The sequence below is a fragment of the Mya arenaria genome, chromosome 17 (genome assembly GCF_026914265.1).
Source record: "Mya arenaria isolate MELC-2E11 chromosome 17, ASM2691426v1".
Lineage (NCBI taxonomy): Eukaryota > Metazoa > Mollusca > Bivalvia > Myida > Myidae > Mya > Mya arenaria.
Genome location: NC_069138.1, coordinates 9,041,657 through 9,298,618, shown reverse-complemented (window position 1 = coordinate 9,298,618; position 256,962 = coordinate 9,041,657). Strand labels below are relative to the sequence as shown.

Genomic DNA, 256,962 nt, shown 5'->3' with positions numbered 1-256,962 from the left:
ATTAACCCTAACCCTAACCCTAACCCTAACCCTAACCCTAACCCTAACCCTAACCCTAACCCTAACCCTAACCCTAAAACTAACCCTAACCCTAACCCTAACCCTAACCCTAACCCTAACCCTAACCCTAACCCTAACCCTAACCCTAACCCTAACCCTAACCCTAACCCTAACCCTAACCCTAACCCTAACCCTAACCCTAACCCTAACCCTAACCCTAACCCTAACCCTAACCCTAACCCTAACCCTAACCCTAACCCTAACCCCTAACCCTAACCCTAACCCTAACCCTAACCCTAACCCTAACCCTAACCCTAACCCTAACCCTAACCCTAACCCTAACCCTAAACCCAACCCTAACCCTAACCCAACCCTAACCCTAACCCTAACCCTAACCCTAACCCTAACCCTAACCCTAACCCTAACCCTAACCCTAACCCTAACCCTAACCCTAACCCTAACCCTACCCTAACCCTAACCCTAACCCTACCCTAACCCTAACCCTAACCCTAACCCTAACCCTAACCCTAACCCTAACCCTAACCCTAACCCTAACCCTAACCCTAACCCTAACCCTAACCCTAACCCTAACCCTAACCCTAACCCTAACCCTAACCCTAACCCTAACCCTAACCCTAACCCTAACCCTAACCCTAACCCTAACCCTAACCCTAACCCTAACCCTAACCCTAACCCTAACCCTAACCCTAACCCTAACCCTAACCCTAACCCTAACCCTAACCCTAACCCTAACCCTAACCCTAACCCTAACCCTAACCCTACCCTAACCCTAACCCTAACCCTAACCCTAACCCTAACCCTAACCCTAACCCTAACCCTAACCCTAACCCTAACCCTAACCCTAACCCTAACCCTAACCCTAACCCTAACCCTAACCCTAACCCTAACCCTAACCCTAACCCTAACCCTAACCCTAACCCTAACCCTAACCCTAACCCTAACCCTAACCCTAACCCTAACCCTAACCCTAACCCTAACCCTAACCCTAACCCTAACCCTAACCCTAACCCTAACCCTAACCCTAACCCTAACCCTAACCCTAACCCTAACCCTAACCCTAACCCTAACCCTAACCCTAACCCTAACCCTAACCCTAACCCTAACCCTAACCCTAACCCTAACCCTAACCCTAACCCTAACCCTAACCCTAACCCTAACCCTAACCCTAACCCTAACCCTAACCCTAACCCTAACCCTAACCCTAACCCTAACCCTAACCCTAACCCTAACCCTAACCCTAACCCTAACCCTAACCCTAACCCTAACCCTAACCCTAACCCTAACCCTAACCCTAACCCTAACCCTAACCCTAACCCTAACCCTAACCCTAACCCTAACCCTAACCCTAACCCTAACCCTAACCCTAACCCTAACCCTAACCCTAACCCTAACCCTAACCCTAACCCTAACCCTAACCCTAACCCTAACCCTAACCCTAACCCTAACCCTAACCCTAACCCTAACCCTAACCCTAACCCTAACCCTAACCCTAACCCTAACCCTAACCCTAACCCTAACCCTAACCCTAACCCTAACCCTAACCCTAACCCTAACCCTAACCCTAACCCTAACCCTAACCCTAACCCTAACCCTAACCCTAACCCTAACCCTAACCCTAACCCTAACCCTAACCCTAACCCTAACCCTAACCCTAACCCTAACCCTAACCCTAACCCTAACCCTAACCCTAACCCTAACCCTAACCCTAACCCTAACCCTAACCCTAACCCTAACCCTAACCCTAACCCTAACCCTAACCCTAACCCTAACCCTAACCCTAACCCTAACCCTAACCCTAACCCTAACCCTAACCCTAACCCTAACCCTAACCTAACCCTAACCCTAACCCTAACCCTAACCCTAACCCTAACCCTAACCCTAACCCTAACCCTAACCCTAACCCTAACCCTAACCCTAACCCTAACCCTAACCCTAACCCTAACCCTAACCCTAACCCTAACCCTAACCCTAACCCTAACCCTAACCCTAACCCTAACCCTAACCCTAACCCTAACCCTAACCCTAACCCTAACCCTAACCCTAACCCTAACCCTAACCCTAACCCTAACCCTAACCCTAACCCTAACCCTAACCCTAACCCTAACCCTAACCCTAACCCTAACCCTAACCCTAACCCTAACCCTAACCCTAACCCTAACCCTAACCCTAACCCTAACCCTAACCCTAACCCTAACCCTAACCTAACCCTAACCCTAACCCTAACCCTAACCCTAACCCTAACCCTAACCCTAACCCTAACCCTAACCCTAACCCTAACCCTAACCCTAACCCTAACCCTAACCCTAACCCTAACCCTAACCCTAACCCTAACCCTAACCCTAACCCTAACCCTAACCCTAACCCTAACCCTAACCCTAACCCTAACCCTAACCCTAACCCTAACCCTAACCCTAACCCTAACCCTAACCCTAACCCTAACCCTAACCCTAACCCTAACCCTAACCCTAACCCTAACCCTAACCCTAACCCTAACCCTAACCCTAACCCTAACCCTAACCCTAACCCTAACCCTAACCCTAACCCTAACCCTAACCCTAACCCTAACCCTAACCCTAACCCTAACCCTAACCCTAACCCTAACCCTAACCCTAACCCTAACCCTAACCCTAACCCTAACCCTAACCCTAACCCTAACCCTAACCCTAACCCTAACCCTAACCCTAACCCTAACCCTAACCCTAACCCTAACCCTAACCCTAACCCTAACCCTAACCCTAACCCTAACCCTAACCCTAACCCTAACCCTAACCCTAACCCTAACCCTAACCCTAACCCTAACCCTAACCCTAACCCTAACCCTAACCCTAACCCTAACCCTAACCCTAACCCTAACCCTAACCCTAACCCTAACCCTAACCCTAACCCTAACCCTAACCCTAACCCTAACCCTAACCCTAACCCTAACCCTAACCCTAACCCTAACCCTAACCCTAACCCTAACCCTAACCCTAACCCTAACCCTAACCCTAACCCTAACCCTAACCCTAACCCTAACCCTAACCCTAACCCTAACCCTAACCCTAACCCTAACCCTAACCCTAACCCTAACCCTAACCCTAACCCTAACCCTAACCCTAACCCTAACCCTAACCCTAACCCTAACCCTAACCCTAACCCTAACCCTAACCCTAACCCTAACCCTAACCCTAACCCTAACCCTAACCCTAACCCTAACCCTAACCCTAACCCTAACCCTAACCCTAACCCTAACCCTAACCCTAACCCTAACCCTAACCCTAACCCTAACCCTAACCCTAACCCTAACCCTAACCCTAACCCTAACCCTAACCCTAACCCTAACCCTAACCCTAACCCTAACCCTAACCCTAACCCTAACCCTAACCCTAACCCTAACCCTAACCCTAACCCTAACCCTAACCCTAACCCTAACCCTAACCCTAACCCTAACCCTAACCCTAACCCTAACCCTAACCCTAACCCTAACCCTAACCCTAACCCTAACCCTAACCCTAACCCTAACCCTAACCCTAACCCTAACCCTAACCCTAACCCTAACCCTAACCCTAACCCTAACCCTAACCCTAACCCTAACCCTAACCCTAACCCTAACCCTAACCCTAACCCTAACCCTAACCCTAACCCTAACCCTAACCCTAACCCTAACCCTAACCCTAACCCTAACCCTAACCCTAACCCTAACCCTAACCCTAACCCTAACCCTAACCCTAACCCTAACCCTAACCCTAACCCTAACCCTAACCCTAACCCTAACCCTAACCCTAACCCTAACCCTAACCCTAACCCTAACCCTAACCCTAACCCTAACCCTAACCCTAACCCTAACCCTAACCCTAACCCTAACCCTAACCCTAACCCTAACCCTAACCCTAACCCTAACCCTAACCCTAACCCTAACCCTAACCCTAACCCTAACCCTAACCCTAACCCTAACCCTAACCCTAACCTAACCCTAACCCTAACCCTAACCCTAACCCTAACCCTAACCCTAACCCTAACCCTAACCCTAACCCTAACCCTAACCCTAACCCTAACCCTAACCCTAACCCTAACCCTAACCCTAACCCTAACCCTAACCCTAACCCTAACCCTAACCCTAACCCTAACCCTAACCCTAACCCTAACCCTAACCCTAACCCTAACCCTAACCCTAACCCTAACCCTAACCCTAACCCTAACCCTAACCCTAACCCTAACCCTAACCCTAACCCTAACCCTAACCCTAACCCTAACCCTAACCCTAACCCTAACCCTAACCCTAACCCTAACCCTAACCCTAACCCTAACCCTAACCCTAACCCTAACCCTAACCCTAACCCTAACCCTAACCCTAACCCTAACCCTAACCCTAACCCTAACCCTAACCCTAACCCTAACCCTAACCCTAACCCTAACCCTAACCCTAACCCTAACCCTAACCCTAACCCTAACCCTAACCCTAACCCTAACCCTAACCCTAACCCTAACCCTAACCCTAACCCTAACCCTAACCCTAACCCTAACCCTAACCCTAACCCTAACCCTAACCCTAACCCTAACCCTAACCCTAACCCTAACCCTAACCCTAACCCTAACCCTAACCCTAACCCTAACCCTAACCCTAACCCTAACCCTAACCCTAACCCTAACCCTAACCCTAACCCTAACCCTAACCCTAACCCTAACCCTAACCCTAACCCTAACCCTAACCCTAACCCTAACCCTAACCCTAACCCTAACCCTAACCCTAACCCTAACCCTAACCCTAACCCTAACCCTAACCCTAACCCTAACCCTAACCCTAACCCTAACCCTAACCCTAACCCTAACCCTAACCCTAACCCTAACCCTAACCCTAACCCTAACCCTAACCCTAACCCTAACCCTAACCCTAACCCTAACCCTAACCCTAACCCTAACCCTAACCCTAACCCTAACCCTAACCCTAACCCTAACCCTAACCCTAACCCTAACCCTAACCCTAACCCTAACCCTAACCCTAACCCTAACCCTAACCCTAACCCTAACCCTAACCCTAACCCTAACCCTAACCCTAACCCTAACCCTAACCCTAACCCTAACCCTAACCCTAACCCTAACCCTAACCCTAACCCTAACCCTAACCCTAACCCTAACCCTAACCCTAACCCTAACCCTAACCCTAACCCTAACCCTAACCCTAACCCTAACCCTAACCCTAACCCTAACCCTAACCCTAACCCTAACCCTAACCCTAACCCTAACCCTAACCCTAACCCTAACCCTAACCCTAACCCTAACCCTAACCCTAACCCTAACCCTAACCCTAACCCTAACCCTAACCCTAACCCTAACCCTAACCCTAACCCTAACCCTAACCCTAACCCTAACCCTAACCCTAACCCTAACCCTAACCCTAACCCTAACCCTAACCCTAACCCTAACCCTAACCCTAACCCTAACCCTAACCCTAACCCTAACCCTAACCCTAACCCTAACCCTAACCCTAACCCCTAACCCTAACCCTAACCCTAACCCTAACCCTAACCCTAACCCTAACCCTAACCCTAACCCTTTTCCCGTTTCGGACTGCATATTCCCGTTTCGGACTGCATATTCCCGTGCAAAACCCTAACCCTAACCCTAACCCTAACCCTAACCCTAACCCTAACCCTAACCCTAACCCGTACCCTAACCCTAACCCGTACCCTAACCCTAACCCGTACCCTAACCCGTACCCTAACCCGTACCCTAACCCGTACCCTAACCCGTACCCTAACCCTAGGGTTAGTCAGGGTGTCAGGGTTAGGGTATATTATTGTTTTTATCAAAGTGGGTCAGGGTCAGGGTCACCCCTGACCACCCTGAGTGAGTCAGGGTGTCAGGGTCAGGGTCACCCTTGACACCCTGAGTGAGTCAGGGTGTCAGGGTCAGGGTATATAAAAAAAATCTTTCAAAGTGGGTCAGGGTCAGGGTCACCCCTGACCACCCTGAGTGAGTCAGGGTGTCAGTGTCAGGGTATATAATTGTTTTTATCAAAGTGGGTCAGGGTCAGGGTCACCCCTGACCACCCTGAGTGAGTCAGGGTGTCAGGGTCAGGGTATATAATTGTTTTTATCAAAGTGGGTCAGGGTAAGGGTCACCCCTGACCACCCTGAGTGAGTCAGGGTGACAGGGTCAGGGTCACCCCTGACCACCCTGAGTGAGTCAGGGTGTCAGGGTCAGGGTATATAATTGTTTTTATCAAAGTGGGTCAGGGTCAGGGTCAACCCTGACCACCCTGAGTGAGTCAGGGTGTCAGGGTCAGGGTATATAATTGTTTTTATCAAAGTGGGTCAGGGTCAGGGTCACCCCTGACCACCCTGAGTGAGTCAGGGTGTCAGGGTCAGGGTATATAATTGTTTTTATCAAAGTGGGTCAGGGTCAGGGTCACCCCTGACCACCCTGAGTGAGTCAGGGTGTCAGGGTCAGGGTATATAATTGTTTTTATCAAAGTGGGTCAGGGTCAGGGTCACCCCTGACCACCCTGAGTGAGTCAGGGTGTCAGGGTCAGGGTCACCCCTGACCACCCTGAGTGAGTCAGGGTGTCAGGGTCAGGGTATATAATTGTTTTTATCAAAGTGGGTCAGGGTCAGGGTCACCCCTGACCACCCTGAGTGAGTCAGGGTGTCAGGGTCAGGGTCACCCCTGACCACCCTGAGTGAGTCAGGGTGTCAGGGTCAGGGTATATAATTGTTTTTATGAAAGTGGGTCAGGGTCAGGGTCACCCCTGACCACCCTGAGTGAGTCAGGGTGTCAGGGTCAGGGTATATAATTGTTTTTATCAAAGTGGGTCAGGGTCAGGGTCACCCCTGACCACCCTGAGTGAGTCAGGGTGTCAGGGTCAGGGTATATAATTGTTTTTATCAAAGTGGGTCAGGGTCAGGGTCACCCCTGACCACCCTGAGTGAGTCAGGGTGTCAGGGTCAGGGTATATAATTGTTTTTATCAAAGTGGGTCAGGGTCAGGGTCACCCCTGACCACCCTGAGTGAGTCAGGGTGTCAGGGTCAGGGTCACCCCTGACCACCCTGAGTGAGTCAGGGTGTCAGGGTCAGGGTATAAAATTGTTTTTATCAAAGTGGGTCAGGGTCAGGGTCACCCCTGACCACCCTGAGTGAGTCAGGGTGTCAGGGTCAGGGTATATAATTGTTTTTATCAAAGTGGGTCAGGGTCAGGGTCACCCCTGACCACCCTGAGTGAGTCAGGGTGTCAGGGTCAGGGTCACCCCTGACCACCCTGAGTGAGTCAGGGTGTCAGGGTCAGGGTATATAATTGTTTTTATCAAAGTGGGTCAGGGTCAGGGTCACCCCTGACCACCCTGAGTGAGTCAGGGTGTCAGGGTCAGGGTATATAATTGTTTTTATCAAAGTGGGTCAGGGTCAGGGTCACCCCTGACCACCCTGAGTGAGTCAGGGTGTCAGGGTCAGGGTCACCCCTGACCACCCTGAGTGAGTCAGGGTGTCAGGGTCAGGGTATATAATTGTTTTTATCAAAGTGGGTCAGGGTCAGGGTCACCCCTGACCATCCTGAGTGAGTCAGGGTGTCAGGGTCAGGGTATATAATTGTTTTTATGAAAGTGGGTCAGGGTCAGGGTCACCCCTGACCACCCTGAGTGAGTCAGGGTGTCAGGGTCAGGGTATATAATTGTTTTTATCAAAGTGGGTCAGGGTCAGGGTCACCCCTGACCACCCTGAGTGAGTCAGGGTGTCAGGGTCAGGGTCACCCCTGACCACCCTGAGTGAGTCAGGGTGTCAGTGTCAGGGTATATAATTGTTTTTATCAAAGTGGGTCAGGGTCAGGGTCACCCCTGACCATCCTGAGTGAGTCAGGGTGTCAGGGTCAGGTATATAATTGTTTTTATGAAAGTGGGTCAGGGTCAGGGTCACCCCTGACCACCCTGAGTGAGTCAGGGTGTCAGGGTCAGGGTATATAATTGTTTTTATCAAAGTGGGTCAGGGTCAGGGTCACCCCTGACCACCCTGAGTGAGTCAGGGTGTAAGGGTCAGGGTATATAAAAAAAATTATCAAAGTGGGTCAGGGTCAGGGTCACCCCTGACCACCCTGAGTGAGTCAGGGTGTCAAGTTCAGGGTATATAATTGTTTTTATCAAAGTGGGTCAGGGTCAGGGTCACCCCTGACCACCCTGAGTGAGTCAGGGTGTCAGGGTAAGGGTATATAATTGTTTTTATCTAAGTGGGTCAGGGTCAGGATCACCCCTGACCACCCTGAGTGAGTCAGGGTGTCAGGGTCAGGGTATATAATTGTTTTTATCTAAGTGGGTCAGGGTCAGGGTCACCCCTGACCACCCTGAGTGAGTCAGGGTGTCAGGGTCAGGGTATATAATTGTTTTTATCAATGTGGGTCAGGGTCAGGGTCACCCCTGACCACCCTGAGTGAGTCAGGGTGTCAGGGTCAGGGTCACCCCTGACCACCCTGAGTGAGTCAGGGTGTCAGTGTCAGGGTATATAATTGTTTTTATCAAAGTGGGTCAGGGTCAGGGTCACCCCTGACCACCCTGAGTGAGTCAGGGTGTCAGGGTCAGGGTATATAATTGTTTTTATCAAAGTGGGTCAGGGTCAGGGTCACCCCTGACCACCCTGAGTGAGTCAGGGTGTCAGGGGTAAGGGTATATAATTGTTTTTATATAAGTGGGTCAGGGTCAGGGTCACCCCTGACCACCCTGAGTGAGTCAGGGTGTCAGGGTCAGGGTATATAATTGTTTTTATATAAGTGGGTCAGGGTCAGGGTCACCCCTGACCACCCTGAGTGAGTCAGGGTGTCAGGGTCAGGGTATTTAATTGTTTTTATCTAAGTGGGTCAGGGTCAGGGTCACCCCTGACCACCCTGAGTGAGTCAGGGTGTCAGGGTCAGGGTATATAATTGTTTTTATCAAAGTGGGTCAGGGTCAGGGTCACCCCTGACCACCCTGAGTGAGTCAGGGTGTCAGGGTCAGGGTATGTAATTGTTTTTATCAAAGTGGGTCAGGGTCAGGGTCACCCCTGACCACCCTGAGTGAGTCAGGGTGTCAGGGTCAGGGTATATAATTGTTTTTATCAAAGTGGGTCAGGGTCAGGGTCACCCCTGACCACCCTGAGTGAGTCAGGGTGTCAGGGTCAGGGTCACCCCTGACCACCCTGAGTGAGTCAGGGTGTCAGTGTCAGGGTATATAATTGTTTTTATCAAAGTGGGTCAGGGTCAGGGTCACCCCTGACCACCCTGAGTGAGTCAGGGTGTCAGGGTCAGGGTATATAATTGTTTTTATCAAAGTGGGTCAGGGTCAGGGTCACCCCTGACCACCCTGAGTGAGTCAGGGTGTCAGGGGTAAGGGTATATAATTGTTTTTATATAAGTGGGTCAGGGTCAGGGTCACCCCTGACCACCCTGAGTGAGTCAGGGTGTCAGGGTCAGGGTATATAATTGTTTTTATATAAGTGGGTCAGGGTCAGGGTCACCCCTGACCACCCTGAGTGAGTCAGGGTGTCAGGGTCAGGGTATATAATTGTTTTTATCAAAGTGGGTCAGGGTCAGGGTCACCCCTGACCACCCTGAGTGAGTCAGGGTGTCAGGGTCAGGGTATGTAATTGTTTTTATCAAAGTGGGTCAGGGTCAGGGTCACCCCTGACCACCCTGAGTGAGTCAGGGTGTCAGGGTCAGGGTCACCCCTGACCACCCTGAGTGAGTCGGGTGTCAGGGTCAAGATATATAATTGTTTTTAACAAAGTGGGTCAGGGTCAGGGTTGTCAGGGTCAGGGTCTATAAACATTTATATACATGTGGTGGGTCAGGGTCAGGGTCAGGGTCACCCCTGACCACCCTGAGTGAGTCAGGGTGTCAGGGTCAGGGTATATGACAATTTCTATCAAAGTGGGTCAGGCTTAGCCTTAACAGCTATATAGGGTTATTGGTGAACCATTAGTGTCATCATCTATTTTCCCGCCAAATTGAAGGCGAGAACAAAGGAATCTATTTATAGTGCTTATGCAATGACTTTTGCGAAGTGCCCCTAGAAGTAATCAACAGTTTTCGAAAGTGTTTCATAGTGAGTGGTTGATTTATTTTATTTGGATAATTTCATTTGGATAAAAGCTAGGTAATTTTCATTCTTATTATTATACCCCCACGTTGTAAAAGTCCTTCCGTCCTTCCGTCTGTCCGTCCGTCCTTCCGTCCTTCCGTCCTTCCGTCTGTCACAGATTCTGTTCCGGAGCATAACTTCGAGAGGATTGATGCTAGAGGAATGAAACTTCATATGCAAATAGACCTCGATGAGACGACGTGTCATGCATAAGAACCATAACTCTGTTTGCACTCTAAGCGGAGTTATTCCCCTTTTTTACTTTTAGACTGTTGATTCTGTTCCTGAACATAACTCTCAGACAGTTGATGCTAGTTGAATAAAACTTCATATGCAGATAGACCTCGATGACACGACGTGTCATGCACAATAACCATAACTCTGTTTGCACTCTTAGCGGAGTTATTCCCCTTTGTTACTTTTGGACTGTTGATTCTGTTCCGGAATATAACTCCCAGACAGTTGATGCTAGTTGAATGAAACTTCATATGCAGATAGACCTCGATAAGACGACGTGTCATGCACAAGAACCATTACTCTGTTTGTACTCTAAGCGGAGTTATTCCCCTTTGTTACTTTTGGACTGTTGAGTCTGTTCCGGAACATAACTCCCAGACAGTTGATGCTAGTTGAATGAAACTTCATATGCAGTTAGACCTCGATGAGACGACGCGTCATGCACAAGAACCATAACTCTGTTTGCACTCTAAGCGGAGTTATTCCCCTTTGTTACTTTTGGACTGTTGATTCTGTTCCTGAACATAACTCTGAGACAGTTGATGCTAGTGGAATGAAACTTCATGTTAAGATAAACCTCGGTAAGACGACGTGTCATGCACAATTACCATAATTTGTTCACACTGTAAGCGGAGTTATTCCCCTTTTTTACTTTGGACTGTTGATTCTGTTCAGGAGCTTAACTTCGAGAGGATTGATGCTAGAGAAATGAAACTTCATATGCAGATAGACCTCGATAAGACGACGTGCAATTCACAAGAACCATAATTCTGTTCGCACACTAAGCGGAGTTATTCCCCTTTGTTACATTTGTACTGTTTATTCTGTTCATGAACATAACTCTGAGACAGTTGATGATAGTGGAATGCAACTTCATGTTTAGATAGACCTCGATGAGACGACGTGTCATGCACAATAACCATAATTCTGTTCGCACTCTAAGCGGAGTTATTCCCCTTTATTACTATTGGACTATTGATTCTGTTCCGGAACAAACTCCGAGACAATTGATGCTAGTGGATTGAAACTTCATATGTAGATATACCATGCTGAGAGGAAGTGCAGTGCACAAGAACCCTAACTCTGCTTTGCCTTTGAAAGGAGTAATTTCCATTTTTATTTTTGGTCTTTTGATTTTGTCCGGAGCATAACTCTAATACTAATGATGATAGTTAGATGAAACTTCATATGTAGATAGACCTAGATGAGAGGAAATGCAGCGTATAAGAACCATAACTCTACATTTATTTTGAAAGGAGTTATTCCCCTTTTTGTATTTTCCTTTGTTATTTTGGGTATTTTAATTTTGTCCGGAGCAAAAACTATTGTTAACATTCAGTTTATGTGTCATGTGTATACATCCACTGTCAAAGATGGGGATGGGGGTATGAATTACCTTCAGTGATAGTTCTAGTTAGTGTTGTCACGGTTTAAGATTTTCTGAACCGGGATAGTATTATAAATAGCTAACGACGGAAATGTGTGATTTGGCAGCATGCGCCGATTATAATATGCTACTGTAACACTTTTAAACATTACAATGCAAGCAAAAGGGGCGTAGCACGATCAGTAAACTTATGCTTCAAACAGTTAGATGCCGAGTTACATTTAATTGACGACGGATATGTATCCATGCTGTTTGCATAGTTTCAGGCTGTTGGGACCGGTGTGATACATTTAGAGAACGTGCTTTGCACAGTTGAACTGCTTGTTGTAAGTGGCGCTAACGGTCAGAATATTTTTGAACCGGTCACTGAACCGAACTGTGACCGGTTTACCCAGTAAACCATTAAACATGAAATAAATAATACATGTTTTTGCATGAATCAAAATAACACGAGTGTACAGCCCTTACTTACAACTAACCATTCCTTTTGCAACTCAGAAATATGTCCGTTCGTCTGTCCGTACGGGCACAAAAGTGCAAGGTACTACAATGGCTCAGAAAGTCGCTTTTAAGGATTGAGTTTAATCACAGACACTATACAAAATAACAACATATTCTTATAGAGATAGAGATTGTGAACATTTTGGTTCATTGCCCTACTTGGTTTGGCTGTTCGTGCGTCTGTCTCAGACGAAAAACATAGGGCGTAAAGCTGAAAAATACACAAAATACAGCCGAACATGCTTCATTGTAATTTATTTCTGAGTATTAAGTATAAGAGATATTTTGATAAAACTGAAGTGGGGACATATTGCTTTGCTTATTGGTCTGTCCGTCTGTCTGCCTGTCTGTCCGTCCGTCAGTAGGTCGGTCAGTCGGTCGGTAGACCGATTTTAGCTCCATGGTTACAGAACCCTTTGATCTAGGTTTAATAAAAATAGTAGGATGGTTGGTAATGGCCAGTAAAATAACCCCTTTTTTTGGGGAGGGGGTCAAAATGTCAAAGGTCAATGTCAAAGTGGCCTTAAGTATCAATATTGTTTCCATTCATTATCTAGATAACCCTTTGACCTAATTTCACCAAATTTGTTGGGGAGGTTGGTCATGACGGTCCAAAAAGGATGAATAACATTTGTCAAACTTCAAACTTCAAACGTTTATTGTACAATCAGGCCTCCGGCCCATACAAACAAATATAATTTACATATATGTGCATAGCGCTGTGGACATTGGCATATAAAATATAAACACATTGCACTATAACTACTCATATACATGCGTGTTTGAGTCAATTTAAATGAAAAATGACCCACTCCACGTCATTATTCATTTAAATCCACCAAAACACATACTATCAATTATCCTGATATTATTAATCCTGATATTATTAAACTACCCATATTCATGCGTGTTTGAGTCAACTTAAATGAAAAATGACAAATACTATGTCATGACACTTCTTACATGATTCCCTCAAAATGCCTGATCAAAACAGAGCTTTACTTTCTTTCAGGAATTCAAAAATGAGTTCAGTAGACGAAAGTGGGTATGTGGCAGAGTTGATTAAAAACTGCGAACGGTTTGTTGCGGAGAAAGTGGCAGGACTAACAAAAGAGTTAAAGGCCAGTCATGACAAGAGCCGTGACCTTGAAAAGAGGCTCATAGCCGTGGAAAGTGACAGAGTTGGGTTAGGCAATAAGAACCGTGAGCTGGAAAAGAGGCTATCAGCCGTGGAGAGTGACAGGGATAGACTTTCAAATCAAGTGGCAAGTTTGAGCAAACATATGAATGACGCGGCAGCAGCACAGGACATTCCGCTGACACGCTGCATGCAGACAATGCAAAATGCATTTTGGGCAGCATACGCAACAACTGTGTCGGACAATGTAGGGGCTGTGCCATTAACGAGCACACCCAAACGGGGGTTGGAAATGATGGAAAGTTTGCAGACCATCCCAGAAACGGAAACCCTAACCCAGCCACAGACAAAGAGGCCATGTAACATCCCAGAACAGGAAACTTACATACAGCCACAGACAAAGAGGACATGTCTATCCCTCCGGAGGAATGCACCGAAAAAGACTGCAACGACAAGGTGAGTCGTTTGCTCTGTAAACTTCGCCACCTTACCTTGTGGTTACAGCAAGAAGTTTAAACAATCAACGATACTTGAGTTTTAATGTACTGATTTGCGTATTTTCATTAAAGACAAATATTTTCCATTAACTAATAAAACAAGATGCGACAGTGGGTCATCACGCTTCCCTCTTCAATTGTGCGATGACAGGACGGACATAGTACTCTATGATGCCAGCTTCTCAAATTCGGTTACGAAAGGAGGTTGTCTGATATTTGTATTGTGCCCATTCGGTCGTACCCTGAATGGCTTCTTTACAGTTACTCTGACTTCATATAAGTTATTGAGTACATTAGTGATTGGCGGATCCAGATATTGATTTCATTTAATAAGTATATGTTTTACATGTGTTTTAAAACTGTTTTTGCCATCACTGATGTTGTGGAGAAGTCGGCCAGGGGTAACTATTTATTTACACTGTTCGTCTATAAGGCTGAGAATAGGACAACTGTTAGGTTGGGCACCCCTTAACCGGTTTAAACCCCCAGCAGCATTTCCCCTGCTGACTGTTCCAAGGCAGTACTCCTATTTTTACCCTAACTTTATGTTTGTTATATGTGTCTTGTTTGTCTGCATTGTTTGTGTTTGACTTTGTATGGGGAATTTATGTAAAACGACTCATTACACCTTTTGATCTGCATTACTATTGGTTATTTTGTGGCAGATAAGCTTTAAAAAAAAATCGCTTTAGTTTTACCTACGATTTAACATCTCTTCTTCACTAAAGTTGAGCTAATGGGATTTTGGTGTCCATGTAGTATTTGATAAATTTCTTTGTTAATTGGCATTCCTGATTTTTATACTTGATCATAAATTTAACTTTTATCACCTTTTTGTGTTCTTATTTCAACCTTAATTGGAACCAGTGTGATTGTAATGTCGGTGTAGAAGCAGCTTTTTGCTGTTTTAGCGACTTGTACATTACTTTCTTACGACATTTTAACTTAATCATTAAGATTAGCTTTTGTATGTGGATTTTGTAGGGTGTATTCGACATATCTTGCATGATCTATCTTCTACTTTTGTCAATTGAAAAACAGACTTTTTTATTATTAGTTTTACATTTTCAGTCATTGAAGAACCATACAACGAACTCCAAGATATGTTTTAACCAATGATTATTCATTCATTTTTCTTTCTTTTCTTTGCAGCTTGATAACCAATTTCGATGACCTGGATCCTAAATTCAAGGAACAGATACAGCCTTTTTATACAAAGAGTAACTCGGCCACTTTGTCTGACCACTTAAACGAATGTCAAAGGGCTTTTGTGAAATATCAGGCAGACAAGATTGTCAAGACCAATGAAAAAATAACCACCATTTTGGTGGCGCAGATAATTAGAGAGGGCCTAACCCAGCGTCTTTGGCCAAACGATTTCTGCTTAGAGTCCGGAAAGGATTTCACAAGTTACCTTACAAATAGGTTAAAAAATGAAAAAAAAGCGATTAAACCTGAAAAGTCTTAATAGAAACTGGAATGAAAGGATGCAGATGTATGTTGACACCAGTTTAAGTAACTCAGAAATCAACAGCAGCCAATTGGAAAGCACGAAATCAGTGTAAAATGGAAGTGATTTTACGGCCGTTTAAGTAGACATTGAGGTCATTGAGGTAGAAAAATGACTACGGCCATTTGAGTAGACAGGACTACGGCCATTGAGGTAGAAAAAGGACTACGGCCATTTAAGTAGACAGGACTACGGTCATTGAAGTAGAAAAAGGACTACGTCTATTTAAGTAGACAGGACTACGGCCTTTGTAAATGTCAATTGAAGTAGAAAAAGGACTACGGCCATTTAAGGAGACAGGACTACGGCCTTTGTAGATAGTGTAATTTATACGTGATTTATTTTGATTTTATACATAGTCCAATTACATGACAATCATTTCTAATCGTGTTACTAAAGCTTTCTGTGATAACGGCCATTTACGTTGAAAAAGGACTACGGCCTTGTACATATTTATAAGCATAACTGTGATAGTGTGATTCATACGTGATTTATTTTGATTATGTACATAGGCCAATTATTTAACAATCATTTCCAATCATTATCCGCCGCCTGTCTGACGGGGTCATCGTCCCGCGGAGGTGAACATTAATAACAGCGAAATGGCTGAAAGCAGCGAAAGGCTGCTTTCTGCCATTTCACTGATATTAATGGCCAACGGTCAGACGCTATTAGAATAAATAATAAATACACATTTCTACTTTATATTCTTATGCAGTTTTGCTTGTTTGGATACCGATTGCGTTCTAAGTGTTTATATATGCCTAGTGATTCTTTGGATATACTTAGTGATGCTTTAAATATGCTTAGTGATTCTTTGCATATACATGTACACATAGTGATTCTGCGAATTTGCTTAGGAATTATATATATATATATATATATTACTTCTACTTTATATTCTTATGCAGTTTTGCTTGTTTTGATACCGATTGCGTATTAACTGAGTGTCACTGTGGTCAGAGGTACGTATTCACTAATAGTACTAAATCAGTGTCACTGTGATCAGAGGCAATTCTTTACAATTATAACTATCAGATTGTCACTGTGATCAGAGGCACAAAAATGGGTCTAACTCTATTGGAGTGTCATTGTGATCAGAGGCACGTATTCGCAATTATTACTACCTGAGTGTCATGGTGATCAGAGGCACTAATTAACAATTAATTATACCTAAGTATCACTGTGATCAGAGACACGTATTCACAAATATTACTACCCCAGTGTCACTGTTATGAGAGGCAGCTATTCACAAATATGGGTTGACAACTATTTCAGTGTCATTTTGATCTACTGTCCAGGTGCCTTTATAGTCTAGAAAGTTTGTTCTTAAACGATTTGAAAGTTCTGAAGGGAATTTCGTTTTCCATGCATTTTTGCCTGAATTGATCATACGCTGATCTCAAAGTGGATTCATCAGCTCTTCCACTTGCTACGTCTTGCAGAAGTTCAAGTTCTTTCGAAGTCCATCGTTGTTTCAAAGTGTTTACATTTTGTGGCAAACTGGTTGGAGCTCGGAAACAAACCTCTTCAGCTTTCATTACATCTACATCCTCAGATATCATGCTGATTTCTCCTTCTTCTAAGACATCAGCAGCTTCTTTGTCCTCATCTATCTTATCGACTTCAGCGTTAATGGAAACGTTCTTATCCACAGCAGGAAGTCTAAAAGATATGGTGTGGTGCAAGCGGAATAGCTTGTACTTGTTGAAATTGGCTAACAACAGTTTGGACTGTATCTCCATATCACGTAGGCGACACTGGTTGACTGGCATTTCCCTCATCAGTCTCTCAAGGTTAGCATATGCAACATACCACCCGTTCATCAACAGCGCAACACATGACAAAAAAGATAACACCAATACAATACCGTCATCTTCCAATTTCAGACATTGCAGCTTCTTAGCGCATTGTTCAATCCACGGAAACGAACTGGGAAGTTTCTTCAACTTGCTCACAAACACGATATTAAGTCTCTCCAATTCAGCAACAACAAGCATGGTAAGCACCCCTGGAGACCCGCGAAATTGGGAGGCATCCTTGCCCCCTCCAATGATTTTCCACAACCCAGACCTTAAAGACCAACTCATGATGGCATTACGGTTTCTGTCGTACGCATCGAGAGCTGGAAAATGGACAAGTTCCATCTGCACCAAGCCGTCTGTGATAACACTTTCCACGTCTATATCACACTTTCGTAACAACTCGCAAACACTTCCGTACGCCATAGCTACTCGCATTCTCCTAGCGCTACTGAGAATTCCTACGAGCTGTTTTACAGTCACGGCACCGTTCACCGGCAGTCCTTTTGGCTTGTCACGGAAGAGCTCCTTCTTATACTCTTCAAATCTTATGCAGCTACCCACTTTCCCAACTTCGAACAAATCTCCGATTAGTGTATCCAATAAGCGACGTCCCAGTACAAAGTTGCTGCTGTGTACCACATCGTGTACTCCAGCCGTTCGTATAATCTTCTTGATAACCACTTCAGAATTGGTCCATATCTTGCAAGGTGGTATGCTGTCTTCAAATGCCATACACGCTGTCCATCGTTCCAACGATAAAAATCCAAAGTAATCTGTCCGGCTCCTACTGCATTCCATTTTACCGGGCCCAAGACTAACCGAGTACTGACTACTTCGACCACAAAGGGGGTGACCCCATAACATTTTCTCCAACGACAATTCCAACTGGTAGGCTTTCCAAGTGGCCTCCACATTCCCAGTACAGGAATACCTGTCAAGCAGCTTCTTTAGTTCTGATGTTAAGTTCAGGCCAATCTTCTGAATGCATCTCATCGTACCTCTCGGAAATGGCACCAACATAGGTTGTCTAGTCAGCAAACCTAACACTTTATCCACGTTCAGACAGTCACTTGCTTTCACCTCTTCTTTCCACTCGTCTAACTCGGTGACGCACTCAAGTCTACATGTACCTCTTTTCATCAGGTAAAGATTGCTTTCCAATGCCGACAAGTAACGACTTGCATCCCTCTTAAATGCTACTGAAGTCTGTTTCGGATACACCATTCCGCCAACAATACAGCCGGATACTGGGTGATATCGAACTCGAGGTCTGCGATGAGGTAGGTCAGCATAAAGCTGCACGAATCGAAGCTTATCACCATGGAAACACACACTCCGTAACTCTCCTGAAATATCGAGCGCCCTTCCGTCAAGATTGCTACGGTAATTCACGCAATCTGTAAAGGAGGCACAGGTGTACAGCATACCCCTACTTCCAACGACTGCTTGTATCCCACTTGCTGACCAGAACAATTCCATCTCATCGGATAGCAGGTTCATCGCAGAATGTACCGTCACTAGACTTACGTCAGCTTCTTCAAAATCTCTTAAAGAAACACCGCCAGTATTTTTCTCGCCAAAACGAAAACAAAATATCAACGCCCGGAAACCACACAATACGTTGGATTCTTCTATGCTTTCCTGCAGAGTCTCCAGAATAGTACTGCAGTCATCAGGCAACACAACCAAACTGTCAATGCAGTTCAAATCATTTTTCATCAAGGTTCTAGTTGCCACTTCGGCAAGGCAAAGATTTTGCAGTTTCCGTTGAAATGAATTCTTCACACTTGTAAAGTAACGAATTGACTGTTCTTTCAGTACGTCCCTTCTTACCTCGGGTTGACCACTTCTAAAACAAGGTACAAGTCCCAGCCAGCATTCCCATCCGTACTCGTAGAACAATTGAAAGCCCACAGAGTGTCTAAAATTGGCTAATTCAGCGTGGGAATACAACGACAAATCCACATGCTTGTTTAACATTGACTGAATATCACGTACACTCATTACACCATTTCGCATCATACTTAAATGCCGAACATACAACTTCAGACCTCGCAAGGACCTCATTTCCACAACACATCCGTCAATGTCTAAAGTATATCTCAGAAACACGTGAACTTCCGCTTCATCTAGAGTGACTGCGCGAGCATATATACGTTCGTCCCGTTTAAGAAAATCTATAACACAGTCGTACCTACGGAAACAATCTGTGAAATACGAATTTTCCTTCATTATATCACACAGACCTTCCGTTTCGTCATCTTCAGAATCTGCCATTTTCTATTACACGATTGACGTACTGAATGAGCAATTGAACAAAAAATCCTTTTCTCCACTGGGATACACTGGCTCTACAGCTTTGATTACAAAGTATAGGTCCATCTAAACGAAAAGGGTCTTTGAACTATGTAACATCTAAAACACGGAGCAATTCTAATGTCGAAAACGCTGCCTAAGTTATAGCACAGAACTAGCTGCCGTGCACAAAACAAACACACGGAGTGTCGGCATATGGTCTTAACAGGTTGTCCAATCACACGACGGCCGCAAACATGACACCGGTGCATCTTGGAGACTGTTCAAATTCCTGGAAAAAATAAACAACCTTAAGTTAACAGAACTTTGAATGGCTGGGTCAGGGTCAGGATCAGGGTCAGTGATATATGGCTGTGGGTCACAATGAGTGAGAGGGTCGGGATCAGAGTAATACACATATTGTCATGTGTGTCACTTTGGGAATAATACACACAATATTTTGCCGTGTCATGAAACAAGACGGCCATGATGGCCCTATATCGCTCACCTGAGTATTGGACAAGACGATATATGAGGCATATAAGGCACATATAACATATAAGGAAAACTAACCCCACCCCTAGCAGCCATGTTTTTTGAGATATCAACATAATTTGAACAATATTGGTAAAGGGTCACACAAGGACACGTTCTGCCAAATTAATTTAGATTCTAACAAGTGGTATTCGGAGAAGAAGATTTTCAAAGTTTTCTACATGTATATAGCCTTATAAGGCAAACTAGTCACACCCTTTGCTGCCATGTTTTTTCAGATATCAAAATTCAATTCTGGTAGAGGTCCACACAAGAATCACATCTGTGAAATTATTTTGAAATTGGATCCGTAGTTTTGGAGAAGAAGATTTTCAAAGTTTTATATATAGCCGTAAAAGGAAAACTGGCCCCGCACCTGGCGGCCATTTTTTTTTGAGATATCAAAATTCTTTGAACAATTTATGTAGAGGTCCACACAAGGTTCATATCTGTGGAATTATTTTGAAATGGGATCAGCAGTTTTGGAGAAGAAGATTTTCAAAGTTTTCTGTATAGCCGTATAAGGAAAATTGGCCCCGATCCTGGCGGCCATGTTTTTTGGGATATCAAAATTCTTTAAACAATTTTGGTAGAGGTACACCCAAGGACCATATCTGTGAATTTATTTCGAAATTTTATCAGCAGTTTTGGAGAAGAAGATTTTCAAAGTTTTCTGTATAGCCATATAAGAAAAATTGGCCCCGCCCCTGGCGGCCATGTTTTTTGGGATATCAAAATTCTTTGAACAATTTTGGTAGAGGTACACCCAAGGACCATATCTGTGAAATTATTTTGAAATTGGATCAGCAGTTTTGGAGAAGAAGATTTTTAAAGTTTTTCAATTCCGTTGCCATGGCAACCAGAGTTCTTCATGAAATTAAGTTATTTGAACAACTTTGATAGGGGACCATTGCAGTGCAAACACAGTATATCCAGATCAGTCGCAGAGTCGGCGTCTGATCAGGCTCTGCTCAGTTTCCGGACTGTCAGACTGAACAGCATATTGTCATATACGCATTCAAAACACATTACAGCTTATAAGATGCTATTTTAAAAGCACACTGGTGCTGATCTAGATTTACACTGTTTGCATTTCAATAAGACTAGTTTTGTCAACGCACCGCCCATATATAATTATAAAAAAGTCTTACCTCTATTTCCAAAATCCACAATCCTTTTATCATCCTTTATAGATTACAATATACGCACAGAACTCCACGTGTAAACAGTTTGACGATCACCTCACTAATGATTTCTAAAGCCGTTCGGTGCGGCCGTATTTCAAAGCGAGCCAATCAAATTTCAACAACAAATTATCACGTGATTTTCCCGTTGTGACGTATAAGCTTTTTGGCGGGAAATGCCCAACTCGGAGGGCCAAAAGTGAGTCAGGGTCAGGGTCAGGGTGTATTAACATTCATATCAAAGTGGGTCAGGGTGGTCAGGGTCAGGGTCAGGGTCAGGGTCAGGGTCAGGGTGGTCAGGGTGGTCAGGGTGGTCAGGGTCTGGGTCATGGTCTATAAACATTCATATAAATGTGGTGGGCAAGGGTCAGGGTCACCCCTGACCACCCTCAGTGAGTCAGGGTCAGGGTATATTAACATTCTTATGAAAGTGGATCAGGGTGGTCAGGGTCAGGGTCAGGGTGGTCAGGGGCAGGGTCATGGACATCCCTGACCACCCTGAGTGAGTCAGGGTGTCAGGGTCAGGGTCAGGTTCTATGAAAATTCTTATCAAAGTGGGTCAGGTGGTCAGAGTCAGTGTCAGGGTGGTCAGGGTCAGGGTCTATAAACATTCATATAAATGTGGTGGATCAGGACCGAGATCATTTTAATAGATATTTATATTCTAAAGACAATGCAAGCATTGAAAAAAAATATACGACTGTTTGTCCGTCCGTACGGGATCAATAATATGGCTATAATAGCGTTTTTTAAGCATGTTTAATGGGGTGTATTATAGTAAAGTATTTATTTCGTTCTTATTTATCAAGATATAACATTAAAAATTTGCTATTTTATAGATATGTGTATTCTTAAGACCGTACAAGTGTTTAAAAAGTTATACGAATGTTCGTCTGTCCGTACGTGCGCGATATTTCGACTAAAAGCGCTATTTTAAGCCTTATGAAACATTTATATTATGGTAAAGTGCTTATTAATTTCTTGTTCGTCAAGTTATAATATTGAAACTTACCAGTTTAATAGATATTTATATTTAAAGATAAACGAAGCGTTGAAAAAATTATACGACTGTTCGTCTGTCCGTACTGCACGAAAACAGTCAATATGCGTTTTGTAAGCCTTATAAAACATCTATATTGTGGTAAAGTGCCTATTCTTTTGTTATTAGTTAAGATATAATATTTAAACTCACCAGTTTAATAGATATTGATATTCTAAAGATAATGCAAGTATTAATAATATTATACGTCTGTTCGTCTGTCCGTACGTGAGCGAAAATACGACTTTAGGCGCTATTTTAAGCCTTATAAAACGTTTATATCGTGGTAAAGTGCTTATTATTTTCTTATTAGTAAAGATATATTATTTAAACTCACCGTTTTAATAGATATTGATATTCTAAAGATCGTGCAAGCATTTAAAATATTATACGACAGTTCGTCTGTCCGTACGTGAGCGATAATACGACTTTAGGCGCTATTTTAAGCATTATAAAACATTACTATTATATTAAAGTGCTTATTAATTTCTTATTCGTCAAGTTATAATATTGAAACTTACCAGTTTAATAGATATTTATATTCTAAAGATAAACGAAGCGTTGAAAAAATTATACAACTGTTCGTCTGTCCGTACTGCACGAAAACCGGTTAATATGCGTTTTTGTAAGCCTTATAAAACATCTATATTGTGGTAAAGTGCCTATTCTTTTGTTTTTAGTTAAGATATAATATTTAAACTCACCAGTTTAGTAGATATTGATATTCTAAAGATAATGCAATATTAAAAATATTATACGACTGTTCGTCTGTCCGTACGTGAGCGAAAATACGACTTTAGGCGCTATTTTAAGCCTTATAAAACGTTTATATCGTGGTAAAGTGCTTAATATTTTCTTATTAGTGGAGATATATTATTTAAACTCACCGTTTTAATAGATATTGATATTCTAAAGATCGTGCAAGCATTTAAAATATTATACGACAGTTCGTCTGTCCGTACGTGAGCGATAACACGACTTTAGGCGCTATTTTAAGCATTATAAAACATTACTATCATATTAAAGTGCATATTAATTTCTTATTCGTCAAGTTATAATATTGAAACTTACCAGTTTAATAGATATGTATATTCTAAAGATAAACGAAGCGTTGTAAAAATTATACGACTGTTCGTCTGTCCGTACGTGCACGAAAACCAGTCAATATGCGTTTTTGTAAGCCTTATAAAACATCTATATTGTGGTAAAGTGCTTATTCTTTTGTTATAAGTTAAGATATAATATTTAAACTCACCAGTTTAATAGATATTGATATTCTTAAGATAATGCAAGTATTAAAAATATTATACGACTGTTCGTCTGTCCGTACGTGAGCGAAAATACGACTTTAGGCGCTATTTTAAGCCTTATAAAACGTTTATATCGGTGTAAAGTGCTTATTTTTTTCTCATTAGTAGAGATATATTATTTAAACTCACCGTTTTAATAGATATTGATATTCTAAAGATCGTGCAAGTATTAAAAATATTATACGACTGTTCGTCTGTCCGTACGTGAGCGAAAATACGACTTAAGGCGCTATTTTAAGCCTTATAAAACGTTTATATTATGGTAAAGTGCTTATTATTTTCTTATTAGTGAAGATATATTATTTAAACTCACAGTTTCAATAGATATTGATATTTTAAAGATCGTGCAAGCATTTAAAATATTATACGACAGTTCGTCTGTCCGTACGTGAGCGATAATACGACTTTAGGCGCTATTTTAAGCCTTATACAACATTTCTATTATATTAAAGTGCTTATTAATTTCTTATTCGTCAAGTTATAATATTGAAACTTACCAATTTAGTAGATATTTATATTCTAAAGATAAACGAAGCGTTGAAAAAATTATACGACTGTTCGTCTGTCCGTACGTGCACGAAAACCAGTCAATATGCGTTTTGTAAGCCTTATAAAACATCTATATTGTGGTAAAGTGCTTATTATTTTGTTATTAGTTAAGATATAATATTCAAACTCACCAGTTTAATAGATATTTATATTCCAAAGACAATGCAAGTATTGAAAACATTATACGACTGTTCGTCTGTCTGAACGTGAACGATAATATGGCTATGTAGCATGTTTAACCCTTATAAAACATTTATATAATGTTAAAGTGCTTAATAACTTCCTATTCGTCAAGTTATAATATTACCCGCCAGGTCTTTTGGTACACTGAAAAAGAATCTGAAAACCGTTTTTCAATACCTCAAATATTAAAAAAGTTATAATGGTTCGAAGCAAAAGGGCACGTTTTAACACTCAACCTAAAAAAAGATTCCCATCGAACGAAAGCAGATATCGAAAAACGGTTTTCGAATTCTTAATCAGCGCGAAAACTAACCTTTAGAGACAAAGTTTCGTCGTTATTCATTTTTTTTCGCTTAACCCAGGATTTTTCCTGATGTATACCTTGGTGAAAATTTTGGATTTTAGTATCGTCCGATACTTTGATATATTGTGTAAAATTGCGCGCTGAGCACGAATCTGAAAACCGTTTTTCGATATCCCAATTAATAAAAAAGTTATTAATGTTTAAAGCAAAAGGGCACCTATTTTAGCACCCACCCTAAAAAAAGATTCACACGGAACTGAAGCAGATATCGAAAAACGGTTTTCGGATTTCACTTCAGCAGTAAAACTAACCACTAGACACACACTAACCTTAGCCCCTTGACCCTCTGTTATTTTTATTTTATTTTTTTTTGGCATATATATATATGTTTAGGTCGATTTTATTTATTTCTTTATTAAGACTCTGATTGTTGCAATACGTTTATTATAAAGGTTTTCAGGTGTGCTGAAGCCAAATCTGCAATCAGAATTGAGATATCTCAATCCGAACTTAGCCCCTTGACCCTCTGTTTTTTTCATATATATATGTATAGGGTGAACTTTTTTATTTCTTTATTAAGACTTTGATTGTTGCAATACGTTTATTATAAAGGTTTTCAGGTGTGCTGAAGCCAAATCTGCAATCAGAATTGAGATATCTCAATCCGTTTTTGAGTTAGGTCCACTTCCGGTACGAAGGACGCCCCCTTGCGGACCGGAAATGATTTTTTTTTGTATTTTTAGACCAAAAAACATTAACAGTAGAGTGTTTGGTGCATCAACAAGGTGAACATATAAGGAACCAGCGACCCCCTACACGCCTAGAGGTACCCCCACTTCCGATACAATGGATACCACCTGGGAGGGCCGGAAGTGGTTTAATTTGTAGGTTTTGACAGATGCTCTTGGAAAATGGACAGTTTGGTTCACCGCAGACTGACATTAAGAATCAGGAACAAAAAAAGTAAAATTTGCACTTCACAGGGCGAAAATGACAACTTGGGGTTAACCCCCAGACAAAAGCACCTGCTCAAAAATCTTAGAAAATGGTCCCATGTTATCATGCAAAACCTAACAAAACTGCACCCACAAACTTTTACCCCCAAAAAAATGAGTCAGACAAAGTTGGTATCCGGGGTACTTCTCTGCGCTAGGGTTAGCTTGCTGAGACCGAAATGGCTGCGTGGACCCTACCTCGCTCGATTTTTGCCAAAGAACCCCCCTAAAACCCGGGTTTTTCTTGTTAAGGGGACAGTCAGCTATCAACTGAACGCAAAATGGCACCTGTGAGGCACTTATTTATGAAATGCGGGCTCTCAACCGTAACCCTAGCTAACCCTAGCTCCGAAAACCGCTGTTTTCACCTTTTTTCCACCTATCTTTTTTTTAAAGGGTCAGATAAGTTGAGGACTTATTGTTTTCGTGTCGCGCTAACCTCACCCTTAAACTAACACCAAAGTGGGTCTTCTGAGCGGATTTTATATGAAAATATTCAAATTTTATCGATTTCCGCCAAAACCCGGAGCGCAAAAGGGCACAACTTTATTTTTCAAATCATTAATAAGAGTCTGGAAGTACCTATAAACGAGCTCAGTCGCTAGCGGGAGCAAAAAAATGGCCATAGCAAAACAATTTCGCACTCCATCTCCACTTTGAAAAAATCTAGCCCTGATACAGTGTTTTTGCTCTATATTGGGCGCTGGGGGGTTGTTTTTGCAATATTTACAGACAATTTCTGACTCTATTTTCTTGGTATTTAAACGTTCTTTCCATAAAACACGAGCTATGGATGCTGGAAGCCGAAATTCGCGAAAATATGTGCTCATCGCAAAAAGGCACAATTTCAAAAACACCCGGGACCTCCCGAGTTCGGGTATAAAGAATTCAGATATCGCCAAACGGATTTCGGATTCGTACTCGGCGTGAAAACTAACTGCCAGACACAAAGTTTCGTCCAAATTATATTTTTTTCTATAAACCTCGAGTTGTTCCCCTTTGTGAAATTATGGGTTCAATTGTTTGATTCTATTATCGCCCGATACTTTGATATATAGGGTTAACTGGCGCGTTGGGCACGAATCTGAAGTCGGTTTAGCGATATCTGCAATATTAAAAAAGTTATTAAGGTGCAAAGCAAAAAGGCACACCATGTCTGGCAGCCAGGACTCTACCAGTTTAGGTAGATCCAAACGAGATATCGTAAAACGGTTTTCGGATCTGTGATCAGCGTTAAAACTAACCGCTTTAAACAAAGTTTGAACGTTTTTTATTTTTTTTGGTCGAAAAAAACAATCTCACTGATACCCCCCCTGGCTGAAATTATGCTTTTTTTCAAAATGTGTTTGGGTTTCCTGGTTTTCTGTGCATTTCCATGTATCCAATCACACTGAGAACGAATTTGAAAGCCGTTCTTAGATATCTCAACTATTTCGTAAGTTATTCGCACATTTGGATGGTTAGATTAGGGTGTGCCCTTTCGCATTTAACTTCAGGAAATGAACAAAAATACTTCCGGCTGTTAAAGAAGCGGTAATACAACATGTCTGACAGCTTTTGTGGACTCTAAACACTTTAAAAAACGTTTGGACACGAAATTCCCACCCGTTCAAAAGTTATTACTGAAAAACGGATATTAGGGGGGTACCCCCACCCCCAGGTTCTCAAAAAGTATAAATGCTAGAGAGTCGCGTTTTTTTTATTCGATTCAGCGTCGTGAAAAACTATTGTACTGTAAAAACATGACAGTATCTGCAATCAGCGCTATGTCATCAGCAAACATTAAAAGAAAAACCTCAACTTTATCAGGAAATAACTGCACACCACGTATATCTTCAGCACAAAGCATTGTATACAGTTCATTTATAAACATAACAAAAATTTTGGACTTAAATTACAGCCTTGTCGTAATCCAATCGGACATTCAAATACACCTGTAATTCCAGAGCTAGTTTTAACATATGCTTTGACATGATTGTATATAGACTGTATGGCTTTAAAAATATTTCCATGAACATCATTCTTTTGCAAAACATGATATAAAAGTCTGTGATCGATTGAGTCAAAAGCTTTTTGAAAGTCAATAAATGCAACATATAAAGACTTTCTTGTCATACTCAGATATTTTGTTACTATAGAATATAATATATAGGCGTTATCAATTGTTGAATAACCAGCTCTAAAACCACTTTGACTTTCACATATTTTGTCGTATACTTCGGTATAAAATGTTAGGCGCTTTGTCAGAATAGAAATATAAACTTTGCTCAAAACATCTATTAATTCCTCTGTAGTTATTTGTACAATTAACGTCACCTTTCTTATGTATAGGAACAATAACAGACACAGTTCACTGCTCAGGAAAGATACCTTGTTCAAAAAGCCTGTTAAAAACTCTTATGATAAAGGGTTGTAGTGCATTCAGACCATATGCTAAGTGTTTTGGTAACAATCTACCTCCAACAGATTTATTTACATTTAATGATTTAATACCATCTCTGACTTCAGTATCAGTTATTTCGGAGTTCAAAATAGTCTCCTGAGTATCGTCCAAACTGTGTTCGTTAGCTTCTAGTTCAACGTTATCAATCTGGTCATCATTTGTATTATCTGACAAAAGGTTGCTAAAATGTGTATACCAGTCATCAAGTGGTATTGTGGGTTCCATTCGTGGTTACCCAAGATAACATTTGATGTCTTGCCAAAACGACCTGGAATTATTAAGGTTTGATTCTAAGGAATAAAGGCTTTGTTTATTAAACTCAAATCTTGTTTGTTTGCAGATGCGTTTGTACTGTAGTTTACTTCCAATACAAATCTGTAGCTTATCATCTGATCTTGAAGTTCGAAAATCACGAAGACACCTTCTGGCATGCAGCTTGGCAGCACGACATGCACCATTATACCATGTCTTATATTTTTTCTCGCTTTGACATCGTTTTACTTTTTTAAATATATTGCTACTCTCTGGTATTGCATTTTCTAGCTCAAACACTATACTATCAACACAGGATTCAGGATCATTTAACAATTTATCAACATTATTAAAACATCCATTTAGTACGTTTACACTTAAAATATCACTATAAAGACTTGCATCATCTATTTTGTAATAACACTTTTCACTTGCATGTTTATCGCTGCCTTGAGACTCAGTTCGCACCTTGACGCTAACACCTAGAGGCAAATGACAACTTTCCGATCTTAACCTTATATCAAAACTGCCAACAGAATCTAAAATACATTTAGTTGCAATAAAATAGTCAATAATGCTCCTTCCATTCTGTGAAATAAATGTAAAGTCTCCACTTTTATTTCCAAAACGGCCATTTAATATGTAACACCCATAAGTTTTACAAAATTCTATAAACTCACGACCGACCTTATTGACTATTGTATTCTGTGACACTCTATCATTACCAATATCCCCATCAAGAATATCAATAAGGTCACTAAATTCGGGGATATATTTTTCATTGCATACAGTATAGTCAGCACTATCAGAAGTACGAGCATTAAAATCTCCACTTACGAATAGTTCATGGTTACATAAGTCAAATTCACTCAAAATATCTTCTAATTGCTGACGAACTGAGGTTCTACAAGTTTCGTACACTGCAGAGTTCTCTGGTGGAATGTATATACTAGCATACAGATCATTTTTGTCAAAAGAAAATAATGCCTTATCTAAAACAAGTATTACGCCATGGGTAAATTCATTACAAACCTGTTTTACATATTTCGCAAAGCAGTTTTTTACACATATTAACACACCACCCACAGCACGACCACCTACTCTAGACTTTTGTGCAATGCATGTAAAAATATGCAACGCCAGTTCTAAGCCACTTTTGTTCATAACTTATCTTCCAAATCTACGTCTTAATGCAGTTATTCATGTACCCAGGTTCGAATCTTGCTGGCACCCCAAGTGAAGCAACCGGAAGTCTGGGGCGCAAACTCTTGAAGCTATTTTGTTGCAATGGCAATTCTAAGCAACTTTTGTTCTATATCTTATCTTCCAAATCTACGTCTTAGTGCCGTTATTCATGTTTGAAGATATTATACTATTATACTATTCTCTCAAACAGTTAAAATTCAGGTTCGAACCTTTTTGAACCTCAGTGTCGAGCCAACCGGAAGTCCAGGACCGCAACACTTGACTCCACTTTGTTGAAGCGGTAATTCTACACAACTTTTGTTCTATAACTTATCTTCCAAATGTTCGTATTCATGCAGTTATAGATATTCAAAGATATTCAAATGGGTCAGGGTGGCCCATTTCAAGTGGCCCATTTCGTCATTTTGCCTATACCCTAACCCTAACCCTAACCCTAACCCTAACCCTAACCCTAACCCTAACCCTAACCCTAACCCTAATTATAGTTCACCACGGGAATATGCAGTCCGAGATTAAAAAATTAATATAAAATTTATTGTTAGGATTTGAGTGATAAAATTCACACATAAGCTGTAGTTAGTGGCCCTCTACCCATTATTATCACAAATTCCCGAAAGGACTAACTTTTTACCGAGATATTCCAAGTCTACTTCGGGACTGCATATTCCCGTTAAAAAGTTAGTCCTTTCTGGCGTTCTGTACGACTATGGCCGTTTTTTTTAGGCTTACATCTTATGTCTAACTATAACAGTTACTATAACAAACATAAAAAAGTTAGGAGAAAGATTTGAAATTTGTCAAAAAATCGGTTGGTCTTGGGATATCCCCACGAACTTACTTGTAGCAACTCAAACCGACTTAAAAGCTCTTACTTTTTTATTCCTTGATGGATATGGAAGGTTTTGGTACCTATGGATGCGGAATGACGAGACCTACAAGACCATGTCACTTTGACCCCTGTAAGGTCAAGGTCAAGGTCAAAATCCATTTTTTTCCATTTTGAGCCACCAACGGGAATATGCAGTCCGGGCATTTTTCGAGGGTTTGGTACTTTTTTTAACAATAATTGATTTTTAAACACATATTTTAAAAGAATTTAACGTTTTCTATCCATATATATGAAAAATATTTCAAAAAAATAAAAAATAAAAAAGTTATTCGAATTTTAAAAAAACACACTATAATTGCAACAATACTTGGGGGTTAAAAATCTTCTTTTTGCAATGTAATTTAAAAGGTATTATAACAATTACTTCAAGTCTGTACTATTCTGTAGGGATTCTGAAAATTTTACAGTTGAGTCTTTTCATTTAAGACACTTTCCATCCCCCCAAACTTAGGACCTAAATCGTAAGTTTTTCGACTTAGGATGCAAATATTTTTTTTATTTTTATTAGTTAGTGAATAATTTTTTGACATAAAACACACATTTTTATACTAAGTTGAATGATATATATCAAATTAACACAATAAAAAAAAATGTTCATTTTTTTGCTGAATATCCGAAATCCGAATTTTCCAGTGATTCAGTACATATTTCGGATAAAAGAGCACAGTTTTTTTATTTCTTGAAATTTTAGCTCACAACCCCCATTTGTTTTGTTCATATTTGCAAGCTGGATTTAAAAATATAAACAATAATTCAGTACGTTATTATATCGTTGCAAACCGGTTGTTCAAAGTCATGATTTTACATAGGGTTGGGGTAAATAATTAGAAAAAATCATTATATTTTTTTTATTTCCGCATTTATTTTAATATAACTTCACATGATCGTAGATACTGATGATTTAAACCACATTAACATAAAAAAGTTATGCTGAAATATAATTTTTATGCAAAACATAGGGGTAAAATGGTGCTATATTTATGTCAATATACATTTCTGGTGGGGTATTTGGATCATTGATTAAAAAAATTTGGGACGGAATTAAGAAAAGTCTATACTTAAAAATACTTGCAACATATCATTCTTTAAAATTAAATAAAGTTCATTGCTCAACTCGAAAAATAAATTAGGTTTTAATAGTGGTACTTGTTAACGTCTTTACTATATATTACTATAGGGGAAAAGTACAAAGTTAAAATACTCGTTTAAAAATAAATATTAGTAAATTAAATTTAGAATGTAGGGATATATAATGTATCTGAATTCAAATAAATACTCGCATTCATGATTTAACCATTGGAAATCTATTTTTTCTGTATCTGGGTTATGACATAGTTAGGTTACTGAAAACGGGAATATGCAGTCCGACAATAAAATCCGTTTTATGACTACATCTGTCATTAAGTCTTATATTTTCCACCGTTTACATGTTAATTCTATCTCTAAATATATTTATACAAGTTTCTATGTACGTAAAATATGGAATTGATGAAGAAAATTAAGTTTTATTCTCGGACTGCACATTCCCGATTTTAGTACCCAAAGTATAACACTTGGCGCGAAAACGAAAAACATTGTTTTTTGTCCAATTTTAATGATTTTGAAGTAAAACAACTATGGAAGGTTATAGAATATAATTTATTTCTTACTACTACGAACTATTATAGGTCGAAATGACCATAACCTGGCCAGAATATTGGTAAAAACACCAGCAGGTGCGCGAACTAAAAATAGACTTGGCGCCAACTGAAAAAACCTTGTTTTAAGCTTAAATACTCAACATAAGGCTAATGGAAGTATATCAATATCTTAATTATTGCACACTCATTCAATTACATATTAAATATCACATTAAAAACGGTCATAAATAGTGATTTTCTTTACCGGACTGCATATTCCCATTCTTGAAACCCTAACTATTTCAATATAGACATAGAGTAAAAAAATCTACTTTGTTTAAGACCTCAAAATCTTTAAAAATAAGCATCTGCCATATGTTTTAATACATTTAAATGGTATTTCCTTTTCGTTACAACATAATAATAAGCCGGAAATATTTTTAACTCTGTAAAACTATGAAGATTTATTAATTTTCCTTCAAATTGGTACATCTAAGCACTTATTTTTTTTTATTACTTTGTTAAACAATGTCCAATCTGGTTAATACTTGGAAATAACCTTCATTGGGACTAGTTCTTACTATAGTAACCCAGAAAATAACTTGGATAAGTTTCAAATAATTTTTATCTTTGAATTACAATGACAATATATCAATTTTTCATCGAGCCGGTACATCTTAACACTTAAAAAAAATCCTAACTCTGTTAAATTATGTCCAATCTTATTGAAACTTGGAAATAACCTTCATTGGAACTAGTTCTTACTATATATAACACAGAGAGAAACTTGGATAAGTTTCAAATAATTTTTATCTTTGAATTACAATGACAATATATGAATTTTTCATCAAACCGGTATATCTTAACACTTGAAAAAAATCCTAACTTTGTTAAACAATGTCCAATCTGCTTTAAACTTGGAAATAGTCTTGATTGGATGTAGATCTTACTATTAGTAACACTGAAAATAACTTGGATAAGTTTCAAATAATTTTTATCTTTGAATTACAATGACAATATATGCATTTTTCATCAAGCCGGTACATCTTAACACTTAAAAAAAATCCTAACTTTGTTAAATAATGTCCAATCTTGTTGAAACTTGGAAATAACCTTCATTGGAACTAGTTCTTACTATTAGTAACACTGAAAATAACTTGGATAAGTTTCAAATAATTTTTATCTTTGAATTACAATGACAATATATGCATTTTTCATCAAGCCGGTACATCTTAACACTTAAAAAAAATCCTAACTTTGTTAAATTATGTCCAATCTTGTTGAAACTTGGAAATAACCTTCATTGGAACTAGTTCTTACTATAAATAACACAGAGAGTAACTTGTATAAGTTTCAAATAATTTTAATCATTGAATTACTATGACAATATATGCATTTTTCCTCAAGCCGGTACATCTTAACACTTAAAAAAAAATCCTAACTTTGTTAAATTATGTCCAATCTGGTTGAAACTTGGAAATAGTCTTGATTAGATGTAGTTCTTACTATTAGTAACTCTTAAAATAACTTGGATAAGTTTGAAATATTTTTTTTCTTTGAATTTCTATGAAAACTTATGAATTTTAAATCAAACCGGTATATTTTAACACTTAAAAAATATCCTAACTTTGTTAAACTATATCCAATCTGGGTAAAACTTGGAATAAATGTTGATTGGAACTACTGCTTACTAGTTATAACACATTCAATGACAAGGATAAGGTTAAAATAGTTTTTATCTCTCAATTACTATGAAGTTTTATGAATTTTTCATCAAACCGGTACATCTTACCACTTCATTTGTTTTATAACTTTATTAAAACATGACTAATCTTGTTAAAACTTGGAATAAATGTTGATTGGGACTAGTGCTTACCAGTTATAACACATTGAATGACAGAGATAAGTCTGAAATACTTTTTAACAGTCAAATACTATGAAGATGTATCAAATTTTCATAAAACCAACAAATATTAAATGACCAATTTAGACTTTGAAGACATGCCTATAAGTATGCCTTTGACATTGCTGACAGATATAGCATTCCTCTGCACATAAATACAGGTTGCATTGAATATTCAATGTCATTTCAGGAATTATAACAGGTTTATTTTTTTTTACTATATGTCTATATTGAAATACTTGGGGTAATGAAATCGGGAATATGCAGTCCGACACTTAAACAGTAATAAACCCCCTAAACAGTTATTTGTTTAATGGTATTGATACAAATACATACATATCTAATTGATTTACATATTATAAATCAAATACAGCCATGAGAAACAGCCCTATATAGCATAAAATTGATTTTCTTTGCCGGACTGCATATTCCCACTTTTGCAACCCTAACTATTTCAATATAGACATAGAGTAAAAAAAAATCTCCTCTGTATGAGACCTTATAAGACTTAAAATAGAGCCTAAAATCAAATTATCATTCACGTACAGACGGACGAACAGTCGTATAATATTTTCAATACTTGTATTGTCTTTGGAATGTTAATATCTAATAAAACGGTAAGTTTAAATATGATATATTGACTAATAAGAAAATAATAAGCGCTTTACCATTTATATGTTTTGTAAGGCGTAAAATAGGACCTTAAGTCGTATTATCGGTCACGTACAGACAGACGAACAGTCGTATACTATTTTCATTACTTGCATTGTCTTTGGAACGTAAATATCTAATAAAACGGTAAGTTTCAATATCATAACATGACGAATAAGAAATTAATAAGGACTTTACTATAATATAAATGTTTTGTAAGGCTTAAAAATAACGCCTAAAATCCTATTATCTTTCACGTTCAGACAGACGAACAATCGTATAATGTTTCAATACTTTCATTGTCTTTGGAATGTAAATACCTAATTAAACGGTAATTTTAAATATTATAACTAAACGAATAAAAAAATTATAAGCACTTAACCATAATATGAATGTTTCGTAAGGCTGAAAAATAGCACTAAAGTCGTATTATCGTTCACGTACAGACAGACAAACAGTCGTATAATGTTTTCATTGCTTCGTTTGTCTTAAGAATATAAATATTTATTCAACTAGTGAGTTTCAATATTATAACTTGATGAATAAGAAATTATTAAGCACTTTAACATAATATTAATGTTTTGTAAGGCTTAAACACGCTATTATAGCCATATTATCGTTTACGTACACACGGACGAACAGCCGTATAACGTTTTTAATGCTTCGTTTATCTTTAGAATATAAATATCTATTAAACTGGTAAGTTTCAATATTATAACTTGACCAATAAGAAATAAATAAGCACTTTACCATGATATTAATGTTTTGTAAGGCTTAAACACGCTATTATAGCCACATTATCGTTTACGTACACACGGACGAACAGTTTGATAATTTTTTCAGTGCTTTTGTCGTCTTTAGAATATAAATATCTATTAAATTGGTAAGTTTCAATATTATAACTGGACGAATAAGAAATAAATAAGCACTTTACCGTGATATTAATGTTTTTTTAAGGCTTAAAATAGCGCCTATAGTTGAAATATCGTTCACGTACGGACGGACAAACAGTATGATAATTTTTTAAACGCTTATACGGTCTTCAGAATACAAATATCTATCAAGTAGCAAAGTTTTAATGCTAACCCTCGATGAATAAGAAATAAATAAGCACTTTATTATGATATTAATGCTTTTTAAGGCTTAAAATAGCGCCTATAGTCGAAATATCGTTCACGTACGGACGGACGAACAGTCTGATAATTTTTTAAACGCTTGTACGGTCTTCAGAATACAAATATCTATCAAGTAGCAAAGTTTTAATGCTAACCCTCGATGAATAAGAAATAAATAAGCACTTTACCATGATATTAATGTTTTTTTAAGGCTTAAAATAGCACCTATAGTCGAAATATCGTTCACGTACGGACGGACAAACAGTCTGATATTTTTTTAAACGCTTGTACTGTCTTCAGAATACAAATATCTATCAAGTAGCAAAGTTTTAATGCTAACCCTCGATGAATAAGAAATAAATAAGCACTTTACCCTGAGATTAATGCTTTTTAAGGCTTAAAATAGCGCCTATAGTCGAAATATCGTTCACGTACGGACGGACAAACAGTCTGATATTTTTTTAAACGCTTGCACGGTCTTCAGAATACAAATATCTATCAAGTAGCAAAGTTTTAATACTAACCCTCGATGAATAAGAAATAAATAAGCACTTTAATATGAGATTAATGTTTTTTAAGGCTTAAAATAGCGCCTATAGTCGAAATATCGTTCACGTACGGACGGACAAACAGACTGATAATTTTTTAAACGGTTGTACGGTCTTCAGAATACAAATATCTATAAAGTAGCAAAGTATTAATGCTAACCCTCGATGAATAAGAAATAAATAAGCACTTTGCCATGAGATTAATGTTTTTTTAGGCTTAAAATAGCGCCTATAGTCGAAATATCGTTCACGTACGGACGGACGAACAGTCTGATAATTTTTTAAACGCTTGTACGGTCTTCAGAATACAAATATCTATCAAGTAGCAAAGTTTTAATGTTAACCCTTTACTAATAAGAAAGATATAATACCTTACTATTATATACCCACTTATATATATATGTGATATAAATAGTATAAATAAAAAAATTGAAAATCTTTGGTCAAAAGCACATTTTTCCAACAAAATGTTATAGAATATAACTTAAATAGTATTTATTATTAATGCAAAGTACAAAGAACCTAAATATAATGCTATTATTTCGTGTTTTTGAATCTGAAATACTTAGGGTTTGGGTTTCGGGAAAATGCAGTCCGACTTTGGGGTTAAAAAAAAATAATTTTTTAAATGATATAGAATAATAAAAATAATACATATAATACACATAATTATGACGAATTCATAGATGTAAACCGTTTTTTGATATCTTTAAAACAAAAAACTATAACAACTTATTTCAAGAAAAACGGGAATATGCAGTCTAACAATTTTTTTGGGGTTATTAAATTTTGACGTAGAAAATGTTAATTAACGTCATTTAAAAAAGCCATAAACGTCAACAATAAACGTCTATTCAGATTACGTTAATGTTTATAAATAAAAAAATGACACACCGAATACCGCTGACCATATATATGCTGTTCATTTTTTATCTAATTAAAACTAAGGGAATATTTTTTGTCAAAACGGTCGACAATAATATATTACGTTATATGTGACGTTTTTGGCGTAATATATACATAAATAACAAAGATATTAAGAAATTACTACCCGGACTGCATATTCCCGTCTCGGACTGCATATTCCCGTCTCGGACTGCATATTCCCGTCTCCGGACTGCATATTCCCGTTTTTCGGACTGCATATTCCCGTTTTGACGGGAATATGCAGTCCGAGACTGCATATTCCCGTACAAAACTATAACCCTAACCCTAACCCTAACCCTAACCCTAACCCTAACCCTAACCCTAACCCTAACCCTAACCCTAACCCTAACCCTAACCCTAACCCTAACCCTAACCCTAAAGCGTCCTCATCAAGCAAATTGCCCCTGTTTCGCAAAGGCCACCATTTAGCAGAATGCCCCTGTTTCGCCAAGGCCACCGTTAAGCAAATTGCCCCTGTTTCGCAAAGGCCACCATTGAACAAATGCCGCTATTCATCAAATGCCATTGTAGAGCAAATTGACAAACACTGAGCCATGTCCTATCACAGCTTTGCAGACAGCCTGACAGACAGACAGACAGACAGACAGACAGACAGACAGACAGACAGACAGACAGACAGACAGACAGACAGACAGACAGACAGAATAAACCACAGGAGGCAATCATGTTTAAAAAAAAAATCGTTTTTTTTTTTTTTTTTTTTTTTTTTTTTTTAAGTGTTTTGCCAAACATGAGTTAAGTACACTATACAAATATGTTCACTAATGTCCTACGATGATTTTGGGATGTACGCTGGATACACTTTTTTTTTTTATAAAATCTATGTCCGTAACCCTAGCCTAACCCTAGGTGTATTTTGCTTTTAAAATAAATTGCCTGCCTGCCAACTGTTAGCTGGCTGTCAATTGCCAGCTGGCTGCCAACTGTTAGCTGTTAACAGGCTGCCAGCTGGCTGCCAACTGTTAGCTGGCTGTCAATTGCCAGCTGGCAGCCGTACACAAGGCGGCTGCCAAAGGTCGAGCTAGGCTCTTCATGGCTAAGTTTAAAGTGGCTGCCAACTGTTAGCTGGCTGTCAATTGCCAGCTGGCTGCCAACTGTTAGCTGTTAACAGGCTGCCAGCTGGCTGCCAACTGTTAGCTGGCTGTCAATTGCCAGCTGGCAGCCGTACACAAGGCGGCTGCCAAAGGTCGAGCTAGGCTCTTCATGGCTAAGTTTAAAGTGGCTGCCAACTGTTAGCTGGCTGTCAATTGCCAGCTGGATGCCAACTGTTAGCTGTTAACAGGCTGACAGCTGGCTGCCAACGGTTAGCTGGCTGTCAACTGTCAGCCGCACATAAGGCCTAACCACAGCCCTAATCCTAGTTTGACGGGAATATGCAGTCCGAAACGGGAATATGCAGTCCCGGACTGCATATTCCCGTTTCAACCAAAATCCTATTTGCGGCCTCATTCTGCAGGTGAAAAGGCCACCGTTAAGCAAATTGCCCCTGTTTATAGCAAAGGCCACCAGTGAACAAAATGCAGCTACTCATCAATTGCCGTTGTAGAGCAAATTGCCCCTGTTTCGCAAAGGCCACCATTGAGCAGAATGCCCCTGTTTCGCAAAGGCCACCGTTAGGCAAATTGCCCCTGTTTCGCAAAGGCCACCATTGAACAAATTGCCGCTATTCATCAAATGCCATTGTAGAGCAAATTGACAAACACTGAGCCATGTCCTATCACAGCTTTGCAGACAGCCTGACAGCCTGACAGCCTGACAGACAGACAGACAGACAGACAGACAGACAGACAGACAGACAGACAGACAGACAGACAGACAGACAAGACAGACAGACAGACAGACAGACAGACAGACAGACAGACAGACAGACAGACAGACAGAATAAACCACAGGAGGCAAGCATGTTAAAAAAAAAATCGTTTTTTTTTTTTTTTTTTTTTTTTTTTTTTTTTAAGTGTTTTGCCAAACATGAGTTAAGTATACTATACAAATATGTTCACTAATGTCCTACGATGATTTTGGAATGTACGCTGGATGCACTTTTTTTTTTTTAATAAAATCTATGTCCGTAACCCTAGCCTAACCCTAGGTGTACTTTGCTTTTAAAATAAATTGCCTGCCTGCCAACTGTTAGCTGGCTGTCAATTGCCAGCTGGCTGCCAACTGTTAGCTGTTAACAGGCTGCCAGCTGGCTTCCAACTGTTAGCTGGCTGCCAATTGCCAGCTGGCAGCCGTACACAAGGCGGCTGCCAAAGGTCGAGCTAGGCTCTTCATGGCTAAGTTTAAAGTGGCTGCCAACTGTTAGCTGGCTGTCAATTGCCAGCTGGCTGCCAACTGTTAGCTGTTAACAGCTGGTTGCCAACTGTTAGCTGGCTGCCAATTGCCAGCTGGCAGCCGTTCACAAGGCGGCTGCCAAAGCGGCTGTATACTGTCAACTGGCTGCCAATTGCCAGCTGCCAATTGTCAGCCGGCTGCCAATTGCCAGCTGGCTGCCAACTGTTAGCTGTTAACAGCTGGTTGCCAACTGTTAGCTGGCTGCCAATTGCCAGCTGGCAGCCGTTCACAAGGCGGCTGCCAAAGCGGCTGTATACTGTCAACGGGCTGCCAATTGCCAGCTGCCAATTGTCAGCCGGCTGCCAATTGCCAGCTGGCTGCCAACTGTTAGCTGTTAACAGCTGGTTGCCAACTGTTAGCTGGCTGCCAATTGCCAGCTGGCAGCCGTTCACAAGGCGGCTGCCAAAGCGGCTGTATACTGTCAACTGGCTGCCAATTGCCAGCTGCCAATTGTCAGCCGGCTGCCAATTGCCAGCTGGCTGCCAACTGTTAGCTGTTAACAGCTGGTTGCCAACTGTTAGCTGGCTGCCAATCGCCAGCTGGCAGCCGTTCACAAGGCGGCTGCCAAAGCGGCTGTATACTGTCAACGGGCTGCCAATTGCCAGCTGCCAATTGTCAGCCGGCTGCCAATTGCCAGCTGGCTGCCAACTGTTAGCTGTTAACAGCTGGTTGCCAACTGTTAGCTGGCTGCCAATTGCCAGCTGGCAGCCGTTCACAAGGCGGCTGCCAAAGCGGCTGTATACTGTCAACGGGCTGCCAATTGCCAGCTGCCAATTGTCAGCCGGCTGCCAATTGCCAGCTGGCTGCCAACTGTTAGCTGTTAACAGCTGGTTGCCAACTGTTAGCTGGCTGCCAATAGCCAGCTGGCAGCCGTTCACAAGGCGGCTGCCAAAGCGGCTGTATACTGTCAACTGGCTGCCAATTGCCAGCTGCCAATTGTCAGCTGGATGCCAACTGTAGACTGGCTGCCAATTGGCAGCTGGTTGCCAACTGTAAAGTGCCTAAATCTGCATTTTCCCGTTTCGGACTGCATATTCCCGTTTCGGACTGCATATTCCCGTGCAAAACCCTAACCCTAACCCTAACCCTAACCCTAACCCTAACCCTAACCCTAACCCTAACCCAAACCCTAACCCGACACCCTAACCCTAACCCGACACCCTAACCCTAACCCTAACCCTAACCCTAACCCGACACCCTAACCCGACACCCTAACCCGACACCCTAACCCTAACCCGACACCCTAACCCGACACCCTAACCCGACACCCTAACCCGACACCCTAACCCGACACCCGACACCCTAACCCGACACCCTAACCCGACACCCTAACCCGACACCCTAACCCGACACCCTAACCCTAACCCGACACCCTAACCCGACACCCTAACCCGACACCCTAACCCGACACCCTAACCCGACACCCTAACCCGACACCCTAACCCGACACCCTAACCCGACACCCTAACCCGACACCCTAACCCGACACCCTAACCCTAACCCGACACCCTAACCCGACACCCTAACCCGACACCCTAACCCGACACCCTAACCCGACACCCTAACCCGACACCCTTACCCTAACCCGACACCCTAACCCGACACCCTAACCCGACACCCTAAAAAAACGCGTCCATCGGTGTACGACATTTTGGGGTAATGGCTTCCGTTTGTCCGTACGAGATGGTGGGGCAATACGAGTGTGCGAAAAGGTGCTCTCTTACGCGTCCGCGCGATCTGTTTTTTGGTGATAACTTTTTTGTCTTAAGAGGTATCTTATTGAAACTTGGACAGGCGCCTTTGAAAAAAAAACGCGTCCAACGGTGTACGACACTTTGGGGTCACCGAGTAAGTTCGTCCGAACGTGCACATATGGCTATTTTTAAGTGACTCAAAACCACAACATATTAATTCATTTGTTCATTATGTCAGATTTTATATAAAATAAACAGCCTGGCAAGGTATTTGGGCACGACAAAAACGAATCTGAAAACAGAATTGAGCTAGCTCAAATATTAAAAAAGTTAGAAATGTTGAACGCAACTTATTTTACCACTCACCCCCCCCCCCCCCCCCCCCCCCAACAAAGATTACGTTACAACGAAAACAGATATCGAAGAACGGTTTTCAGATTTTCCGCCCCTTCACCTCTTGTTCATTGCTTTAAGCTAAGGACTAATTTAACCTTTAAGTCTTTTATTGAAAAGCGTTTCTAACTCGATTCAAAATTGTGGACTTTAAAAACAATATTTGAGCAAATATCAATATTTGTTGAAGGGTTTTATCCGTTAGTTACATGTACTTAGTTTTAACACTCCTAATTAAAACCCACACATTATTTCGTAATAAAAACAAATCCGTAGTGCATTTTACAAACCATGCTTGAGTCCCTTGAAACTGCATTTTTTAAAGACTTACATTGGTACGTATTAAAGGCTTTATTCCCTTCTTAATTATCAAAATATTACATATTAAACTACAGTCGAACCCCGTTAGCTCGAATTCCCAGGAACCGGCGAAAATAACTCGAGCCTCGGAAAATTCGAGCCAAGCGGGAATGTTTACCTTTAAAATAAAGAAATCGGTCCTTTACATCTAGTTCGAGCCAACTTGGAATTCGAGCCAAAAGGTTTGAGCCAAGCGGGTTCAAGCCAAGCGTGTTGGAGCCAACGTGGAATTCGAGCCAACGTGGAATTCGAGCCAAGCGGGTTCGAGCGAACGGTTTCGACTGTTTGTTCTTACTATTACTTCTACGAATGAATTATTCAGCCATTGATTTTTTTTCTCATTCCAGCACCTTAGATTCTTGGGCAAGGTGCTCGGTACTACCGGAATTTTCTACGTAGCGGAAGGCGAATTCCATGAAGGCGATTATGAAGATGATTCCAGCGGCACCCATGAAGATGCTGAAGAGGAGGAGAGCGATCTTCGGGTTGGTAGAGCTCGTTCTTTTTGCTTTTGTTTAATGTTTACTACAAACATGTACAATGTTTTGCTTTCAAGCAAAATTGAACAGAACAGAAGAGAACATTTATTTGTTTTTAGCATTACAAGACATTGTCATCATGAGCCTGATTTGTAACATTTATAATTATAATTTGTGTAAGTAATATATTCCCGAATAGTGTATTAGTCTGTATAACCGAATAAAGAAAGTACAATAATGAACAATAATTAATAAAAGTTATCACACCACTTCATTTTTTGCAGGAACTGACCAATAGAAGCTCGCAGTTTCGAAATATATGTTTTAACTTCTCAGAAATATTCATTTAAAACATGCTTTTCGTTGTTAAAGCTGCTCTCTCACAGATTGACATTTTTTACATATTTTTATATTATTTTGTTTGTCTTAGAATGAGCCCATAGTTGTACAAAAGTCTGGACACCAGTGATATCAGACTGCTCACAAATGATTAGATCTCAATTTGTTATATTTACGCTCGAAAATAGATATTTTCTGGCTAAAAGCGTTTTTTTACGCTTTAAGAAAAAGAAATCGGCAGTTTTCCAAACAATTGAGATCTGGGGCGGATTTCTCGAAACTATTTAAGCTTGTTATAACATGATTAAGCTTAGCTCACTATTTTTCTTCTTCTAAAGTTGTGTAATATTTACTTCTTTGAAAGCTTTTAGACTTTTTTATGGAGGTTATCTGTCAGGTTATCACAATAAACTAACTTTTATTGATGAAAAAAAAGTTTAAGTAAGAAATATTGCTTATCAAAATAAGCTACTTAAGCCTGTTAAACTTAAGAAGTTTCTAGAAATCAGGACCTGTTCTATAGTGAGATATCTTATATGACTGAATTGAAGGCATTTAGGCCTAAATCAGATGATTCTGTGACAAAAAAATAAAATAAAAAAACTGTCAAACTGTGAGAGTGCAGCCTTAAGATTGCCTCTTAGTACATACACATGTATAAAAACACACATCAATTTGACTGATACACCTTTAACTACTTACTAAATAATGCATTTATGGAAAACATTCATTACTGATAACAAGATTGTAACCCTGTATTTAATAGCAGACAGCGCAAAAATATTAAATGATAGGTGAATGCTAAAAGATTTACTGTGGTCTACTATAGTCTCATAAGGTAGACATACCGTATTTAATGCTAATTTCTTTCAAGTTAAACTCGGTATCCTTCATGAGAACCATTGTTCTCGACATTTATTCATTCTTTTGGAAAATTAAAACAATATCATTAATTGTGGTAAATCTTATTTGGGAATGAGAGTGCATCTTTAATGATTTAATGAAATCCGATATATAAATACAGTCAAACCTCGCTATGTGGACGTCATTGGGACATCGGATTGTTTATTTTTTTCGAGATAACGAATATTCGATACATCCGAAACAACGAAACATGTCTTACTGAACCCAAAATATTCGAAAAAAGTTCGACATACCGGAACAGCGAGAAAACAGGAATTCGACATAGCCAGCTTCGACTGTACTTAATTAAATGAATATTAGATATCTGACGGCCAAGAGATTTTTTGGAAGCATTTGAAAGTGTTTTATGGGTAAAGAAGAAACATGTAAAAATAACTATTCTGGAAATAATATTTCAAATAAAAAAGTTTTGCGCTTGTACGATTTCGAAAATGGCCATTTCATGTCCAATTTAATATGAAAATAATAAAAAAGAAAAAAAAATCTTAAAATATTATAACTTCATGTATTTGGTATTTTCGGTCGTGTAAATAGCATATCTAAATTTCTAAAGTTGTTTCAGGTTGACAGACATCAACTTTTAACATTAAAGGCGCATTATATAGATTTATGCAATTATTTTTTTATTCATTTTTATGCTTTATAATGTTTTAGCTTTTATGATTTATTTTTTATTAATAGCTACGTGGCCATGAATTTTTCTGTTAAAAAGGCGCCAAAATATCGATAATATATTGTTTAAATCTGAACCTTAATCTGATGCATTTTTTTATTTTGATCAATCAAGTCAAATTAGTTAAACTTGATAAAGCATTTAAATTGTTTTACCTCAAACCTCAAACCATATTGTGCGCCTTTAAGACGAACTGCTCTATTAGCCTAGAGATTTAGCTTTTATGAAGCATCGACTACCTTAAAGCTGCACTCTCACAGATTGAAAGTTTTGACAACTTTTTTATTATTTTTTTGTCTTGGAACGAGCCAATTTTTGCGAAAATCCATGGAAACCAGTTATAGAAGACTGCTGACAAAAAGTAGATCGCAGATTTTTATATTTAAGTTCAAAACTTGATGTTTTATGCATTTTACTTAAACCGTTAGCAACAGTATAAGCCATAAAACATTAATTTTCGAACGGAAATATGCAAATCTGCGATCTGATTTTTTGTCAGCAATCTTATATCATTGTTTTGCAGATATTTACACAATTGTTCTTTCCGAGACAAAAAAATGTAAATCTGTGAGACTGCAGCTTTAAGGATTGAAAACAATATTTAAAGATGCACTATTACTCCCTAATAAGATTTTACCATACGTAATACAATTGTTTTAATTTAGAAAAAAAGGGTTGATAAATGTCGAAAACAATGATTCTTATGAAGGATACTGCGATTAATTTGAAAGAAAGGTGCAGAAAACACGGTATATCTACCTAATAAGAGGATAGTAGACCACAGTAAATATTTTAGCACTCACCAATCATTTAATATTTTTGCGTTTTCAGCTTTTAAATACATGGTTATAAACATGTTATCATTAATTAATATTTTCCATAAATACATTATTTAGAAAGTAGTTTAAGGTTTATCACTCAAAATTTACGTTTGTTATACATGTGTAGGTATTGATTTTGAATAAGAGTGTCACTTTAAAGGTCCTGAACATTCAACTCGATACCATTTTAAAGAATCGCATAACAAATTAACAACAAGAGAAAATCATCAAAAGATTTAAGGATTTTTAGGGATAAGATTTAAAAATGTCAAGCGTAACCACGACGACAGAAAAAGGGGCGTAAGGGGCCGCAGGGATCTGATGAATGACAGTAGTTCAGGTACGAATTAGCGGCAGCTTATTTTATTGTTTCTATGATTTGTTTATACCCCACAAAAAGAAAGTTGTCGGGTATATAGATTTGCCATTTCCCGTCCGTCCGTCCGTCCGTCCGACTGTGTTGTGCCGTGCATATCTCAAGTGTAATATACAGATTGATGAGACCTTTCAGGACTAATAAGCAGTATGTGTGATTTTTTGTATGTCTGTACGCATTTAGTGCAGAGTTACAGTTCGTGTTCGCTTTAGAATTATCTCTTGAACCGGTTGGAGGCTTTGGAATCACAATTGTTCATCATATTAAGACGAAGATCAGAGCGCATGTTACAACTAGCTTGGGTCAAGGTCAATGTCGTCACTCTTTCGATTTCCCAATGTCAAATATCGAGACATGTGTTCTTTTTTTATCACAAAGCAACAGTCTATTTTGGGACTTTGTATTTGTATTTTGTACCGGATTAAAAAAAAAACTTATGAGTATTGTACATATTCACACCGACCTTTTTAACTGACTAGTAATGTACTAGTACAGTCAAAACTTGCTTTGTCGAAGTCGTTGTGACCTCGGAATAAAACTTCGAGATAACGAATAATCGATATACTAGTAATATAGTTGAATATAAATAAAGAGTTTCGACTGTACTTAATTAAATGAACATTAGATATCTGATGGCCGAATGATATTGTGTTATCATTTGACAGATGTGTTGAGAAATAAAATGTAAAACAACACTGGAAATAATATTTGAAATAGTAAGAACTTTTGACATTGGAAGAACTTCGAGATAACGAAAATTTTATATATCCGGAAAACAACATGGTTAACTGAACCAAAAAATTTCGAAAAAAAGTTCGACAAAACCAGAACATCGATATAACAGAGTTCGACATATCGAATATTTGCTTATTTGCAGTTTCTGATGAGGGTTCTCTGTACTTCTTGCAAGGCGAGGAGCGAGACTTCCTGAACGCCAAGATGTTCCTCATGTCTAAACCAGACCCATTTACTCCTAGCCTGTAAGTATGAATACACCTTTGGTGATTTTGGTCATATACCGTGGACATCGTGTGACTTTCTGACCGCCAAGAAGTGTTTTTTGTCCCAACCAGACCCATTTACTCCAAGCCTGTAAGTATGAATACACCTTTGGTGATTTTGGTCATATACCGTGGACAGTGTTATACTTCCTGAACGCTAAGATGTTCCTTATGTCCAAACAAGACCCATTTACTTCAAGCCTGTAAGTATGAATACACCGTTGGTGAGTTTGGTAATATACCTTTGACCACGTGTGACTTTCTGAACGCCAAAATGTTCCATATGTCCAAACCAGACCCATTTACTCCTAGCCTGTAAGTACACATGTGGTCATAAAACCTTGTACCACATGAAGCTTTCTGAACGCAAATATGATTCTTACGTCCAAACCAGACCCATTTACTCCAAGCCTGTAAGTATGAATACACCGTTGGTGAGTTTGGTCATATACCGTGGACATCATGAATCTTTCTGAGCGCCAATATGTTTCTTAATATGTTACCTGTAAGCCTGCAAGTAGAAATTACGTCATTGAAAATGTTTCCGAAACTCAAAATTGTTTCTTATATCTAAAAAGACCTATTCACTATACATCGTTCCTGTCGAATTATATAAAACAACATGAACTAGTACATATAATACTCAAAATTTCCGTACCAGCTATGAGCACCTGTCGGGAATGATTGCGCGTTTGCTTGAAGATGGGTAGGAAGTGACGTCAGATCTGGAGGAGATGAGCCGCCTCATGAAGCTGGAGCGTCTCACGCCGCCTGCTCAGCCCATGAAGGATCACGTGCCTCAATCCGCTACCGAGAAGCTTGCGCATGCGCAGTGGGCCATGCTTAAGGTATAGCAGATCTTTTATCATAAACAACTGATAAATAAAAAAACAACAACAACAAATGCTCGAGGCTGAAGGCTTGGTTAAATAAAGAACAGTCAAATCTCGCTTTGTCGAAGTCTTTGAACCTCGTTTGAAAATACTTCGGCATTTTTCTATCTTTATTGTATCATAACAGAATTTAGGGGTTAAATAACTGAATAATAAATTCCCTACCTTCCAACCACTCAAAATGTTGGTCGGGAAGTGCAAAACAATTATTAAACTGTGGCCGAAAAACCATTGAATATCAAAGTACACCGGTCAAAGTTTCTAAATTATGTACTTAAATATTGGTTTGAAGAAGTTCCGTGTTACATAGCCTACCAGTTATTTATGGATATGATAGCTACAGTCGAACCCCGTTGGCTCGAACTCGCTTGGGTCGAAATCCTCGTCGATTCGAATTGGATGTCAAGGACCGATTTCTTCAAACTTAATATAAGCATTCCGCTTAGCTCGAATTCCCCAAGACTCGAGGTGATTTTTTGCCGGTCCCTGAGAGTTCGAGCCAACGGGGTTCGACTGCATATATTTTTTTCCTATCAACACATGTTTTATTTTTATATCATTATTTCACCGCAATCTATCCCAGAAACCATCACTTCCGGTAGTCGAGTCGGAGCAGACGCAGCTGGAAGACGGTTCCCCACTACCGCCGGAACAGACGGCCGAGGTGCCGGACATCCTGCGACTTGCGGCCAAACTGGAGGCGGCGGGCGTCGGGCTCCCCCGGGAAGAGTTCGTCCGAATGTCTCTAGCGCTGAGGGACTTGGTGAACATGTACCCTAATGTACAGGTAAAATAGAATAGGAATATTATGTAATACTGTTATATGTTAAACGACATTTCCTAGTTACGTCATAAGTATTATATCTGCCATGTATTTAAAAAAAAAAATGTAGACCAAAAGTTCTTGTAAATATTTTTGATAAACACAATTTAGCCGAAACATTCATGGCGATATATGATATCATCACAGCAAACTTAGGAATGAAATATCAACGTTAGGACTACAATTAAAACAATTGTAGTAACTTCCATTTAAAGCTGCACTCTCACAGATTGAACGTTTTGACAACTTTTTTTATTTTTTGTCTTGGAACGAGCAAATTTTTGCGAAAATCCATGGAATCCAGTGATATAAGACTGCTGACAAAAACATAGATCGAAGATTGTTATATTAAAGTTCAAAAATTGATGTTTTATGATTTTTTCTTAAACCATTAAAAACTGTTTAAGCGATGAAACATTCATTTTCGAACGGAAATATGAAAATCTGCGATCTGATCTTTTGTCAGCAATCTTTTATCATTGGTTTGCAGATATATATTCAACAAGAAAGGCCTCCATCTTCACTCCATCATTTTGTTAAATAACGTTAGTAACGCGTTTGTAAGTTGCGGATTTCAAAGACAATATTTGAGCATATATATCAACATTTGTTGAAGGCTTCCATGTTACATGTACTTAGTTTTAACACCTCCATTTTCAGTATGTATTTTGGCTAATTGAAATAAGCGACTTAAGCCTGTTAACCTTAAGAACTTTCGAGAAATTGGGGCCTGGGGTGGTATTCAATATAAACCTTAAGTCGATCTTAATCTAAGGATAATGTAAGATTTCCTTAAATGGCAAGATTTCCTTAACTTATAACTTAAGATGCAAGGAAATACTTAAGTCGTTCTTAAATACGGCCTTAACCTTAGATTCGTCCTTAGAAATTAAGGAAGCATACAACCTACCTTACAACAAATCTTAACTTAAGAACGAGCACATTTTTATCAGTTTTGCTTGTTTTGTTACGCGTTGTATTCGACGCGTGCGGTACGGACCATTTAACTTCAACCTACAACGCTTCAGCCAGTACAGGTACGCTTAATTTACAGTATTTATTGATAAAACTCCATATGTTTCGTACCTCCAACGATCGTCCCCGTCAAAGGTTGTATTGCTCTGTTTATATTGTTTTTTTCTTGTTCTAGTATCTGATTGCCCTATTAAATGTATCATTCAGTATATCTTTTAACAGTGATTCAAATATTTTGATCACTTATTGATATGTGACCTTTTGTTCAGATAAAACTGTAGAGTAACATGTTTTCGCGATATATATAAAAAAAAAACGATTAAATACACTCATCCTTGAACATCTCTAATCATTTGTTCAGTACTAGCTATATAATCATACTTTATTGCAGATATTTTTCTTATAGTTTATTAGCTTTTTCTGAACTTGTAAAATATACACTGCACAGGCAATTATTTTATGAACTACAGAGTAATTCAGTACAATAACATTGTTAATGTATTAAATGGTTTATTCCTAACCAAATTTTGGACCATTATTAAGTGAATTCTATAAGCCATCACTGACGACAAGATGATTTGTTTCTATTTTAGGCCATGGATCGTGCTCCAAATTTGAATGATTTGACAGAAATGGAAATTATTCAGCGGTACAGATTTAACATGAATGGCATCTTATATCTGGAACAGTTAATCGGGAATGGAATCACCCCAAAAGTGAATAGAAATAATGCCATAAGTGCCCGGCAGAAAATATTAATCACATTAAGGTACTTAGCAACTGGGCCTATCCCAGCCAGCAAAACTTATGGGACCCATATGGGTCCCACATGGGTTACCATATGGGTCCCATATGGGCTACCCATCTGGGCCCCACATGGGTTTTGGAACTGGGCTCGATTTAGGACCCATATGGGCCCCACATGGGTTTTTGAACAGGGCTTGATATGGGACCCATATGGGTCCCACATGGTATTTGTGGGCTCTATATGCCCTACCTAAGCAATTAATTTGGGGTAAACCGTTACTTTTGTTATTACAGGTTATAATATATTGATTCCAATTACCTAAAATATTTGATCTTGAGTGTTCACCTATTGCATTACTATCCTTTCATTGATTATCTCTACAAACAGCTATGTTGAGAAGTACAAATGACATAATGTCAACATAATATTTCATTACACAACAAAGATAGCAATAATCTTATTAAGTTTATTAACATGAAAACATTAGAAATGTAAAACAAGATGTACACTAAAAAGACAACAAAAATTACATACTGACAATGTTAAGATTTTGCATAATACTGGCAATATAAAAGTGGCACACAAATGTCACTGAAATTATGACACATTTTTTCAGTTTGGTTTGACAATACCAAGCTAAAACTATCTAGTACATTTATATGGTAATTTGATTAATAACTTAATAATAAGTGAAAACTTTGTTTTATTGATTGTATCTGTCAGTTAAAGCTGTCAAACTGAAAAAGTGTGTCAAAAATTACATGTAAAAAAACACACTTTTTTAAAGGCTTTAACGACATTCGGAGCTCCTCGGCCATTTTATCAAAAACAACCTCTGATGTATTTGGACGGTTTACATACTAAAAAAGCGGTACGTTTAAGTCCAAGTAGATCGCGTAGTAATTTTTTTAGCAGTTAAACTTCATGACTTAACTCTTGGGAATCTTAATTATGTTTGCAATATTACACTTCACTGGCAATCAATTTAAACTTAGATCAATAAAAACAATTCTAAAACCCTATATTTAATTAATGATATTAATGATATAATTAAGAAATTTAACTGATGTACCGGCATACATCTAAGGTTGTTTTCGATAAAAATGGCCGCGGAGCTCCGAATGCTTTAAAGAATGTGTTTAAAAAAATACACTAATCGAAAGACGCACAATTCTAATAAACAGAGCATGGAGTGCATCTACACATTCAAGTATAACAATATTGCTTAGACATAAAGCAGCGTTTCAAACCAGAAATGAAATAACAGTTTCAAGTTCATTGGTACAGTGGATTCAATCACAAAAATCATACATGTAAAATAAAAAAAGAATTTAAAAGGAGAAAAAATTAAACACAAACCAGAGCTATTGACTAACACAATTAATGCACCTTATAATACTGACTAGTGAACTGACATGACTGAATGTTAAAACATATATATATATCCTTATTTCCTCCATGTATGTTGAGTTACATTACAAAATACATATGAAACAAAAGTAGAGCAACAGCATATAAGTTATAACAAATATTTACATAATAAAATTATATCATTTAGACCTGATTCATTGTTGTATATCAAGAAGAATTTATTAATATATACACGCTCAATCCATAGGTTAAAAAATGTATCTACCATATACAAATCTGGGATCACTGTTATCGCCAGGGAAATAAATGGGGTTGATATAATTAAAGTCATCTGGCCCCAATTTCTCGAAAGTTCTTAAGCGTAACACCCGTAAGTAGCTTATTTCTTTCAGCCAAATTCCTTACTTCATCTTAAAATAAGTTTATTTTGAGTGTATCAAAGTTTAAAATGGTGTACCCAGGATAAGAAAATATGATAGTAAAACAAAAACTGACATCATTCCGAGATATTATGATAATTATTCAATGTCAACAGGTTTCGCTTATTAAAAGTCTTCTTTAGAACAATCATCCAAATGTGAACTAAACATATTTGTCTTGTTGATGGGTCTCTTATTAGTCATGGACAGTTTGTCTTATGTTTATACAAAAAAGTAAAAGCAACATGGATTTGCCTATAAATATAGATAAGAAATGCTCTTCTTGAAGCCCTTAATGATATGAAAATTTAGGGGAAAAGTTGGAGATATCTCATTATTACATTATTGTGATACATTTTGCATACAAACTACATAACATGTCACACGACATTGATGTGTTTATGATAAAACAATAGAAGCATACATATTGTATATTATCAATTTGAAAAATAGTCTGACAAGTTTTGCTGGTTTAATTCTGAGTCGTAAATCCGTATGTTCGTGGTTCGTGGAATCGTAAATTTTATGGTAAGTAAATAAGTCAACATTCTACTCATCGCATCGGAGTGACTCTTGCTCGGTCTTTGCGGCCAACCTCACGACTCCGCGACTCGGAAAGCCACTTCTATATGGCCCCCTCCATTTCCTTGCGGTTCTAAAGTGTGTTGCTGGGTTCAATTATTGACATCCTGTAAATAGTGTTATTGGATAAATGAATATCTGAGACAGTTATTTCATCAAAGTGATTATCAAATGTTTAGTAATAAATAAGCAGCATTTTATCGTCAACTATATATGGCAATTTTAGCTAGGCAGATAAATTTAGGTTTCTTAAAAAGTTTGTCATTTTTTAACACTAATACTCAGTTATATTTTTTTTAAATCCATTGATGTATATGCACAGCATAGGTAGTTTCATTTAGCACACCTTAATATATACAACAACAAAACCACCTACTGAAAAAGATGTTTATCAAGTGGAGTCTGTCCAGTTTCTTTTTTTGTTTGGTTTCCTTTAGGTTGTATTGGCGGGCCAGATTTGTTGTCAACACCGTCTTCATTATCCGGGAAAACGTGTCCACTGTGTCACTCCCACCATATTCTGCCAAGTATTTTACCTTGAACAAAAAAATGAAAATGCCTGTAAATCCACATATAAATGCAAAACAGCAAAAACTTTCAAGCAGAACCATAGTATCACACTCAATGTGGTACAATTAAATATTAAAATTTGAAGCACTGTCAGCTCCCCCTATACTGGCTCAGTTTGTGTGCCTGCCCTTATATTGATAATATCAGATCACGTTTCAAAAACAAACTTAAATGAATAATGTCACTTCAAAATGTAATTTTAAAGCTCAAATTATGCATTTTTAAATTTAATTACACCTCATAAAAAATATCAGTCAACTATGTTTGGGAAACTTACAATGGATGTTGCAGCATTCGCTTGTGACTTTCGCTCTTTGAAGGCTGCCAAATCCACCACAGTTTTGAGGGGGAAAGATATCTCCTCTGGCAACTCACTCGGAACTGCATCTTGTGCTGAACCTCTCGCCAGGATGAGACGCAGGAGCTGCGTATGCTATCGCAATTACTCCTGCTGGTTTTCCAAAATCACAAAGATCCAGGTGTCCTGATCTGGAACAAATAACATTCTGTCAAAAATAAAAAATTTAAACAAGACACTTCAGGTAATAAACAGTGAACCATTAAACCAATAATGTGATTGGCTGTTTGTTAATGTTTATAATAATATAAAGATGCAAGGTTCAATTATGAAAACCATACTACATTCCATTAACATTTTCTATTTACCTTTTTGGATTCTGCTCTGCCGAGCATCGAATAATGAACAGGTAGCTGGAATGTTGGGGGGTGTTGGTCTTGACTGTAACAGGGCCATCATCCTCATCATCACCATTAGCATCAGTGGCACCCTGGCTCATATCCTCGCACAGCCTCGATCCTTGGTGCACTTTTAAATTGGATAAAAGATTAATGATTGTCAGAATCCATTCAAGAGAGAAGAATGTTAAAATCTCTTTGGAGGTCTATATGTAAATAGGTTCCCCACACCTGCATGAACCATTAATTTGCCGTTGTTTTTATTTAGTTTTGTTTTGTTTTGTTTTGGCATCTGCCATCCCGAATGCCTTTACTTTATAATTTATAAATTATCGCGAAATTATATGACAAAATACAAAATCGTAGCACAAACAATACTTCTACAAGAAATTCATCAGTAATTCACTTGTTTAAAATCAAATTACTATAAATATAAATACAAGTTGCTTTAAAAGTTGAATAAGAACCCTTACCTTTTCTTAAAAGATGAATTTAACCATTGTTTTTTCACTCAATCACGTTCATCATCCGCGCGTCTATAAAATGTCACGTGACAATTTTTTCTGCATATTTTTTTTATTTGTGACTAAATTGCTACTAAAAACACAATTGCAAAAGGTTTATATTTAAGAAGTAATAAAAAAATGAAAATACGGAAAAATATTTGTTCCTTGTGTATTTATGTATCATCGCCACAACATCGTGCCTTACCATCTAACACTGCCCTACTATAATGATAATGCCGAGTATATGGGACCCATATGGGACCTATCTGGGGCATATCATGTCAAAAGATGTGAATCCGATTCATGAAATAATGAACTTTTTTCACATAGTATCGATGTTTACATATTTTCATATAACAATGATCTTTGTTTCCCTTTGTATATCCAATTAATATAGATGAACAGCTATATGGGTCCCATCTGGGTCCCATCTGGGCATTCTCAACCATATGGGTCCTATATGGGCCCCATATGGGCTTTTTGCCCAGATTCAGCCCATATGGGACCCATTTAGCCTTGCTTGCTGGGATACAATTAAATGACAGTGACTTACACAAAGTAAGCCAACCTACTGTTTCTAGAGTTTTGACTAGAGTCATTGATATCTTACCAACGCCAGATATTGTGAGACAATTTATTAGATTCCCAACAATCAATGATCAGTTCAGGCGAAACTCATAACAGTTGCAGGGAATCGTCCGATTTCCGAATGTTATTGGAGTGATCGATGGGACCCATATTGGAATTAAGGCTCCTCATGAACATGAAGAAGTGTTTGTGAACAGAAAAGGTGTTCATAGCATAAATGTTCAAGTAGTGTTCAATCCTTTTCATAGAATTATAGATGAAGTTGCGAGATGGCCAGGATCGGTCCATGATAGCAGGGTGCTCCGTGAAAACGGTTTATTTGACTTGTTTGAAGGGGGGGCATGCAAATGGATACTACTTGTTGGAAGATAGTGGATATCCAGCTAAGAGATCGCTGCTAACCCCCTACCTGGCACCACAGAATGCAACAGAAGAAGGCTACAACCGGTATGATTTCTGGGTATTATTCCCAAAGTAAACTTTCATCCCTCTTGTGTTATATGTAACATGTGGGTTATAAATATGATTTTTAATGCTAATTTGCAATATATGCTTAGTAGCTAATCAATGGTGAATTCAGCCACATGTATGCATTTAATGTTATTTTAATTGTAGACACCATGTTCGAGTGATTTCTTTGTTTTAGTTGATACATTACGACAAGCATATAGAAACTTCCTTGGAATAAATGTATGTTTATAAATATACATCATATCTTCTTCAGTGTATTTTTTACTTTCAGTATACAGTATTTCCAATATATTGCATGCATGCGGTAACAGGAGTATATGAAGATTTTGTGAGCTGAACTATTTCCGCAATTGATAAGTGTATGTAAAGAACAATGATACATAGATGCAACTTATGTCATAGATTTGATGGGTACATTTTTTATATTGCAGAAGTCACAAAATCACACGAGCTCTTGTGGAGAGATCTATTAGACAACTTAAGAAAAGGTTGGGTGTTCTCCATGGATAAATAAATTTGGAGCCACAAAAAGTTTGCAAGTAAGTTTCTAGGGGAAACCAGGGCATGGAGAAAACCTACTTGTCCTATTTGGTGACTACAAACCAAACTTGCATATACCCAGGCTGGGAATCAAACCAGGGCTGCCTTGCAGACATATAAAGAGATAGTTGTCAAAAAGTTCATGCCCTATTAAATGATAAGATGATAGCATAATGATGAAAAACAAGTTACCTGAAGTACATTATATTTCATTAGACTAGAAATATATGTAAGCATATGTCACTCTTTACCATAATATATTCATTATCATTTTATTGAGTTTCTTTGTCTTTTGTCAACTCTCCTTATGTCAGTGGGAACACATTATAATGCATTCATTTTCATTGTAAAAATGTTAAACATATAAAACTATACTGCAGTAAGAAACCATATACAAGACAAGCTAATTGCAATATATTCTTTCAGGGTGATTGTAGCATGTTGTGTTCTGCACAACATCTGCAAAGAGAGAGCAATCCCTATTAACGGTGATGATGATTCTGATGACGAGGATGATAATGCAGATGATCAACTGGCACAGGGAGTGCAGCAACCTCCAAATGTGGCGGGGAATAGATTCAGGGATCATGTTGCAGCAACATATTTCAGTAATGATTCTTGCTGTTGTTGAAAGAACCTAGTTATTTTAAAAGCCTTGCCTTGATTATGTCATAGGCTGTGTCGTTGAAATGCAAACACCTTGGTAATTTCTAACACCTTGTAAAATATACTTCAATACAATTTGGTACACACTTTACACAGCAGATATTAATATCTACTTAAAGGTTCATAACTCTTGCTCTTTTATTTCAAAATCTAACTCGTGTCTTATTACACAAAACCACGTATGTGTGTGTGATTTTTGTTTCCTCTGTGGCACTCATGCATACCTTCTTTTGAAAGGTAAAATATACATATATATGAATTTAATGTTTTAACTATTTAAATGTATACTACATTATCTAATGGCTTATATTTTAGCAAACAACCATGGTCAGTTTCTCATCTGTTTATATCCAATCAATGTTTAAACTACAAGAAGTATTGGTCAAAGTATAATGCATATATTTCATTTAAATCCAGTAAGCTTAGTTTAGGAAAGTTGAACCATTATGAAGTCATTGTGTAAATCAGAAATGGTCAGAACTTGCTCAAAAAATTTAAGGCCAAGTTAAAAGTTAACTTAGACAATTAGTAGTACTAAGGGAGGCTTATTGAACACACATATTGACATCAAAATATTTTATTATGAAAACTTTAACAAAATTATACAAATATCACCAACAAATGCCAATTTATTATGAAAATATAAACAAAATTAAACACAATTTCACCAATAAATGCCACTATGTAGCTTCAGGAAAATAACATATTTTGATTAACATCAGTGATCAGTTTTAAGTCTTTTTTCCAAATGCTGGACTTCAAGCTGGAGTTTTCTCTTTTTCAGGGCCATGATTTCCATGCAGGTGCTGCAGTGACTGCAGCCGTTGTTGTTAGTGTTGTTGCTGCTACTACTTCCAGAACAGTTGACAATGTAACTTGTGGAAATATCCTGTACCGGCTGTAGTGGCTCCTCGTACAGTCTGACATTAAGAAATAAGAAAATATTTACACTCAGGAAAGCCTTTGGTGTAATAATGTTTGACTTATGTTTGTTATTAAATAAGGTATTTAATGAAATTCATATGTCATAAATATGTATACAATTTTTTTTCTTACTCAATGGTATGCGAAAGCTGTGAAGGTGTCTCCACTGCACTGCAATTCGTACTGAAAGCAATTAAAAGCAATTTAAAAGTGATACAAGTGTATTAAATACAACTCATTCAATACAATTTTAAACAGTCTGTAGATAAAAGAATGGTTTACATTTAGTAAATGAAATACCTTTGCATTTGAAGTATGGTGCTGTCCAGCCCACTGCCTAATCCTACAATGTTGGGTGAATTTTCCCCCAACAACTGCCATAACTCGTTCTGTAACCTCAGACAGTTTCACAGGATTTGTTCCAGAACCTGAATAATAATGGTGTAACAACTCCATTAAATTGATTATATGCAATTATTTAGCTTGTAACTATATTTACATAATAATCGCTTGTACCAAAAGATTAATCTAATTTTGAATATTCACAGAAGTGTTTGAGTTGTTAAAAACAATTGTTTGTTAAAACTGCACCTACATATATGTGTGTGATTATTGCGGTTATAAACTTTAAAAACATAATTGTTGCTTCACGTTTTTTAAAGCAAAAGTATTTGGCTAAAGATACATTTTATACCAATTAGAATCAGTATACTGTTATATTTTTATTTAAAGAATATATACCAGTTCTACCCAATTCTCTTTTATATTGGGAATACTTTGCCCTGTGGGTTTGAACAAGGTTGTCCCACTTCTTTGTTAGTTCAGCCGCTGTTCTGGGGTGCTGGGAATTCTCATTGAAGGCATCATTGATCTTGATCCACAAATCCTTTTGTTTCTGAGGTAATTCCTGGAAAAGTTCAAAACTACATCAACTTGGATGTACATGACGTTTATGTCAGCAGTGCTACATGTACACATATGTTTCATAAGTGTTTGTCTGAAATTAAAAACACCATGTTATCTAATTTTAAGCCAATGCTGCATGTACACATGCACACACAGAGCACGTGTACATTTTATATATGAACACGTGGATTCTTAATATAGCTAACTACAAAGGTTTTCTTACTTGAAGTGTACTTGTGTTTCTGCAAATCGTGGTTTGTTTTGCCTGGGTCAAAAGCTGACACTTCCCCCATAACTCTTGCTAATAAAATGCGATCTTGCTGCGTAAAATTAGGACTTCTTGTTTTATTTTCCGCCATGATGTATGCTGTCTATAACGTTCGCGCACTCGACTTTCGTTACTAAATTAAGAACTTGGAAACTACCGAACGTTCCATAAATAGACATATTAAGCCAGCCGTGCTTGATAACCGATTTAAGGTCAACCTTATAATAAACCTTAAGTATAAGTTATTCTTACGAAAGGTAAGGATAAGGAACAACTTAAGTTTACTTCAACCTTAAGATTTGATCTTAAATTCGCCATTTAAGGATAAGGCCAATTTTAAGTTTAATCTTAAGATTTTTATTGAATACCACCCCTGATGATTTACCACACTTTATTTCGTTTTTAAGCTGCACTCTCACAGATTAACCGTTTTTACAACTTTTATTTTTTTGTCTTGGAAAAAGCAAATTGTTGCGTAGATATCTGCGAACCAATGAAGATTGCTGACAAAAGATCAGATCGCAGATTTTCATATTTCCGTTCGAAAATTAATGTTTTATAGCTTAAACCGGTTTAAGAAAAATGCATAAAACATCAATTTTTGAACTTATATATAAAAATCTGCGATCTGTTTTTGTCAGCAGTCTTATATAACTGGTTTCCATGGATTTTCGAAAAAAATGGCTCGTTCCAAGACAAAAAATAAAAAAGTTGTCAGAACGTTCAATCTGTGAGAGTGCAGCTTTAAGAAAAACATCCGTAAAATGTGTATTTTGCAAACCATGATCGAGTCCCTTAAAAATGCAATTTTTAACGGCTAACATTGGTACGTATTGAAAGCACGTCTTTTTTAATCCATCAAAATATCACATAATAACCTACAGTCGAACCCCGTTGGCTCGAGCTCCCAGGGACCTGCAAAAATACATCGAGCCTCGCAAAATTCGGCCAAAGCATGAATGCTTACCTTCAGAATAAAGAAATTTGTCATTTACATCTAGTTCGAACCAACTTGGAATTCGAACTAAGCGGATTCAAGCCAAACGTGTTCGAGCCAAGCGGGTTCGAGCACACGGGTTTCTACTATTTGTTCTAATTATTACTCCTACCAATGAATTATTCAGCCATTGTTGTTTTTCTTATACCAGCACCTTAGATTTTGGGGCAAGGTTCTCGGCACTACCGGAAGGGGAATTCCACGAGGGCGATTATGAAGATGATTCCAGCGGCACGCACGAAGATGCTGAAGAAGAAGAGAGCGATCTTCGGGTTGGTAGAGCTCGTTCTTTTTTGCTGTATTTTTACTACAAACATGGACAATGATTTTGCTTTCAAACGAAATTGAACAGAACAGAACATATTTGTTTTAAGCATTACAAGTGCATCGTCATTATGAGCCTGATTTTTAACATGTATAGTTAAAATTTGTGTTAGTTATTTATTCCCAAATTGTGTATTAGTCTGTTGAACCGAATAAAGAAAGTACAATTATGTACAATAATGTATAAAAGTAATCACACTTCTTCATTTTTTGCAGGAAGAAGACAGTAGTTTGTTTGAGGGTAAGATCATATTCTAAAGATATATACGTAAAGTAAGTCTGAGTCGGTTTATGTAATGCTTTTTAGTCTAATTTGGAAGATGGCGGAAAAACCGTAGAAAACACCATATTTACCTCAAGAGTAAAATGAAGTCAAGTGAGTGTGAGTCGGTTTATGTAATGTTTTTGAACCTGATTTGGCAGATGGCGGAGAAACCGTAGAAACCGTAGAAAACACCGTGTTTGGCTCAAGAGTAGAATAAAGTTAAGTGAGTCTGAGTAGGTTTATGTGAAATTTGAGTCTGATCTTGAAGATGGCGGAGAATTCAAAGAAAAACACCATGTTTTTGCCATATGTTGCCATATGTTTATCTCATAAGTATAATAAACTATATATGTCCCATAAATGATGACGCCCTCTTTAGCATATTCAGGTTTTGTTTTAGTTCAAATTCGTATGTGGCGGGACCAAGAATGATACTGAATGGTGCACATCTTCGACTAATCTGATGTCTGCAAATGTGCAAAGCGAGAATATGGGACTTTAGTTCTTCGACATCAGACTCTCAAATCCCACTTTAACTGCCTCAGACTCACTTAACGTGTACATCCAAAACGTTACGACGTTTTCGACATCAGATTCTCAAATCTCACTTAAACCGCCTCAGCCTCGCTTTACGTGTACGTTGAAAAAGTAACGACGAAGGAGAAAGTATGGAAACGTTTGTGGACACCCAAATGTCCAGATTTCGTTCATATTAATAGATCATGCCCGCCTAACGTGTCTAGTTTTTTTCACGTGATTACTCGTAATTTTAACCAATAGAAAGGAAGACCCAAATATCTTTTTGTTCTATCGAAATTTAAAATACAGTCGAAACTCGCTATGTCGAACTCTGCGACCTCGATGTTCCGGTTATGTCGATTTATTTTGGGTTTAGTAGGACATGTGTGGTATGTCAGTAATATCGATTGTTCGTTATCTCGAAGTTTTACCCGATGTCCCAATGACTTCGATATAGCGAGTTGACTTTAATATTTAATATATTTTTCCAACGATTTGCTATTTTATCGGATTGGTGTTCGAAAGCTAGATCAGAAAAATGTATAATAGAGAATCTATGGAATAATTAGCCTCTAGAAATAATTCAGAAAGAAACCTTTTGTTATTTATAAGCGCGTCATATATACAAAACTATAAACTATTATCTTTAGACAAAGCTTTGTAACTTCAATTAAATATTAAAGCTGCCCTCTCAGAGATTGAACGTTTGACAACTTTTTTTATTTTAAAATGAGCCAAATGTTTGCAAAAATGCATGGAAACAAGTTATATAAGACTGCTGACAGAAACATAGATCGCAGATTGTTATATTTAAGTTCAAAAATTGATGTTTTATGAATTTTTCTTAAACCATTAAAAACGGTTTAAGCAATGAAACATTCATTTTCGAACGGAAATATGAAAATCTGCGATCTGATCTTTTGTCAGCAATCTTTTATCATTGGTTTGCAGATATATACGCAAAATTTTGCTCTTTGCAAGACAAAAAATAAACAAAAAGTTGTAAAAAACGGTATATCTGTGAGAGTGCAGCTTTTAGTGAGAGTCACAAATCAAATTGAAAGATTAACTTGCAAAATCAAATAAACTTAGCGTCAACTGACCAATAGAAGCTCTCATTTTCGAAATATATGTTCTTACTTCTCAGAAATATTAATTTAAAAAAAATGCTTTGCGTTGTTAAAGCTGCACTCTCACAGATTGACATTTTTGACATTTTTTTTTGTCTTAGAATGAGCCAATGCTTGTGTAAAGGTCGGGAAACAAATGGCATCAGACTGTTGACAAAAGATCAGATCTCAATTTTTCATATTTACGTTCGAAAAGTTATGTTTAATGGCTTACAGCGTTAGTAACGCTTTAAGAAACATCTTTTTTTTCCGGCAGTTTTCCAAACAATTGAGATCTGTTATATAGTGAGTTATCTTATATGACTAAATTGATGGTAATTTGGCCAACATTAGCTGATTCTATGACAAAAAAATAATAAAATCAATGTAAAAACTGTCAATCTGTGAGAGTGCAGCCTTAAGTTGGCTTCTTAGTTATTTAGCACTTCCGTCCGTCGCCACTACACCACCCTTCCACTTTTTCAGACATTATGATACCCGAGGACCTTAAGCTGGCTTACCGCCCTCCACCCAAGATTCCGTGTGAAGTTGCGGGCACCGGGCTTAACAAGAAGGTCTATTACGTCACTTCCGAACGTAAGTGACGTCATACAGGTTTGCATCTAAAACTTAGGTGTCAAATGATAATTTGTTCTCATGTTTGCTACGTGTATCATACGGGATATGTTTTGATGTTTATCTTCCAGCGGTTGTTGGTTCTATCCACACCAGGGGGACTTAGTCATGGCCTCCATAAATGACATTTTCAATCCTGGCATTCGGAACTCCTCGGCCATTTTCCATCGAAAACAACCTCGGATGTACGAAAGATCACTCAAACCGAATTTATCGCAATGGTAACCTCTAACCGACATTGCAATCTTCACGGCTTAATATTCCACGTCATCTGTAATTTGCGAACGCTGTCTTTTTCTGAAAATTATTAATCCGAAATAATGGTATTTCGAAAAATTATTTTGGGTCCCTACGATTTCGGATTAACGGTGTTCAACTGTATATGGACGGTTTACAATGTCAGAAATCTTATTATTCAACTACGCTTTAAGTAGATCGCGTAGTAATTTCCATTTAGCAGTTAAAGTCAATGACTTTTCTCTTTGGAACCATAATTATATGCAATAAAATACTTCAGTATTAATTAATTTAGACTTGTTTATACAAATAACACGTTAAAACACTACACTTAGTTTATACTGTTTGTTATTTTTTTACGAACTACTCCTACTGATGTACCGGCATACATCCGATGTGGTTTTAGATGGAAAATGACCGAGGAGTTCCGAATGCTATCTAGGAAACGGACTCGAACGTGATTCAATAAGATATCAGGTTTCGTCAGAATGAAGCTAAAATAAATAAGCATAAACTGAATGAATTTCAAACCAGCAGCAATGATATGGTGCATTCTTACAAAAAAGTCATCTATGCAAAATATATGTCATTTTTTTCAGCCGGTCTGCCCTGGATACGCCTGCCACATGTGACTCCGGTGCAAATCCAGGTTGCCAGGAAAATCCGGAAATATGTAACTGGTGACCTTGATGCCCAGGTGTGATGTCCTTTAATTATTTTGACGTTACGGGTGACCTCGTGTCGTGTACATTTCGTCCGCTAACTTCGTCATTAACATGCATATAGGATACAGTATTCGAAAACGTTGATAATTTGGTAACGTTAAATTGTTAAACTACAAGCTGTCATACAGCAAACTATTTCTTTCTTTTTTGTGTTTCTTCCAGGTGGTTTCCAACCCGCCATTTCCGGGCACTGAGCGGAACTACCTGCGCGCCCAAATTGCCCGAATTACCGCCAGCACACAGGTTTCTCCTCTTGGATACTACAGGTATTGCTTCTCAGCTCAGCTCAACTCAACTCAACTCAACTCAACTCAACTCAATTCAGCTCATCTCAATTCAGCTCAGCTCAACTCCACTCAGCTCAGCTAAACTCAATTCAGCTCAGCTCAGCTCAGCTCAACTTAACTCAAAACACTCTTTATTCAAACCAGTTCGTCTCTTCAAAAATACAAGGGTAACAGTCTACATGACAACTACAATCAAAACTCGTTATGTCGAACTCTTTTATCTCGATGTTCGGGTTTTGTCGAACTTTATGCAAAAGTATTTGCAAAAGTGTCGTGTTAAATTATGCACTTCTGTTGTATTTCTGTTATGTCGAATGTCCGTTTTCTCGAAGTTTTCCCGAGGGCCCAACGACTTCGACATAGTGAGTTTTTACTGTATTATAAAATGCATTAATAACAGTTATCGTGAGCTGGCACGGCTGCTATCCCGTATAAAACATAAATGAAACGATCTGGCCACCTTAATTACATCCAATCAAACGCAAAGAGTACCTTGTGTCCGATATAATAACACAGAGAGTATATTTTTCCAATATACCTGCTCAATATATCCGAAACATCTGCAAAGAAAGTTAATTTTATCCGATACATCTGCACTGAGAGCTCATTTTATCCGATACATCTGCACAGAGAGTTTATTATATCCGATACGCCTGCACAGCGAGTTCATTTTATCCAAAACATGTGCACAGCGAGTTCATTTTATCCGATACATCTGCACAAAGAGTTCATTTTATCCGATTTTATCCGATACATCTGCACAGAGAGTTCATTTTATCAGATACATCTACACAGCGAGTTCACTTTTTCCGATACATCTGCACAGCGAGTTCATTGTATCCGATAAATCTACATAGCGAAATCATTTTATCCGATACATCTGCACAGTGAGTTCTATTTATCCGATAGATCTGCAAGGCAAGTTCATTTTATCCGAATCATCTGCACAGCAACCTCATTTTATCAGATACGTCTGCAAAGCGAGTTCATTTTATCTGAAACATCTACTTTATTTAAAACATGTGCACACAGTGTTCATTCTATCCGATACATCTGCACAGCGCGTTCAGTTTATCTAAACCATCCGCTTTTTTATCCGATACATCTGCACAGCGCGTTCAGTTTATCTAAAACATCCGCTTTTTTATCGACACATATATATGCACAGAGAGTAGACCAATTTATCCCATACATCTGCATCGACTGTATCAATATGTTTAAGGTTTGATGACGAGGGAGAGGAGGAGGAGGAGCACGCGGAGGAAACAGGTGAGATCACGTGATTGCGTAAACATTTTTCAAAAAATAGTTTATAAACCTCATAGAACCCTTTCGTTTTCCTTCATCCATTTTGATATAAATATAATATTATAATAAAAACAATATATTTCATAAAAATACAGCTAAAAAAAGGAAGTTCCGTTTGTCGTCTGCTAATTTTGAACATACTGTACTTACAAGGAGGCGGAAGAGCGAACATTATCGAGGACCTGGAGTTTGAGGGTATCTCTGTCAAGGACCTGGCTGACGGCGGGCACCAGGCGTGGGTTCACCTTTCTCCGGGTATCTTGCCACAGGTAAGGCGTATTGACACTGAGTCTACTGTCATATCACCATCATCTCTGTCAAGCACCTGGCTGACGGCGGACTACAGGCGTGGGCTCACCATTCTCCGGGTATTTTGCCACAGGTAAAGCGTATTTACACTGAGTCTACTGTCATATCACCATCATCTCTGTCAAGCACCTGGCTGACGGCGGACTACAGGCGTGGGTTCACCATTCTCCGGGTATTTTGCCACAGGTAAAGCGTGTTAGCAAATTGTCTTCTGTCATATCACCATCATCTCTGTCAAGCACCTGGCTGACGGCGGGTTACAGGCGTGGGTTCACCATCCTCCGGGTATCTTGCCACAGGTAAAGCGTATTTACACTGTGTCTACTGTCATTATAGTCATATAAAGCCATTTAATCTTTTAAACGGGGACCTGACCCAGCGAAGACGAAATGTATGCATGGGCGCGGAGGTTGAAGAGGAGAACTATTGAGATGAAGGCCTGGCATTCTAAAGCAAATAGGTCGTATTAGTTTCGCTCCTTCTCTTTTCGTGGGGTCGAAAATGAGGTGGAACTTTGCATAGGTTGAACACGGTGCAGCCGAACTTCGAGGATACAAGGAGGAAGGAGAGAATAGAATAAGGAGTAAAAATATGCAAAGATGAAAGGCCAAAATAATGTCATTATGTTAAGCTACTTAAACTGATTTTAATTGCAGGGTCGAACGACATGGTGGAACCCGGCTCAGCCTAAGGGCGAGTATAATGGGGAAGAGGAAGAAGACGAAGATGAGGAGGAGAAGCGGAACGAGCCGGACGAACCGGAACCGGAACCGGAAGTGGGGCCGCCCCTCTTGACACCACTAGCGGAGGACGAGAGTAATATAGTGAATAAGTGCTTAATTCCACCGAACTAGTGTTGGTAGTAATTATCATATACGATGTCCAGTCTTCGTCGTCTCTGTCATCATCATCATCATCATCATCATCATCATCATCATCATCATCATCATCATCATCATCATCATCATCATCATCATTCATCATTGAACACCAAATTTATATCGTACTAAAATGGCGTCTATTTTCCGATTCCGATGAATAATTTAAATGAAACATTTAAACATGTAAACAGGTTGTCGACGTGATATATACGTTACGGGGTAAGTAGGTGACCCGATATGGGATATACGGGGCGCAGGAAACAATATTCGGGTGAGAGCGAAGCTTTGTTTCCTTTGCCCCGTATATCCCATATCGGGTAACCTACTAACCCCGTAACTTATAATTTTGATTCTGATAAGACTATTCCTCATTACAGACGTTGGAATCAGTCCTCCCTGGATTGCGTGTCTAAGCTCCAAATTTGTTCCCGAGTACGCCGTCGCCGTCCTCCAGTCTAATGTGTGGAAGGGAGCGTACGCTTTTGCCACTGAGAAAGGGAGGTAAGTAGATTACATTAAACTAATTTTCATCGGGTTTCTTTATCAGTAGGTTACTTTATACTGGTTTTCAGTGGGTTTCTTTATCAAAAGGTTACATAAAACTATTTTTCAGTGGGTTTCTTTATCAGTAGGTTACTTTATACTGGTTTTCAGTGGGTGTCTTTATCAAAAGGTTACATTAAACTATTTTTCAGTGGGTTTCTTCATCAGTAGGTTACATACTATTTGAGTAGGTTTCTTTATTAGTAGGTTACATCATACTATCTCTGTGGGTTTCTTTATCAGTAGGTTACATTATACTAGTTCTTTGCGTTTCTTTATCAAAAGTTTACATTAAACTTTTTTTCATTGGGTTTCTTTATCAGTAGGTTACATTGTTCTATTTCAGTAGCTATTTTTATCACTTGGTAACACAGCGATCAAACTCAATGACGTCATCTAGTTGACGTAGATTAATATGTTTATAATATATAGATCACACATCTACAAGCAATAAATACCACATTATAGATTTATCTGCATTCCACCTAGTGCAAAACAGCCGTTTTCAACTCTACTGACGTGACGTCATACCAAGTATCATTGCACAATTTTAAAATGACGTCATAAAACAAAATACAATTAATAGTTGAATTCAATTAAATGCATGTTATCATTAAATATAAAATATGTCTTTTAACTTATTTCAACCTCTTATGTATTTAAAAAAAAAAGGTTTATTAGTACTGCGTTTCAATCCGGGAGGTTGTATTCGACTCTGCAAAAGTTGTATTCGATTTCCAGCTTCTGCAAAAATCCATTCGAGTCGGAAACAAACTCTCGGGTCAAAACGCAGTACTAAAACCCCTATTATATTCTTGATATAACAGGTACTTCGACAACTTTTACGTGGGTTGGGGCGTCAAGAACCTTGATGGCGCCTTTGAGCCAGATCTTCCGGAGGCACCACTTCCGGAATTTCCAAGCGGACCGGAAGTTACAGAAATTGACGACCCATCACCGGAAGAGGAGGCGGCCGTCAGGGCGGCGCTACAGGTTACTCATGCTCATATGATTCTTGATTTATAAATGTTGAAATTATTTTATCTCTTTGAATTCTAATTCTTTATAAAACTATTTGAAATACAACCTTTATTTTCAAACATTAAGACCTAGGCTTAATCATTAAGAATTTCAACTTTCGCGGGTGTTTTATGGTCCGCCTACTGCCACTCATCAGATACAAAATCCCTGCGTAAGATTTTACGTCGACAATGCGGCAGCCATTTAGGTTGTAATCAGTTAGTTAGATGACTTAATGCTTAAGATTGTGTGTTAAAATACATAGTTTGCATGTCGAACGAAAACTTAAAAAGTATACTCCCCCTATTGCCAATTATTTGAATGCCTTTGGAATGTTTAACTTATGAAATGAATACATATGTGTACCTAATAAGTGTTTCGGAAAAAGTATCTTGCCATCAACACAATGTGCATTCAATAACAAACAAAACTTGGCACATAAGAGGTTGTTGTTGTTTTTTGTTTTGTTTTAATGCATTATTATGCTTAACTCGTTGCACTAAATGATCAATACAAAAATAAGGCATATGATTTGTGTATAAATAAAAAAATATATTAGCGATATTTTGGCGCTTTTTAAACTGGGGATTTTATGACCACGTAGCTTTTAATTACAAAAAACAACAAACTATTTATAAAGGCTAATATGTTTAAACTGTACACAAATCATATGCCTGTTTTTATTTTGAACATCAAATGAGTTGAACAAAATAATGCATTAAAATTTAGAAAAAAAAAATCATTTTTTTTTGCATCAACCTAAATTCTTTCTTACATATGATTTTGTATTCTATTTACAATTCTAGAAAGAAATAACGAATTTTTAGTGTGAAAATAAGTCATATATTGCGTGATTAATGTCATAATCGGGGATAGGAGCGCAGTTGGGCTGGTTAAATTACGCATGGAGTCGCCCAAAAACTTTAACCAGCCCAACTGCGTTCATATCCCGATAATTACATCTTTCACGTAATTCATTCCTTAATTTTCCTTGGCAACAGTTACTTCCTCAATTGATTTAAAGTCCAATAACTCGTTGTGTGGGTGCACTTACAACTTAATTAATGTCCCTACAATGTCCATACATGTTTTTCAGGAGAAGGAACTGGAAGCGGAATTTGAACAAAGTATTGGCGACGACGACGACGACATTGTGGATGACGAAGGTGATGGCGGAGACCAGTTTGATTAATATAGACTATTAAAGTGTAATAATATTCCGTCCAAAGTGTAGCTTTTAATTTTTTCTCCTTCTGAATTATTGACTACATGTGTTTATGATTTTTGAACATAGAATACCACTCGAGTGTTGGCCAATGACAATGACCATTCATGTCAATAAACATAAATAAACATAAGATGCAAGATAAAATAATCTTTATTTAAAGTCGGGTATATGTTAATAAGAAACATTAGCTAATGAGCTATTTTCCGAAATGGAGACATATTAAGAAAAGAAATCCACCTAAGTGTTACATTGCTTCATAAATATAAAACTGCCCCAGCGGTACAACTATTCGGACAGTAACAAGCCCTTTTTTGAAGCCTGACAAACTGTATTTTGTTTGTTTTTGTAGAGCACTAATGTGCTTATGAAGCCAAATTGAAATAAAGTGACATAATTGTACGTGTGTTATATGTAGCTCAACCTTAAAGCTGCACTCTCACAGATTGAACGTTTTGACAACTTTTTAATTTTTTGTCTTGGAACGAGCCAATTTTTGTGAAAATGCATCGATACCAGTTATATAAGACTGATGACAAAAAAATAGATCGCAGATTTTTATATTTAATTTCAAAAATTGATGTTTTATGCATTTTTCTTAAACCGTTAGTAACACTCTTAGTCATAAAACATTAACTTTCAAACGGAAATATAAAATTCTGCGATTTAATCTTTTGTCAGCAGTCTTTTATCACTGGTTTGCAGATATTTACGTAAAAATGAGCTCATTCCAAGGCAAAAAAAGTTGTCAAAACGATGAATCTGTGAACTTCATTCCACTGAAGGAAAACATTCCCGATTGGCTCGAATTTAGTGAGACTCGAGGTATTTTCCTCGTTCCCTCGGAGTTCGAGCCAACGGGGTTCGTGTTATACTTTGTGTTATTTAAAATGGTGTAGGAAAAGAATAGTTATCTTTTGATTTAAGTCTTCATTTTAAGCAAAATGTTTTCTTCCGACGTAGCATCTATGACGTAATTTATCACGTGGTATACACACACTGTTACTGCCACCTGTGTATGATAGAGTCCGACAGCCGTTTGCGGGAATATCCGACACAAGAACATTCACCTTACCGATCATATACTGCGAACTTCAGAGAAATAAGATAAGATTTACCACTAATATTATTAAATATTCCAGAAAGGATGAAAAAATGTCGAAAAGAATGGTTCTTATGAAGGATATCGAGTTTAGTTTGAAAGAAATGAGCAAACAACTCGGTATTTCTACCTTATGAGACTAAAGCAGACCACAGTCAATCTTTTAGCATTCACCAATCATTTAATATTTTGCGCTTTCTGCTATTAAATACACGGTTACAATAGTGTTATCAGTAATTAATAGTTTCCATAAATGCATTATTATGTAAGTTATAAATGTGTATGTATTGATTTTAAATAAGAGAGTCACTTTTAGTTTGAAATGAGTTAATTTTCTTTCATAATTTTAATATTAAATGGTTCCTCAAAGTATCTGCAGAAAAGAGAAAACAATTTCGCTTGAATTTTTTTAATAACATTTATTAAAATAAGACACACACAAATAAGCACCACGACAATTTACCACGGCCAGAATGAAACGCCTGTGTCACAAACAAATCGCAGAAATATTTGGTTATCAGCTAAAACAGGAAGTCCAAAATTGTCCTCTGTCCATACCGCACGCGTGGTGGAAGCGACGTCATCTCCATACATAAATGGCACTTCTCTCGAAATCTTTACCGCTCCTGCGCACTGTCGGCTACTTCCGGATGCGTCCACACAATATGGCTGACATACCCGCCCACAATTATCGTATGCGGAAATTATCACTTCCGTATCGGCTGCGGCGCGCGGCCTCTTGACGCCGACGAACGCTAAAGAAGCGTCCATGCTTAAGTCTTTCCGGAAGTGAGTGATATGCTTGAACGCGCCGTCATAGTTTAGCCCATTCGACTCCACAAACACACGGCGCGAAATATCAGTCATATTTTGTTTTGTACAAATGTCATACACAGGTACAGTTTTATTTCCAGTTTTATCATTATTTTTTAAGTAAACCTGTACAGGAATATACGACCATAGTGTCTCATCCGCCTTCCCGTTGATTAGAAATGTGTTCACGTATTGAGAGTTGACGTTATCCGCTTGACACTTGACGACAGCGGCGTGGTCCACCGCACTTTTGAACCTCTCCTGTATCGCCTGACCGCGAACGCTCCGTGCGTGGCGGACACCAGAACCTCCATTCATTGGAAGGCCGTTGGCTAAAAATGTCGGCTTTGGGTCGAAAATTGAGGCGGAGATGCATTTGGGCTCCGGACCGGAAGTATCACATCGGAGATAATCGGAGCCGCAGTCCGGAATTTGCCGGGTACACGTCGGCGGGCGTTCGTATTTGTAAACGTTGTCGGTAAACACATTACTCAGTCCGTGGCGGTTGAGAAGCGCTCCGAAACCGGAAGAATCATTATAGTGTTGACCTGCCGGGATTTTTGATTTATCCATCGGGTAGTCAGTCGTGGGATCGACTCCCCGACGCTTCTGCAACCCGCGAAATATCTCCCACAGTAAGTCCACGTACGAATGAAGTAGATAGAACACCGGGTCGTAGGCTGCCAGTCGCGGAGGAGCCATCTGACCGCCCACCCACAGGTGAACCTGGTTATGATGTTCCTCCAGATTATTATCCGGAAGTGCGTAGGGCGTCGTGATATTCTCCAAGTGATCCTGGCGGAACGCATTGTGTATGTACGTCCAGTTCATCATCGTCCCTTCCGTGCCGAAGAATCGTAACAACGGCCCCGTCGGCGTCTCCCAGTTGGCAAAAGGGCCGTCCGTCACGTAGCCATTGGCGTCACCCAGGAACTCGGTCGTCCAGAGAATGGAGGACCGCGGATCTAGGAGGCCGTCATCCAAGGTCGTGTCCCAGTATGGTATCGTCACGCTTGGTATCTTCTCTCGTAGAGCATTCTCCATCCTGGAAAGGAAGAACATAGCAAGGTTTTAAATAATGCAGGAGCACATCCAGGATTTATTTTGAGGACTAGGCGGGTGGGGGTTGGGGTGCTTAATACAGTGGGCCCATGTTCAGATACTAATACTGAAGATGAATTAGCTGACAGGAAGGCCGGTCCGCCAAGGATGACCCACCACAGACCGCTAGTCCCACTAATGGCCATTCAGAAAAATCACCTGACCGGAAGCCCGGCGCGCCAAAAATGACCAACCACAGACCGCTACTCCCACTGATGACCATTCATAATGTCATCTGACAGGAAGTCCGGTGCGCCAAAGATGTCCAACCGCAGACCGCTAGTCTCACGGTGGGCAATTCAGAAAACACGCCATGCTTTAAAGTCAAGTAAACAATATTGATGACACCGACCAGACAATTCGATTATGCATAACTCATTTAAATTTATTAATGATCAGAACAAAAAAGCATATGATTTATGAACAGTTAAAACATATCAATCCTTATAAATGTAGTTTTCATTTAATAGCTACGTGGCCATAGATTTTCTCAGTTAAAAAAAACGCAAAAATATCGCTTATATTTTTTATTTTTACACATAATCAAATTGATCATTAAATCAAACGAGTTGAACATAATTATGCATTAAAATAAGATTAATAAAATATTTGCATCTATCAAAATGCCCCTTTAAGAAAGAAAACACTTAAAAAACGAGCATGCACCCCCCCCCCCCCCCCACACACACACACACTAACACACACACACTTCATGAAATATTTATTTAAAATAGTTTTTGCTTTATCTTTTGTGTGATGTGTCATTACACGATGTATATAATGGCCAGACAGGTTTTCAGACAAAGAAAACTGTTTACATTAATTAGATGTGACATTAAAGAAACTGTCGTGTATTGTTCCGGCGTATTTAAAAAAAATAACAAAAGAAAACAACTATAAACATTTGTAACACAGTGATTTTTTTAATGTTTCAGAAGAAATAATGTTAGAATTTATTTATTATCGTAATTACAAGTTTTTACACTGTGCATTCAACACTCTGGAATAAATTTCGCCAGGAAACAGCATTTTCAAACAACGATGACACTCCTTAGAAGTGATGAAACGATTATCGAGTACAATCGATAAATCGTCGCTGACAATGCTATGTCGGCGTCAATCGATAGTGGTTGTCCAAACTTGATGTCGCTAATATTACTTCCTGTAACTGCGTATTTTTGTTATGCAGTAAAAGTAGAGTAAATGTCAATTTTTCTTTTTTGGTATCGTTTGCTATTTACAAATTTACTTTTTTGTGAAAGTTTTATGAAATTAAGATATTTTAATGAAATCTTTAATATAACAGGTCATTGAATGTTTAGCTGGTTAAGAAAGAAGTATGTGTTTTGTTGTAATGGTATATATATTTGTTTTTTAAATTGCTTTTCACTTTGTAGTTGAAACCCTTAAATGCTTATACAGAAGATAACTTTAACATCATTCTCCAATGATGAAAATGACTTTCTTATATAAAGCCTAATAAAAAAATGCCTACCTACCCTACCTATTTTTTAAAAGGATGTAACCCTAACCAAACATTTTTTTAGGCCTTAGGCGAAATCAGTTATGCTAAATGATGATGGTGTTTGTTTGTTTTATAAATGAGAGGCCTAGTTACTCACACGAGCATTATATAGTTAAAAAGTTGGTTCAAAGTATATATAGTACAAGTTCAAGGTTGCAAAGCCACTGTCCAAGTCGAAATACATAATCGACATCTGTTAAGCTTGAGTGCGGGGAAATTATAACGTGGATTAAGTGGCCACCTGTCTTAAGCAGCCATTTTGACCTTTTCCCCAAGGTGGCCACTTAATACAGGTTCGACTGTATTTTCAAGTTCAAGGTTGCAACGTCACTGTCCATGTCGAACTCGTATGGTTAAAGGGACTAGACACCAGATGGTTGCAGAATCGGCAAAAACAGCATTTCCTAAAAAACAATATTTATGCAAAAAACTACAAAAACAAGCTCAGTAGCAAAACGTTTAACCATAAACATAAACCCGGTTTAACAATACTAAAATGTCGATACGAGATAGTATAAGGCCGACAATACATCACTTTACATGATTCAAATAATATTTTTATCGCTGAGTTGCCATGTTTAAAAGTAGCGCACAATGGTTTCCCAGTTTATTATAAAAGCGTGTATTTTTAGCATGTGAAAGTCACATGGTGAATACAAATACATATACCGGCGCTACTTTTAAATTAACGATGAGTTACGTGGTAGACAGACCAAGTTGATTTTTTAATTGGAAAATACGCAAACACTTCGCAAGATACATGTGTCGTAAGCGATGTGATGCATCAGTAATTAAGAGCCAATGCGTTGTTCACAACGATATCAATGTTATGTTCGTTTTTGACAATATTCTTTTTTCTCGCAGTTGAATCATCTGGTGTCAAGTCCCTTTAAAGGTGAAACAAACATATGGAATTGAATGAAAAAAGTGGACATTTATTTGAAATGCCATAAAATAAAGTAATAATATGTCACTGAGGGAAAAAGTAAAATAAGTTTTCGAGGAGAATCCACCGCCGCCCCTCAGAGTATGTAAGTATCGAGCTCGTATTTACAAAACAAATGCACTCTTAAAATGCCAGAATGGTTCATTCTTAAAAGATAACATATACTACTTACACTATAAGAAATAGTCAGATGGAAGAGTCATTCGAAACACCTCGGCCATTTCCATTTTCCGTTAATGATTGAAAATGGCCGAGGTGTTTCGAATGATGAAATGGTAAATGGAGTGGGCACACGGTTTGAGCGTTCCACATACAGCGGAATCTTCCATGTGTTTAATATATACTTGTACAACAATTGGCCCAATGCATTGATGGAATGTTTTGTTTAAAAGGGTAAAAAAAAACTTACACAACAAGAAGAAGGCGGTGAAACGGGAAGAAATTCGGCCCAAAGTGTGAGCGATCAACAGACAGTAAGTGTAGCCTCCCCAGGGCCGCAAACTTGTTCGGCGAAACGCTCTGAAAGTACATGGATAAAAATATATAACTGAATAGACGAAAAGGGTTGTTTGACTTAAGAAGAAAAAAATCACGAAAAGTCAAGATGAGCCACGGTAAGTCACGAAAGGTCACGGAAAGTCCCGAATGGTCACGGAAAGTCCCGAATGGTCACGGAAAGTCTAGGAAGGTCAGGAAAAGCAAGGAAATTTAATACTACTTAATATTACAAATATTACAGTTCGTGAATATCTGCTCTTGATTTCAACTTAAATCGGACGTAATTGACATATTTCGCAATCTTTGAAGGCCAAAAATCTTCTTTGTAAAATTATTTGCGGTATCTTTAGTACATTTTTTTTACTGTATACAAAACAATTTCAAATGATACCATAATATAATGGAGTCATAATGCATCCAAAATTCACGTATATATGTGTCGAATACCATAATGGTGGAAAGAATAACTTTTATATTCAAGACTTGACCTCGAGAAAGATGGCATACTTACTCTATCTGCCCTTAACATGTTCAGCGCCCTATGAAACAGTCGCCGCTCCTCATCAGTCAGTAGCCGGTATTCCTTCCGGACGCGAGGCTGCCGTCTAGAGGGCTGCCGGCGGCCATTAGCCGTCTGTCGCTTTTCCCGGCCGGCTACATCGGATGGTCCGCCATTTGACTTTCCAAGTAGGTCATTAAAAGCGTCAACGCTCGTAGCGTCGATGTTCGCCATATCGACTAAACCACTTATCCACTGTTTCGCATCATCGCCAAGGGTAGCAGTTTTCGGCGACGTTTGACGCTGCCACAGCACGCGATGGACGCAGCGGTTGAAGAACACCTCGCCGACGGAGGCCGTCGGATTCCGCTGGTCCTCGAAGCAGTTACGGATGTCCGTCGGTAGTGGGATTTGTGTAATGAGGGAGGTCACGTGACTAAGTCGCCATAGCAACACCAGCAACGCGCGCCACTTGAAAACCTGAAAAAAGGAATACAATTTATGGATGTCTTAACATATATAGCGAGAAAATGAAGGCTATAGATTTAAGTTAATTGAAATTATAAACTTCTCAGTCGATAAAAAAGTAATCAATAGTGGATTCGGGGGGTGGGGGGACAAGTCTACTTATTATTTCAATAAAGGAAAAGAAAGGTAATAAAATACGCCCAAAATTCACCATTTCCGACTAAAAATTGTTAAAAAAAATTGGCCGAGGCGTTCCGAATTGGAAATAGAAGAGAGTTATCGGAATAAAATAAAGCGTGGGAATTGAACAGATGGGGGAGGAGAGCTTCACCCATAATTTTACTACCATTTATCGTTACCCATTCTGCCACCCACACATTCCCAACATATCTTATTGACGTGACACTGCACCTGACAGCTCTAACACCATTGCTATGATTTATTGGTATTTATATTATATTTTATTGCAATGGTAATAATGAACGCGGTTGTCATAGTAATGTTAGTGATAGTAACATTGTATATTAGGTCTTGAAAATAACTTGTTTTCTTAAGTTTTAAATCAGCTATTTGAGGAGATAATTTTAGATTTTGTTAAAGGTGCACTCTCACAGATTTACCGTTTTGACAACCTTATTATTTTTGTCTTGAAATGAACCAATTTATGCGTAAATATCTGCAAACCAGTGCTATAAAACTGCTGAGATTCGCAGATTTTCATATTTTCGTTCGAAAAATGTTTTACTGCTTAAAGCGTTACTATAACGGTTTAGGAAAAATGCATAAAACATCATTTTTTTAACTTAAATACGAACATCTGCGTTCTGATTTTTGTCAGCAGTCTTATATCACCGGTTCCCATGCACTTTCACATAAATTAGCTCGTTCGAAGACAAAAAAATAAACAGTTGTTAAAACGTTTAATTTGTGAGAGTGCAGCTTTAAAGGCACAATATATGTTGATTTAATTAAAAAAAAATCGATGTTTTTTCTTTAATTTAATGTAAAGCACATTTGACATTTATGATCTGTACATAAAAATACATATTATTTATGTACAAATCAAGAAAATATCAACATTATATATTTTGGCGCTTTTTTTTTAACAGGGGAATTCGTGGCCACGTAGCTATTAATTAAAAAAGTGATTTATAAACGCTATTTTGTTTTTAATCCGTACACCAATCACACGTGTTTCGTTTTGTTTCAATCCTTAAAGGCCTAGTTTAAGTCCCCCCCCCCCCCAAAAAAAAAAAAAAAAAAAAAAAAAAAAATAATAATAATAATAATAATAATAATAAAAATAAAAATAAATAAAATAAATAAAAATAAATAAATAAATAAAAATAAAAAATACAACAAACGGTGTATAGTACAATAACTCTGTGTGTTGATCTCAATCGACTTGCCGTGATCCCTCTTATCAGATCTCCAATCTGAGTATCCTGCTGTGCAGTTTTGGAGGTTTCATTATAATATTGGACCCTAAATGGCTCTTAGCTAATACACCAATATACAGGAAATTGGCCCCTACTGTGACCCCAGTGCAATTAGCAGTAGATGCACAGCAGGTTCAGACAAAGGTCTCGCATTGTATATTAGGTCTTGAAAATAACCTGGCTCCAATTTCTCGAAACTTCTTAATATTAACAGTAGTAGCTTATTTCACTTAGCCAAAATACATACGTAAATTTGATTTCGATGAATGAAAAATTGTTAATTGTGATTATCACACCATTATTTTTATTTAAAGTCTGAAATCTGTAACAAAATTTGATATAACACAAATTATAGGGGAATAAAAAATAGTGAAATCAACTATATCCTGTTATATAAGTGAATAAAGAAGTTTCGAGAAATTGAGGCCTCCTTATTAAAGTTTAAAATCTGCTATTTTCATCATTATTTTTTGCTTTTGTGAAGATAAAGACCGCTCTTATGGCGTGAGTAGAAAATGATAAATAACATTCGATTCCAGTGTCTTATTATGGTGATGGAAGTATGTGGCGGTATTTTTAAAGAAGTTATTTATGGAAAACTATTCAAACGAAGAAATGTCACTCCGCTTACATTTCTATACATTTCTTAGAAATATCAAATGTCAATAATTTAGCGGTTTTTTTAAATGGCTTTTGGTTTAAAAATATTTATTTCATGAAAATAAACAAATGACGACATATCTTTCATATCAAATAGCTCTTGAAATAAACGTTCTAGGCATTTTAGAAATTAATGTCTTTTTTTAAATATGATGTTCTACGGGATCAATCTTTTGCGAAATTTTGTATGATATTATAATTGTTTTTCGTGCGGAAATTTGATTTCTAAAACTTTAACGAAATATTTATTTTTAAATTTTGTTTTCTTCGTACTTAAAGGGACCAGACACCAGATGATACATCTGCGAAAAAGATGTCAAAGTTACATAGAATTGATATCGTTGTGTACAATGCATTGAATCTTACTTACTGATGTATCACATCGCTTGCGACACATGTTTCTACCGCAGTTTTTGTGTGTGTGTTTTTTTCCAATTTGAAATTAATTGGGGTTGTCTACCACGTACATGTGAAAATACAAGTGAATTTAAAAATAGTGTCTATCTGACCTAATCACGTGTCTTTCACATGCTAAATACATCCGGAACCCCTCGGCCATTTTTCTCATAGACAACCGCTGGTGTATGCCGGTACATCAGTTTAAGTAGTTCGTATTTTTTTAATTATATCATTAACCGAATGTAGTGTTTTATTTATTGATCTAAATTTAATTGATTGCCAGTGAAGTGTTTTATTGCAAACATAATCAAGTTTGCTAAGAATTAAATCATTAAGTTTAATTGCTAAATAAAAATACTACGCGATCCAAAGGTGCTCGTCACATTGCCTGGATACAGTTGTACATTTTTATTTATATATTTTTTTTAATAATTTAAAAAATTTTTTTTTTTTATTTATTTTGGTCAAAATAGTGAATTTATGTCATTTAAAAAATATTCCACAATTTTTCATGAAAGAAAATTAGTATAATATATAAGTAAGTATAAGGTAAAATCAATTCCAAACGGACCTAATCAATAGAGCATAGTTCCTAAAACATTTGAGATAATCTAATAATTTTTACTGTTCTGATAAGGTAAGATTCCCATCTACAAGAAAAATATAACTTTTATGCTAGTAAGATTGACTTTTACAGCATATTCAAACAAAATGCACCGACCAGAAACTGAAATTCGCCATTACGAAAGAACCGGGAGGTTGAAAAACAACGGATTTTTCCCCCCTAAAACACGTTAAAAACAGACTGACATGCAAACTTTCCGTATGCATTACAAAGAGAAGCTTAAAATATCATTCCTACCGATAACAACTCGTTGAGTAAGACGCGTACTTATCCAAATAGAACGTTTTTTGTTGCAGTATTTCTACTTTCACTTTGGATAACATTTGAATGTTTTTCCAGTTACGTCATTAAAACAAGGAAAGTCGATGGTAGCCGTCCAATGAAAACGCTTCGTGTATTTAAGTCATAGCCGAGTGCGCGGTCAAGGTCAAAATTGCAAGAAAGTGATTCGAAGTGAAAGTAGAAATACTGCAACAAAAAACGTTCTATTTGGATAAATACGCGTCTTACTCAACGAGTTTTTAACGGTAGAAATGAAATTTTAAGCTTCTCTTTGTAATGCATACGGAAAGTTTGCATGTCAGTCTGTTTTTAACGTGTTTTAGGGGGGGGGGGGGGGGGGGGGGGGGGAAATCCGTTGTTTTTCAACCTCCCGGTTCTTTCGTAATGGCGAATTTCGGCTTCTGGTCGGTGCATTTTGTTTGAATATGCCGTAAAGGTCAATCTTACTAGCATAAAAGTTATATTTATCTTGTAGATGGAAATCTTACCTTATCAGATCAGAACAGTAAAAAATATTAGATTATCTCAAATATTTTAGGAACTATGCTCCATTGATTAGGTCCGTTTGGAATTGATGATTTTTTGCACATGTTTACCTTATTTTTATTTATATATTATACTAATTTTCTTTCATGAAAAATTGTGGAATAATTTTTTAAATGACATAAATTCACTATCTTGACCGAAATAAATAAATAATTAAAAAAAATAAATAAATAAGAAAATATGAAATAAGTATGTATTACTGTATCCAGGCAATGTGACGAGCACCTGTGACGCGATCTACTTGCAGCGAACTTGAACCGGTACCACTTTTTGAGTATGTACACCGTACAAATACATCCGAGGTTGTTTTCGATAAAAATGGTCGAGTACCTCTGAATGATGCGAAATATACACACTATAAACTGGGAAACCATTATGCGCTAATATTTAACGAGTTAACTCAGCTGAGACAGCGACAAAGTATTCTTTTAACCATTTAAAAAAGATGTATTTTCGGCCTCATACTAGCTCGTGGTGACAATTCTAGGCTTTTCTGTCGAAACAATGTATTTGGCGATATTGGGACCATCTGGTGTCTAGCCCCTTTAAGTGTTAAAAACCTATTTGATGAATTCATTGGTTTTAAAAAAAAATCGTTCTTAACTCACGAAATGTGCAACTTACGCCAATTAAATGTCACACAATAGTTATTTAACATATCGGAAAGCATTTCGTTTGATTTATCAATCACTTTAAACATTAGTTCGTACTTCGAGCGTAAAACAAAAAAAAAACTTCAAAGAAGTCATCAATTATTAATCCGGCACGTTTAAGAGGTGTTTAAATCAAACAAACTCAGTTACCTAAGAAAAAAATATTTATTTATACATGTATAAATAATTTTAGCTGGTCCTTTTTTAAAGAAAAATACATGTAGAAGAAATCATCATTAATCAATCCGGCCTCACGTTTAAAAGTCATATTAAATTAAACCTTTGAAAACATATTTAGTTTATACATGTATATATAATTTTAGCTGGTCCTTTTTTAAAGAAACATAGAAGAAATCATCATATATCAATCCTGCCTCACGTTTAAAGGTAAGTAAACAAATACAGATTACCTTACATAACATATTCATCATTTTTTTATATATAATAGTTTTAGCTGGTCCTTTTAAGAAAAGAAAAATGAATTATCATTCCAGCCTCACGTTGTCAGGTCGTATAAATAAACAAACGCAATTATCTAAGAAAAACATATTCATAAATATATATATATATATATATAAAATCGTAAAATTTGGTCAACTCCTTATTACGCCTAAACTTTTCACAAAGAATGTTTTTTTTATTCCCTAAAAAGATCGTTCATCAGAACTAAATAAAACATGAACTTTCGATCCGTTTTGATTTTTGGCCTTCCCCACCCACTTTTGCACTGTGGATGGCCCTTAAAGAGAGTTTCGTTTTCGTCTAAAAATAAAACCCCATATCGGAACGGTAATACGTGGGATGGGCGTAACCGTTCTATAACTACCGTGCGGATAAATTACATCGCAATTCACCAACACAGCACGCTATTTACTGAACGTTGTCCTTGGTTTAACCAGTATTTATTGCAGAATATATTGAAGAAAGTAATTAAGCATTTGAACTACAGAAATTCGGATAAATTACAGCGCCTTTCACCAACACAGTACGCTATTTAATGAACGTTGTCCTTGGTTTAACCAGTATTTATTGCCGAATATATTGAAGAAAGTAAATAAGCATTTGAACTACAGAAATTCATAGCATACATACAAAATAAGGAGTGGTGAAATACTTAAACAGTGAGTAAATCACAGAATTGAGAATTAACCATAATTGGTTTTACTAAGTCTCTCTAACAACATGGCACTAAACAATTACGTCACCCGCAATTCTCGTGATTTAATTATACACATGCGCACTAGCAATCATGTATAATCTAAATAACTCGGGTTGCCAGTGCAGTAACTATTACAAATTCATGTAGTGATTGTGTCATTAATTACTCTTGTACATTACGAATATTTATTTTATTTTTTATGATTAATACTGCTTTAAAATAACGACTTATTGAGGAACTTTGAAGATAAATAGTTTCAATGCATTAAAATGTAGATCACAGCTTTGAAATAAAGATTTATTGGTGTGTTTTTCAAATATATTTCGTTTCAAGACAGTAAATTGTAGAAAAAAGATTGATAACTAAATTAAGATAAAGTTCACATATAGTATGACAATGCGTGTTGTACAAACGCGAAAAACAATGTTATTTTAATCGGAGTGAACATATTTGGGGTGTTTTAAGCGTTTACAATCTAATCTGTCTATGCATTTTGCAGAATCAAATGCTGGAACGGTTAACACAGTTGTTTTGAGGGTGAGGAATCACATGACTTAAAGGGGTTCTCACATGGGTCACCACGCCATTTCAAACGTTTCTAGAAAAGTCAATTGTTGACGGACAAACAACAGAAATCCAACAATCCTCACAGCTCCACATGTGCTCTTTGTGCTCAGATGAGCTAAGAATTATTTCCTTGTCAAGAACCACTGGTAATTGTGCGATTGTGAAATTTATTCACGTCTATGTCATCAGCGTATATCTCTGGTTACCAGGGCGACGAAAGGAAAACTTGACCAATTTGCCTGCCTACTTTTCCCGTATTTTTTCAAAATGTCAGTAATATGCTACGCCCTAATCTTAATCATCATCATAATCAACAACAACATCATCACAACCGCCATCATCATCATCACCACAATCACAACCACTACCACCCTCATCATCCCCACAACCATCATCATCATAATTATCATCATCATCAACGTCATCACCATCGATTCTATTTAAATATTAGACCTCTATTTTTTAGCTTTATAATAAATGGTTAAGTTAATCCTCTTTATGTGGCAAAAAGGCACAGTTGCGTCCCATATAATTTCTGCTTTATTCGTTGAGCGTCGCCGCATAAACGTGGTCGCCCTGTTTATGCGTTGAAAATCACCATATAAACGAAAAAAACAACACGTTTATGCGGCGATGCTGCTATGCGGCGTTACAGACCCTGCAAATAATCAATTTCTCTGTGCTATCGTCCATGCTTTTCTAAAGTTGTACAACGTACACGCTTACATTAATTTATAACATGAAGAAATTATTTACACAGTCTGGTATGTTTTTAAAGACGCATTCAATACGAGTTCTCAGCGTATTCAGTACGTGGACAGGAAGTGTTCTCGACATATTCAATACGTATTCAAGACATGTTCTCGGCGTATTCAGGACGTGGATGGGCATGTTCGTGACGTATTCAAGACGTGTTCCCGACGTATTCAGTACGTGTTCTCGACGTATTCAAAACGTGTTTTCGACGTATTCAAGACGTGTTTTCGACGTATTCAAGACGCGTTTTAGATTATTTAAGACGTGTTCTCGACGTATTCAAGACGTGTTTTCGAGATATTCAAGACGTGTTTTCGACATAAACAAGACGTGTTCTAGCCGTATTCAAGACGTGTACACGACGTATTCAATACGTGTTTTCGACGTATTCAAGACGTGTTTTCGACGTTTTCAAGACGTGTTCACTACGTATTCAAGACGTGTTCTCGACGTATTCAAGACGTGTTTTCAACGTATTCAAGACGTGTTCACGACGTATTCAAGACGTGTTCTCGATGTATTCAATACGTGTTCTCGACGTATTCAAGACGTATTCAATACGTATTTTTGACGTATTCAAGACGTGTTTTCGACGTATTCAAAACGAGTTTTTGACGTATTCAAGATGCCACCCTGACGTATTCAAGATGTGTTTTTGAAGTATTCAAGACGTGTTCTCGACGTATTCAAGACGTAGTCAATACGTGTTTCCGACGTTTTCAAGACGTGTGTTCGACGTATTGAACACGCGTTCTCGTCGAATTCAATATGTTTTTATTACGTTTTATAGACGTAATGAAGACGCAATACCCCTAGTATTGCGACGTCACTCGTGTGCTTAGGATAGATAAAGAGCAAGGTAAGCGAACAATGATTTCATTTATTTTACGTATAATTCGAGGGGTGAATGCGAAAAGGTTCTAAGTGACATTAAATAAAGAAGAAGATAGAATCTTTTGGCTTTCACCCCTTGAATTGTTGATTGTATGGGATGAATGAACGACACCATTGTTGAAGGTCAAGGATATAATAATTTGTATTTAATATGAATGATGTTTAAATGCGTTCACATAGGAGACGTTTCCGTATTCAATCAACGCGGTGCGGTAGTGGACCGCAATTTAGACGCATTTAACAGCTTTTAAGTGCGCTATTATGATTTTTGTCACGTACAATAAGATTTTAAATTGTTTACAAGTCACGTTTTTTCCTCTAGAAACGTGCAAGCATTGCATTCGGAACTCCTCGGACTTTTTCCATTAAAAATAATCTCGAATGTATACGGCCGGTTTACAATGTCAGAAATCTTTACAGTTTAACTAAGCTGCAAGTAGATCGCGTAGTAATTTTAATTTGGCAGTTAAACTTTATGACTTTGCTCTTGGGAATCATAATATTTTTTTTGCAATAATACCATTCAATGGCATTCATTTTAGACTTAGTAATACACAATACACGTTAAAATACTTTAGCTTGTTTAAATTAATACTAATATTTAAAATTTCACGGACTATTTCTACTGATGTACCGGCATACATCCTACGTTGTTTTTGATGAACAATGGCCGAGGAGTTCCGAATGTTTTTATGTTGGCAAATATACGTATACATCTATTTTGACCTTAAGCATAATCAAGAACATCTAGATACGATATTAATCCATTTTGTTTCAGGGGAGACTAAAAGCAATGGAGGAAGACAACAGCCAGTTGAGACAGAAAGTAAGGAAATGGGGGAGAGCATAATAAAGCACTGGAGTCTAGAATCGACCCTGTTTTACCAAATCCACGTTAGTTGCAGAAAGCATCGACATTAATACAGATGTCATTTTGGAAACTGTAAAAAGGTGACCAACGCCAACTTAACTTAAGTGAAGTGAAAAGCTGTTTTTGTATAGGGAAGGTTTACCCCCAGGAGATGCTAAAAAGTTCGAATGTTGCAGTGATAAATTCTGCTTGAATATGTCTCTTTGGACTCACATATTTTATCGCCATTGGTACTGAGCAAGAAGCTATGTTTTGTGCAAATTTCTACCTTGTATATATACTGTTAAAGCTGCACTTTCACAGATTGACCGTTTTGACATCTGCGATTATTTTCTTTGAATGAGCCAATTTCGCGTTAATATCTGGAAACCAGTGATAAAAGACTGCGGAAAAAGATCCGATCGCTGTTTATCATCTTTACGTTCGAAAAATTATGTTTAGTAGCTGAAAGCGTCTAAGAAAAATGAAATTTTCAGCAGTTTACCAAACAATTGATATCCGTTTTATTTTGAGTTATTTAACACAACTGAATTAAAAGCCATCGATGCCAAAATCGGCCGATTCTGAGAAAGAAAGTGTCAAAACTGACAATCTATGAGAAAGCAGCTTTAAAGGGACTAGACACCAGATGGTCAAAAAGTCGGCAAATACAGTATGTCCTCAAATAAACTTAAAATTGTCAATGCAAGCTAGTAGGAGGTCGATAATACATCACTTTACATGGGTTAAATGTTAAAGGCAACAATAATGATGCTGTCTCATCTGTGTGTCCCGTTTAAAATAGTGCATATTTGTTTCCCAGTTTAAATCAAATTTGTTTATGAGTACATAAACATATACCAACGACATTTGTAAACTTACTTGGACTTACGTGGTAGACAACCCTAGTAAATTTCGAATTGGAAAAATGCGCATACACTGCGAAAGATGCATGTGTCGTACGCGATGTGAAACATCAGTAAGTAAGATTCAATTCGTTGTACACAACGATGTCAATTTTATGTAGGTTTTTGACAAGTTTCTATTTACTTGCAATTTTATCATCAGGTGTCTAGCTCCTTTAACTAACATTCATTTTAAGCAACGAAGACAATAATATAAACAAGTATCTAAAAGAGTCATGGCATGTACAATTAATATTTTACTGTAGCACTGTTCAGACACAAGTGAGATTGCCAAACATAGCATGTAAATGAACGTGTGCGTGTTTTACAAGTGCATGTACAATTTTAAAAAAAATCATCCGTAAAAATTGGCTTCCGAGCTTCCGGAGATTGCCGAGTAGTTACGACCGTTACCGAACAACCAAAAGATACGTGAGCTTAGCGATGAACCATTTATGCCCCTTTGTTTTGCCAAATCCCCTCCCCCTTTAGTCGAAATTCGCCAAGCTTTAAGTATGACTACTTTAATTGCACAATGCCTGTTAATAATGAAAATGATGATGATGATAATAATAATAATAATAATAATAATAATGATGCTGATGATGATGATGATGATGATGATGATGATAATAATAATGAATCTTTGATATAAAATAATTAAATGATTAGTTAAACAATAATCTCACCTTGTGTAAATCCATTTCTTAGTTCCTTTCTTATATTAGCACATTATTTTATCACGTTTTATAAATATATACAATTATTTCTGTTATAAAATTAAGTGTTTAAACTTGAACCATAACGTTCATATTTTATATTCCATATTGAACGAAACACTGTAATGTATTTTGCTAATAGCTATAAACCGCAAGTTTCAAGCTCCGAAACATAACAATAAACGGCTAAAACGTCTACCGCATGTCGATATAACGTTCACGTTTGATTGACATACAGTTATACACCTTTCAATACGCGCGTCAGGTTAACGCTTAAGCGGCGTTACGTTGTTCGACTGAAATCAGCGTTGCGGTCAGCGTTTACTGAAGGAAACGCGAATATTTCGTGGTTATTTAAACGTGCTTTGGTTTATAATGACCTGGCGTGACCGGCGCTTTTTGCTGACGTAATATACTTCCGTTTTACAGTACGTACAATACGATTCGTTCATTTCATATAGAAATTAGAAAACTTAAAAGTCAAATTTAATATAAAAGCCACAAAATTGACGATCTCCATTTTTTTCTTTTTAATTATAATTATGCCTATTCATATACAAAACTTAAAAGTCAAATTTAATATAAAAACCACGAAATTGAAGATCTTCATTTTTTTCCTTTTTAATTATAATAATGCCTATTGTGATGATGTCGCCTCAAATGTCATTTCGCTAATTTTGATGCATCGGGTTTAAAAGTGATTACAATGAATTTGTTTTACACATAAGAAGGCATTTAAAAATGGTTTCAATCATAATTCCTGGTTTAAGAGGAACAGCTTATTAAAATTTAATACGTAAAAAACAGTATTTTTCTCGGAATTCGTTTTATATTTTGAAACACGTATTTTTTGGCGAACGTGTTTTTTCATTAAGTCAAGCCAATCTATTTCATTTATTACCTAAAAAGTTCAGGTTAATCGGGCAGGGAGTGGAAATATGACTTGGAGACTTTCTTGTAATACACTCAAATTTATATTCTAATACATTTTTTTTTCATTTCTTTGGCTAATACTGCCACCTATGGGAAAAAGCGCATTCTGATACTATTTTCTCGAAATTTCTTAGGCTTAACAATCGCATACATATATTTATTGAGCACAAGGTGAAAACACCGGAAATACAATAAAAAGTCAATTAGAATACATATTTATTGACATATTCAAAATAGGTGAAGATGAATAAAAAACAATGAAAAAACAATCATTATCATAATTCAATATTAAGAATTGTTCGTCTTATCACGGACATACAAACTAGGTTTCTAGGTCCGTGGTCATAAATTTGATAATTCGGGTCTATCATGCATATTATTAGCTACACATAACAGCTATTTACTAGTGTTTGGTTTCATATGAACTTCTTTAGGTTGTTAAGTAAAACAAGATGTTTCCATGTCGCAAATGGACTTGCCATGTACATTCATATTTTTTCATAAATTACAAAGACAATACATAGAATCATCTGTCATGTCTTATTGGTCAAACTAGTCGTTAATTAGTAACAAGGTCTTCTAACAACATGGCCACGAATACCAATTTAAAAATGTCTGGAGTTTCCTGTCCGTCTCACAAAAAAATGCGTGCCGAATTTTAATTAACAGTTTCCGGTGTGTTATAAAAACAATTATTTGTCATTACGGAATACAACGTTCCTCTTAAAGCTGCATTCTCACAGATTGATTGTTTTGATAACTTTTTGATATTTTTTTGTCTTGGCTTGTGCCATTTTTTGCGTACATGTCTGGAATCCATTGATATAAGACTGCTGACAAAAGAACAGATTGCAGTGTTTATATTTACGTTTGAAAACTGATGTTTTATGGCTAAAGGCGTAACTAATGCTTTAAGAAAAATACAATTTTCGCCAGTTTTCCAAACTATTGACAACTGTTTCTATTGTAAGTTATTGTGAGTTATCTTTTATGACTCGATTGAAGACAAATTGAAGGCCCTGACGCCAAAATGAGCTAATTCTGAGACAGTCAGGTCGAAACTCAATATGTGAGAGTGCAGCTTTAATGAAGTAACGAAACAGCTTCATACATAACAATACCTGACCTGGCAAAGGAGACGACATTCTCTCACCCCTGAAGTGGGTAGGAAAACAAAGAATGCATTTCTTTGGTCCAGTTATGATGTATGTTGACAAGGGCGGATCTAGAATTTGACGTTAGAGGGGTAGTTACTAAGACGCGTTAACTTTTAACATAAGCCCCGGTCTTAGAAATAAAATTTATTTCGTTTAGTGTCGACCGGTGGTGGCGGTGGGGGTCATGGTGTAGGGATACTCCCCCAAGATTTTTTAACAATTTCTAGTAAAAATTGGTGCATTTAAGCGTATATTATTATATTTTTTCTCCTTTATCGAATTAAACAGTAAACTTGGATGATTTTAGGGAGGGGACGACGGGTGCACCACCCCCTCCCTTGGATCCGCAAGTGGCTGATTCGTAAATACATTTTCTGGTGCTTGATATTGTCGGCGAATGAGGTGACCCCCTTCAAAACGAATGCACGAATCGAAGCTTAAAGTTACTAAAAACGTACTTAGTGTGTTTTGATTGGAAAAGAAATCCTGGTCAATTCGGCCCAAACCTATTCGGCCTGGTTCATTTCGGCCATTTGGCAAACTGAGCCTGGTTCATTACGGGCAATTGTCAAATTCGCCCTGTTCCATAACGGCCCATTGTCAAACTAGGCCTGTTCCATTTCGGCCCATTGTCAAACTGAGTCTGGTCCATTTCGGCCAATTGTCAAACTCAGCCTGGTTCATTTCGACAATTTGTCAAACTGGGCCTGTTCCATTACGGCCCCTTGTCAAACTCGGCCTGTTTCATTACGGCCCATTGTCAACACAGCCTGGTCCATTTCGACAAATCGTTAAACTAGGCCTGTTTCATTACGGCCCATTGTCAAATTCAGCCTGGTCCATTTCGACAAATTGTCAAACTCGGACTGTTCCATCACGGCCCATTGTCAAACTCAGCCTGTTCCATTTCGGCCATTAGACAAAGTCGGCCTGGTCCATTTCTGCCCAATGACAAACTGAGCCTGGTTCATTCCGGCCCATTGTCAAACTAGGCTTGGTTCATTCCCGCCCATTGTCAAACTAAGTCTGGTCCATTCCGGCCCATAAGCGAACACACGCCGGTACAATCAAGGAAAATTAGTAAACTGACAACAAAACCATACGCCCACAAAGACTCATACACAGATGTCATGGTAATTTAACCCTTCAGCCTTTCGTTAAAAGACTTTACTAACGCTATTCTAAATCGTGAACTTCAAAGAAAATATTTGTACAAATATCAACTTAAATTGCTGAATGGTTCCAGCAGTCAGTATCTTAGTTTTAACAATTCTTATTATTTGCCACACTTTATTTTAAGTCATATAAAAAGTGCATTTAAAAAAAAATGAATAAAAAAAATGAGCGAGTCCCTTTAAAAAAAGCAGTTGCTAACATAAATTAGGTGAACCAGTCATTTATATGATGATGGTAACTACGATAAAATGGTGTTATTTAGTGGTTTATGGTGATAAATTGCAAATAATCTTAAATAAATCCGTTTTACATTCGACACTTGTCAGCGTCATTATTCAACTTTAAGTAAAAAAAAACTTGTTTGAAATCATGAACAGAGTTGAAAATAATGCTTCATCCATCACTAATTGCATTCTTGTGAAACAAACCGACCAGCTGCATTTTCATTCATCGACTTTCTTATTTGAGGCCCGTTTTGTTCGGATTTCTTTTATTTGTTTAAGTATAGATACACTACATGTATATATTTTGATCTATAAACAAGTTTAGTAATATTAATTAAAGGAATTTCATTTGGGCCGCTTTCTCTCTCTCTCTCATGCACTCCGTCTCTCTCATGTACGCTGTCTCTCTCAAGCACGCTGTCTCTTTCATGCACGCGGTCTGTCTCACGCACTCCGTCTCTCTCATGCACGCGGTCTTTCTCATGCACTCCGTCTCTCTCATGCACTGCGTCTCTCTCATGCATGCTGTCTTTCTCATGCATTCCGTCTCTCTCATGCACACGGTCTGTCTCATGCACTCTGTCTTTCTCATGCACTCTGTCTCTCTTATGCATTATGTCTCTATCTAACAGTCTCTTGCAATCTGTCTCTCTTTTTCTTACAGTCTCTCTCATGCTCTCTCTCTTTCTTACAGTCCCTCTTTTTCTAACAGTCTCTCGCCTGCTCTCTTTTATTCTCTTTATACACATCTTTATATCTTTTAGCGCTAGACCATACTCTCACATAACATCGCGCAACGGAACCATCTTTAGGCTCTAGACCATATCTTGCCTAACATTGTGCAAACAAGAGCAAATAAAATAATGTTGTAATAACTAAACTTGTTTCACATTATCGCTGTAAACTAACTTAATTCAAACTAATTACAACATCGCTTCAGTTTCTTTTCAGTTTCTTAAACTGCTGATGGAGCAATTAAGTTCCCAGCAGTCACGTTTGATTCGCCAATTAACACATTTATTAACAAGCCTTTCTCGTCATAAACCCATCAGATACATCAAAGGAAAACGTGTTTCAGTCAATCATTTAATGCATTTATTGAACAGTGACAACATTCAAAAACATTTCAAATAAAAACACAATAATACCTAAGAAGTTTCCGATCTGATGGCGGAAACTGTACATATATTTATACTTATAAAGACAAGGCGTCCAACAGCTAGAGTAAAATATTTGTACCTATATTGTTTTTTTTTTAACAAATATCAGTTTATACATGTTACTGCATTGTATAATTATACTTTTTGTGTACTAGTAAAAATTAACTGTCAAGCAATTGTAAGGTTTGTTACTTTTATTAGAATGTATTTACTAAAACAAATGGTTTTATGGAAGAAAGTCAAATAATCTTTTTATTTTGGTAAAATACATAAGAATTACACTTTAACCAGCTTAGTGTTCGGGATCATATTTTGTCTATTAGCCCAGCCCCTGTTTAAATGAACAGATTCACCTGATAAAAATCAATAATAACTGACTGCTAATTCACCAAAATAAATGAACAACAAATTTGAAAAAAAAACTGCCATTAAATTGGACAAAATATAATTTCAAACACTAAATCAAGTATTTTGTTGTGAATGGGCTTGCTGTTTTTATAAATTTTAAATTGTTCCAACATGGCATAAAACATAATTAGAAACTTCATCCATTTAAAAATAATCAATAAATAATATCACTTAACAGTGAATATATTTAATTTTTCTTGTACTTCTAAAAAATCAATTCTTCAAAAACAGTCAATTTCACCGAAAGCTATTCTTAAAATAAGTGAACAGCTTTGAAATTTTACTGTGACATCAAACATAATAAATGTATCTTACACGATTTAAAAATACATCAGTTATTACAACAATAACAGTATACACTGTTTCCATATATACCAGTAAGAATACCTTCAAATAAGTCACAGGATTGTATAATCACACTATTGTGGTATTTTCAAATAAAACAAAATAATGCCATACTTTTTATCTTTTATATCTCCATGCCACATGAGAAATTTAAAAGCTGCTAATTTTCGATCCCGAACAAAGGGATATCTTACCTTGTCTGACTTTAAAGGTTAAATTCATTTCTCAGTTTTGATTGTATAATTTAAAAAAAAAAGTGTTAAAAAATGTGTATTTATTAAAGTTCATATATCTTACTCTAGGTTTGGGTTACATCATAAGAATATCATTAGAATATCATTAGAATATCAAACTATTTAGCCATTTTCTGGCTTAAATGACCCCAAAATATATATCAATGAATAAAATGAAAAAAATGCCATGTCGAATGAAAACATACTTAATGGGCCTATTGTTCAGAGCTTTGTTAAAGTTAACAACCTTGTTAACCTCATCGTTGTTAACTTTCAAATTGTTACTGCTCTGGAAGTTTAATTGATACACTTAATTGTTATCTGCTGTATTTCTAACAAGATTTTTAACAACTGCTTCAGCTTTACTTGTTTATATATTATGAATATGTGAGTTCATCATCAAATATTTCACATTTAAAAGTTAAAAACGATGTCGTTAATCATGTCGTTAACTTAAACAAAGTTCTGAAAACAATTGGCCCAATGTCAGGCAGTGTGCATTTAGCTGCGACTTAAAAATTAAAAGATCAAGCCTTAATTTCTCCAAATATCTTAAGCGTCACGGATTTAAGTATCATTTTCCATTCTATAATATAGCTTATATTGAAATCTGCCAAATAAGCTCTATTTATTTTAATATTGCCAACTTTTATCAAAGGGAGACAACTGATATTCATGTTGACAATTTAAACTATTATCAAAGGGAGACAACTCATATTCACGTTGGCAAATTATTGATTTACAACATAGTTTATAATGATAATCTCCCTTAGGACACCAAACTCTTTAAAAGGAGAAAATCATTCTTAAACAAAGCTTAGAGAATGATTCTGTTTATATTCAGGGACTTTAAAGATTGTTCAAGAAATTGGGGGCAGAAATTATAGAATTTAGAGAAAATCGAGAAAGTTTACTATACATCTAAGAAACAGTTAAGCACTTCAAATTTCATAAAGCTTTTAGGGAATGTTTGTAATATTTAACAAACTATATCTTTAAAACCCTATATTTTTAATCAAATACATATGCATTAATTATTTGTATCTTAATCTTGCTAATTTTCATATCTTAGCTGCAAAAACATCACAAGTTATCATTGAAGCTGCACTCTCACAGATTGAATGTTTTGACAACAGTTTTATTTTTTGTCTTGAAACGAACCATCTTTTGCGAAAATCCATGGAAACCAGTTTTATAAGACTGCTGACAAAAAAATTGATCCGGATTTTAATATTTAAGTTCAAAAAATGATGTTTTATGCATTTCTCTTAAACCATTAGTAACAGTTTAAGCTATAAAACATTAATTTTTGAACGGAAATAAGAAAATCTACGATCTGATTTTTGTCAGCAATCTTAATCATTGGTTTGCAGAAATTTATGCAAAAATTTGCCCTTTCCAACAAAAATAAATAAAAAAGTTGTGAAAATGGTATATCTGTGAGTGTGCAACTTTAATATCAGCGAAGACAAAGAGCATTTCCTCACTATGATGTTTTATGAATAAAAACCCAAGCACAAAGCTGTGTAAGCATACTTCAATTGATAAGTACTTTTGTCAATTTCAATTTTTTCCTTCGATATTTAACCTTATATATATTTTATTTTGTTTTATTAATTTTAAACTTTGGTTACCATATTTCAATTTTCATAAGAGACAGTCCAGTTTATCATCTATGTAAGCTTTATTAAGTAAATTATATGGTCAGACCTTTGGATTATTTTCATCACTTAAAGCTGCACTCTCACAGATTGGCCATTTTAACAACTTTTTAAACTATTTTTTGTCTTGGAAAGAGCAAATTTTTGTGTAAATATCTGCAAATCAATGATATAAGATTTCTGACAAAAAATCAGATCGTATATTTTCATATTTCCGTTCGAAAATAGATGTTTTATGGCTTAAACCGTTACTAACGGTTTAAGAAAAATGCATAAAATATAAGTTTTTGAACTTATATATAAAATTCTGCGATCTGATTTTTTTGGCAGCAGTCTTATATAACTGGTTTCTATGGATTTTTGTCAAAATTGACTTGTTCTAAGACAAACAATAAAAAAGTGGTCAAAATGTTTAATCTGTGAGAGTGCAGCTTTAACCCTTAGTCTGGACATTGAAGATATAATCATGATTAGTCTATCTTTAATTAAGGAAATAAGATTAATTCCGACCTTTATTTTTTCATCGCCTAAGAATAAATTTTAAAATTTAAGTATAATAAGTCTACCCTTATATAACAAAACAATTTTTTCCCCTTTCTTGAAGGTATAATCATGATTAGTTTCCCCTATCAGAAAAAAATAAGATTTTCTTTCCCAACTTTTATTTTTATCATCGCTTAAAACTAAATATAAAGCTTTAAGTACAATAAGGCTACCCTTTTATAAGGAAATAACAATATTTTTTTTCAACATTGAAGGTATAATCAAGATTTGTCTACCCTTTCATAAACAAATGAAATTTATTTCTGAAAGTTATTTTTTATATCAGTGTTATATTAAGATTTAAGCACGATTAGTTTACCTTTATTTATAGAAATAAAATTTGTTTTCGACTTTTATTCTTTTAACGCCAAACAAAATAATAAGATTTTTTTTCTGTGACCTTGAAGAAATATTCATAAATAGCCTACCCTTTTAAGAAGAAGAGATGATTTTCAAAATGTTTCTTTTTTTTTTTCTTAAAGCTGCACTCTCACAAATTGAACGTTTTGACAACTTTTTTTTTTTTTTTTTCTTGAAACAAGCCATTATTTGCAGGAATCCATGGTAGCCAGTTATATAAGACTGCTGACAAAAATTTAGATCGCAGATTTTTATATTTAAGTTAATTTTTTTATGCTTTATGCATTTTTCTCTATCCGTTAGTAACGGTTTAAGCCATAAAACATTAATTTTCAAACAGAAATATGAATATCTATGATCTGATTTTTTGTCAGCAATCTTAAATCATTGGTTTGCAGATATTTATGCAAAAATATGCTCATTCCAAGACAAAAAAATAAAAAAGTTGTTAAAATGGTATATCTGTGAGAGTGCAGCTTTAAAACTTAATATTAAGCTTTAAGTATGATTGTCCTTATATATTTTTCGAGGGAACAAGGCAAAATGGAGATGAACGTCATTGGAAAAATATGAAACACTCAACAGTTGATTTTTCTCAACTCTTATAAAGAAATTCTTTAAGGTAACCAACCCGTCATTAATACAAAACAAATGCTACTGGTGAAGTTTAATTTTGAAGTTACAAAATGCTCAGAGAAAATGTAGTTTTTACAGGGAGCTTTTTATTATGTTATCTAAGAAACAAATAAATAGAATTGCTATAATTTTATAATTTGAGGGTTGAAAGTGAAAATGATCTATCTGTTTCTTTATTTTAATGTCACTTAGAACCTTTTCAATTGTAATCAGAGTAAAAAATTTGATTTTTTTTTTAAATTAAAGGGAAGTAATAAATATTTATTTTTTTACTATGATATAGTATTTTTTTATTTATTACCTCCCTTTAAATAAAATGGAGATAATAAAAAATAATGATATTCTTTCATTATATTAATATATTTTTTCATAATAGTAATGCCTTGATGGTGTTATTCAAAAACGTAATCCATGAAAAAATAATCTAAAATGCACTAACACATCTTTGCATTCTAATGATGGATGGTTAACCTTAAATAAAGAAATGCGATTTATTTTTTTCTCAAGAGAATAAGGCAAGAAATGGATGACCACTTACTGGCCAATCCTGGTCTATATGAGGTATTCAAAACATCAAAATGTCTACAGCTGCCTTAAAATGGCCAAAAAGACACCATGAAAAGTCAGTACAAAAAAATACCAACAGACGGAAGAACAATTTTCAGATAAACAGACAGACGGTTTCATGAACAGACGGACACCATAATGAACAGACAGGCAGATGGCCGAATAAAAAGAGGATTAAAGATAGACAGATTGATTAACAGACAGACAAACAAATTAAGGTATTTGACCCATAAGGTTCGATTCGCAACCACAATGTTTCATTTTAATGTCTGATAATCTTTCTTGTTTTTTTTTTTTATCATTTTGTTGTGTGTTTTTTCAAAAAAGTATATCTTAACCCTCATGGAATGCTTTAATATCAGAAAATAATGTTCATATGTGTTAATTGTTTTTTTTTTTAGTTATTGTAGGTCAAAAACCTTAACAAGATAGGTTACATACAACTAGCAAGGTCAGGGTAAAAGGTTCAGACAAATAATGTAGGGCAGTGAATAACTACACGTTCATAACACAAAACAAATTGTGTTTTTTATGAATAGACTTAAATCTATATGTTCATTTAAAACTGACCAATGAGTAAGTATCATGTACCTTAACTGTCCAATGAGAAAGTATGTACCATAATTGTCCAATGAGTACAGATGTACTGTCCAATGATAAAGTATGTACCAAAACTGTCCAATGAGAAAGTTTGTACCTAGACTGTCCAATGAGAAAGGTTGTACCTTAACTGTCCAATAAGAAAGTATGTACCTTAACTGTCCAATGAGAAAGGTTGTACCTTAACTGTCCAATAAGAAAGTATGTACCTTAACTATCCAATGAGAAAGAATGAACCTAAATTGTCCAATGAGGATGTATGTACCTTAACTGTTTAAAAAGTACTTTGAATTCAAGAGACTCAAAACTGGGCATTATTTGGTAAAGCAGACTGTCATTTTTTCATACTTATTGAAATGGAGGATTTGTGTAGTAAATGAAAGCGTAGTCATTATATAAGGGTGGGATAGGGGATGGGTGGGGGTGAGGTGGTTACCACCCTCGATGTTTCTGAAACTGACCAATGAAAAGTATCTAAGATTACTAAAACTAGCAACTAGCAAAATTGAATCTACCTGCATGGTAATGATGTCTTTTCCAGATTTGTTTTTAAGGCTGTTTTCAAGTTATTAATGTCTATTTCTTACCACTGAGTCACCTATTCCTTTCATAAGGCCAAAAAATAAACTATATGTTTAGGGTTTCCCTACCTTTACACAGTCACTGAGGTATTTATGTGCAATTTCTGTTGAGAGACAGTGGTATATTTAGATCAGGGGATGTCTGAAGTTCATTTTTAGCGAGGGTGGCATCATCCAAGTTACCATGGTTACAAATACAATAGTCAAGATGGATGCCATTTTCTGAGCCCTTACCTAATCTTACTACATATATAAGAACTTTTGAACACAAAAACATGTATTGACTTTTATGTTTGAAGTAAGTTCTATACAGATGTCATTAGCTTTTCTTACATACCACCCATAAGTCAGCATAGGTGAAGGTCAAGGTTTAAGGTGTGTGTAGGTAGGTAGATTTTCTTATTTTGATTTTTTTTATTCCATAATGAAAAAGGAAAAAAGGGTACCTAACCAGGAGAGACTTAAGGTTTGTTTGGGGGGTCACAGGTGTTCTTTTGAGTTGGTCAGATATGGCCAAACAAAACTTTTATTTATTGTGGCTTTTTCTTCTAAAATTACAGCAAGACAATTATTTTACACATCTCTATTTTGTAATATTAAAATTAAATTTTTAATGTACTTGTATTCTTATGATTCTTTTAAATGTCAACAAATGTTTATGAATGAAATTTTTGGAATTGACTAGATTAAACATTGAACAAGCATTGTTGTTTTTAAATAATGAGGGCAAAAATGTCATGTTATAAGTAAATGAATTTTCTCATTAAATATTTTTACAAGTTGGATTATGAATTGATTGAAGTACATGTATAATGCCCATGTTTCCTTAGTGCTGCAAGCTTGGAGCAACACGGCCATCCTTTTAACAAATGCACGACAAAATATCGTAAAATCGAGAAATTCAAATTTCATATCACGGTTCAGTCGAACCCCGTTGGCTTTATCGTGATTGGCTGGATTTTCTCATAGGCTTTTACTGGATGAAAAGGACTTATTTCTTTCTACTGAATGTAAGCACTCCCACTTGGCTCCAACTCTCTGAGGGCCGCAGTATTTCTGCTGATCCCTAGGAGTTCAAGCCAACGGGGTTCCATGGTATTTTCACAAATGTTTTTGAGAGAGTCACTTGCTAATTCAATTTAATTTTAACCCAACCTTTTTATAATTATTTATATATATATATATATATATATATATATATATATATAATTACTTCTTAGTGACACTGATTTCGAAAAAGTTATTGTACAATACTTTCATTGCAAAGCGGGTCCAAATCAGACATAGTAATAAACCGTCTGTCAAATGGTCCTGGCCTGTTCATTTTGACTCGGTCAGATCAAATATCAGCTGTCGGTCAGATTGACCGACACTTTTTCTGAACTTTTCGTCATACCTCTAAAGTGATGTCTATTTATCGCCACAACCTTAACAAAATATTTGAATTTGCAAATAACACTCAGAACTCAATTAGCAACTTTGACTGCAATTATACCTAGTATAATTCTTGATCTTTTGATATGCGTTTGTGCACTTGATGACAAGATAACTGACCTCCGTATTGCAAGATTAAATCAATACTCACCAATGCCCTAACTTAATTATTCAGTTTTTGCTAAATGACATTTTTTTGCACAATGACAAATTTTTTGCACAGTGACATATTCTTGAAGTGACATATTTTTGCACAGTGATGTATTTTTGAAGTGACATTTTTTGCAAAGGGATGTTTTTATGCACAGTGACATTATTTTGCAAGAGTGACATATTTTATACACAATAACATATTTATGCACGGTGACATTTTTTGCAGTGACATATTTTTTGCACAGAGATGTTTTTATGCACAGTGACATTTTTTGCAACAGTGACCTGTTTTATGCACAGTGACATAGTTTTTGCACAATGATGTTTTTATGCACAGTGACATATTGTTTAGCACAATGGCATATTGTTTAGCACAATGGCATATCTTTTATGCACAGTGACATATTTTATGCACAATGACATATTTTTTGCACAGTGACTCTTTTTTTTAATTAAAAATGAATGTTGCAGATGTGGCTACAGCTATCAAAAAATCTTGAAGATTTAAACAAGTTTATAATTTGTTTGATATTACGCCCTGATTCTAATCATAGTTCTTCCCAGAAAGGTAAAAATAGTCCCAGAAAGGTTAAAGTAGTTCCATAAAGGTAAAAAGTAGTCCCAAAATGGTAAAAAGTAGTCAGAAAGGGATTTATGATTGTCATGATATTAGTGTTTGTTACATATATTATGCCATCCTTTATAATAAAAAAAACATGTTTATTTACACGAACAATTTGCATTCACATCAAAACTTAACATAAATTCACATATATTTTTTAAAAGCCTACTTTTGGTTAAAAAATTTCCAACTCAAAACTGACCTACTGGCATTTCAATGAAGTCAAGATTCAGAACTGAAATTTATATCTTCAAAGTGAAACTAAAATGCATGTCATCAGAAAAAAACTATAGAAGTAATAATAATTCTTGAGCCCATTATGTACCCCACTGCCATGAATGAAGTAGCAACGGATTATTAAATATGATATGAATATACGGAAATAAAAAATAACTAAAAGCAATCAATAAATCAATAAATAAATTAGCAAACCTGAGGTAGAAAAGTAGCTCACAACGAAGTTAAAAACAAAAGCCCTACTATAATGTGCAAGGCTAGATCCAGTGCCCCCACTGACGCCCACCACACCCGAGCCCAGCCCTCACTGACACCCACCACACCCGAGCCCAGCCCTCACTGACGCCCACCACACCCGAGCCCAGCCCTCACTGACGCCCACCACACCCGAGCCCAGCCCTCACTGACGCCCACCACACCCGAGCCCAGCCCTCATGTTAAGTATTTTCTAGCAGAATTTGCCACCTAGTTTGATCTCTACAGTTATGCTAACCATAAGTCATTCATTTCCTTGACAAATGTAGCCATTTTTTTCCCTTGACCAATGTAGCATGTTTTTCCCTTGACCAATATAGCAAGTTTTTTTCCTTGACCAATGTAGCCATTTTCCCCCTTGACCAATGTAGCGAGTTATTTTCCTTGACCAAGGTAGCCATATATTCCCTTGACCAATGTAGTCAGTTTTTCCCCCTTGACCAATGTAGCCATTTTTTTCCTTTTACCAATGTAGCCATTATCCCCCCTTGACCAATGTAGCCATTTTTTCCCTTGACTTATGTAGCCAGTTTTTTTCCTTGACCAATGTAGCCATTTCCCTCCCTTGACTAATGCAGCCATTTTTTCCCCTTGACCAATGTAGCCATTTTCCCCTTGATCAATGTAGCCATCCCCCCTTGACCAATGTAGCCATTTTCCCCCTTGATCAATGTAGCCATTTCCCCCCTTGACCAATGTAGCCATTTTCCCCCCTTGACCAATGTAGCCATTTCCCCCCTAGACCAATGTAGCCATTTTTCTCCCTTAAGCAATTGTAGCCATTTTTCCCCCTTGACCGCTGTAGCCATTTCCCCCCTTGACCAATGTAGCCATTTTTCCCCTAAAACAATGTAGCCATTCAATGAATCCAATGTTTTTACAATTAACCAATATAGCCAGATTTTACATTTTACCTATGTAGCTGTATTTACCCTCGACCAATATAGCCAGTTTTTTCCCTTGACCAATGTAGCCCGTTCAATATAGCCAGTTTTTTCCCTTGACCAATGTAGCCCGTTCAATATAGCCAGTTTTTTCCCTTGACCAATGTAGCCCGTTCAATATAGCCAGTTTTTTTATTCATTTAACCAATAAAGCCAAATTTTCCCCATGACAAATGTAGCTAGTGTGTTTTCCTCTGTGAACAAAAATTAAAAAACAGTAATAATTTCAGAACGTCGCCTCGCCTCAACCACAAAATCTGCGAAAAAATATTGTAAAATAAGTTGAAACACCGACATAACATATCCATGGGTAAACTGAATCTAGCCTCGCTTTTTTAAAAGGTAGAATAGGTAATTAATATAAAACCAACTTCAGTCAATAAAAAATTGCATTTGTAATGAGAGAAAAAAATACACACAATGTTTTTCGCCAAAAATGATCAGTTAAAGTATTAGAATCATTTATCAATTTCCAGATCAATAACAAATCATCTTCAATCATCGTTTAAGGGACTCTCGTAAATTTTAATATGTTGGTATATTTTTTTTTCAAAAAAATGTGTTCAAATTGAGATGTTTTTATTTAAATAAAACGTATTTAAAGTAAGTTGTTTCATTAATTATTGTGAACAAACACCAAACAGTTTCAAACAGATACTTGTTTTGAAAATATTATTTTATAAATTAAAACTCGAAATCATTTTACATTTAAATAGCATTATTAAGACTTATCTTGCAAAATGAAACATTTTCTGTCGAGATTTTCACAAACACCAAATAGTATAATTTTTAATATTTTTTTTTAAATCATTTTGTAAATTCAAGTTTATAATCAAACTGTATTTCAAAAACGTTACCAAACAATTTGTCAAATGTTAAAAACATGATAAACCAATTTCTTTTTATCTTACTGGAATTCTGATAACAATTTATCATCATAACAAACAGATAGCTCACATTATAAACACAAATTATAAATGTCTATGTCCGACATACTAAAATTATGAGAGTCCCTTTCAATGATTTCTTCACTTTCTTAAAATTCATTTTGTTATAATATTGTTTTTAAAGCTGCGCTACCACAAATTGACAGTTTTGACATTTTCAAAAACAAAATGTCTCAGAATCAGCCCATTTTGGCCCCAAAGCCTTGAATTGCCTTTAATTCAGTCATGTAAGATCATGCACAATAGAACAAATCTCAATTATTCAGAAAACTGGTGAAAAAATTCATGTTTTTAAAGCATTACATACGCTTTTAGCTAAAAAACATCAATTTTTTATGTTAATATGAAAATTGTGATCTGATCTTTTGTCAGCAGTCTTATAGCACTGGTTTCCACACATTTACACAAAAAAAGGCTCAAGACATAAAATCAGAAAATTATCACAACAGTCCATCTGTGAGAGTGCAGCTTTTAGCACTAACATATGTATTCTAAACAACACATTTAAAACCATGTACGAAAATCTTTGATCAAGAAAAAAATACTAATTACCAATATATCTAAGTCTGTACAATTAATTAATACATTATCTGCTTGAAATAAATCAACCCTTATAACTTGAAGACATATCTATAATGGCAGCAAAAACTATTGACCTGAAAAATACAAATACCATAAAAACGTAGCACATTTTCGTCATCAACATTCAAAACAAACAACGAATAAAATATCAGTCAACAAAAATCTCTCAATAAAAATATTTCACCGGTAATTTCGTAACAAAATCAGCACACCAGACATGACGGAACACAATAGAACAGTCCTAGCACTTTATAATCATTACAAGAGAGCAGCTTAGCCATCACTCATGCTCGCCTTTTTTCTCTCTTCATTTTAACAAGGGGAATAACTCAATAATTATTAAAGCCAGATTTAAGACCCTTGCTTTACATGAGCTTATTGGCTCTAGCAACATATGTACCAAGTTTCATTCCAATATCTTGAAGAGCTTTTTAATTATTGCAAATATTAAAGTTTTTTTATAAAACAAGGCCGACGACACCAAGGCTATGAAATCACGATATCTCGACTTGTTTTCTTTGAAAAACAGACGGACTAAGACAAGAATTACATGAAACAAAATAATGTACAAATATGCACCTTGTATACCAAAAAATATCACAAATATTCAAAGCCCACAGCTTAAATGTTTTTGAGTCTAATGTTATTATCTTGTAAGATATTACTTTCACTTTTAAACGGACAAGACACCAGATGGTCTAAAAATCACGGAGTGCAGTATTCCCTCAAAACAAGCCTAGAATTTTCAATGTGAGCTAGTAGGAGGCCGATAATACATCATTTTACATAATTAAAAGAATAAACGCAAAAATCATGTTGCTGTCTTATCTGAATTTTCCCCATTTAAGAATTGCACATAATGTCTAGTCCCTTGATTGATCAAAAAGATCTAAATATTACATTAAGTATTTATCAAAACAATTATAGTCTCTATAGAAAAAATCCTTACTCAGGCCTAAAATTTTTTTTTGTTTGGTTAGGGTTACATCCTTTTCAAAATTAGGTAGGGTAGGTAGGCTTTTTTTTTTTAATTTTTTTTTTTTTATTAGGCTTTATATAAGAATGTTATTTTCATCATTGGAGAATGGTGTTTAAGTTATATTCTGTATAAGCATTTAAGGTTTTGAACTACACATTGAAAAGCAATTATTTTTTTTTTATTTTTTTTATTTTTTTCAGTTTTTCATTTTTTTTCAAACTGACTATAAAAACGGTAGGGTCGGCGCCTATTCCGAAGGTACAGTCAGGTAACCCGAACCAAATATATAATTTTTTTAGGCCTTACTCATCTATATTTTTTTTTCAAGGTATTATAAGAATCATTATACTTCTTTTCGTTTCACCACACGTCTGAAAACCTGGAGGCCATCTTGACAACCAGGGTTCAAAAAAACTTCATAATAGTAGGAAATTCAGTTGAATATTACGCAATTGTCAGAAAATCAAATAAAGATTTTAACATTTAAATTCCAACAAACCTGGTAAAACTACTATTTCTTTTAAAAAATATTTCATCATAACAAAGAATAACCCATAGAAAAAATTAAACATAAGAAATGATTATTATAAAGATGGCCCCTGTATTCTTTGAAATTAAAAATCGAGAAAAAAGTAGGCTTGAATATTTTAATCATACAAAAACACAGTGTGTGTTTACCACATGATAAAGTATGTGTTAAAAAGAAGCAAAATGCTTCCTTCTGACGTAGCATTTATGACATATAATTTATCATGTGGTATTCACACACCGAAAACATATAACATGCAAATAAGATTAGTCAATTTTTTTAAACATATATATAAATTCCATATACCGGTAATCATTTACACATAATGGCCACGTAGCACAACGCTCATGTAAATCGCATGAATTATAATGTAACAAGAGATGTTTGTCAAACATTATGCCCCCTGAGCGCCAAGTTGCCAGAAATATTTGGACAATTGAATGAAATATGCATGGACTGAAATGACAGCTGATTTGTCATTGGATGCATATGAGGCAGGTCATCTACTTATGATAACTTAAGAAGGCAAATAAATGCCCAACTAAAATAGTAACATAAAAGAAAATCATTTCTATACAAACATTTATACATCAATCCCAATCATCTGTGCATGCATTAAAAAAATATGGACAATCAGAAAACCTTTTTTCAGCTTACAGTCACACTGACCTTGACCTTTGACCCACTGACCTCAAAATCAATAGGGTTCATCTGCTGGTCATGACCAATAAGCCTACCTAGTATGAGGTCCCTGGGTCAAAGCGTTCTCAAGTTATTGATCGGAAACCGTTTTTCATGTAAAGGTCACACTGACCTTGACCTTTGACCCACTGACCTCAAAATCAATAGGGTTCATCTGCTGGTCATGACCAATACACCTACCAAGTATGAGGTCCCTGGGTCAAAGCGTTCTCAAGTTATTGATCGGAAACCGTTTTTCATGTAAAGGTCACACTGACCTTGACCTTTGACCCACTGACCTCAAAATCAATAGGGTTCATCTGCTGGTCATGACCAATAAGCCTACCTAGTATGAGGTCCCTGGGTCAAAGCGTTCTCAAGTTATTGATCGGAAACCGTTTTTCATGTTAAGGTCACACTGACCTTGACCTTTGACCTCAAAATCAATAGGGTTCATCTGCTGGTCATGACCAATACACCTACCAAGTATGAGGTGCCTGGGTCAAAGCGTTCTCAAGTTATTGATCGGAAACCGTTTTTCATGTAAAGGTCACACTGACCTTGACCTTTGACCCACTGACCTCAAAATCAATAGGGTTCATCTGCTGGTCATGACCAATAAGCCTACCTAGTATGAGGTCCCTGGGTCAAAGCGTTCTCAAGTTATTGATCGGAAACCGTTTTTCATGTTAAGGTCACACTGACCTTGACCTTTGACCCACTGACCTCAAAATCAATAGGGTTCATCTGCTGGTCATGACCAATACACCTACCAAGTATGAGGTTCCTGGGTCAAAGCGTTCTCAAGTTATTGATCGGAAACCGTTTTTCATGTAAAGGTCACACTGACCTTGACCTTTGACCCACTGACCTCAAAATCAATAGGGTTCATCTGCTGGTGATGACCAATACACATACCAAGTATGAGGTCCCTCGGTCAAAGCGTTCTCAAGTTATTGATCGGAAACCATTTGGTATTCCTACCGACCGACCGACAGACCGACCGACCGACCGACCGACCGACCGACCGACATGTGCAAAACAATATACCCCACTTTTTTCAAAAGGGGGCATAATAATATCAACAATTTATTTAACATCAAAAAAGGAGAAGATAACCTGAGAATTCGGCCGATTTTCCATACAAATCGGAAGCAGCTTAAGGCAATATTTTGCCAGTCCATACACAAAATAACCGTGTAACCGAGTTACAACAATTAAGCAGTCGTTTTTTTTCGCCTGATTCATACTAACAAATTAACACGTTAGTATGCGATTTTTTCCTGATTTGCTAAATATACACAACATTCAGAAAATTGAATAATTCCCCATGCACGTTCAGCAAATTTTCCTGCGATTGTCAATATTTCACGTATTTTAAACGTAGATTTTTTTGCACATAAAATTTCATAAGTTTCACGTGTGTTACTATTTCACAAAACACTTTAATAATAAACACAACTTTAGCACATTTTTAAAAAAAAATCACTAGCACTTTTTCACTTCACCAGCATGTGAAAAAAAAATCGTCAATTCGATAAAATAATAAATATCTTACTTTAAAAATAAACGAGAAGAACATTTTAGTAAAATGAAGAAATATTTCACAAAAGTTCACCTGAATACAAAACCCTCATGTGACTTACCACATAATACCGAACAGAGGTCATGAAGTATTGTTCTAAATATAGACATAACAATTTTAACATCGTCTCAAATGCTGAAACGATGCGTAAACACTGGCCTTTAAAGCTTCAAACTGCTTGAAAAATGATTCTGAATGAATTGTGAGGTAATTTCTGAGCCGATTTAACAAGGCAGACAGTGACAGTATAAAGTTAGGGCTATAAATAGCAAATATTTCTAAATATAGTAACAGGGCTTTCACGGGCACTGCTATAAATAGAATGTCATCATTGCATCATTTCTATGTATAGCAACATCACTGAAATATGAAATATTTTCTATAAATAGCTCAAGTCCCTGCGCGTAATTATTGTAATGCAATCACCTGAGCCGAACGTTAGAAATGAACTTACATCAATAATCTACTTTCAACTTCAGCACAATGCAATGTTTATGAAATTCAAAAATGCGGCGTCGTTTAATGATAGTAATAATTAATTGATAAAAATCATAACTGTCAAATTCCTATGATTTTTTTTGTCAAATTAAATATAATGCTTTCAATACTTTTTGACTAAGAAGTTATCAACTTCCTGGATGAGAATAAATCCACAATTCCATCCACACAATGTTTGAATACTTTGTTGCTATGGAGACAACCAGGAGCTCTCCAAAATGAGGTAGATATGTTATACTGGAGGAAGGGAGGTAACTCTAAGTGGAAATAGGAACAGAAGATCCCGGAGTTGACTCAACGTAAACTTCCTCGTTTTCGATTGGAGGTTCTTGTGTTGTACTGGCGTTCCGCTTGAACGGACTTGAGGAAAACACTGGAAAGAGATGTACACTGTATTAAATATTGTATTTTTTTTAATTTACTGTTATTTAATTATTTTATTTAAAATTTCATGTATTGCAACCTGAGAAATTAAAAAGGGAAACAACTTATGCTTTTCTTTCTTCAATATTATTAAGTATCATAACAACTCAATAATAATTATTTATGCTGGAGTTTTTAATATTGCTATACATGTGCAATTTTTCTCTTGCAATATATGTACCAAGTTTCATTTAAATATCTTGAACAACTTTCGAGGTGTATGCATTTTGACTCTTGCCACATACGTACCAAGTTTTATTCAAAATCTTAAAGGGCTTTCAAGTTATGGCCAATATCCAATTTTTACACAACAATCCCACACCCCAGACCATGACACTAACTAACACTACCATAATGATTAACTCTTACCTCTATGAAACAACAACAACCAAAAGATAAAAATAGAAATCAGTCACTTACGCGACCCTGAGTGAGAATGGATGAACCAGAGGGAGCCCATCATGAGAGCCCCGATGATAAATGCCGCAAATGCGATCCCCACGACAGTCCCCGAATCAAGCCCCTCAATTACCATGGGCGAGCCTTTATTGCCTCCCGAGACCGAGGGAGTCTCAGTTGAGACTTCGGGCTTCATTTCTACACCTTCCTCATCCGACTCTGTGGAAAGCGAATGACAGAAATTAACACTGAATATGTAACGGAAATTAACATTGAATGTTAAACATAATGATGGAAATTAGCATTGAGTGCGTAACATAATGATGGAAATTAACATTAAATATGTAACATAATGATGGAAACTTCCATTAAATGTGTAACATAATAATGAAATTTAACATTGAATGTGACCATTTGATGATAATTAACATTTAATATGACAAAAAGATGGAAATTAACATTGTTTGTGATGAAATGGTGAAAATAAACATAGAATTTGACAAAACGATGGAAATTAAAACAGTATGTGATAATAGTGGGAATTAACTTTTACCATGGAAATAACCATTGCATGAATGTGAAAAAAGGGTGGAAACAACCATTGAATGTGACAAATAATGCAAATAGAACTGTGTTGAATTAAAGCTGAACTCTCTCAGAATGTGCTAATTTGTGCGTAAATGTCCGGAAAACAGTGATTTAAGACTGCTGACATAAAAGCAGTTTTTCGAGAATTTTTTTTTAAGAAAAATTAAATTTTCGACAGTTTACCAAACAATGAGATCTGTTTTATTGCGATTTATCTTATATGACTGAATTGAAGGCGTTGATGACTTATCTTATATGACTGAATTGAAGGCGTTGATGATTTATCTTATATGACTGAATTGAAGGCGTTGATGATTTATCTTATATGACTGAATTGAAGGCGTTGATGATTTATCTTATATGACTGAATTGAAGGCGTTGATGATTTATCTTATATGACTGAATTGAAGGCGTTGATGATTTATCTTATATGACTGAATTGAAGGCGTTGATGATTTATCTTATATGACTGAATTGAAGGCGTTGATGATTTATCTTATATGACTGAATTGAAGGCGTTGATGATTTATCTTATATGACTGAATTGAAGGCGTTGATGATTTATCTTATATGACTGAATTGAAGGCGTTGATGATTTATCTTATATGACTGAATTGAAGGCGTTGATGATTTATCTTATATGACTGATTGAAGGCGTTGATGATTTATCTTATATGACTGAATTGAAGGCGTTGATGATTTATCTTATATGACTGAATTGAAGGCGTTGATGATTTATCTTATATGACTGAATTGAAGGCGTTGATGATTTATCTTATATGACTGAATTGAAGGCGTTGATGATTTATCTTATATGACTGAATTGAAGGCGTTGATGATTTATCTTATATGACTGAATTGAAGGCGTTGATGATTTATCTTATATGACTGAATTGAAGGCGTTGATGATTTATCTTATATGACTGAATTGAAGGCGTTGATGATTTATCTTATATGACTGAATTGAAGGCGTTGATGATTTATCTTATATGACTGAATTGAAGGCGTTGATGATTTATCTTATATCACTGAATTGAAGGCGTTGATGATTTATCTTATATGACTGAATTGAAGGCGTTGATGATTTATCTTATATCACTGAATTGAAGGCGTTGATGATTTATCTTATATCACTGAATTGAAGGCGTTGATGATTTATCTTATATCACTGAATTGAAGGCGTTGATGATTTATCTTATATGACTGAATTGAAGGCGTTGATGATTTATCTTATATGACTGAATTGAAGGCGTTGATGATTTATCTTATATCACTGAATTGAAGGCGTTGATGATTTATCTTATATCACTGAATTGAAGGCGTTGATGATTTATCTTATATCACTGAATTGAAGGCGTTGATACCAAAATCTGCTGATAATGAGACAAAAAATTGGTCAAAACTGTCAATTTGTGAGAGTGCAGCTTTAAGAGATTTTTTTTTAAGATTGTATGAGGCAAGATTTTACCATGGTAAGTTTTGGGCGCCTCTGGTAGGTTAAGCGGCCCCAGTGACACGATGGTGGCAGGAAGGTCCGACTCCGCCACTCCAAAACGCGGCAACTCACACCACAGGGTTTTATAGTTTGGACACTGTAAATAAAGATAAATATATACAATTTGTAATAACTCCAATAGTAGGGTTTTAGCCAGATTTTAAGTTGAACGGGGTGCTTCAGAAAAGATACAGGGTGCTTAGGGAGAAAGGGTATATTGTATCAAGCAGTGGTCGAAATAAGTACAAGCCCGCAAGCCCTGTACTGGTCAAATGCTTTCCAGACTTGCTCGAAATCTAGATTTTATATAGCAGGGCTTGTAAAAGGTTTGCATGCCAAACACTTGTAAGAATTTTGGCTTGTTCATCCTAAAATCCAATTTCGAAGACTGTATCGGGGTAGTGTGTAATAAAACCATTATGATTTTTTTGAAAATGTTAGAAATTGTGCTTTTATTAGGTTTCAGCTACTTAATATGTTAAGTTTGTTTGAATTCATAATCACATTTCACATTTTATTTAAAATGAAAGAAATGTTTTATGGATTTATATATTTGAAGGTTCACATTTTGAAAAACCAAAATTTACTGGTTGGGTATCAAATCGGTAACAATCACTGTATTTGGTCATAATTGATCATCGATTCAACTTGAGAGTTTGTTTGAATGTTTTTCCTCTCTTTATTTTAGTTCGCGTAGTTGATTTATTTTTCGCCAATTTTCTCTTTTGAGTTTATTTACACATTCGGAGGTATACAGTTGTTATTGTTAACAATATGGCGGAAATCAATAACAGTACTAAATAACTTTAAACATATGTATGACATTAGCATAGTTAAAAATCAAGAGATCACATACAATTAAGGTATTGTCAAAAACATATTAAATTATCGATAATCGGTTTCACTAAAGTTACAATTATCGATAGTCAAACTGGAACCGATTCCAAACACTACAAATCAGTATTGCGCCGAAAGGGTTAAACGAATGAGAATCGCAAGTTCGCTCATCACCTGTGGGTAAGAGAAAGGTGTGCAGTCTTTTCCGATACAACACAGCGTTAATTCACAAGTCAATTGTGCCTGGTTTCCCCATCCATGATGGACATATTCCTCCATGGTGAATTGCAACCTCTCGCTCTGTGGGATACTGTTATCTTCGTATTGCACGCTACGATCTTTTTCACACCTAGTAGACAATACAGTATACTTCATGTAGATATTCTATTAATTTCTTTTAAGTGACACTCGTATTTAAAATTAATACATACACATGTATAACAAACATACATTTTGAGGGATAAACCTTTAATTACTTACTTAATAATGAATATATGGAAAATATTACTTACTGATAACAAAATTGTAACTGTGTATTTAATAGCTAAAAACGCGCAAATATTAATAGACTGGTGGATCTTAAAAGATTTACAGTGATCAACTATCATCTCATATGGTAGAAATACGAGGTTTTCTACACTGGGAGGAGAGTTTTACATTTTACTAATGTAAAAACACATAAATAATTCTTAAATCTTACCCGTTCTTCACTAGATAGTGATTTTTACTGTCGTCAGCGCTGTTCGGCGGAGCGAGCCAGCACGAGTACATGTGAGCTCGTAGCCTTGGGTCAGCAGTTGCCAGTGCCTGCACGTACAACGGGGTGTCGACAGTTGTCACAGTGTATGGGAAGTTCTCCTCTGGTCGCATAAACTTGTCATTTGGGTAGAGGTGTATCTTGTACATCAGCTCCTACAGAAGTTCAACAAAACTATCATTGCCTTTTAAACTGTAAGCTTTAGTGTGTATATCATATTCTACTACAGTCGAACCCCATTGGCTTGAGGTCCCAGAGACTGCAAAAATACTTTGAGCTTTGGGGAATTCAAGTCAATGCCCGAATGCTTACCTCCAGTACTTAGAAATCCGCCCTTTACATCCAGTTTGAGCTAACCTGGAAATCAGGCCAAGCTAGTTCAAGTCAAGTTGGTTTGACTGTATTGATAGTCAAGAGTTATGGTTTGCATACTAAAGATTGTACATTTTATATATCAGTTTTCCTCAAGTCCTTTTACAAGTGCTAAGATCAGACTGAAATAAACTTGGAAAAACAGTTTCAATTTTGTTTTTTCTATAAATACTTAGTATTAAGAATTTTAACTCAATTTTTTGCACCATTTTTCCACTGCATTTTATTGAAAGTTAAATTTGTTAAATATTAAGGTAATCAATGAATCGACTTACAGCCTGCATGGTAGGAACATGAACAGCCACTGGTGATGTTATGCACGAGAATTCCAACGTCAAGTGCCCGGGCACGATATCTTCATCATCAATTCCCGTCCAGTCACCAAGCCCGGAGCCCGATATTATGTCCTCAAGCCCGCTACCCACAAGCCCGTCCAAGCTCTCTGACAACAGGTCATCCATCTGAACAATTAACTGAAAAAGAAAAAAATTATAATATGCTTTTGTTTTTATGTTTTCACCCAACAGCCATCTTAATACTGCAGTTATTTGAGAAAAAATAGCAATCATAAGTCAAGGGGCAAAACACAACCTGTACGTGTATGTGGTATTTTATGTGTATGTGTGTTTACTTCTATGCTAGTGTAAACATTGAGACTTACTGCGTTTATGTACGTCTGCATGCCATCTGAGAGGGACATCTGCGTACTACACCCACGGGGGTCTGACTGGATAAAGGCGTGGCTCAAATTCCTCTCGGCCCGACATCCCTTGTCCAGGAGGCTCAAGTCTCCGACCTCCACATGAACAGTCTGTGAGATACAAATAGAGGATAATTGTATGTTTCAAGACTTGCCGCCTATATGGCAATAAACCGTTGTCTTGACTTGTCTTGTATGTCACAGTTTAAGATCATTATGCATTATCTTTCCCTAAGTGAGCACCATAAGGCCTAAAAAAAAAAATGTTTGGTAAGGGTTACATCCTTTTCAAAAATAGGTAGGGTAGGTAGGCTTTTTTTTATTCTTTTTTTTATTAGGCTTTATATAAGATTGTTATTTTCATCATTGGAGAATGGTGTTAAAGTTATCTTCTGTATAAGCATTTAAGGTTTTAAACTACATATTGAAAAGCAATTAAAAACAAGAGCTGTCACAGTATGTGACGAATGCCCCCGAATGTGACATTGACCTATGAACAAGGTCAGTACATGAAAAGTTGATCTTGCCTGTACGTGTCAAATACATATGGCAAGTTATTTTAAATTGCCTCTGAACATAAAAAAATACCACCCATACTTGACAACCTACACTGTTATGTCCTTATATTCAGAATTCCCTTGTGAATAAACACTTAGTGTATCTTTCACCTTAGAGGTAGGTACATGGGTCTTGCACACGACACGTCGTCTTCGTATGTGGAACACATGTGGCAAGTTATTTTAAAATCTGTCTATACAAGGGAAAGTTACAGCTTGGACACGACAACCTATACTCTATGTCCTTATATGCAGCACTCCATTGTGAATAAACACTAAGTGTAACCTTGACCTTTGAGATAGGGACACGAGTCTTGCACGCGACACGTCGTCTTGGTATGTGGAACACATGTGGCAAGTTATTTTAAAATCTGTCCATACAAGGGAAAGTTACAGCCCGGACACGACAACCTATACTCTATGTCCTTATATGCAGCACTCCATTGTGAATAAACACTAAGTGTGACCTTGACCTTTGAGGTAGGGACACGAGTCTTGCACGCCACACATCGTCTTGGTATGTGGAACACATGTGGCAAGTTATTTTAAAATCTGTCCATACAAGGGAAAGTTACAGAGCCGGCCGGACGGCCGGACGGCCGGACGGTGCGATTTTAATATGCCCACCTTTGGGGGCATAAAAAAGATTTATTTTTTTATTTATTTTTTTTGGTTTTTCATTTTTTTTTCAAACTGACTATAAAAACAGTAGGGTTGGCGCCTATTCCGTAGGTAGGGTCGGGTAACCCAAACCAAATGTTTTAGGCCTAAGTAACATTTCACAAATGGCTTAGCAACAAGTGTAATATTTTCTTTCGCAGTTCATGACTTGATATATATTGTAATCTAACACTGAAAAAAAAAAAAATTATTGTTATTTTATGTGATTTATTTAACAAAAACAAAATTTCATTGATATTTAATAGGAAAACGGCGCGAAATGTCAACTAAATGACGTCATATTGGAATAAGAATTAAGTCATGTCGTTGCATTTTCTTCCTGGCATTGTATGCGTTTATGTCACTAGTTTTACAATGAAACGGGTAAAATCTGAGAAAACAGTGAAATTATATCTCGATATAATCACAGTTTCGGACATAGAGATTATCAAAATATAATCCATCCTTATATTTCAATAAACCACTGGAAACCATGAAATAAATAATGGTTATACGTCATATTTAATAGCTACTGCATCTGCTACCTGATTTATTGAAATTATATACAAGCTGTTGCGGGAACTGTATTATTTTAAGGTTAAGACCACACTGAATAATTGTCCTATATATTCTATAGTCAATTGATCAATTTGAACACAATATAACACTGAATTCTTGTCCTCTATGACCTCCAACACCATCTATGGAGAGAAAGCTTCTCTAGTGCACTCAACATCAAACCACATTAGAAAAGAAGAAATGTTTCTCCAAATAAAAATAAAATTGGTTGAATGTAACCACTGCGTATTCGGTAAAATGACCATATCGTGTGTATGAGTACAATGTGGTGAAAATGTAAACAAAAAAAGTAGCATTCGGAACTCCTCGGCCATTTTTATCGAAAACAACCTCAGATGTATGCTGGTACATTGAAGTAGTTCGTAATTTTTTTAATTATGTCATTTATTAAATGTAGTGTTTTAGCTTGTATCTATTATTGATCTAAGTTTAAATTGATTGCCAGTGAAGTGTATAATTGCAAACATAATTAAGATTCCTAAGAGTTCAGTCATTAAGTTATATAACTGCTAAATTAAATAACTATGCGATCTACTTGCAAGAGACGTAAACATAATGTTTTCTGAGTATGTAAACCGTCGAAATACATCCGAGGTTGTTTTCAATAAAAATGACCGAGGAGTTCCAAATGAAAAAGTAGATCTGGCATGTTCAGCCTGTTTAAACACAAACCATTTAGCTTCAAAACCTATTAAAAACGGAATGAAGCCAATTGTCTTGAAATGGTTATACCATGCTTCGATTCACAGTCATTTGTAAATTAAAAGAAATATTAATAAGGCATGTAACAATAAGTAGGCATTTCCAAATTGGTGTAATTTGCCTGTAATCATGAGGGTGAGATTATAAGTATCTTCCATGGCCGAGAGTGTAAGATAGGTTCATTCCGACCCGAGCGTAGGGTGTTTTGCGGAAACGAGGTTTACAGAGTTTCCGCAAAACACCCTGCGTGAGGGTCGGGATGAACCTATCTTACACGAGCGGCTATGGTAGATGCTTTTTCTCCCACCTCAGTTAAACAAAATTAAGTAAAATTGTATTTTTTGCTGGAACTCTTTTTTGCTTAGTGAAAATAATAGCGTATGTATATGCGATAGCATGTGGTTGTCATGGATATATGCGCAGTGATCCAGTTAATGTTAATAGTCTTTTTAAATAGTTCTAAGGAGAATGAAGCATTATTTATTGAATGGTGCGTGAAAACTGTTTTATGGTGACATTTGAAGCGAGAAATAATTAATTAGCGTTCTAAATATTACCATAAGACAAGATTTCCTTGATGCTACTTACGACAGTCTTCAACAAGGGAGGTAATTACAATGTGGTAAATGGAGTTCCATACGGGCATTTTATCTTCGCCCGTGGGCAAGATAAGAATATCTAGCATGGTTAAATTAGTGGATCTACTTATCTGAGGTGGGAGAAAACTAGCTGTTTTGTATCATGTTTTCAAGTAAATGTTATAGCTTTTGTATAAGTAATAAGGCCAAAAAAAACAACATTTGGTTCAGGTTACCAGTTCCTACCTAAGAAATATGTGCCAACCCTACTGTTTTTATAATCAGTTGTTAGACAAAAAATTAAATTAAAAATAAATAAAAATACTTTATTTTTTTTTTTTTTAAGTTTGAAGTGTTGTTATAAATAGTTTGTAAACCAAAAAAAAAATGAAAAATAAATAAAAATACATTATTTTTTATTTGTTCCAAGTTTGTAGTAATTTTATAACCAGTTGGAAAACAAAAAAATAAATTAAAAATAAATAAAAATATATATTTTTTTATTTGTTTTAGGTGTTAGTTTAAATCTTTTAAGCTTTATACAACAGCTTACTTAACCACACCATTTAAGCTTTATACAACAGCTTACTTTAACACCATTCTCCAATTGTGAAAATAACGTTCTTACATAAAGTCTAAAAAGCAAACAAAAAAACCAATCCTACCTGTATTTGAAAAGGATGTAACCCTAACCAAACCATTTTTTTTTTTGGCCTTAGCATCACAAAAGTCGTAGGTGCAGTGCTTAAATGTCATTCATATCTTTTCTTTTCTTTTAGCTTTATTGTTAATATTGTCTTGAAGATCCTTTTAGAGCCATAAATAAATAATAATCACAATTTCATGATACATAAAACTGAAACATTATTTCGCAAATAGCTCATCATGACTTCTTAAATGGCTGATTCTCTTTCTGAATTCTATCGCTTTTAGCTAATAAATGAAACATTATTTGTTTTTGTATATATTTACAACAATTTAAGAAACTGTAATCTTTATGAAAATAGTTCAAAAGCTGACATTTTAACCAGAAGTTCATGCAAAAAATGTCAAATAATCTTTATGCCTTGTTTACAATCTAGTATTTTTTTCACATTAAAGAGAACCAGGGGCGGGTCCAGGAAATGACATTACAGGGGGCGGGACTTAGAGGCGTGGCCTTTAGACATGCGCCCCTTTCTAATTTCTTAAAGTATATGGCATAAACGGTTTGCATGGCCTTTTAAAGTTACTTTCTGGAGAAAATTAAACCATTTAAAATAAGATGTGGTGCATTTTGAGCATGTATTATGACTTTTTTACCTCCAATTTTGAAATAAAAAAATAAACTTGGACGATTTTCAAGGGGGCCGGACGTACCCCTTGAATCTTACTTACTGATTTTTCACATCGCTTACAAGACATATAATTATCTTTCGCAGTTTTTGCGCATTTTTCGAAATATACTACGGTAGTCTACCATGTAAATCCCAGTAAGTTTACAAATAGCGTTGGATGGCCTCACGGTGTGGTCAAGCCATAATGCAGCCAATAGGGGTCAGTGATTTGTTTTGGAATTATTACCGCAAGTGCCTTGCTAATTGGGAAAAAAAGTTGACTTTGGGTAAAATATAAAATCAGGCCAAAATAGCTAATATAATGGTAAATAAACATGTTCTAACTTTTTATGCATACATTATGCTGTGAAAGAGTAAGTATTACCAAGATATTGTTAATATTTCAAGAAATTCATTGTTGTTTTTTTTTTTTACTCATTAACGTAATCTACATTAATCAAATTGAGAAAAAAATAAAAAAAAATGGAAAAAATGGTTATTTTTTGGCAAGGGGAAACGGTCTTTAGAAGGCGGTAAATAGCACCGAAAAAAATCACTGGGTGCAAGCAGACCTTAAGGGCCGATTGTACAGACCTTTGTTAAAGTTAACAACATGATTAATGACATCGTTGTTAACTTTTAAACATAAAAAATTTGATGATGTGCTCAGCTATTTAAAAATAATCAGAACAGCTGAAGCAGTTGTCTAGAATGTTGATAAAATACAGCAAATAACAAATGTATCCATTAAACTTCCAAAGCAGTATCGATTTAAAAGTTAACAACGATGACGTTAACAACGTTGTTAACTTTAACAAAGTTCTGAACGATCGGCCCTAATAATCTCAAATAAAAACAAACCTCCACACAAACAAAAACCAACTTTAAATACCTCAAGCAGTTTCCTCGGCAGAGCAACGGTGAGACTCGAAGTGTCACAGGATACGGTCATTGCCCCCCGTAACACCTCCTGAATGTGGCGAGGCGTCAACTTTGGCTTCTCGTCTGTAAGACAAGCAAGATTTATTGGAAATTGTCTGAATGACACAAAACGTAAGACCTAACCTTGTTAATGATTGCAGTGTACAATTATCACTGTTTTTTCAACAAAATCAGGGCTAGTATTAAGAATTTGAAAATGGAAGTCTGAACTTCCTTACAATCCATATTGGAAGTGTTTCACTAAAATGTAGAAGTTTAAGTCTCTTGAACACTACAGTTTGTTCTATTATGTTAAAAATCAAACAATTTGCAATGATAATTTGCCAATTTCACAATATTATAATAAGTCATTTAACTTCAAGACTGATTGAAAATGTGACCACAAAGTAACATTGACACCAGGTTTTGATATTTTGAATTTCTAAGCATACAACTTTGGAAGTTTTCTCGAAAGTTATGGAAGTTTTTGTACTTCCAAAGAGTCTATTTTGGAAGTTTTGGTTCATTTCTAGAGAGTAAAATACTTCCAAACTTCCTTTAACGGAAGCCCTGACAAAAATATGTAAATATGCAAGAAAATTGTTTAAATTATTAATTCATATTGATAAATATGATGAAAAATTGAGTTGATTTTTAATAAACATTGTCAATTTTTTTAGGAGTTATCCAGTAAAAATCAAATTGCCATTTTACCACGCCATTGGTGATAATGTTAATTTTTAATGTATTGCAATACAGTATAATTTTAACCGAAGCCCCGACAAAAACATGTAAATATGCAGGAAAATGGTCTAAATTAGGAATTCATATGGATATATATATAATGAAAATTAGAGGTAATTATAAATAAACTTTCTTTTAAGAGGTATCTAGAGTTAAAATCAAATTGCCATTTTTTGCGCCATTGGTGATAATGTTAATTTTTTATGTATTGCAATACCAGATAATTTTCGTACCATTTTATAACGATACACCTTGTTGATTAATAATATGCATAATTAATGACGGAAAATACATACAGATGTTACTATAAAAAAATAATAAATTTGAGGGGTGAAAGTGAAAAGGTTCTATCTTCTTCCTTATTTAATGTCACTTAGAACCTTTTCGCATTCACTCCTCGAATTGCAATTTGTATTTTTCTCTTCAAGTCATTCAAAATTCACACAGATGCAAGATACAACAAAATTGATTTCACGTCAGATATACATAAATTTCAATACTAGCTCGCAGACCTATTTTACGACAAAATGCAAATCATATAACGTATCAATAATGCAACACAGAACCTGGAAGATAATAAAGAAATGCATTCAAATAAGATTAAAGTTTAATAGAATTACCAGAACACAGTTTTTCATTTGGCACCTTAAATTGTTGAGTGCTGCTTTTGACCCAAATATTACTTACCTGAATGAGGCACCGAAATCTGTATGTGGTTTGAATTGTTGACTGCCGCATACATCGCTATAGGCCCTAGATAATACTCAACCCAGCGAAGCAGATCATGACCAGATTCTTCCAGCAACTCAGAGCGAACACCGACATCCATCTCAAGTCCCGACATGTCCACATCGCTGTTTGCCTATTGGAACATTAAATACGAGAATATTTCAAGATGGGAGCCGAACAAAACATACCATGAACAAAATTTCCCATGCCTTTTTTTACTAGGTGAACCAAAGATCCCATATCATTTTGACAGGGTGGACAAAACATCCCAACAGATTTTGACAAGTCAGATAACACATCCAAGGGAAAAAATATCCAATGCCATTTTTTAATTAGGTGGATAAAAGATCCCACATCCTTTAAGCGGGTTGGACAAAACATCCAGACTTATTTTGACAAGGTGGACAAAACATCCAGACTTATTTTGACAAGGTGGACAAAACATCCAGACTTATTTTGACAAGGTGGACAAAACATCCAGACTTATTTTGACAAGGTGGACAAAACATCCAGACTTATTTTGACAAGGTGGACAAAACATCCAGACTTATTTTGACAGGGTGGACAAAACATCCAGACTTATTTTGACAGGGTGGACAAAACATCCAGACTTATTTTGACAGGGTGGACAAAACATCCAGACTTATTTTGACAAGGTGGACAAAACATCCAGACTTATTTTGACAAGGTGGACAAAACATCCAGACTTATTTTGACAGGGTGGACAAAACATCCAGACTTATTTTGACAGGGTCGACAAAACATCCAGACTTATTTTGACAAGGTGGACAAAACATCCAGACTTATTTTGACAAGGTGGACAAAACATCCAGACTTATTTTGACAAGGTGGACAAAACACTCCATACTGGTATGCCATCTTTGACATACAAGCTCACATAAATGTTTGTCAGCCTCGATAACATTTATCACCATGACAAATGTGTTTATTCCACCAATTATTTGAATTATTAATGGTTCCCTAAAAGAAACCCATTTGGTTCTGGTAACCCAACCCTACTTTAGAAATAGGCGCCGAACATACTGATTTTATAGTCAGTTGGAAAACACACGACATTCATTTTTTTAAAGTGTGTTTAATATGTAGCTTAAAACCGTTAAAGCTTTAAACAGAAAATTACCGTATCAATGGACTTTGATAAAGTGCCTATTCATCAATTTGATTTATTTGTCACAGAAACAGAAACATTACAAATAAGTTTTTTAATTATAAATGTACAGGATGGGATGTTTTTACCACCCTGTCAAAATGATGTGGGATGTTTTGTCCACCATGTCAAAAATATTCGACATGTTTTTTGATAAAATTTCAAAATGAATATCGTATTAAATTACCACTCATATAATTTTCATACATGCACTATTTCTGAGAGGCTTCCAAGGGGGTTTTGGTCTGAATACCTGGGGATTTCGATAGAAGGCCAGGGAATTTTTACGCAGCAAAATTAAGAACATATTGATTTTATCATTTATGAAATAATCCAGCAACACAGTTATTATTACAACAATTTTGGGACTAGGTCAACATTTGGTTGTCCAGTTAGCGCAGTGGTTAACGCACTCGCTTCTCACCAAGGCGACCCAGGTTCGAATCCCGATCTTGGAGCATGTGAGTTTCATTTGTGGTCACCAAGCCGGACAAGTGGGTTTCTTCCAGGTACTCAGGTTTCCCCCACAACACAAGACCACACTTTCACGTAAAATTGGGCCAACGAGAGTGATTAATATAATGTTGTTTCACAATCGTTCTTAAATAAATAGGTTTGAACTAAACTAGGTCAACATGGTCTTTGATGGTACAAAGAAGCTACAGAAAGTGTTTTCATGGAATTTTACAATCATATTATTATGGACACTTTCTACTGTCATTTTTTTTTTCATTTTTTATTTTTGAGTTCCAAAGGATATTATTCCCCCGATGGGGGACCAGGAGATGGGTCAAAATTCCGGGAAATTTTTCCCCTAGCTGGGAGATATGGCAAGTATGCCTATTCATCTTACGTTTCAGTAACATTGTGTCATACTCCTAAACTTACCACAATCATAATAAACTCATCCTTCTGCTTTGAATGCACGTGCCACTCCACGTTAGGTGGCGATTTAAGCACGAGCCAAAATACGCGCCCAGATTCGGGCTTCCTTGATCTCGGGCGCCGTCCCTTGGGGATTGGGGGCGTTTCCAAGGTGACTTCCAGACTGACCAGGTATGGCTCAAGTGTTCCAACATTGCCGAGTTCCACAACATAGACCAACCTGCAGGGTAGAAACATAAGCATTACAGATTTGCGTCGCATACTTGCTCCATTAGAAAATAATTCGTTATAATAATTTGATATAATTTTAAAAAGAATGTAAGTATACCAGCATTCAATTTAATGTTTACATTCTAAATCTTAATGCCGATCCATTCATTACTTGCCTCTTGGTATATTTATATAGTCAAACTCTGTAATCTCGATGTTCTGGCAATGTCATTTTTTTTTAGATTTTTTTCGGTGAAGTTGTATAGTTTTTGGATTTTGTATTATATATCAAATGTAAGTGGGACGTATTTCCCGAGGTCCCAACTACATGATGAGTTTTCACTCTATCAGATATACCTCCCATGGATCTTATATTTCATTATACAAAAAAATATTGCTGACACCTGTTACATCTGAGATGATACATTGTGTCTACTAAAACTGATTTTCAACTATATTTTACAACTTATATTTTTATTTATTATTATTATTATTATTATTTTATTATCATTATTATTATTATTTTATTATTATTATTATTATTATTATTATTATTATTATTTTATTATCATTATTATTATTATTATTATTATTATTATTTTATTATCATTATTATTATTATTATTATTATTATTATTATTATTATTATTATTTTATTATTATTGTTATTTTTTCCTTCATCATTCATTCATCCATCCATTCATTCATTCATTTATCATTATCATCATCATCATTATCATCATCATCATCATCATTGTTGACATCATCATCATTATCATCATCATCATTGTTGACATCATCATCATTATCATCATCATCATTGTTGACATCATCATCATTGTTATCATCATCATCATTGTTATCATCATCATCATTGTTGACATCATCATCATCATTGTTGACATCATCATCATCATCATCATCATCAAAATTATTATTTAATCTATTTTATTTTATTATTTATTTTATTTACCTTTTTACTTATTTATTTATCATTGTTATCATTTATTCATTTATAATTGCTTACTTTGACTGAGAAGAAAATCTATGTGGTAGAAGACATCCGTTAATGGACTGTTTTAAGGCCATCGTTGCTCCAGCACTAAGGGCTGTGTTGTCTGCTCTGTTAACGTCACACGGGGTGTCGGATATTGCCTCAGGAAGTGAAGAAGCTGAAATCAAATTTGGCCATTTAGTTTCTCTTGAAAAACAATTTTTTTATTAGACCTCTACAGATGCACTCCCAAAATAACCATATCTAAATCCTGTTGTTACCTAAAAGAATGAATTAATATCGAAAACATTGGTTCTTACGAAAGAATACGTGTTTAATTTAAAAGGTGCAGAAAACACAGTATTTCTACCTTACGAGTCAATAGTTGATCACTGTAAATGTTTAAGGACCCATCATTTACTGTAATATTTGTGGTTTTTCAGCTATTTAATACACGGTTACAATATTGTTATCTGTTATTAATATTTGACATAAATCCATTATTTAGTAAGTAGTTAAAGGTTCATCACTTAAAACTTACTTTTTTTTACAAAAGACTTTTCTACACAAATTTATCACCAATTCATACCTTTTCCGACTTCCAGTCGAATGCTATGTCCGCCATCCAGTGTCGTAAACGATGTCAACACGGGGAATTTCATTTTAAGCCAAGTTGCGAGCTGGTCAATGTCATAAGGTAATCTGCGAGGTTTCTGAATAGTTGGCTTCGTCACCATCTTCTTGTTGGCGAATCGGAACCCAGACCCATGGGAAACCTGAAAAGGATAAGTCAGGCAATTTAAAGATGGACTTATTTATTAGTATAAGTTAACCTTTTCTTGTCATTTTGTATAGAGTTGATACACTGCAATCAGGTTTCTCTCTTTGGTTCGAACCCTGTAACTGTTTATAACAAGAGCAGCACAGATCAAACGTCAAAGATAGTTTGTTGTCAAACAAGGGAGATAACTTAATTTTCAACGCTAATTTGCTGTCAAACAAGGGAGTTAATTCAATTGTCAACGCTAGTTTGTTTTCAAACAAGGGAGATAACACAAAAATTACAACTATCAGAGTTATTCTCTCTGTCTTATTTTGAAGTTTCATTTAATTTGATTCAACCCCTGTAACAGTTAATAATTACATGACAGGGAATTACATGACGATAACTGATATCAGAATTATTCTCCCTGCCTCATTTTGAAGTTACATTAAATTTGGTTCAGCCCCAGTATCAGTTAATAACCAGAGCAGCGCAGAGCAAACATCAATGCTATTTTTTAAGGGGTAGGGGGTTCTCAGGCAAACAAGGGAGATGATTCAACATTTACTTAAATTACTTATATCAGAGTTATCCTCCCTGCCTCATTTTGAAGTTACATTAAATTTGGTTCTAAGAGAGCAGTGCAGAGCAAACATCAATGCTATTTTTAAGGGGGGGGGGGGGGGGGGGGGGGTTCTCAGTCAAACAAGGGAGATAATTCAACAATTACTTAAATCAGTCAAACAAGGGAGATAATTCAACATTTACTAATATCAGAGTAATTTGCTCTGCCTTTTCTTCAAGTGACATTAAATTTGGTTCAACCCGTGTAACAGTTTATAACAAGAGTGGTGCAGTTGAGAGAACTTTTATGCTCAAGTTTTGGCACCAAAAAATGTTTTCCCAGTAATGCATCTGAACACACTTATAACTCTTTTACTCATTGATAGCGAATACACCATACACTTATACAAGTACAGAAAAAATAATCTGGTGTTAGGTGGGTGCAAACACATGCTGGTACAGCCATGGAAAAATTAGAAAACTTGACAACGAAACCACACGCCCACAAGGACTCATACACAAACATAAGGATAACTTGAAAAACAACAACTTTAAAGCCTTTTGTTGAATCGAGTTTCTAATGCTATTCAAAATCATGGACTCCAAAGACAATACATGAGCATTATCATCATTTGTTGAAGTGTTCCAGCTATCAGTATCTTAGTTTAAACACTCAATGAGATTTTTTTGGAATAATTTCCACAACCTATGCCTTGCAAAAAGGGGAGAAAGTTGTCATTGGGAAAATAAAAAATCAGGCCAAAATAGCCTATATAATGACAAATATACATGTTTTCACCTTTTATGTATACATTATGCTGTAAAAGAGTCTGTCTTGTCAAGATTTTGTTTATTTTTCAAGAAATTCATTGCATTTTTATTCATTAAAGTAATATGCATTTATCAAATTTGGAAAAATTATAATTCTTTGGGGAAAATGGACATTTTTTCACAAAGGGAAACAACCTTGAGACGGCAGTTAAAACCACAAAAAACACAGACTTCTGATGATTTACAACACTTTATTTCATCATACAAAATAGAAGTACATTTTGTAAAAACATGAGCAAACCTCATTTAAGTGATAACCCAATGAATTTTACCACACTTTATTTCGTCAAACGATAAAGTACATTTTTACAAAAACATGAATTAGTCCATTTATAGTGATAACTCAACAAATTTTTAATGTTCTAGCCGTTACAGTGATATGGTTCCTATTACAGCAATCATTATATGCTCAACATGCATTCTGATTTTCATAAAACTATATTGAATACTTTTTGAGTTTTGTTCATTTTATAAAATATTAACAATGACACAGTCTATTGTATAGAGAAGATTGGACGTTCATATTGCATAAACAGAAATGTCGGGAATAATGACACAATTGTTCTTTTATCAATTTTGCGATCTGATTGGAGTAGTGCAACATCATTTAACCAATGATATACGACTTTAGGACATCATTGAATGCGATTGCATGTTCTCCTGTGGGCATACAGCATTAACGCACAAAAAATATGTGATCACTTCTGAATTAAACCTGCACTCTTACAGATTGAACGTTTTGACAACTTTTTTATTTTTTTATCTTGATATGAGCCAATTTTTGGGTAAATATCTCCAAACCAGTAAAAGAAGACTCCTGCCAACCGGTAATACTATTCGGCCAAAAAAATAAAATGGTTTGGTTAGGGTTACATCCTTTTCAAAAACAGGTAGGGTAGGTAAGCTTTTATTTTTTTCTATTCTTTTTATTAGGCTTTATTAAAGAACGTTATTTTCATCACTGGAGAATGGTGTTAAAGTAATTTTTCTGTATTGAGCGTACAAGGTTTTAACCTAAATATTAAAACACACTTTATTTCGTAGGTGGGGTCGGGTAAGCGGAACCAAATGTTTTTTTTTATATAAGGCCTAAACTATAATTGTTTAAATTTATTTCAAAGCTCTACCAACACTACCTCGTAATTTTATCGATGTTACCAGAAACACTAGAATAAAATTGCTTTGCCTAAGTGGCCTTGGACTTCTTCTAGGATATCACTGATTTCCTCTGTGAAATTGTATTCAATGCAAATGACATTTTGAATTGAGCTATTATTGTAATTGAATAGATATAAAGGCTATATATCATCAAAATATAATCTAAAAGTACATTATCTAACATTCATGATATAACCAAAGAATAATTTTATTAAAACAGGGGCCTTATTCAATATGAAACTTAAGTTTTTCTTATGGTCATAAATGATTGACCTCACTGTATAGGTCTGGGCCGGTACTCATAAAATATTTTAAACAATTTATTAAAGTTGTTTCCTAACTAAAGTCATTTGGCCTAAGTCAGGTATTCCACTGGTTATTTGATATAATTTCTTCATTATACCTGAAATACTTTATTTTCATTGATGTTAAAGAATATACATACTTTTATCAAAAAATCACTTATACTTATTTTTTAATTTGACTATGAAAATTTTAAGAATTCGACTAGTTAAAACTAGTTAAAAAAAGATTTAAGATTTTTTTGAATACTGGCCATTTTATTTACATGTACATCATACAATCTGAATAGCTACATCGTTCTCAGATTAGATGAAAGACCAATATTAAATACCCAGTGACCACTGGACAATATGTTTGTTTATATTTTCTTCTACGAAACTTTTCTGTTACTATTAAGTATAAAAAACATGCATTTCAATTCCTTATGAAACTCAGAAAGCCATCACTTTTTTAAGGATGTACTATTAAAAAAAAAAATCTTCAGATTTAATTTAATATGCCCGTGGACAGGTGCGAACTATAAAAAAGATTATCTGTACCTGCCACATTTTAAACATCTTAATATCATTTGCATTATTTGTTTTCACCCGTCTTTTTATCATCAAAATCATACATGCTCGACTGAACAAACACCTTTAAAAACAAACTCAAGCACAGATTGGTCGATTGAATCCACCACTCCTTCACAATTGTAAACAAAAAATCAAATACCAGTGTAAACGTAATAAGTTTGATCTTTATATCCCCACGAACGTTAAAGGCCCTGACCTTAAAGAGCGGTGGGATGAAAGTCGAATGGAAGCAATATAATCTCGTTTATAGAATGTCAATATTTACATTGAATTTTTCAATAAAGAGTTTGATAACAGACTATTCTCAGCGATATGACATTCCTCTCCCATACAATGATTAAAATTGATTTCTATACACTGTACTTTTAGGTGGTTGAAAGTGTTTTTATAATGAAATTATAACTCAGGAATTTATTACCATTTTGTTTATTTCATCCTTTTTCTTTCATTTATAAAAAGTCTTGATCTCAATTTTAAAAGTCAAATTATTTCAATATTTTTCTATTAAAACAACTTTTGTTGTACAACTATCAATTTTAATAAACAAGTTATTCCAATATTTTTTCTATTACAACAATTTTTGTTTTTTAAGTATCAATTTTAATAGTCAAGGTTTATTTCAATAGTTTTTTTCTATTAAAATAACTTTTTTATTATAACAATCATTTCACATATTGTGGTTGTGTCTTTGTTATAAAACAAAAAAGTTCTGTTTTCTGTTGTTGTTGCTGATGGTGCTGGTGCTGCTGTTGCTGTTAACAAAAACAATCTTGTTTCTATATTCTGCAATGGAATAATCTTTAACAAAATGCATAGATAGTTTCAGTTATTGAACTCTCTCTTTTTTGTTTGTATAATATCCCAAATCTTGATCATATACTGTATACACATAGTGTGCTAATTTTTACTCATTTGTCAATATATACAAAATCTCTAAGAAAGACAACTCATTCAACCTCCCACACACCAAACCAATAAATTACTCATATTACCTCCCTTGTTAATTAAGCAGCCATTATAAATGGCATGAAGCCAAAAGTCAAGGGGTTTTATAGCCAGAGGGTGAGTATGATTTATGAAGAGATAGGCTATGCCATATTAACTACACTGCAAAACAAACCTCAGGAAAATTCTCAGATATATCTACCACACACAAAAAAGAAATTATACAGGGATAGCCAGCAATTTGACCTTACGGTTAATGTCTCGATTGAACTTTTCACTGTGAGATTTTTTCTTAAGGCTGCACTCTCACAGATATACCATTTTTACAACTTTTTTATTTTTTTATTATGAAATAAAGTGTGGTAAATCATAAGGAGTGTTCACACTAAGATACTGACAGCTGGAAACCATCAGGAATTGTTGATATTTGCTGAAATATCATCTTCAAAGACAACAATTTTTTAATATCATTACTATAAGCTTTCAGTATTTTGTTGCTGTGTGATTGGCTAATGACATTATAACATGTTATCAATGTATTGTTATGATGATGATGATGATGTTGATGATGATGATGATGATGATGATGATGATGATGATGATGATGATAATGACAATGATGACGATGGTTAGTACAAACAACATGGTTTATTGTACAGTACTGTATACTTTTTGGTTGTCAGGTTGACGGTTAACACGCTGTTATAATTTACCACAAAGTGTAAATACCATGGTAGCTGAATGCAAAACTGTTATGTGAACAGTAAGAAAATAAATTCATTAATATAATTGGCTGTCATCACAATATTTTTTCAGGCTTATTCATTGTGACCTTATGTTTTATGGCTAAAATGGATTTAATTGTTTGTTAACTATGGCTGGAATTGTTTCATGATTATGTTGAAACCGATGTACAATTAGGCCTGTGTCTCTCCACCGAACCCCGGTGTTAATTACTTTTTGATGGCTGAAAAATCGTGTAGACCTGAGGAAAACATTTTTATGTTGAATGTTTAACAGTGGTTATAAAAGTTTGTCATCTCACCGGAGCCATTAAAAAACACCCTACACCCATAAATCAAATGTAATTAGATACTGACAAATGAAGTATTATAGTACGTTGTAATAAATTTACTATGTTTTAGCAAATGACTTGTTTTTATGGATGTTGGCATTTTTCTTAATGGCTCGTTATTAAACTGTTGACTGTGGTCGTATAGTTTTGTAAAATAACGTAATGTATTGTAGTTTGTTTGGGTTTTGTTAGAAAAATTCGTAAGGCTCGAAATCATTTTTTTCCACAGTTCACAGTAGTACTGATCTTAGCGCAAACACTGCGCTGGTTAAATGTTGCCAAGCAAGCATATGCTTGAAGCCTGGATTTTATATAGCAGGGCTTTATGATTTTTCAATACTTACAGCACGAGGATGACTTTGGGCTCGTTCATCGAAAAATCAAATTTTGATGACTAAATTCAGCCATTCAAATCATGATGAGGGCATTGTAAGACCATAAATTTTAATAAGATTTCTAGGCCAGTTCTTCCAGGGTTCCTGCTATTCTATATATATGCTATTCTCAGATTGTTCAACTTCAATGTTAAATTCATCATCATCCTCATCATCATCATCATCATCATCATCATCAAATCATCATCATCTTCCTCCTCCTCATCATCATCAAATCATCATCATTATCATCATCATCGTTGTCCTTGTCATCATCTTAATCATCATCATCATCATCAACAAATCTTCATATTCATCATCATCAAAACCACCATACCTCCTATGCCACCAACAAACCACCACCATCACCACAACTGCCACAATCATCATCATCATCATCCTCATCATCACCACCACCACCACCATCATCACCATCATCTTCATCATCACCACCACCACCACCATCATCACAGTCGTCATCATCATCATCATCATCATCATCATCATCATCATCATCATCATCATCATCATCATCATCATCATCACTGTCAATGCCATCACCTGGTCATGGTCATCATGACCTTGACTTTTAACCAACTGACCCCAAATATACTGATCATTACAAATGTTGATAGACCCTACAAGAAGTAAATCAGAAATTATTGACCAGACAAAGTGTGACACTAATGCCGCTTACGACTTAGTCGCAGACAACGCTGCCGGACAAGGAGACCACAATTTATCTACTTATGATGCCCCTTAAAATATATAGAATCCTGTCAATGATACAGTTTCCATGGTTAAACACCTCATTCAGTATCATAAAACTTCAATCTTATTGAAAATCAATACATACATATACATGTATAACAAACATAAATTTTGACTGATAAACCTTTCACTACTTACTAAATAATGCATTAATAGAAAATATGAATTACTGATAACAAAATTGTAACTGTGTATTTAATAACAGAGACCGCAAAAATATTAAATGATTGGTGAGTGCTAAAAGATTTACTGTGGTTTACTATAGTCTTGTAAGGTAGAAAAACCGTGTTTTATGCTCATTTCTTCAAATCAAACTCGGTATCCTTCATAAGAACCATAATGTTTTTGACTTTTATTCATTCCTTTTGGAATATTAAAACAATATTATTAATTGCGGTAAATCTTACTTGAGAGTAAGAGTGCATCTTTAATTAATTGTACTATGCAAAGGCTTAACATATGTTAAATCTATGCAACAATTTAAAGGGATTTGTACTTGTAACATGCCCAAGGCACACATACAAATTAGCTGGATTAGTTTGAATAAAATTTAGTATTTAAAAAAAAAAAATGTCGACTGCATGGTTTTGGGCATTCTTACTTCGAAAACTATCAGTATCAAAACACACAAGAAGCAAGTGAAACAAATCAGATTTTAAAGCTGCACTCTCACAGATATACCATTTTTATAACTTTTTATTTTTTGTCTTGGAAAGGGCATTTTTTAAAAATAAATTTCTGCAAACCAATGATTTAAGATTGGTGACAAAAAATGAGATTGTCGATTTTTATATTTCCGTTCGAAAATTAATGTTTTATGGCTTAAACAGTTATTAACAGTTTAAGAAAAATGCATAAAACATCATTTTTTGAACTTAAATATAAAAATCTGCGACCGATTTTTTGTCAGCAGTCTTATATAACTGATTTAAATGGATTTAGCAAAAATTGGCTCGTTCCAAGACAAAAAATAAAAATGTTGTCAAAACGTTCAATTTGTGGGAGTGCAGCTTTAAAATATTAAAACAGGACTCAAAATTGGCCCTACTAAAATATGGAACAAAGTGATTAAAGACCAAAGCACATTATATATTCGTCAATAACTCGACAAAACATGCATTGTAAAACGTTTATTATATACTGTAAGGTAATAAATTAAACTTTATTAAAAACTGTTCATAAAAAATAAGGCTGAAATTAACATTAAAACATAAAACAGAATTGTGAATGATATATACAAAACCGGCAATAACAGTCCGCGCTATCTTCATGAAACTTGCTATGAACAGTGCTTTTCTTTGATGAAAAACTTCAAACGAACAGATTGTCAAAATGTGCATTCATAAATTTGATCTACAGCAGTTTTCCTTGCACGATATTATAGGATCAAACAATTTGAATTATCATAAATCTCATCAATAAAATCAATTACAGAACTTGGGCTTGGCCTTTGCACGCCCGAGATCTGGAACAGGGATACCTTATTACACTCAATGATATATTACTATATTTTATACTAATGAGTAATTCGTAAAGCACACTCAGTATTTTATTATTAAGTATTTGAAGATGCTGATCCTAATATATATTTACTCAATTTTGTTATTTATCACTAGCAAATTCAGGGTGCGCAAAAAGAGCCCCCCTGCCCCCCTTCAAATTTTAAGATGCTCTTAATATATAATTATTATTTTTTTTTTTTTATCACTAGCAGATTCAGGGTGCCCCCCACCCCACACCTTAATTCTTACTACACTTAATATTATATTAACAGATTTTTGAAGACGCTCATAGCTCATAATATATATATTTACTCTACTTTGCCCCCCCCCCCCACCGGCCCCACCTCCTCAAATTGTCTAAGTAAACTGATCATGTAAAAATGGTGGTTTGTTTTCCCCATAAATTAAACACAGAAATGAAATGCTAAAATGTTTTTACAGACCCCCAAGGAGCATGTTTGGGGCCAAAAAAAACCCCAGCAGCTCTGAGTGGAAAAGTGCAACTCTTCTCTTTAATGTCAAATCCTAGTTCTGCCCTAATTTAATAAAAGTACAAATCTCAACAAATAGGTTTCACTTATTAAGAGGGTTGTTATTATTTTGGGCTATAACAATAAATGAATGTTAATGACTTATGCTACTAATCATTTATATTTTGTCCATAAAAGCTTCAAACTTCGGCAATAGTTTTGATAAATATTTTAATTGTGTCAATGACGCATTTTTAAACATGACCCAGAAATTAATTTTATTATTTTAATGACCAACGAATGAATAATAATCATTATCAACTTATTACAATGAAACGTTTTCTTATCCTAGTGACTAAAATATTGTCAGACATTTAATCATGTATTTGTCAAACAAATGACCTAACCATTTGTTCACAATTATTACCTTTTATTTACCATTGTCTGACAAATTATTATAATATTGTCAGACACATGACCAAAAAAATGTCAGACAAATCATGGTCAAACTAGAATGTCCGACAATTGTAACCAAAACATTGTCAGATAAATAGTATAAGTACTGCAAGTCAAATAACAAAAATGTTGTCAGACAAATTATCAAAACATTGTCAGTAGTGATGTTCCGATGATCGATTATAATCGAAAATCGATTGGTTGGGCCTGAAATTGGCGACAATCTATTGTATTTGGTTAAAATCAATCATCGGTTAAAAAGGATCATCAAGTAAAAATGAACTATTTTTTATATAACACTTAATTACTTCAATCATAGACATAACGTATATGCATATAATGATTAAGAGTTTAATAATGTGCATGGATAAAACTTTACTTTAGGTTTTATCTAGTATTTAAAAAAAACGATTGTACTATTGATATCGGTTACTTGAGTGGAACTGATTATCGATTGTAAAATTGGAACCGATTCCCAACACTAATTGTCAGACAATTTATTGAAATATTTCTATCAAACAAATGACCATGTTGTTGTCAGCTGATGTATAAAAATATTGTCAGACAAATCTGACCAAAATATTATCAGACATTAATGACAAAACGTTTATGAGACAAAGATCAAAATCTAGTTCCACAAAATTACCAGAAATATTGTCAGGCAATGATATATAAATGAAAGAACCAGCAAATATTGTCATGTACAACACGCAGGTCATGGCAGAAAATGCAAGTAAAAATTGATTCCTTTACTTATTGAAAAACATGAGTACCGTAAAGGTTATATTAATTGCACATGTCCTAATAGATGTGCAGAAGGTCAAAGTTTAAACATTATATATTTTACTATGATTGTGAATAAAGTTATGATTACTTATACATATAGTCACTCTCGTTGGCACAATGTTGCTCGAGAGTGTTGTCTTGCGTTGTGGGGCCAACTGTAGAACCCGGAGAAAACCCGGAGAAAACCCGGAGAAAACCCGGAGAAAACCCGGAGAAAACCCACTTGTCTGGCTTGGTGACCACAAACCAAACTCCCAGTGCCCAGGCCGGGAATCAAAAACAGGTCGCCTTGGTGAGAAGGGAGTGCGCTAACCAAGTTGTGCTTACCTGACAACCTAGCAGCAGGTCTTATTGTGGTATTATTGTCCTTATATATTTTATGCGACTTGAACAATGCTCAATTTTAATCTGAACTAAAATTGTTCATGACTGATAAGCCAATTAAGCATATATTAAAAAGTTTGCTAAATGTGGAAAATAGGTTCATATTGAGCGTGCAGGGTCCTAAAGAAGACAGGAGCCCGGTGCATCTAATAAAACATTTACGGTATTGAAGTTTCTAACGAGATTTGTCTTAATCAAGATTGGAGTTCCATTTCTTTCTTGAAACTTCCATTTATTGACTTCTTTGGTTACAGCAAACTCGACCAGACAGACACTAATAAATATATACCGAACATTTCTTTAAAGACCAATTTCTGACCTACTGTGGATAGGGGTAATGTCCTGCGAGAACAGACAGATGGCTGGCCGCCCGATTAAAGCGGCAACTTTATGCCCTCTCTTTAGGAAGCATTATAAAGAAGTAAACTAAAATCATCTGAAATAGGTCTTTCCAGCCCTAACCTGAGTAACCCTAGGTCTGTTAAAGTACAAAGCGTTTGCCCTTCATTGTCAGCCAATCAGGGGCCCTAGATTTTTAAAATGTTTCGTTCCTTATTTGTGAAAAATCGTTACTTATTTCTAAAGAGTACTCTTCAGGATTAGGTAAATTGTTATAACTGCGCGTGCACATATAGCCAGCCTACCATTTGCATATGTAAAGACGCAATTTCAGTGTCAACGCTGAATTAAGTGACGTCACAATATCTTGCATTGCTTGACAGGCGCACAGCTTAATTTTTAAGATGATGCAATTTGGGAAGGGCTAACACTAAGTGGGTTAGAATTTATGAAGTAACTAGAGATTACTTTTTTGAAAAAGCTATTGTGTGGTCGTATCTGAGAAAAAAAAAGATGGACATGAAATTTGTAATTATGGACAGGAGACAAACCAACAGTGAAGTTTGGTTTATTCACCTGTATTAAATAGTGAATATCTACTGCGACCTTGACCTTTGACCTATTGATCTCAAAATTTTTCATTATGTATATAATCTACTAGTCATGACCAACTAGCATACCAAGTATAAAGTTCCTGAGTGCAAGCGTTCTTTAGTTATTGAGCAGAAACGAAGTGTGACGGATGTACTGACGGACAGGGCAAAAACAATATGTCTCCCCATTAATTGGGGAGACATAATAAATTCAGTTGAAGCTTTAAGGAGACTTTTTTTTATAAACACAGAATCCTGTCCATGGCTATACTATGACATCTTATCAGTTCTTCCAATCAATCAAACTGGTATAAAATGTAACTAGATCAAAGCATTCTCCTGATATTGCACGGAAATATTTTTTTACATTAGAGGTCACAGCGACGTTGACCTTTGACCTTGTGACCCCCCAAAATATAGGAGTTTTCTAAACCTCATGATCAACCTCCCTACCAAGTTTGGTGAACCTAGGTCAAACCATTCTCAAGATATTGAGCGGAAATGTTTTTTACATTGGGGGTCGCCGCGACCTTGACCTTTGACCTAGTGACCCCAAAAACAATAGGGATCTTCTACACCTCATGACCAACCTCCCTACCAAGTTTGGTGAACCTAGGTCAAACCGTTCTCAAGATTTTGAGCAGAAATGTTTTTTATATTGGGGGTCGCCGCGACCTTGACCTTTGACCTAGTGACCCCAAAAACAATAGGGATCCTCTACACCTCATGACCAACCTCCCTACCAAGTTTGGTGAACCTAGGTCAAACCATTCTCAAGATATTGAGCGGAAATGTTTTTTACATTGGGGGTCGCCGCGACCTTGACCTTTGACCTAGTGACCCCAAAAACAATAGGGATCTTCTACACCTCATGACCAACCTCCCTACCAAGTTTGGTGAACCTAGGTCAAACCGTTCTCAAGATATTGAGCGGAAATGTTTTTTACATTGGGGGTCGCCGCGACCTTGACCTTTGACCTAGTGACCCCAAAAACAATAGGGATCTTCTACACCTCATGACCAACCTCCCTACCAAGTTTGGTGATCCTAGGTCATGCGGTTTTCCAGTTATCAATCGGAAACGAAGTGTGACGTACGGATGGACTGACGGACTACCGGACAGGGCAAAAACAATATGTCTCCCCCAGAGAGGGGGAGACATAATTACTTCGTTATTGAACTCTTAACCCTTTGCATGCTGGGTAAATTGTCGTCTGCTCAAAAATGACTTCTGGTTTATTCTAAATTTCTTTCAATTTACATAAAACTTTGGGGATATATTGACTGAGTGGCAAACAGCTTGGAACCTGACCAGGCGCCGAGTTACTCGGTGTCTCAGGTCTGGTTCCAAGCTGTTTGCAAAGCCTTTAAAATCGCCATCAGCAGCCTAAGGGTTAAACCTGATTAAACAATTCTGACCTAATTGTTTGTGCGGAGTAACCCTACCTATATACAAACACTTACGATTCAAACTTCAATGGTGTAGCATTCAAACACTTATGTTATACTTATGTTTACTATTTCATTGACAAACAATTAATCAAATTTATTAATTTGCTGGCACGGGCTCCATTTTAATTAGATATCTTTGTTGTAGACCTTAAGCTGCTTAAGAGTGCTCAGGTACACTGGAAATGATATAAGATTGCTGACAAAAAATCAGATTGTAGATTTACATATTTCCGTTCGAAAATTAATGTTTTATGGCTTAAACCGTTACTAATGGTTTAAGAAAAATGCTAAAAACATCATTTTTTTAGCTTATATATAAAAATCTGCGATCTAATTTTTGTCAGCAGTCTTATTAATTATTGGTAGTTTTAAATAGCTAGTGACGTGTTTGGGGATTTTCCATTAAAAAACGAGACAAGCACGCGTCAAACATGCGCTGTGAACTTTTAAGACGTTTTTGACCTCTAACTCTTTTAGTCGCGATTTTCCGAAAATCTTGAATAGTAACATCATCTTTTTTCATTATGTATATAATTATCGATGTTTATATTACACAAAAATGCATTTGTTGCGAAAAAATAAGCAACAGATATGTTAATAAATGACTGTAAATAAGCATGGCACATTTTGGAACAATCATGCTGGAATCGATAGAGGGGCATTTTGGAACAATCATGCGGTAATCGATAAAGGGACAATTTGGAACAATCATGCGGGTAAGGGTTAACTGCTTTCCATTGATTCCCTTAAAAACTTGGCTCGTTCCAAGACAAAAAATAAAAAAGTTGTCAAAACGTTCAATCTGTGAGAGTGCAGCTTTAAATGGGGGCGGGGGGTAACATTTGATTTTTGATTTTTCTAAGATGACAGTTTAACCATTGAATATGTGTTCACGCTCTTTCTAATTGCAATAATACACATGTTTCTAGACGAATTATGAACACCATCGAACAATTCTCCCTTTTTACATGTGAATGTTTACATCAACACTGGCTGGTATGAAAAAACCCATTTCCGTACTAAGTTCCGGACAGATATGCAAAAACAGACCCCAGTTCAACATTTTGATTTCAGTCAAATAAATTTAATGGGCGGCAAAAAAAAGAAGGGGCGGGCAGGGAAGAAAAATTTAGCAATTAATTTATAGTTGCCTAAAGGTACAGCAGAATCTATGCAATTAATATTCATATGATATTTTTAGTGAAATGCAGTTTAATTACACCAAAAACGAGGTCACATCTGGAAATTAATGATCATGATTGAAACAGGACCCCGATTCTGTACTTGATATTTGAACTGATGGAATGTACTTATTGCAAAATACCATCAACCACAAAGCTATTGTGAGAGCTCATTTTTGAACTTCTAGGACTTAAACAAACGTGTATAAAAATAAACTTGTCATGTCATCCCACCATCGGCATTTAAATGTTGCCTAGGGATGGGCTTTGAAATTTAAGATATTATTTGAAAAGATATTACATAATAATGATTACTTACATGTAAAATTAACAATAAAAATACTTTACAAATTCTTTATTTGAACTTATTAATAGTTAGATGACATAAAGTAAATGCTTAATGATTAAGAATGGGTGGAGTGAGAGTAGGAAATGAGCCATTCTTAATCATTTAGATATTACTTCAGGTCATCTGACTGACTAAGATTACAACCTCAATTGAGCCCTTCTTAATCATTACGAAACAACTTCATGTCATCTTACTGACTCAGAATACAATCTCATTGGCTGATACAAATGTCAACGAAAATCTGAAGCATAAAATGTGTATCGGAAGAGTGGCCTATATGCAATTGCATTGGCTAAAAATATAGGTTGCATTCTAAATTTAAATTCAAAATGACCTATATTTCATTGTTTCAAGTTTGCAATAAATATTTATATCGGTTAAATATTGACACATGCTTCCTCTACATAATTTAAACCCCTTCAAATGTAATTCAAATATAATGCAGTCATCAGCAAGCAATATCTCATGTTTATAATTGTAAATTGGCAGCCAATTATATAAAACATTGAAAAGTAGTCCATATAGATTAAATTTCATATAAGTTTGCACATGTTAAGGTTATGATTGGATAATACTACTTTTTTGATAAATATTGACCAATCAAAAAACAATTTGGCTAAAAAAAAGATAAATATTGACCAATCAATGAACAATTTGGCCAAAAAAAAATATATTGATAAATATTGACTAATCAATAAATAATTTGGATAAAAAATATTAATATTTACCAATCAATAAACAATTTGGCTAAAACAATAAATATTGACCATTCAATAAACAATTTGGCTAACAATAGGGGATAAATATTGACCAATCAATAAACAATGGCTGAATAAATTAAAATTGACCAATCAATAAATAATTTGGCTAACTTGACAAAACCAAAGAATAAACAAGTTTTATATACCTTAAATTAAGCACAAAAAATATTTTCAGCTTTGAAAACCGAACTTTATGTTTGAACTCTAGCTTTCTGATCAAAAAGAAAAACTCTCCCAAAATGCCAGCAACTGCAGAGCAAAAGATCTGTTTTTGAAATTCCGTGACTATTTTAGTATTTCAGCACTTATATCTATTTGCTGATAAGCCAAGCCTAATGTCAAAAACATGACATTTCTATCTATTTTAAGACTAAATCTATTTGTTTCTTTCCATAAATAGCTTTATAATTATTGCGATTACAACACCCAACCCAAAACGAAATTGTTCTGAATGTTTTTAAGCCAAATCTTTGCATTTTTCTATCTTTTTAATACTGTTAGTATAATCTTAAAGCTGCACTCTCACGGTTATACCGTTTTTACAACTTTTTTATTTTTTGCCTTGGAAAGAGCAAATTTTTGCGTAAATATCTGCAAACCAATAATAAAAGATGGCTGACAAAAAGATCAGATTGCAGATTTTCATATTTCCGTTCGAAAAATTAATAATTATAGCTAACGGTTTAAGGAAAATGCATAAAACATAATTTTTTGAACTTGAATATAAAAATATGCGATCTAATTTTTTGTCATCAGTATTATATAACTGGTGTCCATGTATTTTTACAAAAATTTGCTCGTTCCAAGACAAACAATAACTATATGCCGCCACTTTGTGGGGGCATAATCAAGTAATCAAAACATTCAATCTGTGAGAGTGCAGCTTTAAGACATTCCATGACAATATTATAATAATTATTACCACACAAGATGTTTATTACTGTTTAAAAGTATTAACTTCTTTCATATTGATGAATTAATTACGCGGTTATGGTAATATTTTGTAGAAATTTAAATCGATAAATGTAATAGTAACAGATTTCCAATTCAAGACACTTGACATGACTTTAAAAGGGTAAATTCTTTGTCAGATTTCAATGAAATAATTGCTCTCGTTTGTCTGAAATTGGGGCGAGAATTTTAATTTCAGTGAGATTTTTAATAAGAAATAGATTAAAAATTACGTTTTCTGACCCGATATTTTGTGAGGTTTTCAGAATGCTTCCGAAATTGAAGATGCTTATTAAAATTAATGCAGATTAAATATGTGTAAACAAACTAATCCGGGTCGTAAAAACTCTTGAAAACAAGTGCATTGATGAAATATAAATAAAAAAGTCCTATTCGTCACACTTAGCAGACCAAAGCAACAACAGCAATGCCATAATTCAATAAACAACGAAAGAGGCCATAGGTGATGATAACGCTGTTATTTGATAAACAACGAAAGAGGTCACGGGTGATGATGACGCTGCAATTTCATAAACAACAATAGAGGCCATTAGTGATGATGTCACGCTGTAATTTCATAAACAACGAAAGAGGTCATAGTTGATGATGTCACGCTGTAATTTCATAAACAACGAAAGAGGTCATAGGTGATGATGTTGCGCTGTAATTTCATAAACAACGGAAGAGTTCATAGGTGATGATGACGCTGTAATTTCATAAACAACGAAAGAGGTCATAGGTGATGATGTTGCGCTGTAATTTCATAAACAACGGAAGAGTTCATAGGTGATGATGTTGCGCTGTAATTTCATAAACAACGGAAGAGTTCATAGGTGATGATGACGCTGTAATTTCATAAACAAAGAAAGAGGTCATAGGTGATGTCACGCTGTAATTTCATAAACAATGAAAGAGGTCATAGGTGATGATGTCTAGCTGTAATTTCATAAACAATGAAAGAGGTCATAGGTGATGATGTCACGCTGTAATTTCATAAACAATGGAAGTGGTCATAGGTGATGATGTCACGCTGTAATTTCATAAACAATGAAAGAGGTCATAGGTGATGATGTCTAGCTGTAATTTCATAAACAATGAAAGAGGTCATAGGTGATGATGTCACGCTGTAATTTCATAAACAACGAAAGAGGTCATAGGGGATGATGTCACGCTGTAATTTCATAAACAACGAAAGAGGTCATAGGTCAGATGATGGCACGCTGTAATTTCATAAACAACAAGAGAGGCCATAGGTGATGATGACGCTGTAATTTCATAAACAACAAGAGAGGTCATAGGTGATGATGACGCTGTAATTTCATAAACAACAAGAGAGGCCATAGGTGATGATGACGCTGTTATTTGATAAACAACAAGAGAGGCCATAGGGGATGATGATGCTGTAATTCCCTAAACAAGAAAAGTGAAAAGGCACAAAACACACAAATAAACTGCGAGCGAGCGCAAGAATATCTTTGCTAATTTGGGCTTGTATATCCAAAAGTCTAATGTTCGAAGACTGTTGGAAACGCTTAGTGTTTGAAAATCAGAATTAAGTCCATAGGCTGTTAGTGTCAATTTTCATAATCTATGAGGTTTTTTTAATTCAGTCCATAAAAAGTTGGCGAGCAAGCCAAATATCAGCTATTTTTTCATTTCGACTAAAATATGACACAGCTCAAATATGACTTTGATTTTTTTTCCAATCAGATCATGTCACACTTGAAAATGTCACAGATAACAGTGTTAAAATAGTTTATTTTTTATTGGCCTTTGCAGTAAAAAACATGACAGCTTAAAATGTTATCTGCAATGATATGACAGTTCTCAACCAGATATCAGCATGCTAGATTTCTGACTTTATTTTTATTTTGACAGACATCGAAGAATAACAAACCAAAATTTTTAAAGGGACTAGACACCAGAATTTTGGTTCAAAAGTCGACAAATACTGTGAGCATTTTCTCAAAACATTAGCCTAGAATTGTCAATGCGAGTTTAAAGTATGAGGTTGAATTTGAATTGGAAAAGTGCGCAAAAACTGGGAAAGATGCAGATGTTGTAACCGATGTATTTATAAAATCCATAGTAAGTAATATTCAATACACAGGGATGATAACTGACTAAAAACTCCAATCCTGAAAAATTAGTTTAAATATGAGGGATTCAGGCCATAAAAAGCATTAAAGGGCTAAGACCCCTGTTGAAAGGTTTTCAAGGCCATTCATATCCATTTTAAGAGTATTTCTTTCTATTTTCAATGCAAGTGTCCATCAAAAACTAACTAAATACAACTGTATCACAGTCTGAAACTGAAAGCTTTCAATCCTGAACTTTATCATCCCTGAATACATTGTACACAACAAGATCAATTTTATGTAAGTTTTTTTTGTTTTTTTTCGATTTTTCTTGCAATTGTTAATCATCTGGTGTCTAGTCCCTTTAAAGTAGTACTTGCTAACAAAAACATCATACAAAAGCACTGCTATATATAGAATATCCAGAATTTGAGCAAGCCTTGAATGCATTTTACCAGGGCACTGCGACGGCTTGCCTGCTTTTGTGATATTATTTCTACCACTGTCTTGTATGCTTGCTTGGCAAATGACAAAATTCCGCAACAAAACAATTTTTTTCTTGGCAAATGACAAAATGCCCTCTATAGAAGCCCAAGAACAAACATTAACAACATGCATGACAGTTCTGGGTTAATAATCTGAATATTTAATCTATATTCAGCAGTATTCCATCATATATTCCTTGACACAAGTTTCTTTGGAATGCCGTATTTATAGCTTGGAATAATTATGTTTACTGGAACAATGTATTAAGCAAACAATACATTACAGTAATTAGGCAAAAGTAAAAAATAATTATTTGCCTTTCCTATACCCTCGTTTTGACGGGTGGGAAGGTAGGTAGATTTTCGGGGTAATTTATAATTTGTTTACACACCATTTCCATCATTAAGAAATGGAAAAAAAAAAAATTGACCACAGTATACCCAAAAAAATTGGGTCTCAGGCATTTTTTTTGTATAAGTCAGGTAAGGTAATTAATACAAACAGTTTTTTTTAATGTGGCCTTAAGCTTAATAAAATAAGAAGAAAGGTAGAAAATTAGTGCACTAAGGTCATACAATTAAGGTCATATAATTAAGGTCATATAATTAAGGTCATATAATTAAATATTAAAGTAAATGTTCAAGTGAAGGAATAAAAAAAGCGGATTTATTGAAGAGAAAATGTAAAATATGGTCGACTTATTAAATATTAAAATAAATGATCAAATCACAAATCATCCTAGAATAATTTCTGAAACAATAAACCATTCAGAGTTTAAAGAATAGTGTTATAATTGGAGAAAACGTAATTTATGGTCACGTTATTAAATATTAAAAACAATGTTCAATTATAATTTCCCTGGAATAATTTCTCAACCTCCCCCCCTTCCCCAACTCTTTGGGGTGTAAAAAATAGTGCTATAATAGGAGAAAATGTAATTTATGGTCAATTAATTATAGATGTTAAATCAAAGTTAAAAAACTTAATGAAACAAATTTCGAAAAAATTATAAAGCAAGCCTTTATAAAATTAAAATCTACATTTTTAGCAAATGAAATTGTAGATAGACAATCAATAAGTACCAGGCTTAATCATTAAGAATTTCAACTTTTGCGGGTATTTAAAGGTCTGCCTACTGCCAGTACTCAATCTTTGCGTCAGATTTTGCGTTTGCAATGTGTCAGCCAATGAAGTTGTATTCTAAGTCAGTTAGGTGACCTGAATTTAAATCTTTATGATTAAGAAGGGCTCATTTGCTACACCCACTCTGCACATTCTTAATCATTAAGATTTTAATTCATGCCATCATGCCAATGCATAAGTATTCATGTCTAAGTCAGTAAGATGACCAGAATTTATTCTTTAATTAAAATTAAGAAGGGCTTGTTCGCTATGCTCACTCGGCACCTTCTTAATCATTAAGATTTTAATTCATGCCATCATGCCAATGAAGTTGTATGCTCAGTCAGTTAGAAGCCCTGAATCGCTACGCCCCTCCGCACCTTCTTAATCATTAAGATTTTAATTCATGCCATCATGCCAATGAAGTATGCTCAGTCAGTTAGAAGCCCTGAATCGCTACGCTCCTCCGCACCATCTTAATCATTGAGATTTTAATTCATTCCTCTAACTATTGCTTTATCATTTTTCGGTTCAAACCTTATTAGTAAGACAAGATCTCATATTACAATAGTGTAATATTATAAATAACGGGGTAAGTCGATGTGACCCAATATGGGATATACAGGGCTAAGGAACCCATATTGGGCGAGAGCAAAGCTCGAACCGGAAAATGGTTTCCTGGGCTCTGTAATGGCACTATACTGCTTTAATTGCTAAATGTTTAAAGGTTAATGCTCCTAAAAAAATTAAAAAAATAATTAAAAAGTTGAAGGGGAAAAATATACTTTTTCAGGAGGGGAATGGGGCCAAAGTTTGGCCCAATAAACAGCAGAAAAAATACACTGACTTCCTACGTGTTATTTATGCAGTTGTCTGAGAGAAAAAAACTATACTATAGTCCGAGGTTAAAAGCTCTCCATCCATTTTTTAAGGATTAATTCTGAACTTATAGAATCGCTGTAAATATCTTTGACATTTTGAATTGAGACATAAATAAAACAGACAGTGCCATGTATAGGTTGTGATTTTTAAATATTTTTCATACCCACAGCTAACCTTTAGAGATTTTGCACTTACAAACAAACAACAGTTATACTTTTAAAGCTGCACTCTCACAGATTTACCGTTTTGACAAAAAAAATAAAAAAATTTGCTTGGAATGAGCAATTTTTTTTATATAAATATCTGCAAGCAGTTCGCAGATTTTCATATTTCCATTTGAAAATTAATATTTTATGGCTAAAACCGTTACTAATAGTTTAAGAAAAATGCATAAAACATCATTTTTCTTTTTACTTATGTATGCATGGAAATCTGAGATTTGATTTTTTGTCAGCAGTCTTATATCACTGTTTTCCATGCATTTTCGCATAAAATGACTCGTTCCAAGACAAAAATAAAAAAATTGTCAATATGTTCAATCTTTGAGAGTGCAGCTTTAAGAACTCCATTCTTGAAAATTAGGATTTTTAATGGTTATAGATATGTCCTAGCTGACCTGAAATAAACCTTACACCCCAAAAGCATTGGGAATTCTTTGCCGCTTGTCAAAATCTTCCAATACAAAAGATATTTGCATTTTACAAACAATTCTTACATAATAACCACCATTTTGGAATTTTTTAATTCCACCATTTTTTTTGAAAATGGATCAGTACCATATATTATCATTGCGACCAGAAAAAAAACCTTACATTTGCAGAGAGCATTCTTGGGAACTATGCAGGGCATGTCGAAAAATCTGCACGCAATAGACATTTGCATTTACGAAACAATTTCTTTACAACCCCCGACGCAATAAACATAGTTTCTAACAACAGATACATGGCACACACAACAAAAAATAACAAGAGTATGTCAGATCCAATAACAGCGGACACTGAATAGTCTTCATTTTTATTGCACAGCTAATGTATTTGCGTAAATCGGTACATTTTTCTCTTCTGCAAAACTTGATATATATCCTTATGTTATTGATATTTCCATTGTCATATAAATCTTCTTTTTTCAAGCTGAATATGTTTTCTGAAATGTTTGCAATATGTTTTCTGAAAGGTTCGCAAGAAATATGATATTATTTTTCAATCTACGTGACTTGGTAAAAGGGCATATATATAATGTGTAGTGATATATTTCAGGACGACATTTAACAAATATGCTCATGTCAACTAAGGACTAAAAAAATAAATAATTTGGTTTGGGTAAGGCGCCAACCCAGCCGTTTTAAAAATCAGATGTTAAAAAACAAACAAAAAACAACAACATTCTTTATTTTTTTTATTTTTTTAGTGTGTGTTTTAATATGTTAGTTAAAACTTAAAAGCTTTATACTGAAGATAACTTAAACATCATTCTCCAATGATGAAAATAACGGTCTTACATAAAACCTAATTCAAAAATGTTAAAAAATAAAAAAAACTACCTATACCACCAGTCCTGTTTTTGAAAAAGATTTGTTTTTGGCCTTATCTTCTTTGCTGGTGATGCACGCTTTATAAAACGTAATTTGTAATGACTACTTTCGTAACATGAGTATATTTGGTAAATATTACCCTGAAAATATATTAGTCTTTTCCTCAACAATGATGAACTCTTTATAAAACGTAATTTACAATGTCCTTCAGTAACATCCGAGGCATATTTGTTAAATGTTAACCTGAAAATAAATTGGACGTCTCTTCAGCAATAATGCAAGCTTTATATAACGTAATTTATAATGACTTTTAGTAACACAAGAGTATTTGTTAAATGCTGAACATATTTGTCAAATGCTATCATGGAAATTTATTGGTCATCTTTACTTTTAGGCCAAAAAAAAAATGGTTTGGTTAGGGTTACATCCTTTTCAAAAACAGAAAGAGTACCAGGGGTAAGTAGGTTTTTATTATTATTGGGCTTTATTTATACGTTACAGGGTTAGTAGGTGACCCGATATGGGATATACGGGGCAAAGGAAACCAAACCCGAACATGGTTTCCTGCGCCCCATATAGGGTCACCTACTAACCCCTAACGTATATATCATGTCAACAACCTGTTTACATGTTACATTTATTCATTGGAATCAGAAAACAGACGCCATTTTGGTACGATATAAATTTGCTGACCCAATATGGAAAAATATGGGGTCACCATGTGACCAGTCCTGGACCAATGGCATTGTGTCATTTATGTTGGATGCCTGATATAAGAACTTATTTGTTTACACACATTTAATAAAACATATTTCTTATTTTTTCTCTTTTACTGAATATAAAAACGGCAGGGTCGGCATTTTTTTCCTAGGTTACTAAGGGTCGGGTAACCCGAACCAAACGTTTTTTTAAAGCCAAAAAACAATCTATTTCCCAGGCAAGAATTTGATCAAACATGATAACAGTATAAAAAGGCATATCACAAACTGTTTTGCACTCATCAATCATAAAGGAATTCTCAGTAAAGCAAATTAGCACCAGATGATAGAAAGTGTCTCGTTTGTAGTTTGTTTTCGTATTTCTTGATGAACAAATTGTAATAAATATTTATTGCTTTGTTCATAAACTATTTTCAGAACGTCATTTAACAACTGTGACATAGTGTCATTTTAGCACTTAGTTGACTATATTGTTCTAAAGACTAAAAAAAATACATTTGGTTCGGGTGACCTGACCCTACCTACGAAATAAGGCACCAACCCTACTGTTTTTATAATCAGTTGGTAAAAAAACAACAGCATATTTTTTTTATATATTTTTTTGTAAGTGTGTGTTTTAATATTAAGTTTAAAAACTTTAAAGCTTTATACAGAATATTACTTTAACCCCATTCTCCAATGATGACAATAAAGTTCTAATATAAAGCCTTATAAAAAAATAAAAGCCTACCTATAACCTACATGTTTTCGAAAAGGATGTAATCCTACCCAAACCAATTTATTTGTTTTGCCTAGGAAGGATTTTTTATTTTTTTATTAGGCTTAAAGTAATCTTCTGTATGAAGTGTAAAAGGTTTTAAACTAAATATTAAAACAAACTTAATTTAATTTTTTTAATTTTTATTTCTTTTTAACCAACTGAGTATATAAGCGGCATACAAATTATGACAAAAATCGATAAAAAATCGGCTAATAGTAACTTATTATTGAATAAAATTATACCAATAGATAAACAGTTTGGCAAGTTTAATTATTCATTAAAAATACACGAATCAATAAACCTTTTGATTACCTAATTATTGACCAAAATCGATCAACATTTCGCCAATAGTAACTTAATATTGAATAAAATTTATTGACCAATCAAAAAACTTTTGGCTAACTTGTAACATATTTTGCAACCAATAAAAATAACAGAAATTAAAAAAAGTTGATCAAAATCTCAGGACTTTTAACCTTGAAAATTACTGTGTACAAGATTATATGATATATCAGAAACAACAATTAAGAGAGTACGTGAATAAACAATACCGTATCAATCAAAACAATGCTTACCAGGCGAGAAAAACTCTCATTTCAAGCATTATATTATACCGTAAATACCAACTGTTACCTATTTTATATTCAGATATATATTACCCTACTTATTTTATATTCTATATAATTCATAGAAAACAACAGCGGGGCAACTTAATTCGAGCAGTTTCCCTCTGCACTGTTGCCGGCTGACGTCATTTGCAGAAGGATATCGACTTAATTCCTCAAGTTAGTCAGAATTATATAATAAGCAGTAAATCAACATGAAAAAATAAAAAATAATTAATTTTTTTACATAATTATGACAATGAGGAAAACATATGTACCAAGTTATATAAAGTAATCCATCAATGCATAAGTAAGTAATAGCGCGGACACGAGCATGTGTACTCTGACCTTTAAATGTCTCGTGTGACCTTGACCTTTGAGGTATTGACCTGGGTCAAGGTCACTGCACATCGTCTCAATGAGGACAACATTTGTACCAAGTTATATGGTAATCCATCAATGCATAAGAAAGTTATACCCCGTTCACAAAATGTAAATGACCCACAGACTGATGGACGGACAAATGCATTCCTACAATCCCTTCCCCACTCCATGGTGGGGGATTAACAAAAACTCAATTATTATTTTTCGAAGTTGTACAAAATTACAGAGAAAAAATATAACTAAAAACTTTTGGTTCAGGTTACCCAATGTCAACCCCACTGTTTTTTTTAGGCTGTTGGTATTTTCTTTAATTTTGTTTTAATGTTTTTGTTCTTTATAGTGTGTGTTTAATATATATGTAGTTTAAAACCTTTTAAGATTTATACAGAAGATACCTTTAATGCCATTCCCCAATGATGACATTAATATTCTTACATAAAGCCTATTTTTTATTTTTTTATTTTTAAATCTTACAAATTCAACCTGTTTTTGATAAGGATGTAACCCTATAATTTTTTTTAGGCCAAGGGTTTCATATGACAAGTTAACTTGACATTCAAATGCCATTAAATTCATGTGAAATGCGTCATTATATAATGATTTTGAGTGGGGACCTTTTCCTAAATATACCTGGTAAAATCCTTTCTTCATACAGATTTAAAACCCAGAATTTGGGCAAGCCCAGAAAGTGATTTACAAGCCCAGGGCTTGTGGGCTTGTTCAAATTTCCACCACAGTTATTATACATGTACATAAGAGATATATATTTCAGTTATTCTCTGCACAAGGTTCTGCTGATGTTGTTATTGCTGCTGGCTCCAACAACGTTACAACTAACGCCAAAAGTCGGGGCTTTTTCACCCAAAATTGTGAAGAGACCTAGCCATTTCAATTTGGGAATTTTAAATGCATGAAATACTGCAAATTGTGAAATTTAAATGCGTAAACATCTCAAAAATGGGAAATTCCACAAATGAGGATTGAAGACACCTTTTACACGGGTATCTATATGAAACTTGGAACATGTAACTCAATTTCTAGCTGAAAAAGAATAATTTGCTCAAACAGGATCATTTTTATTTGAAATTTTTAAAGTTAGATCTTTCTTTTTGGGAAAAATATCTGGGAATTGTGAAAAAAATGTCTGGAAATTGGGAAAAACTACCATTTTTTTCCAATTGTGAAGTAGCCTTATTTCGGCCCCTAGCAAAGAAGGTAAAAAAGCCCTGAAAGTAATACCAATATGTCTCCTGATAAGCCCCGGGACCCAATTAACAATATTAAGAGCTAAACGAAATATAATATATATATATATATATATATATATTCCCTATTTATGTGGTTCATAATGAGAACTTTTTTTTTCCATTTCTGGATTTGTTGCGCCATAAATATTTTATTTGCCAAATCATATCACACATTAATTATTGCACAAGTATGTATGAACACGTTCAAAACATTCGCAGCGAAAATAAATATTAATGAACAAAGCACATCATAAAAACAGAACTGAAATAGCTAACAGCAGGGCATAAGTTTAGGATGGAAATTCTTTGGTACAGGTTAAAAATAATTCTTTGATGTTTGTGAAAAAAAATTGCAGATTGATTGGAATACCATGCCTGAAGTGATTCTCTAGAGGGGAGAAAAAACCTCTACAAAGTGCAGGGAGAATATAAATAGCGCTATTATGTAGTTCTCGGAAAATGTGAAAATGTGGAAAAAATAGAATCACTTCGCAGAAAAATCACTTCGCAGAAAACTGTATAACTTTAACATATAAATTATTTTCATAAAATTTGTTATCATTTTTCTCGACAAATGTGTGTGATTTTATAGACGAAAGAATTGGACAGAAAAATTTAATATTTGAGCTGTAATAGTTTAAAGCTGCTCTCTCACAGATTGAACCTTTTGAGAACTTTTTTATTTTTTGTCTTGGAACGAGCCAATTGATGCCAAAATGCATGGAAACCAGTAAAATAAGACTGCAACAAAAAATCAGATCGCAGATTTTCATATTTATGTTCAAAATTGATGTTTTATGCATTTTCCTAAACTGCTAGTATTGCTAGTAAAACATTAATTTTGAATGGAAATATGAAAATCTGCGATCTGATCTTTTGTCAGAAGTCTTATATCACTGGTAGGCTAATATCTACACAAAAATTGGCTCATTCCAAGACAAAAAATAAAAAAAGTTGTCAAAACGGCAAATCTTTGGGAGTGCAGCTTTAAGGTCCATATTCGCAAACTCTAAGGCCTAAGTTACATACTCAGGCTAAGAAAACTGAATTCTTAAATGTTTCAAAATACATAAAATGTAACAAATTCTGACGAAAGCTGTGTGCAAGATTGTAGAACAGATTATCTCGAACAGATTCAGCAATGTCTACCCTCTTTGCACTCGTGATTCTTTTTTTACAACAAATTTAAGATATTGCTTGTCTAAATCATAGACTTAAGGCGTTAGTAAATACGGGCCCAGCATTTCATGCCTCAAGATTAATCAAAACTAAGAAAACCTATTTTAAAATGTAGCCACGAGTATACCAGAGCGATCGGCAACGATTAAAGGTCGTTCTTTTATCTCAGCCAAACAAGGGAGATAACTCAACAATAAATAAACCCAGAGTTCTGTGCCTTGCTATTCATGTGCTTATTATCGATTGTCGGCTGTTCTTCAATGTCAGCCAAACAAGGGAGATAACTCAACAATAAGTAAAAACAGAGTTATTGGCCTTGCTATTCATGTGTTTATTATTATATCTGGAAACATGTGTACAAAGTTTCATTAGAATATCTTAAAACTGTTTTTGAGTTACGGCCACAGATTAAGACAGGGATGTGATTGACCTGGCAGCTGGAGGGCTGAAACATTTTCGGCCATGGGTTTATGGGGTGCTCTTGGGGTCAAAAGCGCACTGCTGTAGAAGATTAAATGGCTTTTTAGAAGCTCTTTTGAGGGCTCTCCTGACTTTAAAATTGAAGCAAACTTGAATATAAACTGAAAGCAACCAAATAAAAAAAATTCAGGTAAAAAAAATAATATATATATTTTTTTTTTAGGGGGGGGGGGGGGGGGGGTCTCTGGGGCCATTAGATCCGCGGAATTCCGCAGACTATGACAACACATTTAATGCTATCACTACTTCAGACTTTTTTTTATCAAAATAACAGGAAAAGCTTTAAAATAAATAAACAGCTAGACCTCACCACAAACGTTTGGTTTTAAGATGGACAGAAAGATACAAAATTTGAGCTCGTAGTTTTTTTGTTTTTTTATTGAACATGCCCCCTTAAAATTCATCAGGAAAAAACATAATACTTTTATAGTACATTTTAAATCTTAGAAAAGCTAAAAGTTCTTACCACAAAGGTGTGTTTTCGAAGATGCTCCGGCTGTCGGAGTATTCTGACATGCCAGTAGACTTTCACATCGGAAACCAGAACAATCACCATTGGAAACTCAAAATCTGAAGAAGTGAAGAGCAAAACATTCATTTCTGTGAAAATCTTGGGAAGAGTGCATATTTTATCAATTTTATCAATTCCAGTAAAGATTATTATCACGCAACATTCTTATGGAGGGTGTAACTTCCCCCATGCCCCCCACAACCCCGGCGTATTGAATATTGCTACTCCATTTACTAATGAAATCTATTGTAAATAAAAATTTACAATTTTGAGTCTGTGTATAATGAATGACGAATTTTTGGGGGCATTTGCACAGCACATACCAGTCTCTCTTGATTCCTGAGTTCTCCTTAAAAATCTCCTAAATATTTGTACAAAAAGAGGGGTTTCTAGCCCTTTATTTAGAGGTTTACATTGTCACAGAGGTACATTTCAAGTTGCACACTCACAGAATGACAGTTTTGACAATTATTTTTACTTGGAATGCGTCAATTTTTGCTTAAATGTCTGGAAAGCAGTGATATACTGCTGACAAAAGATCGGATATCAGGTTTTCATATTTAAGTTCAAAAACTGATATTTTATAGCTTTAAGAATAAAGAAAATGATAGGTTCGGCAGTTTTTCATACATCTGAGATCTGTTCTATTGCAAAGTATCTTAAATGACTGAATTGAAGGCATTGATACCAATATCAGCTGATTATGAGACAAAAACTAAAACAAAATTGTCAAAACTTTCAATCTGTTAGAGAGCAGCTTTAAGGCCAATCCAATATGCACTAAGTTTCATCTCTTAACAAGAACCTAATATCCAATAAAACACCTCTTTTATTATTTAATTCCAGAGACTGGACCCCCTCCCCCAACCCCCACCCCTTTGGATAATGCAGTTTTCAGGGGCAGTTTTCAGGGCCAATTAAGGAGTACTCAGATCTCAAAGACAGTAAAAGCTCCAGATTTGGCACCATTTAGACACAGACTCTCAAAACTCTCTTAAAATTGTTTACTAATGATTTGCTATGTAGGATTCAGGTAAAATATGAAGAAAAATTCGAAAACACAAGGAGGGACAGGGCCTGGTGGAGAGGCCTGAGGGCAGGGAAAGGGCCTGGGGGAGAGGCACGAGGGCAGGGGAAGGGCCTGGGGGTGAGGCCTGAGGGCAGGGAAAGGGCCTGGGGGAGAGGCCTGAGGGCAGGGGAAGGGCCTGGGGGTGAGGCCTGAGGGCAGGGAAAGGGCCTGGGGGAGAGGCCTGAGGGCAGGGGAAGGGCCTGGGGGAGAGGTATGGGGTGGTGTCTGAGCCAAAGCCTTAAACCTGCATCCATAGTAATAGATCTTATGCTAAACTTTAAGGATTATGTATTTAATAAGCATATCATAATTACCGGATTTTGTCATATCCTCGATAGTTAGTTCCAAATTTTCTTTCGCCTCGCCATGATAACGGATGACATGAACTTCCGTTCGTGTTTCGGTTGCCGAGTTGTTTGCGGTACATCCTGTTGCCGCAACTGGTCGTTCTAAATGTGCGGAGATGAGGGGTGTGTCTAGAGCTGAGCCAATAGTGCACGGAACTTCTGCTTGCTGCCAGTGGCCTAAAATAGTACAGAAAACATAGCTATTATTTTAAGAAAGAATATATATCTCTGAGATTGATGTTCGTTAATACATACCAAAATTGTCCTAATTAGTGTAATGGATTAAGTTTACCAGCGTGACTGCCCCCAAGGAAAAGACGACTAATTTTCACAATTCGGCCAATAAATGTTCAATTTTATCTGAGGGGAATTTATATTTTCAGGGAAAATACAAAGCTTACTTTCTAAGGGGAATGGGCCGTTAAACTACCTCTTCTATATAAGGTAAAAAAAAATCAGACCTGTCTCCATTGATAACAATAAAGTAATAAAAAATATATAAGGTTAAATCAACTATCAAGGCCTCAAGGTATTTGTGTCAGTGATGAGTGAAATACAGCTTGTCCAGGAGACTTTTCCTCATTCCGTCTAACAACAGGGATATTTGCCTTTAAAGGGACACAACACCAGATGGTCGAAAAATTGGAAAAAACAGTATTTCCTCAAAACAAACCTGGAATTGTTAATGCAACAAGAAGGAGGCCTATAATACGTTATTTTACATGGTTAATATAATAAACAATCATGTTGCTATTGCATCTGTGAATCCCTGTTTAATATAGCCTATAATGGTTTCCTATTTTAAATCATACATCTTAATGAGTACAAATAAATATTCTGACACTATTTTTAAACATACTGGGTTTACGTGGTAGACAATCCTAGTAAATTTCAAATTGAAAAAATGAGCATAAACTGCGAAAGATGCATGTGTCGTAAGCGATGTGATACATCAGTAAGTAAGATTCAAAGCCTTGCACACAAAATATCGATTTAATGTAAAATTTTACCAAAAAACATTTTTCTTGCAATTTTATCATGTGTGTGATACATCATTGTACACAACGATGATCAATTTAATGTAAGTTTTTGACAATTTTCTCTTTTTCTTGCAATTGTATGGATGTGGTGTCAAGCCCCTTTAATAGCAGTGTTCGACACTAACGGGGTCCCGGGATCCCAAGGACACCAATTTTTCGGGAGGGACACCTGAACTTCAAAGTCCCGTATTCTGTCAGGACACTTAAATTTTGACCGATAAAAGCTAAACATCAATAAATAAATAGCGTTTCTTTTATTTATTACATAAATTAAGGTCCCCCTAAATTTCTTTAAAGTGCATGCAAAAATGATATTATTATTAATACGTTGCACACACTAAAGCGAAAGTGTGGCTCACTTTTTGACTATAGTTACGTCATGAATCTATAAATAAACAGGTCATTTCACAGTGCGCATGCGGGTTAACACTTCCGTTTTGTTGCATTATCAACAAGGTCAGAGGTGACAGACTGTTATTATCGGTACAATAATTATGTTGAATTAGTTTGCTTATGTGTCAGAACCGCCCAAAAAAGATGCCAACACTACTGACCGTGATGACTTAATGATGCGACCTTCGAGTTGTTACATTAACATTTACGGCACAAATACCGGAATCCTACTATTCAACATTTTTTGTTTTATGCTTTGATCGAAACAACATAGAAATAAAATTCCCAAAGTTTTATTAATGCAATCAATGTATAAAATTTTACAACATTTTGGCGCAAAAATTAACATACACAATTTTTCGGTCGTCTGCTCTTCCAGTATGCACTACACCTGTTGGGCAGTCTGATTGATTGATCAGCAGCTCTACTTAATATAATCTTGAGTTTTCACAAGCCAGATGTAATAGTCCAAATGTTTCTTAATCAAAGGCAATGACATATGTCAAGACCTTGAACCATGACTTATTTAATGCGTATTTTACAAAAATCTAAAAATAGTACCAACCATCAAGTTTTTGTTTACATTGTATCCATCTTTGTTTTTTGACTGAAAACAAAAGGGACTTAGACATTCTACCGCTTTTGAACCCAATCTACTGACTAGGAGACCCATATCTTCCTCTTGCCATCGCCAGAGGTTCATATGTCTGACACTGTACTATTAACTTGTCATTACATGCTGTTGAAAACATGTATAATATGGTGATTAAAAGACACTGTATGTGCAAGTTAGATTTATTATTAAAACAGGTTAAGTAATGAAAAAAATGTAAAAAATGGAAGGGACTCCTAATTTCATGAAGGGACACCTGATTTCAAATGTTGGTGTCCCTTCGGGATCCCTTGGAAAAATGGTTAGTGTCGACCCCTGAATAGTATTATATTTTGTTCAAAATACCAGGAGTGAAGGTCAAATCTTCATATCAAACCTTTTTACCAGACATTTTGGAAACTTACGTATTTAATTCACCTATATTTCATGTAAAGTTCATCACTGAATCATTAAAATTGAGACAGAAATTCCCAGGAGTAACTCAATGTGAAAATTGGGATATTATGTATGGGAGATATTTATAACATATCTTTAATATTCAGCTTTGAGGAAGCTTCATGTTATACTGTAAATTATTACAGTATTTTTATGAAAAAAAGAGGGGTTTATACACATGTATGACGGGAATAGATTATTAATCGATCATTGATCGTTTATATCCCTGATTATCGATAGTAACAATTCGGTCCAATTCTCAACACTTTATCACGGCAACTCTTCACTTCATCAGAATTTTCACAAGATAAATGGAGAACAAGTCTATGCGAAGCTATCTAGTGTATATTTTATATCTCAAATCTGGGCTAAGATGTTAAGCACTCTTCTCATATCATATCCAATGTAATCAAGAATTACAAATACAAAACAAATAACAGGCTGAATAACATTAATAAACTATTCATGACCGAATTAATCTTCATAGCTAAAACAAAAGTTTAACACAGGTATTGTGTAAACACTCCACTAGTTTTGAGACAAGGTCGTAGTAAAAAGCATTGAATCTGATCATAACACAGGTGGAAGTAAAATTAGCATTGGATCTGATCATAGCATAGGTGGTAGTCAAAAGCATTGAATCTGATCATAACAATGTGGAAGTAAAATAAGCATTGGATCTGATCATAGCATAGGTGGTAGTCAAAAGCATTGGATCTGATCATAACACAGGTGGAAGTAAAATAAGCATTGGATCTGATCATAGCATAGGTGGTAGTCAAAAGCATTGGATCTGATCATAGAATAGGTGGTAGTAAAAAGCATTGAATCTGATCATAACACAGGTGGAAGTAAAATAAGCATTGGATCTGATCATAGAATAGGTGGTAGTCAAAAGCATTGGATCTGATCATAGCATAGGTGGTAGTAAAAAGCATTGTATCTGCTAATAGAATAGGTGGTAGTAAAAAGCATTGGATCTGATCATAGAATAAGTGGCAGTAAAAAGCATTAAATCTGATCATAGAATAGGTGGTAGTAAAAAGCATTGGATCTGATCATAGAATAGGTGGTAGTAAAAAGCATTGTATCTGCTAAATAATAGTATAGGTGGTAGTAAAAAGCATTGGATCTGCTAATAGAATAGGTGGTAGTAAAACCATTGGATCTGCTAATAGTATAGGTGGTGGTAAAAAGCATTGTATCTGCTAATAGAATAGGTGGTAGTAAAAAGCATTGGATCTGATCATAGAATAGGTGGTAGTAAAAAGCATCGATTGGATCTGCTAATAGAATAGGTGGTAGTAAAACCATTGGATCTGCTAATAGTATAGGTGGTAGTAAAAAGCATTGGATCTGATCATAGAATAGGTGGTAGTAAAAAGCATTGGATCTGCTAATAGAATAGGTGGTAGTAAAACCATTGGATCTGCTAATAGTATAGGTGGTAGTAAAAAGCATTGTATCTGCTAATAGAATAGGTGGTAGTAAAAAGCATTGTATCTGCTAATAGAATAGGTGGTAGTAAAAAGCATTGGATCTGATCATAGAATAAGTGGCAGTAAAAAGCATTGGATCTGCTAATAGAATAGGTGGTAGTAAAACCATTGTATCTGCTAATAGAATAGGTGGTAGTAAAAAGCATTGGATCTGATCATAGAATAAGTGGCAGTAAAAAGCATTGGATCTGCTAATAGAATAGGTGGTAGTAAAACCATTGGATCTGCTAATAGAATAGGTGGTAGTAAAAAGCATTGGATCTGATCATAGAATAGGTGGTAGTAAAAAGCATTGGATCTGCTAATAGAATAGGTGGTAGTAAAAAGCATTGGATCTGCTAATAGAATAGGTGGTAGTAAAAAGCATTGGATCTGCTAATAGAATAGGTGGTAGTAAAAAGCATTGGATCTGCTAATAGAATAGGTGGTAGTAAAAAACATTGTATCTGCTAATAGAATAGGTGGTAGTAAAAAGCATTGGATCTGCTAATAGAATAGGTGGTAGTAAAAAGCATTGGATCTGCTAATAGAATAGGTGGTAGTAAAAAGCATTGGATCTGCTAATAGAATAGGTGGTAGTAAAAAGCATTGGATCTGCTAATAGAATAGGTGGTAGTAAAACCATTGGATCTGCTAATAGTATAGGTGGTAGTAACAAGAGGCACATCAGTGCCTGTGCTCCACTGGCCAAAAGGTTCAAGCAAAGACCACCTAACGAACATTTTCGTCAAGTTTCATAGAAATACAATCATCAATTTTTGAGGAGAAGTTATTTAAAAAAAATTTTTACTTTAATAGCTCTGGCTGCCATGTTGTGCAGTGGACCGAAATGATTTGGGCAATTTGAGTAAAGGAGCACCAAACAAACATTTCTGTCAAGTTTTATCGAAAAAAGGTCATCGGTTTCGACGACAAGTCGTATAAAGTTTTTTTTATTTTTTAGCTCTGGCAGCCATGGTGTGCAGTGGACTGGAACCATTTAACAAATTTTGGTTAATGACCACCCAAGGAACATTTCTGTCAAGTTTCATCAAAATCTGATCATCGGTTAACATTTAATCTGAATAGATTATGAAGCAAATATCTAACCTGAACAAGAACTGACGAGATAGAATCGACTTGGTGTTTCACTTACACTTTTCGGCCATTTAAGTTACTAAAAATAGCTGTTTCATAAACTTTCAGAATGTCACTTAAACGAAAATTAATGTTCAGTCTATATATACTTTCCTATGTATAAATGTAAGGTTTTTAAATTGATCTTTTTGTGAGAACTTTATGCTTATATGTTTACTCATAAATTATTATTGTTTAAAAATTATTTAAAGATGCTATACGTGAAAAATTAAGACATTATTTTTTTTTCTATTAAAGGGAGGTAATTCAGTAGTAAAATGTAATCAAAGCTATTAAAGCATGGCATTTCTTTTCTAACCATGTTGATATTATTACAGTCTATTCAAGCAAGATGCCTTTTGTTTTTACATAGTACCCATAGGTTCTGAAAAACAAGGAGCACTATTCCCAACAGAAGGATGTCACTCCCTATCACTGCATGAGCATCATAATAAAGAAATGTTTACTCAAACTGCAAGCTGCTCAATTGAAATAGGTATTTACCTCAAGCATACAGTTTTATAATGTGGCAAAATAGTCGGACTACTAGATTGTCATTCGGACTAGTAAAATATGCCATTATGCTAGTCCAACTGGCTAGTAGGTTAAAATGTTTTTCGTGAAGTCCTTAAAGGCTTTTCTATTTTTAACTCTCGCAGCCATGTTGTGCAGCGGACCGGAACCATTTGGGCAATTTTGGTTAAAGGGCATCCCGATGAACATTTATGTAAAGTTTCATCAAAATCTGATAATCGGTTTCTGAGAAGATGTAGTTTAACGTTTTTTTCTATTCTTAGCTCTGGTGCCCATGTTGTGCAGCAGACCAGAACTGTTTGGGCTATTTTGGTTAAGGACTACCCAAGTAACATTTCTGTCAAGTTTCATTGCAATACGATCATCGGTTTCTGAGGAGAAGTCGTTTAAAGGTTTTTCTATTTTTACCTCTGGGGGCCATCTTGTGCAGTGGACCGAAACCATTGAAGCAAATTTGATAAAGGACCATCCAAGGAACATTTCTGTTAAGTTTCATCAAAATCTGATCATCGGTTTCTTAGAAGATGTTCTTTAAAGGTTTTTCTATTTTTTTGCCCTGGCAGCCATGTTGTGCAGCGGACCGGAACCATTTGAGCAATTTTGGTTAAGGACCACCCAAGGAACAATTCTGTCAAGTTTCATCAAAATCTGCCTATCCGTTTCAGAGGAGATGTCGTTTAAAGATTTTGCTATTTTTAGCTGTGGCGGCCATATTGTGCAATGGACCAGAACCATTTGAGCAATTTTAATAAAGGACCACCCAAGGAACATTACTGTCAAGTTTCATCAAAATCTGCCGAACCGTTTCAGAGGAGATGTCGTTTAAAGATTTTGCTATTTTTAGCTCTGGCGGCCATATTGTGCAATGGACCGGAACCATTTGAGCAATTTTGGTAAAGGACCACCAAAGGAACATTCCTGTGAAGTTTTGTCAAAATCCGCTTATCAGTTTCAGAGGAGATGTCATTTAAAGTAAAAGTTTACGCACGCACGCACGCACGCACTCACGACGGACAATCTGTGACGACATAAGCTCCATGGCCTTCGGCCAGTGGAGCTAAAAAGCATTGTATCTGCTAATAGAATAAGTGGCAGTAAAAAGCATTGTATCTGCTAATAGAATAGGTGGTAGTAAAAAGCATTGGATCTGATCATAGAATAAGTGGCAGTAAAAAGCATTGGATCTGCTAATAGAATAGGTGGTAGTAAAACCATTGGATCTGCTAATAGTATAGGTGGTGGTAAAAAGCATTGGATCTGCTAATAGAATAGGTGGTAGTAAAAAGCATTGGATCTGATCATAGAATAGGTGGTAGTAAAAAGCATTGGATCTGATCATAGAATAGGTGGTAGTAAAAAGCATTGGATCTGCTAATAGAATAGGTGGTAGTAAAAAGCATTGGATCTGCTAATAGAATAGGTGGTAGTAAAAAGCATTGTATCTGCTAATAGAATAGGTGGTAGTAAAAAACATTGTATCTGCTAATAGAATAGGTGGTAGTAAAAAGCATTGGATCTGCTAATAGAATAGGTGGTAGTAAAAAGCATTGGATCTGCTAATAGAATAGGTGGTAGTAAAAAGCATTGGATCTGCTAATAGAATAGGTGGTAGTAAAAAGCATTGGATCTGCTAATAGAATAGGTGGTAGTAAAAAGCATTGGATCTGCTAATAGAATAGGTGGTAGTAAAAAGCATTGGATCTGCTAATAGAATAGGTGGTAGTAAAAAGCATTGTATCAACAGTTAGATCCAATCAGTAATAATGTCCGAAATAAAACTTTTTATTCTGCCAAATTACTCTCAGATTAGGTCAGTATATTTGTTTATATGTTTGAGAAAAAAACTACCGTCAAATGAAATGAAATAAAGTGTAACATATGGACTGACGGACGGATGGACGGACAACAACAGCGATGGCAATAACATTTTATTCCAAATTCCAAATAAATGGGGGAGTCATGGGAGACAAAGTTATTGTATTACCTCAAATCCATGACTGTAGCCTATGGGCCTTTTAAACTGCATAGAATGGCGAGATACATCTGTTCATAGACCAGCTGTAGCAGTCGTTGACTTAGCTGCCCTAATGTAACCTTGTCCTAATGTGACCTTCCCCCCCATTCCCTTCTATATTTATTACCATTCCACTCCGTTTAATTACTATTCCCCCCATGGCCTCGATGGCCTCGCATAACCTTCAAGTTAATTATTACTCCCTGACTGTTAGCCTAGATTTCAGTACTAAAAGGTTTATCAATATAAACAAACATAGCATTAATTTAAATATTAAACTTTTTAATCCTGAGGAAAACATTTACACAATAGGGATTATTTTCTTTTTGGTTCTTACTTTCATCTACCAATCTATTTCAATTAAGATTTGCATTTTATCAAGCCATTTTAGGCCTTACAGCTGCACTTTCCCAGACTGACCTATATGTGTATTTTACAACTTTTTATTTTTTGTCTTGGAATTAGCAAACTTTTGTGTCAATGTCTGGAAACCAATGACCAAGACTGCTGACAAAAAAATGGATTGGAGTTTTCATATTTAACAGTTGAAAATTGATTTCTATGGCTTAAAGCTTTACTATTAAGCTATAAGAAAATATCGAATTTTCAACAAAAATCAGAAATCAAATGACCAATTTTTCCATCTTTCAAGGTCAAAACAGCATGTTTGCAATATCTTTATCTGTGTAATAAAACCCTTTCATATTATGATACCAAAGTCATTTGGGGTCACCTGACAATCCAACATTCCCATGGCATCCAACTTTTTACCCTTCTTTGCTGTAGCTGATGCCTGGCAACTTTCCCAAGACCCTCCTTCCTTTGTGTGAACATGTTATTTATGTACATGTTTATTTGTGAACATATTTGTGTACATGTTTATTTGTGTATACGTCTACATGTTTATGTGTACATGTTTATTTATGTACATGTTTATCTGTTTACATGTTAATCTAAGCAAATGTTTACATGCTTATTTGTATACATGTTTTATTTTGTTTATTCATATTTTATCATTTCTGGCTGCATTTAAAAACAATTACTTTTTTCGACAACAAAGCCTGTTATGAAATTCTACTCCCCTTTATTTTAAACCTAATTAGATTAACAATTAAAAACATTATTACATTCCCTGATAAATTACCCCCACTTTTCTTCCAAAATGCTTCTCCACTTTTAATAGGGCACCCCTATGAAGAAGTCATTAAATTGAATTTAAAAAAAATGTGTGCCGTATTGCATTTCATTCAGCCTTATCAATTCTAATTCAATATTCCCCCACTTAATGCGAATAGATATTTAAATCTTTGTTAAAAGTAACGAAATTCCCAGCGCAGATGCATAAATTATTAAGTCTCTAAATTAGCGTTTTAATTTTTCACCCAAACTACCAGTGTTTTTTGTTTGCCAAAGCTATTAGATTTAATTTTCAACTTTATCCTACATTTTCTTTGGGGTACAAACAAGACAAACGAGCGCCAAATTTACTACTCTCTTCACTATAAAATACATGATCCTACCCTATCTGAGGTTACAATGTTACAAGCTATTCATGAAAAACATGTTAGAGGTCACCCAAAGCCTTTTAACAGGGTATCAAGTTTTGTGCTACCGTTCTTTTAAGTTTTGCGATCAAGTTACATTAGCTATTCAAAACGATTTCAGAACATTTCAATTGTGAATTGAAGCTTAAATACCCAACCAAAGGCCTCCTGTTAAATCTGACTGAAGTCAGGCAATAAAGTAGAAACCTATTAGGCCAGATGAATTTATTTTTAAGATACTGTATGATCAGAATTTATGAAAAAAAAATGTTGAGTGGGTGGTCTGCTTTTTCAACTTAAACGAAAATATGTATATAAACCTTTATTTTAAGGGTAGTTTCTCAAAATTAATGTTCAACAATTCCTCGCTATTAACAGCAAAAGAATTGTTGAAACAAAAGACTTTTGGGTGGGAGAATTTCACACAGGCGTAGATGGGGACGAAAACCTAAATATTTTTTAATTCTGGCCATACAAAGGTTAAAATTATTGTGCCCTAATTTGGACAGGAATGTCAACATAATCGTAAGAAGAGTATGACATTTTTATCAGGCTTACAAAAATTAGGCGTTGAGCATAGCTCAATTTCAACGAGCTTTTAAAAACTATGACCCTAAAACAGTTTTGTTGATAAAACGTTTGAATGAAAAATCTTTCAACCTCGCCTTACTACTTCTAGACTTCAAAACCTTTTCTGCAGATTCTGTTGTAGCCCTTTTTTGCACCACAATCGCTATGATTAAGACTATACATTTCCAGTTTCCAGACAGTTAAGTGAATCTGACAAGATTATTTTTCAATAAGCAACTGAACTTGTTCAAACGAAATTACCAGAGATTTTTGTTAATGGTACAGTACACTCAACGAGTTCGACCCACTTTCCGTTTCCCTCCGCGGATTTTTGCTATCGCAGCCAACACAATGATTTTATCGACTGTCCGCTTTCCTCTGAGTTTGAATTTAAGGCCCTTGGAGGGTGATCAGTCGACCGAAGAATAACGAACTCGGCGTTCCTCAGAGGGGTTAACTCCGCGAAACTCTGCGGACACTAGATAAAAATCTACGCTAAAGTTATAATAATGGCCAAGGTTGAAGATTTTGCACTAAGCTCAGACAGTGTCCAGATAAACAGCCGCTTCAGAGTCTTTGATGATTTTTGTTTTGGTAACTCTTAAGGGGAACATTATGAATGTCCCAAAATTAAAAAAGTTCCTGCAACGCATATTATCTTGGCTATGTTCAGACGGCGACACCAACACGAAGGCTATCACTACGCCTTGAAAAACAACAAAAAAACAGACTTGTTTTGAATATTAACTTTTCAATTAATAATCATATGAATGTATTAAAGCTGAACGGCGCCAAAAATATAAAGCTATTGTTAGTAATGTTGCACTTTCAAGAACAATCGAAAATCGATGGATTACGAGTTATTTTACAAGAATTAAACTTCAATAAAGGTCATTGTCAAAAATCGATTTTATTATCAATAATCGACTACTTGATTGCAACCGATTTAAGATAGTCAAACTGGAACCGATTCCCAACACTAGCTAATGTACAATACAATCATTGATGTTAGGACAGACCCTCGGCTATATTCCCCTAGAAAAAACTTGTAGCACTACTTAATTGATCCGTTATTTGCTGGAACACAATTTTCAATCAATACACCATAGCAGGCGAAAACGCTTTTTTTCTAGGCCTCTATTACACTAGTAAACACGACATGATTTACCCTAGATATTTCTTAATCGTGCAGAATTTTCTTCCGCTATTGGACACAACCAATAGGCTCGCGATTCGTGACAGTGAATCAGAAAAATATGAGAAAGGGAAAAATGGGAGGTCGAGAGAAAATTTAATTTGTAATTTCTCTTTCAAAGAAATACTGGATCGTGAATTAGGCCAAGGCTGAGGCAAACAGCGCTGGAGATCCAATATAATTATGTAGAAGATTATGGGGAATATCGAAAATCCTGGTTGTAATGTCAAGAGTCTTTCAAAACAACATTATATCTGAGCAAAATAATTTCCCCCTGAAACATAACCAGAAACAAAACTCTAATAACGCAAAATGAAATTGGCAACACAAATTATTTTGTTTGTCCCATGTTTAATTGTCTATGGTTCAATTCCTGTAATTCTGGGGTTAATTGTCTATGGCTTAATTCCTGTAATTCTGGGGTTAATTGTCTATGGCTTAATTCCTGTAATTCTGGGGTAAATTGTCTATGGTTCAATTCCTGTAATTCTGGGGTTAATTGTCTATGGTTCAATTCCTGTAATTCTGGGGTGAATTGTCTATGGTTCAATTCCTGTAATTCTGGGGTTAGTTGTCTATGGCTTAATTACTGTTTTTTTCCAGATTTTAATTGCTTAAAGGGGCATTGAGCACGATAAAGGTTTAAACTCGATAAAGGTTTAAACTCGATAAAGGTTTAAACTCGGATTGATGCACAAAATAAATACGGCAATTTTAATGCATTTATATGTTTAACTCATTTCACTTAAATGATCGAAATAAAACAAAAGCACATGCTTAATGCACCAGTCAATTGTAACCACGCCCCCCCCCCCCCCCCGGTCCGAGGAAATAGCGGGGAATTTGACTTTTGGTCCAGCCAACCCCGGATAAAATTTCCTGATGGTCAAATCCCTGCCAAATGCCCCCGCAACCCAGGGACCCTAGGTAAGGCCCAAATTCCCGCTATATTTTGTGCCAAGACAAAACCACCACATTCACCCAGCACTGCGGGGCCACCTGAAAGGTAAAAACACGGCCTATTTCCCCAGCTATCCCCAGTATCCCCCCAGACCTAGGGGGCCGAGGTTACAATTGATAATGTACAGATAAAAAATATTAATTAGCCTTTATAAATGGGGTCTTTCAACTAATAGCAAATTGGCCACAAATTCCCCGATTAAAAAAAGGCCAAAATATCTCTATTTATTTTTAATCTGTACCTAAACCACAGCATTTGTATCATTAAAATCAAAGTTAAACATGGTTATGCATTTAAATTAAAAACAAGAGAGAAATTTGCATCAACCTACTATGTGCACCTTTAACACAAATTTCAGAAAAGATTTATAATGAGTCCATTATACCTTGTTTAAATCAGAAGAGTGATTTGAGTTTCAAGAAAATTTGTGAATCCTGGGAGGTCCAAACAAAAAAAAGAGCATGTTCAGGTCCGACAAATTACAAGTGGAAAGTCCAGTGTTAAATTGTACCTAGAGATAAGTGTGAGTTCAGGGCCAGTATTCAATGAAGATCTTATCCTTAGACATGCCTCAGTGATTCCATTCAGCCTATTGGTCAGCTAAACAGGCCACAGGCCAATCAAAGCACTTTGATCCTAATCTTAAACTTAAGTTCAATCTAAGTTGGTTATTGAATATCGCCCTAGGTCTATCAGAAAAAGTGGAAGTACTTTGAGGTCTCTAGGAAAAAGTGTGAGTCCAGGTCTCAAAGAAAAGTTTAAGTCCTGTGAGGTTCCTATGAAAAAGTGTGAATCTAGGTCCCAAAGAAAAACTGTGAGTATTGTGAGGTCCCATGAAAACGTTTGAGTTCTGTGAGGTCCCTAAGAAAAAATGTGAGTCCTGTGTGATCCCTAGGAAAAAGTGTTGAGTCCTGTGAGGTCCCTACAAAAAAGTGTGAGTCCTGTGAGGTCCCTTTGAAAAAGTGTGAGTCCCTAGGAATAAAGTTTAGTCCATGCTTAGGTGCCAAAGAAAAAGTGTGAGTCCTGTGTGGTCCCTAGGAAAAAGTGTGAGTCCATGCGGATGCCAAAGAAAAAGTGTGAGTACATGGACTGCCATGCCTAGATAAAAGGAACGGTGTTGTTTGAACATCTTTTTGAGTGCTCAAATCTTACAACTTATCACTTTTATCCGAATTATCACCTCTTTTAATCTTGATAGCTTCAAAATCTCTGTAATAATACACTAACCCTTAACAGTGGTAGCATTTAACCTAGCCTACACTTTAAACCAATTTCTTCCAAACAAAAGGTCAAGGGTTTATAAAGACAAGAGGTTCCTATCATAGGCAATCTTAATCCTTTGATCTTAAACTCAAGTGGTTCCTTCTTTATACTCCTGTAAAGAAAGCTGCCTTTTTTATCTTGTACAAAGATCAGAAAATTGAGGAATGGTTGTGGAATGGTTTCTACAGGATAAGTTTCCCCTGATAAAAAAATATTTTATTGCAATGCTTTAGGTTGTTGGTTTTTCTAACCACTCTGGGGTCAATATTCTTACCAATTTTGAATGCTAAAACTTATTTTTTAAAAATCCTTAATGTGAAAACGAAATTCCTGAGTCTTGTTTTGATTTTTTTATTACATTTAAATTTCATAAAAAAATTTGGACATCCAGACTGTTTTATATATGGAAGAATTTGTGAACTCGTATTTAAAATCAATACATACACATGTATGTGTGACAAACATAAATTTTGAGTGATAAACCTTTCACTACTTTCTTAAGAAAATGCATTGATGGAAAATTCTAATTACTGATTAAAAGATTATAAATGTGTAATTAAATTAATAGCTGAAAATCCACAGATATTATATGACTGGTGGGTCCTAAAAGATTTACAGTGATCATCTATCGTCTCATAATGTAGAAATACTGAAATACCGTGTTTTTTGCACCGTTATTTCAAATTAAGCGCAGTATCCTTCATAAAAAACATTTTGTATTCACCCTTTTCCGTGAATTAAAACAATTGAATTAATAAGGGTACATCTTATTTGGGAGTATGAGTGCATCCCTTTCCCAATTTTTGTCAAAATGACATTTTCCCCAATCAGATAAAATCAGATTTCCTTGACTTGGCCTTCAAAAAATGCAGGAAAAAAACACTGACTATAGATATTCATGTCATAATTATGGTGGTTCAAATTCCTGTTCACAAGATTAAGTAACAAGTTCTGGGTTGTATTCACTTTTAAGTCTGACTTTGTGAACCTCTCCTAAAAACAGAATTTATTTATTTAATTGTACAATTTTTATTGAAAGAGCGATTAAATGGTAAAACTTGCAATACACGTTGCAAATACAATGTTTTTTCAAATTACTTACACACTTTCTGTTAAAAAAAAGCTCCATTAAAGATAATGTTTTTCCCTTCCCCAAACAATACACATTTTACCAAAATGGGCTTAAAATGCCAAAAAAATGTGCTTTAAACGCAGAAAAAATGCCCTTAAGAGCATTAATGCGCTTGTCTTTCGAAATAAATACAATTTTAGTGCAGAATATATGTGTCTCAAACTTAGGCCAAAGACATAGGCCAATACAGACAGAGTACTGACTTTAACTTAATATATATATATATATATATATACCGGTAGTATGTAATATTGTTTTCAATGTAGGAGTAATTTTATTATCAAATCTCTTAACAAAAAAAACAACATGAATACACAGGCGATTCTTTGTCTACATGGTTAATGTATTTTCCCATCCCATTTATTTCTTTTCTATACAATTCGTATATTGCCTCCACCATCGTTTAATTGCATCGCAATATGTATTTTACGAGATCAAAATCACATAAAAACCTTATTTCGAATTTTATCAACGTTTTTATTGGCTAAGATCTTTTTGATTTGGTTCTCTTCTGCTGAGGTCATTAAACCACTAGATGTGATTTGTTTTGAAGGTTATATTTAATGTCAAAGAGCGACTTGTTAATAAAATGCTTCAGTAACTCACAAAAATGACATTTATATCAACAGCATGCTATAAAACCGTATTACTAATTTAAATAGAGTGGTATGTGTTGTTTATTATTAAATATACATTATTTTGTTGATAAAGATGGAAAACACGATGTGTGTGTGAAAGTTTGTTTACCTGTATCTGCACGTACATGTAAAAGTTGAAGTAGGGTTTAAGTAATGCTTAAGTGTTTATATTTTTGGTCTTTTTAAAGGCCTGGTTTAATCCTTCCATAAGTGCCCCCCCCCCCCAAAAAAAAACAACACAAAAAAAACAACTGTATTGTACACAACCTCTGTGAATTCATCTTCAACTAATTGCCTAATTGTCTTATCAGATCTCTGATCTGAGTATCCTGCTGTGCAGGTTTGGAAGTTTTATTATCGAAATGGACCCTAAATGGCCCTGAGCCAATAAACAAATATACAGGGAATTGGCCCTGCAGATGCACAGCAGGGTATCGTCATGCCAAACATTCATAAAACTAGGCCTTTAATTAACAAATGAACCTTTACCATGAAAATAAGTTTTACTAGAAAATAAGTTTGATATGCATAAGGGTCAATTTTCCAATATTCTCCAATAATCTCCTATGCAGTAGGGGTACATAAAGGGGCTAATTATTTATTGGCTACTGATAATCAATGAACTGATAAGCCATACACTGGCAGGTCTAACATGGCTTGGTTTGACATAAGGGTTAAGTCAGCAGGCCACCAACTTATTACTTTAAAGACCATAAATAAATGCTAATTTTCTTAGTGTTCAGCGCGAAATGCCTATAAAATGCCTCTATACTAGTTCAGTTCAGTTTAAACTAATATATATTTTACAATGATTGTGAAATAAGTTATAACAACATTATATTAATCACTTTTGTTGGCACGATTTTATTCTAGTGTGTGGTCTTGTGATGTGGGGGTAACAAGAGTACCCAGAGTATTAAACCCACTTGTCGGACTTGGTGACCACACTGACAAGAGCCCTGGCCAGGAATTGAACCCAGTTCGCCTAGATGAGAAATGAGTGCGCTAACCATCGCTGAAAGGTTCTTCAATTTTTGGACTGTTCACAATTTAAACATAAATTAGGCCCCCCCCCCCAAAAAAAAATTGTTTGTTTAGGGTAACCTTCCCAAAATTTCTAGGTAGGGTAGGTAGGGATTGTTTTTTGTTGTTGTTTTTTTTCCAAAATCTGTCATAAGTTCTGAGTGTTTTCTTGCACATGGCAGTCTTTCCTACATTACTGTCATTGCCTGACTTTGTTTTATCATATAAACAATAATTCTGAATAAAATCTGCATTTATTCTCCCTTCGTAACTCTCTATTCGCTAACGAATATTTTTTTTGCTCAGAAACGGAAAAAAATAGTTAAGGTCAGCGCATTTTTATAGGTAGGGTCGGGTAGACATATTTTTTTTAGGCCTTATACTACTACTACCGCTCACCGATACACCGATACTCGTGTTACGTGAACCTTAACAGGTAGTGTCAGATTGGTTTCATCATACAGTGACTTTTTTTGGTGCAATTTACTACCTTCTAAAGGCTGTTTCCCCCTGCAAAAAACTGTCCATTTTTCCCAATTTTTTACAAAAAATTCCCAATATGATAAATGTCCATTACACAAATGAATAAAAAGCAATGAATTTCTTGAAATATAAACAAGGTCTTGACAATTCTTACTCTTTCACAACATAATGTATGCATAAAAACGTTAAAACACATGTATTTGCCACTATATTAGCTATTTTGGCCTGATTTTGTATTTTTCCAAAGGCGACATTTTTTTCCCAATTTGCAAGGCACATGCGGTAAAAATAATTCCAAAAAAAAATCCCAGTCATACTATATAACCTGATAAAACAAAAAAAATCAAACCGCTTAAAGCCAATTGAATAAATATTTATACGGTATATTATACAGGCGACCAACAGGGAAAATAGACAACACCAATGAAAAGAAGTGGAAACTAAAACCAAGAAAGACAAGAAAAGATTGACTGACTGCAGGAACTGTTATTTGTCAGTAGATGTGTCCGGAGAAGTACTGAATAAAAAAGATGTCAAGTTACTCGATGGAGAGAACATCCAATCTCAATTTTTAAGTAATGACAATGACCTTGGCCGAGGCATATGAATTATTTATTTTCTGGAGTTTTAAGTAGTTAAGAAAAGGTCATTGACAAAATGTCATTTTTACATATAATTCAGAACAGTTTCTCAGTTTTGGAGTATATATCAGTTATCAGGGCTTTTTCTGCCCACTTTTGGAAGAAGGATCCTAGACATTTTGGAAAAAAATTGCGTCACAATTATGCCTTAATTGGGAAAATTTACAGTTAAAATAATAAGCTTTTCAGTCTCCTGCAAATGAGGAAATTATTAAATATAAGTTTATTTTCCCTTTCAAAAGCCCTAAAACAGCTGAAATCTTAATTCTTGGGTGTAAATATTTATTGCAATGAATCATGACAGATACTTATTTTTCATTTCAAATGATCTCTGAATGTGATGCAAATCAATGATTTCTGAATTCAGTTATCCCCACAACTTTACATCACATAATTTTAGGATGTTGAATGAACCAGTACAGGTAAAAACACTGTTTAACTTTTGATTGGGATTTTTTTCTGAAGATTGGAAAAAAAATCATATACTTTGCTTTAGGAATGGGTCTGATAGTCAGACCTGTGGGTACTTAAGAAAATGCCCTGGTAACATGTTTCTAAGTTGAAATTTCCTTGAAACATTAAAGTAGTTAGTCACTGGATACAGTATAAGTATTGTGGATACCATCAGGGAATATCTTATGTCTGCAGCTTGGTATTACATTAAATAGTTTTATGTCCCATTCGTAGACACTTACAACACATGGTACATATACATCATGTCTATTTCTATCAACTGAACTAGTGAAAAATCTTACATTTGGTGTTCAATGAGGAATTTAAAACATATACTGATTGACACCATTATATTTCAATGAATTTTCACCTTTGAAAGTTGCAACTTAAAACTGAACTTAAAAGGTCCGATTATCAAATTACAATTACATTGTATAAGATTGTCTTACTGAAATTTAGAAATATTAAATATCTTGTACTTCATTTTTGTGTTCTGTTAGCATTTTTGCAACAAGAGATGTTGATACTAGGTTTGTAACTGACCTTAAAGTTCATATGTAAATATATAGTGTGCCTTTTGTCCCATCCGTAGACACTTCGGACCGGATACAGAAAGTGATCTAAAAAAATTATGCATCAAGATAATGCTGAAAAATTGGTATGGCCTTGTTTGTTTTTGATTCTGGTGTTAGAAAAAATCACTTTTATTTGCTTCCTTAGGCTTCTAAAAATGGTAGATCATTTACAAGCAGTCAAATTCAAAATAATATCATGACATTTATGGTTAAATCTCATTTATTTCTACTAAGAAGGAATAAAGTCAATTCTTTTGCCCATAACTGTTTATTTGGCACCTATGCAACAAGCCTGGCTAAATAAAGCATTATAAAAGAGTTCTGTCACATTATCAAAAGCATTTAAATATACATCACGAAATTATTTTTTTTCAGTATTCCTTGATACATAAACCTCCATGAAAAAAAACTGGAGCTCGAACCTAATGATTTTATTTGAATTATTATAACACCATGACCCTACTGTTATGGAACGTATGTAATTTGGCTATTTGAATACTTTTACTTTTTACCTTTTGTGGAACACTTTTTGTCATTATATTGTGACCAAGGCGTATACATATAAGTTACGAACTTCTGAGCATATAAAGTACATAATAAATCTTTTACGGCTTACCACAATTAAGATAAATTTGAAGTTATTGGTAACTTAAACACCCTCTAACTGAGTTACATTCTTTCTGAGGTAATATAATTTTCTTGTACATTTAATTCGGATTTAAGCTAAATTAATAGTCCAAAAAATGGTTTGGTTAGGGTTACATCCTTTTCAAACACAGGTAGGGTAGGTAAGCTTTTTTTATTAGGCTTTATTTAAGAATGTTATTGTCATCATAGGAAAATGATATGCAAGTTGTCTTCTATTTATTTATTTATAATTTAACTGACTATAAAAATGGGAGGGTCAGTGCCTATTTCGTAGATAGGGGGGATTAACCAGAATCAAATATATATTTTTTGGCCTTAAGAGTCATAGAAAGGTGCTGGACCCTGTACTTTTTTTTGGTAGCAGCCCATTCTGCCCTCTTCATACCAGCAAGAGCGCCCTTTTGACTTCGTAGAATTAATTACTTTAAGGCCTAGTTTAAACTTTCTACAAGTGACCCGCCCCAATACCAGTTTAGTACACAATTTCTGTGCATCAATCTTAATCTTTATTAATTGCCCTTTGCTGTCTATCAGATCTCAGATCTTAGTGTCCTGCTGTGCAGTACTGGATGTTTTATTATTTAAATTTTGAATTACCAAAGATCTGCATAACTGCATGTCGTCACCCTAGTGCAATAACTCAATAACTGCATATATATATATATAGAAGCAGATATTGAGTTCTTGCACTAAGGTGGCGATGTATTTTAACACTTTTTACTAAAAGACATTGGCAATGTATTAGTGAGACAAAGCTATTATCTACTCAAAAAGTTTCAACTCTAAATGGACCTTAGCAATATAACATATACACAGGAAATTGCACCACTGCTGTGACACAAACTGTAATAAACAACGGATAAACAGCCGGGATCTAATTTGACCAACATTCCATAAACTAGGCCTACTGTATCAGAATATTTCTTTTGTTTTTAACTGATATACTATGATTATAAATACATATATTTAAATTTCACATATTTGATGGTTGAAACATTTTATTACTTTCTAGATGTTTAATAAATAGTGTACCATGTATAAAGTGAATAGCATTTTTTTATCCCCACGCTCATTATAAAATGGCCATTAACACATTTTACTTTTAACCTTTCCAATAATTTATTGGAGCTTATTAAGTGAAAGAAATTAGTGCATGCCCACAAACCCTGCCATGGTAAAATGATTCTTGGGCTTGCTCAAAATCTAGAGACCCATGCACTACTGTATTCAACCACTACAGTAATAATTTGGGCTTGTTCATTCAAGTCTTATTCTGATGTGGCCTAAAAAAATAATTGTTAAATTTTGTTTAGGTACATCCCTATTAATTTAATAACTAGGTAGGGTTTCATAATAAAAAGGTAAGGATTTTTCTTTTCAAACTACTTATGGTAATGCCAAGATCATTTCCTTGCATATAGCTCTATTTCCTACAAATGTCACTCATAAAATGCTGTTGTTATGGGAGTTTTATTCTGTCAAAAATTAATGATAGTTTATGTTTAAAAAAACAAATGGGTTCATGGTGGGAAGACCGAAATGTTGTGTGTGTGTGTGTTTTTTACAAAATACTAGGGAAGGCAACATTTACAAGGTTACAGTCAGATTACCCAAAACAAATATTTTAATTAGGCCTGACTGTTCATGTGTACTTGAAAACAGCGATTGAAAACATTAACAAGTCAACATGGTAAAACCAGTCATTGAAATTAGACTTTCGGATGTTCAAGCCCGAATTCTAATACTATTGCATGGAATCATATTTTTGAACAAGCCCTGCTACATGTATATAAAATTCAGAATTTGAACAAGCCTGGAAGACATTTTACCAGTGCAGGGCTTGCGGGCTATAAATAATGTGCTAATTTCGACCACTGTAAAACCGTACGAATATTAAAAGACCAAATTCCAATTCCAGATGTTTAACATTATTTTAACAACCCTGTGGATGATACGATTTTTTCTTGATAGTTTCCATACAGAATATCTAACTATTACTCCGTACTTTAAAAGAACTAGGCCAAATATTGATGATATCATTCTTAGAGGCGCATTAAAAGCTGGTTTGTAGAAAATATTGGATGTTTTTTTCCTAATTATTTACAAGCTGTTGCTGATCTTAGTTCTTGCAACACGTTTTGAGGTAACATGTTTGATAAAGGAATGTTGCCCAGGAATTTCAATTAAGGCCTAAAAAACGACGTATTTAGGCCAGCCCGACTCTACCTACATTACATGTAGCAAAACCCCTCGACCCTTGACAAAAATAATTCTGATTTTCTGATTTTTAGTTGTTGTTGATCATTTGTTTTGGCTTTTAAGCATGTTTCTGTAGTTTTTCATGTAAATATTGGTTTTTTGAAGGAAAAATGAATAAATTATTTATGGTTGGCAATGATTGTGTCATGGGATAAAACAGAATCTTGCATTTTTGCCATTTAAAGGGACTAGACACCAGATGATACAATTGCAAGAAAAAATTGTGTACAATGCATTGAATCCTACTAACTGATGTATCTCATCGCTTTCGACAGATTTATTGAGTAGATTATGTGAGAGCATATTTTTCCAATTCAAAATCTACTGGGTTTGTCTAACAAGTAAGTCCCAGTAAGTTTAAAAATAAAGTCAGTATTTTTATCAACACCCATCACGTGAATTTCACATGCTAAATGTACACACTTTCCAGAGAGTGAAAGGATGAACAGTGCAAGAACATGGAAATTGCTGCAAATATTAAGACTGCTGAAAATATCAACAATCATGTGACTTGCAAGGTGTTTGGAAAAAAACATTCAGCGCTTTTTGAAACAGGGAAACCATTCCGCACTATTTTTGAACAGGAAAACTCAGCTGAGACTGGCTTTGGGCCAACAAGATTGTTGTGTTTATTCCTTTCAGCCTGTATAATGGTGTATTATTGGCCACATACTAGCTTGTATAATGGTGTATTATTGGCCACATACTAGCCTGTATAATGGTGTATTATTGGCCACATACTAGCCTGTATAATGGTGTATTATTGGCCACATACTAGCCTGTATAATGGTGTATTATTGGCCACATACTAGCCTGTATAATGGTGTATTATTGGCCACATACTAGCCTGTATAATGGTGTATTATTGGCCACATACTAGCCTGTATAATGGTGTATTATTGGCCACATACTAGCCTGTATAATGGTGTATTATTGGCCACATACTAGCCTGTATAATGGTGTATTATTGGCCACATACTAGCCTGTATAATGGTGTATTATTGGCCACATACTAGCTTGTATTGACAATTCTAGGCTTGTTTTGAGAAAATACTGTATTTGCTGATTTTGGGACCATCTGGTGACCACAGTGCCTTTAATACATAATATATGTCTTATAACTTTCCCAGCTCTAAACGCTGCTATGTACTATTATATATTTAAAAAAGTTACTCTTAAGTAAGACTCTATTCATGTGTATTCGCAGAGCCTTGTGCCAGGGCCTACACACCAGAGGAAAGGGGCCGCAGCCCTTTGACAGGAGAATAACATATATTTGTGAATCTTTTTAATGCTTTTGAAAATTACTTAGTACAAAGATGTTGCCTCGCAGCACATCGACAGGGCAATAACATGAATCTTGTATATATAAAACACTTTTAAAAATTGCCTACATTGATATTGTAAAGCAGTCATTGACAGTGGAATTACATGTATATTGTATAGATTTATATACTATTTAAAATTAGTTTAATACATAGATATTGTGTCACAGCCCTTGGAATGGGCAATAACATGTATATATTGTAAATTTAAATACTATTAAAAATTACTTTAATACATAGATGTGTCGCAGCTCATTGACAGTGGAACACATGTACATGTATACTGTATATATTTAAATACTATTAAAAATCACATTAATACAAAGACGTGTCGCAGCTTTTTGACAAGAGAATACATGTACATATATATATGTTTGTATTATACAATGTATATTTTAATACTTGTAAAGATTACTTACGCAGATGTTGCGTCGCAGCAAGGCACGCCCACACTTCCATCACCAAAAGAGTAATTAACTTCACAAACATGTTCACGTGTGTGTCTGTTCACAAGAAACTCCAAGAACTCACAACTAATCAGGCCATAAAGGTTTGAACATTGGACTCAAGATTTTTTTCTTTGATTATATTGATAATAATATTAAACAAACACTTTTATTTTTCTGAATTTCTTCGAATTCAGTTTAATTCATTATTTACTAAGAATTGCTCACATTTTTCAAATGCAACACACGAACTCTTTTCAAAATATTTTCACTAAAATTTTCAAATACTAAATCCGGCTTTTATGAAATTATCGACAATGTACACGGAACTGAGCACACAAGAATAAATGTTTATCTTTTAACAAACACTGAACATTCAACATATAAATTCCAGCTTTTTCTTACATAAATATCTGACGGATTCCAGCTTTTTATATTTTTCTTACACACAATATTAGCACATTGTGGGCATGATTCCTAAGTCGTAATGACATATATCAACATAATATCCACTTGTGTTTTCTATGAAATATTTTCTTAATATAGATGAAATGGGAGTCTAGAAAGAGCTAGCCTTCTTAATCCGAGAATATTAATTCTTAAATGGCTTCATTTAAGATCTCGTCTCATCTTCGTTTCAGAAGAAATTTTTAATATCTTCAAATCGATCCTGCAAAGAAAAGAAGCAAAATTAGAAATTAGCAACAACAAAATGAGAAACCGTTACTATTTAAAGACACCTGAATATACAAATATCACGAGTTCGCTTAAAAACTTACTTCATTTTACCACAAATGTCAAACAATTTATTACAACATTATATAAATATTTATCCAGTATTTTCTTTTTCGCTTTTAATGGAATGGTGGTGTGGCCCTTTGATAGTGAGGAAGAAATAGCATTTTTTTGATAAAAAGATGAAAAATACTAACATAAATTATATTATTTTCAACTTGTTTTCAAAGCTTTTCTTCAACAAAACTACTGACAAATTCATAGTGCTCAATATTTTTCCCTTTGCTATATTTCTGCTCTTAAAACAATAAAAAAAAATATGAAATGGGATTTTTTTTATACTTTTCTAGGGGGTAAATTTCAGAATAGAGCCAAATTTTGGCTCGAAAAAGGGGCTTAAAAAACACTTGACTGAGTGTCATCCAACATATCATGCAGATTATAAGATTTTTATTTTTTTTGCGAGATAACGTGCCTCTATAAACATGCAACTACACATATTTATACATATTTACGAAAAGTTATTTTATCTGACACATTGTTGTAAGTTCGTTTTGTAATCCTAATCTTGATTAAATTAAAATAATTTGTAATTTTTGTAAACGTCACTACTGCAACAGGTCACACAAATGACTTATACTAAAACCTTCCGCAATACGAACTATGATTTTCACACAAAATTGATTAATAAGAAAAAGTTCATTAAGTGCACATTTAAAAAACAAAAATCTTTCCCAAACTTCTATTTCTAATTTACAAACTTGTGTTAGTCCTTGTATTCTTTGCCTATTGGTTTTGGTCATAGGAAATTTAAGCATAAAATATTGTAAAATGCGAATAATTGAATAACAATCAAATTGTAAGTCATAATGCACGTTTGAAAAAAAAAATGGGGTTAATTTATACTGAAATACTTTCTGCAATGTGTTTAAAGCTGTCATACGTGTATTTATTTATTTTACAGCAAATCATAACAGTGGTCACACAATCGAAATCGTCCAAGCAAAAGAACTAACTCAAATTGCGTAAAATTAATCTATGACGGAAAAGCATCCCAAATCCTGATGACCTCACCGGGTCAATTTTCTAAATCGACATGGCGGCCGAAATAAACCATTTTTTATCAGCAGATCTTTGCACGGCACAAGTTTATACCCAATGATATCTCGTCAAAACAAACGAAACTGATAATATTAACCATAATATTGATAATTCAACGCCGTATGAGTATCGGTAACAATATCGTAAACGCAAAAAACATAAACACTGCAAAAAAAACTCCGAACAATTACCAATATTTTTTGGGTCATCTCCAAATCATCAAGTTCACATCAATTTTCTCTGTAAGCAAAATCCTTTGAATACTTCCGACTTGAATACACAACACAATAGTTATATGATACACAAATGACAACCATAACACGGTTTGTAGTGAATATGCATGTATATTTGTCCTCAAAATGCGTGTTTTTTTCGTCCTAAGATATTGACACTTTTCCAAATTAGGACTGTGACGTCCGAGCACCTGTTATAGCGCCATCTGTGTTTTTGTTTTTCTGGGTCACGGGCGATTAAAATGAATGAAGTTGTACGTTCAATACACGAATGAAAGATGTACGCGAAAATTCCACATAGTGTGTGTCGTTAATCTTGAAATGTTTTTATTTTGTTCTAATTTTTATTCTTTCATTTTGCAAATTCATCATCATCATCATCATCATCATCATCATCATCATCATCATCATCATCATCATCATCATCATTATATTCTGCCCGATCTCCTCTAAAATTTACTTTTACTCTTCGTTTATCCTTCAAATATAATCTAAGTTATTTGTGACTTTTATCATTGTCCCTTTTCAAGATTATTTATATCTCTTATATCTTCCCTATTCTTTTCCTCCTTGATAATCTCATCTGCCTTACACTTAACATTTCCAACAATATTAGCGACATTTTCCTATATTAGTGATATTTCAAAGTGGGAAATTTGTGGCCACGTAGCTCCCAATCAGTGAAAACCCCATTTATAAAGGCTTATTTTTTTATATGTACGCAAACAATTACCTTTTTATTGTTCGATTATTAAAGTCAAATAAGTTAAACATAATAGTGCACAACAGTTAAAAAATTTCATTTGTGCATATATATTAGGCAAGGGTAGATCTAAGTTTCACCTGGGAGTATTATTGGTCCCAGGTTTCACCCATATCTTAGACTTTATTTTCATATTTCATTTTATCCCGATTTCTCAAATTACATCCTCCTTTCTCCTAGGGTTTTAGGCAGATTTAAAAAAAAGAGAAAGGGTGCTGCAGACGAGGGGCATGGCGGTAATGGAGAAAATGGCACATCTAGCGGACTGACTAGAAATTGGAACATTTTAGACTTGACCAAAAGTGTTTGAATTTGAGTTAAAATGAAGATATAATTGATGTCAACTGCCAAATATCATTTTTTACAAAAAAGTATTTATAATCATATTTTAAGTTTTAATCAAAACAACAGAACTATTTGACAGTCTTCAGTATTGAATTATATGATGGCAGAAGGTTGTCAGTGCTGGTCTCCATAAGGGAAGAATGGTGCATATGTTGGTCTCCATGAGGGCTGAAGGGTGCATATGTTGGTCTCCATGAGGGCTGAAGGGTGCATATGTTGGTCTCCATAAGGGAAGAAGGGTGCATATGTTGGTCTCCATAAGTGAAGAAGGGTGCATATGTTGGTCTCCATAAGTGAAGAAGGGTGCATATGTTGGTCTCCATAAGGGAAGAAGGGTGCATATGTTGGTCTCCATGAGGGCTGAAGGGTGCATATGTTGGTCTCCATGAGGGCTGAAGGGTGCATATGTTGGTCTCCATAAGGGAAGAAGGGTGCATATGTTGGTCTCCATAAGGGAAGAAGGGTGCATATGTTGGTCTCCATGAGGGCTGAAGGGTGCATATGCTGGTCTCCATAAGGGAAGAAGGGTGCATATGTTGGTCTCCATGAGGGAAGAAGGGTTCATATGCTGGTCTCCATAAGGGAAGAAGGGTGCATATGCTGGTCTCCATAAGGGAAGAAGGGTGCATATGTTGGTCTCCATAAGGGAAGAAGGGTGCATATGCTGGTCTCCATAAGGGAAGAAGGACCCATATGTTGGTCTCCATAAGGGAAGAAGGGTGCATATGTTGGTCTCCATAAGGGAAGAAGGACCCATATGCTGGTCTCCATAAGGGAAGAAGGGTGCATATGTTGGTCTCCATAAGGGAAGAAGGGTGCATATGTTGGTCTCCATAAGGGAAGAAGGACCCATATGTTGGTCTCCATAAGGGAAGAAGGGTGCATATGTTGGTCTCCATAAGGGAAGAAGCTAGGGTGCATATGTTGGTCTCCATAAGGGAAGAAGGGTGCATATGTTGGTCTCCATAAGGGAAGAAGGGTGCATATGTTGGTCTCCATGAGGGAAGAAGGACCCATATGTTGGTCTCCATAAGGGAAGAAGGGTGCATATGTTGGTCTCCATAAGGGAAGAAGGGTGCATATGTTGGTCTCCATAAGGGAAGAAGGGTGCATATGTTGGTCTCCATAAGGGAAGAAGGGTGCATATGTTGGTCTCCATAAGGGAAGAAGGGTGCATATGTTGGTCTCCATAAGGGAAGAAGGGTGCATATGTTGGTCTCCATAAGGGAAGAAGGGTGCATATGTTGGTCTCCATAAGGGAAGAAGGGTGCATATGTTGGTCTCCATGAGGGAAGAAGGGTGCATATGTTGGTCTCCATAAGGGAAGAAGGGTGCATATGTTGGTCTCCATGAGGGCTGAAGGGTGCTCCTAAAATGGACAGTGTGCAGCACCCTTCTATAACTCTTTTAAAAGCTAAAACCCTACTTCTCCTCTTTCTTCTTCTTCAGCGCAAACCTATTTATTCTTTTAAGCTTGGGCACAGAAACAGGTGGTGGTTGAAAGATTTGTAAATATTAAATGGCAATTAATAAGGTCAACAAAATGGCCGCCGTTTTTGTTCTTAACCGTAACGTTTAATAGTTATAATTTACGTGACTATGTCAAATGCCTCAAAAGACAATTTACATCAAATTAGGTAGAAATAAGGTACTTATATTTTCAGGAAAATGTGGAAAACGAAATTTAATGGTAAAGCAATTTCTGTCATTAATGTAAGTACTCCCTTAGGGCTGTCTCTCGAATTTACCCTAAATAAATTTTCATTCATCAGAGGTTTGATAATGATAAATCTCATAAAAATAACTCATCGCTTTGATGAACGAGAATGCCCTATATATATAGTCAATAGGTAAGAATGATTATATAGGGTAAAATAATCGAAAGATACCACTGTGAGTACTCTATGTTGATTTTCAGAAATACTTCCTCATAGATACGTCCCTAACCATGTAGACGACGACATTCAATCGTTTTAAGAATTGTTTTGTACTTTGAAAAGACCGGATAGGTGTAACGTTGTAAAGTGACCCCCATAGAATAATGACCCCCCGGTCATTATTTTATATAAAATAATGACCCCCGGTCATTATTTTATATAAAATATTGACCGGGGGGTCATTATATTATGACTGGGGGGTCATTATATTATGACTCCTCACACGTAGAAAAATGACCCCTCACGTAGAAATGTGACCCCCTATAGAATAAGGACCCCCCCCCCAATCCAAACCTTGACCTAACCTATCTAAGGTACACTTGCACAACATAATTATCTTCATCCATAGACATCGGAGGAGAGATGGCACCCGTCCGTGCATGCGTCCATACTGCACGTTTTTTTTTGACCGCAGTTAGATGGAATTGATCCAAGCTTCAGGGATTACCACTACCGATGCCTATTTGTGTGGAAAGAAAAAATGGTTAAAGTCTCCGACCGAGAATCACTTGCCCCTCACCGTTGTGAGTTCGACGCCTACCAGGGTCGTGTATGGGTGACAGGCATACAAACTGTGCGCTGCTCAGTTTATCATTTAAAACATAGGCGATGGACTGCATAGGAACGTTCCATCAACAAAATACGCAACTACTTGTTGTAATTTACGGCCTGTTTGAATATCAACAATCAAAAATATTTATAATCACAGAACTAGCTAGTTTTCAGGGGGCGAGGGTGGCTGGATTTCAATCTAGTATCGTTGGACTTCTTACCAGAACTCGTCTAATCCTGATCTGATGTAACATACTTCGATAGCTTCCTCGCCTAAGAATCGAATCTGTGCAACTGGATTAGGAGTCAACTATATAAACCTCTCTGCGATTGAAATTAAATAATTATTAATTATACAAGCAGAATCACTGTAAGTGCACTGTAAGTGACAAGTGTTTGTTAGTGATTTGAATCATTTTCGTAGTCATCAAAGTTGTATAGTGATTAAACGTCCCACACAGATTAATGGAACTAGCAATGATGAATGACTTAAAAATATTATCCCTTTTTTCTTTTCATGACCATTCGAAAAGTGGTTTTAGAAATCATTTAGCACAAAAAGGATAAGCAATTCATGCAAAAGATCTGAGTTACAGGTTAATTACAGCAACCTCTTATTATCATAAATGTTCTTTCTTCCCCAGGACTGTGTACCATTGGAACAACCTACCACTTACTGTTGCCCTCCTCCCTACCCCTGAGCAGTTCAGTGCAGCTATATTTAAGAAATGAACGCCTTCTCGCGTCGGTTCACGATTATATGAATACAACAAGTCTCGTGCATAGTTCGTAAACCCCGAAGGGGTTTACGTTAACTATGCACGCTACTTGTTGTATTCATATACCCGTTGAACTATAGCGAGAAGGCGTTCATTTCTTATATTTATATTATCATTTATATTATTTCTACTTATATCAAAAGAATAATAGTCGATTTATTGGATTATCTTCTAAGAAAATCGATTGCATCTTATTAACACGACGATCGCGTCCGTTATTCGGAAGAGCGGTGGCCAGCCCATATGACGTCACGGAGACTTGTTTATTTCGTATGTGCCAATCAGATTGCGTGACGAAATATCTCGCTCATTTTTTGAAGGAATTTAACATTAACTTGAGATATATTTTAACCTTAATTAGAAGACGTGTCGCGCACACCACCCAGATCCGCTCGTCAAAGGTCAAGGTCACACTTGGAGTCGGCGCAAAATCCGTGTCCGGAGCATAACTTCTATATGGATGGAGGGATTTTAATATAATTTGGCATAAATGTTCTCCATGGCAAGGCGGTGTGTCGCGCGAAAAAATTATGTCTCTGTGGCAAAGGTCAAGGTCACACTTAGAGGTCAAATGTCAAATAACAAGTTCAAGGTTACATAGACCTTAAAACTGAAAACGGTTTCCGCTCAATAACTTAATTATTGTTCAACCTTCAGCTGCCAAACCTGATAGGATGATCACCCATATTGAGTAAATGACCCCTATTGTTTTTGGGGTCACAATATCAAAGGTCAAGGTCATTATCATTCTTTCATCTTCACAAATGTCCATTATGAATCTTTCTGTGAAAATTTAAACCTACAAAGCGGGCTCGACATCTGCCCGTGGGCATGCAGAATGTATTTCTAGTTAACCCTTTTAAACATTCTTTTAAATCTTTTTAAACTACTCTTTAAACCTTCTTGCGATTTTGACGCGCAACCATGTCTACGTCCCCGGGGGTGTTTGACATTACCGGAAGACAGACAGACAGACGGACGGACGGACAAACGGACAGACGGACGGACATACTTCTAATTTTGACCTAATATGACTCAGTTTTAAACTCACTCGAATTAACTAGCATTCTGACCAAATTTTATAAAGATTCATATAAAAATGTGGCCTCTAGAGTGTTTTTACTTTTGTGTGAATATAGATACGGGTCTTGGTAGCATTATCGTTGAATTTGCTAGATCTGATTTTATCACATGACATCGCTTGTTTTTCATGTAATATAATCATTACGAATTTCTTTATATTTAACACGTGTAATATAACTTTGACGTGACTCATTTCCGCCAATACATTCCATATAGAAAAAAGGCGTGAAAAGCGTGCGTACTCATAGCGTTAAAAAGGGTTTATTTTATATGTTTTATTTTTATGTTTTAAGTCATGTGATAAAACGAATCTCACATTCGTTGTCAAAAAATATAATATTTTATTAAACTCGTTCAAGAAAATGTTATAAAGCTCGCCCGAGGCTCGCTATGTAACATTTTCTTGAGCTCGTTTAATAAAATCTTATATCATATGACAACTCATGTGAGATCCTATATATCCGTGGTTCGGGAGTGTTGTTCGGTATATAATAAGGACAATTTCATAAACGAAAGGACTTTTTATTTAAAACTGTATGGAATATAGAGGCGAATCCAACAAAACGTCCCAGGGTGTTGACCTGTGCTTTGGTAAAACTACATGTCACATATGTTTATATCTTAAGCTATTATTTTAGTTAGTAAATCACACAAGGTATATTTAGCACGCATTGTTATGCTCATCAGATGCAATATGTTAAACCAAATTTAGCATAAATTGTATCGTTCTCCACTGAGTTGTTGATTTATTCTTGCACGTGTCACTTATCAATTAAGTATGTTTTCGACATCGCTCCAGTCACATACTATATTGAAAATATTTGCATCCACCTCGTCAGATAACCCACGCAGCCCTTCTACATTGTAAGGCGTGTTAGTAAAAGCCTTCACATATACAGTCTTTACACTTTTGTCAAGTTTTAATAGCAAGGCTTCGTCTGCGTAACAATTCACTAAAGCAGCATCTAATATGTCATCACTTATAAGGGCGTGGTATCTTTCTGGAATGTGGTTCCGAATTCGTTTGTATGGCTTTCTTGAGAACTCTTCGCCATCTACCTCTAGCACCGGGACAAAATGGTCGCTGGAATTCTGAATGTACACTGCTCGACCCCTTAAATTACCACCAATGAGGCCTAACGGTTTGTATTCTAACCAACGCCACTGTTCCTTACTGCCATACTGTGAATAAACATACACAACGCTTCTGGTGAGAGTTGCAAAAGCAAATATCTCCACTTCTGTTCCCCAAGTGTTTTCGGAGGCCATCATTGACGTGTCTAGATATCTGGAAACCGAATCACGTGTAATGCCTTTCATTAGAGTTTCGTTTTCTTTCATGAAGTCAACAATCGCTTGCCTTATCAAGCTATGGTGTGTTTGTACGCCAAAAACTAAATAACTGAATGTTCTAAACAAACAATTGCCATCCCCACGCATGTTTACAGTTTTAGTAGGTTTGGCGTCTCGTCGTATATATTTGTCTGGACCGGATGCATACGTGTTTTTGACTGCCGACTTAAATACACTCGAGATTTGTTCCTGCCATTCTTGATTAGATGGTCTGAATTGAAATGGTTGGGGTTCTTGATTAGTAGATTCTGTAGAATTGGTAGGTTGTGTTGCAACATCTTCTCGCGATACTCTTCTCTTTTTTGGAGGGAGATTGCAGTCGTCAGATTTATCGTTTCTTTTTGCAGGTCTTTCAAACGCTTTCTCGTTTGCTTGGGTTCCTGTTTCTTTGTTTATTAGACTGTGGTCATCTTTTGGACCTTCAGTTGGTCGCTTTTCTGTGTTATCTGTAGCAGCATCGTCATTACTCTGCCTATAGCGATTCAGTCTGTTCCCACTTACACTTGTTTTCATTCCTTCTAGGAAATAAGTGCCTTTTCCAGTTACTTTTGTTATTTTGAATGGTCCTTTCCATTTTAGACCCAATTTCCCTCCTTTTCTCGTCAATTTTCTGGTGTTATGAAGAAGGACTTGGTCGCCGACTTCAAAACCTGCTGTATCGTCTTTAGGTAGTGAAGAATCGTAATATTTCTTCTGCTTCGATTGTGCCGTTTTAATATTGGACGATGCTTCTTTTCTGTTGCACGACAGTTTAATGAACGAGTCTATTCTTTCCTTTAGTGACAATTCAGAGTCTTGGTTATCATCCGATTGCATTGCTAAGTCTAGTTCTATTGGTAAGCGTGCGTGCCTTCCAAACACAAGATAGAATGGTGTTTGTTTCGTCGACTCATGTTTAGACGTTCTATAGGCAAACAGTACGTATGGTAACTTAATGTCCCAATTTTTCTGCGACAAATCTACACTGTGCACAAGCATATCGCACAAAGTCCTGTTAAATCTTTCAGTATGTCCTCCTGTTTGTGGGTGATATGCTGATGCAATTCTATGTTCTATCCCAAACTGCTTGCAAAACTTTTCATTCAAGTCGTTGCAGAATTCTCTCCCCTGATCCGTTATTAATACGCTGGGGCAACCATGTGTCGTGACAAACTTTGTGAATACTGATAGTACAGTTTCAGATGACTTGTCTGGAATCCCTTCTGCCTCTACCCATTTTGTCAAATATTCTGTTATAACGACAATGTACTTGTTTCCTGAAATGTATAAATGTAAGCATTTTACAATACTTATTTTAATCAACGATGCATTGTCAAAGACAATACTAGTATATCCCCAGCCGATAGATGTTTCTTTTCAAGTTTGAGTTTGCATAGAAACTAGAATTTCATTCTGCATGTCTACGGGCCAGCATCGCAGTTTTAAGATGTTGCATAAAAATTCCCTCATGCATATAGGATATCCTCTAGAAAAGCACTTCTAATGACCTCTGTTATCTTTACCTTTAACTGGAGACCTGGTTGATGCGTGCGACACTAGATCTCATGGTAGTTAACATTTGTGTGAAGTTATAGTAAAAAAAATCTCTTCATGCAGTTACCAGATATGCCCTGCACAAGCATTTATCAGTGATCTCTAAGAAGACCTTTACCTTTGACCCATAAACCCAGTTCATGCGCGCAGAACTAGAACTCATGGAGGTGATCACTTGTGTGAAGTTTTTACAGAAATTCCTCCATTTTCATTCAAATTGGAGTTATGGTCCGTAAAAATCAGGACGGACACATGCACGCACATATAGCGAACATCAAAACCTGGCGACTAAGGGTCGAGTTCACCGAAGGTGGGCTCGACAAAAATGGAAGGAAAATAAAAAAGCACTACTCTGTTTCTTAATAATATCTTTCTCAAGTTTACAGTTGATATGTTCTATACAAACTACTTTAAGAAAAAAATCCCCCATTCATTTCGCTTGAAAATTGCAAATTGCTAGTCAAATGCTATAACTCTTAAAAAAAATAATTGAAATCTGGCCAATAGTCTTCAAGAAATAGCCCGGAAACAAAATTTGGACGGACGGACAGACGGGACAGACGGACGGAGGGCAATCCTATCTCGGTTACACCGGTAGGGGAGTTCCATAAAAAAATTCAATGTACTTTTGGAGATATAGTGGAATCCAGTTAGGTTAAAGATGTGTTGAATGTTTTTTAAAGCAGACAGACAGACGGACGCAAAAACGAAAAAAATAAATAAATAAAAAGACGTGCATAATCTCCATATTGCCCTTTATCACTATTCCAAGTTTCATGAATTTTTTTTAAGTATTTTGAAGATATCGCGGGATCCAGATTTTCGGACGGACGGACGGACAGACGGACGGACGGACAGACTGACGGAGGGCATTCCTATAGTCCTCGTAGGGGACTAATAAGCCTGATCATATTTGACTGACAGGTCATAAACAGCTGGTACATTGACATATCAGCTGGCAACCGTCGACGGCGTTTAAGTTACAGAACTATCAAAATTTAATTTAATAAACTATGGTTTTCCCGTAAAAATACAGAACTATCAAAATTTAATTTAATAAACTATGGTTTTCCCGTAAAAATACGACATATATTTACAGTGCTTAAAAAGAAATGCAGTTGCTTTCGCACATGGCCCTGTTTCACATGGGCGGTCGCTTTGCTTGTAACTAATCGTAAACTGCGTAAAATCTATTTCAGTTTACCACCACTCAACAGGTGCATTACCGATACGTCTCTACCGCTCCAGTAACTAAAAATCTCAAGTTAAACTGACTACAATGTATTACAACGTTTCAAATGAGTACGGTGGTACAGAGGTGAAATACCCAGTAGGTTGTTTTCCACCATCATTTAGCATTAACTTCACCGTCAAACCACGTGAAGACTGGACATGGTGATTTTATCAATATAAGTATATTGTAACTTAGCAAACTGATCCTTATAGAAATATGAGTCGCATCATTACTTTTATGCATAATAGTGACTAAAAATGAGCAGTGCAACCGTTGGTACTATGTGAAGGGCGTTTTCTATGTGTAGGGGAGATGTAAAATTATGACCCCCAGTCACAGTTTATGACCGGGGGCACAATATTATGACTCTGCCTCACACAGAAAATAACCCTCATATAGTGGTTTGTGTGAGACTCATTTTCCTATGTGTGGAGGAGTCGTAATATTATGACCCCCGGTCACAGTATTATGACCCCCCGGTCATAGTATTATGACCCCCGGTCACAGTATTATGACCCCCGGTCATAGTATTATGACCCCCGGTCATAGTATTATGACCCCCAGTCATAGTATTATTACGGGGGTCATAACATTATTATGCCCTGTGGTGCCGCATAGCGGTGTTGCCGCATAAAGGTGGTCGGACTCGTTTATGCGGTGATTTTCAACGCATATAGAGGGTGACCACCTTTATGCGGCGACATGCCACGCATAAAACAACTAGATATGTGTCCATAGGACACTGGTGCACCCCTACATGATGCTTAGTAACATGTTATATCATTTGATCTTTAGCGCATATTAAGTTTGTCTTAAAAAGGTTGTTGTGCTCAAGCATGAAGAAAACTAATAAATAAATAGCAAAGTTTTAGTCACTTTTGGGAAATTTCAAACTTTAAAGTCCCATAAGGCTTTTATTTTTATGTTAAAAATGGGTTTAACATTTGTCTAAATAGGGAATGTCAACAATAAAACGTAAAGAAACACTCACTTTTAATTATCCTACATGTAAACATATAGTAAAAAGAATTAAGGGAGGTAATAAAATATTTTGTTTTCCTTATAATGCTTATTGGATATACAAATCTGTTAAAAAGCTTTAAGAAAACAGTTATTTCTTATATAATTTAACTTGAAAAATATATAATTTCTTTAGTATACTTTAGTCACAAAAATAGTGGCAGCCACTCCAAACACAAAGGCCTTATGAGGCTTTAAATTTGAAGGTCAAGGTCATTCAGAGGCCAAGGTTATCTTCATATTAATTTTTTGAAGGTCCAGTTCAAAGCTTTGTTGTGTTCAAATATGAAATTAATAAGTATATTAATACCAAAATTATTACTTCACAAATATTTCCTTATATAATGTATAGTGAATAAAACAACAAAGGGCCATAATTCTGCTAAGACTAAACGCAGCAAAAATTCCTGTCTGTACGATCATCAACATATTAAGGTTGATCATCTGTGAAAGTTTGAACAAAATCCCCCAAGCGGTGTAGGAGGAGTTGCGTTCACAATTTTTTTTCCATATATAATGTATAGTGAATAAAACATCAAAAGGCCATAATTTTGCTAAAACCAATCACAGCCAAAATTCCTGTCTTTACGATCATCTACACATTAAGGTTGATCATCTGTGAAAGTTTGAACAAAATCCACCAAGCGGTGTAGGAGAAGTTGCGTTCACAATTTTTTTCCCTATATAATGTATAGTGAATAAAATATGCCCCCACTTAAGATGGAATGACCTTCGGAACTTAAGACTTTTTCAGAGGAAGAGAGAGTGAGTACATAAAACTAGATCCTGGTCTGGTTGAAACTTCATAGAAGTAACTAGTAATTATCGTTTATGTTTTAATGGGTTTCTTTATGCGGCGAAAGGGGGCCTTTCTGCCGCCTAAACATGCCCTCTGCATGCGTTGAAAATCGCCGCATAATTTTGTTTGACCATCTTTATGCAGCAACACCGCTATGCGGCACCACAATGCCCCGACATATATTGTCTACGAGTCAAAGTCACCAGGGTCTACCAAAGCAGCCCAACAAACCGACAGACAAAACTTACCCTGATAAGAGGTTTCTAGAGGACCTATAAGGTCCATGCCCACTTGCTTGAAAGCCTCGGCGGGAACTGTGATAGGTCGCAGTGGCTTCTTTGCTTTCTTCAGGTTCACCTTTCTTTGACAGTTGTCGCAGTTCTGTATAAACGTGTGTACATCTTCGAAACATCCTTTCCAGTAAAACCTAGTCGAAATCTTTTCCCATCTGAAACAAAGCAAACATAACTATTAGTCCAGATAAGTTACCAAAATACAGTCAACCTTGCCTTAGCGACTCACTGATTTAGACAACTTCCTGCCGTATACGACCCTGTTTACGACCGCCTGACGTAAAAAAATCTATATAAAGTCACTGACTGAATTAAAAGACTCCCTGTCTGACGCCACAAACGACCGTAATGTTTGCACCCCGTGATGATAATATGGCTTAATTAAACGAATTTCATGCATTTTTCAGTCATTAACATATAGCGCTTCGGATCTTGGATTTCTTACCAGCGTGTTAACTTTACTGTGTGCTATGGCAAAAATGTTTATTTTTCTCTTTTATTATCTGAGTTAAGTCAATTTAACCATAACTTCTAATATGTCCAAAATTGGACGATCTGTGGATGCACGAGTTCATTTTATATAATCCGTACGAACAACTTTTCTTGTGAGAAAATCGAATTGGAGCTACCAACCTAATTAAAATTTCGAAATTTCAAAATCCCTGCTCCTTTTAGTATTACCAAACAATAATAAAATATGATGGAAATATAATCTCATATAAACCTATCCATTACCCGATGAATAAACGCGGGATTTGAAAACTCAACCGATGTGCAGTAATATGATATCACGGCAGACAAAATGGCTTGCAAAACAAGTAAAAGGAATTAGACAAATAATAATGCAAATACGTATACATATTCTAAATAGGGAATATCTTATATCAATTTAAATACCATAATCCAAGAAAAAGACAGGCATCAGGATTTACAAGAACAAATAATAAATTGAAACACTTGACGTTAGTGGACCTGAATTAAAAGACTCCCAGTCATACGTGACCTTTTTGTTAAGGTCTCACGGAAAGTCACCTATTACAAGTTTCACTGTAGTATCATTACTAAAAATAAAGCTAGCCATGGATGCACCTGAGACAAGTTGAAATCCAATACATGTTGTTCTAAATGTTCTAAATGACGATAGAATTATTAGAATTAGTTTTGAGTTTACATAAGCAACTTTCAATGACTGTGGCGTAGTGGTATAATGGAAGAATGCGGAACACTACACATGTTATGATCATGGGTTCGATCCTCATAAGTGCACAGATACAACCTTTTCCTTTTCGGCGGAATTCAAATACTTTCCTGGCATTCTTATAGTTTACTTGGAGGATACTGTCTACTTATTATGTGTACTCGGACCTTATTTGAATTATACATGCAAAATCGAGATAAGTGAGGTTCTCGTGATTTAGATTTTTACATAACATTACTAAATACAAACTATGTAATTCTTTCCAAAAATGAAATAACAAGAGCTGTCACTGTAAGAGACAAATGCCCCCCTAGCACATTGACCTTAATTTGACCTTTGACCTTGAAGGATGACCTTGACCTTGAAATGTTTGAACTCAAAATTTGCAATTCTGTGAAGTTTGATTCAAATCCATTCAATAGTAAAGAAGTTATGGCTGAGACACGAAAAAATTGAACTTTGACCTTTAAGTGTGACCTTGACCTTGGACCTGGGGGACCCGAGAGTTGGATGCGACACACCGTCTCATGGTGCTTTACAATTCTGTGAAGTTTGATTCAAATCCATTCAATAGTAAAGAAGTTATGGCCAAGACACGAAAGATTTGAACTTTGACCTTTAAGTGTGACCTTGACCTTGGACCTGGGGAACTGAGAGTTGGACGCGACACACCTTCTCATGGTGCTTTACAATTCTGTGAAGTTTGATTCGAATCCATTCAACAGTTAAGAAGTTATGACGAAGACACGAAACGGGACGGACGGACGGACGAACGAACGAACGGACGAACGGACAGACAGTGCAATCACTATATGCCTCCCACTTTGTGGGGGGGGGGGGGGCATAAAAAAAACTTCCTCACTTGAGGTTCGAACCCACAACCGCTATCGTCATAGATCTGAACGATACCACTGGGCCAGCGACTCTATATGAGAAATTAATATCTGTAATTTCATTAAGTACAGAGCATTTTAGAGGACAATTAAATTAAAGTGAATATGCTAATGCATCAAGTAAATAAAATACTTATCAAAACAATAACATTTACCTGGAGTCATCCGATCATTACACCCCTATTTATTGACAATAAACTCGTATCTCATAATCAGCTTTTTTAAACGGACTATACTTTAATATTGCACACTGCATATCAAAATAAACCAGTATCATTTACTATTGGCATGAAAAGCGGACAATATATAGACAAAACACTTTATTTCAGTTTTATCTAATAATGGAATGATCCAAAGACCTGTTCACCTATATTATAAACTTTAAAATCAAGTACCGTTATATATTCTTTACCTTTTTCAGTATAATGGTTTTGTCAGCGAAAACCAAAATATTGCGTTCGGACTGTTCTCACAATATATTTACAGTTATTATAATCGAAAATTAATCATAACTGATACAAAGATCTAGAGCTTAATGTTAGTTTGTAAAACGACTCATCTGATACGCCTTATTTATACATACATGACTGTTTTAAAGCATGAAATAACTTTGAGAGTATCCCCTGCCTGTCGGTTGTTCGCTCTCAGTGTCCGTGTCCGTCATAATCCGTACAAGTCTAATAACAAGATAGTTGTCTCGTTATAACGAGATACTTAGTCGTTTTTACGAGATATTTATCTCGTTATTACGAGTTCAGTCACGTTTTGACGCTTTTGTTATTCAGCTTTCGTACTAATTTAAATAATCTTAAATGTCATATCTAACACAGGCTCACAGGAATCACAAGTTCCTTTTTGGTCATGATAATGAAATCATTATATCAAACTTACGTTTTTGAAACTCCCAAATGTCCTCCGTGATCTGATGCATGCATGCTCTGAATGATGTCATCTGTCTTCCCTTTCTTAACAACTTGCAAACGTTTTGATGAGCTGGTTTTCTTATAATACAACCCGTCATCAAAAATAAAAGGTTTGCACTTTCTACGAAAATTCCTCTTTTTGTTCTTGTCTTTTACAGAAACGGGATACTTCCCATTTTTTACAAACTCTACAACATCTGTGTAATCTTTCTCGTCCATGCTGCAAGGTTGGACTGACTGCTTACCACAGACCTTTATATATACACGCGTTTACGTAGAACTGCTTTCGGTGTCGCTGTCGTTTTCTTTGATGTTGAACGAGCGGCTTTTCTGAGGTAAATCAAAGGAACTATTTTTAGAAATGATGCAGTCTGCATAAAACATAAAAAACACCGCTCAGTGACATCATGGACTTTGATGTAAGTCATGGCACGAACAGTGACTGCTTAAATAGCTCCTCAAAGCCTTGCATTTTTAACACATTCGTTTTAAGCAATGCCTCCACGGTATGAACAAAGGCTATCTAACGTCAGATGAAGTAGAACAATGTTGTCTTTGAAGTTGAATCATATACAGCTACGTTAAAGCGACTTATGTATATTGTATTACATTGATGATAATTTAAATGAAATTCAAATGGAAGCAATTTTATATTTCATTTCAATAGATGTAGACACAGCAGCTTCTGCAGCAGTAACATGCAGCGGCTCCAGAAGCAAAAACAACAACAACAAATATAAAAGCCATAGAAACACGACAGTGACTTGAATTGATATAGATATGTTAGTAACAGGCTAAGTGGGGGGGGGGGGGTCAATATTTTACAGATAAAATCGGGGGGTCATTATTTTATAAGGGGAGTCAGTATTTTATAGAAAATGGTCATTATTTTATATAAAATAATGACCGGGGGGTCATTATTCTATGGGGGTCACTTTACAACGTTACATAGGCAATCAACATTTTAAAGACCTTCATCCAAATCGATGAAAAAAAAAGAATCGTATTTTAACATCGGACTGGCGTTTTGTATCCCATGTGATAATCTAGGCGTCAATTTTTGGCGACGGCAAACACCAGATAAGTTCCGTTAAAACAGGCACCTGACATTAATTTGACAATGGACCCCAAATCACCAACATCTGAATTGAACTTCAGATCATGATAAGCAAAATCAGAAAGTTCCTAAACGGTCTGAAAATCAACTTGGACGTCGTGCATGACGTGGAAATTCAGCCCATGTATTGCGTACAGATGGCATAATAAATAAATGCAAAACGGACACTGTGCGAATTTAATTTGTGTGATCTCTGGTAAGTATATACATCATAGTACAGGCCTTTGCAAATTATTTTTAAGTGCTTCTATACAGTTCTTGGAATAATATCGAAATCCGTAGTGAGGAGGCGACGCCAGTCCGGCTAGCTTATGCTAGTGCACTCGTGACATAAGACAATTGCCGATGATAATGGCTTCACTAAGATTTTGATGTCAAGAACTTAACGGACGGAAAGGCAAACCGTCCAAAGGCAAAGTTTCAACGTCATTAAAACGGTGGTATACAGTATTGACGTAAGGATAACTAAATTCATTTGGTATTTATATAATGATCGTGATTCAATAAATTCTGTCAATGATAATGGCTTCACTAAGGTTATGACGCTAATATCTTAACGGACGGAAAGACAAGCCCTCTTAAGTTTCAACGTCATAACGATATAATGGCGTAAGAATAACGTTTAAGTTCATGAGGTCTTTGTTTATAAATGTGTGCACTATCTGAAGCACCGTTCGGATCAATATATATATATATGTTTTTCATGGTCCAAATAATTGTACGTTGACGTTTTTTATGATTTTTAATATGGCAAATCCTTAGGGGTTAGAAGAATCCCGTATAACACGTCTATTATATTAGACTAATGTTGTACAGTAATAAGCTAACTAACAAAATATTAGACTCGCTCATCATCATAAAGCTAATTACTTGTATACAGTCAGTTTGTTGTGGCTACAATACGGTAACAGCGTGAGACAAACGAATGTATACAGTATATGTATATATACATATGTATAAGTTTGCAATTATAGTTTTAATTATATACGTCGCCCTGTTTGTGAAAATTTGCGCGTACTCATTTCACTACATCCGTGCGCCAATTTCGCGGGCATAGAATGGTGCCAGCAGGTGCTCGATTGGTTCCCATTCCTTATGCAGTATCATCAGATTGCTTGAAATGGGAACCATTCTGTAAACAATATGGCGAACACCGTAGCTACCAAATTTTGACATTTCATTAAATTTGAACAATAATCGCACATTTCAAGAGGTATTGCGATGGCGCCTGTTAAAAATAATTAAGCAATATTTACTGCTGATAATTGCGTGCAGATATTTCGGCGACTTTACACGGAAAGAACATGAATTCACAAAGATCCCACAAAACAGAAAAGGCACACCAACATACCTACGATGTTGATACTAATCAGTACTATCTTGAAGTAGATCCTGATTTGACTAAAGATGTTGATCTTGAAATCCCAAGGGCAAGTGCCCGTGCAAGCGCCAGAACTCAGAACTCGATGTCATCTAAGTCGAGGAAAACTACAAAAAGCAAAGCCTCAAATCCGGATCCGGAGAACATTGTGCGATCCAGGGGTCGCCCAATAAAACCTCATGAGGTATAGTACAATCACTATAATGCTTCTTATTTCAGTGTCCACTGCAGTAAATGTAAATGTTGTTTTATATTAATTAATTTATAAGATAGGAGTACCCCCAGACACCTCTTTGAGCATTTAATTTATAAGATAGGAGTACCCCCAGACACCTCTTTGAGCATTTAATTTATAAGATAGGAGTACCCCCAGACACCTCTTTGAGCATTTAATTTATAAGATACGAGTACCCCCAGACACCTCTTTGAGCATTTTAAAGCATATCAATTTTGGTTCTGAGATATGGGTGCATGTCAAAAGGTTGTATCTCTAAGTTACGCCCCCTCCTACCTCAGTTCCTGGATCTGCCCCTGCTTGTAACAGTCTTAATTACAAGAAGCTTTAACATATGGATCTAAAATGCTTTGTTGAACCACTGCAAGTTTCGAAAGCTGTTGGTAAGGACCAATCATTTCGTAACTATCAAGCTGTGTATTTTCTATTTAACATGTTTATTATTACAGACCGAACCGTTCCTGGCAATCAACAACCTGCCACCAGAGAAGACATTTTTGTCCGAGAAAACCACTCATACACCAAGCTTAGGTAATGTTCTCTCTTTTTTCTGTTTAAAGCAGTAAAATATAGTTATTTCACTGAAAAATATGTATACATCACCTCAAAGCATATAAAATAAAGTGATAAATCCAAATTAATGAAACTGTTTTAAGGAAAAAACATTTTTTCAGCAGCTGCGTCTAGGGCCTCAGCTCGTAAGAGTCAAGCCCACCAACCTGTGAACCCCTTGGGCAGGTTTTCTCATGGGGAGAGGCCATTTTCTGGGCACCGGTCCCCAAATAGAGGAGATCGACCATTGTCGGGTCATCAATCTCCAGGCAACCGACCATTGTCGGGTCATCGGTCTCCAGGCAACCGACCATTGTCCGGCCATCGGTCTCCAGGCAACAGGTAATTTTATATCTAAACAAGTGCTTAATCATGTATGTAATTCATGCTTATATATTATGTAATATTTGTTATTTTCAAAGCTGCGCTCTTACAGATAGACTTTTGTGACAGCTTTTGTATTTTTGTCTTGGAATGAGGCAATTTTACCTAAAATGTCTGGAAACTTATGATAAGACTGCTGATGAAATACCAGATTTCTGTTTTTCATATTTACGTTAAAAAATTGATGTTTCATGGCTAAAATCGTTATTAACGCTTTAAGAAAACCAATTTTTCGGCAGTTTTCCAGACAATTGAGATATGTGATAAACATCGTTATGTTTGCCCTTTCCCAATAAATGCCGAGGACAATGTCACAAGTTATTACATATCATTGAAACTTTTTTCTTACGAATTATTTAATGTTCTAAGAAAAAATTAGTATATGATAAACATCGTTATGAATGCCCTTTCCCCCCTAAATGCCGATGGCAACGTCACAAGTTATTACACATCATTTAAACTTCCTTTCTTATGTATGATGGAATAGTTAGATGACATGAAGTGAATTCTTATAATGATTAAGAATGGGCGGAGTGAGCGTAGCGAACGAGTCCTTCTTAATTATTATGAATTAAAATACAATCTCATTGGCTGATACATTGTCAAGGCAAAGTCTGACGCTGAGATTGTGTATTGGATGATTGACAGTTAAATGACTAAGGCGGATCTTCAAAATAATTATGCCTGAAAGTTGAAATTCTTAACGATTAAGTCGACTACTAAATGGTTGCCTATCCGCAATTTCATCAAATCTGCAAAACTTTTTTCGTAAATTTAATGTGTGTTCTAAGAAAAGTAGTATTATATATAATGATAGACATCGTTGTGTTTGCCCTTTTCCCATAAATGCCAAGGACAACGTCACATGTTATTAGGTTTTCAATCAGGGAGGTGAGGATTACAAACCAAGCTTCCTCAGGTCTATGGAGGCTGTTCGTTGCCAAAAGTCCAGACGTGTAATTCCCACAATGTGCTTCTTAATCGTACTAAATATCTCTTACATTTGTCAATGTAAACGTGCTATTTGTTGTTTCTATTCGTCAGTTTTTCCGTATTCATTTGTCATTATAGTAGTCAAAATGTATATTTGTCAGATCTACCCTGTATAAACTCACTAAAACATAGATCGTATAACTTGCCTTTAACAATATGATGATGTAATTTAGAAAGCCGAATCATGCATATGTAAAACAGCAATCCTACATTCGACACTCGCATTCGTAAAATGAACATTTGCAGTCCAACAAGTCCAGGTTTACAAAAGTAAATTGACAAGTTCAGAATAACAAGGATAGACGATTTCGCCTATACCTTATATGGTAAATGTCACCGAAAGAAACGAAGGTGAATGGGCGGAGCTAACGAATTGGATTTTCTTTCGTTGATTTCCGTTGAATCAAGCAAGGGAGATAACATATTCGCCTTCTTCCTGTAAATTCCTGGTTGTAAGTCCGAGTACTCTCTCTTTATTTCACAATAAAAACTAAAATTAACTTCATCTTTTATTTTATTTTGATGATCAATGTTCCTAAATGGGTTATAAATCACCATATTATTTAGTCAATTGCAGTTGGGTGTATCTGAGCTGGGCTCACGGACTCAGATTTATACTGCCACTGTCAGTTTTTTTTTTTACTTATATACCCAAGCAAGCAAAAATTGTTCATTTATTGTATTTACAAGTGGACCATGGGCGGGGGGAGCTATAGGGCCTGTGCCCCCCCCCCCAGTTGGCCCGCAAGTAAACTTAAAGGTTAAATTTTTTGTCAATATTTCTCAGAAAAAAGTACTTAATTACACCATAATGCACCAATTCAGACTAAAAATATTTAAAATATTCTAGGGAGAGTACCCCTAAACCCCACTTCACACATTTTAAACATATTAATGTCATGCCCGCTCGAGGGATCATGTCCAAAAAGTTGTGCCCCTCAGTAACGCCCCTCTAACGCAAGTCCCTGTTCAAAACCTGCTCCAGCAAACCCACGAAACTTTTGATGGACATCATAATGATATCCACCAAGGTTTGTCTGATGTTATACATTTACTATCTTAATAAGCATGTATGGTGTAAACATGTAATTTCAATACATCATTGAAACAAAATATCCATGTGGATGGAAGAACAGCCCTCCAACCCACTTGTGTCCCCCAGTTATGAATTACGGGATTTGCCACTGTGAACCATAACAATCAAGTGGGGGATTTCAAGAACATGAAAAAAAAAAATATCGTGAGTCTTAGATTAGAAAAACAAACGCGCGATTTTTCCCCTCCAAAAGGGCTAGGTCCGCTTCACTTAAATGTGAAAAAAAGCCCTGACTGTTGAGTGTGGGTGGGGTATAAAAGGTAGCAGCAAGTAATAATTGTTTATTAGCAATAAATTGACTTCATCATTAAAATACTTTATTAATTACTTATAAAATAATATTTGTTAATGTACGAGTTAAAAGAAGTTGCAATCTTAGTGTATTTTATCCATACAGTTCCAGCTACCAGGTAATAAACCTCTGGGGCATCTTAGTGAATAATTTCAACTTAATGAAAATTTGGATTTTTTTCTTCGTAAATATTAAATTACCTAATATTACTTGCAATCTTAAACATTGCAAAAAGGCAAGAAAGTGTCCTCTAATGGTAGAATTTAAAATAGTGTTATAGTAATTTAAAGTTGCACTGTCACAGATTGACAGTTTTGACAACCTTTTTTTTTGTCCCAGACTCGGCTAATTTTGGCAGCAATGCTTTCTATACACACAATAAGATTACTCACAATAAAACAGATCTAAATTGTTTGGAAAACTGCCGACATTTTTCATTTTTCTTAAAACGTTACTGTAGTATCACTTTTAGCCATAAAACATCAATTTGCGAACGTAAAACTGAAAAACTGTATCTGATCTTTTGTCACCAGTCTTATACCACTGGTATCCAGACATTTACGCAAAATTGGCTCATTCCAAAACAAAAAAATAAAAATAGTTGTCAACACGGTCAATCTGTGAGAGTGCAGCTTTAAAAGAAAAATAAGACAATGGGACTTTTCATCCTTGAAGTATAATTTAATGCTAATGACTTACATTTTGTTGTGTTTGAGTCAAGTATCATTTTGCATACATCTCATTTCATGTCATATGTGCGTATTTATTACTATTATATAGTCAAAAACATGTTGTAATATCAGATATTATTTTATTCGACATTAAATAATTTATAATCCATCCTGTTTCCAAATCAAAGTCCATAGTGTCATAATATAGATGATTTGTAATGTCCATAATAAGGTTCGCAATGTCCATGGTCCAAAGTATCCATAATTGGTTTAAATAGAGCCAAGTGATAGCGGAAATTTCCGAAAGACGTGAGGAGGAGTTAAGACATGGTTAAGGCGGAGCTATCTATAAATAAAATTAAATTCATCTCGTAAACATGTTCATCTGCGAATCAAAAGTCACCATCATACAATGTACTTTGTAGAACTACGAACTGAAATCTGTCTTCTACAAACCGCAACGTAAAAATCGGCATGTGACTTTCACAGAATTACAAGTGTTTACCATAAACGACTCTATAAACACAACTGAACCTTCTGTTGAATAGATGCAACGAGAATAAAACTGCAATCGGCACAATGAAAAATGAAAATGTACAGTGTGAAATGTAAACATACAACCGATGTGTTGGCGTTTGTAAAATGTACATTGGTAAATCATCAATGTTACAAACATAAAATACACACATACACGTCCGGACTTTTGGCAACGAATAGCCTCAATACAGGTCTCGCTGACATGCCAATGTTGCAATATTGGTCACTGAATCTTATTATATTACGTGTATAATTCTATAAACATAAGGTGATCCTGGGGGGAGTCGGAGGGGGGAGTGGGGCACCTATTAATCATATATTTAAAAAATGAAACTTTAACTCTATTTTGCCTTCGTTAGATTTTGATATTACCAAACTCTTAATAAACAGTGTATGGCCGATATTGGCACCCATCCCAACTTTTAATTTTTATTTGGATATATATTATAGGAGAAAAAAAGAAATAAAATACTCCCGAAATACACCATTTTGGACTAGAAATTGTTAAAAAAAAATTGGGGGTTGTACACCAAACCCCACTGCTATCTCGGTTCTTAAGGAAGGGCGCAAGTCAAAAGGTTAATTACGCCTCTAAGTTACGCCCCTCTTAAGTCAATATCTGGATCCACCTCTGACAATAAAACCAGTCTATGACCTAATCTGCTGACGAAAGTGATTAATATATGTATAATATAATGTTGTAATAACTATAGTCATTGTTAAATATATATTTAAAAAAAGAAACTTTAATTCTATTTTCCTTTAGTAGATTATTATATATATATTATTATATAATAAACAAATTCATAAAAACAATGAATTACCGATTTTGCCTACGAAAGTGATTTATACACATATAATTATATATATGTTGTAATAACTATAGTCATTGTAAAAAAAAATATCAAAAAAAACAACAACTTAGTCTATTTTGCTTTCATGAAATTATAATATATATCAAATTCATAATAAACAGTGTATGATAGATACTGCCCACGAAAGCGAGAAATTCATGTATGATATAATGTTGTAATAACTATAGTCATTTTTGAATATATATATATATATAGAATGAAACTTTAAGTACATTTTGCTTTCATTAGATTATAATAATTATTAACATATTCATTATAAACAGTGTATGACCAATACTGCCCACGAAAGTGATGAATACATGTATGATATATGTTGTAATAACTATAGTAATAGTAAAGTATATTAAGATTTAAAAAATGAAATTTAAAGTCTATTTTACTTTCATGAAATTATAATATATCAATCTCATAATAATTGGTTTAATCCCCGTCTTTCATTCAACAGCTTCGTTCACTTTCATTTTCTGGATCCAATTTTAAATGACGATGAAAATTGTGCTGAAAGCGACAAAGGGTACTTGATTATCACTAGCATTAGCGTTATGTTTTTTAGAAAAAGCTTAAAACTTGCAGCGTTAAAAATTTGTGTTTTTTCGGCTTTTTGGGGGTTTCAAATTCTCCCCATCCCCCACCTAAAAAAGATTACCGGTATTTTCCCCCGTGCAGGTAAAAAAAACTACTTGGTTTACATTACATGTTAATTTCTTCATGGTTTATTCAACTCGGCAAGTTCTAAGCTTTTTATAGGTATTCAGTGTTTTAAATGAATTCTATATGGAAATGTTTTCTCCTTTTCTCATATTTATATTTGTAACATTCTTTAGAATGTTTCTAAGAAAATTTAACAGCTGAGGTGTGATGCCTTTTATATTCAAATATAGCTCACTTTTGTGTTACCTAAGAAACAAGACACCATCCGCATATATGATACACTGGGCAAATCACCTGTAAAAATCTCTTATAATAATTTATGAGGTGAAATCCAGCCACTTGATTGGTCAAATGAGACACACCTCATGCATACGGAAATGGCCAAGAAGTTATGGTTGAAATCATGGATCTAAATGATCCAATGAGGTCGCAGCTGTTAAATTGTTTTAGGCTTGACTTCAAAATTTTTGTCAAATTCAGAGAGCTCTTCAGAAAGGAGATTCATTCCTTTTTGTTATTTGCTATTTCATTGGTCGGAAAATGCTTATGAATGTTCAATGTCTAGAAGTTTGCTAGCCAATTTGGCCTGGGTATCATACAGTGTGTGTATACCACGTGATAAATTGCGTCATAAATGCTATGTCGGTAGTCAACATTTTGCATCGAAAGAAAAGTTTAAACAAAGATAACTTCACTATTTCTTCACCATTTTAAATGAAACATAGCGCAGTCTATGCGGAATATGGAGCCACACATTCGGTCTTTCACCAGAGTTTGTTTGAGAGTTAAGTTTCTTAAAACACTTCCAGAAACCTTTTCACTTACGGCCATCTGACGGAGCACTGCCAAAACATTATTTGGGAAACAGGTTTGTCGAAGTGTTTGATGAAATTAATCACATTATCAAACTCTGTTAATAAAACAAAGGTGTGGCTCTTAAAGAAGTGGCATAGACTGACCTTTGTTTGTTTAAAATGGTGAAGTAAAAGAAAAGTTATCTTTGTTTTAAGTTTTCTTTTTAAGCAAAATGTTGCCTTCCGATGTAGCATATACGACGTAATTTATCACGTGGTATACACACACTGTCATATATGTTTTAAACATGGTGGGGCGCAGAGGATCATGGGAATACACAGTCATAAGGATTGCTTTGCCCGCACCATCAGCGTGCAGTTGTATCAATAACTTTTGAACGACTCAGTATAGTGTTTTCAAACTTGGTATGCGCATTGGTCATTGTTAGTAGATGACCCCTACTCCATTTCAGGTCAATAGGTCAAATGTCAAAATTAAAGTGACCTTTCACTAGGAAAGTGATTGGTTGTCAGGATAGGTGATACACCGGAAAGCAGACATCAAAAATTCTTTTAAAGTTTTTGTTTCAACACATACTCGTAAATTTATAGTAAAATTTTACTTGCAAGAAAACATTTCCATTTTCATTTTATGAAAAGTTGAGTTTTGATGATTTGAATTGAACATTGGTAAAAGTTGCACTGGAAAAAGGTTTTTTGAAAAAATTGTAATTGCTGTGAAACTAACATTGTAAGACAAGAACCATGTTTTCCGAGGTATATTTCTATATTTTAAATTAGAGAAAGTGACGATATTTTATCACCAGTGTCACAATATATCCATGATTTTGTCTTTTGATTTTTGTTTCTAGATACATGTATCATGGCACTCTTTAGTTTGCCCATTTTTTTATGATAACACCAACTTGCATCTTTTATTATGTGCATGTAAACATCTTTCAGGGTTTTTTATAGAAGCTTTAAAGATATACAAGTTCATACGAAAAAAAAATATGAAAAATATACCCAAGTTGCAACTAAAATGTATAATATATCACAAAAATACAAAATAAATTTAAATTCTATATCACCCAAATTGCAGCCTTAAAAATAAATGGGGTCTTACATCAATTTTTTTTTTCAAAATTTTCTATTATATATTTGGTACTATATATAGTGCATGCAGTTTATGTAGCATACTAGTAATTCCATTCTAAAAATTGAACTGGGTATTCCAAATGAAGTTAAGCTTTTCAAAATGTCTTCCATATTTGCATTTTGCAATTTTCTTTCAACTTCAGCACTGATTATGTGTTCAAATGTACGTACAAGAAGTTTGTCAAACTTGTATTTTATTAGGTTTATATAAACTGAATACAAATTTTTGAGCTTGGCTGCCTTTAAGGTGCTTCTTATGTTTATGTTTTCTTTGTTTTCAGTGTGAATATATGATTATCTTTTTTTTATTAACCTGTTGTGTTTATGTTGTATGCTATTTTTAAAGCAGTTCTGCTGGAATTGGTTCCCCACATTTTGAAGATCCGCATCACACAGTTGCCCAACAAAAAACGGAAACCAGTCAATGTGACCCTTGCTCGCCAAACAACCTTGACCTAGATATTAAAAATGAAACACATGACCAAGATATAAACAAAGCAAATTTCAAAATTGAAGAACATCAGGACATCCCAATTTCTCAAAAAGTAGACCAAGATATTGTGATAAAAGAAGAAGTTCTCAAGAATTTTACGGAAACTTCAAGTGTTCATAATAATTTGGATTTGTCTGATCAAAGGACAAGGCCAAATACTGCAGATGTACGTTTAACTAATGGCGTCATATCACCGCTGTATAAAGCTCCATCTAGACCAAGCACCGCATCTGGTCATTCCAATGTCAAGGTCAATGAGAAAGTCAGAAAATCGCCATCTGCATGTACATCTAATGAACCGCATATCTCAGAAAAACCTCTCTCTGGTTCTAAGTCAAATAGGTCATTAAGTGCACCTCAGAGGCCACGACCTTCAGCTAGAGGTCAAGGGTCAGGTCAAAGGTCAAGGCCAAGCACAGGGTCGCGACATGGTTCTCGATTTGTTGGGCTGGGGTTCAGGTAAGGCCGTGGGTGAAGTTATGCCAATTAGATTGCTCCGCCCAAGTAGAAATTCCCATAATTCCCATCTAATAGCTATTAATAGAATTCACAATTCCCTCTTACAGTATACCTATTACTAGTTATATCAAATTGGTGTTGTAACCCTTTCTATTTTCATACAGAGTTGCCTTTCTACTCAATCATATGAGTTAGAAATAGGAATATAATTAGAAGACAGTATTACCTTGGTATTGCTTTTGGGGTCAGAAGGGTCAAGGTCGCTGTTTGTCCTACATCTTGTGCTGATCCTTCAATTTGATTGTTCAGAATGTTGTTAAAGTTAACAACCTGTTTTACGAGATCTTTGTTAACATTTTAATGTAAAATATTTTATGTGCTCATATATTTAAATAAAAACAAATACAGCTAAAACAGTTGTTTATTAAAGATGCACTCTTACTCCCAAATCAGATTAACCACTATTAATAATATTGTTTTAATATTCCAAAAAGGATGAAAAATGTTGAGAACAATGGTTCTCATGAAGGATACCAAGTTTAATTTGAAAGAAATGAGCATAAAACACAATATTTCTACCTTATGAGACTATAGTAGACCACAGTAAATCTTTTAGCATTCACCAATCATTTAATATTTTTGCGCTTTCTGCTATTAAATACATGGTTACAATATTGTTATAAGTAATTAATATTTTTCATTAATGTATTATTTAGTAAGTAGTTAAAGGTTTATCACTCAAAATTGATGTTTGTCATGCATGTGTATGTATTAATTTTGAATAAGAGGGTCTCTTTATAATCTTGTTAGAAATATTGCAGATCACAAGTAAGTGTATCCATTAAACTTTCAGAGGCCAGTAAAGATTTAAAAGTTAACAACGCTGACCTGAACATGGTTGTTAACTTTAACAATGTTCTGAACAATTGGCACATTTTTCCAATTTTAGATACTGAAAATCAGTTGAAAATCGCTCATTTTAAAAAAATCTGAACTTTTCTATATTTGAAAATTAGTAGGGCTGTTAAAAAGGCTAGACATTTCTTTGCTAGTGACTTGGTGATTTATCCAATCTTAAACTGTATCAGATAGTGTTTAGTGTAGAATAGTCTTTGATATGGAGGCAGATTTCCGCTGATGAGCCATGCGGCAGGTTGAAAATGATACATATGATTATTTCTCATCTTCGCCCGGCAATTAGTACATTTTCGCCCCAGAAAGGCTGAAACATGAAATGGAAGAAATCAGTCTCCATACATTGATGTGTATTAATATGAAAGGTTTTAAGCATGCATTTCTGTAGAAAGGACTTATGTCAAATCTAATATTGAATAGAACATATTATAATATTACTTATCTTAGAGTTAGACATTATGGTGAAGGGCATTTTCTTAAAGGGGAACTGCTCGTATTGTTTGTGAATGATGAAACATCAGACATGCCATATTTCTGGAGACCTCCTCGGAGGGATTTTGTTAAAAAAACATGGGAGTTTGATAAGAAAAGCAGGGGAGAATAATAGAAAATCAGGGGATTTTGTTCAGAAAAGCAGGGGACTTTGTTAAGGAAAGAGGGGACTTTTGTTTAGAAAAGCAGGGGGTTTTGTTCAGAAAAGCAGGGGAGAATTATAGAAAAGCAGGGGATTTTGTTCAGAAAAGCAGGGGACTTTGTTAAGGAAAGAAGGGATTTTGTTCAGAAATGCAGGGAATTTGTTGAAAAAAACATGGGAGTTTGATAAGAAAAGCAGGGGAGAATTTAAAGCAGGGGATTTTGTTGAAAAAAAAACATGGGAGTTTGATAAGAAAAGCAGGGGAGAATTATAGAAAAGCAGGAGATTTTGTTCAGAAAAGCAGGGGACTTTGTTAAGGAAAGATGGGACTTTTGTTCAGAAAAACAGGGAATTTGTTGAAAAAAACATGGGAGTTTGATAAGAAAAGCAGGGGAGAATTATAGAAAAGCAGGGGATTTTGTTCAGAAAAGCAGGGGACTTTGTTAAGGAAAGAAGGGACTTTTGTATAGAAAAGCAGGGGGTTTTGTTCAGAAAAGCAGGGAATTTTGTTCAGAAAAGCTGGGGATTTTGTTCAGAAAAGCAGGGAATTTGTTCAGAAAAGCAGGGGAATTTGTTTAGAAAACATTAACCCAGGGCATTTTAAACAAGCCTAAAAAAATCTTATAAGCCATAAATCTGGAAGGCTTCCCAGGGGATTTTGCTCAGGACCTGTCAGGGCACTTAATAGCCCTTTACAAGGGGAATTTTCATATTACTCATTAAACGCTCAGGTGTGGGCATTTCTTTGCTTGTTCTTCTTACAAAAATATTTTATTTATAGTAGAATTCACTGCAAAGCTGCGTTATTGAGGTAAAAATGAAAATGTATTGAACAAAGTAATTAAGTCTAAATTTACCAAAATCACACAGACGGAAAAAAACCCACTTTTTTAATAAAAGGGGATGTTATATCCCCTGCTTGCAGAAAGGGGAACAGATAAAATGGGATTTTATTTTTCCTCACCGGGGGATGTGTAGTTGGGAGGATGGTTGCAATTATATGGCAAGTTTCTGGGGGATTTTATTTTCCCTCATCTGAGGGGGGTGGGGAGTTGGGTGCAAGTATATGGCAAGTTTCCGGGGGTATTTTATTTTTCCTCACCAGGGGAATTGGGGGATGGATGCAAGTATATGGCATGTTTCCGGGGGATTTTATTTTTCCTCACAAGAGGGACGGGGTGGTAGTGGGGGGGGGGGGGGGGCAAGTATAAGGCATGTTTCTGTTTGTTTTGTTGTTTTTCTCACCAGAGGGATTTGAGGGGGGGGGGGGGATACAAGATTATGGCATGTAAGTTGTATACATATATTTTACTAAGATATCACTTCAAGTAATATTGACACAATATATTTCCTCATTCCCAGTAATATTGTAACAGTCTATTTCAACCGTCTAAGACCTTGGTGATTACCCGCTGTTTTAATGTATTGTTTAACTGCCATAGAATGTTTTATTATCATGCTATAAGTCTTGTTAACGGCTAATATAATTTTTCTTAGAATTTAAATGCATCTTGTCTATTTGTATGAAACTTATAGAATGCAATTACCAGTAATAAATGCTTCTATGACGTAGTTTTCAGTTTCTCTAATTCTAAGACAATGTCGGGCATAAATGAGGTTTGAAAATAAAGCCGAACAAAAAAAAATTCAAGGCTAAATTTTAGAAAGGCTTATAAAATTGAAGTAAAGTTTGTTTTGTATTACTTAAATATGAATAACTTTATATGAGCATATAATTTTAGCTCATAATATTATGTTATTTAGATGAATATTTAAGAAAAGTTGCATTACTGCTATTATGACATTAATATCAATGTGTGTTTTTTTTCTTACCAATTTGGACCCAAACTGCAGCCCGTTTTTTAATGCCTTAATATATACTTTTTCCCAGAAGTGAAAATATAATTCCCAATTTTTGTTTTGAAAAAAAATCAATATAAAAGATCAATAAATTGGACCCCAGACCATTTTTGTATTGAATAATTAGTAACTTTTCACATTCTATTATGTTCTTCTGTATATATTTTAAAATTTTATTTATAATTATTCATTTTTAGATAGTTTTTAAAAAATTCCAAAATTTAGTCAAATGTCACATTTTTTCCAATCAGAACGGCTCCGGCCCCATTCCCAAAATGGTGAGAAAAAACACACACTGATAAGCCTTGTTGTTGATTAACCTTTGCAATATTTCAAAAACAGTTCAGGATATTCTCATGAAATTTACCTGTGACACTAAGATGCATGTAAAGCAAGGTACATAACTTGTGCTTTGAAAATTATAGAGTTATTACCCTTTTTGACTTAACACACACACGCACACACGCACACACGCACGCACGCACACACAGGTATTGGAGCCTGCTTGGGGTACTTTTATATTATAAGATGAAATGTAAGCTTCATTTTTCAACAGCATATATATTTAACTTTGTGCATTAAAGGGACACATTATACAATGTTGTTGTAAATAAAAAATTTTTTTTTTTTTTTTTCATTTTGATGCATTATTATTTTTAACTCATTTGTCTTTAATAAACAAAACCAAAAAAAAGTATAAGATTTGTGTACACATAAAAAAAAACCTTTATAAAATAGTGTTTGTGACTTATAGATATTTGGCCACAAATTGGCCACAAATTCACACAAAAAGTTAAAAAGGTGCCAAAATATCTCTAATATTCATTTATCTGTACACAAATGATATCATTTTTTGGTTTTGATCATTAAAATTAATTGAGTTAAACATTATAATGCATTAAAATTTAAAAGAACAATTTTTTTGCATTAACTATATATATATATTGTGCCCCTTGAACACATATCGTTATTCAACCTTCTACATATTTTGTGGTATTAAATACAAAATTGAAGATCAGTTTTAAAACTCTTACTCATATAATCTTATTGTTATTTTAACAGGAGCGTTCTCTCTCGGACTGGTAGAATTACACCAGCAAACACTCCATACCTGTCGCCGAATAAAGCGGTCCGCCAGGCAAACCACCATATCCGCTCGCCATTCAAACATTCTGTCGATAAACCGGATATGCAACCGGTATGTATTTTAAAACTTAAGTTTTCAAAAAGGAATTTAAATAGCTGTCGACTTCTTGTCCTTGAAGATCTGGTTGAAAACCATTCTGAAATAACTGGACTATACACCAAGCTACTTATCTTTGCCCACCATTTAAACATGCTGTCGATAAACCTTAGGGCTGGTATTCTTGAAACTTGTTAAGTGATTTACCGACTTAAAGGTCATTTTCTTTAGTTACTGGTTAGTATGATAAAATTGCTTCATAATATCTGAAAGACTTTTTTTATTGATTTGATTCATATAACACACAATTAAATATAAAAAAAAACACTTCTAATTTTTTTTAATTTGACTACAAAAAAATATGAATTTGACTTAAGTTAAGAAATGACTTTAGATATTTTAATAATACTATCCTTCTAAATAAGGATGTCTATCCACCGAGCCACCAGTGTTTACTCATCAGGCCTAAAAAAAAAAAATGTCTGTTTCGGGTAACCCGACCCAAATTATTTTTTTCCGTTTCTGAGCAAAAAAAAATATGTTAGCGAAAAGAGAGTTACGAAGGGCGGATAAATGTGAATTGGATGATCAGAATTATTGTTTATATGATAAAACAAAGTCAGGCAATGACAGCCATGTAGGAAAGACTGCCATGTGCAAGGAAACACTATGAACTTACGACAGATTTTGAATTTTTTTTAATAAAAATACCCTATTTTGGGAAGGTTACCCTAAACAAACTTCTTCTTTTTTTGGCCTCATTTTATACATGCTGTCGATGATCCATTAACTTTTAAGTGAATTTCTAATTTCAGTCTCGAATATCTTATTGATCATATAATAACTTAATAATTTCTGAAATACTAAATATATTCATTTACTCTATAGAAAAAACATACTTTTATGTTACGAATATTTATATTCTATTTTTTTTGGACAATGATTTTTTTTATGAAAATGACTTAAATTAGGAAATGACTTAAGATGTTTTATGAATTATGTAACTGCCCCTGGGGGCAGATTCAAGGCACGACTAAGGAAAAGATCAATATTTATTACTGGCCCTGATCTTCATCAAATATAAATCATAGAGATCTGGGATTGATTTTAAAATTTCAATACCTCAAAATTGCGCATATAATTAAACATTAATTTGTATTGTAAAATAATCGCAGGATGGTCATCAAACACAATAGTTGAACATTAACTTGTATTATAAATTTTTTGCAGGACGGTCGGCAGACCCCATCCATGGGAATGAAGGAGCGTACAGCCCTGGCGGCATTTCACATACATAAGATGCTGGGCGTGGCAGGGGAAAGAGATGCTCACAAGACGCCTGGATTGCTACGCAAGGGGAAGTATGTGAATTTCATATTAACCAGGTTATCAATGAAAACCAGACTATAAGAATGGGGATGTCGTTGGGCTTACGGGTGGTCATCAAACTTATAACGCAAAAAAACCCCACAAGCTAGCATTGATGGATAGTAATGAAAGTTGGTGTGTAGGTAGCTTATGTGAAGAGCAAGCCTGGGATTTCTTAACGTTTATTGAAACACAGCGTACACAAATACAGAGTCATGCACAGAAAGTTACGATCTTAAGCTTTACGATCTTTTATGCCCTGGCCCAAAATTCTCGAAAAATCTTAAGTATGTTAATTCAGTGACTTGCTCAGTAAGAATATTGCCATATAAACTTCTTGTTCCATTGTGCAGGTAAGCTAAAACCCATTTCTTGAATGTTTGCAACAAGCTACTCAGCTGAGTAAAAATAACACAATTATCTTCTTGGCTATTTGGGTTCAAAGGGGACCTCTTCAGTAAAGAAGGTAAGAAAGTACAGGAAAATTTTACACTTCCTCTTTAAAGTACGGCAATTCCTTGAAAGCGGCTTTTTGGGTTAAAAGGGAGCTCTTAAGTTATGAAGGTAAGAAAGTACAGGAAAATTTGACACTCCCTCTTTAAGGTAATTCCTTGAAACAAGTGATTTGGGTTTAAAGGGAGCTCTTCGATAAAAAAGGTATGAAAGTACAGGAAAATTTGACACTTCCTCTAAACAGTAATTCCTTAAAGCCAGGTATTTGGGTTTATAACAGAAGCTCTTAGTAAAAAAGGGAAGAAAGTACAGGAAAATTTGACACTCCCTCTTAAATGTAATTCCTTGAAACCAATTATTTTGGTTTAAAGAGAGCTCTTCAGTAAAGAAGGTAAGAAAGTATGAGAAAATTTGTGTACTTCCTCTAATGATGTAATTTCTTTTTTTCCAGACTGAAGCCTCTTTATCCGGTCAATGCTTCCGGCCCCAACATCCAGCAGTGTCGGGGAATCATTTCAGGTAAGGTTAAAAAAAATGTTGTTTGTTTTGGTTTGCCTACTTGGAAAAAGTGCTTCATTTAAGAATCAAAAGCTACAGTCTCACAGATTTTTTATTTTTTTTTAACTTTTTTAAATATTGTCTTTGAATGCGCCAATTTTTGCCTAAATATCTGGAAACCAGTGATACAATACTGCTGACAAAAGAGCAGGTCACAGTTTTCATATTTACATTCAAAAATTGATGTTTTATGGCTAAAAACATTACTAATGCAAATTAAGGAAAAATGAAACTTTTGGCTGTTTTCCAAACAACTGAGATCATTTTTCTTGTGAGTTTTCTTTTATGACTGAATTGAAGGCACTGATGCCAAAATCAGCTGATTCTGAGATAAAATAAATAAAAAAGTCAAAACTGTCCAACTGTGAGAGTGCAGCTTTAAGGGAATCACACTTGGAAAGAAAAAAAAAATTTAGTCGTGAGTTTCAATATGTCAGTTTAAAAAGCTTTTAAGCTCTTTATAGAAATTTTTTCGTACTCAATTTCCAAATGATGAATAAATTAGTAAATAAATAAATTAATGATCAATCAATATAAAAATGAATAAATAAATAAATAAAACTTTACAGAAGCACGTTCGTACCAGCCATCACCGAGCCGCACCCTCCAGCGCCGTCTACAGCTGATAGGCCAGATCCCGAACGTCCATGAGTATCTGTACGATCGTCCGGGAACCATTGAGTCAGTACATCAGACATCTGTGGCCTCGAGTATTGACGACAACTATGATAATAATCTGAACTCTGATAGGTAAAGATTTATAGATGTAGTCTGTAATTCAATCTACTCAGGTCTAAGCATTAAACCCAGTAATGTTTACAACTATTTTTAACCAGGTTTTCAATGAAAACCGGGTTATTAGAATTAGGTTGTCGTAGGGCGGGCGGGCGGGCGGGCGGGCATCTAACATTGGTTTCAGTTCAATAACTTAGGTTAGCATTGATAGATATTGATGAAACTTGGTGTGTAGGTAGCTTATGGGAAGAGCTAGCTTGGGATTGCTTTTTAGGGGGGTGGGGCTAAAGTCAAGGTCACTGTTACTAAAAATAGAAAAATAGTTTCTGCCCAATAACTTTAGTTAGCATTGATAGATATTGACGAAACTTGGTGTGTAAGTTGCTTATGTGAAGAGCTAGCTTGGTATTGCTTTTGAGTGGGGAGGGGCTAAGGTCAAGGTCACAATTACTTAAAATAGAAAAATGGTCAAGGTCACTGTTACTTAAAATAGGAAAATGGTTTCTGCCCAATAACTTTAGTTAGCATTGACTGATATTGATGAAACTTGGTGTGTAGGTAGCTTATGTACAGAGCTAGCTTGGGATTGCTTTTGAGGGGGGTGGGGCTAAGGTCAAGGTCACTGTTACTAAAAATAGAAAAATGGTTTCTGCCCAGTAACATTAGTTAGCATTGATAGATATTGATGAAACTTAGTGTGTAGGTAGCTTATGTGAAGAGCTAGCTTGGAATTGCTTTTGAGTGGGGAGGGGCTAAGGTCAAGATCACTAGGCCAAAAAAAATAATACCTGTGTTTCCGGTGACATGGCGAAAAAAAATAGGGTCGGTCGGTCGGGATTTAAAAAAAAAATAAAATATTTTTTATTTTTTTTACAGTTTCCATATCATGCAATTTTCTGTTGAATCATAACAATTATGTTATATCTAAGCGTTTCATAATTTACAAAAAGTCACAGAAAAACACCTTCGACAACCGTATTTTCCCGCCAATTTTGCCCATGAAATCTGGTGTTTTTTGTATACAATACTCGTTTATAAGTCGCGATCGGTTTTTAGAAAACAAATCCAGCACTTCAATTTGTACAGATCTGTGATAATGTTCTACCCAAACAGTCAATTATCAACTAATTTGTTAATTTGCATAAGGAAAATCGCCGATTTTCTTGTCAACTGTGAGCTCCTTAAACTAGGCCTTCAAGTGGAGGTAGGTTAAAAATAGAACAAGTAAACGCGGATATGGATTTATTTTACTTATCTTATTTTCGTACAATCAAAGTTTTATTCATATTTATAGTGAATTCAAACATTTCGGTCATTGTTATAAGATTCCCAGACGACGATTATTGATTTTGATTTTTTTGATTGTATGGTATTTTTTACCAGCATAGGCGAAATCTTGGCAATCAAATGGGATCGTACGGTATCCAACTGACCGAATTAAATACAAACCATAGCCACGCGCCTTTGATATTATCACCCCTCGTGCACTGACGTCACAAATAGTACCGTTTGATCTGCAGCCGACACATTCCAACAAATGTGTCGTTAACTTACGAAGGTTTTTAATTGGATTTCAGTTGATGGGACTTATTTTTAATAAGGTGAAATAAATAACCATTGATAATTGCGGATAAATTAATGTAACGATAAGTGAAATGTGTATTGGAACCTGGCAAGTAGCCTGCATTAGAGCAAAGCTTAATTGTAAGAAGCCTGCATGATATACGCAATGCCGAATCGTAAAAAGAAAGTTTTATTTTGGACATGAATAAATAACACCGTGAGCCATGATCCTAAATATTTTCATTTTAAAGACTGCAAAATATGTCTCTTGTGATTAACCACGTGTTTGGACCGTAAACATGCATTTGCCAATTTGAAGATATCGGACAGGGTTCGCCGCCCTTCGCCATTTTGAATTCCTGTTGATTTAGCGTCTCTGTAATTTTCAGTTACGTCTCTTTTTGATAAAAGTAAAGTCATACAACAAATTAATTGGCTATAATTTCTGATTGCCCATAACAAAAGCCTGGTTTATTCGCATTGCGGCGCTTCTAGTTATGTTTTGCATGAGTGTTTTTTTTAATGTTTTATTTGCAATCTGATACATTTACATAATTTTTGCACTCCAAAAAGTCAGATTTGTTTTTAAAATGTGTTTTTGCCATCTGATAAAATTGTATCATTTTGCACTGTAGAATTTTGTTTTGTTTTTTAATTTTTCAGTCTGATACATTTGCAAAATGTTGCATTCCAGAAAGTCAAGAATCTTTGAAAAAATGTTGATGCAGTCTAGTGGTTAAAATAAATATCTGTTTCTCACCCACCAAAAGGTTTTGGGCTCAACTCCCACCAGGAACTCATTTTCTTGGCTTCTTATGAATGACACCAGGGGCTAAATTCAAAAACCAAAATATATTATTAGAAGTGTTTTGATTGGACTGTAAAAATAACTGGCCAATGGACTGAATGGAATCATTGAGGCATGACTAAGGCCAAGGATACACACAATATTTAAAGGGACTAGACACCAGATGTTCTTAAAATTAGCAAATACAGTATTTCCTCAAAACAATCCTAGAATTGTCAATGCCAGCTAGTAGGAGGCCGATAATGCATCACTTTACATGGTTAAAATAATAAACGCAACAGTCATGTTGCTGTCTCATCGGTAGACTACCCCAGTATATTTATAAATGGAAAAATGCGCAAACCTGCAAAAGATGGATGTGACGTAAGTGATGTGATGCATCAGTAAGTCAGATTTAATGCGTTGTATATAACAATGTCAATTTTATGATATTTTCTTTACAATTTTCTTCTCTTTTTTTTGCACTTGTACCATCTGGTGTCTAGCCCCTTTAATACAGCCCGAGGACAGGTTTCTAACTAAGAATTAAACTTCAAACAGTTTAAAGCTTTATCTTCCATCATGGTAAAAATAATTGGTATTAAAACAAGTTTAAATGTTGGTATTATTTCAGAAACCTGCCTGATGAGATCATTTATGCTGAAAACCCAATGGCTGAACCACCGACTCCACAAAACACATTTCTACAAGGACGATCACAAGAACCCACTTGTGAGTTATATCTTGTTCTTGTTGCTGTTTTTGTTGTTGTTGTTGTTATTGTTGTTGTTGTTGTTGTTCTTCTTCTTCTTCTCCTCCTCCTCCTCCTCCTCCTCCTCCTCCTCCTCCTCCTCCTCATTGTTAACTTAACTCCTCCTCCTCCTCCTCCTCCTCCTCCTCCTCCTCATTGTTAACTTAACATGGTGATCTATTTTCTAACATGCTAATACATAAAGATAAAACACAAACAAAAATAGTTTTCGATTTAATAGAAATTATTAGAAATACTGCAGATAACAAATGTATCTATGAAATTAAAAGATTTGAAAGTTAACCATGATGACTTAAACAACATTGCTAAACTTAAACAAAGTTCTGATCAATCGGCCAGTCATGTTGCACAATCTGTCAATTTATGTATATAATCTAAAACCATTATCAAAACAACAGTAGCTCAGTAGCTTTCCAAAGTTTCTTTCAGTAGAAGTTATGAATTGTAAAATTCTATTTCTTCATTTTGTCTCAGATATTCATGAGGGAACCACTCTAGAAACCATAGCTGATTATGGAACGGATGAAACGCCAAGAATGTTTGCAACAGAAACCGGTAAAACCAAGTCAGACCTCTTAATTTCCGATAAAGTACAGCAAGAACTTCATATAACTGAATCAAGTGACTCTTTAAAGCACTCAACAGAAGTTTTGGGTCGAAATGATACTACTGGTAAAGGACAAGAGATTAATACCTCTGATGGTAAGAATAGACTAGGAAGTCCATCCAAATCTGTGAGATTCGCTGAAGCGAATGCTAAGCAAGATGCTAATGCACAGAATAGCAAAGAGATGAAGGAAATTGTGAATGAGAATATTGCAAAGCAAGATAAAACTGGTGATGATACTGAGAAAAATGATGTAGGGGTTGAGAAAAAGAATAAGAAGAACTCAAATCAGTCATGTCAGGATGATGCTATTGATGAGTTGTATAAGAAAGACCAAGATGATGATGATGGCGATGAAAAGGAAAGAGACAACAGAAACAATGAAACAAACAAGAGCAACAACAGTGGAAATGGTGGTGGAAACCAACCTAGAACTGATTCTTGCAAAGGTACTGATAACAAAAGTTCTGGCAAAAAGGAAGGCTCTAATAATGACTCAGATTCTCACAAAATGCAAGGAGCAAGTAATCTTAATGAAAGAACAGTGTCACCATCATTAAATGGAGTTGTAACTGCTGATGATGCAAGAAGAACAAAGCAGAAATCAGAGGGTGCTAAGCCTAAAGTTAATCATGAAAGCACAAAGGGTTCAGTCGGACCTGGATCTGTCAAAGGACAAAGGTCTGGGTTAGCAGATGGTAAAAGGCCTGAAAAAATTCGTAGGCCTGCATCGGCACCTGGTCAGAGATTAGCAAATGGTCAAAGGTCTGGCTCAGAAAATGGTCAAAAGCCTGGGTCAACTAATGGTCAAAGACCTGGCTCAGCAAATGGTCAAAGACCTGCCCCAGCAAATGGTCAAAGACCTGGCTCAGCAAATGGTCAAAGACCTGGCTCAGCAAATGGTCAAAGACCTGCCTTAGCAAAGGGTTATAGACCCCCAAGTGCTGGAAAGGAGAGATGCGCAAGGTTTGATAGATCAAAAGCCAGCAAGGCTCACACTCAAACACTAGAAGTTTCTACTGTACTCCATGGTAGCTCAGTAAGTACTAGCCTTCGCCCTGAAAGTCCGAAATGTGGGCGAAGCCGATCAGCAAGCCCACATAATCGACGGTCAAGTAGGGCAAAAGATTTGAACAATATGATGTCTATGGATTTCTTTTCTTATGGTCCAAAGTTTGCTGGTCATGAGGATGTTGAAGAGGAATTTTATACTAGAGAGCATAAGACTAAAGTTAAGTTTATGCTGGATGGTGAAGAAGAAGTAATGGAAACTATTTTTATTGACAACAATGATGGTGATATTGATTTGAAACCAGGTCATGTTATTGACTTTGACACTTTAGAAACAGAGCTTGCATTAATGAGAAGAGATATAAAAACTTCTCTTAAAGAAGCTGAAGAAACGAATGCTGATTCTGTCAATGAGCCTGTTGATGAGTCTAATGACAATGATAAAACTGGTGAACCGGAAATTCCGACTGAACAAGTCAGCAGTGAACCTGTAGCTTCAGTCAGAGATGATTATTCATATTTGCTTGAAAATTACCGACAGCGGTGTATGGACAGGAGCGAAAGCTTTGGAGAATTCAGCGCTAGACTTATTACACCCAGTCATACAGTTGGCAGCCTTAAAACTAGAAACCTGTCCACGCAAGATCATAGTGATGCACAGGACAGGGGATCAGACATTGTTAATAATAAAAGCGGTGGAAGTGTAACCACATTAACAACTGATAGTGGACGAGGGTCGACAGAAAATTTGTCTGAAATGACGCAAACAGCAAGCTCAACATTAACTGACATACCTCGCATGGACTTTGGAGAAAGTACAAGTGACCTCGGACTAGATACGGCCCGTAGTGATCTGACCCAGGGGGATAACTTTGACGGAGGAGACGATGGGAAAAAAAACCTGTTAGAGCTTGTTTGTGACCAGTTAGCCCCAATAGAAAAGGTAATTTTTATTAAATCTAATATAACTTAGACCTTATTCAGTAGAGTTAAAATCAGGGTGCAACAGAATTTTGTTGGCAGTAACAAGCTGGTCAATTATGTTACCTCTGGTTATACCGAGATTATCAATAGAATTTCATTCCGTCACTTTGATCTTGTAAATTGCGTTTCTTTTAGACACTGATCTTGTAAATTGCATTTTTTCTAAAGAAAATGCCAATTTACAAGAACGAAGTGCCTGGCGGAAAAGCAGTTGATATACTCATAGTAACTAGATGGAATGCAATTAAAGCTGCACTCTCACAGATTGACCTTTTGACAACTTTTTAATTTTTAGTTTTTGAATGAACCAATCTTTCTGGAAACCTGAGTGATTTAAGACTGGTGACAAAATATCGGATCACTGTTTTAATACAGTGGAAACTCACTAAACCGGACAAGGTCCGGACTGGGCAAAAAATCCGGTTTAATGAGGATTCCGGTTTAGTGAGGATTTGATGTACGGAGTAAGTTTACTCAAAATATTAACTGGGTTAACCTTTAAAGGCTTTTGTCCTCTAGGGACAGTTCAATTCTACAACGTTTAGATGGAGGTTAAGACATGATTAAAGCACTTGCATACATAATTAAACATTTCTGCGTTTTTATAATTATCTTTTTTTCCAAGTCTTGAAATAAAACAACTCGCTTAATTTAATGCTTGTTTAGTATGTTTGATAGTTTAATTAATGCATCGCTCTAATTTGATTCAATCACAGAAGTCTTTAGATAAAACAACCCTTCAAAATGATCACTAAATAACCGTTTCTAGTTCTTTATTTTCTGCAACAAACAAATAAATGTTTCAATCAATTTTCTTTTCACAAGTTTGATTATCGTTTGATTATCGCGTGACAGTCAATCCACAGCGCAATCATCATTATCGATTATCGAGTTAACACAACAATCCAGGTGTAATATTTCACGACGCACTGGCTGTCAAAACAAAGTGACATGCGATTCGCGAATTCCTAATACACAAAATTATTTTGACATGTTTGATCAAATAAACGTCCGGTTTTGTGAGGTAAAATTACGTTGACAACTAACAAATTTTCTCGATTTTTTGTCCGATATCCGGAATTCCGGGGTTCCGGTTTTGTAGGGAGTTTTTTACATTGAAAATAGAAGGGGAAAACGGGGACTCTGAAATAAAGTCCGGTATCCCGAGGATTCCGGTTTTGTGGAGATCCGGTTTAATGAGTTTCCACTGTATTTACGTTTGAAAATTGACGTTTTTTGTCTTCAAACATTACTAATGCTTTAAGAAAAATGAGTTTTTCAGCATAAAACATCAATGTTTGAATGTAAAAATGAAAAACTGCGATCTGATCTTTGGCCAGCAGTCTAAATATTTCAGTGGTTTTCAGACATTTACGCAAACATTGGCTCATTCTAAGACAAAAAAGATAAAGGTCAATCTGTGAGAGTGCAGTTTAAGCAAGCTCAGATAACCGGGAACATAATAATCATAAATGGTTATCTATATCAGTGTTATATCATTAGAAAAATTATTAGAATAAATGATGTTTAAAATGTTTTATTTAATAACGAGATAACATAATATTTCAAAAAATTATGATATCATTTTTCAGATTCAAAAAGCAAAAGATCGCAAAGAAATGTAAGTTTATGTTTGTATCTCTTGAAATGAAAACTAATTCAAAAAGTAATGGTTTTGATGATTTTACAAAAAATTTAATAATATCTTTCGTTCTGCTAATCAATAATTTTCTTACAATAATTATTCTAAAATGGACTTAAAAAAATCTAAAACCTGAGCTAATTTTAAGACACATCCTTATAAATGTAAATATCGTTAAATTCCTTTAAAAAATGCAAACTTATGTGTTTTATATTTGAGAATAATTTTTACATTGAGATGAATTCCCTTGAGTGTAACCAGAATTTTAGTTCATGTATTTAGATGCTTAAATATTGAATTTGTTTGATGCATCACTGGAAATAGGCCCAAAGTTTAAAAACAATTGCAAAAAAAACAACATTTTAGACAATATTATTATTATTAAAGGGACTAGACCCCAGATAATTCAGTTGCCAGAAAAAGAAAAAAAATGTCAAAAAATTACATGAAATTCATATCGTTATGTATACAACGCATTGAATCTTACTTATTTATGTATCACATCGCTTTTGACACATGTATCTTTTGCTGTATTTTTCCAATTAAATCTTTCTTTTTTTCTACAATGGCAATACCATTAACTTTAAAAATAGCATCGGTATTTACATGTATACTGTACTTATATATAATCACATGACCTTCACATGCTAAATATACACACTATAAACTGGGAAACCAATATCAGCTATTTTTAAACAGGTAAACACAACTGAGACAGCAACAAAATATTTAAAATCCTTTAAATTGATGTATTATCGGCCTCATACTAGATTGTGTTGACAATTCTAGGCTTGTTTTGAGAAAAACTGTATTTGCCGATTTTTGCACAATCTGGTGTCAAGTCCCTTTAAACTTTAATTAATTCTGAGTGCAACTCTGCAGAATCAGCGAGTTGTTGTGTCATCTGCGAAACATTGCAGACACTAAGTGATAACTTGAGGCTAAAATCCTTGGATGCACCACAAATTATACCCAAGCATATTGGCTTATTACAATTTTTTTTTTTTTTTAAAAGCTGAATTCTGTCTTGATAAAAGCAATGTGATCATTGTCAGTTATTTCTGAATTATATGAAAATGATTATTCAAATTAAAATTGATAGTTGAAGAGTTGAAGATTTATATTATGACAAAAAAGGTATTATTAGGTAACTGCAAGGCCTAAAAAAATGATTTGGTTAGGGTTACATCCTTTTCAAAAATTGGTAGGGTAGGTAGGCTTTTTTTTTATTTTTTATTAGGCTTTATATAAGAATGTTATTTTCATCATTGGAGAATAGTGTTAAAGTAATCTTTTGTATAATAAAGCATCCAAGGCATTTAACTACATATTAAAACACACTTCAAAAAAAATAAATATATTTTTTATTTATTTTTAGATTTTCATTTTTTTTACCTACTGACTATAAAAACGGTAGGGTCAGCACCTATTTCGTAGTTAGGGTCGGGTAACATGAACCAAATGTATTTTTTTAGGCCTAAATTGAATTACTCAAAGAAATTGAATGACTCAAAGTTGAATCTTATTTTGTTTTAAATGATATTTGTACAGTCATGTATGTATTTTCTTGAGTGTTTTTAACAAGAATAAGTTTACATTAATAATTAATATACTGTATTAATAGTTGGTTTGTATTAATAAATATTCTAATTACTTGATAATTAAAATAAAATCAATTAATTTTTTCAGTCTGTTAAAACTTTTATGCTAACATATTAATGTAATTAACTTTTTCGTTATTTTATATGCTAGTCTTAAAAAGATTATGCGCTCACATAGAGCGCCAAGGTAAGTTTGTAGTAGATTTTGCATTTTGTCCGCCGCTTGGCTTATCAAGTGATTTTCCACAATTTTTTGTTTTAGTTTTTAAATTTCTTTAAAATTCTAAACTCATTAAAATTATTATGTGATGTTTGCTGTGAATTAGGAATCTGATTTAAGTGATAAAACTGAAATAGGATATTTTGGATTTTTAAAAAAAAAGTAATTAAAAAATGTTTTCGGTAAGTAATGAAATTCTGAAGTCGCGATATCTATCTTACAATATATTTTATACTTTATTTACTTATTGAGAAAGTATTTTGCCTATGTAAGATACTGGTACAAAATATATTAAAAAAAATAGAATACATCTTAAAGTTGCACTCTCACAGATATACCGTTTTTTAAACTTTTTTTTATTTTTTGTCTTGGAAAGAGTAAATTTTTGCGTAAATATCTGAGAAAACCAATGATATAAGATTTCTGACAAAAAATCAGATCATAGATTTTCATATTTCCGTTTGAAAATTGATGTTTTATGGCTTAAATCGTAATTATAGTTTAAGAAAAATGCATAAAACATCAATTTGACCTGAAATGTAAAAATCTGCAATCTGATTTTTTGTCAGCAGTATTATATCAATGCTTTGCAGATATTTACACAGAAATTGGCTCATTCAAAGACAAAAAAATAAAAAAGGTGTAAAAACAGTAAATCTGTGAGAGTGCAACTTTAGGATGGAATCATCTAAAAACATTATATTTCTTTGTCATTGAATAGAATTTAGATTTTAAACGAGAGCCTTAGATTCTCAATTAATTTTAAGATATAGATGGCTTTTCTTTTTGCTATTATCATTAGAACTAGGCTTCTATGAATAATTACCTGAAATGTTGATTTGGCTTCCAAAGCTTCAGTTAACATTTTATTATACATCCATTTTAAAAAACAGGATGTAGTATACTTATACCTGCAGCATAAGGGCAGACCCGCGGCCACTCTTGCGTGTTGTGTCCAAAATGTTGTTCGCTTGATTACATTACAAGCCTTTGGCCAATCACCACCAAATTTGGTCAGAATGTATATTGGCATAATATCTCGGACTAGTTCAATAACAATTCATATTGCTGTAGTTACTCGAGAGTCATCACCCTTCAATTTTGGATTTACCTCAAATCAGTCCTCTAGTCCAATCATCACCAAATTTGGTCAGAATGTGTATGGGCATATTATCACAGATAAGTTTGATAACCAGCCATATATGGCTGTAGTTACTTGAGAGTCATCGCCCTTCAATTATAGAATTTACCTCAAATCAGTCCTGTTCAACTTTTGAAGCCTTTGTCCAATCATCACCAAACTTGGTCAGAATGTGTATCTCGGCCAAGTTCAATAATCAGCCATATTGCTGTAGTCACTCAAGAGTATTCGCCCTTTAATTATGAAAATTGCCTAAAATCGGTCCCATCCCATCAATGATTTTAGAAAACTTATTAAATTGTCCAAATCCATCACAAGCTCAGAAAGTGTATGGGCATAAAATATCTGACGAGTTGTGTCGCTTGAGTCATTCCAGAGTAATCATACGTTAATTATATGAATAACCTAAAATTGGTCTTGTCCTATCAATTACTTCAGAAGCCTTTATCCACTTATCACCAAATTTGGTCAGCAAATGACTCCTAAGTGATTCTACATCATTTGAGAGGCACTAAGCTATATTTCGATATGGTCACAACAGTTGGTTCTTAAAACGTTCGTAACTAAATCAAAGTAATGGTACGCCCTTATAAAATATGTATTTCCTACCAATTCAAACAGACGTTTGATTTCATATTTGTATATTGTTATTGGCGCATTTTAAAGCTGCACTCTCACAGATTGAACGTTTTGACAACTTTTTTATTTTTTGTCTTGGAAAGAGCCAATCTATGCGAAAATGCATAGAAAGCAGTAAAATAAGACTGCTGACAAAAAATCAGATAGCCAATTTTCATATATAAGTTAAAAAATTGATGTTTTATGCATTTTTCTTAAACCGTTAGTAACATTTAAGCCATAAAAAATTAATTTTCGAACGGAATTATGAAAATCTGCGCTCTGATCTTTTGTCAGTAGTTTTCTATCAATGGTTCGCTGATATTTACGTAAAAAATTGCTCATTCCAAAACAAAAAATAAAAAAGTTGCCAAAACGGTAAATTTGTGAGAGTGCAGCTTTAAAGCATATAAAAGCCAATTGCAACAATTATTAGTCACAGCTCTGACTTCTAACTGTAACATTGGAGATCATGGACACAGGCGCAGTGTCTTTATAAAAAATAAGATAATTTCTTGCATAACAGACAGGTGTTTTTCTGTTATTTTATCGATGAGCAAATCCCTGTCTTCTTCAACCACGTTCAGAGACGACTCACGTGCCACAATTTGTGAAATCTCAGAATCATATTTTAAAAGTTAAAGATATGCCGTTAAAAGTGAGACATTTTAGAAGGGCACAGTCAAAGTAATAAGACTGATAAAAAAATATCGCAATATTATCATTTTGAAACATGAAAACCACGACATTCCTCATTATCTTTTTGATGTTGACTTCAAACACTTTGTGACATGATGTTGACGTCATCCAACATCTAGACATATGCCATTTGGTCTAATGTATAAAATAAGCATTTATAAAGTAAAAAAATAAATATATGAAAGTATAAAAATGCAAGAAAAAGTATCATTTATATGAATGCAGTTTCGATAAAAAAAATTGACCCATGGGCTATTAAACTCTGGAAGCTTTGTTACCAGCTTTTGAACGTGCCCTGGGGTTGGAAATTTTGGTCCGCCTACATACGCATGAAAGACACTTTTGATACAAAATCGGTTTCAGAAATTTCTTATATGGACTGCAAGACACAGTCATGTAGGAAAAAATAGGCAAATATGAATATCAGTTATAAGCGGAAATGAAATATTATTCATCCATGGACAAAATGCAAATTTATATTGTATATATATATATTTTTGGTATATTTTGTTTTTATATTTATCTTTTCCATCCTCCTCTGACAGGTCATGCTAAGATTTTTCTATATCCTTCTCCAGTATTAATTTTATATAAGTCCCAGCATTCTCCTCATATACAGGGACTTGTAAAATATAATGACGGACTGATTGATTAGAACTTTGTCCAAGTTAACAACATGGTTAACGATATCATTCTAAACTTTTAAACATGTAATAATTGATGATTTGCTCATTATAATATGGAGATAAAACAAAAGTTAACAACCTGATTAACGATAGCATTGTTCAGAAATTTGTTAAAGTTAAAAATGTGATTAATGGCACCGTTGTTAACTTAAAAAGTGAAAATGTTGATTAACGATATTATTGTTCACAACTTTGTTAAAGTTAACAATGGGAAAAACCCCTAAAAAATCATGGCCTGTATTAAATACCTCTCTTTCATATTCTTTCAGTTTTCTTCGTTTTGTAGACCACTTTCTAGTACTTCCCATTCTACGATATCTCATTGTAGTTAGTGTTTCACATTCTACGATGTCTAATTGCATTTAGTTCAACCCTTTTCCACTATCTGTACTGATAGTCACCACAAATATGTGATTTATTAGAATTTGTAGACATAATTTTTTATTCCATGTGTTTTAAAAAAAAAATATTGAAAAGAAAAAAAATAATCTTGGAATTGTCTATATATTACTATTATAAGTCTCCATAATTTGTGATTTTTTTTAGTAAGATTAAATCTGACTTTCAATTGGTAATTTTTCAGGGAGGAAATAAAAGTTTAAATAAACATTTTCTCAGAATCATCTTTGTACTATTTCTATTAGCCTCCAAAGAGTACATAAGTTTTTAGTAATTTATGATTATCTTTTATTTGGTTTACTTAAGCTTTTAAAAAATAATTTACTTAGGCAGAAATGAATGTTTTCTTGGGAAAATTAAAATCATTTCAACACCACCATCTTTTTTTTGCACAATTCTTTTTTGTATTGAATGTTTATTTTATTTTTCCCATTTAAAAACATGTTCAATTCAGTGTCACAACTTTAATGGTGATTTAGAAATGAATTATTCTGATTTTAATTTTATTAAATAGCATTAATACTTCTGTAAACCATTTTTGTGAATATCAATTTTCAAAATTAAATTCTTGAAAAAACAACAACTAATTTTAACATACTAATATTTTCAGTCCTTTGAATGTCAAAGCATGTTGCACTGTGTTTTTGAATACATGTTTCAATTTCACTATTCAAATTAATTAGATAATTAATGTAAACATTTTTTAAGCCTTCATTTTTCTTGTTTTTTCCAGGCCAGAAGATACAGCAAATCTCAAGGTCGTTGCCACCACCAAGTCCCTGGCAAAGAACAAGTAGGTTATTAACTTAATAATTCATGGGTTGATTGTTTATAACTTTTCTAAGCAAACAACATGCTTAACGATACTGTTGTTAACTTTTAATGTGAAATGGTTGATGATAAAAAAAAATGAAAATAAATTATGCTCATTAAAATATTCTATGTATTTTTTTTTGCAACCTGATTAACGATATCATTGTTAACTTTTAGATGTGAAATAGTTGAATACTGCTAAAACAACACAGTAAGCATTCCTGCTTGCCTCAATATTCGAAAGGTTCTAAGTATTTTAGCTGGTCCATGCGACATCGAGCCAACTGGTTTTGACTGTACTTTTTATTATGCACCTTACATGAAATAGGTTTAGACAACCGTATTTAATACAATTTAATCATGATTTATCCAATTAAGGCATGGTTCAAGTGGGACCGTAGTGGAAAGCCCGCCATTTCCGCCGCTGTGCTTCCAGATAAACGCCCGACCACCCGCGGGATACCTCTACTATTTCGCATACGGGCCTGATATGAACCCAGACAGGTACGGTATTATTTTCTATCAAGTTTGGCTGGTGTACTTTGCTCTATGATTTTTCCAAATTGACTAGGAAAAATAAAAAGAAAATATAGTAAAAAACTTATAACCATTTGTAAAATTTTCCACATTGACTAGGAAAAATAATAAAAAAAATAGTCAAAATTAAAACCAAAAGTCATATCTATATTGTACCTTTTTGAGGTAATATCATTTCAATGCGTTTACATGAGTTATAATGTATATTAATCTTGTTAAAACAGTCGAACTTGGTTGGCTCAAACTCCAAGGGACTTGGGGAAATACCTCAAGCCCTGAAAAATTCGAGCCGAACGGGAATGCTTTCCTTTAGTATAAAGAAATCGGTATTTTACATCCAGTTTGAGCCAACAAGGAACTCGAGCAAAGCGAGTTCCAGCCAACGGGGTTTGACTGTTCACATCACTATATCATACTGTAGACACATGACTATAAGTCTTGAGCTTCCATACTTAGGCGCATCAAGGAAATGCCGATGAAAATCGAGAAGAAATTCTTAATACAACGTTTAAATTTCAAGGTGTTAACCTCTTGAATGCTAAAGTTTTTGTTATGTTTTAGACTGAGCAGCTATCTGGGTCATGACGTTACGTCTCGTTACTGGGGACTCTTGATGGGTTTCAACCTCGTCTTCAACAAAAGAGGTCAGTAGATTATTGGAGAAAGCTTTAACGAAATTCAATAGATAACAACTATGTTTTTATTTTAACCTTTTAACAGCTTCTTCATTACTATAGATTGCTGAAATTTTGTGAGTATTTTATATGAAATTGGGAATAAATCATGACGCGTACAAACAAATAGCAAAAGATTAGTTTACGATGTTTGCCAGTACTAAAATGATGGTGTTACAAATTTTACAACATGCTACCTGTCCAATTTAACAGATATTTTAGAAAAAGTACTTCATGATATTAAGGCCAAAAAAACTTGCTAGATTTTCATCCATTTTTTTTAAATGGGGAAGGGAGGGGTGCATATACATGTGTTCATAGATGAACCATGAATAATGATTATAACAAATATCCTTTTTTACACCTGAATGTTATACATCAACACCGTCAAATGCCTTGACAAAACTGGACCGATATGCAAATTCAGACCTTAGTTCAATTTTTTTATTTGAGTCGATAAATTGGCGGCGGAAAAAAGAGGGCTGTGATGTTCTGTTTCAACATAACAGTGATAGTTGACCTAGATAATTTTGCCTAAAATGGTGTAATACTCTTTAAAAACAAAACATTTATCTCTAAATGTCGGATGAGCTTTAAAGAGAGGATTCAGTTTGTTTAAGAAATTAGCGCCTGCAACTTCCAAATATTCAGGTGTTTTTTTGACAAATGCATAAATTCGCCTATTGAAAATGTTGAACTACCAAAAAAACAATTTGTAGTAAATTTAGCATTGTTTGCAATACCATAAAACATATTCTTTGGTATCTTTCCCACCACACCAGAAATATGAAAGATACTTGTAACAGTTTATCATTTAACCTTTCACATGCAGGAACCAGTGTGGAAGCAGGGGGATTTGCCAACTTGGAGTTCAACCCTGTACGCTCTGTGGAAGGCTGTTTGTATAAGATTACCTCTGACGATCTGCGCATCTTAGACAGTCGTGTAGGCTATCCTCAAGTGAGTTTTTATGCCTCAAACTATTGTGAGGGTGGGGTTGGGGGGGGGGGCCAGAGGGTTTGCCAACATGGAGTTTAACCCTGTACGCTCTGTGGAAGGCTGTCTGTATAAGATTACCATGATGCATCTTTTATTTCTTGAATAATGTGCCTAGAATCAGTGAAAGAATCGCAAAATATTGTGGTTCTAAAAGTTACTGATCTTTTATTTATTGACTGCTCTTTCATAGAACAGCACTTATGATAGTTTCCCCTACCAAGTACAGACGGCGGGCGGCGTCCAGACTATGTTGTCAGAGCAATAATTTTAGATGCATTTGTCACATCATCACCAAATTTAATCAGAATGTGTATGGGTATAAAATCTCAGACATGTTCGATAACCAGCCTCGTTGTCTTAGTCACTCTAGAGTTATGAATTTCATATTTACAGTATCCGCTCACTAAATTTGGCTAGCATACAAACAATTATCACCAAACTTTGTGTCCTAACTATAGGACAGGCGTTTTTGCAAAAGTTGGCACTCTTGTATATTATTCAGCTTTTGAAGGAAATGTTGTACACCTAGATTTTACTTGACATTTCATGCACAAAGAGTTCTGGCCCTTGATTAGATATCATTAATTAAGTTTTTACCTATCATTATTATTCTTTCTACCTTTCAGCACTATGAGCATGTGATGTTACCAGTCTGGATGTCTAACAGCAAGGAACCAGACTCTATGGGTGTGGCCCAGTACTGTGTCCCTGCCCTCATGTACATTGCCCAACAGAATTGGACTGAAACAGGTACCAGTAGGGATGCATATAGTGTTCTATTTATAGAAAATTCAGTTGATTTGGTCAGACTTGGTACTGTGTCCCTGCCCTCATGTACATTGCCCAACAGAATTGAACTGAAACAGGTATCAGCAGGGCTGTAGTGTTCTATTTATAGAAGTTTCTGTCTATGGGTGAGGTCAAGTACTGTGTCCCATCCCTCATGTATATTACCCAGCAGTGGTTGACTGAATTAGGTACCAGTTAGACTGTCTCATTCTATTTATTGTAATTTTTGCTGAGAACAAAATTAATGCCACATCTTATTTTTGTACCAACCACTAGCGGATTTAGAGGGGGGCGCATCCGGCGCGCGCCCCCTCTACAATCGTCAAAGTTTACTTTTTATGTCAATTTAGGAGATAAAAAATAATAAAATACGCCCATAATACATCATTTCCTACTACCAATTGTTAATTTTTCTTGATTGCTTAACCCCCAATCCATATGCAAACAGTTTATGCCATACACTTTCGGTTCAGAGGGAGGGGTGCATGTCAAAAGGTTGCCCTCCTAAGCTACGCCCCCTATAACGTTGATTCCTGGATCCGCCTCTGCCAACTTTTATTGTAATGACAGTTCACAATGCCCTTTTGAGAAGAATATTTAAATTGTTCTCAATTTAGTTACAGTTTCTGTTAATAAAAGACGGTCTATAACAAAAAATGTGTTTTCTATTTTCAGATCAAACTCTGCCTTGTGACTATGCACTATCACAACTATTGAAGAGCTCTGATATGCTCACCCCAGCCTACAGAGAGTCATTGGTTACCAAGACAACACAACAACCCATTGCTGTAGCCTAGTTGCTTAGCTACTGTTGCTAGGCGTCTCAGCAGCCAATCACAGAAGCCTCAGTCAGCTAGGTGCTTGGTGGTTGTTGCTAGGCAACTGATGCCATATTTGTGCTTGGTGATTGATGCTAGGCAACTGTTGCTATCTTGGTGCTTGGTGATTGATGCTAAGAAACTCAGCAATGAATCACTGAAGTCAGAAAGGTACTTGATGACCTTTGCCGTGCAAATTTATAACCATTTGCAGTAACCAGTTGGTGTTTGGTGTTCGTTGCTAGGAAACCAACCAACCAGTGAACCTTGACAACATAGGACATATTTAAATTGTTTAAGAGCCATTGTATGTTAATAGCTATGGTATAAAAAATAATTGGATCACATTATAAAATGATGTGAAATAGATTATAAGTTTGACTTTTAGTTGAAAGCATTCATGTTAAATATTGCCTTAAAACACTTAAGAGTGTGTTATTTGAATATTAAAACTAGCTGTGTTTTTGGTGACTAATAAATAAAAAAAAATCCGAAATTGATAATATTACTACATTAATTAACAAATTCGCAAAAAATGATAGTTCGAAACTAACTTGATAAAAGGGTCCCAGAATGATTTAAGAGTTGATATTTCACTGAAACGTTTTTATTCATATCCATATTTGAGAAGATTTAAAAACAGAATCGCAATATATTTAAAACTCACATACTTTTCAAATGCTTGTTACAAACATTTTATTTTATTTTTATATGCAAACGTTAGATGGACGATTATTTAAAATATGTTATTAGAGTTTAGTTAGAAATTGATTAATGTATGCAGTAAATTAAAAATTATTCTGTATTCGTAATTTTAGCAGTTATAACAAATGTGCTTGTCCTTAGATAAACTATGTTTTTCTTTTTTATCATATAAAAATGAGCTTGTCCTTAGATAAACTATTTTCATTTGTCTTTATTTAATGAAAAATATAGAACATGCATCGCAGTATTTATTAGCAACCCATCAGTATTTAAATTTGTTGATCATTTTTTTAAATGGTATTTTATTGATGTTACTTTCATCAAAGAGTATATTGTACATAAGGTTGATTTGATCATCAAGTCATGCAGAGTTCTCAATATTTGCGGTTTAACTGTCTCAAATAGTAAAATGACTGACCAGCTACTACTTATTCCACTTGAAATACACTTATTTTCCCAAATTTGAGCTGGCCCAATACATGTAACCTGGAGTACACATAACTGGGTTTTCCGATGGCAGAACAAATAAAAAGGTGAAATTCAAGCTGTCCGGTTAGCGCAGTGGTTATGGCACTTGCTTCTCACCAAGGCGACCCGCGTTCGATTCCCAGCCTGGGCGCATGTGAGTTGGTTTGTGGTCACCAAGCTGGACAAGTGGGTTTTCTCCAGGCACTCTGGTTTCCCCAAACACACAAGACCACACTCTGGCACAACATCGTGCCAACGAGAATGACTTGGTATAAGTTATCAGAACTTCACAATTGTTGTAAAATATATAGTGTTTAAACTAAGCTGTTGAATTTAATGTAGCAGATCAATGATTCTGTTGTTTCCAAAGTAGAGTGTGTTTATTAAATCAGTACAATTTTGTTCGTACCGGTGAATTAGCTTGGGAAAACTGGAATATTTATAATTCCGGGCTTCAACTATTGCCATTTTAACCATCCAATTTTGATGGCACACGATTCTTATTCAGAGAACACTGGTCATGTAGACTCGATTTTATTTCGACTTGGTATTTTATAACCTGCAAGGAAACATTAAACAAGTCTACCTTTTTAATGTTGACTTTGGAGATATAACACGACATGTAACAATAATAATGCTGACGTTCCTAGTTAAAAAGTGAAAAGTAGGAAAATAATTATTGCGACATGTCATGTTATAACTGGCAAGTCACCATGACAGTTATAGCATGACATGTCGAAATTATAATTTGACAAATCTAATTAATAAGTGAAAAGATGGACATTATAATTGTGACAATTGTCCCATTAAAATTCGCAAGTCACCATAAGACAAATTCACTTGTTTGATGTTGACTTGCAAGTTATAACATGACATGTCACAACAATTAATTTGACGTACATGTATTTAGTTTATAAGTGAACAGGTTGACAAAATCATTGCCACATGTCATGTTATAACTCGCAAATTACCATGAAACAAGTTGACTGATTAATGTTGATTTGGCAGTTATAACATGACATGTCACAATAATTATGTTGACTTATCTTGTTAATAAGTGAAAAGATGGTCATAATTATTGTGACATGTCATGCTATAATTTGCAAGTCACTAAGTTGACTTTGTTTTTTTGAAGATGTCGATTTTGCAGTTATAACACAACATGCTAGTATGTCATTATAATTAGGTCATAAGTGAACAGGTTGACATAATTATAGCCATGTCATGTTATAACCTGTAAGTCACTATGAAACAAGATGATTTTTATTTTTTTGGAAGATGTCGATTTTGTAATTATAACATGACATTTGTCGCAATAATAAGGTAATAAGTTAACAGCTTGACATGATAATTGTCAGATGTCATGTTAAAACTCGCAAGTCACCATGAAAGCAGTTGACTTGTTTAATGTTGATTTGGCAGTAACATGACATGACATGTCACAAAAAAAAGGTAATAAGTTAACAGCTTGACATGATTATTGCGACATGTTGTGTATTAACCTGTAAGTCAACATTAAACATGTTAACGTGGCTACATGATCACATCATATATAGGTATATATGATATACTCTTTGTTACATTATAGAGTTGTTGTTTTTTAAATATTTCAGAGTTTTATTGATATTGTATTGTATTATATAGATAGAAATTGAAGATATATTTATGTAGATATATAATGTTTTATTTTCGAACATGTTTATAGATAGAAATTGAAAAATTATTTATGTAGATATTTTAAGTTTTATTTTCATACGTGTTATTATAAACATAGAGGTTATCTTATCAACGATTTCAAGTCATACAAGTGCTTGCTCCATTGACCATGACAATAGTTTTGGGTAGCATGTCACATGCTAATGCATGTATCTGACTACTGTGGAGTTGTGGATATGGTCGTTGATAATATGGCATAATAGGGAGTAACTTTATTTGGGTAATTCACTGTGATATTGTGATTAATATGATTTTGATCATTGTATGTTATTATAATGATTGGCGTCACGCGATTATTGTACATGACTCACCATTGTCGCCATTAGTTTTTGGTGCCCACTCGGTGAAATATACACGCTGTCCAGCACTTTTTGGCATGAAATAAGGGCTAATTTTAGGGATAAAAAAAATAAATTGTAGAGCTAATTTAGGGCTAAAATAAGGAAATTAAGGGCTAAATATGGTGGTTGTTAACATCATAATGGAATTACCTCTGCAAATTTAACAAGAAATAACTTAAGTACAGGAATGACATACACCAGGGTTACATTGTCTCAGCTGTTATTTTACATTAAAGACACATTAAACATGAAATAGTGAGTTTATTAGTTTGTATTTTCAACTGTTAAGGCAATTAGAGAAGTAAAATGAAAAAAAGTAGGAACTGACATTAAAAATAAGGGCCTTTTTAGGAATTTGAATTTTGAGTTTTATTAGGAATTTTAGCAAAACTGAAAAAAATTAGGAATTTTTAGGGCCACTGGACAGCCTGAATATATTATGGTCTTACACTGGAACAAACAATTATCTTATGTATGTATGTTTAAAGACCCAAAGTCAAGCGTTGCAGCTCATATAACATATTGCATTGCTCGTAATGTACGCAGGTTATAATTAAACTGCAGTTTAATCAATAACTCAAATTCATGCATCTATGTTTCTATATATATGTGTATGAACACTTGTTAAGGAATCAATTCTATATTATTATTTTTTAATGCTTAAATGTACAATAAATTTAAGCATACAATGTGAATATGTTTACTTTTTAACAGCAAACCAAGAGACTTTATGATATTTTCTTTTACATATAGCTGACTGTTTATTTTAATTTTCACCCATACATGTCAAACAGGGTTTAATTTATAATTTTTACAAATAGTATTAAATCAAGTCATATCATTTACATATATATATTATATATATAAATATATATACAGTCGAACCCCGATCACTGGAACTCCCTGGGACTGGCGAAAATACCTTGAGCCTCCGAAAATTTGAGCCAAGCGGGAATGTTTGGTTTTAGAATAAAGAAATAGGTCCTTTACATCTAGTTCGAGCTAACGGGGAATATGTATATACATATTATTTTTTTTCGAAAATTGTTGGCACAGTTTTGTTATTGTATTTTTGGCAGATTAAAACCTGTATTTTTAAATTTAAAGGGTAAAAAATAAGACAATAATTCAAAGGCCTTAAATATATCCCTCCCCCACCCCCCCCCCCCCCCCACCCCCCCCTACTTTTGTACTTAAACATATTGTAATTTGGTTGTATTACATTTGTACTATGCAATTTGCATGTTGAATAACTTAACATTCTAGTTTTGATGCTAGAAAATGTTTTGTTGTTTTTGTTATTATATGTTCTATGTTGTTTGAGATATATATTGCAATAAATGTATAAATTAACAACTCATTTTTTGGTATTATAATGACTTAGTGGTCAAAATAATATTATTTTTCAAATCTGCCATACATTTTTTTTGTCAATCGGAAATCAGCTGTGATTTTAATCAGGTGAATTGGTTGATTTAAACCGAGGCAGGGTCAGTAGACAAAATATAAGTTGGTTCAAGGGTTATTAGTATATGTATTTACCAAAATAAAATGGTTATACGACATTAATAGCATTAGAACATTCATTAGTTTTCCCGATAATGCTTCTAAAAACACTTATCATTATTTTACTCTATGATATCGAAATTGCAGAAAAAATTACAGTTATAGCATAAAAAGGTATATCGGTTTTAGTGGGGTTCGAACCCAGGCCCATAAAGTCAAGAAAAAAACTGCCGGCTAGTCTACACAGCCATGCAACCCCAATGCCGTAAATAATTTTCAATCGCATTATAAACACTTATGAAAATTGTGGTCTTCAAAGACGATATTTGAGCAAATATCAACATTTGCTGAAGAGTTCTAGCTTTTGGTATTTTTGTTTTAAAGCTCCTTATGATTTGCCACACTTTTTTCATAATAAAAAAGTGCATTTTGCAAACCGAGTCACTTTAACCATTACTAAATGTATAACTAATAAATCAATACTTAAATGTCATTAACTTCAATGTCAGCACACTCATTTTAATGGTATTATTGAAGTTCTTCTTTATCAAACAGTTTTATAGTTATTTGAAGTTTCAGCAACTTAAAGCTGCACTCTCACAGATTTACCGTTTTGACAAAAACAATTGTCTTCAAATAAGCCAATTTTTGCGTATATATCTGCAAACCAGTGATATAAGACTGCTAACAAAAGAGCAGATTGCAAATTTTCATAATTGTGTTTGTAAATTAATGTTTTATGGCTAAAAGCATTACTAACAGGTTAGGAAAAAATGCATAAAACATCAATATTTGATCTTAAATGTGCCAATCTGCGATCTGGTTTTTTTGTCAGCAGATTTATGTAACTGGTTCCCATGGATTTTCACATAAATTGGCTCCTTCGAAGACAAAAAAGGTAAAAAAAAAAGTTGTCAAAACGTTCAATCTGTGAGAGGGCAGCTTTAATAATCACATTATTTCAGTGCATGGGTTCAATATACTAAGTTTTCTGCATGTGATTGAATATTGAAAATTCTTAAACATTTGAAATAACTTTACATCTAAAATACAATCTTCTCTGTTATGTTATTTTCACTTTAATTAAAGTGACAATGTTATTCAAAATCATTACATACACATGCATAACAAACATACATTTCGAGTGATAAACCCTGAAATACTTACTTAATTATGCATTTATGGAAAATAATAACTAAAAGATTTACTTTTCAAATCGTGTTTTCTGCACATTTCTTTCAATTCAAACTCGCTATCCTTCATAAGAACCAAATTTGTTTTTAGACATTTATTCATCCCTTTAAGTTCATCAAAACAATATTATTAATTGTGGTAAATCTTATTTGTGAGTAAGAGTGCATCTTTAAACATTTGAAATAACTTGTTGAATTTTACATGTAAAATACAATATTCACTATTATGTTATATATGAATTCATTTTTATTAAATTCAAGATCATTCCCACCCTAACTTCCCATGCATTAAGATTTTTTATGTACTTGTACTATATCAAAAGAAATTGTGTTAATAAATTGCTGATGCGAGGGGGAAAAGTAGTTTAGAACAACCTATATTTTAGCCAATGAAATTGCAGATTTATTAAGAACAAGGCGTAATCATTATAAATTTCAACTTTCACATGTGCTTGCGGATGTAGGTCCACCTACTTCAACTCATCCAATATACATTCTTTGCGTAATTGATAATGTGTCAGCCAATGAGGTTGTATTCTAAATCAGTTGGATGACCTGAAGAAACATCTAAATGATTAAGAAGGGTTCGTTCTCAGGGTCACTCCGCCCATTCTTAACCATTAAGATATTCCTTCATGTCATCTAACTATTATTTAATCCAAAAAACTGCTCATTGTCATGTATATAACTACTTCGTTGTATAAACTTATTTAAATGTTAAACAAGGTTTACACTCTACCTAAGTGCAGGTGCACCAGTGCACATCAGGACATTAAAGTACTGATCAAGTACAGCATTACCAGTACATATTAAAAATGTAAAATCACTAGGTTGATTCAGAGTGGGTGGGGAGCACCCCCCGCCCCCCCAAAAAACAACAACAAAAAAATGAAAAAAAAAAATGTCCAAGTTAACTTCCATGTCAATATCAAAGAAAAAAAGTATGCATTAAATGTGCTTAAAATGCACCATTTCAGACTTGGAATAGTTAAAATTCCTTGGGGGAGTATACATTCAAATCCCCATGCAATTAATTTAAACTGTATCAAGTTAGTTTTTGAGGGAGGGGCGTTTGTCAAAAGGTCCCGCCCTCTAACGTCAATTCCTGAAATTGCCCCTGAGAATTATATATATATAAGTGATATATCTTAAATATTTAGACATTTTAATAACATAAACAATTCAATTCTTATAGATTATTGTTTTATTTCATAAACCTTTGTTTATTTGTGTTAGGTTTAAAACGTAATGAGGTTAATTCTTTAAATTTATTCACTCATGTTTTTGGAACAAAAATAGTTTTCCCAGTAATTCATCTGAAAACATTTCTTTTATTATTATTTTACTTTATATTAAATATCGAAATTGCAGAAAAATATACAGTTATAGAATCAACAAGTATAAAGCCAGTTCAGTCAAGAAAAAAATATAAAACCGACGCCTGAACCACAAGGCCACTAGGACTTTTACAAAAGTGGTAGATATTTTGACTTCTTAACAATACATTGGTAACATTACATGATAATGCCAGTCAAACAGTCACGCAACATCGAAGCTGTTATTAAGTGGTTATTAGCGTTGTTAACGCTAATTAAAATTGTGGTCTTCAAAGAAGATATACATTAGGCAAATACCAACATTATGCTTAAAGCTGCACTCTCACATATTGAACGTTTTGCCAACTATTTTATTTTTTGTCTTGGAACGAACCAATTTTTGCGAAAATCTAAGGTAACCAATTATATAAGACTGCTGACAAAACAATTATATCGCAGATTGTTATATTTAAGTTAAAAAAATGATGTTTTATGCATTTTTCTTAAACTGTTAGTGACGGTTTAAGACATAAAACATTACTTTTCGAACGGAAACATGAAAATCTGCGATCTGATTTTTTGTCAGCAATCTTACATCATTGGTTTGCAGATTTCTACGCAAATATTTGCCCTCTCCAAGACAAAAAATAAAAAAAGTTGTAAAAATGGCGAAAACAGAGGTAACTTTAAAAAACAAACAACCATTTATATAATTTTTATTGCTTAAAAAGGCATTGAAACAAGGCAAATACATAGCCCACTGACCGATTAATGTTTATTTCGCCTATGGCACATTTCGTTCAAGTACGCATGTTCGGTTCAGTGCATTTTTGCACACATTTTAAGTACTATGAATGACTTTCGAATTCTATTCGAAAATATGCGTTTAACTTCATGCTTCATAAACCGCCGTCAAAAGAAGTTTGGATCTATCCAGGCTGATGAATGATTTTATTTTCGTGTAAAAGCTTTTAGTTGAGGATATCATCTGTCCAAAGGTTAGTGATTTTTAAAAAAAATATATACATATTTCGTAATGCAATTCATATATGCAATCGTCAGCCAATTATTGACAACTGTTTTGTCTTTGATTTGGTTAGAATAAGTAATCTTTATATAGTTTTTTGCATAGGTATGTGCACTTTATATGCATATAAAAATGCATCAACGATTTTATACTTGCCTTTCTCATAACTCAGTGATGTAAATCTTTAGTAGAGGATTGACGGCTGTCATGGTATAGTTTCAATTTGTCTCAATGATTTTGTCTCAGTAAACAAGTGTGTTTATTAAAAACTAAAACGGTTTTAATCAAATTTGCATTTGAAGTATGATTGTAGTGTAGTACGTTCATACTGGTAATAGGCTATACATGAAAATATTAAGTTACCGTTGTTCAAGTATAATTCACAGCATACTTAAATTAATTAAACTGACATCAGTGCTATAGATGGCGGTAAATAGTAAAAGGAGAGCCCCGTTGCCCTTTACGCCGCCCTGCTGCCTTTTTTCTACGCACTACTTTGCCTTTTTGTTTGACAGAGTTGTCTTTGATAAATAATCAATGTGTTTGTTGGCCATATTTGGTCTAGTCAATTTTCAGTTATAAGCATAAAAATAAAAGGTATGAATAATTTTGACACTAAAGTAAAGCAATCAGCTCAGGAAGGTATTCATAACAAACTATAAGCCTATTAGTCATTTCCTAACATGAAGTCATGATTTCCTTAGTTAAGTTTTTCACTTGTCTAACGATAAAAAAACCCCTTATGAACGTTGAATGATAAAAGGTTTATAGAAACATTTGTGCTTGACCGCTTTTAAATCCACTTTATTTATAATGAAGAGTTGACATAATTCATTTACAATATCAGAATAGAATCTACAATGATTTGTAACAAACAACTTCTGTTAGACAAACAGCTTTATTTCCATTATAAACTTCATTTTCATGTTGTTTTAATTCAGTATGTCAGAGGGTACAGAAAGCGATCAGGTTTCAGCCAGTTATAATTTGTTTACAGAGTTAAAATCATTGACTCAAATTAAGACTTCATTCTGAAAACACTCCCAGATCAAACAGTTTAGTTTCAAAATACCAACCGGAGTATGCACACGTTGAAACAGATCAAACAGTTTAGTTTCAAAATACCAACCGGAGTATGTACACGTTGAAACAGATCAAACAGTTTAGTTTCAAAATACAAACCGGAGTATGTACACGTTAAAACAGATCAAACAGTTTAGTTTCAAAATACCAACCGGAGTGTGTACACGTTAAAACAGATCAAACAGTTTAGTTTCAAAATACCAACCGGAGTATGCACACGTTAAAACAGATCAAACAGTTTAGTTTCAAAATACAAACCGGAGTGTGTACACGTTAAAACAGATCAAACAGTTTAGTTTTAAAATACTTAACGGAGTTTATACGCGTGAAAACAGATCAAACAGTTTAGTTTCAAAATACCAACCGGAGTATGTACACGTTGAAACAGATCAAACAGTTTAGTTTCAAAATACAAACCGGAGTATGTACACGTTAAAACAGATCAAACAGTTTAGTTTCCAAATACAGAACCGGAATTTATACACGTTAAACCAGATCAAACAGTTTAGTTTCAAAATACTTAACGGAGTATGTACACGCTATAATAAATGTAAGTAAGTTTGTTGTCTTTTAATAGATTATTATGCATTTTGAATGTATCAATGCACTATTTGCAGAAGTATATTTATATAAATTTAGTACCAAATAATTTATAATTTGGCCTTCTAAGAAGAAAAACAAACAAACAAACACACAAAAACAGAATTCAATTGGTAAACCATAAAACATTTGACTCGCACTTATACATTCGTATTTCATCGGGAATAGTATTCCAAAACCTCATACTGTAATACGAAAAATAATCCATTAAATATGTAGTTCGCAGTGTTTGTATCAAAACTAAATCTTGTTTTAAAGTTGCTCTCGGAGAATAGTGTTCATTATTTTCAAGATTAGTAATTCAGATATATACCTCGGAGCCATTTCATTAAGGGTATTATAGACTAGGGTTGCACAATCGTATTTTCATCTGTCTGTAAATGTTAGCCACTGAAATTCTTGTAACAATCAGTTTGAAGATGATCGTTTCTTTCACATAATACTTGCATAATACTTACTCAACTGCAGTTCGTTTCATAGAACGTTTCAAACCAATGTATCATCGTTAGGAATGAATTATTTAAAGGTTAATACATGTATAAGAATTGATCGCATTTTGTTTATGCATTAAACTATTAATGCAGTATGAACGCAGAAGGGCACGCAATAAACCTCCGTAAAACTAGCGGTTCTTTGAAATATTTGCTAACTTACTCTTTGAACTTAATACAGCATGAATTTGGTCGCTTTTAAATCATGTACATGCACTTGCCAATTTAATTGTATTTTTGAACAGGGTTGTTTTCAACCCTGTTCAGTGTAGCCACAATCTCGACACTCACAACAGAAAATTCCAATTAATAGTTACAAATGTCGCCAGCCGATTTACCACCAAAAATATAGTTTGAAAAAGTGCAGACTTTATAAATTGCAAGCTATGTTTCCAATAACCGAGGTAGATTTGACAAAGCAAGAAGCAATCATAACGCAATATCTATTTAAATAATTTAATCTGTTGAACTTAGATAAAGATAACATTAAAGTAGTATCCCTGCGCCAAAAAATGAATGAACATCGAAACGTAAACAAAGAATTACTATCCACTCAAAGCGCATCATATCAATCACGTGACACAATGATGAAGCCAAGTGAATTTACTGTCGAAGAGAGATAATCCTGTAATGAGATATTGCAAGTTAATCAGATTTCTCTCCCTTGACTTTGTAAAGAAGAACCGGGAAATTTCAAGCTTGATTGATTGTCGTGCACAGATGAAGTCTACAGAGATGTTTGTTTTACTTTGTTTTAGAAAACTTGATTGTTTTACTTGGAATCTGATGTTCTGATGGTTAGTATTGATTTGCATTTGTAGTCTTTTGTGTTTGTCTTGGGCTAGTAATGGATTGGAATGATCATTATTTCATTCAGCTGCATTTATTTAGTTTTGTCATGTATTTTACGACATCAGCAGATTTTGTATTTAAAACGAGAATGGCAGTTCCATGATATTCTTTTAGCCTCTTTCCATATACTAATATATGTGGGTTTGGTTACAGATGATAACATGCATGGATAACAGAAGTCACCATGGGAGTACGAGGGAGTAGGAGTGTTTGAATCCATAAATCAGTAAGTTACATGTCAATGTTTTGTTTTATGATGTACTGTGTTGTTGTTGTTGTAATCGCTTGTATTATGTGTGTGTTTTATATGCTTTAGCCATTTAATTTAATCTGTCACTGCACACGATTAAATCATATAAGATATTAGACTGTTTACGATGTTAACTTATACACATGTTTTTATTCATTATCTTATGATTGTTTATATTTATATTTCCAGGACGCTCCGATATTACATCTACATTCGATAATGTTGAATAGATATTGAAGAACACTGTGTTTGTTGTTTGAACTATTAAACTGCTACATATGGTAACCTGGACATATAGACCAACCCTCGCTTAGGAATTGCAAATGTATTCTCATCTTAAAACCTGGAATGACCTAGAAAGCAACAATCGTCTCATTGATCTCAATGATCGCCCAGTTTCCCTGCTTAAAACATCACGTGATTCCCCACGTGGGAATAACAAATGTGCTAAAGTGTGACGAGTAACCTGACGATATAGAAATAGAAGAGAGTTGCATTATATATTGTATATACACACTTTTTATGGTGTACGTATAGACGGATGTTTGTGCATTTATTATTGAAAATGGAATGTTATTGAAATGAATCGATTTCTATTTTTGATGGTTTGGTGTAAATATGAGAAATTATTGAGGATTTAATAACTCTTTTAGGTGTTTCATCTACAATTGTTTGAAATCAATTATTTAGATTTTCATCATTTTAATTAAGAAACTTTTTCTCTTTAATATGTTGTATTTTCGAAATTGTTTTGTTGCAAACATAGGCAAACTCTTTCTAATGAGTAAAGTTTGATTAGTATATATATATACTCATATGTAACACCACATGATGGAGTTCTGCTTGGATTGGTTACATTCTCCATCCTTGTTTGCCTTCTTACACAGCGACATTAATTTTATTGTCAATAAAATATTAATTTTTCATTTACCATCATGCTCATTAGAAAGAGTTTGCCTATTTTTGCCACAAAACAACTTCGAAAATACACCTGGGCCGGCCCCTGTGGTTGTTTTACACGGGGACACTTAGATTCACTGTGCACCTTATTAATACACACATGATCGTGAATCATAATGGTGAAAACCCGTATAAAACACTGTTCGTGCAGCGCTATCAGCGCTTTGATTCATTTCGTTTTTAAAAAACATATGTGTATTTTTAAAAAGTAAATGGCTTTAACTAATATTTATAAATATCACATTGAAATAGCCTCGTAAACCGATTTTTAGGATTAAAAAGGATTATACTGTAAGTACTTATACGCTGTAAATTTAGCTATTGTAATATAAACCTAGCTTTAATAAGACACAGCTGAGCAAATAGCCATAAAAATATTCTATAGTATTAAAAGTCACTACGCATTTTAGTATTGTCGGCAATAAAGATTAAATTTACCAATTAAAGTAAATACATTTATTTCTGGTGCTGCAATGACAAAGGATGTCTTATGTACAAGCTGTATGTCAGAATATCCTCATAATTGATTATTTAGAAATCGTTTTATTAATCTATATTTACATCTAAACTTCCTGAAATTCCCTTTCGGTAATTGCGATTATCATCCGATTAACGCAACATCTTTGAAAATGTTCGGATCGCGAATCATCGCATCATAATAAATACATGAGATTGTTTATCTTGTTTGTATTGTGTCAGAAAGTCCCGTAAAAATAAAATAACATTTCGGACACCACACACTTTAACCACCCCAACTGCGTTCATACCCCGATTTACGACATAAATCCCGCAATTACTTCTTGTATATCAAAGAAATATGTTAAGATGTCTTGTTTATCTTATTATATGTACTCAAAATGATATTAATCAACATTTTAGGGATAAACAATAGTGCCAGAAATCATGGCTTGTTCGCTACAAAGGGAAGTTACTCTAAGCGCCTGTACTAGTGCAATCGTATATTTTCGACATTTTCCGTATCCTTTCGTAAAAAAATGCGATGAAGGGTCATCTGCCTGTCTATTTCGTCATAACACCTTGTGACAAATTTAGAATGCAGCCAGGCAAAAAAGAAGGAAACAATGTATACAACGAACAAATGTTGCAATGGTGAAAAAGTATGAATGATGCAACCATCTATACGCGATAACAAGCACTTGAATCGTGAACACAGGCATGCATTGTTCAACAAAGGAAGGATAGTAAGGAAGCTTAGTACACATACCATCAGGCAACAAGCAAAAAGCAGAATGGAACGCACAATGTTAACATGCGTAATGGAGTGGTCATAAGGCAAAATACAAATGTCATCAAGCATAATGCAATTTTTACCTGAATACCATTCCATCCATTGGAGCATTTGCATAACATTGTTGTCCATGGATTCGAGAGAATAAACGTGTTGCATGATGCACTTGATGTATTAATCATTTTATCCTTATCTGTCCGTTTTACCAACAAACTTGAGATAAATATATAAAGCGTTATTATAGACTACGGCCTAGCATGTTTAAACTTGTACAGTTACTGTCATCAGAAAATAAATCTAAACTATTTATGTCAAGTTTATATATATACGAAGCTTCAAAGGCACGTTCAGTACATTTAATGCGATGAGATATTGTATCTAAGATTTATACCACTGTTCTCATTATGTTAATATTCACTATGTTTTGAACTAAACACTATTTGCCAATTATATTTGTAAAGTGGACATGCTTTATATCCTTTACATGGTGAAGCTTATATATTCCTTATAAGATCCATCCTATGTGCTATTACAATATTACGTATAGTTTAATTTGTTTAAATGTATTTATGTGTCACAAGAAACTATGTAGTTTACGTAAATAAAAATGTGTTCTGTTCTGGATGAACAAACAGTAGCTGTGCGTTTGTATCAATGCAACTGCTAAACATTACATAATTTGATCGTTTCAGATCCCAGACGAAGCTTGTTATAAATAGCACCGATATCATGGACGAAAAAGACCCAAGCGCTCTTAGTTTAAACCTGAATCATCGATTTCTTGTCATTGGTGACGTAATCCTTGACGTAAACAAATTTGGCGACATTCCTCAGGTTGCTAACGAGGCGCCGGTTCCCATTTTCGTCGAAACCAAAAGTGACGTCAGACTTGGAGGTGCGGCTAATGTTGTACACAACCTCTCAGCCTTCCATTGTGAGGCGGACCTTCTCACAGCAATTGGGGAAGAGGATGTGGTGGTCGCGCAAGAGCTTGAACGACGCGAATTATCGACCGACGGACTGGTTGCGATTCCTGGATATTCGACCCTCCGAGCCAACAGATTCTTCTGCGGCACTCAGATCGTCTTCCGCCATGATGAGCTTAAGAATGTAGAGATAACACCAGATATCGAGCAGCGATTGTTGTCTGTGTTTCAAAAATTGTTCCAGGAAAGAAAATACAGCGCGATTGTCTTAGCAGAGTATCGCCTTAATACAAAGCTATCCATATTAACCAAAACAGTTGTCGACCATATCATAAGGGAAGCTAGGAAGAAAAATATTTTGACAATCGTTGACCCTAAAAGGGGTGATTATAATATCTTCAAAGGGGCGACTCTTGTTAAGGCCAACAGGGCCGATGTTCGACATTTCCTTGGTATTTATCCAGAAACGGAATGTGAAGTAGAACAAGTGAGTAAGGAATTTGTGAAGCAGTTGGATCTCAAGATGTCCATAGTTACTCTAGCAGCCGACGGAATGGCATTTTATTACCAGGAGACCGAGCGTTTTCAAATGATCCCTCATGCGGAACGCACGCGCGCCACGGATGCAACTGGAGCTGGTGACACAGTGTCTGCGGTCCTCGCGATCTGTCTGATAAACGGCTGGCCACTTCCATCAATCTGCCGCTTGGCAAACAGATGCGCCGCAAACGCAGCCAGTAACGTTGGTACCACTATTGTTTCCGTTATTGACGTCATCGGTAACAAAGTCGTCTCGTCAGTAGCTGAACTTGCAAACCTAAAAAGGCTTCTTCCTAAAGATTGTAAGATCATTACAACCTCCGGCTGTTTTGATCTCTTCCATTATGGACATATAGAGTTTCTGATGAAAGCTAAAGAATGCGGAGATATTCTTATCGTGGCTTTAAATACTGACGAATCAGTGAGAATGCTCAAAGGTGAAACACGCCCCGTCTGTCCTCTTTCGGACCGCCTTGCGCACCTTGTGGAGAGCCGCTATGTAGACTTCATTGTCCCTTTTTCCGAGGAAACCCCAAGCTGGATCCTTCAAATGCTTGAGCCGGATGTGCACGTGAAAGGAGCCGACTATTCTGAAGCAGATGCGAGACGTAGACACCCCTACATCCGGGAATTCCGGTCGTTGGAGGCGGGCGGCGGTCGTAGCACCACAAAGCTTATTAGCAGAATTAAACAGATATAGATGATCAATATTTGTGTGTAAACGATAATTATAATAATGATAATAGTAGGCATAAATAAACACTATATAACAATAAATGTAACTGTTCACTGTATTTTAGCTCACCTGAGCACGTAATGCTCTGGGTGAATTTTTCTCATTGCCCACCGTCAGGCGTCGGTCGTCCGTCAAAAATTGCTTCAAACGACATCACCGCCGTAACCGCCTGTCAAATTTTGATGAAACTTCACTGAGATGTTCCTTTGAAGGTGCCCTTTCAAAATTGTTAAAAAAATGAATTCCATGCAGAACTCTAGTTGCCATGGCAACCGAAGGGACAGACTTCCTGACAAAAACCATGGCATAGACCGTAGCTATTTGTTGTGTTAAATTGTCTAATGGTCCTCAACCAAGTTTGTTCAAATTTCGCCCCTGGGGTGAAAACTGGCCCCGCCCCGGGGGTCACAAGAGTCCTTATATTATAAACTTATATAAGAACAACTTAATACAACAAATATTGTCTGGAACCGTTAGGTCCAAACCCTTGATATTTGGATGTAGCATCATACAGTGGTCCTCCATCAAGGTTTTTCAAAGTATGCCCCTTGGGACAAAATTGGCCAGGCCCTTGGGTTCACAAGTTTCCTAAAGACTCATTAGGGATTTTTTTGAAATTTTTCCTTTCTCAAACCACATGGCCTAGACCTTTGGTATTATTATGTAGCATGATACGACCATTCTCGGCACCCTAGCGTAAGATGGCTAGGGAAACTTCGTAAATTTTGAATATTCATAAGCATTTTCCGACCAATGAAATAGCCGTTTACAAATAGAAAAGAATCTCCTTTGTGAAGAGCTTTCGGCATATTTAACCATATCTTGCCTAAAACGATTTGTAAGCCGTGATCTCATTGGATTATTTCAAACCGAGATTACATCCGTAATTTCTCGGTCATTTCCGCACCGCATGATGTGTGTCTCATGCTACCAATCAAGCGGCTGGATTTCACCTTATTAATTATTCAGGAGTACGAGACTTTTACAGCTGATTTGCCCAGGGTATCATATAGGTTATGATACGCTGGGGTGCCGAAGATGCATATGACAAGTTCTGCCTTTTCATAGTAAACTTGCGTATGGGGAGCATTCATCGCTTCCAGCGATATTCTTGTTTTCATTGTCATTTTCTCCTCACACTTTAAAGACAATGCAAGCATGCAACTCTTTCTATTTGCAAATGTATCAACAACTTCTTCATCATTGATCTCTTTCTCCTGGTTTATGCTCATTAACCCGAGACCGCTAAAACGCTCAGTTCCGCTGGTGCTCCTCAGATATGTTTTTAAACGACGAATGGTAGAGAATGACCTCTCCGCGGTCGCCCTGAACACTGGCATCACAATTAGAAGCATCATGCACACTCTGATGCTCGGGTGTGACTCTTGTCTAGCCAGATGGAGGCTATCAGACAATTCCTCTGGAGCAAGTGGGCGGCCATCTGCAAATGTTGGGTCTGTCCACCAAGTTTGCGACCTTGCGCAATCCCTTAGAAAAGTCGCCTTGTCAACGTCCAAACTTGATCGAACCCCTCCGAATAATTCCTGGCACTATTGAACGGGTATTAGTTCTCTGCACCTGTGAAAAAACAATTGAAAATATGACATAGCTTGTTCTATAGATTTCAACGCATGTGGACAAATAAATTGGACCATAAATTTAGTTAAATATATAGATGTCTCAAACTACCAACATACCAATATATTATGTTTGTGATTTCAATAACATTTATTTATGTTTATTGAACACTTTCTATACAAACCGATCAAGTTGTTATGTTTGTTGAACATCACGACAAAAACATTATTGAACAAATGCAATTAAGGTTAGAGATGTATTAAAGTTTTTTATAGATTCTAACCTGAGATGGTATCCGCCACTGGACCTTATATCTATCATTGCCTTGCATAAGCTTGTCGTTGAGCTCCGTGAGCAAGTGGTCGAGGAACGGTACGTACATGTTGACCTTCCAATACTCGGAAATGGTATGTGCTGGAGCATTGGCGCGGATTTGCTGACGCCCAACATTCCTGGCTATTGACAGCTCAACACTAACGTCGGCGGCAATGTTCGCGGCCTTGTCGTACAGGGTGTCCCATGTGTCATCATCACTTATGTCATTCTATAAAAAATATTTAATGTTTTTATTCCTAGACATGTATACGTACAATCGATTTACAAAAAACAAATATTGAATGTTACCTGACGGAGTATGTAATTATTTCAATAAGGATTTTCAATTGTATATTTCATGGCCTTACCTACTTAATATTTAGCTTTTAATTACTAATACTAGAAAATAGTCAGAAGCACTTAACAATTATTTTGATAATGCCATGATGATAAACTTAATACTTTTTTAATCGCAGACCGTAAAGTGTAACAAATGTATCGGAAATCTGATTAGGCTGATAGGGGGTTAGAACCGCTACTCCTCCTAAAACACGATGTACCTGTAGCAGCCTTATCACAACCTTAGTGTCGTTAGCAGCTTTAACCAGGTCACAGGTTTTGCTCTGCAATGCGGTCGAAAATGGAACAAGAGTAGAAGTCTAGAAGAGTAGCATGTTCTGCTGCTAACAGCGACACAATAAAGCTGAAGTGCATGACTGGTGTTTTATGACCAGATGCCTTTGTATCTCCATCGTCAGCAAGTTGCTCAAGCGATGTCACCACAGTTCTTAAATTTGTATTCGTACCCAATTTCATAAATAAAGATCAACTGAATAATGTTCTTGAAATCATTAAATTATGTACAGAAAATTAAGAAGTCACTTAACTGAGGGATAAGCGTAGTCCTACTAAATAAACGGATAAAGATAGATGATACCTTGATTCTATATGAGACTCAAATCTTTTAATTGCATGTGCCAACGTTACACACGATGAATATAATTAAATTGTTTTCATTTCAAAGTTTACCTGTAGTCACCCAGAAATGTGTGAAGGGCGTCTGCACGTGCTGCCCTTCGCGTTTCACAGAGGGACTGGAGCCGCTTTCTCTCCTCCATATAAGCACGACTCAATGCGTCAGCTTCCAATGGCTCTTTGAAATTCAGCAGGCGTTTGGCTGAGTAATTAAATGCAAAAGCCACTGTCTGCACGATGTCCATCATATGTACCCGACCTTGCATGCGTGTATAATAGCCACATTCAGACAGTGGGCCTTACAATGGGTGTAGATGGCGTCTGGATACAGTGCTCTGATACGTGCCTGCACCCCTCGGTATATACCCGACATATTACTAGCGCCATCGTTACCTTGCCCGCGCATCTTGTAGAGATCAATTCCTGTTTGAAAATAGCATTTCATAGATTGATTTATAGTGAGCCTACCTCTTGAAGATTCTTAATGAATGTAGTCGCCAAAGCCTCTCATCATACAATGCATATAAACTCTTTCATACGGTTCAGCGCATTTTTGCTTTCATTTTAAGTATATTGAATGGCGTTCAAATTCTATTCGGAAATATGCGTTGAACTTCATGCTTCATAAATCGTCAAAACAGGTTTTTCATCTCTCAAGATTGATGAATGATTTATTGTCGTGGAAAAGTTTTTAGTTGAGGATATCATCTGTCCAAAGGTAAGTGAGTTTTAAAAAAAAAACATATTTCGTAATGCAATTCATATATGCAATTGTCAGCCAATTATTGACAACTGTTTTGTTTTTGATTTGGTTAGAATAAGCAATGTATATATATATTTTGCATAGGTATGTGCACTTTATATGCATATAAAATGCATCAATGATTTTATACTTGTCTTTTGCCCTTTTACGGCGCCCTGCTGTCCTTTTTCTACGCACTACTTTGCCTTTTTGTTTGACAGAGCTATCTTTGATAAATAATCAATGTGTTTGTTGGACATATTGTCTAGTCAACTTTAAGATATCAGTATAAAAATAATAAATGTGAATAATTTTGACACTAAAGTAAATCGAACTGATCAAGAAGGTATTCATAACAAACTATAAGCATATAAGTCATTTCCTAAGGCCAAAAAACAGATTGTTTGTTTAGGGTAACCTTTCCAAAATTTAAGGTAGGGTAGGTCGGGATTTTTTTTTTATTTTTAAAAAAATAATTCAAAATCTGTCGTAAGTTTTTTCTTGCACATGGCAGTCTTTCCTACATTACTGTCATTGCCTGACTTTGTTTTATCATATAAACAATAATTCTGATTAAAATCTGCATTTATCCGCCCTTCGTAACTCTCTTTTCGCTGACTAATATTTTTTTTTTGCTCAGAAACGGAAAAAAATAGTTAGGGTCGGCGCATTTATATAGGTAGGGTCGGGTTACCCGAAACAGACATATTTTTTTTAGGCCTAACTTATAGTCATTTTCTTAAGTTAAGTTTTTCACTTGTGTTACGATAAAAGAACTTAAGTACGTTGAATGGTAAAAGGTTTATAGAAACATTTGTGCATGACCGCTTTTAAGTCCACTTTAATAATAATGAAGAGTTGACATCATTATGTTCTAACTTTCAGATATTAACAATATCAGAATAGAATCTACAAGGATTTGTAACAAACAACTTATGTTAGACAAACAGCTTTATTTCCATTATAAACTTCATTTTATGTTGTTTTAATTCAGTATGTCAGAGGGTACAGAAAGCGATCAGGTTTCAGCCAGTTATAATTTGTTTACAGAGTTAAAATCATTGAGTCAAATTAAAACTTCATTCTGAAAACCCTCCCAGATCAAACAGTTTAGTTTCAAAATACAAACCGGAGTTTATACACGTTAAAACAGATCAAAAGTTTATTTCAAAATACCAACTGGAGTATGCACACGTTGAAACAGATCAAACAGTTTAGTTTCAAAATACCAACCGGAGTATGTACACGTTAAAACAGATCAAACAGTTTAGTTTTAAAATACTAAACGGAGTTTATACACGTGAAAACAGATCAAACAGTTTAGTTTCCAAATACAGAACCGGAGTTTATACACGTGAAGACAGATCAAACAGTTTAGTTTCAAATTACCAAACGGAGTATATGTACCTGTTTTTATAAACATAAGTAAGTTTCTTGTCTTTTAAAAGATAATTATGCATTTTTAAAAGTATCAATGCATTATTTGCAGGAGTATATTAATATAAATTTCAAACCAAATAATTTACAATTTGGCCTTCTAAGAAGAAAAACAAACAAACAAACACACAAAAACAGAATGCAATTGGTAAACCATAAAACATCTGCATCGCACTTACACATTCGTATTTCATAGTATTCCAAACCTTCATACTGTAATACGAAAAATAATCCATTAAATAGTTAGTTCGCAGTGTTTGTATCAAAACTAAATCTTGTTTTAAAGTTGCTCTCGGAGAATAGTGTTCATTATTTTCAAGATTAGTAATTCAGATATATACCTCGGAGCCATTCCATTAAGGGTATTATAGACTAGGGATGCACAATCGTATTTTCATCTGTCTGTAAATGTTAGCCACTGAAATTCTTGTAACAATCCGTTTGAAGAAGATCTTTTCTTTAACATAATACTTACATAATACTAACTGAACTGCAGTTCGTTCCATAGAACGTTTCAAACCAATTTATCATCGTTAGGAATGAATTATTTAAAGGTAAATACATGTATAAGAATTGATCGCATTTTGTGTATGCATTAAACTATTAATGCAGTATGAACGCAGAAGGGCACGCAATAAACCTCCGTAAAACTAGCGGTTCTTTGAAATACTTGCAAATTTACTCTTTGAACTTAATACAGCATAAATATGGTCGCTTTTAAATCATTTACATGCACATGCCAATTTAATTGTGTTTTTCATTTCGTTTTTAAAAAAACATATGTGTATTTTTAAAAGGTAAATCGCTTTAACTTATATTTATAAATATCACATTGAAATAGCCTCGTAAACCGAGTTTTAGGATTAAAAAGGATTATACTATAAGTACTTATACGCTGTAAATTTAGCTATTGTAATAGCTAGCTTAAATAAGACACAGCTGAGCAAATAGCCATAAAAATATTCTATAGTATTAAAAGTCACTACGCATTTTAGTATTGTCGGCAATAAAGATTAAATTTACCAATTAAGGTAGATACATTTATTTCTGGTGCTGCAATGACAAAGGAAGTCTTATGTACAAGCTGTATGTCAGAATATCCTCATAATTGATTATTTAGAAATCGTTTTATTTATCTATATTTACATCTAAACTTCCTGAAATTCCCTTTCGATAATTGCGATTATCATCCGATTAACGCAACATCTTTGAAAATGTTCGGATCGCGAATCATCGCATCATAATAAATACATGAGATTGTTTATCTTGTTTGTATTGTGTCAGAAAGTCCCGTAAAAAATAAAATAACATTTCGGACACCACACACTTTAACCACCCCAACTGCGTTCATATCCCGATTACGACATAAATCCAGCAATTATTTCTTGTATATCAAAGAAATATGTTAAGATGTCTTGTTTATCTCATTATATGTACTCAAAATGATATTAATCAACATTTTAGGGATAAACAATAGTGCCAGAAATCATGGCTTGTTCGCTACAAAGGGAAGTTACTCTAAGCGCCTGTACTAGTGCAATCGTATATTTTCGACATTTTCCGTATCCTTTCGTAAAAATAAATGCGATGAAGGGTCATCTGCCTGTCTATTTCGTCATAACACCTTTTGACAAATTTAGAATGCAGCCAGGCGAAACAGAAGGGAACAATGTATACAACGAACGAATGTTGCAATGGTGAAAAAACATATTTCAGATGTACAAGTATGAATGATGCAACCATCTATACGCGATAACAAGCACTTGAATCGTGAACACAGGCATGCATTGTTCAACAAAGGAAGGATAGTAAGGAAGCTTAATACACATACATCAGGCAACAAGCAATAAGCAGAATGGAACGCACAATGTTAACATGCGCAATGGAGTGGTCATAAGACAAAATACAAATGTCATCAAGCATAATGCAATTTTTACCTGAATACCATTCCATCCATTGGAGCATTTGCATAACATTGTTGTCCATGGATTCGAGAAAATAATCGTGTTGCATGATGCACTTGATGTATTAATCATTTTATCCTTATCTGTCCGTTTTACCAACAAACTTGAGATAAATATATAAAGCGTTATTATAGACTACGGCCTAGCATGTTTAAACTTGTACAGTTACTGTCATCAGAAAATAAATCTAAACTATTTATGTTAAGTATATATATATACGAAGCTTCAAAGGCACGTTCAGTACATTTAATGCGATGAGATATTGTATCTAAGATTTATACCACTGTTCTCATTATGTTAATATTCACTATGTTTTGAACTAAACACTATTTGCCAATTATATTTGTAAAGTGGACATGCTTTATATCCTTTACATGGTGAAGCTTATATATTCCTTATAAGATCCATCCTATGTGCTATTACCATATTACGTATAGTTTAATTTGTTTAAATGTATTTATGTGTCACAAGAAACTATGTAGTTTACGTAAATAAAAATCTGTTCTGTTCTGGATGAACAAACAGTAGCTGTGCGTTTGTATCAATGCAACTACTAAACATTACATAATTTGATCGTTTCAGATCCCAGACGAAGCTTGTTATAAATAGCACCGATATCATGGACGAAAAAGACCCAAGCGCTCTTAGTTTAAACCTGAATCATCGATTTCTTGTCATTGGTGACGTAATCCTTGACGTAGACAAATTTGGCGACATTCCTCAGGTTGCTAACGAGGCGCCGGTTCCCATTTTCGTCGAAACCAAAAGTGACGTCAGACTTGGAGGTGCGGCTAATGTTGTACACAACCTCTCAGCCTTCCATTGTGAGGCGGACCTTCTCACAGCAATTGGGGAAGAGGATGTGGTGGTCGCGCAAGAGCTTGAACGACGCGAATTATCGACCGACGGACTGGTTGCGATTCCTGGATATTCGACCCTCCGAGCCAACAGATTCTTCTGCGGCACTCAGATCGTCTTCCGCCATGATGAGCTTAAGAATGTAGAGATAACACCAGATATCGAGCAGCGATTGTTGTCTGTGTTTCAAAAATTGTTCCAGGAAAGAAAATACAGCGCGATTGTCTTAGCAGAGTATCGCCTTAATACAAAGCTATCCATATTAACCAAAACAGTTGTCGACCATATCATAAGGGAAGCTAGGAAGAAAAATATTTTGACAATCGTTGACCCTAAAAGGGGTGATTATAATATCTTCAAAGGGGCGACTCTTGTTAAAGCCAACAGGGCCGATGTTCGACATTTCCTTGGTATTTATCCAGAAACGGAATGTGAAGTAGAACAAGTGAGTAAGGAATTTGTGAAGCAGTTGGATCTCAAGATGTCCATAGTTACTCTAGCAGCCGACGGAATGGCATTTTATTACCAGGAGACCGAGCGTTTTCAAATGATCCCTCATGCGGAACGCACGCGCGCCACGGATGCAACTGGAGCTGGTGACACAGTGTCTGCGGTCCTCGCGATCTGTCTGATAAACGGCTGGCCACTTCCATCAATCTGCCGCTTGGCAAACAGATGCGCCGCAAACGCAGCCAGTAACGTTGGTACCACTATTGTTTCCGTTATTGACGTCATCGGTAACAAAGTCGTCTCGTCAGTAGCTGAACTTGCAAACCTAAAAAGGCTTCTTCCTAAAGATTGTAAGATCATTACAACCTCCGGCTGTTTTGATCTCTTCCATTATGGACATATAGAGTTTCTGATGAAAGCTAAAGAATGCGGAGATATTCTTATCGTGGCTTTAAATACTGACGAATCAGTGAGAATGCTCAAAGGTGAAACACGCCCCGTCTGTCCTCTTTCGGACCGCCTAGCACACCTTGTGGAGAGCCGCTATGTAGACTTCATTGTCCCTTTTTCCGAGGAAACCCCAAGCTGGATCCTTCAAATGCTTGAGCCGGATGTGCACGTGAAAGGAGCCGACTATTCTGAAGCAGATGCGAGACGTAGACACCCCTACATCCGGGAATTCCGGTCGTTGGAGGCGGGCGGTGGTCGAAGCACCACAAAGCTTATTAGCAGAATTAAACAGATATAGATGATCAATATTTGTATGTAAACGATAATTATAATAATGATAATAGTAGGCATAAATAAACACTATATAACAATAAATGTAACTGTTCACTGTATTTAAGCTCACCTGAGCATGTAATGCTCTGGGTGAATTTTTCTCATTGCCCACCGTCAGGCGTCGGTCGTCCGTCAAAAATTGCTTCAAACGACATCACCGCCGTAACCGCCTGTCAAATTTTGATGAAACTTCACTGAGATGTTCCTTTGAAGGTGCCCTTTCAAAATTGTTAAAAAAATGAATTCCATGCGGAACTCTAGTTGCCATGGCAACCGAAGGGACAGACTTCCTGACAAAAACCATGGCATAGACCGTAGATATTTGTTGTGTTAAATTGTCTAATGGTCCTCAACCAAGTTTGTTCAAATTTCGCCCCTGGGGTGAAAACTGGCCCCGCCCCGGGGGTCACAAGAGTCCTTATATTATAAACTTATATAAGAACAACTTAATACAACAAATATTGTCTGGAACCGTTAGGTCCAGACCCTTGATATTTGGATGTAGCATCATACAGTAGTCCTCCATCAAGGGTGTTCAAAGTATGCCCCTTGGGACAAAATTGGCCAGGCCCTTGGGTTCACAAGTTTCCTAAAGACTCATTAGGGATTTTTTTGAAAATTTTCCTTTCTCAAACCACATGGCCTAGACCTTTGGTATTATTATGTAGCATCATACGACCATTCTCGGCACCCTAGCGTAAGTTGGCTAGGGAAACTTCGTAAATTTTGAATATTCATAAGCATTTTCCGACCAATGAAATAGCCGTTTACAAATAGAAAAGAATCTCCTTTGTGAAGAGCTTTCGGCATATTTAACCATATCTTGCCTAAAACGATTTGTAAGCCGTGATCTCATTGGATTATTTCAAACCGAGATTACATCCGTAATTTCTCGGTCATTTCCGCACCGCATGATGTGTGTCTCATGCTACCAATCAAGCGGCTGGATTTCACCTTATTAATTATTCAGGAGTACGAGACTTTTACAGCTGATTTGCCCAGGGTATCATATAGGTTATGATACGCTGGGGTGCCGAAGATGCATATGACAAGTTCTGCCTTTTCATAGTAAACTTGCGTATGGTGAGCATTCATCGCTTCCAGCGATATTCTTGTTTTCATTGTCATTTTCTCCTCACACTTTAAAGACAATGCAAGCATGCGACTCTTTCTATTTGCAAATGTATCAACAACTTCTTTATCATTGATCTCTTTCTCCTGGTTTATGCTCATTAACCCGAGACCGCTAAGACGCTCAGTTCCGCTGGTGCTCCTCAGATATGTTTTTAAACGACGAATGGTAGAGAATGACCTCTCCGCGGTCGCCCTGAACACTGGCATCACAATTAGAAGCATCATGCACACTCTGATGCTCGGGTGTGACTCTTGTCTAGCCAGATGGAGGCTATCAGACAATTCCTCTGGAGCAAGTGGGCGGCCATCTGCAAATGTTGGGTCTGTCCACCAAGTTTGCGACCTTGCGCAATCCCTTAGAAAAGTCGCCTTGTCAACGTCCAAACTTGATCGAACCCCTCCGAATAATTCCTGGCACTATTGAACGGGTATTAGTTCTCTGCACCTGTGAAAAACAATTGAAAATATGACATAGCTTGTTCTATAGATTTCAACGCATGTGGACAAATAAATTGGACCATAAATTTAGTTAAATATATAGATGTCTCAAACTACCAACATACCAATAAATTATGTTTGTGATTTCAATAACATTTATTTATGTTTATTGAACACTTCTATACAAACCGATCAAGTTGTTATGTTTGTTGAACATTACGAAAAACTATCAGACAAAAACATTATTGAACAAATGCAATTAAGGTTAGGGATGTATTAAAGTTTTTTATAGATTCTAACCTGAGATGATATCCGCCACTCAACCTTATATCTATCATTGCCTTGCATAAGCTTGTCGTTGAGCTCCGTGAGCAAGTGGTCGAGGAACGGTACGTACATGTTGACCTTCCAATACTCGGAAATGGTATGTGCTGGAGCATTGGCGCGGTTTTGCTGACGCCCAACATTCCTGGCTATTGACAGCTCAACACTAACGTCGGCGGCAATGTTCGCGGCCTTGTCGTACAGGGTGTCCCATGTGTCATCATCACTTATGTCATTCTATAAAAAATATTTAATGTTTTTATTCCTAGACATGTATACGTACAATCGATTTACAAAAAACAAATATTGAATGTTACCTGACGGAGTATGTAATTATTTCAATAAGGATTTGCAATTGTATATTTCATGGCCTTACCTACTTAATATTTAGCTTTTAATTACTAATACTAGAAAATAGTCAGAAGCACTTAACAATTATTTTGATAATGCCATGATGATAAACTTAATACTTTTTTAATCGCAGACCGTAAAGTGTAACAAATGTATCGGAAATCTGATTAGGCTGATAGGGGGTTAGAACCGCTACTCCTCCTAAAACACGATGTACCTGTAGCAGCCTTATCACAACCTTAGTGTCGTTAGCAGCTTTAACCAGGTCACAGGTTTTGCTCTGCAATGCGGTCGAAAATGGAACAAGAGTAGAAGTCTAGAAGAGTAGCATGTTCTGCTGCTAACAGCGACACAATAAAGCTGAAGTGCATGACTGGTGTTTTATGACCAGATGCCTTTGTATCTCCATCGTCATCAAGTTGCTCAAGCGATGTCACCACAGTTCTTAAATTTGTATTCGTACCCAATTTCATAAATAAAGATCAACTGAATAATGTTCTTAAAATCATTAAATTATGTACAGAAAATTAAGAAGTCACTTAACTGAGGGATAAGCGTAGTCCTACTAAATAAACGGATAAAGATAGATGATACCTTGATTCTATATGAGACTCAAATCTTTTAATTGCATGTGCCAACGTTACACACGATGAATATAATTAAATTGTTTTCATTTCAAAGTTTACCTGTAGTCACCCAGAAATGTGTGAAGGGCGTCTGCGCGTGCTGCCCTTCGCGTTTCACAGAGGGACTGGAGCCGCTTTCTCTCCTCCATATTAGCACGACTCAATGCGTCAGCTTCCAATGGCTCTTTGAAATTCAGCAGGCGTTTGGCTGAGTAATTAAATGCAAAAGCCACTGTCTGCACGATGTCCATCATATGTACCCGACCTTGCATGCGTGTATAATGGCCACATTCAGACAGTGGGCCTTACAATGGGTGTAGATGGCGTCTGGATACAGTGCTCTGATACGTGCCTGCACCCCTCGGTATATACCCGACATATTACTAGCGCCATCGTTACCTTGCCCGCGCATCTTGTAGAGATCAATTCCAGTTTGAAAATAGCATTTCATAGATTGATTTATAGTAATCCTACCTCTTGAAGATTCTTAATGAATGTTGTCGCCAAAGCCTCTCCTTTGGTACTTGCGCACTCCGCAAACGCAAGGAAGTCCTCCCGAGCTTCGTCCTCATGTACGTAACTGACAGAGAGGGCCAACTGCATCATTGTAGCAGCATCCGTCGCAATGAAGCCAAAAACACCAGCGGCGTTACAACGGTTAACAATTTGGCTTGATATAATATTCCAATGATTCCTATCAGCTCATTTTTTATGCTGGGGGGGGGGGGGGGGGGGGGGGAGGGTTAGTACATTTTGCGGGGGTCCCCTTCATGTAGATGTACACTTAACACAGCATTGTGTTTAGCCTG

General features: G+C 35.5%; 6 protein-coding genes, 1 long non-coding RNA gene and 1 pseudogene across 17 annotated transcripts; 5 read left to right on the top strand and 3 right to left on the bottom strand.

The window, feature by feature from the left end:
* Window positions 1-41,129: 41,129 nt before the first annotated feature.
* Window positions 41,130-68,924, top strand: LOC128223176 (radial spoke head protein 6 homolog A-like; annotated as a pseudogene).
* On the top strand, window positions 49,342-57,969 carry LOC128223111 (uncharacterized). Of its 3 annotated transcripts, none has more exons than XM_052932368.1 (4): window positions 49,342-49,870; window positions 54,950-55,148; window positions 56,139-56,320; window positions 57,163-57,969. In XM_052932368.1, the coding sequence occupies exons 2-4, from the start codon at window positions 54,958-54,960 to the stop codon at window positions 57,168-57,170; spliced, it is 381 nt and encodes a 126-aa protein (XP_052788328.1). In that variant the 5' UTR covers window positions 49,342-49,870; window positions 54,950-54,957; the 3' UTR covers window positions 57,171-57,969. The 3 variants fall into 3 exon arrangements, 2 of the variants coding, with proteins under 2 accessions (XP_052788328.1, XP_052788327.1); XM_052932367.1 differs by having other exon boundaries at window positions 49,862-49,937; window positions 54,695-55,148; XR_008259291.1 differs by lacking the exon at window positions 49,342-49,870 and adding an exon at window positions 55,604-55,711 and having other exon boundaries at window positions 54,662-55,148; window positions 57,163-57,962.
* On the bottom strand, window positions 51,861-53,708 carry LOC128223113 (uncharacterized). The gene is made up of 4 exons (XR_008259292.1): window positions 53,578-53,708; window positions 53,189-53,400; window positions 52,718-52,877; window positions 51,861-52,448 (listed from the first exon to the last, which is right to left on the bottom strand). It is a non-coding gene; the product is annotated as an uncharacterized LOC128223113 (long non-coding RNA).
* Window positions 68,925-70,362: 1,438 nt separating the features above from the next.
* On the bottom strand, window positions 70,363-86,536 carry LOC128224217 (tyrosinase-like protein 1). Its single transcript, XM_052933993.1, has 4 exons — window positions 86,238-86,536; window positions 75,358-75,825; window positions 74,758-74,867; window positions 70,363-71,821 (listed from the first exon to the last, which is right to left on the bottom strand). Exons 1-4 carry the CDS (start codon window positions 86,250-86,252, stop codon window positions 70,423-70,425), a joined length of 1,992 nt encoding a protein of 663 aa, XP_052789953.1. The 5' UTR covers window positions 86,253-86,536; the 3' UTR covers window positions 70,363-70,422.
* Window positions 86,537-100,333: 13,797 nt separating this feature from the next.
* LOC128224280 (uncharacterized) lies at window positions 100,334-176,911 on the bottom strand. Its single transcript, XM_052934088.1, has 16 exons — window positions 176,719-176,911; window positions 174,665-175,361; window positions 151,859-152,068; window positions 150,431-150,534; window positions 122,501-122,687; window positions 121,945-122,089; window positions 120,711-120,927; window positions 118,613-118,787; window positions 117,153-117,265; window positions 111,830-111,979; window positions 111,444-111,641; window positions 110,740-110,951; window positions 110,214-110,388; window positions 109,176-109,299; window positions 107,141-107,338; window positions 100,334-106,670 (listed from the first exon to the last, which is right to left on the bottom strand). Exons 2-16 carry the CDS (start codon window positions 174,732-174,734, stop codon window positions 106,555-106,557), a joined length of 2,394 nt encoding a protein of 797 aa, XP_052790048.1. The 5' UTR covers window positions 174,735-175,361; window positions 176,719-176,911; the 3' UTR covers window positions 100,334-106,554.
* Window positions 176,912-193,732: 16,821 nt separating this feature from the next.
* On the top strand, window positions 193,733-232,598 carry LOC128224758 (uncharacterized). Of its 6 annotated transcripts, none has more exons than XM_052934778.1 (18): window positions 193,733-194,147; window positions 194,648-194,729; window positions 194,876-195,092; window positions 202,548-203,153; window positions 207,625-207,760; window positions 208,976-209,106; window positions 210,018-210,085; window positions 210,694-210,874; window positions 213,844-213,941; window positions 214,456-216,542; window positions 218,176-218,204; window positions 219,978-220,013; window positions 224,323-224,382; window positions 224,781-224,906; window positions 225,501-225,583; window positions 226,446-226,573; window positions 227,239-227,362; window positions 228,077-232,598. In XM_052934778.1, exons 1-18 carry the CDS (start codon window positions 193,887-193,889, stop codon window positions 228,196-228,198), a joined length of 4,575 nt encoding a protein of 1,524 aa, XP_052790738.1. In that variant the 5' UTR covers window positions 193,733-193,886; the 3' UTR covers window positions 228,199-232,598. The 6 variants fall into 6 exon arrangements, with proteins under 6 accessions (XP_052790738.1, XP_052790739.1, XP_052790737.1 ...); XM_052934779.1 differs by having other exon boundaries at window positions 194,873-195,092; window positions 202,551-203,153; XM_052934777.1 differs by having other exon boundaries at window positions 194,873-195,092.
* Window positions 232,599-236,324: 3,726 nt separating this feature from the next.
* LOC128223128 (bifunctional protein HldE-like) lies at window positions 236,325-244,219 on the top strand. Of its 4 annotated transcripts, XM_052932402.1 has the most exons (4): window positions 236,325-236,462; window positions 239,671-239,743; window positions 239,957-241,018; window positions 242,669-244,219. In XM_052932402.1, exon 4 carries the CDS (start codon window positions 242,706-242,708, stop codon window positions 244,140-244,142), a length of 1,437 nt encoding a protein of 478 aa, XP_052788362.1. In that variant the 5' UTR covers window positions 236,325-236,462; window positions 239,671-239,743; window positions 239,957-241,018; window positions 242,669-242,705; the 3' UTR covers window positions 244,143-244,219. The 4 variants fall into 4 exon arrangements, with proteins under 4 accessions (XP_052788362.1, XP_052788361.1, XP_052788363.1 ...); XM_052932401.1 differs by lacking the exons at window positions 239,671-239,743; window positions 239,957-241,018; XM_052932403.1 differs by lacking the exons at window positions 236,325-236,462; window positions 239,671-239,743; window positions 239,957-241,018 and adding an exon at window positions 237,642-238,124.
* Window positions 244,220-247,706: 3,487 nt separating this feature from the next.
* Window positions 247,707-253,322, top strand: LOC128224516 (bifunctional protein HldE-like). Its single transcript, XM_052934383.1, has 2 exons — window positions 247,707-247,764; window positions 251,772-253,322. Exon 2 carries the CDS (start codon window positions 251,809-251,811, stop codon window positions 253,243-253,245), a length of 1,437 nt encoding a protein of 478 aa, XP_052790343.1. The 5' UTR covers window positions 247,707-247,764; window positions 251,772-251,808; the 3' UTR covers window positions 253,246-253,322.
* The last annotated feature ends 3,640 nt before the right edge of the window (window positions 253,323-256,962 follow it).

What these genes read in the sequence shown, in the direction of transcription:
- LOC128223111 (XM_052932368.1), top strand. Translation starts at nt 54,958, where the DNA reads ATGAAGTTGCGAGATGGCCAGGATCGGTCCATGATAGCAGGGTGCTCC. An exon ending in ACAGAAGAAGGCTACAACCG is followed by an intron (nt 55,149 to 56,138) that starts GTATGATTTCTG and finishes ATATTCTTTCAG; the next exon opens with GGTGATTGTAGCATGTTGTG.
- LOC128224217 (XM_052933993.1), bottom strand. An exon ending in ACATGTTAAGGGCAGATAGA is followed by an intron (nt 74,868 to 75,357) that starts GTAAGTATGCCA and finishes ATGTACTTTCAG; the next exon opens with AGCGTTTCGCCGAACAAGTT. An exon ending in CACCGCCTTCTTCTTGTTGT is followed by an intron (nt 71,822 to 74,757) that starts GTAAGTTTTTTT and finishes CTTCCTTTCCAG; the next exon opens with GATGGAGAATGCTCTACGAG.
- LOC128224280 (XM_052934088.1), bottom strand. Translation starts at nt 174,734, where the DNA reads ATGTTTGTGAAGTTAATTACTCTTTTGGTGATGGAAGTGTGGGCGTGC. An exon ending in TCGACTGGAAGTCGGAAAAG is followed by an intron (nt 122,090 to 122,500) that starts GTATGAATTGGT and finishes ATTTGATTTCAG; the next exon opens with CTTCTTCACTTCCTGAGGCA. An exon ending in GATTTCGGTGCCTCATTCAG is followed by an intron (nt 117,266 to 118,612) that starts GTAAGTAATATT and finishes CTTGTCTTACAG; the next exon opens with ACGAGAAGCCAAAGTTGACG.
- LOC128224758 (XM_052934777.1), top strand. Translation starts at nt 193,887, where the DNA reads ATGAATTCACAAAGATCCCACAAAACAGAAAAGGCACACCAACATACC. An exon ending in GCCCAATAAAACCTCATGAG is followed by an intron (nt 194,148 to 194,647) that starts GTATAGTACAAT and finishes TTATTATTACAG; the next exon opens with ACCGAACCGTTCCTGGCAAT. An exon ending in AAGTCCCTGGCAAAGAACAA is followed by an intron (nt 224,383 to 224,780) that starts GTAGGTTATTAA and finishes TATCCAATTAAG; the next exon opens with GCATGGTTCAAGTGGGACCG.
- LOC128224516 (XM_052934383.1), top strand. Translation starts at nt 251,809, where the DNA reads ATGGACGAAAAAGACCCAAGCGCTCTTAGTTTAAACCTGAATCATCGA.